The 288358-nt window shown below is 34.3% G+C and overlaps 9 protein-coding genes across 16 annotated transcripts; 3 read left to right on the top strand and 6 right to left on the bottom strand.

Annotated features, from left to right (window-relative positions):
- Nucleotides 1-4103: 4103 nt before the first annotated feature.
- Nucleotides 4104-79774, bottom strand: INPP5F (Phosphatidylinositide phosphatase SAC2). The gene is made up of 8 exons (XM_051213619.1): nucleotides 77758-79774; nucleotides 73327-73394; nucleotides 71187-71310; nucleotides 28035-28233; nucleotides 15662-15739; nucleotides 13766-13886; nucleotides 9055-9183; nucleotides 4104-5826 (listed from the first exon to the last, which is right to left on the bottom strand). The coding sequence occupies exons 2-8, from the start codon at nucleotides 73363-73365 to the stop codon at nucleotides 5752-5754; spliced, it is 765 nt and encodes a 254-aa protein (XP_051069611.1). The 5' UTR covers nucleotides 73366-73394; nucleotides 77758-79774; the 3' UTR covers nucleotides 4104-5751.
- MS3_00005539 (uncharacterized protein) lies at nucleotides 35972-49847 on the top strand (the record flags this gene model as incomplete). 2 transcript variants are annotated; one of them, XM_051213620.1, is made up of 2 exons in its annotated part: nucleotides 35972-38753; nucleotides 48902-49847. In XM_051213620.1, the coding sequence occupies exons 1-2, from the start codon at nucleotides 36245-36247 to the stop codon at nucleotides 48943-48945; spliced, it is 2553 nt and encodes an 850-aa protein (XP_051069612.1). In that variant the 5' UTR covers nucleotides 35972-36244. The 2 variants fall into 2 exon arrangements, with proteins under 2 accessions (XP_051069612.1, XP_012795996.1); XM_012940542.2 differs by lacking the exon at nucleotides 48902-49847 and having other exon boundaries at nucleotides 35972-39064.
- Nucleotides 79775-116148: 36374 nt separating the features above from the next.
- Nucleotides 116149-152451, bottom strand: TAF11_1 (transcription initiation factor TFIID subunit 11). Of its 3 annotated transcripts, XM_051213617.1 has the most exons (6): nucleotides 152112-152451; nucleotides 149969-150403; nucleotides 145478-145574; nucleotides 118328-118491; nucleotides 118220-118283; nucleotides 116149-118175 (listed from the first exon to the last, which is right to left on the bottom strand). In XM_051213617.1, exons 1-4 carry the CDS (start codon nucleotides 152304-152306, stop codon nucleotides 118415-118417), a joined length of 804 nt encoding a protein of 267 aa, XP_051069610.1. In that variant the 5' UTR covers nucleotides 152307-152451; the 3' UTR covers nucleotides 116149-118175; nucleotides 118220-118283; nucleotides 118328-118414. The 3 variants fall into 3 exon arrangements, with proteins under 3 accessions (XP_051069610.1, XP_051069609.1, XP_051069608.1); XM_051213618.1 differs by lacking the exons at nucleotides 116149-118175; nucleotides 118220-118283; nucleotides 118328-118491 and adding an exon at nucleotides 139030-139443; XM_051213616.1 differs by lacking the exons at nucleotides 116149-118175; nucleotides 118220-118283; nucleotides 118328-118491 and adding an exon at nucleotides 139897-140492.
- Nucleotides 120075-125268, top strand: MS3_00005537 (uncharacterized protein; the record flags this gene model as incomplete). The annotated part of the gene is made up of 2 exons (XM_035730358.2): nucleotides 120075-121236; nucleotides 121612-125268. The coding sequence occupies exons 1-2, from the start codon at nucleotides 120139-120141 to the stop codon at nucleotides 125266-125268; spliced, it is 4755 nt and encodes a 1584-aa protein (XP_035585653.1). The 5' UTR covers nucleotides 120075-120138.
- A 4025-nt stretch (nucleotides 152452-156476) lies between the features above and the next one.
- MS3_00005535 (uncharacterized protein) lies at nucleotides 156477-164319 on the bottom strand (the record flags this gene model as incomplete). Of its 2 annotated transcripts, XM_012940532.3 has the most annotated exons (3): nucleotides 156477-159357; nucleotides 160493-160904; nucleotides 163952-164255. In XM_012940532.3, 3 exons carry the CDS (start codon nucleotides 164253-164255, stop codon nucleotides 156789-156791), a joined length of 3285 nt encoding a protein of 1094 aa, XP_012795986.3. In that variant the 3' UTR covers nucleotides 156477-156788. The 2 variants fall into 2 exon arrangements, with proteins under 2 accessions (XP_012795986.3, XP_051069607.1); XM_051213615.1 differs by having other exon boundaries at nucleotides 160493-164319.
- A 13497-nt stretch (nucleotides 164320-177816) lies between these two features.
- Nucleotides 177817-184417, bottom strand: MS3_00005534 (uncharacterized protein; the record flags this gene model as incomplete). Its single annotated transcript, XM_012940544.2, has 3 exons — nucleotides 177817-178442; nucleotides 179486-179521; nucleotides 183107-184417. The coding sequence occupies 3 exons, from the start codon at nucleotides 184415-184417 to the stop codon at nucleotides 178230-178232; spliced, it is 1560 nt and encodes a 519-aa protein (XP_012795998.1). The 3' UTR covers nucleotides 177817-178229.
- A 6130-nt stretch (nucleotides 184418-190547) lies between these two features.
- On the bottom strand, nucleotides 190548-226370 carry WC2_1 (blue light receptor). 2 transcript variants are annotated; one of them, XM_051208010.1, is made up of 9 exons: nucleotides 224643-226370; nucleotides 205784-206110; nucleotides 203765-203901; nucleotides 199876-200010; nucleotides 198851-199025; nucleotides 197854-198372; nucleotides 196040-196110; nucleotides 192156-192424; nucleotides 190548-191125 (listed from the first exon to the last, which is right to left on the bottom strand). In XM_051208010.1, exons 1-8 carry the CDS (start codon nucleotides 226308-226310, stop codon nucleotides 192157-192159), a joined length of 3300 nt encoding a protein of 1099 aa, XP_051069606.1. In that variant the 5' UTR covers nucleotides 226311-226370; the 3' UTR covers nucleotides 190548-191125; nucleotide 192156. The 2 variants fall into 2 exon arrangements, with proteins under 2 accessions (XP_051069606.1, XP_051069605.1); XM_051208009.1 differs by lacking the exon at nucleotides 199876-200010.
- Nucleotides 226371-240546: 14176 nt separating this feature from the next.
- MS3_00005533 (uncharacterized protein) lies at nucleotides 240547-253056 on the top strand (the record flags this gene model as incomplete). Of its 2 annotated transcripts, XM_012945686.3 has the most annotated exons (9): nucleotides 240547-240581; nucleotides 240764-240841; nucleotides 240873-240992; nucleotides 241028-241123; nucleotides 241158-241283; nucleotides 244604-244810; nucleotides 246874-247168; nucleotides 250426-250844; nucleotides 252714-252929. In XM_012945686.3, the coding sequence occupies exons 1-9, from the start codon at nucleotides 240573-240575 to the stop codon at nucleotides 252927-252929; spliced, it is 1566 nt and encodes a 521-aa protein (XP_012801140.2). In that variant the 5' UTR covers nucleotides 240547-240572. The 2 variants fall into 2 exon arrangements, with proteins under 2 accessions (XP_012801140.2, XP_051069604.1); XM_051213614.1 differs by having other exon boundaries at nucleotides 240547-240636; nucleotides 240669-240841; nucleotides 241028-241283; nucleotides 252714-253056.
- A 4528-nt stretch (nucleotides 253057-257584) lies between these two features.
- MFSD12_6 (Major facilitator super domain-containing protein 12) lies at nucleotides 257585-270489 on the bottom strand. 2 transcript variants are annotated; one of them, XM_051213613.1, is made up of 5 exons: nucleotides 269871-270489; nucleotides 266113-266608; nucleotides 264094-264314; nucleotides 260667-260804; nucleotides 257585-258718 (listed from the first exon to the last, which is right to left on the bottom strand). In XM_051213613.1, the coding sequence occupies exons 1-5, from the start codon at nucleotides 270324-270326 to the stop codon at nucleotides 258197-258199; spliced, it is 1833 nt and encodes a 610-aa protein (XP_051069603.1). In that variant the 5' UTR covers nucleotides 270327-270489; the 3' UTR covers nucleotides 257585-258196. The 2 variants fall into 2 exon arrangements, with proteins under 2 accessions (XP_051069603.1, XP_051069602.1); XM_051213612.1 differs by having other exon boundaries at nucleotides 257585-264314.
- Nucleotides 270490-288358: the final 17869 nt, after the last annotated feature.

The raw sequence follows: 288358 nt of genomic DNA, 5'->3' as shown, positions 1-288358 counted from the left end.
AACAGTTCATAAGTTAAAATGAAACTTACGATAAGAGAGACATGCATATGAATAGTTTAGTTAATTAACAATTATACGACAAAAATATACGCACAATATTGGTCCATAAATAGATCCCAAGAAATTACCACTCGTTATTCTTAGCGGGACACAACACTCATTATTTGTTTCTTATTTTATTTACTCTCACTTATCTCAATCATTTCTTTCTATTATGCTCATCTCCCTTTTATCTGTTTACAACCTCAATTTCTTATTCCGTGGTGCATTTTTACTTTGGTACCCCTTATACCAATTAAATAATAAATGTAGGTATCATTACCAAGGTTTGATTTGATAATTTCGAATAAATTGAGCGTTGGGTTGATTGTTATTTGTACTATTTAAACTTGAATTAATTTTAATTTGGTTATTTATCCTCTGAAGAAGTGACTTACACTAAGTCACGAAACGCCAGAAAGTCTGATTTTCTACTCATTGGGATATTACAAATATATTATTTTTATTTATAAATAATAAATGAATAATACCTTAGATATTCAAAAAAAGTTTCAGGAACTAAAACGTTCGCAGTTGTTTGAATATCGTCAGTATATATATCAATAAATATATCAACCACTTAAATTAGGGGATATACATACACTGTTGTTAATATTAATTTCGTTAAGTATCTCTGAACATAGCCAGTATGAAGCCTTAGACCGATTTTGAGATGTAACTTCAAAAGATAATCAACGGAACGAGTTATTAATCATTAGAAAATGTATAATCACTCTTTAAGATTCGAGTTCACATTTTGGATCAAACTAAGAAACAATATGATTATGAGATATATTAATTGTAACTGTGCAGATCATCCAAATCTGTTGTTCAATCAAATGAACTATCTAGTAGAAGAAAAAAATAATTTAATTAACGTTGAGAAGTAAAACATAATGAATTGGTCTTTATTCAAAGTGAAAAATTTCATTCATCTGTTTTTTTAGTTCATCAATTAATTTTTGTCGAGGATTGAAGGAGGAACGATCATCTCTTCTTTAACCTTTTTTATTGTTTCCAATAAATTTATTTAATTAAGTTCAAGTTACTTTTTCCTTCAGTAAACTGATCTGAAGATAATTATAATTATTAATAATATCTACAGTCATACATGGATGTACACACACACACACATTTATACAGTGATCTAAGAGATAGTAATGGTTTTAAACGAGATTGTAGCCAATTTGAAAAATAAGGATACAAATTCAAGCAAAATAGACGAATAGTGGAACAAGAATGTTTATTTTATTGGTAAATGAAGATAGATGAAAAAAATAAACTAATTATCAGCCTATTTATTATACTAGATACTTATAAACTTGTAAATTACCAACAATTAAATCTGTCAGAATCACAATTTTTGGCGTAAAATATTGGGCATTGAAATTCAAAAAGTGAAAAAAAAGTTAGCAATGAAAGTAAGGAAAGATGGGAAAACGAAATGAAGAAATAAGGAGGAAATCAGAGTTTATTTCATGTTTAAGTATCATTAAGTGATTATGTCACTGGTAAACAGATTTTATAAACTATTTATTTACAGGAATTAAAGGAACATATATAATCTGACTAGTTTCTTAGTGTTGTTTTTGCAACAAACTATTAAATTTACATCATAAATAACCTTCATTAAAACAATTGAAGGAACAAGAATGATAGACAGTTGTTTAACAAGTTGTCTAAATCATTTGCCAAATACAAGTTTATGTGGTTGGTCTATGAAACGGAATTTCGATAAAAAAAGTAGTGTTATATTATCTGTCTGGCGAAAGTGAAGTAGATGTAGGGGAATTCGAACTCACGACCTATTGCTTGAATGCTCTAACTAAAACAGTTGGAAGAAAACTCTGGACCAAAGTTTAACGCCAGTTAGCCCTTATCATTTTAAGGAGTCTGATACTTTCTGTAGAAGTAAAACTTGCGCTGCCTAGCTTCATGGTTTCAGATGTCAAACAAAAACCAAATGAACTGATACATTTAAAGACTAGACAAACACGAAATCGACCACTACACAATGATTAATCAATGTGAACTTAACTCTCTAGAATCAAACACAAAATCTTTAGGTTTTGTAAATGATGAAATATATCTGTTAGGTATGCAGAGGAATATACCAATAATTATCGTGTTAAGTCTAATGGTGTCCTTGGACATTAAATGAACATTCCCTATTGGTCGATATTTGTTTCACTTGTTAAATATTGTGTAAATGTTGTTTTCTATTTTATGGTACGATGTGGTTTGTTTGTTTGGTATATAAATAGAGTATGTCTGAAATATAATGATTCATATCTCAGAGGTTGTGATTTGTGTTCTGGACTCAACTGGCTGGGCTAGACAGGGAAGCGGGACCAATGAGGACACTAGGTCGTTCGTACGTGTTTTACGTGTCACAGAACCGATCAATATAAACGCTGCTTATCAAAACCTGCAGTCACAACCCGTTACAACAATTGGCACGGGGTATAAATCGACCCAACTTGAAGTCACAACAATATCATTGACTTATTATAACAATATAAATTTTTGCTTGACATTAGTGAAGCAGATTGTCTAAAATACAAAATCCTAGATTTATTGAACTATCTTTTTTACATGAAAATTCTAATGAACACCCTTTGAATTATAGTTGCTAGTACAATATAAGTTCCTATTTTTATTGTTATGTCTTGTGGTCTTGCCGAAGCTACTACTTAGATTCAATCTACCAAAATAAGTCATCGTACACAACACGCGATTGATAGACCACGAAAATCCCCACATTTTAAAATCTCTAATCACAGCGCTACAAAGCTAGATGAACGGTCACATGTACCAGTATCTTTCTTTAGACTCATAACTGAAATGATTATAGAAATAAAAACAAACAAACAAACTACAAAGCATCATAATTTTCAAATCTCAATGGGTGTATAACGTAGAGTAACAGGTTTATAATTAATTTTAGTGTACGGAAAGTAAAAGACAAAGCAATAATTAGGGTAACAAAAAACTAGTTAACAATCAGGACTCTATGAGAATACCAATATCTTAATAAATAACCATTCGAAAGAAAGAATGTGAAAAAGAATTCAGTGGAACATTGTTACCAAAGTTTCATATTTTTTTTTACTGTCTTCGTCTCAACACTACTCTATTCAAAGTGATCGTTTTTCCAGAATTAGCTTATTTGAAGTAAGAATTTTTTGATAAGTAAATATAACTACTAAACTATTACACAGTGCACAGTGTTGGAGGTATGAGGGCGGTTGTCACTTCCAGTTGACCACACCGTGGAAGGGTTCTTCTAGATGTACATGGAAAGGAAATTGGGATAGAGGTGATCTTAATGACGTTAGAGGGTGACAGCAGTGAGCAAGGGACAATTGCTTGAGGCCGGTTACACTCGAACTTTTTGTGAGTAGTTTCCGTGTTAGCTCCATAAGTGTTGAGACCTTACCGACGGAGATGGAAATCCGTGGGACAAGGTGAGGTGTGCATTCTTAGTGTCGACCTTTTATAACCCCACCCTTCCTCTGTGAGAAGGGAACATTGCTGTCATGATGGTTGTCTGAGGGAAACACCTTACTTTCATCACGCCTCTATAGAGTCAGAAATACGACTTTGCCCTCGGACCTTGTGTTTGCTGCTTTTAATCCCATCGCTCTTCAGCCGACCTAACTGGCACGGTAGGACCCTGAGGAATGATTGTTCCAAGCAGTATAGCTCGATTGGTTCATCACGATAAGCAAGCCCAGCCACCGCGTCAAGGTAACAGCAACGGTCGGGAGTGTACAATGTAGATGATATTTAAAAGAGAAGCATAAATTTTGAATGTATGAGAGACAATTATGTCATTAGTTTTCAGCTTTGTTTTAACTACTAGTCAGCTTTTTTTCTAGATTTATCATCAAGTCAAGCAAACACTGTTTATAAGAAATAATTTAATTAAAGAAACTTTAGCTGAGAAGATGAAGATCAACAGTTTTTGTTCGTATTTGAAAAAAAATTATCAGTCTTCAAATTAAAAAAGTGTTTCAAATACATCATTTAGACGATTTCGAATTTCTATAAATGGTTGAGTATTCCTAATAAGACTTGTAAATAAGTTAATCAGATTGGTGAAAACTACTATAGATCGCTTAACTTGTTATTGTACTTCGGGCATTTATTGTTATAATTTGAACTATCTAATTAATCATAATACTGTAATAATATTAAGATAATGCCATAAATATAAATCTCTGATTGATTGAGAGTGAAAATGTTAACCACCATTAAAATGTGCGTAAAATATTTCTCCGTGAAAATTATGAATTGATTGGTTGGGCACTGATGATGAAATATACATAAAACAAGGATGGGATGTTTGATTATTACTAATTGGTTGTCGGTAGACCTACTTACTTGATACATATATATGATAAAAATGATCTTAACTGTACCGGGAGTCTTCAAAAGAATCATTTAATAGTTTTGAAAAACAAAGAAAAAAAACACGAACGAATGATTGTTTTTTTATCGTGAACTAACATCAGCTAGATCAATGTAGAAAAATTAGAGAGAGAGTAGTGAATAGTTGTTGCTTTTGTCCAAGTTTGAACTATCTCAGCGAAGCATACTCATGGATCTCCTCCCTAATCTTGAATCGATCCTGGAACGTTTAGATGTGATGATGAACATAATGATAACTTTAAGTTAATGAAGTATGAACTGATTGACTAACATTTCAAAATTCAAATAATTCGCTACATACAACAAAGCTATATTCAGTGTCGTTTGTAGGTGACTGGGTAAACTCTGAATTCAGTTAAACTTCATAAGTCACGACTTTACACTAGAATCTCCGGAGCTCTCATCCTGGGTTCCACTCACTTTAGTTGTGCCATAACTAAGCCAAAACATGGTATCAGTCTCTAGGTCGCTGAATATCAAACTAAACCAAATTGGTAGCTGTAACCCAATGATTGGATATGTTAAATGATATGGTTGAGAATCAAGTTCAAAAGCGCGGATACATTCAATCCTTGCCTTCCGTTAGATCCAGAGTTTTCAAATAATCGCATACTTCTTATTCCGTAGACTCATTCTTTCTTCTCAAATAATATTGTCTATGACAAGTGTTTTCTATTATTGTTGATACTGTTAGTACTTCTACTAATCTGGGATTTTATAATTTCGTCTTTATGTTTTAAAGTTGTGTGACGAACCGAACAGATGTACATATGTGCCAGGTTCTGCGTTGCTTATGACCGGTTGGCTGAGTTGTGCACTTGTGATGTGTGCTACTGATTTTGTCAGATATAAGTAGTATGTATCACTAATTGAAAGTGAAATGCCTGGCAGCAAAACGTTGAGAAAATCTAAGAGAACAGAACGAGAACACAGAGTGATTGTATGAAAACGAAGGAACAACAAAGTCTGAAACGATTGATTGATATTTTGCGAATGAAGTGTCTACTGTATGGTTCTCAGATTTTACTAAGAGATTCTGTAATTTTGTATTCAAATGCACTTGGTTGTCCCCCAGTGGTGTTCTCGTTCACTACACACTTATCGTCAAATTAAAACAACAAAGGTGTCTAAAGTTGCTTGGTTTCCAAATGTCCACCAGATAATATCGCTCCATGAGAAAATCTAACATAAAATTACATTAACCTCCATAAATCTAATCAGTTTTTCAAATACTCAGTTGACATCATGTTAAAAGGGGAGGAAATTAAAAAGTTATATTTACCGACTAACTGAATAAACACCATCACGCATTAGACCATTTACTGTTCGTGAACCAGTTCTTGTATAATCACCCTATACAGAAACAACACAAAAGAAAGATAAATATATTTATCAATGTGTTTCAGTTAGTGTTAGACAGTAATTGATTACTTAATGTCATTTAATCTTGACTTATTGAACAGTTATCGACTAAACAGTATATTCATTGAAACACATAACTGAACAGGAACACTACAACAAAGCTTCCCTCCTTCTTTAAAGAAATTTCCATGCATGATGAGATGAAGTTCATTCATTCCAGAAATCAGTGGTTATCTAACTTGGATTAGTTCGTAATTTTTATGAAATTCAACAATCTTCGCAACTCGATACTGATGATCATATATTTACTGGTCAAGGTATTCTATATGAAAACTAAAAATTGATATTTTGATTGAAATCATTAATTGATCGATGTTAACCTACCATTGAAAACCTGCAATTACTGGTTCTCAATGGTGGTCTAACATTGATCGGTTCATGATCTCAATTGGGACTCAGTAATCTCTACAACCTTATACTGATAAAAATTGATAGTTGGAAAAATAGGAGAGAGCTAGAGAAACAAGTGAAATATATGAAGTAACAACGTTTTATATTAGCACTGGGATTAAAAATGGATTAAGGATTGTCGTTTTTGGATTCATAAAGGAGGCTTAAATTTTCTGATAGTTAGAGTTCCTACAGACTTAAAAATGATAACTTTATAGTTTTTATATAATAATCTAAAAAAGTATTTCAGAGTTAATCGTATGAGCTTTCTCAGTTATATGATTAATTATAGAAAGGTACAGTCCCATTCTTTATCTATTTAACCTTTCATATTGGGACGTGAGCTGCTTATGCGGACAGATATAAACAGTATAAAGCAGGAATTAGAAATGAAATGCTTATCAGCCTTCTCACAATTGTTAAACACGCCAATAGCTGTCGGAACTTATGAGCCCACCGAAGTGAAAGGTACTTGGTTCAAGTATCAGTGTGAGCATCAACATTTGTGATGTAAGAACATCCCAGCCGACGAATCGCAGATAGCAAGAAACTCAAGTCCTGGATCCTACTACTAGTTACAATGTAACTGTGCTAAAACTTAAAATTGTCTCGATAAGTGAATATCCAATTCGGTTGTATAAAATGCATTAACACTAATACAGCACACTTCTTTTCAAATCAAATGATATTGTCTTCTTAATACACCTTTCACCCAAATTACAAAACAACTCATGACTTTTGAACCGGATTACCATGGTAAACAAGGTAAGGTTCTACAACTACTTGCAAATAGATGATCGTATACAAACTGTCGAATACCAAACAGTAAATACTGAGTAGTGAATACATGTCTTATCCGATCTTCTAGAATGAACTGATTCACTATATTTAAGTTTGACCCGACTATATATTCTATAGTCAGAAGCGAGTATCAAGATATGCGTATAACTATGTTACTCATGACTAATTTCATCATTAAACCACCAAATTGTATCAAAAATTAGTATTTTGAAGGATCATACTGACTACTTCAACTGACCAGCTGTTTGTAGACCTATGATTTAGACAGAATTCAATTCTTTGTACACTATCTAATAAAGTTCCAAGCTTGTCAAATTCACAATACTGTGACGAATATTGTGACGCCACAGTAACTTTATAAAGAATATCTCCTGAATGAAGTAGTTATTTAAAGATTATCATTTTCCAAATCTTCATACCATTTGGCAACTATTAATATTCACGGCTTAAAATGGCCAAAATAATTCTGAGTAGATATGATATGGCAAAGGGATGGGAAAAGAAAATTAGTAAACAGTATCATGTTGGAAATGTAGATGAATAATGAATAATTCTACGACATTGAGACTAATTTCGAACCATTTATAAAAAGTTTCAAGATGTCAATATCGATTATCCTTAGAATTTCGGATAGGAAGTCTGGACTTCTTGACATAACTCAAAAAACAAGTTAGCAACTTCATGGGCTGATATCGCCTCTTAGCTAATCCATCAATAAATTCCCCCAATATACTCCGATGTGCAGAGTACGCTAAATCATTTATTTTAGATTAGAACATTTAACACAACATTTAGGATAATCAGATTTTGGTTAGTACACATTGACTTTTAAATCTACTTGCTATGATACTGTGTCTGTATGATTAGAAACAGTGGAATATTAAAAATCTTAGGAATACGCCTTGTTATGAGCATTGTCTTTACCATTATCATATCCTACCAAATCAATACTAAATAGATAAAACTTTACTGAACAAGGCAAAACAAGTTATCTTGTAGGTATTTTTTGAACATTTGTATATAATGAGATGACAAAACTTAATTTAGCAGCCAAATATTTTTATCATAAACGATTTTCTCTAATGTTGATGGTAGCCAATAAAATCAATATTTCCGTCTTATCATTAACAAAAATCGAACTTATAATTAAGATTAAAATTGAGATAAGTTTCAGCATTAATAACATGGTATTGCTACTGAATATCAGCAGTCTTTCTGAGACAACAATGAAAGAACGCAAAGAATAGTTAAACATCCTCAATTCCGGCAGACCAGATTTCAAAAGCATATAGCAAAACAGCTCTCACTGACCCGTTACAGACCTGACCTTTTAAAGCTAGTCTAATATCATGAGAACGTCAGATATAACTGAGATTAACTTAAAGAGCTCTGATATTCACTAAACGTAGGCTGTTTTTATCCGTCATATCACTGCTACAACTCACACAATTGCCCGAATACACACTTTTAACGGCTCACTATCAGAATACAGGCACATACTCATGAAATTCTTGCAAAATTTTTATCTTTACGATATATAGTAAGTTTATCAGTGTATTTCAATTAATATCCAGATTAGATTGTATACTATATAATTTGAGTGGAGAACAATCAAAAAAGATATTTGCATAATTAGATAAATAAGAATAATTTATTTTTCAAGATGATGATCTTTAGGGAATTTCCTATTCAAAAGTAGTGTATTCAAGTCATATAATGACAAATATCTTAAGGGCATTTACAAATACATGATCGTGTAAAATTCCTAGGATTGTTATCATTAGTATTACTTCGATTATTAATATAGTTTGAGTACATTGTAATTAATTATAGTAGAGAGAAAGTTAAACAGAATGTGCTCATATGACACTAATCTGCTAAAGACATCTATTAAAGAAAATAACGAAAAAACGAACAGACAGGAGAAAACATGCACAAAAACACAAACATATACGAAACTTAACTTACTTTCATTGCACTCGTCCCTGCATAAATTCGACTGATAGCATCGCCATTTGTTGCCCACATATGTTGAACTGCGCGTAGAAATTCAGCGGGTAAACATTCCTCCGGGCCTAATAAACCAATTTTTTTCAACTATCATTTTAGTAGAATTATGGAATTGAAAAGTGATAATGAAAACAGAAAAGAAGGTAACAGTTGAATACAATGATTAGAATAAAGTGAGACAATGTAAACATCTGTTGCTAAGATACAGCTCTGCTATTTTAGTAGCATTATATTCACTGTTCAGACAATTTCTAATTGCAATTTGCGAAAAAAACCCATAAGTTATGATTAGACTTTCGAAAAAATTCTTAAGCATTAACATTACTTCATACATATTATTGGTTCATCGAATTTCAATGACTTCGAACTACATCCTCTGTTTATTGTCATTGATACTAACATAATTTCGACTTGTTTACTTTTCCTCTTTCACTATGTTGACGCGAATTGAGGTCACTTGGGTCGAAACATATTTGTGACAGGTTCTACGTTATTTATGATGGATTTTATGTAATGTAAGTAATAATATATTGCAAAAATGTAATTACTGTGAAACTAATTGAGAATGTAAACATGCCGTGTAGGAATTATTAATGGAAACTTGGGAAAGCAATAAAGTGTTTTGTAAATTAATCATTATTTTTAAAAAAAATGGGAGTTTCTGCAATGAATGGAGCATAATACTTTTTATTTCTAAGCTAACTTGAGTCAAAACTTAAATTTTACATCTTTCGAATTCAGGGGTAAAGAATATATATATATATATAATGGGTGGATTGGATCAGTATCACTACTTATCTTGTTCTATCATTCTTAATAATCGCTGAGATCAACATACTGCTTCCTTCAGTTTCATGTCAGTTGAAGACTCTACGGGCTGAGAACTCAATGTCAATCTCTCATTCATATAATTGTTGAATAATAGATAACTAGAGAACAACTGAGAGCCCGTCAGTCTGTTCTTCTAGAAGTGTCCCGTCGATCATTCTAGTAACTTTGTATCAACGGTGGATCAATGATTTACTTAATTCCAAGACAGTTTTACTATCCACTAACTTTTTAATCTTAGTTTTGAAATGCTAGATGCAGTTCGTGGTTTAGATCGAAGTACTTAATAGTATTGTGTTTTCTGAGCTGTACAGTTTAATTGAGGTGTTTCGGTAATTTTTCAAAATAACGCCACTAGTGCCCACTTCATGCAAGAAAACAAACGTTTATTTGAAGTACGAAAAACGATCAACAATTAAAACTTCCTACAACTAAATCATCCAACTTGAACAACAAAGCATCATTAAAATGAAGTCCGTTTTTTACTGACATTTAAAAAAAGTGTTTCTTGTGTCTCTCCTTCTATGAATTATTGTATTGATATTTTATTAAATGATGATTGAAGTTGCGTTTTAATTTTAATTGTGTGTGACCTAGGCTAGTTTAATGTTATGCGTTTTTCTGAATTCAGAAAAGTGTTTAATATTGACTGAAATTGGAACCTTTCAATAAAATTGAACAAAAAAGGTGTAGATAAAGCTGATGTATGGTGAAAAACAACTACCTATCAACAAATAGACAGACAGAGAAAGAAAACAAGAGGATATTAATGATTACAAATATGAAAGAAAAAAAAACAGTCTGAAAGTGAACCTATAAAAGTAATATTTCAAAAAGATCAAAAAAAGAAAAATAAGAATAAAAGAATTCGTTTTAATTTCAACAGTTGAGATCATGAGTCAATTGAAGCTAGAGCACCATGGAAAACCTGGAAGCACTGGACGGCCGTTTCGTCCTATTGTGAGACTCCTCAGCAGTGCGCATCCACGATCCCGCCTCGCGGGTTAAGCGCCTGGAGCGAGACTGATAGGTTCTGGGTTTGAATCCCGCGAGGCGGGGTCGTGGATGCGCGCTGCTGAGGAGTCTCACAATAGGACGAAACGGCCGTCCAGTGCTTCTAGGTTTTCAATGGTGGTCTAGCTTCAATTGACTTATGATCTCAACTGTTGAAATTACTACAATCTCCAGAAAACCCCTTCTGATACTAATTCGTTTTAAACTGATTTAGTTAAGAAATGAATATTTTCTAATGCAATAATAATATATTCACATGTACAATGATGAAACAATAAACTAGTTAAAGAAAAGTAAAAATTAATGAAGTTAATTTTGTTTAAAATTTAAATAAATTGTATGGATAGTAAATTTTGATTGAGTTAGAAACATGAAAATTAAATATTTCCATTATCATAGTAACTAGACAGATAATTTTTACTGAGATCCTAATAATAAACATGTTATCCTTTCATTATACTTTGAAGTTTGCACAAAAATCTAGAAGGTATTATCTTAAATCTAATAGGTTCATCAATATAGCTTAGTTTTATTGATAATTTGGATTGGAACATGTATTTCCGATAGTTTTTCACTACAATTAAAAGTTGTAGTTATGGAAGTATTCAAAATTATAAACAGAAGTAGACACAAACAGATATTGATGGATATAATTTAAGGATAAAGTCTAAAGAAATTCTACCAAACTTTTGTTTCATCTACATACAGTTAAAAAGCTATACTCAGATTAACAGAGGAAAAATTGACAGATTTGTAGTGAAAACGTCTTTATGATAATATTTTTTTAAAATTCTTCCATTTAGTGATGATATTTTATGCCCCATTTTATTTTATTTGATTATCAATTTGTTTTCCATAGTGAATACATTACTTGAATGTTCCCTGGTGTATCTAGTTTAATGTGCTGGAAAAACTTACACAAAATGTGATATTTAGATTATTAACATTATTTTGAAATGAAACAAGAAATCATAATTAAAACTGAGCCAAATAGTTCATGATCAAAATAAAAATGTAAATCTAGTTGAAAGTTGACTTTTTCATAAATTATCAGCTTGGTGAAAAAAAAATATTTTGCAATCGACTATTTGCATTTAAATGGTTAAGACCATGAGTCAGTTGAAGCTAGACCACCATGGGAAACCTGGAAGCACTGGACGGCCGTTCCGTCCTATCGTGGGACTCCTCAACAGTGCGCATCCACGATCCCGCCCCCTGCGAGATTCGAACCCAGGACCTAGTGGTTTCGCGCCCGAGCACTTAACCACTAGACCACTGAGCCGGAATCTAACGGTGTTAATGTCTAACTTCAACTAATCCACGAAATTGAGTGACACATTCACCATTGTCTTCAGTGAGTTACTATCTCACAACAGACCTGGTTGAACTCCACTGGTCACTACTTCTCACTAGAACTCCAGGATATACCTCGTGAAGCCAGTCACTAGTGAGCATATGCTGATTAATATCAGATGGGTTTTTGTAGAGTTCAACCAGGTCTGTTGTGAGATAGTAACTCACTGAAGACAATGGTGAATGTGTCACTCAATTTCGTGGATTAGTTGAAGTTAGACATTAACACCGTTAGATTCCGGCTCAGTGGTCTAGTGGTTAAGTGCTCGGGCGCGAAACCACTAGGTCCTGGGTTCGAATCTCGCAGGGGGCGGGATCGTGGATGCGCACTGTTGAGGAGTCCCACAATAGGACGAAACGGCCGTCCAGTGCTTCCAGGTTTTCCATGGTGCTCTAGCTTCAACTGACTCATGATCTTAACCATTGAAATTACTACAATCTCCACAAAAACCCATCTGATATTTGCATTTATTTTAACAATTTGAAAACCACGATTATTATGAATAGGTTTAAATGAAACTGTTAATTAACCAAACAATCAATAACTTTGTTCAGTATGGTGATGATCAAGCCTATTCTTGTAAACTGGTTATCAGTTGAAAAATCAATCCATTTTTTTTATTGTTTATTAAGCAGGTCACAGCTGATGTATGGTAAGACTAAAAACGACGTAAAAGTTGTACAACCGACTGTAACGATACTGCTTACTCATAACGAAACGAGGAATCCAGAAAAAGTTTACTATAAAAACAGCACACCTTACTTTGTTCACCAAAGAACCATTACTGACAATAAAGCCTTTAAATTATGGAGTTAACACATCAAGAGGTAGTCAAAAGTAGGACGTTTGTAACCGTGCTCAACAACTTGTCCGTTGGGTTATGTGGCTACATTACCACGTCGACAAGACCACTATTAACTCAGTTTACTTTTCAGGTAGAGATATCATTCTACAGTGTGGAAAGATATGAAATGACAACTTCTAATACATCTCCAACTAGTGTCAAGATCGAATTCGCTCTTCACTTATTAATATTTCTTCTGTCCCCACTATTAATAATTAACCTATGGTTATATTTTTATTTCCACCAAACACCGTTGCTAACTATTCAAGCTCATGAAATTTTATTTTTGGTCTCCTTAAACTGCGCTCCAAACTGCGTGTGTTGTGTTTATTACTACCGGGGATCGAACCCAAGACCCTTTGCCTCGTACAGAAACGGCTAACTTCGAGACAACTGGGCCGCTATCCAGTTGTCTACATGATTGACTTCAATCGAATCGTAATATTGCGTAACCATCTTCCAATGTACTTGGTGGGTAAAATTCGACAGAGTAAAAGTCTGCTGCTCACGGATTCTCACTATAGCTCCAAAATTATCTCTAAAAATTAGTCACTAGTGTGCACATGATATGTTGACCTTTTCAATCCATACAAAAACTCACACCAATGATAAATAATGATTTAATTTACCTGATTTGTAATCATGACAACAGCGAACATACATTGAACTAAATTTGTACGATCTAAGCAATCTAAACAGTTCACATGAAATAACCATCTTTGTTCACATATTACACCATTATGAGTAACCCTAGAAAAGAAAAATATAAATTTAATCAACACTGCTACTAATTAAAACAATAATATTTAAATAGGTATTTCGTAATGTTATGGTAAATCTGATGAATGTTCTCATGGCGTTATTTAACCTGTCAATCATAGAATGATTTAGAAAAATATGCTGTATTGTATAAAGACAAATTCCTGAGTACTAGAAGTACTAACGGTATCATTGGTAGTAGAAAACATTAAGTATTGAGAATATGATTCGAGAACAATGAGTAAATCCATGGACAAATAGTGAATACATCTGTGCTACTGTGACAAAATATTAAGAATGTCGCCCGACCTTTCTAATCATTGATCGGCGTGTCGCATAAACTGTAAACGGGAAGTAGGCACGTACCAACTAGAGTCAGTTCGACAGTCAATGCCTGTATCAACTGATACTACATCTTGGTTTCACGCCCAAGCTTTATCCCAGTCCACGTTTGCACTGGAAAACATTATGTACCAAGATAGATAGTGGTTGGGTATACATAATACACGTTCTAACCAACTTAGATTATGATGGTTCACTATCTAGTCAATAGATTAGCTATTTTTACCTTAAGACAGGGTACTAGGTATAGATGGTAGATCTTTAATGGTTATGATAGTAATTTCATCCTACCTTTGAGACTCACAGTAACGTTACATAATCTCAACTTAACATTCGGTTGGAAACAGAGGCATCGAGTTTTTCTATGGACGTGATAAATTGAGGTATTTATTTATTTAAAAACATGAATATTTTTATAAGGAGACACCAAATAGATATGCGCCACATAAACCATTCGATTTGTGTAAGGGCTGGGGTACTGCCCGGGTGAACAAACTGAAGCAGGCGGATTTCTTAGGGAGCCACACCCTGAACCTTTGATCTAAAGGTCTAATCCACAAGGCAGTGGAGCAACGTCAGGAGATGCATTCTCATGGCAGACGGTGACCAACGACTGAATCATACGACATTTGCTCCTTCAGGATACTGGAGCTCATGTGCACCATTGTTTTGTAATCAGAGTTTTCCAACTACTAGGTGAATCCTCCATATCCACCAACCCGGTTAAAGCGCCGTAATTTGCTTTCCGTCCTCTCAGTTTCGTAAACAACACCCCCTTCGCGGGAAGGCAGTGAGTAGGACTTCCATGGCAGTAGTTGTATGAACGTGGCCATGTGAGAGCATTTCGAGAGAGAGAGAGAGAGAGAGAGAGAGAGAGAGAGAGAGAGTTGACTCTCCCCACTCTCGGCCGTGGGTATTTAGGAGCTAAATTAGAATCCAGTGTTTCACATTTTAAGCTTTAGTGACTCTCAAAAATCATGACTCGATGTTATAGATGAAATAATAAAACACTCTCATTTTGATTGACATTACAATTGACGTTAGTTTTTGATGAAGAAATAGTCTCAAGATATTATTTCAAGTACAGGTGACAATAGTAATAGTAGTAATGATAATAATAATACAGTAGCAATATCTAAATAGAGATGAATAATTGGGATGAGTAGGGACTACTTATCATAACCAGGATAGCTTTTTTGGAGACGTTCATTTGAGTGCAACCAGCAGCAATCTGTGAACCTAATTTTTGTGCTAGTTGGGACCTTTTAGCTATCTAGATATCCGCAATACTAAGTGAGCTGATGCATCTCGTGCTATTCGAACTCGTCAATCGGTATTTCAATGCACATTTCACGATTCTCATTTTTAAAAAAAATTATTAAACAAAATAATCATAAGAATAATGACAATATTTAACAACTTACCAACAATATTTAAAATTACGAAATAAATCGTCAATACCGGATAAAAGAACTGAAGCATTTTGAAATTGAGAATTTCGACTGTGTTATAATATAGAAATTTATGTTGATGTATATGATAGAAAAGACAAAAAACATCTAAATAAATAAAATTAATGGTAAATAAAAGATTACCAATGAAAACTTGCTAAACACTAACATGGAAACAATATTAATTAAATAATGGGAACCATGTATTTCAGACTGAAAACCGACAGAAAAAAGGTGGGATATTTGACTTGATTTCAAATTATCAGGATAACTACTAAATTATTTATTAGGGGATAAAGTTTGCTCCATCTAAGTGATTACATGGAAACGCAATGACCTGATGAGATAATGACTAGTTAACAAATTTTCATGTATGAAGAATAAAAGTTGAACTAGACAAGTCGGAAGATAATGGGGAAAAACAGTGTGAATCACACAACTCTGGATATAAAAACAATATTACCAAGGTAGATTTAATGTAGGTAAAAATTGTTTCTGATTAAACAATAGAGTAGGGTGAAAGCTCTAAAGCTTCCATATACCTAGGTACTTGACCTAGACCGCTTTTGAACTATATTAAGTAATGGAAGAAAATCGATGTTTGTTCACTGCTTTCGTTACGTGTCATTTGCCTTTATTTATTTTGATAAATGCACAACCACCCTAACTAATCATGATCACTACTCTCTATGCATTCATGTTCGCATACATATATGAAGTGGTTAACGCAGTGGAATATAACACAACCACTTGTTCATTATATGTGAAAAATTATATTTGAAATAATCTCAGCGATTGAAATTTGAATAATTCCAACGTTTCATCTAGCTAACTTGTCTGGACTTCTTCGGGATAATAATCAAAATCAAAATCAAAAACCACTTTTTGTTTTAATTTCTAACGGCATTGATCTGATAACAATAAATCAAGTAGAAAAAAATGTACTCATTTGATGCCTAATATTTTCTTCATTCAATTTACAGTGTCAGAGTCTAAATTAACTGAAATTCATGATAATGTTCACTTGTAAAATTGTTATTTTTAACTAGAACTGAATATTTTCTGATTGAGATCATGAACCGATTGATGTTAGACCACCATTGAAAACCTAGAATCATTGGATGGCCGTTTCGTCCTATTGTGGGGCTCCTCAGCAGTGCGCATACACGATCCCGCTCGCGAGAGTCGAACTCAAGGCCTTCAGTCGTGTGGGCGAACGCTTAACTTCTAGACCACTCAGTCGGAATCCAACGGTGTTAATGTCTAACCTCAACCAATCTACGAAATTGCGCGACCATCTTCCATTGTACTGAAGTAGATACCTGTCTCTACCTGACACGGATTAGCTCCACTGGTCACGGCTTTTCACTAGAACTCCAAGAATTCCCTCACGAATCCCTGGGATCGAATTCCGCGAGCGGGATCGTGGATGAGCACTGCTGAGGAATCCAACAATAGGACGAAACGGTCGTCCAGTGCTTCCAGGTTTTCCATGGTGCTCTAACATCAATCAGTTCGTGATCTCAATCAAAAAAGTAATAATCTCCACAACCCTATACTGATGAATATTTTCTGTTGATCGTCAGTTAAATAAATTAGGTAGTGTTATGGTTTGAGGGCAAATAGATTTTTTATGAAAGTAATTGTATGGTACTATGGTAGGTGATTATTTGTGGGAAAAGGAAGAATTCTAAGAATAAATTTACATTTACACTTATGGAATGGTTTGTAGAAATAATTAGAACACATTAAAACTACATTGAAAAATTGTAAAAAACAAATTTACCATCTAATTATAGTATGCAAGATTTTATTAATGATACAATTCGATTTCATCTTCACTACCATCAGTATTTCTCAACAAAAAAATAAATGAAACGTAAGTATTTTATCAAATCAGAATATAATCTATGCAACTAAGATGTACGTATATATATATTGTTATGTAAAATTAAGAGCTATATTTAAACAAACTTTCATTTCTCAGTATTCAGACAGATTCAATTGAAAGGTTTTCATTTTAGTATTTTAACCGAAAAAATAGTAGAAAATGATAAATGAGTAATTCATTTATTAGTTTGGAAATTAATTACTGTATGAACTAGTCGATAGAAGAAGAGATATATGATGAGTGAATGTAGGAAGTACGATAAACAGTTTAGTAAAAGAGAAAAAGAAACATATGATCAAGTGAATCAACTATTAATTGGCATAGTTTGAACATTTGAATTGATTATAAACTTTTCTACCCTCACGGTGAAATTTAAAAGAATACAAAGTGTACATATATACATTGATGACAAAACAAATATTCAATACATTCCATCATGATTTTCAATGATTTCCCAGCTGATATGAGTATTAATTAGAAAGAAAACATTTTAAGAATGAAAGTCAATTGTGTTTTAATAGTATAGTCTAATTTGAACTGATTTTCATTTTCTTTTAAAAAGAAAAGGAGAATCAGTAGTTGAACAATGAGAACTTGACAATTTTCAAAAACGATCTTAATGATACAGAAATAGGTATAATTAGACTAATAACATTTTTGCTCTGTGGATTGATATGGAATTTATTAGATTTTAAATCCCAGTTCATATTGGAATATGATCTGAATCATTATACTAAATAGTTTATTCTGTGATTGTACAGATTAACAAAAAATCATTCGATTATTTTTTTCATTCTAATGTTAAGAAATTTAAAAAAAAAATGTACATAAGGTGTACATAAAAACGTACAAATAAAATATTTTAGATGATCATAAATTCTATAATCACCAGTCAAGTTTTAGCTTCTAGGTGAAGTTCAACTATATACCTTATTAACTCAAACTATTCGATATAGTTCGTTAGACATTATCGAATCAATTGATACGAACCATTAACTTAATTTTTAACATTTGAACAGTAAAAGAATAGCAACAACTTTACACATAATCCAAATAAATTACACGTAAACCACAGGACTGGAACTATTCGGATAATTCATATTCTAAACATCGATTAATTATCTTATGAAAAATGGCCTTGGATTTCGTAAACCAGGAAATCTAATATCATTCATTTAAGCAATTTACTATTAGTGGTATATTAGTTACATTCTTTCGAATTTAATCTATGACATGGGGATAGTAATTACTAATTTTAATTAACATTAATAATTGACTTGAATAAAATTCAAAACAAAAGTTAATTTACTCTTATTTCACCAAATCAATAATTCCATTTGATTTTTGAATTATAATACAAAAGGGATATTAACCAGGTTTCATAACGCCGTTTCAAGGTCATGGAGTAAGACTCACTAAAGCATGATGTAAGAATAAATAGGATGCTTTACAATTTCGACGATGTTACAGTACATAGCGTATAAGCAAAAGAAAGTATTAGTTCAGAAAATCATTTAATGTGATTGTAGTACAATAAGTCTAAAAGAGCTGATACTCACTTATTTTTTTCAAAAAAGACATTTCGATAACTAGTGTTTCTGGTGGTGAATTGGATCATATAAATTCCATTAACTAGTATGGTTCCCCTCTTTAATTTAAGTCTAGTTACGACGGAGCGACAGTTTTGATAGCCCCCAAATGCTTACGGCCGAGCGTGGGAAGAGTCAACTCTCTCTCTCTCTCTCGAAATGCTCTCACATGGCCACGTTCATACAACTACTGCCATGGAAGTCCTACTCACTGCCTTCCCGCGAAGGGGGTGTTGTTTACGAAACTGAGAGGACGGAAAGCAAATTACGGCGCTTTAACCGGGTTGGTGGATATGGAGGATTCACCTAGTAGTTGGAAAACTCTGATTACAAAACAATGGTGCACATGAGCTCCAGTATCCTGAGGGAGCAAATGTCGTATGATTCAGTCGTTGGTCACCGTCTGCCATGAGAATGCATCTCCTGACGTTGCTCCACTGCCTTGTGGATTAGACCTTTAGATCAAAGGTTCAGGGTGTGGCTCCCTAAGAAATCCGCCTGCTTCAGTTTGTTCACCCGGGCAGTACCCCAGCCCTTACACAAATCGAATGATTTATGTGGCGCATATGTATCTGGTGCCCCCTTGTACCAATATCTATGTGTTCAAATATATAAATAAATAAAAGAGAAACAAGTGCTCAAAAATCACAATAGTTGCATTACAATCTATGGGCAGGAGAAGTAGAATTCGACAAAATAGGCATTAAATCCAGATGCATAAATTTCTCTTCATTTCAAATCGCAAAATCCTTTAACCAACCCTGATAAATTTATAAATCATACAGAAACATTATCAGAAATCCGATTTTTTCTTTATTTTTATAATAACTTTCCTCAGTAAAAATTTATCGTAGTCATTGCCATCTTTTTCACTAACTTAAAGTTGACAAAAACTTCTCAAGTTCATTCTGAGAGTAACACCAATGACAACAATATTTTTGACTAATATCTTGATTTGGCTATCCTCAGATTTGACATCCGATCTATTTTTCTTTTTATGCTACTCAAGATATTAAAAAGTTTTAATTCTGTCAAACATTGAATAAGATAGTAAGACAAATAAATTAAATATATACATCACTTGATAACTAAATTCGTCTGGTAGTCACTTATATGGTCTAGTTTTTGTTCTCACATTGTATGATTGTTCACGAAATCTATCATAAGAAATAGTATGAAATAGTTCTTTAAAAGCCAATAAAGACTAACAGATAACTTGTCTATAAACAAGGTCAATTAATCCTCTTCTCTATTTTAATTAAGAAAGGTGATTTTCCAAGACATTTTTAAAAGAGAAAATTTTATTTTCATTGTAGAAAAAAAAGTTTATCAAAGTCGTGTTGTTTTTTTTTTCTGTTGCCTTTCTACCTATTCAAATTTTATGACTTCAGAAAGTAATGTGACAGGAGAAAAAAACTTTTACAGAACTAAATTTATACTGATTTTAATTAGTTATTTCATTGGCCAATAAGAGATTTATTGTATCTTTAAAAGCTAATTATTTGGTACAATCACAGTACGAGCAATAAGAAAACTTCAAAAGAATAATTAATAGAGATTATGATCTGATCCATGTTGGACCATCACTGAAAATCCGAAAGCGCTGGACGGCCGTTTCATCCTAGTATGAGACTCTTCAGCAGTGTGCATTCATGATCCAAAACACTGGACTCGAATCCATACAAAGATGAAACACGTTCAGTGCTTCCAGATTTTTAATGATGGTCTAACATTGGATCGGCTCATGGTCTCAAATAAAACTCAGAAATCAAATTATCTTCAATCAATTATTGTACAACTAATTTATGAAGTACACGATTATATACTGCGCTTTAAGGCACATTATTTATCTGAAAGTTAATGTTGCCACCAGGCTGCGACTCTACAACTTGTAACTTTAAATTCATGTTCTATACAACGAGCTAAACTACTAGGAAATAAATCATAGGAAAAACAATATATAACTTTTTAATGATTCCCAGTATTTAAAAATAAATAGTTTATAGTGTTTCTATGTGGGATTTACAATTTAAAAAAACATCTGTTTAGTTCCTAGCCATTTTATTTTATTGATTAATAACCTGTAGTAATTAATACAAATACATAACATATAACGTGAACAAAAAGTAAATCGTATCTTTTAAAGAATTCTAAAAGGACAAATAATTTAGATTTCATAACAATTCGGATATTTGTTTTCCAATTCTTATTAAACAGTTTGTGATAGAAAACCTTAAAATTATGTTAAACGACAAAAATCACAGTGCATAATATCAGAAAGCCGAGCGAAGGTAAGATACTAAGTATTATATAAATGCTATTTAGTCAATGAGGAATCATTCTAGAATGTGCATCGCTTTGCGTTTCTAGTATTATTACAAATAGATTATTCCTAATCATATGAGTTCTCAAAATAATGAAGGTTTTTCGTAGATACTGTTGAATTTTACAGTTAACATTATGAACTGATATGAGTTAAACAACTGTTGTTAATCGGGAAAGATCCGGTAGCTACTTCGTCCTGGGAGTGCGTATCCACTACCTTGTAGAGGAACAAAGCCAGGATCTTAGTACTAACAGTCACCCGTTCACTAGTGATTAGTTTCCAGAGGTAATTCCAAGAGTTCTAGGGAGAAGCCATGATCAATGAAGTTCAACCATGTCAAAGGCGAAGCAGTTACTCATCGAGCGAACATACGAATAGAAGTTGAACATTTGCATCACCAGATTCCAGCCAAATATTCTAGGGTTAGTAACTCAGCATGAAATCTTGAGATCTTGGGTTCGACACCTGGTAGGGCTATGAGTGTGCACGACTAGAACGATACATCTATCCAATGCTTCGTTATTTAACTAAGCTCAGTGGGGGATGTTTACAATCAAATATATGAATTCAAAGATTTATATAATATTTCATTTTATTTGAACACGGGATTACTTGTTGTTGACGTTTACACTGAATGTCATTTCAAACTCATGTTATTATACACATAATTTACACAATATCCTGTCCATCAAACTACAATAACAAACTTTTGACTGATTTTCCAATGTTCTGTAACTTTTTTAAAAACTGAGTGTTATTGTGTACAATTAAAAAATAGGCAGTCTAATATTAAACTGATTTCATTATGTTTATTTGCAAAAACATGACAACTGAACTAAGCATGTAAACAAGTGATGTGAAAAAACATAAAAGAAATCATTATTACTTTGATTATATGATAATTATCATCAATAGAATAATATTAGGCATAGATTTTCATAGGTTCAAGAAAATTCCAGTCATTTCAATAATTGTGATTCAACGAATTAAAGAACAAACTACACAATCACACGATTTCAAAATATCTTGAAATCATATTACCAAGGGGATGTAAATTAGAGTGAATTAATAAACAGTGAATTTAGGTAGATAACTAATAGTTTATAATTTATGGTTATCATTGTTTTTAACCGATGTAGGACATTTTTATTAATAGTCTGGAACAATTAAACATATCCACCCAGCTATCAAGTCACAAATGGGATGAAACGCGTGTCCTGGATATCACTCCTAGCCACCAATCATCTCTGCTTATAATGCTTGTGACTTATGGTAATATTGAGGCAATCTGAACAGGATGTATATATGCCAATATGAGACTTATCAATTGCAGTTCTAAACATCAATGAGAAGATTTAAACAACCAATGCAAAAATTAACTAAACATATCTGTTTCAAAAATCCCTTACCATAGAAGTGTAAAACAATATCGTTTTAAATCGAATCATTGCTCATTGATAGTTTCCTATGGTTCTCTAATTTATACCAATAGAAGGTATATGAATTATTGACAGAATGTAATTAGAAACACTTTTTACACTTATTTATTACTGACATTGTTTCAAAGTGATATTTAGTTGAACTGAATAACTTACTTTTATAGTATTGCATATAAAGAGGATAGTTTTGTTGAAGTATTTGTCATATTTCTTTATTTAAAAGTAAATAAATTAATCCTTTTTATATTAAAAAAAATTGTAATAGTACAAAGAGTTGTTGTGTAGTGAACGAAGACTTGGTGGGGATAACCGATATATTATTTCATGCAAAGCTATACAGTGTCTTTATAAAATATAATAAAAACTATACATTATTTGCACATTTTCCTTCAGTTGTCCTGTACATACTTCTTCATTCTTGCTCTTCGTGCTCTCTGTTTTCCTTTCTGTTCTCTTTAATTCAATCTTCTGATGTTAGATCTTCTACTATCGATTAATACTGCATACTACTTATATCTGTCAATATGATTAGCATACACTATAGCTGCATTGTGACTCAACAATTTTGAAATTAAACATTGGAATGGAATTCAATTGTATGTAAACAAACTATTGAAACTGAATTACTAACACCTTACTTAATGCAGAAAACGTTTTCTACGAGTTTTCACAATTATATGATGGTGAGTTCAGTGTTTCACTGAAACCATTTATCTCATGTAATGATATAAAGTTATAAACAAGACGGTAAATTTCAGGAATATTTTTATGAGACTTCCTGTAAAAAGTATTACGATGTAATTGGTCAGCTGTTCAGTACACAGCAGTTTTGTAAACCTGTTGTGTTTTAAGACTGGTTCATTTGGGCCTACTGTAATTTTTATTTACCAAGGAACGAGATTCTCATAATACAAAACAGGGAATTAGAGCGAACTGGATGACATAACAGTTGAAACACAACGATTCAACGATAATCTTGAAATGATGGAACCTAAGAAGGTAACAGAAGTGCAGAAAAGGCTTGACAATTAGCGAAGTCAAAAGTAAAGAAGAACAGATCTATGTGTATAGAGGCAGAACACGATCTTTGGACACGGGAAAATAAGAAAACTAAAAGCGATAACAGTCACTTGGTGAATAGTAAAGGTCATGAAGAAATATAAATTAGAAATTATGCTACTGCGACTGTAGTAACAGGGATGACACTAGGATTTACTAACCAGAACTAAACAACTAGAGGTCTTCTCTTTATTTTCTATAATTTTGATCATCTCCCTGAATATAATTAACTGCGACTGATGGGCTGGTGTTGTAACGGGTGACTGCAGGTTTTGATAAGCAGCGTTATATCGATCGATTACAGTAGACACGTAAACACGTAGTGGACGACCTAGTGCCCTGATTGGCCCTGCTTCGCTGTCTGCCCTAGCCAGTTGAGTCAAGAACACGTCACAGCCTCAGTGATATGAATCGTTATATTTCAAACACACTCTGTTTATATACCAACCAAACAAACCACATTGTACCATAAAATAGAAAACAAAATTTTGTACAATATTCAACAAGTGAACAGATATCGACCAATAGGAAATGTCCATTTAAAGTCCAAGGACACCATTGGACTTAACATGATAATTATTGGTCTATTCCTCCGCATCCACAACAGCTGGGATACTGGAGTGATTTTTGATTCCGATCTTTGAAATTCTTACAAATTTAATTTTCTTTTGAACACCTCACATACATTTGACGTCCAGCTATTGCGAAACTGTTCACATAATTTCAAACGAAAGTGTTAACCAAATATTTTGCAATACTTAGAAAATCTTGAATCTTACGTCGTATTAAAAATCTGGTCAACCAGATAATCGACATCCAACATCTGGAATGTAAATCTCTTACTGTTCTTTTACACAAGGTACTTAAGCGAGTATACCAACGATTTAACCTGAAAACGTTCTATAAACATACTTAAAAGATAATACATATTTATTGATGATTACAACCTGATGTGAATAAAATACTTTTTGTACTGGAAAAACTTGAGTATTATACCATCACATACAGTCACTAAGGTATGATCAATGTAAAATAAAATGCATCGACATAAAAATTACGAACGGGATCAAATGCAGCAACTGCATGGATACAATAAAAAAAATCTATGGAGGTGACTATTCTCCATTGAAATACAATAGTCCAAATGACATAATTCAATTTGTACTATTAAATGATCATCATCAATCGATTCAATCAATCAACTTAAAATCGATTCATCAATCTGTTAAATCAAGCTAACTGAGTAGTCAGTAATTTCTTTAGAAATACCAGTACAACTTAACCTTCATTATCAATCACGAAAAGCAAGCTCCGATAAATTAATAACGTCTATATATACCATTTCAATGTAAAATCAACAAATGAATAAGTGATAATAATTTTTTCTCTATTCTCATAGACTAGTTAAAAAGGTATATCTAGTTATATATCAAAATTAATTGGATGATTTAACTGAGATTTCTTTTAACGTCAATAATTAGGTTTCCTAAAATCCCAAAATTAGAACTTGATAATTTCAAATAAATTGAGTATCGGATAAAAAAAGTTAATAATAAATATACTATTTGTGATATCCTAATGAATAGAAAATTGTATTTCTGACGTTTCGTGACTTAATGTCAGTCACTTCTTCTGAGTAAATAAATAACCGAAATAAAATTAACACAAGTTTAAGTTGTATAAACTTTCTCATATATATAATCATTAAGTTTGTTTTGTATCTAGAGAAACGCTAAGTAAACTCATTATAGAACACCCATATGTAGAGAAGATACAAACATACAAACTCATGATGGATATTCACTGTATATATATCTTTAATTCGATTGAAAGTCGTTTTCATCAACAATTAATATCATATAAAATGTCATTGAATACAAAGGAATATTGACAAATGTGATGTGGAACTTTACAAAAACCTGATAATTGGATTAGAATATAATGGTCAACTGATGATATTGAGTAATCAGACATATTATCTAATAAAAGCAATATACGTTTTTAAGTCGAACTTGATCGATTTACTAAAAAATTATTAAATTAAAGCAGAAATACATGATAAAAAGTGATGAGTTCTAGTTTACCAAATGGTTTTTCCAGTTTTATATATTAAATAACAGTCAGTTAATTGTCGACAGTTAAGAATTATTTTAGTTTCCAAAATTAAGGAACCATGGGATAATTGACACCCTTTTCTGTTACAATTTTAACCTATCCATCTTATAATATTGAAAATCAAACTATTTGTCAAAAGTTATCATTATATGCAATCTGATAAATTATACTGTTAGAATATAAGTTGTTTTTTCTCTGGTTTCCTATAGGAAAATAGTTACATTATACTTAACATTTTACAAAATTTCCCATTTGCTAAACAAATTAATGTATGATGTATATATATATATATATATATATATATATATATATATATATATATATATATATATATTATGAAGAGAACAAATAAATTGTTCAAGGACTAAACACGAAAGAACAATACGTAAGTGATAATGGTTACAGTAATAAACAATGCTTGCTTTTCTCTATGCAATTCTATTTGATTTTCATAGTTTATATCACGAACCAACGAAAACTTGGAAACACTGGATGGCCGATTTATCGTAATAAGTGACTCCTCACAGGAACAGATACACAACCCTGCAGTCAAGAATCAAACTCGCGACGTTCGGCCTGGCACTCGAATGCTTAACCTCTAGATTAATACTGGACTAGGATCCGAGGGTGTTCATGTCTAACTGCAATCAATTAGAAACATTATTTAAACTTTATTTATTGCCTGAGGCAGACAACTGTCTCATACCCAACACGACTAAACTACACCGACTACAGTTATTCACTAGAATTTTATATGAACTACTTCTTACAGGCACATAACTGCATACAATGACAAATATTACAACACAGAGAAGAAAAGTCATGAAAAAAAGTAAAGAGTTGTAAAGTAAAACAAGTAATAAAGTATGTGAGCAAAGGAAATGCAAAAGAAAAAGAAGGGGAAAATAAAGAAAGCTCCGCAAGGCTAAACAAAACTCCTATACCATTAACCATATAAGTTAGTTAACAGTTTATTGAATAAATTAAAATGATTGTTAATTGAAAACTAAGAATCATTATTACTTATCTGGAGTACCAGCCTGCAATAAAAAATTACACATCTTATTCTATGCTTTTAGGTTCCCAAAGACAATTGGAAATTAACTGTCGGTGGAAAAAACCCTAATCATTAATAGTCTGAGATAACGTCATATACTATTGTCCTCATATTCTATCAGAATAAAATGGTGATAAAAATTTGCAAGTGCACAAAAACCCAGTATTTAAGAACGTTGCATCCTTCAAAGTATCGAGGATCTCTAAAAATCAATGTGACTTTTTATTGGATCCAAATTTTCATTTCTAATTATAGGTACATTGATGGCTAATATGAAAGAAATCTCAATTCACAATTGGTTGCAATGATTAAATGGGATATATTAGATCACATCAATCAGTTGGCCATACTTTTAAGCTTGATCAAAATTAACGAACATTTGTTGAAATTAGAGAATTGGTGTTGCTAAGTGTTTGTAATACAATCGGTTTTAAATCTCGACCTCAAGAATAGGAAGAAAAAACCTAGTAATACAATAATGACGATTGTTTTTCTAGATAGTATTGGTTAATCATAAGTTAGAGTATAATGTGACACCGAAGAAGAGATTTGTTACTCAATCTGGCGTATAAAAAACACTAGTGAGTACTCGAATGTCTTGCATCTATCACTAAAACTCAGCCTACATACTAAAATCACAGTTAACACATTAGAATGTCCCTCGAGAACTATTGATTTAAAAGATCATTCAATAAGCCCTAGAAAGCCACTGGTTGTTATTTAGCAGCAGGATATTGGAGTGTAGGCAGAGATAACTTAAAAACATAGTTTTTCGTGTTTCTTATAACTTAGATAGACACATATATCCACATATAAAAATAGATATATTGCACATTAAAACTATTTACGTACAAAAATAAAATAACTTACCAAAAATCATGAAAATCAAAGCCTATATAAGCTAATTGTTCATTTTTCGATAATAGAATATGACGTAAAAATGCATCGGTTAATATAGTTTCACGATGTTTACGTCCAGAACTTAATAAATTCACGATGAGTATACGTTCAAATTCCTGAAAATGTCTTGACCAATACTTATTGAATGCTTCTTGATTTTCAGTTTGTGCTGAGAAATTTTCAGAAAATAAATAAATAAATACCAATACAATAGTTTATCACAAAAAAAAACACTTAGAAACATAAATTTACTCTAGGAACTGAAATTATAGTAAAAAAAATACAAATAGATTCCCAAGTCGATGATGCTTATCGTAATCATAAGAAGAACAAGAAGATTAAATCAAATAGAGTTTATGATTTATAGTGACATTTCAGTAAATATGTGAATAACTACATTGAAAAGAAATGCTCTGAATGTTAACATGAACTAAGAAATTAATTACTTTATGATTAACAATTCAAAGAAAAATTAATAATCGTAGGCATTAAAATTGGGACAGTAATTTAAGTATATAACCTTCAACAATTTCTTGACAGATATTAAAATCATAATTAATTAGCCATGAGATTACGTATTAAAAGTGACCATTTGAAACTTTAACATAATAAATTCAATTGAAATCATGAGTTGATTAAAGCTAGACCATCATGGAGAACCTGGAAGCACTGGACGGCCGTTTCGTCCTAGTATGGTACTCCTCAGCAGTGCACATCAACGACCCCGCACCCCGCAAGACTCGGACCCAGGACATATCAGTCTCGCGTGCGAGCGCTTAACCAACTAAACCACTGAGTGGACCGGCATCTAACGGTCTTAATGTCTAACTTCAATTAATCCAGGAAATCGTGCCACCGTACACCATTGTCTTAAGTGAGTTGACATCTCACAACAGACCTGGTTGAACTTCACTAGTCACGGCTTCTCACTAGAACTTCAGCAAATGCTTCTTGAAGTCAGTCACTAATGAGCAGATGATTATTATCAGAAGGGGTTTTGTGGAGATTTTAGTAATTTCACTGGTTGAAATCATGAGTCAATTCAAGCTAGACCACCATGGATAACCTGGAAGCACTGAGCGGCCGTTTAGTCCTAGTATGGGACTCCTTAGCAGTGCGCATCCATGACACCCCCGACGAGAGATTCGAACCCAGTGCTTCTAGGTTCTCCATGATGGTCTAGCTCTAATTGACTCATGATTTCAATTATTAAAAAAATTGCTAAAATCTCCACAAAACCCCTTCTGAGAAAAATATTTATCAAACAATGCATTTCTATAATGATTATTTACTTTGCTATTATTTCTTCTTCAGGAGAAATGCGTTTTTTTTTGTTAGTCAATTATGATTAATGATATCAATTTAGTTAGATTTAAATGAATAATTATATTTATTGTTAAGTCTGTTTTCTTTTCTTTTTCTTGATTAATGAATTGTTATTTTGACTCTTCTTATTTTGAATGATAAAATTCATTATAACAACTATTGAATCTTTATTGATGTTTACTATTGGATGATGAATAATGAATAACTATATCAAGTCTAATAATTTATGTTACTATTCATGAGTATGAGGATGATGATAAAACTTTTACTGTTATATTTTGATTTTTTAAAAAAAAAACTTATGGAATAACTATCATCTACAGTTTGTGCTAAACTACTTATCAGTAACTTGTTTAATTGTTTTGAAAATCATAAATTTTTTCACTTCTCTAATAATGATTGATAGTAAATGGAGTCAACAAATTCAATAGTTACAATTTCTGCTCTATATTTAGACATACAAATATGAAGTTGATGAGCTGATGGCTCTGTTTACAAAATGGCATCTGAAAGCAGAGAACTGGAGAGAAGACATTTCACTTGTTAAATTAAAAATTTAAATTAACAATACATTATCCAATGCAGTAAACAAAACGACATTAGAAAGGTTGAAACTCAACACATTTAATGCTGTGAGTGTTGTACCGTATGCAATCAGACGTAGATTATTATTATTATTATTATTATTATTATTATTATTATTAAAAATAATCATCCCAATCAAATAATATATAAAGACAATTTTATCATGAAGGTGAGGTCGTTACATGAAAATTATTCACTTTTGAAGGAAATTTCATCAACCAATGATATTAGTTAGACAATAAATGAAAACTTTGGATAAACAGGATGTTATACTTTTAATCACTTAATCATTGTATCGCGCATTCTATTGTGTGAATTTCATGAGTTTGAGCTTCTCGTTTAACATCATACTTCCAAAAACAACTACAACAGTGCATGAATATACATTAGAGAATACAAATCAATAGCATGCTGTTCATTGTAAATCTAATATGGATTATCAGATCTTAGAAACGACAACAACAATTGTATGTGTATATGCAAAAGCTAACAGAATGAATGTAAATGTGAAAATGATTTTGTTCTATTTTGCCTGTTTGTATTTTCTCTTCAGGTTAACGATAAGAGAGAGAAATCACTCAATTATTAATCTGAAGCGCCACTTGAAATAAGTTGTATGCTCATAATAATTGCTATATTCTTTCTATTCCCTTAACATCTATTATTATTACTATAAATGCTACTAACCCTTAATTTGTATGCTTGACAAATGAAGTGTGTAAAATTCAGACGAATAATGTATTTTGTGGGAATACGAGAAAGAAACAATAACAATAACAATTATGATGGAAAATAACAAATTATGCGTGGCGGCTTTTTTCTTGATTTACTCAATTATGTAAGTTAATTTTAAAAGACTAATATTTGAACGAAGAATATTCTTTTCGATAAATTCTTTTCAGGTTTAACAGTCATATATCTAAATTAATAATCCGAAAAATACCCAGGGTAAGGGCAAAGTAAATCGTACAATGACCACCTCATTTTGTACTTATCAGTCCGACTGCTCCTGAGGAGCAAGCTATATTGGCCGAAGCTCTAGGAACACCTCCCAGCCTGTCTAAGCAAAGGTCTGGTGAAGAAATTGAACAGCTCCATACTGACCCATTGAGTGCAAACTGGTCATAGTGCCACTAAAAACCAATCCTTTGCAATTATTTATCGAGTCAGTAATTTTTTGCCAAAGCTTCTCAGACTTAAAGTCCATCAGATGGCTAAAGCAGTATGCATCCGGATTTAGAAACCGGAGCTATACGTGCAAAAGAAATACCTTCAACTGCTTCTACTCCCCTGGCCAACCTCAATGCCAACTTATCAATAGTAATCTTAGCTATTGAATGACTTAATTTGACTATTGTATTTATGACCTTTCATGGTCAAATGTAATTGTCTCTGTTATCTTTACAATTACTTGACAGTATTAGTAAAAGTCAAGCATATTGTTCAGTTGTTTTAACTGATCGTCATTATTTGCCTGAATATATTTTTGGATCTATGGTGTAACTGATGAATATTTAAAATGATTGGCTATCTCGTCGTAATACTTTAAAAGTTAGATCACACCAAGATTTGAAGGTCCTGCGTGTGATATATGATACGATAGTGGATGGATACTGTTGAACAGCTCTGTACTGAGATAGAATATTTGTTCGGTGCTTCTTGGTTTTCAACAGTTGTCTAACGTAAATAAAAGAATCCCCACTAAGCACTTACAAGAGTAGTCAGCATTCACCGGAGACCATATCGGCTACTCACTTTAGTCATGAAAAGTATATCATCAGGTATGATATATATTCCTATATATTCATACTCATAACTAATAATAATAATAATAATAACACCAAGCATAACATAACCTTTAAAAAAACAATATATATCTACTAACAGTAAAGCAGATGTAAGAGCAAGAAATATAATCGGATCCAATTTTAAATTATTTGTATTATCTCGTTGATATACTTGACTGAAACACCTGTTCTGAAACCCAGTGCTAACCACATTCCATCTGTTCTATATCAAGTAATGCAACTGCCCATCCACGACCCCGCGCGCGGGATTTGAACCCAGAACCTTCGGTTTCGAGCACGAACGTTTAACCTCTAGACCACTGAGCCGAAATCCAGCGGTGTTAATATCTAAATTCAACCAATCCACGATATTTCGTCACCATCTTCCATTGTATTCGGTGGGTAATTGTCTCACACTTGACACGGATGGACTTCATTGGTCACAGCTCTTCATTAGAAATCAGAGAATTACTTCTCGAAGCTAGTCACTAGTGAGTACATGATAATTATCAGTATGTGGCTGTGGAGATTGTTGAGTTTTGATTGAGATCATGAATCATTCAATGTTATTATTTAACTGGACTAATGTAGTAATGATGTTGCACATGACAATTGATATAGTTTAAGATAAAGATAGGACTAAAAAACTACGCTAGTTAAGTGTAAAGGGTGTATGCATGGTTGTCTATGTATGTCTATTTATCATAAAACACAATTTCGACATTTACATAAATCCATAGCCCAAAGTAGGAAATTTAACTTTATGCCACCACTATTCAATAAGTTTCATAGTCAACTGTTGTAGTAAAACAAACAAACAAACCAATTTTTAATCTGTCTTATTTTGAATTATGAAAGTGAACACAGATATAATTAGTCATTTGTTATTCATTGATCAATGATAGACATACACACTATTATAAACGACTAAATGAGTAGTTTATATTAATGACAAATTGTCTTATTTTGTGTAGATTAGTTAGTTTTTCGATTAAATATCAATTTAATATGCAAATTGAAAAATTTCACCGAATATTCAAAATAATAACAAAATGAAGAGGAAGAAGAAGAAGAAGAACGGAAAGAAAAACTATTTCGGTGTACAAATTTTGTTTTCAATAATTAAGTAGATTAAAAAAAACAACAGTTTGTTAATACATTTCATTGTCTAAATAAATATTAAAAAGAAAACAGTATTATGTATTCAATTGACTTGTTTACTTATTATTAAATTAGTAATACTGGAAGAAATTATTAAGTGAAGTAAAATAAATTTTCTAGGTGGATGCTATAAACAAGAAAAAGAAATTATCCATGAAAAGTTATTACTTGTAAACTGATATAACACTAGCTTATCTGTTGGTCAAGGCACAGAAAGCATACTGAACAATTTGACAGTTATAAAAAAAAGACGATAACTAATAAAAAGTTATCAGAAGGGGCTTGTGGAGATTTTAGAAATTTCACAGATTGAAATCATGAGTCGATCGAAGCTAGACCACCATGGATAACCTGCAAGCACTGGACGGCCGTTTCGTCCTAGTATGGGACTCCTTAGCAGTGCGCATCCACGACCTCACCAGCCGCGAGATTCGAACCCAGGACCTATCAGTCTCGCGCCAAGAGGCGTCCAGTGCTTCCAGGTTTTCCATGGTGGTCTAGCTTCAATTGACTCATGATTTCAATCTGTGTAATAAAAGGTTGTCAAAATAATAGGGAATATAATCTGAAAATTTTCTAATGTTGGTTTATGATAGTATAGTGATCACACTCGTGTTGATGTTAGTAGTAACCGTGTCGAACAATGCCTCTCTTTATGTTTAAAGTTCGTGGTTAACTAAGAATAAACAGTTGTTTAAGTATACTTGAAGAAGATAACCATTGATCAAGGTTTCAGAAAGGCCAGCATACATGTTCATTAACTTGGGATAAACTGTATATCTGAACATTAAACTAATTGGTCACGATTACGTCTTAGATAATAGCTTTCTGAATGTGATAAAGTTATCATTCACTTCATCCTAGCTAAAATTTAACTGAAGCTTAGAGAGAGACTATGAAGAAGAGGTAGAGTGTACTCCTATTTTTTCGAAACCCTGCTGACCCATTTAGTCGGATAGCAAACAAAGTAACTGCCTACCGGACTCTAATCCAGGAGACTTTTCTAATCAAGAACTTAACGCTTTATATACACCACGGATATCACGTGAAACAGCAATGAAGTTTCCATGTATGGGGGGAGAGTGAATCATCTAACTGATCAGTCATACTAACTAGATGAGGCCAAGTGCATGACCACACTTCAATCATACATAGAATTTTCTGAAAGATACAACTTGTTAATACCCACATATTCAGGAGTCCTCGCTAATAAATTCTGTTGCTTGATATAACATGAGGTTTGAAAATCCAGAGCTATAGCATATGATTCAAAGAGCGATTTCAAGTAACCAGGAAAAACATTTCGTGAACGTGAATCGTTACCATTGCTAGTATTTGAGGAAAAGAATGAAGCCAGAAAAGAAAGGTTGATGTGAGAATATAAGAAATATTACGGAAGTTAGAGATACCATTGTGAATGTTATGGATTTAATCGCTTTGTCATTTCAGGATCCTATTAGGAGTATACTTCTTAGGATATCAGAAAAAGATAGTGGATTAGTAACGATCTAGTCGAACTAGAACCTTGACAGAAGAGTGAAAGGAACAACTGAGTGAGGTTGATCATATACAACTTCATATGATTAGCTCTGGATTTCTTAGTTTCCTATTTCTGAGGGCTTATTCTCTGCACCAGACATCCGTGGAGTAAAATCATTTCAATATGGTTTTGTGTTATCATTGTGTCATTGATATATAAATGAAATTTAAAATTCGATTGTTTTAACAAATTTTCCGTAATACACTGATGATATTTAATAAACTGCTTCTATGTGAATTGAATGATTAGTCATAAGTCAGCAACACGAATTACTTTCTTCAAATTGCGAGACCTGATCATAACTTTTTACCACCTAAACACGTTGAATGAGTTTGCAAATTTTAAAATGTCGTATGGCCAAGTGGAAACTACTCGTAAAATTCAAATTTATTGAAGTAGCAATGAATGGATTACAAACGGTGTGAAAAATAATCAGCTAAACTGAATATATCTAGAAAAACAAAATTTAACAAATATATATCAAGTACTGACTAAAGAAATCAGCACTTAGAATTAGTCAAGCTGTCATCCCTCTCCAAACCAATTATGTCCGTACGTTAGCATATTGGCTATCAACACATTGTCTTAAGTGTGTCATCAGTTTTTGACGCTATAATCCGCCTACAAATAAGTTGACTAATCCAATGTTATGGAGTAAAATATGGATGAAAATAGTGGTAGTAGTAGTAGTGCAGTGAACAAAACACGGGTGGCGACAACCGAATGTATTTGACACAAAATTATAGAGCATTTAAATAAAATCTGAGAACTATATATTAAATCGTTAATTTGCAAAACGTCCACCAATTGTCTCAGAATGCCTCAAATTTCATTGTCCTTGCATTTTCCTACAAATTGCATTCTATTCCCACTCTTGCTTTCTTGATCTTCCCCCATCTTCTGCTGCCAGACATTGCATTCCTGACTCGCGCCATGTAATACTTATATCAATATAAGTAGCACGCACCACAGTAGTAGTATAAAGTAATACACCTCATTCTAGAACAGGTATCACTAAGATATTTCTTTCTTGAAAGTGATTTTGAATTCTAGTCTTAGAATATTCTACGTACAATAAATGTTTTTAGTGAAATAAAACAGTAAATCAGTAATCCCTCAATTATATCGATTCTTTCAAAATGAATATTAAACTAGGTCTAGTAAACGAAACTAATCCCAAGAGGAAAATTTGAACGTATGTTTCCCTACGTGTAAAGAAAACTTTCTCTCACTAAAAAAGCGAAAGTAACCACGGAAATAGAAAAATATAATAACTAAGAAGGTGAATTAAAGATCGAAATGTTTTAGACTTGAAAACTGAAACGCTTTTAGATAACAAAACATTTTCATTCCTAAACTAACCCTGTCGTTTTGTAGATGAAGGGTTAGACATTGCGTTAAGAAACAAGTAATTCATGAGATGATTGATCGAATATACCTTTTGTGGATTATTATCGACTACATTACCATTTTTACAGGCATAAGTTTTCATTTCAAAAATTAACGTAACCACATTCTCCACAATGGGAAACTTATACTAAGAGAGAAACAGCCAATCAGTAGATAGGAGATAGATGATTGGAGGAATTTTCGACCAATCACATTTCGATGGTCAGGTTCGTTAAAAAGTTTAAGTGGAAGCAGTTTATAAGAATTTTAGGGACAAGTTTTAAAAAATCTCGAGGGGAAATGACAGAAGTCAGCTACTAATTATTTTTTGTTACAACCTATGCATAATATGAGCAAATATACTGGAAGATCTATATCGTAAACAACATCAAATGGAAATAAGTGTGACATATTCAAATTGGGCATTTGTAATTATATCTATTATTTTCTTGTTTATAACTTTACTAACAGCAGTTGGAAATGCTTTGGTGTTTGCAGCATTATTTCGTTTTAGGAAACTTCGTACAACATCCAACCTTTTAATTGGGAATTTAGCATTAAGTGATCTTTTATTGGCAGTCACAGTATTACCAATTTCTGCGGCAACTGATGCAACAGGTGTATGGTTATTTGGACCAGTGATGTGTGATATTTGGTTAACTATTGATGTTTTCTATTGTACGGCATCAGTATGGAGTTTAGTTACAATAGCATTTGATCGTTTCACTGCTACGACTTTTCCAATATGGTATCGTGGTAATAAAAATAAACGACGTGTTATTTGTTATATACTATTTGTATGGATATTATCTGGATTAATTTGTGTACCTGGTCTTTTAGGTTGGGGCAGTAAAGCGTTTGATAAAGCTCAAAATAATACTTCAACTATTAGTATTCCGTATTCAACATCAACTATACGACAAAATCTCAATGAACATAAATCAAACAAATCAACACTTTCATCTACAAACACACATGTCTATAATCCAACATTAAATCATTATGAATGTGTTTTATTTACAGAAGCTTATTACATAGTCTATTCTGCAATGGGTTCTTTTATAATTCCATTTATAATAATGATTATATTATATGCAAAAATATTTTTGATACTTCAACAAAGAACACGATTAATAAGACAGTCACGAAGAATACATAATAAATCACCGCCTGAATGTATGATAGTTCATGATAAACAATTTAATGGACAATCCGTTGATAAAATCAATAATTATACTACTGAAAAAAATTTATTAACAAGTCCTAACACAAATACTTCAATAATCCATAGTATCACAACAACTAAACCAGTTCTAACAAACATAAAAATAGCTGTAGACAAACCGAGTTCAAATAGTATAATTCATGAAAAACGTGCTAATAATAATACTCATAAAACAAATGAAATTATACAACATTCATTTTATCCTTCAATGTACGGATCACCTTCTGGATCATCGACATATTCTTACAGTTACTGTTATTGTTCAACATGTACATGTTCTTGCACATGTTGTCATTGTGGACGTGAATGTCATTGTTTTCACTTGACGACAACAACGACAACGATAAGTAGTAACAAAAATACAAATACAGATTCTACAGCCGATTGGAATCCACGACATATGCGCAATTTAAATGATCTTATTGGGATGGAAAATAATACTGTGGTTAATAAATTAACTAATAAAATTAATCCTAGATCTGTTGTCAATGAAATGAGTTCGTTCGATCAAATAATTCAACAAAATACATCAAAATTCACATTAAAAGCGACAATGAATAATAATTGTTCAACAACATCTTCAATGAAATCTCAATCATCAAAAACATCATTATCATCTTCAATAGCTGGATCTTTCACATCATCATCATTGTCACGTCAATCATCGTTTCAAACAAACAGACAAAATATGAAATTGGAAAAACTTTCATTTCAAAATAAGTTGAGAAATAAGATGACGCCTATGTCTAAAAATAATATCGGTAAGAATTCGTTGTCGTCGTTATCGCCAATGCCGCCGGCATCGCTGCCACAAACTTTCTCACCTCATCATTGTCATAATTGTTTACTAGTTGATCGACAAAAGCTTTATCTAGCTAGTCATTTAGTTGGCCTAGACATAGCTAATGAACTAGATAGTCTAGTCAATCTTAAAGATAAAAATAATAATAATAATTGTAATTATGTAGATGAAAAAGTAAACAACTCTGGAAAACCAAAAAACTCTAATGGAACAATTCAACTAGATTCCGAAGTGAATCATGTGATTACCAAAGCTAATAATGATGATTATGATGATTTAAACGGTCATACGCATAGTGATGAAAGGACTGAGGATATGATTCACGCTTATAATTTGCATAATCCTATTCCATTCATTACTACTGAACCAATTAATATAATTACTTCGACATGTATTAACACTAATAGTATTGATTCAATAACAATGACAAATACAGGAATTATACACAAAGATAAATACAAACCTAATATTTTGAAAAAGTTCACTTTATTCAATTGCGCACAAAAACACCATGATCAGAATAACGAGGAAGGAATATCTATTTCTCATCAATCAAATGATCAACTATGTTCTCCTGATCGATTAAAGACAACTTCTTCAATTGATTTAGAATACCAACACCACTACCAACAACAACAACAACCTAAAATGCAACAACTGGAAATTACCTCATGTTATAAACAACATGACGATAGAAGAATAGTAGGAGTGACTAATGCATCCACTATTTCTGACATAACACCACCATCTATGGAACCATTACAACTTAATGAAAGACAGCAACAACATTATTACGTGAATCGATCAAAACAATCAAATCAATCAGATCAGGTTATGGAACGTGTAGAACAACGTGAAAGACGTGCAACTAAACGTATGGGTTTAATAATTATAATTTTTGCATTATCATGGATACCATTTACATTAATGTATTTAGTTAGAGGATTATGCGGTGAACAATTCTGTCCTGATATATCAGATTTACGTAAATTTGTGACATGGTTAGGCTACGTAAATAGTACAATTAATCCAATATTATATGCATTATTTAATGTACACTTTCGACAAGCATTTATATACTTTTTAAAATGTACACATATTAAAAGTCATGAGAGGCAACAACGACACCAGAACTCAACACTGACGAAGCCGCCTCCATCGCCACCACCACCAGACCAACGATAACATCGAAACCAACCAAGTCTAATATAGTGATGAATCTAAAAAATTGAAAGTTTCAGTACTGATACCAATAATAATAACAGTACTAATAATATAAGTGATAAGAATCTTGTCAAATATAAGCCAGATTCATAATCTTGAAATAGCCATAGTTTTTTTAATTTTATCGTTGATGTAATTATGAAATGAGGAAACTATCTTTCAAATATCATCATCTTCTTGATGAAGAGTTAATTAAACACTATTTGAAATTATTGTGATCAATATTTACTAAAGTACACTTACAATGTATATAAAAAATGATATACATTTTATTACAATTTAGAAAAGTGGATGGAAAGATGTACATAGTTTTTCTAAACAAATGGTGACAAAGAGGAATTAAACTGATCAATAAAAAGTATTTTATTTACTATGATTATTTTATCGGTTACTATTTACTTTTCTATTGTTATTATCAATAAAAGAAAGTTTCTTCATAAACTACTATCGGGTATTACTACTACTATTACAACATAACCGTTACTTGGAAGACTAAATAAGTGAAGATATTGGTATCTAATTAGATTGTATAGCATAGAGGTTTAGTCAGTGAAATTATTTCAATAGTAATGATTGAAGTCGGGACGAAGTCAGGGTCAAAGTAGTACTGAAACTATCAATAGCCTTTGACAGCACAGAGAACAGTACTACTTCCTGACATTTAAGGCGTAACTAGTAAACAGGATACAATTTTACAACACTATATGTCAAGTAGTGAGAAACAATTAGTAAGCCATGGATATATATATATATATATATATATATATATATATCAGTCAGTCAGTAACAACGTGGAACTTTGTACGTACGTACATCAGTTCGAGTTGCCACACCACATTAGCATAGAGATGCAGTGGTCGATTCAAATCCCGTAGTAGTAGAGGTAATAAGAGTTTAAGCAGTAATCGGGAAGATTAGTGTTTGGAGATGTTACTTAAAGAGTATAATACAGTGAAATAAATTTGAGAGGAGAAAAAAAAGAGACAAGGAGGAATAAGGAGATCAAAATTTGGGAGAACACAATGAGTGGATGCACCTGCGCCATTACAAACGATTTTGAGCCATGTCATTCAGGGTCTCTAACCATCGGTTGCTATCATCTCGTGGTCCCCAACCAGGTAGTCTACACCTACCGACATGACTCAGTCCACTTGTCAGTGACTTCATGGACTTGTGCCATGTTTTGGTCTGGCCGCCCCTAGCTTTCTTCCAACCTACTCCTATACCACTGAACATAGCACGTCGAGGCAGTCGGTCGTTGGGCATACGTAACACGTGTCCAAGCCATCTCAACTGATGAAGTTTCACTACGTTATCAATTGATTTGCCATCCTTACCTAGTACCCGTTTCCTAACAACTGAGTTACTTACTCGATGGTCCCAGGATATACGAGCAATGTTTCGAAGACACCTATGATCAAATACTAGTAACCTACGAATATCCTCTACTCTTACCGGCCATGTTTCACTGCCATAAAGTAAGACGGAACGAAATACTGCGCAGTAAACACGTCCTTTGGTCGGTGGACGGATATCTCGTCTACGCCATAAATGATGCAAGTTGAAAAAAGCTAGTCGAGCCTTCTGTATCCGTGCTGAGATTTCGTCACACACCAGACCACAAGGGCTGATGAGACTTCCAAGATAAGTGAAGCGATCTACACGCTCAATTATTTCACTCCCTATCATTAGCTCGGGTGTCAATGCAACCTAATCCTGAAGCAACATTTTGCATTTCGATGGGGAGAATTGCATCCCGAACATGCCTGCATTGTTGCTTAGAGTGGTCAGAAGACTCTGCATTTTGTCAGCGTCTTCACCAAATAGAACTATGTCATCGGCATATTCTAAGTCAACAAGTGAATCTCCTGGTAGAAGTTGAATCCCTGGAAATTTAGATGAGGAAAGTGTTATCTCTAAAAGCACATCAATGACAAAGTTAAACAAGAATAGAGAGAGTGGACAGTACTGACGAACACCACTTGAGGTAATCAATTCTGATGACAGTTCGCCATAAGCTCTCACTCGACCAGTTGTGTTCGAGTAGAGAGCCTTTATAAGGTTAATGTACTTCTTTGGTACTCCTTTCAGTGACAAACACTGCCATAAAACCTTATGATCGACAGAGTCGAATGCTGCTTTAAGGTCGAGAAATACTACGATTGTGGGGCGCCTGAACGTGTGTCTGTGTTCTAGAACCTGACGTAGTGTGAATATGTGGTCTATACAACCACGTCCAGGTCGAAAACCGGCCTGGTTTTCTCTAGTCTGCTCTTCACGAGCTTTGATTAGGCGTCGAAGTATTATTGAAGCTAATATTTTAGACACTATATTAGTCAAACTGATTCCTCTGTGATTGTCACAAGAGGACTTTTGTCCTTTCTTATAAACTGGCACAATCAGTGATTGAGACCAGTCAGATGGGATTACGTCCAGTTCCCAAATTCACTGCTAATACTGAGCCACCATCCTTAAAAATCTCAGAAGTAAACCTGTCAGGGCCTGCTGCTCTCCCTCGTTTCAGATTTCCCATGGCTTTTTCAACTTCGTAAAGAGACGGAGGACCTACGTTAACTTGCCATTCAGGTTGACTGGAGATCGTGGGAAACCGAAGTGTAGCTGAAGGCCAGTTGAACTGATCCCTGAAGTGTTCTGCCCATCGATCCAATCTCCTGGATTGAGAATGAATAATATGTTCATCTTTCTCTGAGATTGTTTCGCTAACAGTCGGTTTCCTAATACCGGTTTCCTTAACAAGTCTGAACAATTGTCTGCTATTACCTATTGCCGCTGCCTTTTCCATCCCTCTTGCTTTCGCTACCCACCACTGTTCACGATCATTGCGTAGACTTCTTGTCAGCTTGCGCTTAAGCTGACTCCGCTCTTCATTATGTTCAGAGCCAGGTGGAATGAGTTTCCGAGCATCTATCAGTGAGATAGATGCTGCTGAGATCCAGTGTTGCTCCCTAACCTTACGATTTACCTTACTAGCAGATATCACTGCTGTTTCCACAGCTTTTCGGATATCATTCCATGCTGCATCGGGGTGGGCATCACATACATGGCTGCCTAACTGTTTTCCTAGTTGTTCCTGGAATATACTTTTAGCTTGACTATCATTAGGTAGGGTCCTAAGAGGTTTACTTGCGGCGTCTTTCCTACGTCCAGTAAGACGCAAGCAAATACGCGCTCGCACTAGAGCATGATCTGAATCTAGGCATGTGCTCCAGAATGAGCGACAGTCTTCTATCGAATCCCTCCATCGGTGGCTGATAGCGATGTGATCTATTTGGGTCCAACGTTGGAACGAATTAGGGGGTCTCCATGTTAAAAGATGTTTTTCCTTATGCCTAAAGTTAGTATTTGCAAGAAAGAGGCGGTTATCTGAGCATAGCTGCAACAGACGGTCGCCATTATCTGTTCTTTGAGCCACGACACCATAAGATCCACCTAGGTGTCTTTCCCTATCGCTTAGTTTACCTACTTGAGCATTCAAGTCACCGGCCATTATTACTACACCTGAGCGCCTAGCTTTTCGGAGAAGGTCGGAGATCTTTCTGTAAAACTCATCTTTTACATCATCTGAGCTGCAGTCAGTGGGAGAATAGGCAGAGACGACGAAGAGGCAACGACGAGTGTCCCTATCTTTTCGGATCCTTACTGTTCCGTTCAGTCGGACAGCGCACAAACGACTGTCTACTGGGATCCACTCTAAGAGAGCTAATTCTGCCCTAGGACTCAATGCTATACTTACGCCGGCGAGGCCACGGAAAGCAGCAGCAGGGCTTCCAGATACACGAAGTGTGAATCGAGTTGGTTCTTTATTTCGGCATGGTGAGGTCAAATAGATGACGCTACTCGGATCCTGTATGCGCGTTTCGGAGACGCAGCACACATCGATGGCGCGGGATTCTAAAGTCTTGGCTAAGGAAGCCTGCTGTCCTATTTGGCACAGTGTTCGGACGTTAAAAGCTCCTACGTGTAGTTTAGAGCGTGGTTTCAGGAGACCAGGAATAGCGTTCCACGTACTCGAATCGTTTTCCCTAGCGGTGCGAGGTGATAAAGAGACGTGGGGAGGGTTAGTCATGGAGATAAGAGAGGTATTAGGAGGTGTAGGAAGGATTTGAATGTGACCACCTTGGTCTCGTGTGCTGTCACGGGTATGAGGGCTGATATCACTTCCCGGCTGCCCACACCGTGGAAGGGTATTTCTTGAGGAACCTGAAAACGAAATTGGATTAGTGTTGGTCTTGACGACCTGGGAGCGTGACCGCAGAGCCCAAGGGACAACTGCTTGAGGCCGGTCGCGCACGGCCTTTTTGTGGAAGGTTTTTAATGTGTTAGCTCCGTTCTTCAAAGGGCCTTACCGCCGGAGACGGAAATCCGTGAGGTAAAGTGAGGTGTGACATTTTTAGGGTCGACCTTTTCTAACCCCACCCCTCCTTGTGGGAAGGCAGTATCGCTGTCATGCTGGTTGTCCGAGGGAAACACCTTACTGCTGTCACACCCCTCTACAGTCAGCAGTACGACTTCGCCCTCAGACCTTGAGTTGCTACTTTTAGTCTTACCATTCTCCAATCGACCTGCCTGGCATGGTAGAACCTACAGGAACATATGTTCTAGCCAATATAGCTCGGTTGGGTCATCATGATAGGCAAGCCCGACCACCACGTCAAGGTTGCAGCTTCGGTCGGGGTATATATATATATATATATATATATATATATATATATATATATATATATATATATATTGCTGTAGTTGGCACTCATCAATCGAGTGCACATGTAGTTTTGGTAATAATAATAATAATAATAATAAACGATGAGATAACTAATCACGATAATTGGAAACTTAAGATTGACAGCAAAGAGGCGACAGGTATAATAGTACATATAAGAATAATGAAAATGGCATGATAATATGAACACGAACACTAACATAGAAAGTAGAGTAGTTAGGAAAAAAAGCTTGTTAAAATAATAATGACTGAGATTCTAAAAAATCATGAGTCAATTGAAGCTAGACCACTATGGAAAACCTGGAAGCACTGGATGGCCGTCATGTAAAATAAAAATAAAATCGTTAATTTCACGGTATTTGGGCGCTGAGTTGATGTGAGACATTAAAGAGGAAGAATGTATTTGTAAAATCTTAGCGAATGAATTCGAAATAAATCCAACATTTCGCCTGGCAATCTGGTCCAAGCTTTTTCAAGGAAAAAATTTTCTTCCTCGTTAATGTTTATGTGACAAATATGAAGTGTTAACTTGAATAAGCTCATACGTTAAATGGAATTGTGAGATAAATGATCAGAATCGATACGGTCAGCATGGGATGAGAGAGATAATAATGTAATTACGAATCAGAAATAATGTAATATGTATATTATAAATTGGGTACGAATTAGTAGATAAGGGTGGATGCTGTTTGTGGTGGATTCAAGTGTTATCATGATGATAATAGTGGTAATAATAGCAATAATAATATGTGATTAAAATAAGTTTTAGTTATAAAAATGAACATTAATCAAATTATGTCATAATATCGTAAAAAGGATTATTAACTAGTTAGGCCAGAAGTTTGTCAAGGTAAAAGAAGCGGTTGAACATATTTCATGTCGACACAGAGCTCCGGCTTTTGATCCAAATGTTTCATTCTTTTCACTGACCTTTGGTTAGTTTAATATTTTTAATATATAGATATAAATATAACTTTATATTAGGATAATATTCAATAAAACAAGCCAGTCAAATATAGTTTACTGTAGATTGTCGCTATAGGTACCGACGTGTCGAATATCAGTATCGTGTAGACTACCTATGTTGACAGATATAGTAGTATGTACTACCAATCGGAAGTGAAATGCCTGCCAGCAGAAGATTGACTTGAAGAGGACAGAAAGGGAAACAGAGAGCAATTGTAATAACAACCGAAGTCGAAGAATAGAGAAGTATGTACAGGACAAATGAAGGAAGATATGCAAATAATGTATTTAATGTATGACTTTCATATTTTACTAAGGCACTCTGTAATTTTGTATTAACATATGAATTGGTTTCCCCACCTGAGTTTTCGTTCACTACACGAGGTGGTAACCAGAGTTTTTAATTTGTGCTGTATTTCGCTGCTTACGTATTTTAAACTAGCATCGTAAATTGACGACACCAAAACGAATAATGACTTATAGGGTGTCATTAAATACAGTTACTATATTGTAGTGATTTTATTCCATTTATAGACGTTTAAGATTTTGAGAAAAAAATAAATTGTCGTTCAAGTTATAAGTTATCAGTAATTAGATATTTGCACATTGCTAATGAATGAAATCAATCCAGTTGGTTATATGTCAATCACAGATGCGTATTCAGTAAAAAAAAAAAAAAAAAACAGTAAGAAAATGAAATGTGATTATCCTACAAAGTGATTAAACATGGCTTTCTATACGATTTTTATATTAGTTGATTTGATTTTCCCATTGATATTTAAGACTGCGATTGATCAGTCTCTTGTTGCTATATGTGTATCCTGTGCGGATTGCCTCGATGTTGCATTGAATCCAAAGTATCATAAACAGAGATGGATGGTGGTTAGCAGTGTGCCCGAATCGTGGAGTGAACATCAACTCTGGGATGCAGGCAAATCTAACTAACGAGTCCTAATTAGGACGAAACGCGCGTCCTGGGTTCCACTGCTAGCCATCATTTATCTCTGCATTTGGGGTTCAATATTTTGTAGATGAAAGTGATTTAACGTTAACTTTCACATAAATCTCATCCTCGATATATAACTGAATAGGGAATGATTACTAGTGATCTTTAATAGTTTGAATTGATACATTTTCATTGGGATAATACAACATAATTTAAAAGAGTAAAATAACACGGAAATTCAATATTAAACTGTTTAACTTTGAAATAAATAAAAATTTTAATGATTTGAAAGGATGCTTTTACAGAAATATTTATATTGATGATATGTTAAGTGGATAAGTTCAGTTGAATGATGGGAATTCTGAGAGTTTTATAATTTTATGATGTTCCAACTAATGCAAAGGGAATAGATGTACAATGAATAAATAATTTAATCAGTTAGTCATAAGTAACGTAGTACGTGGCACATGTATACATCACTTCGACTTGTCATACTCTATTAACATAGAAAGAAGAATTTGTTAGGGCAGATTCTAGAGTGGTGAAAGTAGTAACAATATTAGCGGTAGTAGAAAAGATGAGGCACTAAAGATACAATTCCAGGAAATAGAATTTACCGAAATTAAATAATCATAAAGAATTAAGAAACTTTGGATCTAAGAATAGACAAAGAGTGAAACCAACTTGCCAATGTGACCCAAAGTATCTAAGCATTGGTTACGTTAATCATAAGAACCTGAACCACTTAGTCTGCACTTACCTACAGGTTTGGTCCAATAGTTAGTGTCTTCATGGACTGCTTTTATGTTTAATTGCTAAAAGTTTTTTTCCAATCTACTCCTATATTTACCACAATCGTTCGTCGAGACATTCGGTAAGTGGCCATACGTAATCCATCTTTCAATTTTCTAAGTCGATAAACACTCACTACCTCGTCAAACGATTTGTCCTCCTTATCTAGTCACTCGACGTCTAACCTCAAAATTGCTAACTCGATGGTCCCAAAGCATATAAAAGTGGTTTCGTTTTCTGTTTTTGTTTTACTTCAATGAATAATTTCTATGAACTAAATGACATGATGAAAATTATTTGAATGAACAGTTGAATAGGTCGGTGTGCAAACAATTAATTGGAAGTAAGATATCGATTGATGTATGCTAGAAAAGTAATAAGTTAATTAGAACTGAATATCTCTCCTCTATGTATTTCAATGACAAAAAACTGATAAAACTTTGATTATTTTTTGTGTTTAAATCAATCTTCGTTTTCTGTGATATATATATATATATATATAATTGTTGTATCTTTGACAACTAAAGAACATAAAAAATTACGGCGAATATTGCACAAATGTTTATCAGGTTATAATAGATTTATTAACAGTGAATGATCATGAATTAAACAGAAGTACATTATGCGGACGAACAAATAAAAGAATGATGAGTGTTGAATAGGAAACATAGTTTGGGTCATTTTCAATCATGTAACTAATGCTATTGAAGCACTGAATAATTTGCAGTTTAGTATATATATACTAACAACTTTTTCTAACATAATCACTTAATTCACTTAGGAGTGAAAGTCAAAGTGAGAGATGTTATTATGGCCCACTGTTTGACTCCAATTCAGTCATGTGGATACTGTTAATAAAATAAGTATCCCGCCTATCTGGTAACTATTTATCGACTTAATTCACGTTAGTGAAGAATAAAACAAAATAAATCAAATACGGAAAGGGCTTTGGGTTATGTATATTTCATACAATCCTACCGGAGACCGACGATAAGAAAATGAAACAGAGAAGGAAAGCTTGCCAAACTCTTTGATAAAGCATGATTCACTGTTTATAGATAGTAATATAAACGAGAGACGCGATGAATAGATTAAGTGATACACACATACACTCATCTAAAAACAGTCAAGATTGTGAGCGAAAAACTTATGTCAAAAAATTTATAAAAAAAATAACTAAATAATAAATTAATTGATCTGGTCAGTAGCCAGAATAATACATGTAGGCGCCACATAATACTAAACTCTACAATGGTTTTGTGTATATACCTTAGATATCAGTCAGTAATGATCGACCATATACCACTAAATAAATTAAACGTCTCAAAAATATCTACGATCATCCATCCACTGATAGAATTTATAACGTGTCTTACAGTCGTGTGTAGAGTGTACAGACGCAAACCGACAAATTTAATCTTTTATTCAACAAGAATTGAAAATTTACTTCACTTATCCTATTAGGTTCATATACAACATGAATAAGTGTAATATCAAACGTTACATCAACTATTTTATAATCTTAGGCTAAAGTTAAGCAATAACCTTTTCAAAAATTAAACTTTTAGCTACAAATTTAAGAACATTATTTGTAGTCGTAAAAGTCTAAGTTGGAATAAATGAAAATCACAATGAAAACACATTATATGACTATTATTCTAAGTGAACTGATATCGACCGCACTAATTTTCAGTTTTAGGAGGGTGATTAAAGGAAATCAACGAGAAACTCTAGAAATAGGTTACTTGATAGACAGATGACACTTGTCATTAAGACATATCTCAAGTATTAAACGAGTTAATGTTTCATATGCAATTAAAACCTGCGTCATAACTCAGTATCACGACTTGTCAAAATCTCCCAATCGTACATAAACACAATGAAGCTTATACAAACAAAGTGGAGGTAAACAAATATATATATTTTCTTCTCTAAACTTTATGACAAAGAACTTGATTAGTTAATTTCTTCATAAGATAAATTGGATAAATATATTTTCTTACTTTTTCAAGTTGAATAACTACAGTCAATAAACCTTCAACATAACCAATCATGTAATGATGAATTGTTTTGCATTATTTTTCGATATTCTTCCAACTATTTAATTAGTTTACTTGTTGATTAATTTTTGATAGAAAATATTAGCTAATTGATTGATGTCTCTCTCTCTTTTGCTCACTATTTCTGCCCTTAAGAAATTATTCCCGTGTAGAACATGTTATTGTGACTTCTATCGTCGATTCGTTTGCTTTACAGTGGAATAAAATAAAATTTGATGAGTATGTATATGCTGTATAGAAAAACCAACTATTAATCCGAAGATATCTAATTCATATTTACGTCTTTAATTTAGTTGAACTACTACAACCATCATCGAGAGGGTACAAGTATTTATAAATGGCTGTTTACGCAAGGTACTGAATATGCTTTGGCCGGATACCTTCAGCAACAGTCTTCTGTATGAGAGGACAAACCAGATTCCAGTTGAAGAAGAAATTAGGAAAAGACGTTGGAAGTGGATAGTATATACTTCACGAAATCACCAAATTGCATCACGATGCAAACCCTAACTTGGAATCCTGAAGGGAAGCGGAAAAAAGAAATACTGAAGAACACTCTACGTCGGGAATCGGAAACAGATATGAAAAAGATGGATAACAACTGGAAAGAACTAGAAAGGAATGCCCAGAACAGGGTTGGTTGGGAAGTACTGGTGGAGGGCCTATGCTTCTCCACGAGGGGTAACAGGTGCGATTAAGTAAGTAAATCTTTAATTTGATAAGTTTGGGTGAAATTAGAAAAAAATTACCTGAAAAGATTATGAATTAGTATAAACATTCGATAATTAATTCATTTTTGCATCGCTTGTTTGAATCTTCCCATTTATATTTAGGACCGTAACTGATCAGTCTCTTATTGGCATATGTGTATCCAGCGTAGAATGACATTAAATCATAAGCGTTTTTAAGCAGAGATGGATAGTAGCTATCAGTGTAATGGAGGATCCGCATTTCGTCTTGTTTGGGACTCGTCAGCCGGATTTACCTGCACCCCAGAGTTTATGTCTGCGACGGGGCACGAACCCAGCACCGTTCTCCTCAAACGCCATCGCGTTGCAGGTTCTTCCGGCTGACGAACCCCAAATAAGACAAAACACACGTACTGGATTCCACTGCTAATCATTGTCTATCTTGACATTCGATAATTATATATTTCTTTTTGTGTCCCCTCTTTCACATAAACATTTTATCTTAAAATATGCAATGATAAGAGATGAATTCATATCCTCATAAAGAAACCTATCCAAGACAGGATTTATATACAAATGTCAATTATATATATATATATATATATATATATATATATATATATATATATATATATATATATATATACTTTTTTGCATAAGAAGATAAGTTTATGATTTAAACTATAAAAAGACACGTACAAAGAAAGACTAAACGGAAGAAGTGAAATTACTTGTTACTAAGTAAATCGAATGATGATAATTTGCTTGAAATCGTCATAAATATATATATATATATATATATATATAGGGATAAAAGTGTTTAATTTTAATCACAGGTTTAGCCTTTTTTGTTGCTGTTGAAAAAATCAAATATCGATAAATGTAACCAAGCAATAAATAAATATGAATCCATATATATTGAGAATTTGAGTTTATTTAAAATGTTTACCGTTAGGTAACAGCGGAATCAAATAACTGATTGGTCATTGTGTATTAATCAATGTTGTGTACTTCTAGTTAGTCCTTAGTATTAGTCGAATTCTGTCATTCAGGTTGGGCTGCGGTCATTAGTTTAAGTTATTATAGGTAATTGCAGTAAACCATGAACTTAAGTTTCATGCTAGTTGAGACTTGTCAGTAAGGTTTATCAAAGGGTTAAACACTGCTCATGAGATTAGAACTTGTGTCATTCACTATCACAGTAAGTGACGTTACCACTAAGCTGATTAGCCTCAGTTAGGGCATCACTGGAAATTATGGTCAACTGTACAGTTACTTCCTTCGAATAACTTAAATCGAGATGAGTGGGGATTTGTGACTAACACAGTTCAAACACGTTGAGAGTGAAATAGTTGTTTTAAACGGCAATGATCGTTTGACGGTCTTTATCGCAAATTGGTTGAAATTGGAAATATGTATCATTGGACATCAACCTAATAGTCTAATGGTTAAGCGTCTAGCACTGAGATGTCTGAAAGTCCAGAGTTTGATCCTTAGCAGAGCCGTACATTCACACCGCTGGAGAACCAGTTGCACAGAGCTCTAACCCTACACCAACTGAGGTCAATTTATGATGAACACCATCTTAAATTAAGAGTTCTGACAAAATAAGTGATCATATTTTAAAAAGTCTTGGGTTTCTAATAAATATATTTAATATGGTCAAATAATATAATTGAAGGATAACGCAAGAGCGTATCATATTTATTTATTTATTTATTTAACGATGATCACTTGTGATTGTGTGCATCAATGTACATAAACAACTGCCTAATTACTCCATTTTACTTAAGAGGAATCAACTATACTCGTTGGTATATCCATATACACAAAACAGTCATATTTTATATATACTGAGAATTTATGAATAGTTTATATATATATATATATATATATATATATATATATATATATATGTTTTCCAATTATATTTGATACGATTAAACAAACTGAACATCTTATAAATTCTTATGTATATACAAAAACAGAATGATAATTGAAGAATAAACTACTCCTCAAAGCACAAATAAAACAATTCATTAGTCAAATATATAGAAATGGGAGAAAAAAACGGAGAAACGCTTCAAGATAAACCAGACAATAGTAGTGTAGTAGTGAGTGTCTTTGCACTTCTTGGACATAATTTTTTAAAAAATGGTGAAAGTATACTTTGTGAAAGCAGACGAAGAAGAAGAAGAAAGAGAAGGAAATACAAGTAAGAACTAGATATGAATAATCGAGTAAATAAGTATATGAACGGCGAAAATATGCGACTTTGTATGCCGAAATATTAATGTTTTGGCGAATGAGACCGGTTTAACATATGATTTACAAATAGGTAGATGATTTATTTCAGGAGATTAACAATCGTAGTTATTATTGTGGAATAGAAAAACATAAGACGGAGGATAAATCATGACGTTCTGTTGAAATAAGTAAGACAGTAGAGGATAAACGGCAATAAAAGAAACTGGATTGAAGTATATGATTAGTAGGAAAACAGTTACTCACAGCATTTTGAAAAGTACATATTTTCAAAAAACAAAAACAAAGAGAAGTTGCGCGATAAAGTAGAACTTGAATACTTTTTGTATTCAAAAATTGATCGTATTCTCATCAGTGAATTTTCAGCGAATAACTACTTCATAAGGTAAATAAATTTAATTTATGAATACGGTATGAATTTTCGTTTAGAAAACCATTTCTTGGGGATCAGATCAAACTAAAATTTGCATTACTGATAACGAAATTTAATTTTAAAAAAAAGAGTCCAAATTCCACGATTACATCGGTTTGCGGCAGGCATATATATATATATATATATATATATATATATATATATTCATCTTTTTGGAATCACGTGAATTTCACATTATAGTTACTCGAACAATCTTTTGCCTACTATATATTGCAAATGATTACATCGTTATAATTTTTTATTATCACTAAAGTAACCAGGCCTTATAGTTTTATTAACATGCATTTTATTCACATGAGTTATTTTATTTTTATTCTATGGGTTGTGATGACGAATATTTCTACGTCTTTCTTAAATGATCTTCCAAGCTTTAGGTATATTTAAGGTGTAACCGGTGCAAATTCCACTATTTTTTTCAATGGACAACATTGTTTTCAGTTAGCTTTTTATGAAGCTATGTTCTCTAGTATACAGTAATATTTTTTGTTAATATTCATAAGTGGATTCAATCAATTACTTTCGCAAATGGTTCTTTAAATGGATGTAATGACATTGCTTTTAGTTCGGGGTTTGTTATTTTTCTTAAAAAAGGGGCTAGTAACGGAGTTGGTGATGTGAGTTTTGTTCAATCTGGAAGCTGCCACCTAGTACTGGTTTTTACAATGTCACAAAACGTCAATTTCTTCAAACACAATTGTGGTAATTATTGATTTAAGCTCTTCATGTCAACAAGTACCCATTTGCCAACTATACTGAAACTCATAACATAACGCTATACCTAGAGATAATCAGAACAGGAAGCATATATAGCAACGGATACTGACCAATTATAGTCCCGAAAATCAACAACGGTATATAGTAATTTCTTACGCTCCAATGGTTTAACATGGTCACATATTTCATTCGTTCATTGTACTTCTTAAAATATGGAACAATGATATGTAGGGACTCCGAAAATAATAGGATTCAAATTAAAGTGCGAAATAATTTTTTTAAATTCCCAAATTGTGATTTGTAACAATATTGTTTTTAATTAGATCCTGATCCGGCTTTAATCTAATAAGTAGAAATATTTATTGAACTAGTCAAGGCAGTTTATGAGCTCGTGATAACAGTGGAATAGATTACATAAATAAAAATGAGTGAAATGTACAAATTGATAGTGTGATGGCAGGTGTTCTAGTTGTGATAAGAAAGCTTGAATCAATACATACATAATTAGTTCCATTATTACCAAACATTTAAATATCGGGTTCCTTTAGTTCCCCTAAACATTGTTTGACCATTCTATGTTTATTGTTAAAGACAAGCGATATATAAGACAAAACATATATAGCATATTTCTGACTGGTAAATGATGAAATCTTTTTGATATTGAGAAACAACGACAAGAATTAGGCAAATATAGAGCAAAAACAAGGGAGCCAGGTAGGCAAGTAACACAGAAAAGAATGCAAAGAAAAAAATCACTGATTATCAATGGTTTATTGATATAAAAAAAATACCTTGTTCAGTTTGTCAACTGTGAAATTGATTGCTACAAATTTTTAAAAGTATTGTATGGTTGGTTATTTTTAATAACTACACTAATAAGTACTTCGAAATGTCATTGAAATCACGAGCTGATCAAATTTAGATAAGCAGTGAAAACTTGAAAGCACTAGACATATGTGATTGTCCTAGTATGTGACTCTTCACGACTGTCCGTCGACAAACATACAAACCGGAGTCGAACCCGTGATATTCGGTTTCGTACGTGAACGCCTAACTTCCAGACCACTGATCCGAGCTCCAATAACGCACATGTCCTAAGTTTGATTCCCACATTCAGGGTCTTAGATATGCACTAATGAGGAGTCCTATACTAGGATAGAATGGCTATCTAGTGCTACCAAATTTTCAACGGTTGTCTAACTTATATCCGTTCGTGATCTCAGTGAGATTCAACAATCTCCACATACCCTATAATGATACTTCAACATATATTCTATTATAAAGATGTACTAAAACAGACCATCTACATATAATGTGTTAATAGTACATTAGGTTAACGAAAATTATTGTTATTGAGATTGCACGCTTGCTAGTTCAAATGAATGATGTTGATGTAAAAAGTGGCCAATTATTTTAGAATGGAAATTTTCACAAACTTTTTTTCTGTAATTATCTTTCTGTCACTTTCGCCATTCACTATATTGTGACATTTTAAAGTAATTCACTTTTGCTTCGTAATTATTTTTATGTTCATTCTACATCCCATTCAGATTAATTATAAGATGATAAAGTCTCTCGTGAAAAAAATCCCTAGATAGAAACGTTCGCTAATTGTGGGAAAGGGCAATATATTGGTTCTTTAAAAAAGCACAAGCACATAACTGTTACGTCCATTATCTGTCTACACAATAGTATACAGGACGGAACTTGTCTTGATATAGGTTAATGTCTTGACACGACAGGCTAACTGGTTTATTTTGAGGGGAGAGATAAGAACTAGCTTATCACTTGATGAGTTGACAGACGAGAGGGAGAGAAGACGTGTCAACTGGAACTACTCGATCCTTCTACACTTTTGTGCAATACCACAAAGGCCGAGTTAAGATCAATCTTATAACCTTTTTCAATTATGTGTTTGACAGTAAAGGATGATGACGAAAATTCAAATCTCCTCTGTGTATTCAAAAACAGTTTGTTCTGACCTTAAACTTACTCCGGTAATATTAGCTTATTATCCAGAGTGATGAGGTTTCAAATTATTTCTTCATTATCCTTGTATCCCTTTACCCTCCATTTCTAGTCCAATTGATCTTTTATTTTTGTATATAAATGTTATTAACATGTGTGTGATCAGGTTGTTCGAAATGTGTTGCGCTAATAAATCACACAGTTCTGATAATTTTCGTCTTCTTGTTACACTATCGAAATTTATCAAAGGAACTAATTGCTTTAAACTACTTGATCCATTCCCGATTCCCATTTTGATTCACATTAGTATAAAAAGATGCATGAATAAATAGATGACTAACATGACAATAACGCACAAACAATTAAAAATACACTTATGTCCAAACTGAGCATTAGAGTAGAAGAATAGAGCACCAAATGTTACGTTTAAATTACAGTAGCTTTGGAACAGAAAGGGGTATGGCAGTGAATGATATATCAAACAAAAGCTTATGGTTTGTAAAATAAACTAGGAGCAAAATTCAATGTTAGTTTTACAAGCTTTGAATTAAGTGAAAATAACGTCCCCAAAATTAGGTTCAGTACACATCAATAATGTAACTTATTTAGCAGGGGATAGGAATAACAACTGGGAAATATGTTACTTTTTTTCTAGAGTAATATCTATCAGTCCAGTTGTAATGCAATAAAACAAAAAAATTAATGTACTTAATCAATATGCAGTATCTAATATTCGTATCTAGGATGAAAACAACTGTTTCCAGTTACATGATAATTAATTGGATACTTAGTGTTCACCATTTTTTAATTGTGAACATATATAGTACAAAAACTTTAATATTGATATTAGTATTATCATTTATCATCATTAAATATAACTTCAAGAAAAAAGTACTTGTTGATACACAATCATATTGAATTCTTAGTTAACATAAAGTGATTAGAACTGTTTACTTAAGATCGCACACATACACGACATACATTCTAATTCAATATGTCGAAATAAATGATTACATGATGTACTCAATTTTTGTATATTCCATTAGTTAATGGAATGTTATCAACGTTAAAAGTAGAATTGAACAGATATTGTAATCAATACAACTGTAATTAACTATTTTATTGGTTGTATTTGGAAACAACGAGAAATCAAGCAAACCAGTTTCGTTTGAAATTTATATGTCCAGCAATTCAACGATCAATGTAATTCCTATACATTTATGTAATGATAGTTTGCAAATGTTAGTCGTTGCTAATTAGCAACATTCATGGTACCATAGAAAACCGAGGAGCATAAAATAATTGCTTTTTTTTCTACAATGGAGATCCTTGGAAGTGATGAATCACGGCTAACACTGAACATCATGTGATAGGATGAATTGATTAGGGCTGAAACTGTAATGCATTGAATACGAATCCGATGGTCTGAGGGCTCCCCGTGAGACATGAAAGTCTTCGGTTAGAACCCTAGCAAATATCCACCAGTAAGGGATTCAATACTAAAATGATACAGTTGTCCAGTCACCCCTATTTTCCAGTAATACTATAAATAAAACCCCTAAAAATTAAACCATTCTTCACAAAACATATCAAACCTAATAACCGATAATTCTAGTACATTAAATGAAAGGGTGTACACGTTTTAGTGATTATATATCTACAAACAAATGAATGAAAGTAAGATAAAGCTGTTATTGTCTTAAAGAAAAAAAATACATCTATTCACATCAGAAAATTCATGCTAACATAACCGAAAATTTGTTTTTTTTTTCAGGCAAAATGTTTCAGTAAATAATCTGAACTCTAAATGAAATGATAAGCTCAAACAATTAATGCATATTTATTCTTCATTTTATAAGACAATTTATTGGATAGAGGAAATTAAAGGAAATCTCGAATGTTATCCAAAAAGTATTAGCTTGAAGATATTTTCAAAGCTTCAAAACCATTATTGAAAATAAAACATAGATATATCATATGTATAAAAGAAAATTAATAAAATGTATGTTGTTATGAAGATCATGATCTTTGTTTATAGGGGACATCATTAAATGAAAGGTTCACTATGTTTCATAGTCAAATTAATTATCAAAAACTTGTGCAAACAATAAATGAATCTGATCTAAAATTGTGTAATCGATATGAATTAGTTCTGAGATTTAATAATTCAATATTTAGTTCACCGATTAGAGAATTTAATGAAATCATCACGACATAGTATTAATATATACGTCGTAAAGTAGCTAAAAGAGTGGATTGATGAAACATTTTCAAAGTGTTTAAAATTACATGTATATCAGTCGTATACTCAACCATAAACATTGACCGATGTTTTCACAATTCACACTTTTTAAAAAATGAAAAGTAAAGAAATAATCTATTTGCACTAAATAATGTCTGAAAATACGGAGTACGATCATTTTCTGAAGTACAACTAAGAAGTCTATACCCCATTACATGGTTTAGGATTTAAAGATTTCTTCAATTCAGTGCCATTTAATTCTTTTTGTTTATTACTCTCATTCGTTTCTTCTGAATTTGCTACTTATATATAGCCTTACACTGAGATAGATATTCTTATTTCACATTTTGTGAATGAGCCAACATTGTACAATGACGGAACTTCCAATTCTTCATTGTTGACTTTCTAGCATGAGGCTGAATTCATCAACCAATCACCATATAACTGATTGAACAAGATCATTACAAATAAAAATTTGTTTATCATTTACAAGAATTTCTACAATAATATTGATGATAATAACTCAATGATGATTATGTGAACAAGTTGTTTTTAGTTGAAAATCTGATTCGAAAACAAAAAAAACAGGACCTAATTTATTTTCGGTTAATTAATTATTCTATTTTTTGTATATGTGTTCTTGTTTTTTTATTATTCGTTTCAACGAAAAAGTGAATTGGTATGGCAGCAATTAAATGAATTCATTGTTTTTTCTGTTTACTTTCATTTATTCTTCGATAATTGACTGATTGCACAACTACCATTGAAAATTTAAATCAAATAATGATTAATTTGTTTTTGTCCGAATAGCGTGCATCAACATAAAGACTCAGACATATACACATATTTGAACGTGTAGATATATGTACTGATACAATAGTATCTATCACCGACATCTTGTACTATTAAAGAAATGAGTGTCAGCTGTAAATAAATATATTTGGAGCTGATAAATAAACTGAGGAATTGCTGAAGAATATTTATAGGTTTTTATGCATAATAATTTCGATTCAATATCAATCAATGCAGATAAATGAAGATAGAGTAATGAATAAGACATATACATTGAACAATCACTGGTTTGTAATTCGTATAATATTGATCCTATTATTCAGTGTTGACTGAGTTCTACCATTTAAATTGCAATATGACCCCTAGTCTATGTATTTCTATATGGCGTGGACTTTATCTTAATGTTAGTTGGGTAGAAGTAATCAGCGGGATGCCCTGAACGTAGTTTTGTGCTAATGAGCAGTCATCAGTAGGCGTATCTATAATCTTAATGTTTATTCTATCATTTTTTGTTTTAAGCCCTTGAACAATGAACATACAGAAGACGTCATCTATCTTGTATCGGTTAGTTTAGGAGAGTAATTTTGTTCAGGTTTATTGAAGAAAACAAGTTATCGAGTATATGCACGTCTAGAATGCTCTTGAAAGTGAAACAAACAAATTAACATACTGGAAAGTCTTTCTTAGATAGAAATTTAAATAGAAAATTAGAGACACAAAATTAAGTAACGGCATAATTATTGAATGACTAGATCTAAGGTTAAACCATCATCCCTTGCCTAATAAAAGAACAATTTATGGTGAATATATTCAATCTTTCAGATAAAACTTCAAATAGCCTCAATCAGCCGTCATCAATAATGTGTAAGTGAGAATGATCAGAATGGGGATTTGTGAAGATTGAAGTATGTTTAAAGTTGAATGAATGAGTTGATCTAAGCTAAACCACCATTGAGAACCTGGAAGCACTGGACGGCCGTTTCATCCTAGTACAGAACTCCTTGGTGGTGGGCACCCATGAGCCCACAAGTGGGACTCAAACCTAAGACCTTCAGTGTCGCGCACAAACGCTTAACCTCTAGAACACTGAGCCGGCATCCAACAGTGTTAATGTCTAACTTCAATCTATTCAGTGGCGATCTAGCTTAGATCATCTAATGAAAACGACTTCAAACATACATCAATCTTCACAAATTCCCATTCTGATAATAATTGTTTACTCACTAGTGACCACCTTCAAGATGGATCTCCTAAATTTCTAATGAGAAGACATAATTCAGAATTATCCATAACAGTGGGGAATTTTTTGACAAAACATATTAATTACAAAGTAATTGCAAAGAAGGCTTATTTTCATTTAAATTAGATACCAAATAATGTTGACCAGAATAGTAATGCAAGTTCAATGAGAACAACACCATATTAGATTCAATTTAATTACTATACACTACACAACTATAAATGTACATATACTTACTATAAATAATCTTGGTTTTTATTATGTAATTGACATTAGATTGGTTATGTTTTCTTGTTTTTTTTGTGATAATAGAAATAATAATGGCAAAAAAGTAGCACTTATAAAATTGCATGTGAATATTACTCAGCTGTTGGTTATTAAAATGTACACACACATTTTTTAAAATGTATTTTACATTACATTTTTTTTTGTGATGGATTAAATTAAGCTCATCTATCTTTCTATGCTTTTTCGTATTGAGTGATAAAGATTTCTAGGGGGGGGGATTATTTTTTTGGAAGGAAAGAAACACAGTGAGAAATGTATAGGAAAAATATACAAAGATAGGTGGAAGAAAAAAAGCAACGTAAGAAGATACAGTTTAAAAAGAAAAAAGCGAATAAGATATTTTCTTTTAATCTACATGCAAATAAATTGATGTATTACCACACAGAGAAAGTATTATTACACAAGCATATACATACAAAGTATCAATTCTTATCTATTGTGTTGTTAAGAGAAGTATCAGTAAAATGATATACATATTGTCTAATCATTTCAATCACGGATATATGTGTATAACAGAATATATAGGTAATAGACATTTATTTATAACATTTCTTTAGAGAAAGGAGTTTTTTTAAAGGAGATTAATATCAGTCTATGTTTATGAACATATTTTTAACAAAAAGCATATTTTGCATAATAATAAGACCGAACAAAAATGATATTTCAATCTCTTATTGGAACAACTTCCAAGTAAAAATGGTCCGCCTATAGGTTTGTTAAGATTGAGATTGATTCTGTTGATATCGACGGGAATTTTAGCTACAGACTGATGATTTCTAGTTAAAGAACTGGCTGGTGAAATACTGGAGAACAGTAGTTATTGCTCATGTTTTATTTTAAAAATAGTTTTACTAGTGTTCTCCTTGAGATCACAACTTAGACTTTAAACAACTAGGTTGGATTACAGGAACGATTCATATTTCTAAATCTAGTCAGTTCGTGATACAAGGTAATCTTTCTGTCATCGGCAGATAACTGTTTCATTTCTGGCGCAATTGAACTGACAACTTATTGGAACTTTCGAAATCAATCTTCAAGATATAAAATCATATGATAAATTATTCCATAATCCCTGTTTGTAAATTAATCTAGAAATTTATATCATGGTAGCCTTATGACTTTCGTATTTATATACAGGTCCTATCTTCATGTTGAACAGGATTGCAGAAATTTTGTATAATTTGATAGAGGCGACTGGCAGCGTAAAGTAACATCAACCTTTGAATCATAGACTGGTGTTGATGAATCTTAAGCTACAATATAACAACTGTCCATTGCTTCCTAGTTTTCATCAGCTTTTCAATGTAACATCAAATCGTGTTAAGCATAATATTGGGTTGGGGATGAGAATTTACAGCTCAGATAGATACTTTTCTCGGTGTGATATTTTCTCAACAAAAATATTTAATTGTAAGAATTTTGTTATTATATTGGATAAGATACTTAGAATATGATACATATTGAAATAGTTAAATGGTTAACAGATTTAGATCAGAAAACATAACACAAACAAAATAATCATACTAAAATTTCCTTAGATTCCAGATAGTCTAGAAAATTTTCATTAATTTTTTTTCAACAATATTATTTATTAAAGCTGTACAATTAGATATATATTAAGCATGGTAGAACACTAGTAAGATAGAAAATTGTTATTTTTTGTAAACCGTTGATCTGACTAGAATTTCGATAGACGTATAAATATTCTATGAACATAAATTTTCCTTTTCATTTCGTATATTACACCTAGACTAACCATGTGAAGACAGTAATAAGAAGTCAAATACAAGTTGTGTTGGATGAAGGTATTTCAAGCACTCGTTTATCCAGACAGACATTCAGAATAAAAAGCAGGAAAGTGAAGAGAAATGGGGAATCCGATTGAGCCAACTCGATTTGCTAGAGCGTGATTCGATATCTATAACCAGACAAAAATAAGCTACAGAAATGTGATGAATAGGGAAAGTAATACACATACACTTAAATAAAAAGTCAAGGTTAATTAGCGAATAATCGGTAGTCAAATTTGACTCAAGAAGAATGAACAAGCTAGTCTGTCCGAATGCTAGAATAACCCATGTGGGCTTGACATAATACTGGACACCAAAATGTCATTAAAAATATCAAAAAACTAATAACAGTATTTTCAAATGTCCAAATCTTGTTGATGACTCAACTGTGTACTGTTTTGTCAATAAACTTGTCAGATGGATATACCTGGCTCAAAAATTTTATTTACACTGAGGGATTCGAGCCCGTTACCTTTCACCGCAAACACCAACACGTTATTCACTTGGCTATAGGGTCTAGACAACCACTTACTTATGCAACCGTTACGACTTTTAATTTATTTTGTAATGATTTGGATCATCCAAATGATACTGAGTTTCAAACCAGAATTTAAAATCAGTCAGCGAGAAAGCGAACTAATATAAACTTAAGCAATTTTGGCGTTTGTTACACAAATGTGAGATGTTACATGATACAGAATTTAATTAGAGAAGATGTAATCACGATAACCAGATCATAATATGTTATCAAAACATGAAATTTAGTCTGAATAGTATAAGAAGGTAAGTAGTATATTTTAAATTTAAGAAACATTAATAATTAGTCACTAAACACTTCATGTTTTATAGGATAACCAACATAGATTCACTATTGTGATCCAATATCAATACACTTTCATTCAGTACATATTCATTCACTTTTTGTATCTAAGTGTAATCTCTTTATCATTTTGCTTTTTTTCTAATCTTTTTTCTTAATTGTTTACAAATAAAATAATATTGAATAAATCAATTATTTTGCATAAGATTCAATGGTTTCACAGTTAAAATCTTTCCTATCCACCCTCCTTTTTTTATTAACCCAAATGACATTGAAAATAACTTTCGTTCAAATACATTTAGCTCAATATAAAAATTGACAACAATCTATTATTCTTATTTATTTTAATCCAAAACTGTCAAAAAATATATATAAATGAATTTCAGCAATCATAGTAACAATAAAAACAAGCACTAAACTGTGTATGTATAGCAGTAAAGAAATCAATTAGAAATACGCGAGTGCATATAAACTGTTCCAAAGATTTTTATTACATGAGATGAAATGCACTGCAAGTTATTTTTTTTTTGTTTTACCTCTATTTAACAGTTGAAAAACAAAAAAAAATAAAAAAAATAAAATCTGAATAAAACAAACAGAATAAGACATTTTTAGTGGCTGAATAAATTGAGGATATTTCACTTGTGTTTCATGGAAATTAATAAATGACAAATAATAAAATGGAAGATGGTCGTGCAATTTCGTGGACTGGTTGAGGTTAGACATTAACATCATTGGATGCCGGTCAGCTCAGTAGTCTAGTGGTAAAGTGCTCGGGCGCGAGACTGATAAGTCTTGGGTTCGAATCTCGCGGGGTGCAGGATCGTGGATGCGCGCTGCTGAGGAGTCCCATACTAGGACGAAACGACCGTCCAGTGCTTCCAGGTTTTCCATGGTGCTCTAGCTTCAATTGACTCATGATTCCAATCAAAAAATAATAAGATCTTTACGCTGGTTTCCTTTTCTTTGTTTAGTAAAAGTTAACCATTTAGATTTTTTTATTATTTTCGCATTATATTACTTTTAACTTTAATTTAAGCATTCTGTTCACTTATCTTCATTATGAGACGTGGAAAAAAAAATCAATTTTTAGAAGAATATTTATACACCACGTTGTGAAGAAGAGAAATGTCTGGAAATAACCAACAGAAAGTAATAAAGTTTTGATTTCTTTCTAGTTAGCATTCATTAGTAATCCATATCTATACTCAAAAGAATTGGTGTTACTTCACCTTCCTTTCCCATTCAAAGATTTAAACTCACACTAGCCAGTGTTAGAATGATATCATTAATCGCCTACAAAGCTCCAGAATCTTATGGCATATAACCTAGTGGCCAAAATGACCGATTGAATTGGATTAGTGATAACAATTTGACAATATCACATTGATTACTATTCAATAATCTGTCATTGGAGAAATTCACATAAAACAGTGTGTGAATTCGTTCAATTTGGATCAGTTGAAAAAATAACACTATTTCAAAAAATCAGATTGCTTCAATTAAGTCACCAATCTGAATTCATTTATTAATGAGTTTTAATTTTCAATCAGTATTATATTTCACAGAAAATACAATATTTTATGCTTGTGTAAATTTTTTTCTATCTCAATAGAAAACAAAACATTGAAAAAAAAAGCGAAATAAAACACTTTGGAAACCTGTCATAGATCCTACACTAAAAGAATTTGAGACAATTTACAGGAAAAAAAATGTATTTATAATTAGACTAGGGATTTTGTCGATAATAATAATGTCAACGAGAAAAGCAGTGAAACTTAATCGTTTCAGGTAGAAAAAAAAACAAAAACACTCTTCCAACATACATAAATATTCAATGAGCTAATTATGTCAATAAATAGTCAGTCAATGGGAATGAAAATGTACTCAGCAAGGTTGTTTTCTCATAGAGTTTTGTACATTTCCTGCATACATACTTATCTAAAATGATCGACGAATACACTTTATATATATATATATATCGCCTATACTAAAAAAAACATGATTCTAATCAAAATTCTGAATGCAATAGAGAGTAGGAAAGAAAGATTTTAACATCGCAACATTGCATAGCTAATCAAACTAATTCACTTGGCACTTTTTTTTTCTCTAAAAACTTCATAACCAGAAAATAAGTCAAACCCAACATTAATAGTGTTCAATGAACAAGACTATTTATGTAGATTATAGTAAATTTCCAATATGTTATGTACATCTATGTCTATATACACTTAAAATTTCAACATAGCTGATAAACAATTCGTGAGAAGTACATTCTCTTCTCGAAAAAAATATATACAAGTAACTATCAGCTAGTTAGTTAGATAGACAAAAGTAAGGAGATGGAGAAAGGGAAAGAAGTAGTGAGTATTTTGAAAAAAGACAAAAATAGCGACAAACGATCACAACATAGATTATTTCGACTAAAAAAAATCGAATTAAACATCGCAAAACTGTAAAACAAGAAACAAAAAGAAAACATTATCATAACGGAATATACTAGATGATGTAATATGGACAATCGTTATTTCACTATTGAATACAATTGCATTTTATTTAATATAATCGAGGATTTTTCAATTCATTCCGTAAATCAATGTGACATATAAAAGCATGACTTTCCATGGAGGCATCATTTCGATTGTTCACAACTATCTACATATGTTTATACCAGTATTCGTCAAGATTAGAACGAACAGTTTGACAGAAATTGGGCACCGAGTATAGAGAAGACATTTTATGTGAAAATTATATTTGAAATAATCTAAGCAATTTAAATTTAAATAATTCCAACGTTTCGTTCAGCTAACTTGTCTGGACGTCTTCAGGGTAATAATCAAAATCAAAATCGTCAAAGAAATATATAGCATTGTAACAATGAAATTAAATCAAATCTATACTGTGTTAATTCAATCATATTTAGATGTTGATTTTAGTAAATAAGATCAAATATAAATGACTTTTTCAAATAAAGAGAACAGTTTTATCATCAGTCGTCAAAACAATGGCAGATTAGAAAGTTCGAAAAAATGTTGAAACATGTATCAAACAACAAAGTTCAACAGACTAAAGATAAATCAAACACAGTGGATATTAGCAAAATGATCGTCAATTGATCTGACAGAATTCTCAGTTCCCACGAAATTTCATTGTTTAAAAAGGGTCTCAATTTCAATATAAGTACAACACAATTATCGCCTTTGAATATTATATCAACAATAGAACCAGCTTTGAATGTACTTCCTAGTGAAACTGCGTATGAATCGGGGAATAAAATAATGGCTACTTTATTACATAATAATAATATTGTGGTCTATTTATATTGAAATTGAGACCCTTTTTAAACAATGAAATTTCGTGGGAACTGAGAATTCTGTCAGATCAATTGACGATCATTTTGCTAATATCCACTGTGTTTGATTTATCTTTAGTCTGTTGAACTTTGTTGTTTGATACATGTTTCAACATTTTTTCGAACTTTCTAATCTGCCATTGTTTTGACGACTGATGATAAAACTGTTCTCTTTATTTGAAAAAGTCATTTATATTTGATCTTATTTACTAAAATCAACATCTAAATATGATTGAATTAACACAGTATAGATTTGATTTAATTTCATTGTTACAATGCTACATATTTCTTTGACGATTTTGATTTTGATTATTACCCTGAAGACGTCCAGACAAGTTAGCTGAACGAAACGTTGGAATTATTTAAATTTAAATTGCTTAGATTATTTCAAATATAATTTTCACATAAAATATCTACATATGTCTTTTATGATTAGACCACTGTAAAGCATTTCAACTTGCTAGATCAAAAAAGATAAATAAAGTAATTATTAGAGTTTTAAATAAAATATTCAGCGGAAATTATGTTAATATGAAGCACTCATCCATTCAATTGATGAAATAACAAAATGCTCAAAATCGCTTGATATAGCACATATATTGAACACTGAGAAACCGAAACGCTACAAATTCACCGGCACTTATCTCCATAAGATGTCAACAAGTTTCTCAAATATAATATAAATAGACAGGTAGATAGATGCAAGTGAGATGTGCTTGATTAAGTTTAAAAATTAAGCATTCTATGTAAATATATGTCCTAGTTAGTAAATTTCTAACCGATACTGTGAAACAACTCTATCATATTAACAGATGAATAGATATAAATTAAGATGATTATTAACAGCGATTCTTAGTAATAGTTGTTTTACATTGAATTTACTTAATATATATTTATTTCTACTAAAAATAATGATAAAATACGGGTTGACTATATCAAAAGGAAACATTATTAACATTATTCTGAGTTCGTGATAAAATTTCATAGATTAATTATCTTTATGTCAAATACTTATCTTATCAGAAGGGGTTTGTGGAGAGTTTTAGAAATTTCACAGATAGAAATCATGAGTCAGTTGAAGCTAGACCACCATGGATAACCTGGAAGCACTGAACTGCCGTTTCGTCCTAGTATGGGACTCTTCAGCAGTTCAACCAGGTCTGTTGTGAGATATCAGCTCACTGAAGTCAATGATATATGGTGGCGCAACTTCGTGGATTGGTTGAAGTTAGACATTAACACCGTCGGATGCCGGTCAGCTTAGTAGTCTGATGGTTAAGTGCTCGCACGCGAAGCCAGTAGGTCGTGGGTTCGAATCCCACGTGGTGCGGGATCATGGATGCGCACTGCTGAGGAGTCCTATACTAGGACGAAACGGCCGTTCAATGCTTCCAGGTTTCCCATGGTTGTCTAGCTTCAACTGACTCATGATTTCTATCTGTGAAATACTTATCTGTCAATATTTGATAAACATCTAAACAGTAAACAGTTGAATCAGTATATAAACAACGAAGAAATATAGATGTATCATTGATTATGTAATGCACATTAGATTATAAAAAAAGTATCAATAATTAGGTAGAACTACTTTTCATAAAAAAATATAATAATAATAACACCAAACTGTGCCAATCCTCACAAATAAACTGTTTAATGTAGGTTCTTAAGTCGAAATCTGACATTTATCATTCTGAAGTACTTATGACATTGTGGTTGTCACATATTTTTTTCAGAAAGAGGACTAATATTTTTCATACAACAATTAGAGAAAAACAATTGTATGTTTACACGATGAATCATTATTACGTTTTACGACAATGCAATGAGAAGACGAAGTTTATCTGAATTATGTGATATAATTGTGCAAATCTAAGAACATTTATATATGAAAATTAAAAGGTCAACTAGACAGGTTAAAGGTAAGCCGTAACAAAGAAAAAATAATAATATTAAAGTACACAAAAACAAATGTGATTAACACTCTGGATAATAAATCAGTATTACCAGGGTAGGTTAAGTGTAAGGATAAACTGTTTTTGAACACATAAAGGTGGTTTCAATTTCCAAGGCTTCAATAAACCTTAGTATATGTCCTTGAAGGCCTTTGTATAACACTACAAATGCTGACTTGATGTCAACCTTATCATCAGTCTCAATCAAATATTTCACAATGGAGGACGATGTCTGTCTATCCTGTGATCTTGATTGACCATTGGAATTCATTTGTTTCTGCAACCATTTTGGTATGTGTTCACCCACCCTTAATTGCAAATCACGATTGTTCCTCGCTATGTACGTGTTTCCGCACATAAATGTAAATTCATAGACACAATGGGATGTGACACAGTCGCTTTCGTGCTCTTTTGGCTTTTGTTGAAACATAGACCTTGTCTTTTCGATAATCACAAGTTGGGCTGCATGAAATGTCCGGTTGATAGTTAATTTAAGTCCATGTTTCAACATGAGACTATTTGTGTCGCCTCTGAATTATTATTATTTTTTCTTTGTTATGGCTTACCTTTAACCTGTCTAGTTGACCTCTTAATCTTCATATACAAATGTTCTTTACAAGTATATGTGTGTATGTTCCTGAATCCGTAACATAGTAGAACATACTGAATCTCAATAATCAGACACAATGACTTTGCTTACAAGTTGACTGCCATATCATATAGATAAATTAAGCTACACAAAAAACTAACTGGTGCAGAGAGGCATCGACTATAAATCAGCACAGTGAAAAACGAGATATACAGTATCAAAGCAAAAAAGTCGGACCAACAATAATAATAGTAAAGTCACATCAAATTAAAATAACCCATTATGTCATTGAACAAAAATAGAATTAAGTGAGGCAAATTTTCTTTTCGATGAAATGATTTACTTAACCTATACATTCGTATTTATAGTTGTATGATAAGTATATAAAGATAGAAAAGATTGCATCATAAAGTGATTCAAGACTCTAATTATCAAATGAAGTTACGTAATAATTAGGGGATTAGATAAGAATAGAAGAATGTAAAGTTGAAATAAATGATTTCGTCGAATGGAAAATTTTCTTCGCTGAACTCTCTTCTTTTTTTTATTCAACTACATTAAATTACACAGATTGAAATCATGAGTCAGTTGAAGCTAGACCACCATGGAAAACCTGGAAGCACTGGACGCCGCTTGTCGCGAGACTAATAGGTCCTGGGTTCGAATCTCGCGGCTGGCGGGATCGTGGATGCGCACTGCTAGGGAGTCCCACACTAGGACGAAACGGCCATTCAGTGCTTCCAGGTTTTCCATGGTGGTCTAGCTTCAACTGACTCATGAATTCAATCTGTGAAATTTCTAAAATCTCCCACAAACCCCTTCTGATATATCAAATTAATTGGTAAATTAATTTTAAAGAAAACAATTTCGATAGCAGGTAATTAAAATAAAAAAAAACTTTCAAAACTATGTATCAAAAGTACTTGATGTTTGAAAAAAAAGTTAATTGATGAAAACATCCGTAAAAACTAATGATAATAATAATAGTAATAATAGTGATCATAATAATAATAGTAATATTAATTTTATAAATAGTCAGACATAATCTCTTCTGGTAAACAGATAGATAATTTCAATTAGTTTAAATAAGGTTTCTGCTTAATTTATGTTATTTATTCAATAATCAAACAATAAAAAACAAAATGTGGATTAGAAATGTTGAACAAGGGAAAGAGTTGGAATAAAATGAAATGAAGATTTAAAAAAATAATGAAAATTATAATAAATTGAATTGATTTATTTAGTATTGAGTATAATTGTTTTTATTTACTTAATGATTCATTTATAGTTTACAAATATAAATTGATTGACATTTAGAAGTGATTCAATATGGAAACAACAATAGACAAGTGAAATTAGTTATAAACACTAATATATATATATATAATATTAAATTGTATAAACTTTTGTAGAGACAAACATATTAGAATAGAACTATCTGGAAAGTTAGTCAATGATGTAGAAAATTTGTAGCTCAGACGGATGCTTTTGATGGTGTTGTGTTTTCGGGGATAAATGGATTATCAGTATGATGGTTGTAGGGATTGTTAAATTTGATTGAGATCACAAACTAAAGTAAGTTAATAGGTATCATTGCGAAGGTTTGATTTGATAATTTCGAATAAATTGAGCATTGGGTAGATTGTTATAAATAAAAATAATAAATTTGTAATATCTTAATGGGTAGAAAAATTAGATTTTCTGACGTTTCGTGACTCAGTGTAAGCCACTTCTTCAGAGAATAAATAACCAAATTAAAATTAACTCAAGTTTAAATAGTACAACGGAACAATCATTTAAACTTGGATTAATTTCAATTTGGTTATTTATTCTCTGAAGAAGTGGCTTACACTGAGTCACGAAACGTCAGAAAATCTCATTTTTCTACCCATTAAGATATTACAAATTTATTATTTATTTATAAACCAAGTTAAACAACCAATGAGAACCTAGAAGGACATGATAGCCGTCTTGATGTAATACACTCATTTCTAACCCCGATACTGCAATTCGAACCGGGGGCGTTAGACCTTGTGTAATACCCGATGGTATATAAATCTGATTGCTGAGGTTTAATTTCCGTTCTAAGTAACATCTCCAGTGTCTACCTCATGCAGATGTCCAGAATGACAATGAAAAAGTCACAACAACGTCATTTAGCTCAGAGAGTACAACATCATTGAAAGTTAATCAAGTTATTTGTTCAAATATAGTCAAAATCAAATGAGATGAGAATTTTAAAAAAATTTGCTATTAATTTATTTAATGGAAACGTAGTAGTAGTGAAATTAAAATAAGCCTAACAATACGTTCATGGTATCACCAGTGAATTTTCCCTAGAACATGAACTACTACATATGTAATGAAGCACAATGTGAGCACGGTAATCACTCGTGCATGAGAAAAGTGTATTGCAGGATCTATCAACCTCTTAATAGTGAATCAGCCAATCAGACATTATAGTTACAATTTTCATTCTTTATTACTTCGGATGTGTTAATTTTGTTATTATTTATTAATAATATTACTAGTATTATTACCAATCTTGGCTTAAACTCTCATAGTTAATAATAATCCAGCTTATATTTAATGCTAATTGTCTGATCTAGTCATAGACTGTGTTCGAAAAATTAGTAAGGGAACACAAAGTGACAACCCGTAACATGATATCCATTAAAAAGAGGGACAACCAAAACACCCTGCAATAATAAGGGTAATCACCAAAACGACACATACTAATAAGTGTGGGAATTCGCCCTTTGTTGTAGAAGAATGGCATAGGATGTCGAAAGGATATTACCATCAATCAACTGAATTCTAAAAATTGTGGACTGTTAAATTCCATTTAATAGCTGTAATTTTTTTTGCTGCAAAAGCTGAACCTTTCCGTATTAAGTCGCTGAAGATTCATGCTTTTGCATAACTGAGAAGCACCAGATAAAAATGAAACATCTATCTAAAATACGACACTGGTTTTTAATGATTTGTTAATTAATTATTGTCAGTTTGTGATGAAGATTATCATCCTATGGAACAGAAAGGAAATTAGCTGGTTTATAAAATTTGAGGTCCATCCTATTTTTTCTTTCAATTCATCTAAAAAAAAATAAATATCCTTTTGAGTGTGTATCATCGTTTTTATGTCAGCATCATTTGCATATATTTGAAAAGAAAGTTATTCATAAATGATGGCAGATTTTTCCATGATGAAAAAAATCAAATGTGTTATTTAAGTGAAAATAACATTCGGATTGAACAAATTTAGCTTAAACATTCATGCTACTTATCATTAGTATAATGACTTAGAGTAAAAATTCGTGGTTTTCATCAGAAATTAGGGAGGATTTGATCAAAAGTTAACTTAGAAATAATTCTACTAATCATAAACATAATAAAATATTAATTAGAATAAGAAGACAAGTTATTCTGAAAAGGGGAACTTACATTTTTCTAAAAGTATGGGTGGATTGTACACTAAGCTTGTTTGACTCCAGTAAAGTGGCACAGATCCACGACATTGGAGAAATACAACTGTATGTGGAAATTGACCAATGTCTGTATGCAAAATCTGTACGAAATTTTAAAAAATAATAATGACAATTACTACTATTATTAAGGTGTGAAATTAAACAAAAAATGGAAATTTTGTATGACTAATTAAATCCCAAGTTGACTGTTTGAATATTTATTTAGGCTACCTGTTCCCGCCATCTAGATATTTCAACAAATTATCCGTTTCTGTTTGTTTTAACACATCATTATGTCTATTATTCGCATGACTTATTCAAGCGCGTTTATGAAAAGTTCAAGACCTTTCGATGCACAAGTTATAAAAAAGTATAATTAGAGATATCATGGGGGCTGGCAATATGCATTGAAAAGAATGAACACTAGATGTTGATTCCTGAACAGCTAACTCCTAACTGGTGACCACTCAATATTCATTGTCAGGATCTATCAAGAAATACGGAACGGAAAATTGTTTAAATGCTCTGTGTTAAGAATTCTATATTGTAACAAAAATATAATATTGAACAAAGCCATTATTAATAATTCAGAAATGATATTACATTTAGAAAACGACAGCATGTAAAACAATAAAACTACATAGTTGAATGACAAATGTGGGTCTGAACTGTTAAACCAAAAGATATGAAACAAATAAACAGAAATTTAACACTTCAATTGTACAATAATCAAAAAAGTACAAATGTTTTTTTTTATTGTTTAGTGTAAACCGATGGATAGAATTGATCAAGCTAGTCTTATTATATAATCATTATTTGTATTATAACTAACATAACGGTTTGATCTTGTTTGCTTTACATGGTAAGATCTTTTGTACATGTAAATGAGCTTCAATCTAAATTACAATGTTTGTATATTATAATTTATGTCAGATTATTATCTTTACGATTGGCTGACACATTTCAATCATTTCTTCTAAATGTCAGTAACTAAAGTATTTTAAACACACATTCTTAGTCATATTGTAGTGAAGGAACACTCAGGTGAGCGAAACCAATTTATTGTTTAATACGAAACTATAGAATGCTCTTATAAGTTATGAAAACGATACATTCAATACATTATTTACACATCTTTATTCATTTGTACATGCTTCATGATTCTTTCAAATCTGTTGTTATTATCATTGCTAATTGTTTCTCTTTCTCTTCTCTTCAATTCAATTTTCTGCTAACAGGCATTCTCCTTCCGATTGGTGCTACATACTACTTATATCTGTCAACATAAGTAGCATACATCGTAATATTGTTCTTTGTAATTTTAAACAATTGATGCGAAGTTGTTGAACATTAAATGAATCAATTTTATAATGAAAGTCTTGTCATGTTTGTATTATTCAAAATTATAAAAGGAAATATTAATTAACTGAATGATTTATTTGGTTAGGTAGAATTTTTGTTTTGCAAACTTATTTCAAATGTAGATAGTTTCGAAAAGAAACAGAAAAAAAAGTAATAGACTTATTGATTTACTATTTCATCCAAGAGATTTATAGTTTAAATTTTATTCAAGAAAAACTAATTGAAACGATAGATGCAAAGGTAACTTTCATTACAGAAAATTATAATTTACAATTGATTTGTCACTGGATGGTGATCAATGTCATGTGTGATAGGTCCTTTTCAATGCAGATCGAATCCTATCAATCAAGTTGCAGCGTGTTGGTTGGAGGTAGTCGACAGGAAACCCTGGACCTAGGTTTCGTGCTGCTTGGCACTCGTCAGCAAGGTGTACCTGTAATCTTGAGAACTGATGCTTCCTGATTGGCTCGATCCCATGTTACCCAGCTTCATAGTCAGAGACGTTACCACTGAGGTGTCCGGGCCGCGACTGACCTCCTGTGGGACTAAGATTTATGTACGATTTGGTGACACGGGACCGAAACCATCAGGGAACATCAGTTCTCTCAAGATTACAGGTACACTTTGCTGACGAGTGCCAAGTAACACGAAACCTAGGTTCAGGATTTCCTGTTGACTATCTCCAACCACCATCTTATCTCAATGTAGAAAATTATAAGCAATACCATAGGAAGAATAAATACAGAAAAACCTACTTGTTCTGTTTCAACATAATTAGCCACATGACCATTCATATCAATTCCACGACGTCTATAACGAGTACCTAGAAAAACAAAAGAGAAAAGCAATAAGTAAGAGTAGAGCTTTTATTTTACACTATAAATGAAAATAAAATGTACCCAAATATCATACGAAGCTTAATTGATTTGATTCATGTATAATAAAGGATGGAAAGTGAATAGTCTATTAAGAATTAATCAAAAACAATGAATTAATTCACATTTAATTCTGAAAATTAATCAAACAAAATGTTTTATGAATTCCATTTCAATAATTCATTATATAAGACTATTAAAAAACTGTTGACTATTACATAAAAACGAAGTAATATCTGATGTCAATAGTTAAAATCATGAGTTGATTGAAGCTAGATCATCATGTGAAACCTGAAAGCACTGGACGGTCGTTTCGTCCTAGTATGGGACTCCCCAGCAGTGCACATCCACGATCACGCCAGCCGCTAGATCCGAACCCAGGACATATCAGTCTCGCGCGCGAGCACTTAACCACTAGACTACTGAGCTGACCGGCATCCAACGGTGTTAATGTCTAACTCTAACTAATCCACGAAATTGCACCATCGCACAACATTGTCTTCAGTGAGCTGATATCTCACAACAGACCTGGTTGAACTCCACTGGTAACGGTTTCTCACTAGAACTCCAGGAAATGTCTCTTGATGTCCCATAATAGGACAAAACGGCAGTTCAGTGCTTCCAGGTTATCCATGGTGGTCTAGCTTCAATTGGCTCATGATGATTTCAACTATTGAAATTACTAAAATCTCTACAAAACCCCTTCTAATAATATCTGATGTGTTTATTTATTGTTTGTGATATGGAATGGCGTTTAATTTTATTCAAACTAAGATAAATAATACAGACAATTAAATTTACATTATAAATTAGTGAATTAATGAGTAATGTGAATGGAATGTTGAATGAAACTGGTTTAAAAGATTTAATCAATTAAATAAGCAAACAAAAATGTATATTTTCACAGATTGAAATCATGAGTCAGTTGAAGCTAGACCACCACGGAAAACCTGGAAGCACTGGACGGCCGTTTCGTCCTAGTATGGGACTCCTCAGCAGTGCGCATCCATGATCCCGAACCACGTGGGATTCGAACCCACGACCTACTGGCTTCGCGTGCGAGCACTTAACCATCAGACTACTAAGCTGACCGGCATCCGACGGTGTTAATGTCTAACTTCAACCAATCCACGAAGTTGCGCCACCATATATCATTGACTTCAGTGAGCTGATATCTCACAACAGACCTGGTTGTACTCCACTGGTAACGGCTTCCCACTAGAACTCCAGGAGTATCTCTTGAAGTCAGTCACTAGTGAGCAGATGATTATTATCAGAAGGGGTTTGTGGAGATTTTTAGAAATTTTCACAGATTGAAATCATGAGTCAGTTGAAGCTAGACCACCATTGAAAACCTGGAAGCACTGAATTAATGAGTAATGTGAATGGAATGTTGAATGAAACTGGTTTAAAAGATTTAATCAATTTAATAAGCAAACAAAAATGTATATATCAGAAAAGACAGATATAAGATATTTTGTAGATTAGGTATTATGTGGTAAAAGACAAAGAAAAAAATGGGTCAGTTGTTCAATAAAGTAATTTTATTCAGTACATAAAAATATTTCATCCAATTAGTTCCATTTATGAAATTAAATAAAGCTAGAACAAATATGGATACAGAATAATATGAATTCATTATATTTCGTGGTTTCTCATCAGCTACTAATAACCAAATATGTAATAGAATTTTACATTAAAGATATAGTGTGAAACAATTGACATAGGTGAACGAAAAAAGCTGGAATGACAAGTTACTTACATCTGTTACCCCTCGGGGAGGAGCATAGGCCGTCAACCAGCACTCTCCATACAACCCTGTCCTGGGCAATCCTTTCCAGTTGTTATCCATCCTTTTCATATCTGCTTCCGATTCCCGACGTAGCGTGTTCTTCAGCATTTCGCTTTTCCGCTTCCTCTCAGGATTTTAGGTCAAGGATTGCCGCGTGATGCAGTTTGGTGATTTCCGTAATGTATGTCCTATCCATTTCCATCGTCTTTTCATAATTTCCTCCTCAGCTAGAAGGTGGCTTGTTCTCTCCCACAAAAGGCTGTTGCTGATGGTATCCGGCCAATCGATGTTGAGTATCTTGCTTAGACAGCTATTTATAAGTACTTGTAGCTTCTTAATGGTGGTTGTTGTAGTTCTCCAAGTTTCAGCTCCGTACAGTAGAACTGCCTTGACGTTCGTATTGGAGATTCTCACTTTGATATTGGTTGAAAGTTGTTTTGAGTTCCATATGTTCTTCAATTGAAGGAATGTGGCCTTTTGCTTTGCCAATCCTCGCCTTTACATCTGTGTATGAACTTTCTTATTCATCGATGATGCTTCCCAGGTATGTGAAGGATTCTACATTCTCCAGAGTTTCACCATCATAAGTGATTGGATTGCTGTTCTTCGTTTTGAATTTGAGGACCTTGGTTTTCCCCTTGTGTATGTTAAGGCCTACTGATACAGAGACTGCTGCTACACTGGCTGTGTTTGTCTGCATCTGTTCGTGTGTATGCGATAGGAGGGCTAGGTCATCTGCGAAGTCCAAATCGTCTAATTCATTTTGAGCTGTCCATTGTATTCCGTGTTTTCTCTCAGATGTCGAGGTCTTCATAATCCAGTCGATCACCAGAAGAAAGAGGAAGGAGGAAAGTATAAAGCCTTATCTGAATCCGTTCATCGTCTGAAATGCGTCTATCAGCTGTCCTCTATGCACGACATTGCACTGTAGTCCGTCGTGTGAGTTCTGTATAATCTAGACGATCATCTCAGGAACTCCGTAGTGTCGAAGAAGTTTCCATAATGTTCTTCTATCTACACTGTCAAACGCCTTTTCATAATCAATGAAGTTGATGCATAGCAACGAATTCCATTCAACTGATTATTTAACGATAATCCGTAGTGTCGCAATTAGGTTTACGCACGACCGATCCTTACGGAATACAGCCTGTTGATCTAGAAGTTGAGCGTGTAATGTGTCTTTCACCCGGTTCAATAGAACTCTGTTGAAAACTTTTCGTGGTACTGACAGTAGTGTGATGCCTCTGTAGTTCTTACATTTGCCCAGATCGCCTTTCTTTGGTATCAGCACCTGTTCCTCCTCCTAAATCGTCTTGGATATAAGGTTAAGCATACTTGGAGTTACTTCTATGCCTGACTTCTGTGCTTCGGCTGGTATATTGTGAAGTCCAGCTACTTTCCCACAGTTAATTTGTCTGATGACCGGCCATTCTGATTTTTTCGATCTTTGGTAGAGTCACATCCATAGGAAGGTCTGTGTGTGCTGCTTCGATGTCCGGTGAATTCAATCGAGCTGGTCTATTCCAGAGTTCTCCGAAGAATTCTACCCATCTGTTCTTGAATCTCAGTGATTGTCTTGCCTTCTTTGTCCTTGACCGGTTTATCTGATTTACTACATTTCCCTGCTACTTTCTTCGTTTTATCATATAACTGTCTCATATTTCCTCCTCTTGCAGCCTTTTCCACTCTCGTTGCTCGTTCTTCCACGTATTTCTGCTTGTAGGCTCTAATGCTCCTTTTCAATTGCTTGTTTGCTTCAGTGTAGTCAGCTTGTGCCTTGACCTCTGTTTTTGTTCGATTGTTGTTAGTTACCATTTTCTTGTTCCTCCTTTCTTGAATCTTGTCTAGGTTTCCCATAGAGATCCATTCTTACGATGATGCTTCTTGTGTAAATCCTTCATTATATATATATATATATATATATATATATATGGTTGTAAGTAGCTGATGAGAAACCACGAGATGTAATGAATTCATATTATCCTGCATCCATGTTTGTTCTGGTTTTATTCAAATTAATAAAAATAGTGGTTGATAATCATCAAAGTGGGACTGTTTATTTGAATTTTTTATTTGTTAGCAATTTTTCATAAAGTGACAGCAATGTAGATAACATTTGTAGTACTTTAAACATAAATAAGTCGGTATCAAATTAAACGAGCTATTAAAACTACTATTAATAACAATACCAATAGTAGTAATAAATCATTTTACCTACATTTCAATCATCAGTAGGTATATTTATCATCCAGAAACATCACGTATCGACTCAAGGCTTCTCGCTAATGGTGGGGATAGATAATAACTGAGTGTGATACCCGTGTTTACTATCGTATTATTTTGCATATAATTTCAATATTTTTATTAGGTCAGATTTATGTACTTGTTAAATGCAGTGCAGAATTCCGTTAACTAGTAATCAATGAATCTAGTCTTTTATATAACTGAGTGAAATGTTATTATAGATGAAGGTATTGGATTTGAGGTAAGACATAAAAAGCAAAACAAACAGCACTTACTCCCTATCTTGTATTAAGCCAACATCAAGTTTCCTTTCCAATTATATAACATTTCTGAGATCGGATCCTAGTTTCAATCATATCACAGTCTTCGTTCGCAGTCATACCAGGGGCCGTTCTCATGCCTTCAGTACGAATGTCATCCCAGAGAATTCCACGTCGTGCATTATATGCCGACACTGAGACCGGTTGGAAAAAGCGGAGAAATGGGGATATGACATGGTGTCGTGGTATTGTAGTGAACGAAACTAATTTATTGTTTAACGCAAAATTATGTATTAAATGCATCATGTGCACATCTACTTTGCGTTTTCCTTTGCCTAATCGATTATTCCTCTAATTCTGTTGTTATTTTTATTGATTTACGATTTCCTTTCTGCTTCCTTCAATTCAATCTCCCTCTCCAAGGCATTCTACTTTCGATTGCGGCTGCATGCTACTTATATATGTCAGCATAAGTAGCAAACACCACAATATGAAAGAAAGCTGTACAGGACTGGCTTCTGTCGGTCCTTCACGACTCGCTGGTTGTGGTCTTAGAGACAGTATAACATAGTGGCTTGAGACGTTATCAGATATGACACAGTATAGAAGGCAGTGGCGATCCTACAATAACTTTCTTTTACTGTCTTCATTAAGGTGAACGTAACCTCTTTGACTGAAAGAATTCCTTCTGGTTGTATATTTCCCAACTGAACTGCTTCTCGCATTATTATTATTATTATTATTATTATTATTTCGCTCTCATACAATAATTTCTGTTCGTTGTTGTTCTTCTTTTATTATAAGCACTTTACATTCTCTATGCTGTACCGTCTCTAAGATCCCAACCAGGGAGTAGTGAAAAACCAACAGAAGCCAGTCCTGTACAGCTTTTTTCCATACCACGACACTATGTCGTACACTGACCACCTCTCTGGCTTTTCAAACCGAACTCTGTCGGCAAATAATGCACGACGTGAAATTCTCTGAGACGACACATCCAAACCACTGAAGTCGATGTTTCAGGATAGTAGCACTAATTGAATTGTCGTTGCTATGTCCGGACACACGACGCCGAACATCCGCATTACTGACATGTTGCCACTGGGTGTCAGCGCCCAAAATGGCCCAGATTGGCATAAGCCGCTCTGGCTTACATTATAAGTGAATTGATTTCATCACTCACGCTACCACCAGCACCTGTGCAGCTACCCAGATACACGAACTTCTCGACAACTATCCGCTTACTACCCAGTGTGAGTGTAGGATCAGAGTCCTGCCAGTCTTGTAAAAGTACTTTACACTTGGAAGGTGGAAAGCAGTTACCATACCTGCGAACACCAATTGCCAACTGATTAAGTGCGGATTCTATGACTTTGGCATCGTCGCACAGTAAGGCAGTACCATCCGCGATGTGATCAATCTGATTCCAGGTTTGAGATGTAGAGGGAGGACGCCAGGTGGCACATCAGCGATGACTGTGCCGGTAGTTGCTGCTAGCCAGAAACAGGTTGTGGTCTGCGCGCAGTTGCAGGAGATGGTCACCGTTATCTGACCTGCGACCAACAAGTTTCCACCGGCCACCTAAACAACTCTCTTCTGTGCCTAGAGACTCGACTAGTACTAATACTACAATATCTGTCGAACGCACCTTCTGTAGAAGAACTGTTAACTGGTGGAAAAACACACATACTTGATAGCATCCGGGCTGCAATCTATCGGAGCATAGGCGGAGATGACGAAAAGACATCGTTTCTCACGCCGATTTCTTCTTACTTTGAAGGAAATTTCTAATCTAACAGCACATAACCGACAGCTAATAGGGATCCAATGGATTAGTGCTGCCTCAGCTCTAGTGCCTAGTGCAACACCAACGCTAACGAAACCAGATGTCATAGGGTTCCCGGATAAACGCAGGTGAAACATGCTTTTCGAAGCGATAGATCGAGCTCGAATCTGTAGCACTTCACTAGAGTTTTGAATACGGGTCTCCGATAGACAACAGACATCGATATCGAGATTTTCTGAAGTTGTGACCAACCCTATTTGTTTTCCGATCTGCATTAGTCCGTGAACGTTGAAGGAGGCCAGTCTGAATGGTATATGTGGTATCAGAAAGATTGGTTTAGTATTCGTATTCGGTGGTAGCATTCAACTTTCCATCAGTCAGTGACTTGAGATCGTTTAGATACGACAGGGATTCCACCATAGGCGAGCTTTCGTATAAGTTGAAAAATAAAATACGCAAAATGAAAATAAAGGGGAATACACAAGTGGGGTAGTATAAAAGAAATAAAAACGAATGCTATCATACGATTGTGAATAAGATTTGTCTGAGAAAGCGTTGAAGCAAGAGGAACTTTTCCAGTCGTAGTTCTAATTGGTTTGTGTGAGGGCTGTGATACTGCCCGGGTGCCCAAACCAAAGCAGGTGATTATAAATATAATTGTAGTATCCGCCCATATGATTAGATTTCCTTGAGACAGGAACTCTCTCGCAAAAACAAGTTCTCCTATCATTGCAAACATCTGCTTTCCCGTTGAAGTATACTTCTACATTAGTTATTTAATCTAACTTATCACGTTAAATTTGTTAACATTTCAGCAGTATTTACTCACTTGTTTGAAACACATCCACAGAATGTGATTGCATTGTTGTTTTCACTGAGATGTGAGCAAAACAGAACGCTGTCACATTCAAATGACTAGTCTTAAGTGAGATGAAATATTCTTCATGAACCGCAAAACATATTAAACAAATTTTAATTATACAAAGATTTATTTCCTATGCATTAAACAAGTACGAATAACAAAACCAAAAAAAGCGTAAAAATAACTTACCAGCTCGATAACAGCTACGACGTGAAAATATTATTACTGTAACATGTTCCATATCTCTAATGATCATTGGCTTTAGATGATTATGACTAGAATTCTTATTTATATTATTACTATCATATGGATTATTTTTCGACAATAAATTATTATTTGAACTTGCCATATTACGGGTATTAAGACAAACAGTTTCAACAGTATTTTCTGTTATGGAATTACCGCCATTTGTCAGTGTCGTTATATCGACTAATTTATTTATTTTGCCATTTGAAATATCTATCAAACTATTCGATTGTGACAATTTTATTATTGAAGGTGATTGTTTTCTTTCCGTGCCTGGTGTTGGTGTTGTTGATGATGATGAAAACGATGGTATAGATGAGAAGACTAATGAATCGAATTCTACGTCTTGTTTAACACTGATACCAACATTATCATTAATATAAGTGAATGGCTGTAAGTGGTGTGCTGTTCTGCCTCCTCGAGCATCGATTGTGGATTTATCGTTTAAACCAATTATATTTATTTGGTCTTCATTTGAGTTTGTATTTACGGAATTATTTAAAAATTCTACACCTATTAAAGGTAGATCACTGTTTGGCTTTTCAGTGAATTCTTTTGTTTTCTTTATGACATTCACTTGGAGATGACCTTGAAGTCGGTCTAAAATGAGCTCTTCAAAGTGTACATAACCTTGAACAATAGGCATTAACAGACCTTCTAAATCAGTTACTAAACTATTGAATTGAGTTAGAGATTCAGAAGATTTGAAATTAGAACCGTAGGCTGGAAAACCGCATGTTGTAAGCATACGATCTGCTTCAATAATTGGTTGGGATATTAAATAAAAATTCCAGAAGAATCTTTCATCAGCACGTCTCCAAACAGGTTGATGCCAAACAGGTTTAAATTGTTTTGAAGAGTAATATGATTGTTCTTCACTGGTAGTATTATCAGTTAAAAGATCATCAGTATTTACAGGTACACCATTCCAATAAGATGGGTGTGTTTTACGCTGGGTCCAATTGGTAAGATCACCTCCACCGGGGGAAAAATAGAAATAGGATTCATCTTCAGATTGAAGCATATTGATTAACTCCTTGAAATCAAACAAAAGATGATGGCAATTACATGATAATAAGTGAATGGTATATGATATACTTTAAATAATTACAAGAATTCATAACAATCCAACGATAATGGCAATTAGTTGTTACATAAGAATGGATTGTATGTAGTTCATATTTAGCACCATGCTCTAGCATAAAATCATGTTATCAAAGATTTTCGAAAGTGATAAGATAAATAAGGAACTATTGGATAGTTAAATGCAATAATTTTACACTAGCCATAATTTGACTAAATCAGTTAATAATCTGGAAATAACAGTACATACAGAATGATAGGCTATACTCAGTTAACACGGCTTACTTATACAATTCAATTTCTAGAGAAGATAGGTAAGTAATCTACACATTAGACTGTAAATGGGTCACGTTTACTTATCAACTGTACAATGCAAGTTATTGAGATTAACTAGATGAAAACTGATGTGTATCCAAAATACAACCAAATCATTCCTAATCAAGTTGTGTATATCAGCTGCATATTATACATTTTCCACTGTTAGTCCCTTTTTATGTTCATCTTTGCCTCATCTGTTCTTATGAAACACTCCATTTACATGATATTATTATAATCAAAATAACTCTGACATTACATTACTCCCATTTTTATTGTATTCACATAATTTCTACTATATTTATTTGTACCTCATCACCTTACAGTTCTTCTCAAACATATTTTACACAACCCATACCTTTACTAATCACATATTTTGTAAGTAGTTAATGAGCGATCGACTTTCATTCCAATGCTTACAATTTATCACACAAATTCTCTCTCTCTCTCTCTCTCTCTATATATATATATATATATATATATATATATATATATATATATATATATATATATATATATATATATATAGTGCACATGGTCAAAAGAATTTCTTTAAAACGAACGTGAGTAGCTGTTTACGTTTGTTGCTTTACTACAAGATACGAAAGATTTCTTGCAGAAGTACAAAGATGAAGAATTTTCATTTACTATTTTATCAGTAAAATAACAATAACCCATAAGAATTAATCAACTGTGCAGGCTAACAGTGAAGGCAATCCATTTTCACAAGCAACAAAAGATTGTCAATAACAATAAACTATCGATATGAGTAGAAAACGTTAACTCTTCAATTGTGTTTGGAGTTTGTCAATATGAGTTTTTCCAATCATCGAACAGTTACAATAAGATAAAAATGCCAATTTAGATATTACGAAACGAAAAAAATAACTTGAATGAAGAGATTTTTTTACTCGATAATTTCGTTATTATGAATCTACATTAAAAGTATATACGTTTTAAAAGTGATAATATAATCGATACTAATTTCTTGGTAATAAGTTAGTTTACAGTATTATAAATTCACAGTTATTTATGAACACAATAATGAATATTTATTGAGATATATTAGAGATTAAGATGAATATAACAGTTAAAGCGTTTTAAATTTGTTTTAATAAATGAGTTACAATAGGTTGTTATCACATTGTATAACAATTGATAAATGGCTTAGAAACTTGTTAAACGAACGTTACGCAGTGATAAACGGATGAATATTAGAAATGATTAATTACAGAGTCACTCCGAGCTATTAAAATAAAATATGAGGAGAATTCTATACGATACTGATGGTCAGGGTGGTAGGGAAAACGGCTGTATAAATTTCTTCTGAGATCGAAGATCTGGTCTTGTAAGATGAATGGACATCGGTTTTCATGTCAATTAGGGACTCGTTAGCAGTGCACACCTACAACTGCGTGGGGGGTTGAAAAGCGGATTTTCAGGTTTCGTAGCAAACCAATGACGTTTACAGTGGATACCTAAGTTTCAATTAGTGTTTACTTTAACACATAAACATTGTCACAAGGAGGCACCAAATATATAGGCGCAACACTTCATCATTCGAATTTTGAGAGGGCTAGGATACCTCTCGGACGTCCGAACCAAAGCAAGGGGTTTCATAAGGAGGCACATCCCGAGTCTTTGGTCTTGAAGTATAGTCCACAAGGCAATGGAGCAACGTTAGGAGATGCAGACTCATGGTAGCCGGTAACCAAAGGTAGGTTCATACAAAATCCGTTCCCTCAGGATCCTGGATCCCATGTGCACGATCGGTTTGGAATTAGGGTTTTCCAACTCTCCTAGGTGGATTCTCTGTATCCACCAACCGGGTAAAGTGCCGGACACTTTCTCGTCGTTCTCTCAGTTTCGTAGATAACACGCCTGCCGCAAGAAGGCAGTGAGTAGCACTTCCCTGGTAGCGGCACTTCCAAAGGGAGAGCGGGGTGCCTCCATCCTCGAACGTACCAGGCATTTGGGGAGTAGTTTCGATCTACAATAAAATGATTTTAACAAATAATGACTATGTGCTTCCCAATGATTAGCTTCGAGATGGATTTGATGAAGTTCTAATAGAGTAAGTGAATCTTAGAGTCAAATAATTTGAAAGTGTGAAGGTAACTCAACGATAACCTTTTATACAGATCGTATCATACCATATAGACTTGTGTTAACTGTAAAATTTGTAATTCAATTTCATATGAATTATAGAATTGTTCACAGTTTTTTTAATGTTTCAATTGTGAAAAGTAATCTAAATTTCATACTAGATGAAACTCCTTCAAACCTACTTAACTAATAGTTAATAAGAGAGACAGAAAGTCAATTATCGAAAATAAGAATTATACTTTGTTGATTACTTAGTAGATTCAATTTGTTAAAATTATCCTCAATGAGAAAATTTTATGTTAAAATAAGGAATTAGTATAAATTTTTAAATTATTAAAAGTATAAAAGATTTTCTTACAAAAAGAAATGAGAGAAGGAAAAGGAACGAGAGAAAAAAACAACATTGGAACAAAGTAAGATATAAAAGATTCAAGGAGAAACAGACTGTTATTAAAGAAATCAGACCAAGGTACACTTAAAATACACACACACACGAATGTATAAATACATTCAAAACTTTACTTTAAAAAGACTACTTAAAATTTAAAAGTCTAGGATAAAGCAATCTAACTATTCAACAGTATAATAAATTATCTTATTTATTTCTATTATCTTAGGAATATGAGGGTCCAGTCAGTCAGTCAGTTATACGAGACGTAGAACTTGTGGCATGTGTATACGTCAGTTCAAATTGTTATATCCCATTGGCATAGCAAAGAAGCTGTTCAAAAAAGTTCCAATGTAGTAGAGGTAGTAATAGTAATGGCAGTGCTATAAAAGATTCGTGAAATTAAAAAAATTATGGTGGATTTAGAAGCCTAAGAGTGAATGCATCTGCACCATTGCGAATGATTTTGAGTCATGTCACCTACAGTCTCTAACCATTGGCAACGATAATCATGCGGACATCAACCAGGCAGTCTACACCTATTTATACGAGTCAGTTTAATAGTCAGCGTCCTCATGGACTGATGCCATGTTTTGGATTGGTTGGTCCTAGCATTGTTCCGACCTACTCGTACATCAGACATCATCGCGCATTGACGTATTCAGTGGAAGGCCATACGTAGTACATATCCTGAGCGTCTTAGTAAATAAAGATTCACTAGCTCATCGATCGATTTATCACACTTGACTAGTAGTCTGTATCTAACCTCAGGATTGCTAAATAAATGGACCCAAGATATACGACAAATGCTTCGAAGATGCCTATGATCAAACCCTCCATCAATTGTATCGAACTTTATCGTTCCTTCATTGCCATAACAATTACTCTCTGTTCCCATTTGCTTCAAATTGATCTTTCCACCCCTTTTCTCCCAACCGTTCCACTTGTGATTGGCGTTGCATGCCACTTATATGTGATGACATAAGTAGCATACACTACAGCAATATTCAGCTGCACAAAACGGAGTGGTGGTTGGACCTAGGATTTACTGGTTGAAAATCGAACACCTTAATCGCTAAGTTACCTCTCTACTTAACATTTTAAAACTACGTTCATTCAGTAGACCCTATGCCTAACATTTTAACCGGCCAATATAATTAGGAAATATGTAAACTATTGTCAGTCATAAAAGCAACAATAATTCATGAACTCAATCATAATTTGATCGGTTTTTACAAGAAGTTTCTATGATTGATCTCTTTTATATTTATTGTTTTTTTTAAAAATAGATTTGTTGACTAATCTTGTGATGTGGGTTACTTATATCCACACAAGTAGTATATAACGGTGGTCAGTCAAAGAATGTATTTCAGTGGAAGATCGAGAGGGAAAGAACGGTAACGAAACGCAATTGTTATGAAAACGCATGAACAATGAAATTTGAGACAATGGATTGATGTTTGCAACAGGAACAGTGAAGTTTGAGATGATGCATTGATATTTTGCAAATTAACGATTTACTATATGGTTCTCAGATTTTAGTGAGATACTCTGTAACTTTGTGCTCAAATACATTCGATTGTCCCCACTCATGTTCTTGTTCACTACAATCCCACCAAAATATATGCAGAACGATTAAGAGTTTGGAATTCAATGTTGAAGTACAGACACCCAATAAACATTTGGTACGAAAATTGGTTAGCATAAATTACGCTAGTGATTAATTTAATTAAGCAATAATTTCCGAAAAATGCGTCAGAAAAAAAAATGAAAAAACCTATTCAACAAAAGGAAATATTTGACTCTTATTGCTGTGTTAATGTGATAATAGTTTTTCAAGTTAAGAAATAACAACTAATCAATAAACAACATGAAAGTAACATAATCTTACCTCTTCAATACGTTGCTCATATTTCTCTTTCCGTTTAAGTATCCTCTGTTATAAGAGATGTATGTATCATCCAAAATAGTAGTATAGACAAAAATAGAAAAGCAAGGTAAGAAATATTGGATGAAAGAAAGTACAAAACATGAAATTTTTTTGGAAGTATAATTGTATAACTTTATTCGCGTTATAATCAATTTGAAAGATAAAGTTCACCAAAGTCATACAACATATATCAAGGTGCTGTGTTCAAATATCAAATATTGTACTAATAGTATTCAGATTATTTAAAACACTATGTAGATAATCAGGTCTAGCAGTGCATGTTGGAATATGGCGATGATGATTCAATACATGTTACTACTTTGAAACGTCAGTTTCGATGACTCGGCTACCTTTTAAAATATGTTGTTCTAGTAGTTACTGTATAGCACACTTATTGTCCCACATGAAGACTGCGGGCGGAACGGAAGAGGTGACTTACTTATGGTATGATACAGAGAAATGAGGTATAGTTATATTAAATTAGCATTCGATGATTCGCCATAACTTTCTGTTGAAGTGCTAAGAACCAAGGCGGCCTGCTTGAGCACCTGGGCTACCTGTTCCTGTCATCTAGATATTTCAACAAGTTATCTGTTTTTGTTTGTTTTAATATATCATTATGTCTATTAATCGCATGATGTATTCTGCTGCGTTTCTGAAAAGTGTACAACCTTTCGTTGTCAAAGTTACAAAAAGCTCAATAAGAGAGAATGTGGTTGCTGGCAATATACAACGAAAAGAATGTACATTATTCAGATGTTCATTTACTGGACTGCTAACATCTAACTGGCGATCACTCAATATTTATCGCCAGGAACGACCAAGAAGGAAGAAACGGAAACTTGTTAAAATACTTTGTGCTGAGAATTCTATATTGTACCGGTAATATAATATTGAATAAAGCTAATGATGATAATAATAATAATAATAATAACTATTGTATATTTAAGTGCCTTTAAACAATAACCCACATACCTCAAAATACAATTTATCTGGGATCCTGCTAAGATGTAGCTCTCTAAACCGAATAACGAATTACTTGGCTTTGTTCTTACTTGAATTGCGTTTAGTAATACCTTTTAATCCTTTCAAAAAAGCTATTTCTCTTTTTTTATTTAACAATACCTTTATTTCGTTATGTGGACGTCATTTTTTAGAGTTCTATTATACCAAGCGCTTTGTGTTATAAATCAAATAATATACGCAATTGCAATCGTATCACACTACACATGGAAATCTACCGTAAGCATAATGGTAAATTTAATTTGATTTGAGCTGTCGCAATTCTATAAACTAATCATCTCTCCTTGTCTCTTGAATTGACTTCAAATCCATAACGGGATTCATAGTGTTGACTTTACAATCTCTTCACATATCTGTTTCGTGTCTTTCACAACTCCTTAAATACTTATAACTGACATCTTATATTTAGAACAATACAACAATATAGTCAGTCAGTCAGCTACAACGTAGGACCAGGCACATATATGCATCAGTCCAAGTTGCCATACCACATAAGCACAGCACAACGAACGCCGGATTCATAGAAGCAGTTAACTTAATGGTGGTAATATATAAAAGAAAGATTTTACGTAAGGATATAATACAGTAAGAAAGAATTAGTTCGTAGAAAGATAAGAAGTGATTTTAATCTCATAGTTTAAGGGAAGACAAAGATTGTATACACCGATGCCATTGTGATCGATTCTGAGCTATGTCACCCAGAGTCTCCATCCATTGGCTACGGTAGTCACGCGGACCCCAACCAAGTAGTCTGCATCTCCCAACATGGTTCAAATAAAAACTTAGTGACTTCAAGCACTTCCTTTGGCCGCCCCTGACTTTCTTCCAACCATCACCAACACTAGTCAGCATTAAGCGTCGTGGTAATCAGTATTCAGGCATACGTAACACGTGACCCAACCATCTTAGTCGATGAAGATTCACAGCCTCACCAACTGATTTACAATCGTCCCCTAATACCCCACGTCTAACCTCACTATTACGTACTCGGTGATCCCAGCAGATGCTGACAATTTTCCCTAAGACATCTATGATCAAATACTAGTAGCTTAAAAGTATCCTCTACCCGTAATGACCACGTCTTGCAGCCGTAAAGTAGAATAGAACGAACTGCCACGCAGTATACACGTCCCTTAAATGACAGACGATATCTCACCTTCGCCATAGGTGACGTAAGTTGGCAAAAGCCAAACGAGCTTTTCGAATCCGTGCTGAGGTTTCGTCAGGCACCAACCCATTAGGGCTGATCAGACTTCCGAGATAAGTGAAGTCGTCAACGCGTTCGACTACTTCACTCCCTATCCTTAGTTCAGGTGTTGACATAAACCAGTCCTGAAGCAACAACTTGTATTTAGAAAGGGAAAAAGCGCATGCCAAACATTCTGGCATTGTTGCTTAGTGCTACCAGAAGACCGCATTTTATCAGCGTCCTCACAAAACAGGACTATATCATCTGCGTATTCTAAGTCGATAAGTGGACCTCCTGTATGGAGATCAATACCCGAGAATTCAGTCGACGAGAATGTTATTTCCATCAGTATGTCTATGATGAAGTTAAACAAAAATGGAGAAAGTGGACAGTCTTGACGGACAACGCTTAAGGTTGGAAAATCCGATGACAGTTCGTCATAAGCTCTGACTAGACTAGTAGTGTTCGAGTAAAGAGCCTTCACAAGGTTTATGTACTTCTGAGGTACACCTTTCAATGAGAGACACTGCCACAGAACCTCTCGGTCTACGGAGCCAAGCCATCATTGTTAGACGCCGACGAATATGCGGCCGATGCAGCCACGGCCAGGTCTGAAGCTAGTCTGATTTTCTCGTGTTTGTAGTTCACGAGACTTTCTTAGGCGTCCGGTAATTATTGAAGCTAGTATTTTAGATGCTATGTTAGTCAAACTAGTCCATCTATGGTTATCACAGGATGATTTTGACCCCTTTTTATACATTGGGATGACCAGTGATTGAGACTAGTTAGATGGGATTACATTCAGTTCCCAGATTTTAGCTAAAATGTTTGTCAACCTAATCGCTAAAATTGAACCACCACCCTTAAAAACTTCTGCATCCAATCCGACTGGACCAGCTGCCCTTCCTAGTTTCAGATTAGCTATAGCCTTTTTAACTTCAGACAGAGTCGGGAGACCTACTTCAATGTTCCACTCACACTGTCTGGGAATGGTGGGTAATTGTAGAGTAGCTGAAGGCCAGCTGAACTGCTCCTTAAAGTGTTCCACCCATCGTTCTAAACGCATGGACTGGGAGCAGATATGAGTGTCGTCTTTTTCCGATATCGTCTCACTTACACTTATTAATTCCGGTTGCCTCTATTAGTCTGAAAAGCTGTTTCTATTAAATACAGCCACCGCCTTTTCCATCTCTTTTGCTTTCATTGCCCACCGCTGCTCACAGTCGTTTCTTAGACTTTTGGTTAACCTAGATTCGATTTGCTTTCGCTCTTCATTGTGTTCAGAGCCTGATGGTATGAGTTTACGATAACCCATCAGTACAATTATCCTTGAAGAAATCTATTGGTTTTTCATAACCCTTTGGTTTAAATCATTAATAGATGTCACTGCTGTTTCCACAGCTGCTTGTATATCTTTCCAAGCAACATCTACGACAGCCTTGTTTTCAGAACTATCTAAGTGTGACCTCAGTTGTTCCTAGAATCTACTCCTGGCTTTCTCGTTACTCAATTCAATTCTAATGGATCTTCTTAGTGTGGCTTTTCTGAGCCCATTGAGGCGCAAGCAGATGAGCGCCCGTATTAGAGCATGGTCGGAGTCCAAGCAGACACTCCAGAATGAATGACAATCTTCTATCGACTCTCTCCAACGATGACTGATGGCAATATGATCGATTTGAGTTCATCGTTGGTTTGGTGCAGGCGGTCGCCATGTTGGACGATGTCTCTCCTTATGCTTAAAACTAGTATTTACTAAAAATAAACGATTGTCTGAGCACAGTTGCAGCAGACGATCACTATTATCTGTTCACTGAGCCGGGATAATAAAATACCCACCTAAATGCCTTCCTGTTTGGTTTAAGCTACCTACTTGAACATTAAAGTCACCTTCTACGAGTACATTGCCTGAGTGTTTAGCTTTTTGAAAGAGTTCAGAAAGCTCTCTGTAAAATACGTTCTTCACTTCATCCTGGCTGAGGTCAATGGGAGAGTAGGAAGAAATGGCGAAAAAGCAACGACTTGTGTCCCCATCCTTCTGAGTCATTATAGAACCGTTTAGCTGAACAGAATATAGGTGACTGTTAACAGTGATTCATTCTAAAAGTGCTTGTTCTACCCACACACTTGGTGCTGTGCTTACACCTGCCAGTCCACGAGAACTAGCCATCGAGTTGCCAGATATACGAAGGGTGTATCTCGTCGGATCTACGTTTTGGAGAGGTGAGGTCAAGTGAATGACCACACTAGGATCCTGTATGCGTGTTTCAAAGACACAGCATACATCAATGATACGAGATTCTAGAGTCTTAGCCAAGGATGCCTGCTGGCCGATTTAAGACAGGATGCGTACGTTGAAGGCTCCAATATGTAGTCTGTGGAGAAGTTTCAGCAGACCTGGAACAATGTTTTGCGCGCTAGAATCGTCAGCTATGGTGACACTTGAGAGGAAAGCTAAAAGAAGAATTTTATTGTTGAACGTCGATGTAGGAGGAATAATAGGAATTGAAGAGGGAGGTTGATGATGAATACAGTGATCTTGAGTGCTGTTAGAGGTATGAGGGTGGTTATCACTTCCCAGTTGCCTACACGGTGGAAGGGTTCTTCTAGAGGTACCTGAAAAGGAAATTGGATTAGAGGTAGTCTTAGTGACCTGAGAGCGTGACCACAGTTCCCAAGAGACAACTGCTTGAGGTCAGTCACACACAGTAATTTTCGTGTTAGCTGAGTACTTGTTGAGACCCTACCGACGGAGACGGATATCCGTAGGATAAGGCGAGGTGTGTATTTTTAGGGTCGACCTTTTCTAATCCCACTCCTCCTTGTGGGAAGGCAGCATCGCTGTTATGCTGGTTGTCTGAAGGAAACACCTTACTTTCATCACACCTCTGTACAGTCAGCGGTACGACCTTGATGTATTATTCTAATAAAAATTGGATACGTAGAAATGTTTAAGAAAAAATAGGATAGAAGTAGTTAATATTGTATTATAAAGAGACCAACCAGTACAAACATTGTATTATTTTAAGCGTAAAATATAAAGAATATATAAATTTTGTTCACAATAACAAAAATCTCAAAGAATATACTGAAAATTTCAGTGAACAATGGAAAAAAAGGTAGAAAAAACATGAAAAGCAGATGAGTAAATAAAAAACGTGATTAAAATGTTATATGTTTAACAAAGTAATATGTTTGTACAGAATAAAACACACGTACATAGTGCACACTCGCTAAAATAGTCAAGTGCGTGATATCACAACGACAAAACATAAAGTACACTGAAAGTTAATAAACTAAATAGATACAGAAAAAAACTTCCGTGGTAATATTCTTTTGGTTGAAACTATTTCCTAATTCTCTAATAGTATTAGTAGTTTTAACTACTTTTTAAACATAATAAATTATGTATTTGTAAGGGTTGTTTCAATCTTCTCGTTGTTAATATTACAGACAGTAATTAATTACTCATTTGGTATATGTGCATCCTGTACAAATCGCCTCGATATTGCTATTAAGGTACAAGTATTTTAATCAGCGTTGAATAGTGGAATCCAGGATAAATTTTTTGTCCTGACTGAGATTTATCAGTTGGATGCGCTTGTAGCCTGATGTTGATATTCATGCCGGAACTCACATCCAGTATATTTTGCTCCAACTCCGCTTACAGCAAATCCACTAAGTGTGTAGAAGTGTACGATATTGGAATAGGAAATGTAATTAGTTTGTGTGACTGATAGATAATCATACTTCATCTAAGCTCAACAAGAAAAGAAGGATTCACAGTAATAATAGACAAAAATTAGGAAACGTGACTAACAATAATACAGATTCGATAATTAAGTCAAGAAACATTTGTATACACAGTGATTAACACTGGGTTCTTGGGTAACTTCTTTTACTCCTCGGTTGATAGAAAAACTGTGACATGTGGTCTCTTAAGAAGAAGATAAATGGACAAGGAAGGTTACTGAATAGACAGTCTACAGAATTAAGGTGAGCGAAAACCACTGGAATCTTTTGTAAATGAAGACAAAGATGCTTGTTTAAAGAATTAATGAAGTTTTAAGGTTTATCCATATTTAGAGTACTTAGGATTAGTTTCTGATCTAAGCGGCTATGAAAGACGAAAATAATGATGGAACAACGAGGTTGAACAACTGGATTAAATTGAATATTGTTTGACATAATAACATGATAAGTTGATTATTTTAGCTGGAAAGTCTCAAAACGATCAAAATGAAAGATAAAGAGTAAAAAATTAATAATGTTCTCAGACGTTTACTTTTCTAATATTAATATTTCCGGCTACTTGAATCACGCAGTCTAACAGTGGAAAAATAATAAGCAAATGTTATACTACTCAATTTTAGTTAAATAGTTTATCTTACCCATCTTGGATTTTTAGTATCAGGAGGTATGACATGTTTTTGCATTAGTTTCATAAAAGGACGTTGGGGAATGTTTTGTATTGTTGGTTTGGTGGTTTTCTTTGGGATTTCTGGATGAGAACGTGTACATGACTAAACAAATGTGAAGAAAGAAAGGGAAGATAATAAACTCAAGTATACATAGGGAATAGTTAAGCACAATAGATATCAAATATCAAACACAGTTGAGCAAATAAATAAACAGGGTTGACGACTAATGTCAGAAAGCCCTCGTCGCACCAACATTCTCATAAAAAATCTTTTCACCTTTACAAAGCTCTTTTGTTTGCAATTTAACAAGAGAGAGAGAGAACAGCATGAATTTAGTCATTATGGGTATTGACAAAAAGCGGAACTTAACAGTTTTCTTATATTCTATAGTTAGTTAGCTAGTAAGAAGGATGTTTTTTTTCAATAAAAGAAATAGGTTACATAAGTAGAGGAATTAATCAAGAAACAACAGTTATAAATACAATTTTCACCGAATTATATATAAGGGCACATCAACCAATCGATATGGTCAAGTGATAGCTTTTCATGAGGTGTATTTTAAAAATGTAACCTGAAAGGTGATAAAAGGGAAGCTTTCAGATGAGATTCATTTTGCAAAAAGGTCGCCTTCGAAAGCCGTACAATCAGACTTGAGAGGATTTAAAAATTTATACGCAATTCTGAAAAAGAAATATAAATAGATTATAGTGACGATAAATAGCTGACTGCTTAAACAGCTAAGCTACGATTTTGCTGATACATAAACCACATTAGATTATCTACATGTTCTATAGGCTTTTCTATTTAAATAATTTTCCTTCCAAATCGTAATATGGTAAAAATTAAGCAATAGACATGAGACCTAGATGTTATGGGTTCGATCACTGGCAGGATCATGGTTGCGCACTACTGAGGAGTCTCATACTGACACAAAGTAGATGTTCGTCGCTTCCTAGTTTTTAATGGTACCTCAACTGAAATCGATCTGTAACGAATATAACCTACAAATTTCATCAATGTTGTAGAGGGTTGAATACTTTTTTATAATTACAATAAAATTTGTTACACTTGTTACAGACTTCTCTTATCTATGAGTTTTTGTGAATAACTGTTACAAAATAGACTCATTTTTCCCCAGTTATCATTCATTCTTCCGAAAATTTCTTCGCGAACAGTTTAATTAGTAGCAGTTTTATCATTTAATTCAATTTTGTTAAAAAGTTTATTAAAAATCTTTCTTTTCCTATGGTTTCTTTCTGTGTTATATAATAACATCTTTCTCAGGTAGAATATAATAGGTAGGGATGGAAAACAAAAAACACCATAGCAACTAAATAAAAAACAACTGGATTCAATGAGCATTACAAATCTATTAAAAAACTCTCTACAATTAGTTTGAACTTTTTTTTTAGAAATATAGTTGACGATTTACACTTATAAACTGATTGAATGAATAAACTAATCTAAGTAAATAGAATTTAGCAAAAGATTATATCAGCAATACGATGGGTAATAAATAATCATTTGAAATTTTTTCAGAATGTTGAATTATAACTAACTGAGGATAAATTCCGTTTAATTTTCTACTACGTGATACTTGCTACTGAAAACTGTGAATAGGATGAAGCAATGAAGAAGTTGAAAAAAGAAGAAGAAAAAGGAAATAGGGATAAGGAATGATTTACCTCATTAGAAAAGTCAATATAATGTCTATGTAAAGTAATGTCTACATAATTTGCACTGATCAATAGTCAGATTTGTATATATTAAACTGGGTAGTACTTGCCATTATACTGATAAATAATTTATTGAATAAACACTAACCATCTATAATCAATCGATATACTAAAAATATTACTCCTTTATAGAAAATTGAAAAAAGAAATCAATATTATAAGTTACTGACAATTTAATCTTAGCTTACAATTTTTAGTGGTCAGTAGGGTTTCCTATGTTAACTACCTTCAACATCAAAAAATAATAAACATAATAATGAGTTTAGTAAACTAGTGATCACAATGCAACTTAATCGATAACAACAGTGAGTACTCAAGAAACATATACAGAAACAAACAATAGAAAGTTAATGTCTTATTTCAAACCCTGTAGTTTTAAACACTGCACCATCTGGTGTAAAGAAAGCTGGTCAATCAGGATTAAAAATTCACTAAAATTGCAAAGATGAACTATTCAGTTCTTACTTAGTACTTAAAACATGTTATATATATATATACAATTATATATATAAATTTCAGTGGGTCCTGGGTTCGAATCTCTCGGGGAACGGGATCGTGAATGCGCACTGCTGAGGAGTCCCATACTAGAACGAAACGGCCGTCCAGTGCTTCCAGGTTTTACATGGTGGTCTAGCTTCAATTGACTCATGATCTCAACTATATATATGTATTCTATTGATTAATGGTTATTGACTCGGTAACTAGTTTAGATGTAATTAATTTGCAAGCAAATTAAAAACCGCTTTCGATTCCCAATAATCTGAACATTGATCTTTTTTTAACTTTTGATCATTATATCATTTTGCGCGGAACATGTGCCTTCTAACCTATTTTGGACTATTATTGAGTAAGTGTACATTTAAACATTTACTTTAGTAAATGGTTACAAAAATGAAACAACACACACAAACGCAAAACAAAGTACAAAAGCAATACTGAGCCAGTAAACAAAGTAGAATAAGCTTCCTATTTTTTTTAAAAAAAGAAACAGATACAAACACTGAATTTTAAACATGATCATACTGAAACAAAACAAACTTAAACTATAAAATGTATATTTTAGTCAGTCTGTAATTGGTAACATACGCACAATAACCTTTATATACGGTACACAAGTTTAAGAGCTGTACATTTTCCAAATTGTTATTTACATGGAGTATCAGATGATTTAGACCTTCATCTGATCAATTTAATAAAGCACTAATAAAAACAATGATTTTAATTACAGCTGAACACTAATTATTACGACGAGAATTACTTGTTATCGCAGTAATTACTAAATGGGAATATATTTACAGATAAGCATACTAATATATAACCGTAGCTTTCGGCCTGTGACATGAGTAATTATCAAACTAAAAAGGTCACTCAGTAAACAGGTTCATACTTGTACACTTCAACTTGGAGACATAATTTTGTGTGAAGGCATATGATGATACGTAACAGATCATAGAACGAAAAGTGGAGTTAAATTACGATCGACAGCTCAGTGGTGCTTTAATCATAAACTATAGCGTCGTAAAGGTATATATAGCCATGGTTAAGTTAGACCTTACATATTTTTAAATTCAATTGAGTAGGAAAAAGTTCAAACTCGTAATCTCTCGACCAAAAGTTAGTTATAAGCTTTAATTACTAAGCCAGAATACTATGGCGCCTTCATACTCTTAAGACAGTTACTATAGATAACACTATATAATGTTATGTGACCACTGGGGTTCGAACAGAAAGCACAATCACAGTATTGGCATATTTTTGTGACAGCGCCAATCCTATCCAGGAAATCATTGGTATAAGATTCTGCATCTAGATCCCCAAATACCATATTACGACCGAGGGCGAGAAGATCCTCTCCCTCTCTCTCGAAATGCTCTCATATGGCCACGCGTATATAACCACTGCCAGGAAAGTCCTACTCACTCCCTTCTTGTTGCGGGGGTTGTTCACAAAGTTGGGAGGACGAAAAGTGAATGTCCAACACTTAAACCGAATAGTGGGTACGCACGATCCACATAGGAGAGTTGGAAAGCCCTGATTCTAAACCAATGGTGCACATGAGCTCCAGGATCCTGAGACAATCAGTTTATCGCATAGTATCAAAGGATATCTCAGTTGGATTAGGCTATGTTGGCTAATGTTACAAAGTTGTAGATATGATCTTAGAAACAATGCAACTGAGAGGCTTCAGACAACTTACACACAGTCAGTCAGTCAGTATCAACGTGGAACTTTGTACGTACGTACATCAGTTCCAGTTGCCACACCACATTAGCACAGAGATGCAGTTATAGATTCAAATCCCGTAGTGGTAGAGGTAGTAAGAGTATAAGCAGTAATCGGAAACATTAGGGTTTGAAGATGTTATTCAAGGACTATAATCCAGTGAAATAAATTTAGAAAGAGGAAAAAAGGGACATGAAAAATTCAGAAGACTAGAATTTGGGAGAACACAAAGAGTGTATGCACATGCGCCATTGCAAACGATTTTGAGCCATGTCATTCAGGGTCTCTAACCATCGGTTGCTATCATCTCGTGGTCCCCAACCCGGTAGTCTACCCCTACCGACATGGCTCAGTCCACTTGTCAGTGACTTCATGGATTTGTGCCATGTTTTGGTCTGGCCGCCCCTAGCTTTCTTCCAACCTACTCCTACACCATAAAACATCGCACGTCGAGTCAGTCGGTGGTTGGGCATACGTAACACGTGTACCAGCCATCTCAACTGATGAAGTTTCATTACTTCATCAATCGATTTGCCATCCTTACCTAGTACCCGTTTCCTAACAACTGCATTACTTACTCGATGGTCCCAGGATATACGAGCAATGTTTCGAAGACACCTATGATCAAATACTAGTAACCTACGAATATCCTCTACTCTTATCGGCCATGTTTCACTGCCATAAAGTAAGACGGAACGAAATACTGCGCAGTAAACACGTCCTTTGGTCGGTGGACGGATATCTCGTCTACGCCATAAATGATGCAAGTTGAAAAAAGCTAGTCGAGCCTTCTGTATCCGTGCTGAGATTTCGTCACACACCAGACCACAAGGGCTGATGAGACTTCCAAGATAAGTGAAGCGATCTACACGCTCAATTATTTCACTCCCTATCATTAGCTCGGGTGTCAATGCAACCTAATCCTGAAGCAACATTTTGCATTTCGATGGGGAGAATCGCATCCCGAACATGTCTGCATTGTTGCTTAGAGTGGTCAGAAGACTCTGCATTTTGTCAGCGTCTTCACCAAATAGAACTATGTCATCGGCATATTCTAAGTCAACAAGTGAATCTCCTGGTAGAAGTTGAATCCCTGGAAATTTAGATGAGGAAAGTGTTATCTCTAGAAGCAGGTCAATGACAAAGTTAAACAAGAATAGAGAGAGTGGACAGTACTGACGAACACCACTTGAGGTAATCAATTCTGATGACAGTTCGCCATAAGCTCTCACTCGACCAGTTGTGTTCGAGTAGAGAGCCTTTATAAGGTTAATGTAATTCTTTGGTACTCCTTTCAGTGACAAACACTGCCATAGAACCTTACGATCGACAGAGTTGGATGCTGCTTCAAGGTCGAGAAATACTACGATTGTGGGGCGCCTGAACGTGTGTCTGTGTTCTAGAACCTGACGTAGTGTGAATATCTGGTCTATACAACCAAGTCCAGGTCGAAAGCTAGCCTGATTTTCTGTAGTCTGTTCTTCACGAGCTTTCGTTAGGCGTCGAAGTATTATTGAAGCTAATATTTTAGACACTACATTAGTCAAACTGATTCCTCTGTGATTGTTACAAGAGGACTTTTATCCTTTCTTATGGACTGGCACAATCAGTGATTGAGACCAGTCAGATGGGATTACGTCCAGTTCCCAAATTCTACCTAAGACCTCAGTCAATCTCGCTGCTAATACTGGACCACTATCCTTAAAAATCTCAGGGGTAAAACTGTCAGGGCCTGCTGCTCTCTCACGCTTCAGATTTCCTATAGCTTTTCTTACACACAGAGCAGTCTTCCTGAAGATCTTCGAAGGTAATATTTATAAACGAAAGTTAGCACCAGGACATAGGTTCATCCATTTGACTAATTCTAAGTAGGACTAGGCACACGTCCTGCAGTCTACACCTATCTAAAATCCTAAATGTAGTACATTTGGAACGAATGAATTCTATTTTGATCATGTTTTTATTTGGAAATATAACACTTGTCGTTCTTATTCATCTTTATTATCATATGATTTTTCTATTTGTTTCTAGACAAATTTGTCATTAAGTTTTGTGTGCTATACTTCTAGATGTGTTGAACGTTTTATGAACAAGGATATTAAAAGAAGGGTAGAGCTTTATAAGTAATATGACAATACATGTGATAGCGACAAAAATGGCATCCTACCAATAAAAAGAGTTAATGAATTCATAAGACGATGTTAGTCTAAACAAATCAATCAGCCTACAAAACAATAATTTCTATAATGTCATACTTACTTACGCCTATTACCATTTGTGAATCATAGGCCGCTGACCAGGATACTCCAATCAACTCTCTCCTGGACTCTCTTATCTGGTTGTTACCAAGTCCTAGTCATCATTTCGACGTCTGTCTCCGATTCCCGACACAATGTGTTTTTTATTTGCCTCTTTTTCCCCTCGAAATCCCAAGCCAGGGCTTGTCTCGTGATGTAGGGTGATGATTTCCAAAATGTATTTCCTACCCAACTGCACCCTCTTTTTCTAATTTCTTCAGTAGGAAACTGGTCTGTTCTCTACCCTAGCAGGTCGTTACTGATGGTAGTCGGCCAACGGATCTCGATTATCTTACGTAGACAATTGTTCATAAATATATGTACTTTTCTCGAGATGTCTGTAGTAGTTCTCCAAGTTTTAGCTCCGTACAGTAAAACTGTCTTGACGTTCGTATTAAAAATTCTGACTTTGATGTTGGATGACAGTTGCTTTGAGTTTCATATGTTCTTCAACTGTAGGAATGCTACCCTTGCTTTGCAAATTTGTGCCTTCACATTTGCATCAGATCTTCCATGTTCATCGATGATGCTGTCCAGGTACGTGAAAGTTTCCACAGCTTCGCAATCAAGTGTGATTGGGTTGGTGCTCTCTGTGTTGTATTCGAGGGTCTTGCTTTTTCCTTTGTGTATGTTGAGGCCTACTGATGCAGAGGCTGCTGCTACATTGTTTGTCTTGACCTCCATTTCTTGCTGTGTATGGGATAGGAGAGCTAGGCTATCTGCGAATTCTAAATCGTCCAGTTGCATCCAAGCTGTCCATTGTATTGCACGCTTTCCCTCAGATGTCGAGGTCTTCATAATCCAGTCAACCACCAGAAGAAGGAGGAAAGGGAGAGATTAAGTAGCCTTGTCTGACACCGGTCCTCAATTGGAATGAATTTGTAGGCTAATCTTCATGAACGACTTTGCAGTCCATCGTATGAATTCCGGATGATGTTGACGATTTTCTCAGGTACACCGTAGTGTCGAAGAGATTTCCATAAGGTTCTTCTATCCACACTGTCAAACCCCTTCTCACAGTCAAGGAAGTTGATGTATAGTGACGAGTTCCATTCATTTGATTGTTCAACAATGATTCGTAATGACACGACTTGATTAATAGGTGACCGATCCTTACGTAATTCAGCCTGTTGATTTCGAAGTTCGGCTTCTACCGAATCTTTCATTAGGTTCAACAACACTCTTCTTCATTGCAAGAGTACAACAGAAAGTCTCTAGAAGCTAATCTTTTCTGCCCAGTTTGTATCCAATGGGTTTCACTTATTCCAAACACAGTTAGGTTTTATCTTCTTATTTCTGCAGCCATCTGAATGGTCCTTCTAGTTTCCCACGTTGTACGGACGTCCCATGTACCTATTTTAATCGTTGTTCTGGTTGTCAGAAGCGGCATCGGCCTCATGATTTCCGAAGAACCTTTACTTTCATCGTGAGGCTTCATAACTCTATTAATTGAAGATCCTTCAACACCCAGAGTAGAGTTTAAATGGTTAAAATTGTTTTTGATAGCTAGAGATTTTTCACCAGGGTTTTTTTCTATGGGATGGGGATTGCTACTCTCCTTTATCCGAACTTAGGACCGGCAGTAACCCTGGAAGGGTTTCTATAATGTCATACTTCCAATTAAATGACATTCTGCTCAAAATTCTATAGTACAGAACTGTGCTTATTTGCTCCCAAAACTAAATAGAATAGCCCAAAGAAATGTTGGAATTTAAACAAGTGGCTTATAAATCTTGTAATGAGAAATAGATTTATTGAATCTACATTAAATTTGATCAAATTATGCGTGAACTATTTAAAATAAAGCAGTGGTATGATGCTACGCTTACAACAACCTTTCCACTATGAAGTTATGAATACGTTTTTATTCATTTAATTGCTTTGATGGATTTGATGAATTTGAATTTATTCAAAGAAACATAATTTCTTGAAAACATATTTTAGTATAAATTGACAAAGTAGTTTTTAGAAATAGTCTGAATTAATCAAATGCATCTAACTGTATTGAAATTCTAAAAAAGATCATCCCTTAAATAAAAACTAACAAGATAAAACATCGATACTGATAAATTATTCACCAAAATGGTTCGGTATAATATTTGATGTTGCCATGGTAGCTGAATTAGCGCTCAAGTTTAATGATTTCTTGTTTTAACATTTTATTTTTTTATGGCTGTATATTTCCATGTATTGTGCATTAGTGACTATAAAGTATTAATTATGGTTATATTTTTTAAACTTTGCAAATTAAAGACGAATTATAGTTGAATGGTTTACCATGGAAAGTAATTCAAATTAAAGACAGTTTAAAAATCGTTAAAAATTATAGGACACTGGACAGTCTGAAACTCCTCAGTATTGAGTAATTGCGATTGCAAATGGGATAGAGAAAGATATCTTTAGACAACGAAGATGGGATTTTGAGGAAATAACTAAAGCAACGTAGAACAAACACATGTTTAATTAATTATAATTATATTTTGCCAATTTTACTTTTAGAAAGAAATTATATAACTTAACTTTTTAAGTTAAACAAATGGGTGACTATAATTTATGGACGACCTTTGAGCGACGCTAAAGAGACCTTGAGAATGTCCACCTACATACTACGGCTAAATAAGGGTTATAAACGAGCGTGAGGAATTAGGATTAATATTTACTGTTGATGGTTAGGATTAGGAATCAGATGTAGAGTTTTCATCATGAACTGACATCAGGTATAATTCCAAAACTCTGACCAAATGGATGGATTTCGCGCCAAAATTCAAGACCCGTTATCCTAAATCTGATTGGTTCGTCCATAAATTATAGTCTCTCCAAACAAATGTACACTAGCAATAGTAACAAACGTCAAACTGGGGTATAAATTATACTGTAATGTAATTTAATAAACGTTGAATATCGGCCAATCAAATCGAGTTACATGTTTTACAGACAAAGTTAAATACAGAGACGATCAAATCTTTTTGATTTAGCTCATTACAGGGACATAAAAATGCACTGTTAATCAGTTCTCTTAAAAAATTAAACAAAACATTCATCAGTCAATAATGTTAGAAAAATAGGATGTTGCACTTTGGAATAATAGAGAAAATGAAATTTTACATATGAGTGCTATGGAAACAAATAAATATATGACAACATAATGTTTAAGAATTGAACGAGGAGAGAAATTGTTGGGATATTCAGGAAAATATCCCAAAAATCATCCTGTTAAGCGTAATGCTATCCTTAGACATGAAATGGTATCATCTTATTGGTCAATATTTGATTAACGTGTCATTTTCCTACTGGCCATTATTGTACAATGTTATTTTCTATTTTATGGTACGTTGTGGTCTGCTTGACTGGTATATAAACAAAGTATGTTTGAAATATAATGATTCATATATCCGAGGCTGAAACTTGAGTTCTGGACTTAACCGGCTGGGCTAAACAGGGAAGCGGGGCCAATCAGAACCCTAGGTCGTTCAACGTGTTTGCGCGTCTTTGGTCCGATCAATAATTCGCTACCACCCCTTAATCCGCAGCATTTATTTTCACAGTTATAACAGAAAGTTAGTTCATTTGAGCCACTGTCATCGACTTCTAGCTATGCCGCTACTAAGTGTACGATTATTTTAGCAAGCAACCTTAGAACGTCCATCAAAATGACGAGAAAATCTCAGTATGTAAATACTCCTTGACTGTAGTTAAAGACAAGAACAAATGATTTTAGACTATGGTCTAAAGGTATCAGATTCAACAAGACACGTTTTAGTAATTTATTTGGCAGGGTTGCGAACTACTGAGGAATGCTAGACTAGGATGGAACAAATGCCCATAATTTTTTTTTATTTTCAATGGTTATGCAGTGGATGTCAGTTAATGATGAAACTGAGCTATCGAAACAAGCTCGAGAAAACGACAATCACATATATGTACACTAAACGTACAAAAAAGTAGAAAGATAAATCTGTGTACACAATTTACACAAGAAAATAACCCAAAGGTTGTTTACTTCCTAAAATTTGATTATTTAGTCTTAATAAAATTGACCAACAACATATATACTTTTATCGCATATTTTAGATAACAGTACATAGGATACACTCCAGGATTAATAAAATCACGGAGTAGATTAAAAATAAGAATTTAAAAAATTGTTTTTTTTTTCAAAAACACCATTATTAAATTATACGAAATGTCTGTAAACCTAAGCACCCTTCGGATGGAATAGGACTAGTTTTATTCTTTCTCATCTGGTCGATTAGAATCTATACTCATTTAGACTGTCTACTTTATATGCCGATTCTAATTCCAACTTTTATCGTCTCAGTTCTATTCCTTCTCAGCTTATTTTACGAAACACTAACATGACATATTAAATACTTCTTCTTCAGACGGAATTAACACTTTGTTATCATAGTCACTTGTCTGTTTGGAAACGTGAGATATGACTATCTGTCATAATTGTTGCCTAAACTACTCCCTACTAGGAAGTCAAACACACTTCCAGAGTTCCAGTGAGAAGATAAAACTTCAGATGTTAAAATACCCCTTTTAATGTTATTAAAACATAATCTATCCAAAAATAAGTGACACTGACTAATCTCAAAATCATCGGCCATCTGGATAAACCTAAGTGATTAAAAGAATAACATTCTCATCATCGAGTTTGAAAGTGTTAATTTTAATTCAATCTTCAAAGGAATAAAAGTTATATGCTCCTGAGAAACCCTAAGGTGTAATAGTCTTTGTTTCACATCTTGAAAACTATCATAATCTGTACCAAATAACAACAAAACAGACAAGGTAGGGGAAAAATGTATTACCATTCACTAACTGACACAGTAATATCAGGGATACTTACATTTAAATTAAGGTCACCAAGTGGAGTAGTGTTCAAGACTAATACTGTTACACGACTAATTCGACGTACTTCCAAGCCATCAGGTAATATACCAACAGATTTACTTGCGCTAATTAAGAATAATCTCCAATCGCTATCTGTAAAATATAAAGATTAGCAGATAATAACAGAATAGTGAGTTACATGTTTTTGGGTCATATGCTAGTGAAGGAGCTTAATAAAACCTTGTAAGTACTAGCAATATTTCGACGTATACCGTTAATATATTAGCAATGAATGATTAAATTCGGTCATAAACATCAACAATGGGAGACTATAAACTAATTTGAATAATGCTGGACCCCAAAAAAGCACATTTGGACAATTTATGTGTCAATGATCCCGATCTATGCATGGAAACCTACAAGTAAACACAACTTAATTCTCTTCAACCAAACGCTTTATTATGCTCTTAAGTAAATCTTAATCCAGCCTGCAAACAACTGAGAAGACTAAACAAGGTCAACTGTTAATTCCTCGCTCCAATCAACCACTATACATGAGGAAAACATAAATATTCCTACTTTTTCTGGGTATTGGTTGGAATCAGCCATTCACGATGTGAATTTTATGTCTCTTAATTCAACTATAAGCGTTCCGTCTAAACATTCAAAAAAGGATCATTAAAGTCCTTTTTGGGCGACTCGAGTAGAGTATTGGGAAATAACCTAGTTCATATCACATAAAAGTAAAGCTCTTCAAGCTAAACGAAACCGTTTGTTACATGTTTCTTGGTTTACGGAAGTCATTTTACCAATGAACGCTGTTTACGAGTTCGTAAATTTGCCGAAATCAGCAACTTTGTTGTAAATTTAGAAAAAAAACAGGAAGAAAATATCGTTTGGAAAGCTTACGAATACTTCCGTATATTTGTGTTTAAGGCGAGTCGAGGGTACAAAATGTCATCACAATAATACTAACAACAAGTCATACTGTATTAGGTTACTTAGCTTGTGAGAAACTACTCAAAGTCACAAAAATTCAAACTATTCACAGCATATTTATAATGAATGTTAGACCTTTTTAGTGGGGATCACATGTTTATACAATGTAAATACTATATATTTGATAAAGCACATGTTGTGTGTAGGCAAATTTTGATCGCATGTTATTTAATTACTGTTTTTAAAAGAGAAAAAGTAGATTTTACGTTGTAAAATATAATAACATCAATAAAATCTACTATAATAGCAAACCAATCAATCAATCAACCTAAGGTATGAATTAAACTTTTATTTTGATTAACAGCTAAAACTAGTTGCTATTTCGAGGTCCTAATTTAAATTCTATACAGATATTATATTCCATCCAGTATTAGTCCGTGTATCAGTTCAAGGTTGCTGACCCCCTTATGTTTGCACATCCGGACAACAAAAGCGAGTTAACACGATCAATAGCTAAAGAGTTTAAACATTAGTATTAGTAGTTGTGACTAAAAACTGAAAATATGACAGGAATGAATGAGAGTGAGGGATAAAAAAGAGATAAAAGTAGGGTTTAGATTTACAGACGAAAAATGGCCAAAATGATTATTAAGATGATATAAAGTAAAGCTCTGCGAAGCCGAATAACTGTTAGGACGAATATAGTATATCAAATAGGGTCAACGCACACTTTCACCGAGCTCTATATTGACGACGACTGAGCAATGCCGTGAATTGAATTTTTAATTCTGTATTTAATTAGCTTGGAATTCGTTCTCAGTACATTCTGCTACCAACTGGAGAACCACTGGACAGAAGTTTCGTCCTAATTTGGAACTACTTAGTACTCGGTAACTGTGATGAATAGGATAGAATTGAAATATTTGAACATTAGATTTCGAGTCACTGACTTGTTATTATAATGGTCGCTAAAAAATGCCAATGTTAGTGGTTTGATGCCGTGTAGGCTAGTGAGTGTGAAAGTCTAAGGATCTTTGAACTAGGCTGAACAGTTGCACAATACTTCTTAATTTTCAATGGGAACTATTTCCAGGATGAATACTTATTCAGCAACTACGATAATACTCGAGTTTAATGACTAAGATTTAGTTTTACTTTAAACAGAGTTACCTTTTACTAGTGTGTGTATAATTCTACTGCTGACTAGGAATGGAATACAGTAAGAATCAAGTGACATATCAATCGACTAAAAGCCATCGATTCTCGATCACTAAGGCTGTTTTGCAAGGTACATTGTGAACATTTTGTCTCTATATTATGAACAAAATATAACACAAGCGACTGGGTTAGACTTTAAAAAACTATCACAGATCATTATAGGATAAAATTTGATATTTTTAAACTTATAAATTTATTTAATTAACTACGTCACCACTCCCAAAAAGGATCGGTAAACCCCAACGACTGTTAATCTTCAGTTTTCTATCTGAACAACCATTATCGCCTTGTACAAAATATGGTTTAAAGCCAAATATGTAAACTTTTACTTTTGTATAATTGAATTCTTACTTGGTATTGTTTACAATGATTTTTACTCATAGAATTTACTTACCTGAATGATAACGGATTTTTCCGATGACGCCGTCAATTTTCCCCAAGCAAACAGGATTCCATTCGTTAAATACGTCAGATGCTGGAAAATAAGTTATATTTTTTTAAAATGAGAAATAAACATCCTGATAGCTTTCTTATTAAATTAAATTAATGAATATATAAACCAACAAAATTTCATTTATTACTGTGATTATTCATCATTTATATTTATTTATTTATTTGAACACATAAATATTGGTACAAGAGAGCGCCAATATATATGCGCCACACAAAACAATGAGAATTTAAAGACAAGGAAGAAAAAAAAGTAAGGAGCGTGAAAGAAAAGAGGAACAATAACGAACAGATTGGTGTAAAGTAGTGTAATAATAATAATAGCAATAATGGGGGAACGGAAAGGTATAATCGGAAGGAATCTTTCAGTTAAGGAAGAAACAACTACCTTTTATGAAGAAAGTAAAAGAAGGTTACAGCAGGAACGCCACTGGCTTCTATTCTGAGCCATATCTGATAAAGTCTCTAGCCACTGTGTAGCACCATCTCTCGGACCCCAACCAGGGAGTCGTGAAGGACCGACACAAGCCAGTCCTTTGCAGCTTTCTTTCATGCCCCGACACCATGTCATATACTGACCACCTCTCCGCTTCTTCCAATCAGTCCCAGAGTCGGAACCAGACTTCTTGCTGTCAGTGGCTCGGATGAGTTGGAAGAGCTTCCGGTAGTTACCAGATGCAGCTGCTGCTTCCAGCTCATTAGCACGCTTCGACCACCAGGCTTCTCGGTCCTTACGCAAGCTTTGCCCAATTTCATTACGTAACAACCTTCGTTTATGATCAAACTCGCGGTCACCCGGAGTAGACCGACGGGCTTCAATAAGTTGTAAGGAACCTGAAGAAACCCAGTGCTTATAAGCGGGACGTTTCGCGAATCCACAACTGACTGTACCCGCCATTTTCATGGCGTCATGCAATTGAAACCAATGCTCATCTATACTTTTCGGTGGTATGGTAGCTAGCCTAGAAACTAGCTCGGTTCGATACTTACTAGCAACAGAAGTTGCAACCAGCATGCTAATAGCAATCCGTTGATGGCGGTCACTTCATTGGCCACTGAAAAGTAAGGTAAGACTTGCAAAGACCAGGGCATGATCAGAGTACAGATAGGTACTCCAAAAGGAGTGGCAGTCTTGTACACAATCACGCCAGCGGTAGCTGATCGCGATGTGACCAATCTGAGTCCAGGCTTCAGATGCAGAGGGAGGACGCCAGGTGGCACATCGGCGATGACTGTGCCGAAAGTTAGTGTTGGCCAGAAACAGGTTGTGGTCTGTGCACAGTTGCAGTAGACGGTCTCTGTTATCTGACCTGCGACCAACAAGTCCCCATCGGTCACCTAAACAATCCTCTTCTGTGCCTAGACGCCCGACCTGAGCATTCAAGTCTACATTCAAGTACTACAATATCTGTCGAACGCACTTTCTGGAGAAGAACAGATAACTGGTGGTAAAACTCATCCTTGATTGCATCCGGGCTGCAATCTGTCGGGGCATAGGCGGAGATGACGAAAAGACATCGTTTCTCACGCCGATTTTTTCTCACTTTGATGGAACTTTCTAATCTAACAGCACATAACCGACTGTTAATGGGGATCCAATCGACTAGTGCTGCTTCAGCTCTAGCGCTTAGTGCGACACCAACGCCAGCGAGACCAGACGAAGATGCCACAGGGTCCCCGGATAAGCGCACGTAAAACAAGCTTTTTGAAGCGACAGATGGAGATCGAATTTGTAGTACTTCACCAGAGTCTTGAATACGGGTCTCGGATAGACAACAAACATCAATATTAAGACTTTCTAAAGAAATAGCCAGCCCTATCTGTTGTCCAACCTGCATAAGTGTGCGAACGTTGAAGGCAGCCAGTTTAAATGGTGCACGTGGTTTCAGAAAAACTGCTTCAGTACTCATATTTGGTGGTAACATACAATTTTCAACCGGACAGTGACTCGAGAACATTTAGATACAGTCGAATTTCCACCAAAGACGAGCCGCTGTATAAGTATAAAAGAGGGTGAATAATGTGGTAAATAATAATAATAATAATAATAATAATAATAATAATAATAATAACGATAGTAGTAGTAATAATAATAATAATAGTCATTTGATTGTTAGTTGAAGCAAGTAAAGTAGTTTCCATAATCAAAGGCAGTTCATCATATTTGTGTGTGGGCTGTGATACTGCCCAGGTGCCCAGACCGAAGCAGGTGGTTATCTTAGGAGGCCACACCCCGAGCCTTTGACCTAAGGTCTAACCCACAAGGCAGTGGAGCATCGTAAGAAGATGCAGTCCTATGGTAGCCGGTGACCAACGATTGGTTCATACGCCATTTGTTCCCGCAGGATACTGGTGCCCATGCGCACCATTGGTTTAGGATCCGGTTAAAGCGCCGGACATTCGCTTTTCGTCCTCTCATTTTCGTAAACAACACCCCCACCACGAGAAGGCAATGAGTAGGACTTCCCTGGCAGAGGCTGTATACGCGTGGCCGTGTGAGAGTATTTCGAGAGGGAGAGCGGACTCTCCCCACTCTCGGCCGTACCAGGGCATTCGGGGGCAAATAGGAACAAGCACACGATGAATAGAATTGTTGGATAAACATTTTCTAAACCTGCAAATAGAAGCTATTCATCCAAATAAAAAAAACATAACTATAGAGAGGGAATCTTTTATTTTGACAACGTAAATGGTGTTTCATTTTATGTAGTTCATTGTAGGTACTGCAAATTACCTATCTAAAAATAAAACACTAAGCTGGTACAGTTTATATAGGGTTTTTTCGGTTTCAAATTGATTCGCTTGTGTTTACAATAGATTAGGTGAACGAAGGTTAGAACGAATGATCATTTACACTTGTATAAAACTTATTGCTACCCATGTTTCAAGAACTATTTGATTCCAAGCTCAGTCATACGTCGAAGCATCTCACTAGCCCACTCAAACTAGTTAAAGTAATACACACTTCATTTCTACTTAAAGAACAAACCGTTCAATGTAACACTTCCAGTGTCAGATATATACAAAAGAAAGTGGCTTAGTGGTTAAAACACCCAAGTTTCAACTATTAAGTCACAAATTGGAACGCATTAACACTTATGGTCTGGTCAGCCAGGTGGTACTATAGTGAACAAGAACACGAGTGAGGACAATCGAATGTATTTGACACGAAATTACAGAGCATCTCACTAAAATCTGAGAACCATAGAGTAAGTAGTTAATTTGCAAAATATCAATGCATCATCTCAAACTTCACTGTTCCTTTTGCAAATATCAGTCCGTTGTCGCAGATTTCATTGTTCATGCATTTTCATACCAATTGTGTTTCGTTCCCATTATTTCCCTCTCGATCTTCCACTGAAATACATTCTATGACTGACCACCGTTATATACTACTTGTGTGGATATAAGTAACCCACACCACAGTACTACTAGTGCTCAATGTTGGTTAAAGCATTGTACGTAAGCCTATGCATGTGCGGTTATATTTGATGCCTGGTCCATGCACGTGATTTTTCAGCTCTCTTTAGTTCTTCGTTTTTCGAAGTAATCATGATTATAGAAAGTTTAACGAATTTAATTTATACGAAAATTTGAATAATCATTTACAAAGACAGAAACTACAGATTTTCATCAAACGTTCAACAATCACTATGTGAGGTGAAACAATGATTAACTGGGCACACTAATGTTAATTTTTAGGATTATGTGCCATACCTATCATGTAAGAGAATAAAAGTAGATAGTATAGAATGAGAAGTAATTACCAACTTTATAAATAGGGGAATATTTTTATGATGCATGATGTTTTGAGAAAAATGACTGAACAGCTATGAAAACGGAGTTTTGCAGCTCAGAAATGCATTTGTAGTGTGTTTTCTAAACAAGATAGATTAACTGTGAAGCATTCACTTTCGTTTTGTACATCAGCACCCGATTATTCCACTTCCCTTGTCCAGACACACAATAACTTACGAATCAAAGTTAACCAAGACTTAAAAACTACTGCACACTCCCGTGCGAAAGCTGCCAAAGGTTTTAGAACCTTATGGTCAATACGTAAAGCCTTTAGTCATGTTGACGCTAAAACTTTTTTGATTTTTATGTAGTATTTGTGCATCCTAAACTTGAGTACTGCATACAAGCAGCTAGCCCCTGTTTAAAATAACGGTGAGCTTTTGAAAAAGGTTCACAGAACAGCAACTAAGCTGATCCCCGGAATAGAGAACCTCCCGTATGATGCCCGACTACCTAAGCAAAACCTATTTCCGTTGTCATATCGAAGAACTAGAAGTGACTTGATTAGCTCTCAAATTAGTTAGTGATAAATGTGCACCAGATATACACCCATTTTTGTCTTTCAAAACAGAGAATTTACGAGGACATTTCAAAAATGTCCACAAGCCGAGAACAAATTGTCAGTTGACTATCAACTTTCCCATCGAATCATTAACAAGTGGGATTCATTACCACAACATGTGAATGAAACTCCATTTGTTAACATTTTCAAAAGAAAGCTAGGTTAACTGAGACACCATCATTGCCAGGACTAGCACAGGCCATCAAGCCTCCTGTCCTTTCCAAACTGAAGCTGATAAGTGAGTTGCATATCACGAATTGAATTTATATGGTCATTAGCAGTCATGAAGTGATCAATGTGGAGAAAATTCTCCCAACCCTAGAACGTTATAGAACTGGGAGGGACTTCTATACATTTCATTTGTACAGGAAATCCTGCTTTAAAGCAACCGTAAGCCTGATAACACACTAGTAGCAATAAAAAGCAAATTACTGTAATAAGGAGCATTAAGTGTTCAACCATAGCAATCTTCCACACGTATACGTGTGGAAATGAATACATTCATTTAATGATGCGTGACATTATTTAAGTGATATGCTATAACTTCACCTAACTGTACTTACCGTGTCTTATAGTAAGCTTTCCAACAAGGCGATCACAATATAATGCTTGACTTCCGTTGACGATTATAAAAAAGTTATTTGTCTCAATTAGATCCATAACAACCAAGACGCTTATACTGCATTTGACCTACAAGGTCAAGTCAAAGTATCAAGTTAGCCTCGCATAACTCTGTGCAATCTTTCATCATTTAAAACTTTAAGTTGTAGGAGCTCTTCATAGGACTCGAATTTGAGTCCTGAAATGATTTCGTGGTTCGAATTTGGATACATCTCAGTGTATCCCTGTCCGTTTGGGGTGAGGGAGGGAACACTATATTTCAATACTCTAAATGGGGTCGAATAAAACTGTTGAAGACTAAGCCGAACAGTCCCAAAATGCACTTTGACGTTACCAGTGCAAGGTTTGTTCAGAAGTCATTTCTGTCGCAAAAGACTTCATAGGGTACAAGCACTTCTAGATCTCTTTCAACTTGGGATATCCCTAGCGGTGAGTTTCCTGAGTTGTATTCGTAGTCTGTAACGTCTCAAATGGAGTACTTTACACTTTGAAGCGTTAAATTTAAGTACGTTGTTGTCTGTCCAACTTTGAAGTCGTGTCTGATCCTCCTGAAGTACCAGTTTGCACCTTTGATTGCAAACTTCTCTCCAGAGTTCCACATCATCAGCAAAAATGTAATAAATCTGACAATACCTGTTGTGGGAGATCGTTTCTATAAATTAAGGAAGGAAGAGGTCCTAGTACTGAACCCTGAAGGACCCCACTAGGTGTTGCAGCGTTGTCAAGACTGAAGCTACTTGCTTCAGTATGGCAGAATGGATCATATCCGGCTCAGGATAAGTGTTCTTGATTGGGTTCTGCAGTTTCCGATACGCTAAGTCAGCGCTCAGGTTCACTTATGAGAGTCCAGTTGAGTTGCAAGTGAAACCCTCATCAATGTAGTTAGTATGGGTCGGTCGAAATGTTCGAAAGCACTGTTCCACTAGAAGGTCAGCATCATCAACGTCGTCGTTGGTTGGGCCACTAGGACCAAGCAGTTTGGAAACTCCGGATTCGGTTTGTCTAAGAAAGGCTGCGTGACAGAATAAGTCCTCTGGATTCGAGACAAACTTACCGACAAGCCTTATGTGGTACCGAAGCCTGTTTTCTCTTATTGCCTTTGTGCTTTGGGTTTGCTTGTTTCAATTACCTGTAGGTGCTATTTTTACCAGTTCGTTTGTATCCCACCCGGTAGAGTACGATTCTTGATAACTGTGGGTTTTTTGTAGTTTTTGGGGACCGTTTGCCGTACAGAATCCTTCGTAGCACATAGGATTGTGTGTAGCAAGAAATATCAATGAGCGTCCACATCAAGTTGGGGGTGAACTCCCGAATACACCTGCTTTAGATTGACCGTCAGCTGACATATCCAACCATTTGAAATTCCAGCGCTTATTGTTGGTAGGATGTCTTACTTCATTTTTGCTGATGATATTAAGGGATATAACGGCATGATAAGTTTGACCCAGTGGGGCCAAGTGTAAGAGGTTGAAATCAGTAATTTTTCGTTTGTAAATACGCAGACTAAGAGCGGCTGCGTTTGATTACCTCTCCGACGAGTTGCTAACTTGACATTTTCAACTAATTCCAGATCTTCAGTAAGGTTGGATAATTGAGCCTCAGTAGAGTTGTCACCTTCAGTGTACAAATGTTCAGCGAAGTTGGCTCTAAAAAGATTGAAGTCTCCTAGAATCAGGATATGAGTGCATCCTAGACGAGTATAGCGGTATAATCCTTCAAGCGTACGATTAGCAAACTCGATGTCCTCAGTGGGCTTCCTATAGATGACTCCAGCTAGACGACTCGAGTTGTTAGACAACCTTGGTGAGCAACATACAGATTTATTCGGACTTATTAACTCCTGAGCGTACACTTGATGTTCTACCAAGTAAGATCGCATGTACATAGTTGCTCTATCCCCTATTCCTGCTTTTCTGTCACTGAAAAAAGACCTGTCTGGTGTTTCTAGCCCCTGGTCTAATTTTTGAAATATGCGTGTTTCAGACGTTCTTATCGGATGAGTGTTGCTGGCATTATTGAGTTCACACAACTCAATCATTTTATTCGGTAAACTCTCAGTGTTCATATATGGACAGTTTATGATTCCAATTTGAAACACATGAGCTTCCTCGTCCTGTTTATCTGCATGATTCTTCTGTGAATGGACAAGTAACCTACCTACAAAGAGATTTCCGAGTTGCTAGCACTATCTCTTCTATATTTTCTTTATGATCTTAAAAGTCCACAAGTGGAACAGTCAGCCCCAAATCGCTATCTCACTTGATCTTTGCATAATACAGCCTATCCGGCTGCATGTGGATTCCAGTTAGTGACCGGCGTCTGTTGACACGAAATGCTCCGGTTACCTTCACTAGCCAGTATGTAGAATCTTCTTCTTTCTTGGCTAGTCGCACCACTTGTTGAGATAATATGTTCTTGAGCTCCAAGAACTCCTTTATGAATTTTCATTCCAAACTATCAGAGTTTGTGTTGGACACTTTACACACATGATATTTCTTCAATGAAAGAACGTCTTACGAGATTTTTTAGAGACATTCCTGATGAGATTGCGCTCAGAATATGGTATATCAGGCAGTATTCTTACATTACCTTCTGAATTCATCAGCTGACTAACCATCAGAGTATCTTCTACGTCGGCAGTGTTGGTGAACGTTACACGAAACAATATTGGGTGGTTTCAGAGTCCTTGGAGCCTTTCCCTCGTGTGAGACGTGTAACTATTAATGACTCGATTTTGGGAAGTTTGAGCTTCCTCTTCAACTCTTCCCAAAGCATTCTGTTATTTTTGTTCCACAAACTGAAGGGAAGGTCAAAGCTGTCTTCAAGGTTCATGATTATGAGAGAATCATCGCGAACCATGATCGTTTTTCCAGGTTTTTGTGAACGTTGAGGTTGGGGTCCTTTTTGCTTTGCAGATGAATTGTGTTCAGATTCTCGTGCTCCTTGGACAATCGCAAGGGAAGACTGTACAGCCAAATCCCTAGCTGATTTCATTACAAGACCTGCATTTTTGTCGGTGACACTAGATCCTTTTTAACTCTGTTGGTGGAGTTCAGTCTTCTACAGAATTTTTGGCGGCCATAGTGGCATTTAGGGAACCTGCGCTGAGGGACACAAGTTCGCTGAGAGACTCTCATGCCGTCGATGGTAATTGGAAATACAAAGTGGTGTACGTGTCTTATCATAATGCTTTTAAATTTTAAAGTAAAAACTGTTATTTTAATACTTCTAAGAGTGGGCTCTGAAAACAAGAGTGCTCTTACTCGTATTGTTGATTTTTGAGTGGTAGAGGTACGTAAATTCCTAAAATAAATCGTTCACCAAACCTTCGACATTGATGCTAACCCCATTGGTTTAACTGGACACAGCCTAGTTGTTTATTTGTTATGGATCTGCGCCTCGCCTCGCGAACCAGAAAAGTGACTCCAACGTCTGTGTTTCTCTGTGAATGTCAGTATTTGTCCTACTTTCATACTATCCGCATTTTTGAACTTTCGAAAGAACCAAATTTGCCAGCACGGTTTATTGAGATTATAATATTTGAAAATCTCTAACCAATCTCTGTTAGCGAACCTTTGAAAATGTAAGCATTGGACAGTCATCTTTTTTTCAGTATGATATCCTTCAGTAGTCAAACAGGTTCGTAAGGAGGCCTTGATTCTTTCATGGATTATCTTGATCGCTAATTGATAGGCGCGAATTGATATGATCAAGAGGTTTTGAAAATGTCCTTTATATCATGAACATTATAGAATGACAGCATGGTGATTATATTGCGACCTAGTTAGACATCTAAATGACCCACATGGACATTAGCTTTATTTAAGGTACACACAAAAGATGCAACTCCATTTTCACTCAGTTTTCTTCGGAATCACATCTCGAAGTTGATAGTTGACTTGGTTTTTCTGTTGTGATTGCTGAGTGAATCAGCTTTGTTGATGACTATGGAAACCAAATGAGATCTCATCGCAAAAACACCATATACGAAGAAGAGAAGATAAGAGATGTTAGCAGTGAGACCACTGGTTTATGGGCCTGCACATGATGCGCCAACCACCTGAGCAAATCTCCCGTATCCCTTATGAAGCTTGATAAAATATCCAACACTTAGTAACCTCGCGCATACCACAGAAACGGTTTGATATGATGGATGATTTTTGTGAATTTAAAGCAGTCTTATGAATTACTTGTATAGACCATCAACGTTGATGATCTATGTCGAATGACTGGGGTCCTACTCGAGTTAGACGGGAATGGTATGACCAACAGCTAACGTCGAAGTCACACCTCACGGTCAGCACCTAACGTGAATTACCCCCCGCCGCATTAAGGTACTGTGGGCGCTTTGAAGACCGTACAACAAAAAGGACGTTATTACAGAGACATATTAGTTAAAGTAGGTACAAGTGAATTTGTGGCCATCGCCGCATGGGCTAATCCATGGCGTATGATTAACTGATGTGCGTTGGTTGTCCTTGACTTTGACAGGGATCGATGACTTGTTCGATGTCCAGTTACCCGACTGCTGAATGATTTGGCTAGGGCTCAGTGACATTTCACTGGACCTAATATACACCCCCCACCAGATTGAACGGCCAATTGAATCGGTACCAAACATGTTGGGAGTAGTCGTGAGCCGGAGGTTGCCAAACGATTAATATGAACCCTCCAGGTTTTGCCGAGCTGTAAGACAAATGAAAAGGAGGCGGCAGAAACTGATCGGAAAACAACGAGCAATAATATGTTACTAGGACGTTGGTTGAATGTAAAGCGGTTAACCATAGAAATAATAGAAAAAATATAACGTTTTAAAGTCCTATCAAGTCGCACTGAAATAGATGGCTTTCACAAGTGATTGAGTTCCTAAGATCGGAAACGTTAAGTTTGTCGCAAGAGTAATGATACTACAGTGATAGTACGATACATGTATTATCAATAGATGCTTATGTTAATACTCCTATTGCTTTAAAGTAGAAGTCAGACGGTATAGATGACAGATTCTGTTTGTAAGTGTTGAATTCTATTTATATCTGTATTGAACAGACTAACTGTTTTCTGGGTGCCTTGCCACCGGTACTCTTACGGCGAGTCTGCTTCGTCAGTGCCATGTCTAGAACTTCTATGGGGTACAAGCAAGAACTGAGATTTGGAGTGTGCAGAATTAATTTGAGTTGCGTGGTTACAACAGATTTAGATGTAAAACAAAACATTTAGTTGTACAGCAAACATTCGCTAAAGTTTGGCTAGGGCTCAGTAACACTTACACCTAAAACAAGCTCGAAATAAAGTGAACGAACGCGTCATCCAAGGTTACATCTAGTGTCATCCTTTATATTTACTTTATCACAACTATAAAATTAAACAGTTGTATGGCATAAATACTTAGCAGTGTCACGTTATAATATACGAATTCTGGGTTTGGACCTGCTGTGGGTTTCTGAAGGTCACAGAGTGTTCGCGATGCCGTTTTCGGGACAGATCATAAGAACTATAATCACCGTACATTACTAATACATAAACCCAATTAATAACTTTGTGGCACATCCGCATACATATAGTGCTACTGATTTTCATTGATCTTATCTATTTAAAAATCCTACTTGGGAAGCACTTTATTTGTGAACCGATGTTGCAAATTATTAATCACGCATGCAAAAATAGCGTGTACCTGTCTGTCAGAAATATACAATAATAATAACAATTATTGTTGTATTGTCCCTACATACATTTTGCTGTTTTACCGAATATTTGGAACATAATTATTGTTTCGACGATGAAGTTGTCTCAGGTTAAGTGATGCTTCTAAAGGTGGAGTGATTTGTCTGTTGAAGGTACAGAGTACTGTTGAATGTATTGCACCTAAAAAACAGCAAACCCAGAGAACAATGAATTTTTTACAAAGTACCAGCTTACTGCTGGCTAGCATGCTTGCATTTCACATACGAACTCATCTCTAATCCAAAACGTTCTTGTTGACCGTTATCTGATTTCAGTAGGATCGTATGAATAATTGCTGTCCAAATATGCATGTCGCCAATCCTCATATGATTGAATGTCATTGAAATATACATATCGTCAATCCTCGTATATTATTATCGACTTAGATCGCGTTAGTGAATAACGGAATTAAATAAGTCAAGTACGAGAACGGATTTTTGAATACGTATATTTTGTACACTCATTGATTTAGGCAGGCAGTTAGAGGGACGAAGCGAAGAGAAGAGTGTGGTGCGAAATGATGCTCAATAGAGAAGGAATGCAGGCCAACTCCATTTAGTCAAGCGTTGATCAATATTTATAGTCATACAAAATAAGCTTGCCTTCTTTTTTTGTTTATCTTCAGATGAATTCTCTGGAAGATAATTGGTTAATAGTATTCTTTAATTTAGTGGTATTCCGTATATCTACAAATTTATTACACACAATAGTGAATAACTGACGACTTAACTTTATAAGTACTGTGGCGGACCAAGAATATATAAATTCCAAAAATAATGATAAAGTTATTACGTCTAAAAATTAATGTATTAATATATTAAATATAATCTATACATACAAGAAAAATATACTGAACGTTACTTAAACAGTCAGGAATTGGCGTATTCGAGTTTCTCTTAGTCTAGTAATCCACAATGATAAGTAGTTAATAATTACGATCACAATTGCTATAGTTCGAGATGTATATCCAGATGAAGCATATTATGAGAATATCACTGTGGTCTGTAAACGTAAATAGTAAATACATTAGAGTTCTTTTATCATAACAACAGGTAATTGAAAACAGTGTATTTGTGAGCGGTAATCAATGTGTCATGCTATAGGGGGGATTCAAAATGAAAACGAAAGGTCATGAGTTTTTAAAATAACTATTTTACAATAATTCATAGTAAATGTACACATTATGAAAATTAATGAACGAAATGAAAATAGTAGCAAAAACTAGTTACAAAATAAGTCTGTCCTAACTATCTCCATAGTACCATATTGCTATAGAAAACATATATACTGATAGAATAAATACGGTAAAACTTTTAAAAAAAAGTCATTAAAATCATAACAACTCGAAGTCGTGAAAAACCATTCTATTTAGTTGTTTTTCCTAACTAAACTAATCAGAGTTCATATCATAGAATTATGATTAAAACAATTCACTTGATATTGTCTTTACTTGAATCTTCCGATTGATGTTTAGGACTTGAATTGATCAGTCTGTTATCGGCATATGTGCATACTGTGCGTATTGCCTTGATAGTGCCTTAATTTACTAGCACTATAATCAAAGGTGGATAGTGGATAGCAGCGGAATCCAGGACACACGTTTCGTCCTATTTGAGACTCATCAGCTGGATGCACCTGCATCTCAAAGTTGATGTTTACTCTGGGACTCGAACCCAGTACCGTTCGCATTAAACACCATCGCGTTGTCTACTTAGGTATTAAGTCCTGATAGCCACTTGCTTGTGAAATAGGATGAAGTTTAATTCACTTGGTATTGTCTTTACTTGAATCTTCCCATTGTTATTTAAGACTGTTATTGGTCAGTCTGTTATTGGCATATGTTTATACTGTGCATATTGCCTTGATATTGCCTTAATTTACAAGCACTATAATCAAAGATGGTTAGTGGCTAAGTAGATAACGCGATGGCGTTTCAAGTGAACAGTACTAGGTTCTGGTTCCAAAGTGTACATCAACTCTGAAATGCAGATACATCCAGTTGACGAGTCCCAAATAAGACGAAACGCATGTCCTGGATCCCACTGTTAGCCACTATCCATCTTTGATTATTATGATGAAAACAGTTACTTTCAAAAATAATCAATGTATTTTAATTTTGATTCGTTTATAAATTACAATTTATAAAATGACTTTATTAGTTCATATGATTCTTAATATAAACATTTGTCTACAAAATAATATTGTTACATATATATATATATATATATATATATATATAATTCAAATAATTATAAAAAGGTTAATAAAAGTCATTAATAATACACCAAAATCTCTCATTCACATTTCATAAACAAACTATATAACTAAAAATCATCACTCATTCCATTATTATTATTCCAAGTATATCCATTTCAATATAATCGAATATATATATATATATATATATATATATATATATATATATACGTGAATATTAGCAGTAACCTTGACAATTATTTAAAATTTAATAATGTCACTTTATTGGTCAGGTATTATGAACAATGATGTTATATGGATACTAGATTCTGTATTTGTTATATATGTATATATATGTATCAACCAAGGGATTGAATTAAATTATCAGTTTAATATTTAACAATGATAATAACAAATTATTCATTATAACAATTAAACAATATACCTTTGGATATGTTAATTGAATTTTTATTAATTTTATTGTTATTTAATAAATCAATTACTAACCCATTGAAAAATCAATTATTCTACGAATTAAAACAAAATGAACATGATCATAAATATGATATTCCAATAGATAATAAAGAAATAGAATTGTCTTGTTTATATGGTACTCAATGGTTTATTCCTTCAACTATACCATACAAATTTAAACCAACAATTATAGTTAATCAAAGAAAAAATCAAAGTAAACTATTAATTAAATTACCAGAGAATAATGTATTACGTACTAATTTTCGTGGATTATATCAATGTTGTCAATCTTTAAATTATGAAAATATGGGAATAATAAACTGGTTTCCAAATGAACCATCTTGTTGCCCATGTTGTCCATGGTATGAACAAGATCAATGTTTATTTAAACAAAGTAAATTAAGAAATAATTCAAGTGTTGTAATAAAATTAAGAAATAATACAATAAATTGTGGTAGTGTTTTTCTCTATACAAATTCAGTTAACATGAACACTGTTCATTTGGATGTTATACGTGATCAACCTATGCTTATACCATGTCCTGGATTAAATAGTACATTTAAAGAAGATTCTTCAGTATTTTGGATTGATTATCAATTAACACCTCATAAATCAAGTCGTCAAATATGGTATCCATTTAAACGATTAGAAAAAAATCAGTTTCATTCAATTCTTTATTATTATGATAATCGGTTTGGTGTATGTCTTTTAAAATCACAATTTCCACGTATAATGTTATTTATGTTATGTAATTATAATCAAATTAATCAACAACGTATTGTTCAGCCAATATGGCCTATGCCATCACCAGTTATTGCACCTACAATTCATTTGTATTTACAATCGATAAATAAAATGGAACACAATATATATAAATCGGTCAATATAAGAAATCATTCTGAATTTTTTCTAAACAATATTAATTGGTTTGTTAAATATTCTAATGAACTTTTAACATTTCGTGTAATGCAACAAACCATAGTATTACGTTTAACATGTATTGGTAGTTATACACAAAAATATATTGTTCATAAACCGATAGGCAAGTTATGTTTTAGGTGGAAAACCTTAAATCAAGTAAGTAAGTTTCTTAAATATAATAGTGTTTTAATAGTTCAATTCATGAATCATTTAAGGATAGACCATCATGCAAAACCTGAAAGCACCGAATGGTCGTTTAGTCCTAGCATGGGATTCAGAAGTGCGCATCCACGATCCCGCCTCGCGAGATTTGAACCCAGGAACTATCAGTCTCGTGATTATATGACAAAACTAAGTTGTAGATTTATAGTTTCTTTTTGCTCTAAATTGTACTAAAATCATTTAACTCTTCCCTAAATAATTAAAAACTGACCAATTTCCAAGTATGTTTCGTTTGATAAATTAGTCTTTAGCTTTCACAAAAGTTATAATGAAAACGTAATTACATTTTAAAATTTATTAAATTTTTAGGAAAATGTAAAACTTTCCAACATATCTGATTTTCAAGAACATTATCAGTTTGATGATCAAAGTACATGGGAAAGAACAGAATGTTTGACTACACATCAAATATTTAATAAGTTTTCAGTTCTTTATGCTTTTTCAAAATATGATCTAAATCTATTGAACACTTCAAATGAAACTAATCAATCAGTAAATAATACATTGATACTTTGTGAAGTAACTACACCAGATAGAATGGCACCAATAAGTCGAAGAATAATTCAAATAGTAAAGACCACCAATCAAATATCAAATAAATTACATATAAGTTTTCATTGTAATTGCCTCATCTTAGGTGGCAATCAGTCCTCGTTTAAAGAAAATTCTACTTTAGATCTTCTTATAAAAAACAATTCACTTAACTTGAATATATCATTTTGGACACAACATGAAACTGACGATCAACCGTTCTGTATTATGAAACATGGTATACATCAATCTGACCAAAAAACAAAGGAAACACAAACAAATTTAATCCGTACTAGAGATACTTGGAAATGTCTTGTGAAAATGAAAATTAATTTGCCAAGTCAAACAATTACCTTGTCAATTGGATATGGAGAGACGAAGAGAACACTTCAAATATTTATTATCAAATCTGTCCTAGAGTTGTCTAGAAATGTTGAAAATCTTCAAAGCCAAATTACACAACAATATTATCTTCATTGTGTCCCAAATGATATTGAAAGGAGCATAGCTCGAAAACTCGGGTATAATTATCCAAATAATGTGACTTGGTTTATTTCAATTGATAATCATACTCAAAACTACACAACATACGATAAAACACTTGAACATACGTTCAAATTAATACCACTTTACAATGCAACCGATTATCCTAAGATAGTACTTAATAAAACAGAAAAGTTATGGGAACGTATTAATGAAATATCTCATCTACGTAATTTGTATTTGAATTATTGGCCTGAGAATTTGTGTGTAAGGTGTAGCAGTGTTTATGAAATAGGAATGTACTTTAATGGTCAAGAAAGTTGTGCAGCGTTTAATGATTTCAATGTAATTGATACATTCAAAAACACTGAAAACAATCGTCATATTCAAAATATCAGGAAAAAATGGCAGTTGTATTTTGTTATTGAATTAAATAATTCTTCACAATTTCATGAAGTAAACTCACGACTTAACAATTCGGAAATTTTTCTAGTTCAAAGTACATCTATGAGTTTAGAGTGTATACGTAAAATGCACACAAAACCTGAACAACTCAAACTAAAAGAATGGCCTAAATTGACCATTATTAATACACAAAATAGTACTGAAGATCACTTGACTAATAGCACATTCTGGATATTATCTCCTTATTCTTTAAAGGTTAGAAAAATAATCCATTTGAACAAATCACTTGTTGTTCATTTAAAATGCTCATATAAAAGTGAACAATTCGTAATCAAAATTCATACGTTTAAACAAAATGTACCGAAGATTTTGAAACCAACTGAAAATGTACAACTAATTAGAACAAATTTACGACAACATACTGTATTAAATTACAGTATTAATACTGATAACATGACTAAAAATAGCATAGAATTAATATGTCAAGCTGTTGGTTCACCAAAACCAAGTATACAATGGATGAGAGCAGTTTATAACCAGAGTGAATCATTTATTAAATGGGAAAATGTACATACATGTTCAGTAGATGAAAATAAAATACAATTTAATATTAGTATAAATGGTGATCAAGAAATTCAAACGTGTATATATAACATATCAACATTATTGTTAACTTCAAAGGATACTTTAAATCAATCACATTATCAGTGTTTAGCCAAAAATATTGCAGGCAATGCATTTAAACAAATCAAACTGATTTATCTAGATACTACTTCGATTCATTCCAACGAAACCATAAAATTACAAATGATGAAGAAATTCGTTTCATGGATTTATTTAATTATATTGCCAATAATTTTAATTCTTATTACAATGAGTATAATTCTATGGTTATGTTATAAAATAAGTTATAAAAATCAATGTTCTTCCGATATATCACTTCCAAATGTTCTTTATAAAAATATTTATAATCGTCTTCATTCATACCATTATAAGTCATCATCATCGTCATTACTAACTTCATATAGTTTGAGTAAAGATTATAAGTCTATTGAACAAGTGTTAAGTCAACTTTTAGGTTTCACTGTTAATACTACTGTTCAAGATACTACTAATATCACAACAACAACAACAACCAGTACTGCAAAAAGTTCTATGAATCAAATCAATAAATGGATTATACCACGTAAATTTATCAAACGATCCAATTATCCACTTGGTTCGGGGCATTATGGTTCAGTATTTAAAGCATGGTTACACAGTTCATATATTAAAGATACATTGAATAATGAATTCAAGGATATACTATTAAGAGAGGATACTGAAAATTATATTGTTGCATTGAAAGTATCATCCATGGTTGAAAAAAGTACTGTTAACAGCAATAATACTAACGATAGCAGTAAATTAATATGTTTAAAAAATGAAATACGTATATTATCAAACTTAACTAACTGTGATAACATAATCAGAATGATTGGAATAATGTTTGAAAGTAACCTGAAGAGGAACAGGAGCCCATTGAATGGTGTGAATTTGATTCTTGAATGTTGTAAATACAAAAGTTTAGCTCATTTTATCCGATGTCATTCACATCAAATTATAGATAGTTTAATGAATTATGAGGAGGTTCAACTGACCAATTTCTATATGAAAGACAACAAGATGAATACTCATGATAGAACGACATTGGGAGAGTATAGATTGACTGTAAAAGAGATATATCGTTTCGCTTACGGAATTATATCAGGTATTGTTTATCTGGTGAAGAATTATGTAATACATAGAGATTTAGCCACTAGAAATATTCTAATTAACCATAATTATATACCGAAGATTAGTGATTTTGGTTTGGCTGTACAAATGACTCCAATGAATGGGTTAACAAATGATGATATCTATAATATTGATGGTGAATTTAATGAAGATCAGCTGATCGATGAATATTATCGTGTATTGACGCCAAGAAAAAAATTGCCCCTTCGAATTCTACCACCTGAAGCATTGTTACAACATAAATTTTATTTTAGTTCAGATATATGGCAATATGGTTTGCTGATATGGGAACTATTTCATTTGGAAAAACGTGAACCATTTCAAGAGATTAAAACATTTCAAGAATTAGTAGGTATGTTATCAGAGCACAATCTTAATAACAACAAGAATAATGGTACAGATTGCAATTCGAACGTTTCAGGATACACGTTGAAGAAAACGACGAACTGTCAGAGATTATTACCACCGTCCACATTAGATAGACCTATACTAGTGAACGATGAATTATGGGAGATGATGTGTCAAATGTGGTCCTATAATCCACACAAACGTCCTACTGCAGCACAGATTCACGATAAGATAAAATACTTACTTGACGACACTAAGGAAACATTCAGTTGCATAGACTTTCAGTACAACTGTCATGAACATCGCCATCATAAACACCATATCTGTACATACAAGAACTGTAAATTCTTGTCAGATACATCTTTCATTGAAGTTCATAATCACTTGATACACAGTTATGAAAACACAATCCAGTCTACGTGAATTCCCTGTCGGTAACACGCATCTTATCTACAGTGCTCATTACCCTATAATGTATAGAAACTATTAACATTGTTATTATTTTAAACGATTTGGTCTTTCTATTTTTACTCATCCCGAGTGAAATCAGTTGAATTAACGTGGCTTGTTATTCTTATTATAAGATATTAGTTGATGAGTTCTCGAAAACAAGAGAGACATGAGTGGATGCTTACTAGTATTTTGATGGTTGTAAGCACCAACCACTTGTACTCTAGGATATGTAAGTCTCAAAACTACAAGCTGTTGCGTTAATATTTTACTGTCCACATTTATTGTGTTATGTGGTCATCACTGGATATTGTCGGTAGTTATCTGTCTTCTCTCAATGTTATATATTCCATCTAAAACTCCAGAAACAGTTTTTAACAGTTTTCAATTTTTTAGAAATTTCTAAATCTAGGTTTATTGTCCTTCGAAGCTTATCAACATTAAGCATTATACAAGGAGATGGATATTGCTGCTCACCCAAAAACCTGAATTAAAATATTTTAGTACTTCTATCAAGCTCAGAGCATAGAACACCCTTCAAACCCTCATCCTGAAGAACCAATATTCTTCATTAATATTTCTATTTTTATTGTTTATCACTGGACATCAAAAGTCAGTCAGTCATGGTCAACATAGAGCCTTTCATCAAATGTAGCAACAATATAGTCTAGTTATTGTCTTATTTTATGGCCAACAAATTTCAATAATCACTGCAAATTTATAATTGATACTAGCTTTCATATTATGAATGACTGGTATACGCGATTTAGTTCCTAGAAGAGTCGTATTTTGAACAAAACTGTCAATATAATAGCTTTAAATCTTGGTGTAAACATGAAAGTTTTAAAGGATTCATATTCGAAATATTTCAATTCTCCAATGAAAACTTGGTTAACTTCCAGTGGTTGAGCAAGCAAAAAGTTATTTAAAAACATAGCTGACTGTAATATTCGTTAAGAAACTATTAAGAGATAAAATTAGACATTCTGCTAGTCATTTGGAAGTGTAGTTTGTTAAATACATTATGCTTTGAAAAATAATGGCGATTATGTAAGCTGATATCGAAGTTCAAAGTATGTTGACAGTGAATTAGTTATTAAAGTATTCGACGTTTATTCAATAATTCAAAATATTCAAACTCTGCCCACTTGATTTTATTTGGGCAACTGGTTAGTATCATAGTCCTTTACATAGAACGTACATATGTATGGCTCTGTGGTAGAGTCTTAGACTGTGAAGATCGGTCACACAATTCCGGATTCCGGGGGGAAGTACAAGTTAGGCTAGATATCGGAACTAAAAATCAAATAACTGAAAACGAAAAGGAACTTGAAGCTTTACACTCTGAATGATTATTAAAAGTAAGTGTCACCTGTAAAACTGACAAACTAATACTAAAATAACTCGAGCGTAAAACTAGTAACAGAGGTATTTAATTTACTGTTAAATCTTACTAGAATCAAAAGAAATGAAGGATTAACTATCTAGTTAACTTGAAAAATATATTCGCCGTGTGTAACATTTAATCTATTGAAGTTCACACAACAAACATGTATACAAATTAAATCACTTAATCAAACAAAAATTACATTTATTCATACCACATATATAAGTACGAATACATGAAAACATATTTCATGCAGAAGCTACTCTGAGCTGAATGACACGACAGCAGAATGATCAGAATTCCTTGTGAGTAATAACTACTGAATTGGCTTCGTTCCATGTAGTATTTAAACTTAAACTAACTTTTGAGAGTTATTTATTCCTTGGATAAGTAAACAACAGCATGTCGTAAAATGTTAGAATTACAACTTTTCTACTCATTTACATATTACAAATGTGTAGGTGGTATTCATCACTGATAGACCTCATTTGGAATACTATAGGAAACTAATGATCACTGGGCAATTATCTCGTCGTCACGGATGACGATAGATGATTATGACTAAATTATATTAAGGATGTGAAAATTTTCTATTATTAAGATCAATAAACTTAGTGTTTAATTTATTTGAAATCATTAGGTCAAACTTTGATAGTGACGTTTACAATTTAAGTAATAATCCTTATATTTTTCTGTTTCAAAGTCAGAAAAGCCATTTATTATTATTATTATTATCATTATTATTATTATTATTATTATTCAATACCACAAATCCATTGACAGCGTGATAGATTGGCTTGATATTAAATACTTATTGTCATTTATATGACTTACTGACCGAAATAACGAACTACATATTTTTCGTATATGGAATTTTCCTAAGCAACTTGAATAAATTGATTTTCAGACTTGCAAAATGAATAGTCTGTTGGGAAAAATATTCATATACCTGTATCTATTTTAGTGTTTACAAAGGACAGAAAGGTTGGCATTCACAGGTCTTATTGGGTATATACCATAGAACTTATGACTCTAGGGGAAAAATGGTCTTGGAAGTTCGATAGAGCAGGATCTGATTGAGACGCGACATAAAATAGATTAAATAAGTAAATACAAAGCAGTGAGTAAACAACCAAAGCCTACTCTATTAAAATTTGTGGAAGCTGTGGCAATTAGAAGCCTTAAAACTAATCTTCGTATTCAAAAAATATTTCGTGGCTAACCTACAACTGCTTTCGCAACTGAATCATTATCACACCTTTTCCAGTTTTACTCTTCATTTAATTACTACCACAGCCTAATGAGTTTAGCTTTCATACCTTTTCTCATAGCGCTTAGGTTTCTTTTAGTTTTATGTAATAATAAACATTATCTTAGCATGATATCTCGATGGCTGTTGCCAAGATTTCCAAATATTCTGACGTGAGTGTACTTTGTAGCTTCTTTTGGTCCTCTATGACGTGTTGGTGTTTGCGGATCCTGGAATGTGAATCCATTATCATTAGGTGCACCATTTTTCTTCCACTTTGCTCAGCTATTCTCCATCCGAATGGGTAGTTGATTGGAGGTCTGTATCTTACACTTGTTCGTAGAACATGCTGGCGAAGACACTCGTGGAGAAAATGAAGTTGTTCTCCAGTGGAAGCCTGCCTTTTGGCGAAATTCTCCCATTTTTAAACAACGAGAAGTGTATTACGCTCATATGATTTTGAGGGGTGTAGAAAATCTGTAGATCGGGTGAATGATTTTGATGGAGTTTTATTCTGTGAGCTGGATTATTTGATCTTGGAGCTTTCATCGTTCTTCTGAACGACATCATCAGCACAAACTTCAGCTAGAAGAACGACAAAAGCTACACGACCAAACCATTCAACTCAGAGAACAAAAATTCCATCAAAATAAACATTATCATAAATAATCTATAGCTGTCGTTTCACGTATTTATAATGTTTTGACAACTCGAAACTTATGTTCAAGGCTTCTTTCTGATTATTTTTAATCACTGACGAAATATCACAAGAAAAATTTGTCAAAAGGCATCATTAATATCTAACTATTCAGTTAATATTTAAAATATATCAGACAATCGTAAATGAGATTTTATTTACATTTACATATTGATGAACAGTTGTATTTAAATTATAAACGTTGTTTATATCGAGTAAATGACATCGTATAATGTTTTATTTTAGTTTGATGTAAACATTCATGTATAATCTATGCACTAAATATAAGTTAAATAAAATCATTAATAGTTGTACAATTTCGGTTCTCCGTTTCTTTATTCACATTGATTAACTGGATTAATAGACTAAGCTATATTTAAGTTAAATAGATTAAAAAGATAATTTAAGATCTGATTTATTGTATTATGATTATTGAAATAAGTAAAGAAATCCTAATAACGTGTTTAGTTCCACTTCATTATCAATGATTTCCAAGAAGTCATCATCTTAAAAACGTCAAGTTTCTTTCACATTTACTAGAAATATTCTACATAGGTGAAATATGAATCAGCTTTTCTATGCATTTAATCTAAGTAAAATAACTCTTAATCGATATTATGACATATTCACAACATAGTAAATACCTATTTCTATAAAACTGTGGACTACCAGTGTTGAAGTAATTACTTACTTCATGTTAGAACAGTTCACAATATATATCTAATAACTGGTTAATTTTCAGAATTCAGAATAGTATTACAGACACACCTATTATGGGGTAAAAATCACTACTAAGAAACCCATCGCTTTTAATAATAAACTTGTAAAACATGAACAATAGCGCATATGGACTGTTATTCTGTATGGTAAACCGACTAGATAATGAAATACACTGTTAATATACTCGAGCCAGACCTGGTACATGAAAAAGTCTGAGTGAATGGGAAGTTGTTAAAGTGATTGGTAATACACATTTATCTGTCCATCAGATATTTATGTCAAGACTGATACAATATATGAGCGGTTTCAATTAGTTTTATGTCTTTTTTTGACACTACACAGATAGTAAGAAAGACACGAAACGTCTAATGGTTTATAAAGATGGTGGAACCGAAAAATCAGCCGTCAAAATGCCATAAAGCTGGAAATTCACTCACTACTGGATAACCTAAGCCCCTCTCACCTGCCATCTGGTTTCGGAGTAGCATGTGTACATAGACACATGATATACCTGTATCAGCCCAGCCTATCATGTGTTCTTTATCTCTCCTTATATCTTGAGTTGTAAAATCATCTTGTACTTTTCCACAAATTAATTCTTTCTCCAATTGTATTATTTTTTCTACTAACATGGTACTATTCCATCATTTATCTTACGAATTTCACTTCACTTTGTTAATAAATGTCGCGAATTGAACCAGTGGATATTCGTGTCAGATCTTGAGTTGTGTGTGATTGACTGGCTTGAATAATGATATATATTGTTTCAAAAGACAAATGATAGGATCTTCTATGCGTTTCACCCTTTCACACAACCTTTATCAGAGGAAGTTTTAATTGAAAACAGTATACGAAAATGTGCTTATCATACCATCTTGACCAACAGGATTAAAGTTTATGAGTCATTCTTTGACCTTGAGTGAGATTTTGTCTTAGTGTACTTTCAATCTTGTGTGTGTTTGTGTCGGTTAACAATAAAACATAATTACTCACTAACGTGTGTATACAATCACAGGATTTACTTTCTGAACATTTCAAAATCTGTTATTTTTCGATAAAATAGAGCCCACTAAGTAATTTAGGAATTCACTATCTAACTACTGGATCGTGGATGTGAACTGCTGGGGAGTCCTATACTAGGACGGAACGGCTGTGCAGTGCTTCCAAGTTTTCCATGGTGGTCTAGCTTCAATTGACTCATGAATTCAACTGTTAGATTCCTGTTTATTTGATTAGAATTATTGAAAATATAAAGGGTTTATGATGTTAGTCTTTGTGTAAATTAAAACACCCATTTAGTATATCAAGATGCTTAAAATCCATAACATGTCTGTATTCAAAATACGGCATAACTGTGATTATGTCAAAATAATCCAACATATGATAATGTATATCATGATTACGTTGATTTATTTTTTCCTTATAATATGATCCTTCATTATAATGAGAACTTTTTCGATAGAACTAGTCTTTTAATAAACACTTATAGTATATCTATTGGAAAACAAGGCTTTTGTAGTGTGTCTATAGAATAATTAATTGTATTGTTTGTAATTGACGATTCAGAAATTCCTGGATCCGTTCCATACTACTAACTAGTTTGGAGATTATGAAATAGTTGGCAGTGTCTATACCTAAAAATAGCCGATTGAATCCTAGCTTCCTGATCTACAGATAATGTACTCAAGTCGAGAGGTGAATGCTTTGTGATCAAAGTCGTGCTTGCACACTGCTAAGAAGACTAAGACTATGCTGTGTCAATACATCTTACATGCCTACATACAGATGTTGAACCAAAGGTTAAGTGATAGCTGTTTATCGATGAGCACAATTAGCTGAAATTTGGTTCAATTACCCCAGCGACACATCTCTGTGTTTAGGAATGAACTCGTGAACATAATCTATTCGGTTGTTTAACAAAGCTTCCCGTTCACTTCTTATCTTCGCACCAAAGTGGTAGGTCGATTTCACATATAGGTAGCGTGTCAATATCAAAATCACACAACCGCCAAATAAAACAAAAACAACTGACAGTGATTTTTAAAGACTCCTGAAACGAGACCAGTTCATCAAGAAAACCAACTTTTATAATTTTATTTCACAGCTTGTTTTTAATGTTCTTAACCTCATTGCCTAAATAATCACTATTTATGATGGTATTCTTATTTTAACAAATCCAAATAATCGAACTGCATCATGAGGCAAGCACAGACTTGGAATCCTGAAGGTAAAAAGAAATGAGGAAGATCAAGGAACACATTGCTTCGAAAACTGGAGGCAGATACCAAAAGAATAAAAGGCAACTGGAAAGGATTGCCCAGGGTGGAGTTGGATGGAGAATTCTGGTGGGTGTCATATGCTCCTTCACGAAAGGTAACAGACGTACGTAAATATGTTAGTGGTTCTACACTAGGACTGATTACAGTACAGGATTTATATCAGTATATGGTCGTTCTATTTCTCTTTGAACTGTACAATACATTTCTAAATATTGAATACTGTAGATTTGATATTAAATTCCACTGTTTTCATAAAAATTCATGATAAACATAATCACTTATTTGTCAATAAAAGAATAACTTTCAGGATATTCTTTCTACAATGTAATGAAATATGAATGAATTAAATAGTACTTGCTCTGAAGTGTACTTATCTAGACGTTGGGAAAAAATTAACACTGAGATAATATTGGAAACTATAATAAAATCAGGATACGCTTCAACTAAATGGTTAATGTTTTAAGCATTCAATCCAGCACTTTCCAAATTCTTGACTGGATACTGTCTAACTACGAACAATTTATCGTTTTTTAACTAAGGTGAATCCTGCTATGTTTCATCTGGCATATAAAAAGCAAAGATATGGAAGTAAGCTGTATATGGAACATTATTTTCTCTTGAATTAAGTTTTACCATAAAAACAACTTAACTACTTTAAATAATGTTAAAAAGTTTTACTTAACTGAAACATATCACTGAAATTAAATTTTCACCAATCTTGAAATGAATGTAGTTGGGTTGCTCTACGGAACTACACCTGAACTATAATATACTGCCACAAATATTTGATAGAAAATGTTCAAATTGGCGACTGAATATACTCAAACCAATAATAGTACAAACCTCATTAATTTTACTATTTCTAATGATACTACTGATATTTTTATGAGTATAACAAGCTTGATAAACATCAGATTAATTTCAATGGTTGAGATCATCAATCAGTTGAAGCTAGACCACCATGGAAAACTTGGAAGCACTGGACGGCCGTTTCGTTCTATTGTGGGAATCCTCAGCAGTGCGCATCCACGATCCCGCCAACCTCGCTTCGTTCGAACACAGGACCTATCAGTCTCTCACGCAAGCGCTTAACCGGTGGACTACTGATATAAATCGAAAGATTAATTGTAAAGTAATGATAACCTCTTACAGTTCGAATAAGACAGAAACTTAATACAGGTCATCAAAGAAAACAGTAGTGTGATTGATGATACTTCGATATAAAGTTGCTAACGAAGTTCACATTTTCGTTAACAAACAGATAGATTTGAGGTACGTCCGTTCGTTAAACATTTCATATTTGAAAAAGGTTGATATTATTATTTTGTTGATATTCAGGATACCATGCCAGGATAGATGCATCGTTAAAGGATAGCGTGGTGATAAGTTCCGTATATGAGCTATAAATCAGTCCCTAGGCGATTTTAACTACATATACAAGGTAGTTAACTCAAAGAATTTATATAACATATTATGTATAAACCGTTTAACAACACACATCATTACAACTTACACCTGTTACTCCTTGTGAAGAAGCATAGACTTCCCACCAGCATTCTCCATCCAACTCCATCATTAACAATCTTTCCCAGTTTCTTTTCATTCTTCTGATATCTGCCTCCAATTCCGGATGCAGTGTGTTCCTTGATCTTCCTCATTCCCTTTTACCTTCAGGATTCCAAGCTAGCAATTACCACGTGATGTAGTTTGATGGTTTCCAAAATGTATGTCCCATCCACCTTCATTGCGCTTTCCAAATTTCCTCTTCATCTGGAAGCTGATTTGTTCTCACCTATAGTAGGTTGTTGATGATGGTATCTGGTCAACGGACATTGAGCATCTTGCGTCTCAATGATTGGCTAGCCCTTTTCCTCCTTGAATAATTGCTGTGGTTCTGTACATTTTCCAGCTACTTCCTTCGTTAATTGACATCGTTGTTTCATATTTCCTTCTCTTGCAGCTTTTTCCGCCGTCGTTGCTAGCTCTTACACGTATTTCTTTTTGTCGAACCTAATGCTCTTCTACACTTGCTGTTTTGCTTCTGTGTATTCAGCTTGCACCTTGACTTCCTCTGTTCTTGTTCGGCTGGATGTTGTTAATTGCTGACTTTTGGTTTTTCCTTTTCTGAATCTTGTCCAGGGATTCGATAGAGATCCATGCCTTATGATGATGCTTGTTGAGGTCCAGAACCCCCTGACACGTTGAAGTTAGTGTTTCTTTGATACCTTTCCAGTTGTCATCCATAGTAGTTAACACTTCTTTAAATAGATCTTGTAGGACTTGGAACCTGTTATTGAGAATTATCTTCAATTCGTTGAGCTTGTCCGTATATCGAAGAAAGGCTGTATTGAACCGTTGTAATGCTGTTTCCCCGTTTGTCCATTGCTTCTTTAGCTTTAGTTTCATGTATCATTACAATAATAACTGGTTCATTTTTAATACAACGTGGACCTCTATAAAATGTCTGTATAGCTTAATGAGTTTTAGAAGTATGAAGTGTTTGCTTGCTCTGCATAACTGATTATCACAATCTACTTCAATGAGGTACTTGAACATCTGTCAAATGCAGATAAAACCCTGGAAAAGTACGTTTCGTTCAGCGTTACAGTTAAAATGAGTTCACTTAAGATCGAAACTTATTCATTGATATTTACTACTACAGTTAATATTCGAAAACTTTTAAATTTTTATATTCGGTTCCAATCATCAAGGGTAATACAGTCAATAAAAAGGTAAGTCTGAGACAACTGAGATCTCATATACATAGGTTACTACTTACGTTTACCTATCTCAATATGTAATGCCATTTGATGTTAAACTTCGAAGCTGGAAATGTCCATATAAAGATATAATACCACTTATTTAAATTAATAACTGTTTATGTCAATTACGCGTAAAAGAAATGGTTATCGTAACACGGTGAATAAACGATATTTTTTCTAATATTCGGAAATAATCGATTTTCCGAGTCATATGTTTAAAATTCTTTCTAACGTACGTGAAAATATCTTTATTGTTTAGTTACATGTTTCATAAATCCGTTCAGTTTGGAAATAGCCTTTGTAATCCGCTAACACCGGCTAGAGAACTACTATAAATCTGAGAAAACTTAGCAAGTGTTTCATATGTGCAATCATAAGGCAGTTGATGCTCCCTGTAGGATTTGAGTCCAGTCTACCTGGATTAATCGATCAAGGTAAAATCTCAGTCTGCAGAGCTGTGTAACGGCTGTTTGAATCTCACTGGGAGGATCGATTTTCTCAAGATCCCAATTACGTCTTGCTGACGATTACCAATTAGCACGACTCTTAGATCCAGACCCTACTGTTGACTACCCAAAATACACACAGCAGACAATGTTCAGTCACCTAGATTCGTGGCCACGTTGCAACTTGAGCAATAGGATTTGATCGGCATTAAGGATTCAACAATGATAATGATCACTACTCAGATTTTATTTATTTAGTTGAACACATAAATATTGGTACAAGAATGCACCAAATATATATGCGCCACGCAAAACAATGAGAATTTACGGGGAAGGAAAAAAACGAGAATAATAACGAAGAGATTGATGTAAGGTGGTGTAATAATAATAATGGTAAAAGTGGAGGACCGGGAAGGTACAATCAGAAGAAATCTTTCAGTTAAGGAAGAAACAACCACTTTTTATGAAGAAAGTAAAAGAAGGTTACTGCAGGATCGCCACTGGCTTCTATTCTGAGCCATATCTGATAACGTCTCTAGCCACTGTGTAGAACCATCTCTCGGACCCCAACCAGAGAATCGCGAAGGTCCGACAGAAGCCAGTCCTTTGCAGATTTCTTTCATACCACGACACCATGTCATGCACTGACCACCTCTCCGCTTCTTCCAACCAGTCCCAGAGTCGGCAAATAATGCACGACGTGGAATTCTCTGGGACGACATTCGTAGAACATGTCCAAGCCACCAAAGTCGGTGTTTCAAGATGGTGACACCAATTGCATTATCGTCTCTGTGCCCGAACACACGATGCCGAACCTCTGCATTACTAACATGGTGTTGCCACTGGATATCAGCAATCCTTTGGAGACAACAATGATCGAACACAGAGAGTTGTTTAACATCCTCAACTCGGAGAGGCCAGGTTTCACAAGCATAGAGCAAAACTGCTCTCACCGACGTGTTGTAGATCCGACCTTTTACAGCCAGACTAACATCACGAAGGCGCCAAAGGTGACCCAGATTGGCATAAGCCGCTCTGGCTTTCACTATACGTGCATTGATCTCATCACTCACACCCCCACCAGCACTTATGCAGCTACCCAGATACACGAACTTCTCGACTAATTCTATCTGCTCACCATCCAGGGTGAGTACAGGATTGGAATCCTGCCAGTCTTGTAGAAGTACTTTGCACTTCGAAGGTGCAAAGCACATACCCATACTTACGGACACTGATTGCCAACCGATTAAGTGTGGATTGCATGCCTTGGGCATTATCGCACAGTAAGACACTATCATCCGCATACTCAAGGTCGAGAAGTCTTTCTCCAGGCAACAGATCCACACCGCCATTACTTACATCCATCAGAGCTGTTTCCAGAATGTCATCGATGGCAAAGTTGAAGAGGAATGGTGAGATTGGGCAACCCTGCCTAACCCCACTGCTCGAATAGAACAATGGAGAAAGGTGGTTGTATGCCCTCACTCTGTCTGAGGTGTTTGTATATAGGGCCTTTAGGATGTTAATAAACTTCTCAGGCACACCCTTCTTCAATAGACAATCCCAGAGAACAGTCCTATCCAACGAATCGAAGGCAGCCCTGATGTTGAGAAACACTACGATTGTTGGCCTTTGAAAAGCATGGCGGTGTTCTAACATTTGGCGGAGGGTGAAGATATGATCAATACATCCTCAACCAGAACGAAACCCAGCCTGCTCCTCGCGAGTCAATCTTTCTCGGGTTTTGAACAACCTACGAAGTATGACGGAAGCCAATAGCTTGGACGCAATCGGAAGTAGACTTATCCCCCGATAGTTGTTACAGGAACGACGTGAACCCTTTTTAAAGATAGGGACAACTATCGACTCATTCCATGACGTTGGTACACTTTCTAGCTCCCAAACCTTTGTAAACAACGTCGTCAATTCCTTAGTCAGAAAGTCACCACCATCTTTAAAAAGAGTCAGAGGTAAGTCATCTGGGCCAGGTGATTTGTAGAGCTCCAAGAGTTGGAGTTCCTTGAGGACTTCCGCCTCATTCGGTGGATCAGTCGTCACCGGCCATGGAGGGCACGACAGTCTGACCGATGCTGCCGGAGCAGCAGGCCAGTTGAACTGCCTTTCGAAAAATTCTGCTCATCGTCCAAGACGTCGATGGATGTTAGTGATTGGCATCCCATCATCCTCGTAGATTGTTTCGTTCACACCAGACTTCTCACTACCAGTAGCTCGGATGAGTTGGAAGAGCTTCCAGTAATTACCAGATGCAGCTGCTGCTTCCAGCTCATTAGCACGCTTCGACCACTAGGCTTCTCGATCCTTACGCAAGCTTTGCCCAATTTCATTACGTAACAACCTTCGTTTGTGGTCAAACTCACGGTCACCCGGAGTAGACCGACGGGCTTCAATGAGTTGTAAGGAACCTGAAGAAACCCAGTGTTTATAAACGGGACGTTTCGCGAACCCACAACTGACTGTACCCGCCATTTTCATGGCGTCATGCAATTGAAACCAATGCTCATCTATACTTTTCGGTGGTATGGTAGCTAGCCTAGAAACTAGCTCGGTTCGATACTTACTAGCAACAGAAGTTGCAACCAGCATGCTAATAGCAATCCGTTGATGGCGGTCACTTCATTGGCCACTGAAAAGTAAGGTAAGACTGGCAAAGACCAGGGCATGATCAGAGTACAGATAGGTACTCCAAAAGGAGTAGCAGTCTTGTACACAATCACGCCAGCGGTAGCTGATCGCGATGTGACCAATCTGAGTCCAGGCTTCAGATGCAGAGGGAGGACGCCAGGTGGCACATCGGCGATGACTGTGCCGAAAGTTAGTGTTGGCCAGAAACAGGTTGTGGTCTGTGCACAGTTGCAGTAGACGGTCCCTGTTATCTGACTTGCAACCAACGAGTCCCCATCGGTCACCTAAACGACTCTCTTCTGTGCCTAGACGCCCGACCTGAGCATTCAAGCCTCCGGCTAGTACCACAATATCTGTCGAACGCACTTTCTGGAGAAGAACAGATAACTGGTGGTAAAACTCATCCTTGATTGCATCCGGGCTGCAATCTGTCGGGGCATAGGCGGAGATGACGAAAAGACATCGTTTCTCACGCCGATTTTTTCTCACTTTGATGGAACTTTCTAATCTAACAGCATATAACCGACTGTTAATGGGGATTCAATCGACTAGTGCTGCCTCAGCTCTAGCGCTTAGTGCGACACCAACGCCTGCAAGACCGGACGAAGATGCCACAGGGTCCCCGGATAAGCGCACGTAAAACAAGCTTTTTGAAGTGACAGATGTAGAGCGAATTTGTAGTACTTCGCCAAAGTCTTGAATACGGGTCTCGGATAGACAACAAACATCAATATTAAGACTTTCTAAAGAAATAGCCAGCCCTATCTGTTGTCCAACCTGCATAAGTGTGCGAACGTTGAAGGCATCCAGTTTGAATGGTGCACATGGTTTCAGAAAAACTGCTTCAGTCCTCGTACTCGGTGGTAACATACAATTTTCAACCGGACAGTGACTCGAGAACGTTTAGATAGAGTCGAATTTCCACCAAAGACGAGCTGCTGTATAAGTCGAAAAAATAAGTATAGACAGAGTAGGAATAGTAGAGGGTGAATAGTGATGTAGTAAATAATAATAATAATAACAACAATAATAGTAATGATAATAATTTGAATCATTTGATTGTTATTCGAAGCAAGAGAAGTAGTTCCCATAGATGTAGAGAGTTCATCGATTGCGTGTGGACTGTGATACTACCCGGGTGCCCAGACCGAAGCAGGTGGTTTTCTTAGGGGGCCACTCCCCGAGCCTTTGACCTAAAGGTCTAACCCACAAGGCAGTGGAGCATCGTAAGGAGATGCATTCCCATGGTAGCCGGTGACCGAATATTGGTTCATACGCCATTTGTTCCTGCAGGATACTGGAGCCCATATGCACCATTGGTTTTGGATCCGGTTAAAGCGCCGGACATTCGTTTTTCGTCCTCTCATTTTCGTAAACAACACCCCGACCACGAGAAGGCAGTGAGTAGGACTTCCCTGGCAGAGGCTGTATACGCGTGGCCGTGTGAGAGTATTTCGTGAGGGAGGGCGGACCCACCCCGCTCTCGGCCATACCAGGGCATTTGGGGGCTCATTACTCAGATACCAACCAATATATTTTCGAAATAAACTACAACCAATGAGTCATCAAATTCAGTAAAATTCCATGAGATTAGGACTTGAGTCAGTGATCCATAGAAATCGGGATGTAAAAAATAATTTATTCGAAGGTGCAAAAGTTGATATTTCATTGAAAATATAACATTTAAACTAATTATCCCATAGAAATGGTTCCATATCGAACTGGACAATGTGTATGAATCGATGGTTGCCTGGCCAACAGCTGAAGCATTAACTATAAGAAGCTTCCACAGTAGATACAGGTTATTTTCTGATTAAAGTTCGGGGAAAGCATTGTATTATAGGGCGAAATTCTATGTGGAGATGGATCCTTTGTGCTTACAAATAGATATAACATTGAAATATGAAGGTTTTTATTATTTACATAATTATCACAACTAATGTTGGCACATTTATGTCATAAGTTCTAGATAGAGTTAGAAAAGAAAATATTAGTCAAAAACTATCTAAACAATCATAGATGATGAAATAGGGATTATAAAGATTTGTATGTTTCAAATAGTTCGTAATAACAACCCTGGTAGTTAAAAAAATAATGAAGTTTAATGGTGTAAATGTTAGGTCCCGATAAGCATAATGAAGGGTAACTTTTGGGACCCATTTATGGACCAATTCTATGCGTATATTTTCATCGTATAATTGTTAAATGACTAAACTATTCATAGTCATGTCCCTCTTATTATGAGACTTATTTTGACCTATGAAATATTATTATACCATTTACCATTCTTGAATTATGCCGTGTCTATTGATTACTACCTCCCACATTCGGCCAAATCTTGTATAAATGTTGTTTCCTATCTTATTGGTACGATGCGTTCCATCTGGTTGGTATATAAACCCAGTATGCTTGAAATAAATTATTCATATTGCAGAGGCTGAGATTGGTTTTCTGCACTTATCTGGCTGAGCTAGGCACGAAGCACGGCCAATAAGGACTCTAGACTGCTCTCACTAGTTTTATGCGCCGTTGGTCCGATCGATAATTCACTGCCCTCTAATTGGCGGTATCATTACGTTCTACATTAACAGGGCACACAGGTCACAATTTCTAACAGTAAAAAAATTTATATTCTTTTCGAGTGTAAATTTGAATTAAACAGTCACAAAATTCAAATATTATTTTCAGTCTCCAAAGTATAGGCATAAATTTTGATGTTATATAAACTCTAGTTCATATTAATGTAGTTTAGTCAGTGGTTAACCGTTTCCCAACATTAAGTAAACTAACGATTACAAGTGTTCATTTTTTTATTTAGGGAAGAAGTCAAAATACATTAACACATTGATAAAGATAAAAACACTTTAAAACACATATACACACATGTTATAAAAGAGGATTTTCTGATGTTTCTGGACAGCATCGTCGTTCATTTGACAAGATACGATAAGCCTCTCTAATATGCTTTGGTTTTAACGGTCCATTTTCACCTAATTTTTCTTTGTAATTTAATGCTATGAAAAAAATAATTAAAAGTCAATAATCTAACAAAAACCCTACAAAACACAATAGTTTGACTAATCAATATTCATGTAGTCAAATTTTCTAATAAATTTGAAAGGAGACTAAATCAAAAGTTGGACAAACATCTAAGGTTTATACTGGTTAACATTTCGGGAATAAGCATGAGGAGTTTTTTTTGTGTACAACTACTTTTGGTATACAAATAATGTAACTAAAGTCCATTTCACCTATAATAAATATTGTTAACATTACGGCAAACTATTTATGTCGACAGTTATGTACACAAAAGTCACCTGAGATAATGTGACATTTTTGGACCGAGTAAATCATAATAATGCCGTATAGCTTTTAGACCGCTAATACCTAGGTCATTTTGTAATTGATAAGCATCTTGAAGTATGCAATCTATCAGTTGATGGAAATCAGACCAACCAATCATATGGTCAGAGATAAACCTAATACAAAAGTAATTACAATATGATTATACAAGAAGATAACAAACAGTTTGAGGATAACCAATCGCTAGTCCTGTTATTAAAGTAGACTGATTTAGCACTTGCTTGTTAATTCTAAAAGAATGATTTCTTTTTGAAATAGGCGCTACCAATCTTGACAAGAATGATAACAGAAGCGTTATATTTGAACAACTAATTTAGGTGAATGAAACATATTCGGATGGATTCATATGAGCTATAAATTCTCGCTATCATTTGAATAGTGAAAATAGTTTCCAGGTCATCAGTTTTGTGATTAGTTCTTCAAGTTGGTTGTGAATATATACTTCTAAATAGATTAAAAATAGGGTGTTTAGTAGCCCTTATTTTCCAACTAATTTTTCGTTGGTAGAAGCGCTTGTAAACAATTAACTCTGATTAAAACAAAGAACTTTTTTGGGGTAATTGATTATGGGAGTCAGAACTTGTGATTCATTTTATTTAAGGTGCGTTTACCATATTATTCTATTTTCAAACTCATACAAATGCAGCACCTCCGACATTATCACTAGTTTGTTTGAGATATACAGAATGAAAGATTTAACCGAACATTTGTTGTTGTGCCAGTAAAACGAAGAAAAGGCTCAGATAATAAAAGGATAAGTCATGTTGTTATATGTTTTCTATGCATATTTGCTGATAACAGATACGTTTAAGATATGAACGCTTGACACTGAGTTTTTACTGCTTCCAAGTCTGATAGAAATCTCTTACACTTGAACGCCGAACAGAGGGCGAGAAGTATGGAAAGAAGCCTTACTTTTAAAGTAAGTTTGAATTAAGAAAAAAAGCTTATAAGTTAACTCATGACGATGATATTCTAGAAGCTTTTGGAAACATGCAGAAATTCGTAACAGAATTGACGATTATCTAATCAATATGTAATATATAATCAATCGTTTTCCTTAAACTCTCTGGGAAGTTTCTACTGAAGGCTAATTAGACGAAGTATTACCAGCCTCTTTTCAGTTTTTGAAAGCATTTCCGAATAATTCTTGTGGGCTTCCGAAAGTTTTAATGTTTAGTTCTCCTTATCGTCGATACAGTAATGATGTACGAGAGAAGTTAGTCTCGAAAACATCATTGAAGCATTCAAAATTCTGTTTCAAATGGATTTTCTAGATTGAATCAACTGATAGTACTTTTGTATTGAAAGAATTTTCATAAACTGTTTTAAAAATGAATAAAAACGACCATTTTAATATATATGAACAGGGGAACCTGTCGAAATAGTTCATTTATAATTAATCAGTTTCAATATTTCTCTAATTTTCGTGTTTTTATAGTTTGGAATAAAATGATGAGAATAGACATTTTAAATCATTCTGATGAACGAATCGGTAAAAATGATTAAGTACTGTAACAAGCTAGCACTTTTTACACAATGTGGGTTATAGACTGAATTATTATTCTGCAAGAAATACACATTCATTATGACCTAATCATATACGAAAAGCGACACTTTAACCATTCTTCACACATAAACTCAGGGAAAGATAACTACATATCTTGTAAGAGGAGTTTCTACTATTTATCGCACGACGCGTTCGCATTCTTAAGCTGCCACTGAACTTAGAAAGTAGAACATGATGAGACATTACGTGGTGGAATAATTAGACACAAAGAGAGTGAGGGTTATATTACAGAAAATGAATAACATAGTCAAGATTGAATTATAGAACTAAGGAGTAAAAGTTCCTATTGAAGTTCAATGGGAAATAAAGTATTCTCAAGCCATGCAAATCTAGGCGATTAAAGCCAATGAATATCATTTAAATACTATCTATTACATACATTATAATATAGACAAAATGAACCCTAAAGGTGATGTCTTTGAGAATTTTATAGCAATAAATAAATAACATTTGGTTAATGTTACATTCGAACTAAGAATAAATTAATGGTAACTGCTAAGAATTATTTATGGACTGTTATTACGTATATTCTTATTGGGTAATTATTAAGTAACTTGATTATATACATTCATATTCATTTCATTTGATATTGGCTATTGTGATACGATTTACCATTCTTAACTTATCCTGATTTATTAGTTACAGACTTTCACACTAACAGCCACTTTTTGGCTTGATCATGTATGGTTGTTACATTTTATTTTATGGTGTGATACGGTCCGGTTCGCTTGTATATAAACCACGTATGTCTGAAATGGTTCATATAGTGGAGGCTGAGATTGCTTTCTCGGCTCGATGGGTAGGGCCAAGCGAGAAAGATCAATAAGGATTCAGAGTTGATACAAAGCTGCTACTGTTGTCTTGATGTATCGTTGGTTTAACACAAGAACAAGGTCATACTAATTTAATAGTCGAATTCATGAATCAGTTCAAGCTAGACTACCATGGAAAACCTAGAAGCACTGGACACCCATTTCGTTCAAGTATGGGGCTTCTCAGCAGCGCGCATCCATGATCCCGCACGCTGAACGAAATAGCCGTCCAGTGCTTCCAGGTTTTCCAGAGTGGTCTAGCTTAAATCGAATCATGAACTCAACTAGTAAATCACTACAATTTCCACAAACCTTCATTCTAATACGGTCAGTGAATCAGTCAGTAACGTGGAAACTCGTACGAACTTACACCAGTTCCAGTTGCCACACCACATTAGCACAGAGATGCAGTTATAGATTCAAATCCCGTAGTGGTAGAGGTAGTAAGAGTATAAGCAGTAATCGGAAACATTAGGGTTTTAAGATGTTGTTCAAGGAGTATAATACAGTGAAATAAATTTAGAAAGAGGAAAAAGAAATGGACATGAAGAATTCAGAAGATCAGAATTTGGGAGAACATAAAGAGTGGATGCACATGCGCCATTGCAAACGATTTTGAGCCATATCATTCAGGGTCTCTAACCATCGGTTGCTACCGTCTCGCGGATCCCAACCAGGTAGTCTACACCTACCAACATGACTCAGTCCACTTGTCAGTGACTTCATGGATTTGTGCCATGTTTTGGCCTGGCCGCCCCTAGCTTTCTTCCAACCTACTCCTACACCATAAAACATCGCACGTCGAGGCAGTCAGTGGATGGGCATACGTAACACGTGTACCAGCCATCTCAACTGATGAAGTTTCATTACTTCATCAATCGATTTGCCATCCTTACCTAGTACCCGTTTCCTAACAACTGCATTACTTACTCGATGGTCCCAGGATATACGAGCAATGTTTCGAAGACACCAATGATCAAATACTAGTAACTTAAGAATATCCTCTACTCTTACCGGCCATGTTTCACTGCCATAAAGTAAGACGGAACGAACTGCTGCGCAGTAAACACGTCCTTTGGTTGATGGACGGATATCTCGCCTACGCCATAAGTGATGCAAGTTGGCGAAAGCTAGTCGAGTCTTCTGTATCCGTGCTGAGATTTCGTCACACACCAGACCACAAGGGCTGATGAGACTTCCAAGATAAGTGAAGCGGTCGATACACTCAACTACTTCACTCCCTATCATTAGTTCGGGTGTCGGTGCAACCCAATCCTAAAGCAACATTTTGCATTTCGAGGCAGAGAATTGCATCCCGAACATGCCTGCACTGCTGCTTAGAGTGGTCAGAAGACTCTGCATTTTGTCAGCGTCTTCACCAAATAGAACTATGTCATCGGCATATTCTAGGTCAACAAGTGAATCTCCTGGTAAATCCCTGGAAACTTAAATGAGGAAAGTGTTATCTCTAGAAGCACGTCAATAACAAAGTTAAACAAGAATAGAGAGAGTGGACAGTACTGACGAACACCACTTGAGGTAATCAATTCTGATGACAGTTCGCCATAAGCTCTCACTCCACCAGTTGTGTTCGAGTAGAGAGCCTTTATAAAGTTAATGTACTTCTTTGGTACTCCTTTCAGTGACAAACAATTCAACAGAACCTCACGATCAACAGAGTCAAATGCCGCTTTAAGGTCGAGAAATACTACGATTGTGGGGCGTCTGAATGTATGTCTATGTTCTAGGACCTGACGTAGTGTGAATATCTGGTCTGTACAACCACGTCCAGGTCGAAAACCAGCCTGATTTTCTCTAGTCTGTTCTTCACGAGCTTTGGTTAGGCGTCGAAGTACTATTGAAGTTAAAAATTTAGGCACTACATTAGTCAAACTGATTCCTCTGTGATTGTCACAAGAGGACTTTTGTCCTTTCTCATAGACTGGCTCAAACGATTGTCCCTTGGGCTCCGCGGTCACGCTCCCAGGTCGTTAAGGCCAACATTAATCCAACTTCCTTTTTAGGTTCCTTAAGAAACAGCCTTCCACGCTGTGGACAGCCGGGAATTGACATCAGCCATTATACCGGTAACAGCACACGAGACCAAGTTGGTAACAGTCAAATCTGATAGGGTCATATTAGTTCCTATTTTGATTGGCGATTTAATCACATTATAACTAATAGGGTAAAAATGATAACAATTAGATAAGTTATTTATGTATGTACATTTTAATGAAAAGGAAGTTCTCCTTACCTTCTTCAACTAATTCTCCAATAAAAACTTTTGTTAAGCCAGCCATAGCGATAACTACATTTTGTGAAACTGAACATGGAGCTACAGATTGTATTAGCTGTGGACAAAGGCAAACAAATTATATTGTTAAACTTTTCTTCTTACAAAAGTTCATAAATTGTGTTTGTTTACAGAATATTAAATCATGTGACATAAAAAATTACGACTAAATGGGAATAAGAAGATTTAAATAAATAGTTGCGTACTTTTGAGAAACCCTAATCTAGGACAAAACAAATATTCAATATCCCCTAATTTTTAGTGGTGCTCTAAATGGATTTCATCAGTAACAAACATCATTCTCAAATATAAATATGTTCATCAAAGAAAAAAACGGATATCTACGTTGAACAATACATTAAGATTAGCTTCAATGTAAACTAACACAACTAATACCAGGCTATTTGAATTTACATTACAGTTCTGAAGGCTAACGATTGGAAACCACTCTTTCTTAATTACACGTAGGTTTTTAAACTACAAATCTCTCGAATCAGGATGGCCAGTTAAACGAATGAAGTGATAACCACTTTAATTGAAGCAAAAACAATACCATGACAGTAATACTAAGTAAATGAAACGGAAAACACGGTCATGACTCAATTTTTTTGTCAAAATGAAATCTCATAGAGATGAGGACTATTTGATTAACCGTTAAGAAAAAAATTACTTTACACTGAGAAATAAATAATATGAAATTTAATTTTGTCTCAAAATAATATCAAGATGTACTGAATAGTTGTTCCATCCTATTTGGGACTTTTCAGTAATGTTCATTCATAACTCCAAACGAGTTTGAACACATAACTATCAAATCGTCCGGAGAGTATCACATCTTTAGATCAGAGAAATTAAGATTCGATGATTCCGTTATAACCTGGATTTTTACGTGAACATAAATATACTTGTTCGATCTAGTAATTAAGATAGAGATGTGAACGTCACAGACTATATTGACGGAAATTACAAACTGGAAATATAAATGTGCACAAATTGTATAAGTAGTCAGTTTTACACAACACGTAAGTCTATTCGCGTAATCATAGAATTCGAGACCAGCTAGGTGACAATAAGCTGATTTTGGTTGAATATTTTCAGAATAAATCATCTTTGATGCTTATTGATATGCTCAGTGGTTTGGTGTGATATGATCTATCCACAGTTGGGATTAAACATTTATTCATCATTGATGTGTGGTAGTGAAAGCAAAATGTAATTGGTCGTTGAGCGTGAACGAAGAGGCAATTAGCTTACTGACTATTAAATGCATGATCTTTTTTCCTCTCATTGATTTCTACTTCGGACTTATTGAAAGTGACCGCTTTTAACTGTGTTGAATAATGTACTAACTAGTGTTCTGGTTCTCTACTTAGCATATTAACGTAGTATCGTAGTATACCTGAGAGAGGGAAACATTTTAAACCATCCGTTATATAAACCATAGTAATCCATTAAGCGTTCCAGAAAGATTTGTACTTCAAAGTTGTTGATGTTTAGGAATAGATTTGACTAGTCTCTGTTATCATCACAACCTAACTAGGTTTCCGGTATGAATAATAATAAAATCCATGACACGTGCTCCGTTTTGATATATTCGAATTCCAGTCTCCGACTTCTCTACTTAGGTAAGAACCCATTCAGTGAATAATAAGTATCATATTTATTGAATAAGTTGATTGCTATTCTGATTAAGTAGCTGACTAGATAATCATCTTATTTGTGAAACGATGAGTTGGAATCACAATGTGAAACTCAACACTAAGATGTATGTACCTCCAGTTTAAATTGAAATAAAACGCGTATCACTGATCCGAATACCAGCCATTACCCGAATCTGTTATAAATTAACTTATTACTATCACAATTTAAAATAAATATGGATTTATACATTAGAATAACAACACTAAGACTACTCTACTATTACTACTACTACTACTAATACTAATATTAATACTAATACCACCAATACTACTACTACTACTACTAATAATAATAATAATAATAATAATAATAATAATCATGAATCTCTAGTTTGTCACTTTCTATTCAAGAAAAAAGTCGGTGAAATTCACACTAGATTTATTCATCACGACAAGTCAATTAAATATTTTTTCTAGTTTTATGATAAATCAAAACAAGGTAACATTTTCAAAGTGTATAAACATTAGAATAACACGGATTTATTGTCTAAAACATATGTTGTTTTGTAATTTTGTAAGTCAATTTGAGTAAAACAGCAATCAATAGAAGTTAGTACTAAAGACGAAAAACAAAAAAATTAAGAAACCTTAAAACATGCTTTTTCAGTTAGTGCTTATTTAGTTTAACTATAATAATTTTTTTTTATTATCCCTCTCATACAAATATGAATATCAATTGTGTAGAAAGGAAAGTAGAGTTATTTTTTAAATTATTATCTATACATATAGTATACCATTGAACAACAAGAGATGCAGTTAACTGTTCACAGTTATTCGATCAATAATTACAATAATTAAAGAAGTTGAAAGGAATCAGCCGAAAGATCTTGATAATGAGATCCATATTCACTAAAGTCCAATTGAAACTAATCTTAATATTATTGAATATTGTAATATTGTATATTTATAAACGCTAAAATCTTATTCAAACAGTTACATGGCGAGATTATAATTTATGGACGAACCAATCATGTATAAAACAAGAGGTCTTGGATTTTGGCGCGAAATTCATTCATCCATTTGGCTAAAATGTTTTGGCATTATAGCTGATGCCAGTTCGTGATGAAAACCCTAAATCTAATTCCTAACCTTAACTATCAACTGTAAATCATAATTATAATTCCTCACACAGATTTATAATTCACATTTGGTCCTAGTTATTAAGTGAACACTCTCAAGGTCAGTTTGGCGTCGCTCAAAGGTCGTCCGAAGATTATAGTCTCACCAGTTACATTTCTTAATTCAGTTGAAATGGAACTGACAATGAAACTGACAAAGCTAATGAGAATTTAAATGATCGAAAAAATTCTTATTTAGTGTGAAAAAAATTATTTTATAAATTAGTCGTAAACCGAACAGTTCAAGCCGTATTTCTTCATAATTCAAACTTAGTTGGATCCGATGACAAAAGGATCTTTCTAAATTCATCCAATCAAAAACCAATGGATACTATATTTCTGAATACTTAGTATACTACTGAATAGAAGTAGTTACACACTATGTGCACTAATTGAGAAACTGAACAAACCAATTAAGCACGAACTGAATAGGAAACAGGTGTTTTTAATGTTCTAATGATGAAATTTATTGAGCTATTAATAATTGTTGACAAATTGTGTGATTAATTAATAATATTTAAAGTATTCAATAATTCCTTAGTTTCACCGTTCTGTCTAAACTATTTAACTGTAAAGTGAGGAACACTAAATTCTCATTCAGTGGTTCAGCAGTAGATTGCTCATCGTGAGACCTGAAAACCCTGCTATTGGTGCTGTGTGGAATAATGGTTGAACATTAATGAGACGAAGTAGCTGTTAAATTCTGTCTTATTCTCAAATTTTTGTTTGATGATAACAGTTCATGATGAAAAACAACCTCAGGTTGTATAGAGTCAAGACAAAAGCACTTAAGTATTTAATTATGCATTCTCGGCTTCAAAAACTCAAATTTATCCATAAAAAAAAGAAACTCAACTCCAAATCGCTAATAGGTCACTTGGATTTAAATTAAACAAATAAACTTATCACTGTGGATACTTATGACAGTATAATGTCTACTTATGGTCCGTTATGTAGAGTATTTTGATTACTTTTTAAAATATGGATGATATTTATGATATTTACCAAGTTATTTATTAAGGAAGTCCTCCACTGATCACATTTATCAGTGAGCATTAGAAAAAAAACTTGCAATAACATTATTACTAAAAACATAATAACTCTATACGAATTTAGGTATTAGCCAACACGCTTTACTTAAGTTATCGAATTTATTCATTCTTTTCAAATCATATTCTCTGTTTCATTGTTTTCATTATCACTAAAAATTCTACTAATCCTACTACGGTACTAAAGTTCATTTTGATAATTTTATCTCCCTTTGTAAAATTGTGGTATGGCAATTTAAACCGATGCACGGGTTAAGTTACAAGTTGCTTACGACTGATCAACTTTCCCTTCCCAGGTTGTTTAGTGAATAAAGAGTGCAAGTAAATGTGCTGCTGAACACATTAATTGTCCTGTCACATATTATCATCATCGCAAATTTCTAAAACTGGTCAAAACATTTTCGAATTATCTAGTTGAAATAACTTTCGTCAATGACTTAAGTAGCTTAAATTGCGATCTAGTTCTCATATTTAATTTGATTATAGATAAAATCAAAAATTAATAAGTCATTAATTCAAATTAATGATTGGTGCTAGTTCACAAAGAATAAATAAAACAACGGGAAAATGAAACTATGAACTTACTCGTCTTACTACAGCTTTAGTAAATGTAGCTCTTCGAAATGTTTCGAATCGATTTAACTGTTCCTCATCAAAATGTGCCAATAAAGCCAGTAATTTACGATCTTCTATTTTTCTTGCTTCTTTTTCTTGTAGTAGTGCAGATGATAGAATTTCACTGACAACAGATTCAGTATCTGCATCACCAAGTACAGTAGCGCTGTCATCTTCATCGTCCTCTTCTTCCTCCTCATCATCATCTTCCACTTCTTCTTCATCGTCATCATCTTCAACTGTTTCTTCATCATCTAACAAATTAGTATTAGTTAAAATTTCAACTTCACATTGATTTGTTACAGTTTCTGATATATGAGTAGATGATGAAGGAACAGATGAATGATCAATGACTGAAATAGTATTAGATTCACCTCGTTTAGTTTGTGATGAATCTACATTGTGCTTAAAAAGAAATTGGGACGAAATAAGATTGAACAGAATTATCATTAATATTTTGTGTTAATTTAGTAAAATATCTGTGACATAAAAGCAAAGAACATTAAAATTTCAATAGTTGGAATCATGAGTCAATTGAAGCCAGACCACCATGGAAAACCTGGATGGTCGTTTCGTCCTAGTATGGGACTCCTCACCAGTGAGCGTCCACGATCCCGCCCCCCGCGAGATAAAAAAATAAGAAAAGCATTTCCTTATCAATCTATATTCTAATAGACAGTAATATCCATAGGGTATACAAAAATATTAAACAAATTCAGACAGTTTATAACGATAGATTACATAATTAAACATAATCAGTAAAAAGTACGAATTGATAGTGTGATGATAGGTGTACAAGTTGTGATAAGAATAAAAAAAGGTTTGGATCAATGTTTCATCATAAAAAGTAGGACACTGAAATAACATTCATTTAAAGTTGTTAAAATTACGTAATAAGAAGTATCCAAATAATTAGATAGTGAAGAATAAATTCAGAAAAGGGGTAAAGAAAAATGAACGAACAAGGAGTATGGATAATAATAATAAGTAAAACCGTTTGTTAAGCTTAGTTCCATCAAGAAAGAGATAAGGTTGTTACAAATTTCTTACGATTGCAAAGACTTGGGTAGTTAGCAGGAATCCCTATAGCTTCTGACTTATGGAAGAGACGGAATCAAACCTCATAAGCTAAAGTACTAGGTATATGATAAATTTATCTTAGTTGATTTGGTTCTATCTACTACATGACCGTTATCGACCAAGCGTGACAGAACGGAGGTGCGTATTATTTTGGTTATACTTTTAGCATTAATAAGAGCTATTGCATATCCAAAAAACGAGAAAATAATTCTGTGCAATGTTCATGATTGTTTGAATCCGAACTTTATTACTCCTATTTCTATTGTAACAGTAACATCATATGGTAAACCCTAGAAAAAAAATTTACAAGTCGATTATCACATCATTCTTTCATTATCCTAAGAATGTACTTAGTCTTTAAACACCATACTGATGGAGTACTGTTATGTTAATTGTTTACATGAAAAGTATTAAGATCTGGGTGAGAGGTAAATGCCACCAGAGCTAAAACTATTGAACTGCCATACTCATTAACAGTCTTTGAACTGAACAGTAATAATAATCATAAAAGACAATGGACAACTGACCACGCTTATTTGTTACATTTAATGAGATAAAACATTTATTATACAGAAGTGTTAAACAGAATGAACATTATTATAAATTGAAGAATATAGTCAGTCAGTTGGTTAATAATAATAATAATAATAATAATGTGAATTTTAGCTGACATCTATTGAAATAAGTTTTTTTGAATAATAGGCTGGATTGCCGTTTTGATTGATATGTGATTTATTCTACAGTATACGCAGTTGTCGGATAGTTTGACTGAATAATTATCTCAACAATTTCGAAACAAGGCTATTCATCACACCCACTGTATGGAAGCTATTAGTGGTAAGCAGATGAGACAAGCTTATTACTTAGAGAACGGTTCAAAAACAGTAACTAACTGGCTGATATTTGGGCGCTTACAACAATGAAAATGGAGTGATTCAGGACATCATCTCACTAAAGAGAAAATCACTGGAACATGTTGTAAATTATTTAGTCGAATATCAAAAACAAAATTTTTAAAACAAAATAAACCTACCACATTAATCAATTTTGGCTTTTTAAACGGTTGTTCAACAATGGGTTGGTTATCATCATCTGAAACAGACTGAATTGCAGTTGTAGATAAGGGGACTTGATTTTGATCTGTTAAATCTGGATCTTGACTCCAATTTTGTGTACTGCTGTTATTTTCATCATTGATTGGATAAAGACTTTTAGAAATAGGATCCATAATTCCCGAAGAGTTAGGAAATTATTTGGTTACAATAGTGAATCTGTAAAAACAGCACCTTTTTTTTTGAAAAAAAAAGTAGGGAGGTATACTTTGATAATGAATTTAACTAGATAGAAACCAGTTTAAAGCTTCTTGTTCATTGCTTTTATACACTTAAGATAAAAATACGATATTATAACCAGTCACTTATCTTACTGATCTCATCTGACCTAATTAACAACACAAAAGTCATTATTACTCAGTGAAAATCGCCACGATTTCGGACTGTTTAAAGAGAAATGAAATGCATATTGTCCCAAGATCGGTAAAATCCCTAACTATTTGAATTGAATTTTCCCAAATGAGAATACATGTATCAACAGTCTAAGTTATTACAAATTTGTGACCTTATCAGACTACTTAACATTTTTTTAATTTGAACTGAAAGTATGAATGTTAGAAATATTTATTAAGTGGCAAAATTGTGTTTTTACTTATCACTAGTCATTTTATTAGAGTTAATGTGCTCATCTCCTTAGATGGAGCAGCCGATAAATTGAACTGCCCCAACATCATTAATAATAAATTCATACAGATATTATGAATCGAAAACAAATATATTCATTTCACTGGTTGAAATCATGAGTCAATTGAAGCTAGACCACCACGGAAAACCTGGAAGCACTGGACGGCCGTTTCGTCCTAGTATAGGACTCCTCAGACATTAACACCGTTGGATGCCGGCTCAGTGGTCTAGTTGGTTAGGCGCCTGGCGCGAAACCGACAGGTCCTGGGTTCGAATCTCGCGAGGAGCGGGATCGTGGATGCGCACTGGCGAGAAGTCCCATACTAGAACGAAACGGCCGTCCAGTGCTTCCAGTTCTGGCTTCAATTGACTCATGATTTCAACCAGTGAAATTTCCAAAAAATCTCCACAAAACCCATTCTGAAAATATATTCATTAATAATAAATAATGAAAATCAAATATAAACAACTTTCATACATACCATAATTTGTTTAAATTATATCTAGTTCAGTCTCTTACAGTACCACTGTCTTAATATTGAAGCATGTTTGATTCTAAATAGTTTGGACAATTTCACAAGTTTGGACAAATAAATGATGGGAGAAAAGTGAAGTTCTAAGTTCCGATCAAACTTAAATTATTGATTTTTTGTAATTTAGTCATTTCATTAAAATGTAAAACATCACAATACCCAGAAACTTAAATTAATTACTTAATAAAAATTGATATCTGTTACGTAATTCCGTCTTGGATATATCGAAAATTAAACACTCCAATTAGTAAGATAAAGTGAATTCCTTTAACTGAGGAATATGATGCACAAAAAGTAATGGCAATTATATTGATATATAAAAATTGAGAACAGAGAGTAGAACAGTGATCATACAACTAATTCAACTGGTACAAGTGGGTTATTTCCGTTTAATAACCACGTGCTGAATAATCAGTCCTGAGACCAAGGCTCATAATCTTTTGGAGAATATGTGGTAAAAACCAAGTAAATAGGAACATATCAAAACTCATGTGTCTTCAATACAACCCACCTGATTTGAGTAACGATACGCAAAAGTGTTGTGTGCCTATCAACACTAGCTTCATTACAAAACAGGGTCGTTATAACCATTCAAAATTGATAAGTGGGCATAAATATCTCAACCAGACTGTGAAAGGACGATACAGTGATGTGGAAACACGAATCACTCAAGTATAAAGGTGTATTCCTACTTATCAGTTCTTTCTGGGAAGTATTACAAATCAAGCACTTAACTAACAAACCAATAGATCAAACGTACATGGGCTTTTAAGTTAGGTCCGTATAATTATTGGTTACATGATCAATCAATTCTACAAGTATACTGTAAATGAAATCACATGGACAAACTGAAGATATATTGTGACTTAAAATCTCAACAAATTTTTAATTCTAATTCAATGCATTTATGTAATGATTTCGCCGGCAAAAAAATAACAGCAATCATATCGCATTATCAGCGTGGAACAAACTACATAATGTCAGGTAGTTCATATTTAGAAAGTAGTGGCATGAGCATATTCACAGCTCTTATGATTACATCTTAATTTTATTAACAGAAAGTAATTTGAAACAAGCCATATTGTGTCAATATTGTTGAGAGTCTCTGAGTATAAAATTACATTTTGCGTGTTCGGAGGCAAAACTTTGAACCTGTGAAAATGACTAAACAAACGCATAAAGGTATTTTGAAAACATACACCGAGACGGTAAACATAGTTAGAATTTTTTCACAATAATGGGCGAATTTTAACTACTACATCCCAATATGATTGACTGGTAGAAACTATATTGAGAAAAAAGATTTCAATCTCAATAGATAGATCTACACTGATGATATTGTAATTACGGCATCAAGTGAATGTGAACACTTAATTAGAAATGGAGCTTTTGATCCCTAACGTCAAATAAATAACTTACAAATCGGAATAGCTCGTTATCGCTTCGTACTAAATCGGAAATTTGTATGTTATACCATTTAAGTAACTCAAATAATAGTAATTCTTATACGTCTGTTCCCCCCCCCCAAAATACAATCAGTGCTCATAACTGAAAATCCTTTACACCACATAGATTTTGAAGTAGACTAGACATGTCAGATTAAACTATATGATAATCCGATGGACATCTTAAAGTCTTTGTTAGAATGATCGATAGGATTGATTGTTTAACTTGTGGGTAGTATATTCTGCTACTGTATGCTCTCAAAGAGTATCATTATTTCAAAATAAGTAGAGGTGATATGCATTCAATGTATCGTATATTTGTTTCTCCTCTAAAATCGCTGGAGATTAAATCCTTGAATGAAATTTATTAGGAAGAAATTCGGTATGATGATGTACTAATTTAAAGGTAACATTCATTCACATGACTTTCGTATTAGTTCAGTGCAATATTAATTGTATTTAAAAAAACTCAATGTAATCTCTGTTCGCTTGACTTTTAAACTAATCTTTCGTGATTTTCGTCCAGTTCTTTCATTCAGCACATTGTTCACCCATCTTAATCTTGTGTGAAGTTCGTTAAATGTGACAAATGACTTTACTATTAGTCACCACAATTGAATATGTATATAAAATATATCAAAATGATTAGTAATCTCCTAGGGTCTCCACCAATAAATCTTAAAGAGAAACTTGTAAGTCCATTCCTAGTTGACGAGCAGGAGAGAAGACAAGATTCAATTTGATTCATTGTGAATGAATTCATAGTTAAAAATTATTAGCTTAGTGTACAGATGTATCGAGAAGTTAAATGTTATAAAGACTAAGTATCTATTGATCTGTGAAAGCATACAAATTGTAGGTTGGAAAAATAGTTCACCACACTAATAATTAGCTATGACATAAGATCCAGTATAAAATGAGTGCTAGTCCAATTTACCAAAAATTCACATTGGTATGAGGAAAACTTTACTATTGAAATGAGCAACGAATTTCCTTGTGTTATTTATTACAGATCATAAGGTGACGGTGTTTTGACTACTACATCTAAATGACGAAAACATGTAGGATGTAAGATGTATATTAATGGGCCACAGTTCAACCTTACGCCAAATGTTTAAAATGTATCACAAGATGAAAAAAATCGAGTGTTGTTAGTTTTTTAACGCCTGCTATCCACATCGTGGAAGGATTTTTTCTCAGGGACCAGAGAAGGAAACTGGGCAGGTAGTAGCCCTATCAAATTAGAAGTGTGACAAGATAGGTGTTACGTTATCACGTGAATACATTTGGATGCATTAGTATTTTGCAGACATTACGACCCATGGATGGTCAAGTGTGCTACTCCTAGAGCCGATCTTTCCTAACTCCTTTCTGTTGTGAGAAGGTAGAACAGCTGGAGAGACTGTTTATTTATAGGACACACCAAACTACCATCACACGTCAAAACAATTGAGCATGACTCATTTGCTGCTTCTAGTCATAACGCTTTACAACAAGTATATCTGGCATGATAAAACGTACTCCCACAGATATTTATAAACTAAGTGGAAAATCTAATCAGGTAGTAAGGCAAATATCACTCGGAAACCAATAAATTTATTTGGTACTTTGTATCCTACATAAACTTCTATGTCAATTTTGATAGCGAACGAAACTATCTGTTTGAATCGAAATACAGAGTAGGCTTAGAATTAACTCAAACTATGAAGAAACTTTTAGACTATCAACCAACGGCTAAAATATATCTCATCACAACATATATTTCTTGGAAGAAAACATTTACTGAAAGTCAACTTCGTGGCGCAAACATGCATATTTATTCTACGAGGAAAAAGAGTATTTTACGAAAAGCATATTTCGAATTTTATTAAAAAGAAGGAATTTGTACAAATAATAAACCGGAGTGTAAACGTTACGAAGATAAACAATTTCTGCTAAAAAAGTTAGTTGAGTGATTATCTACAACTATACTTTTAGAAGTGAATAATGTCGACTACTAATTTTTGTTATTAGAACTTTTTGCAAAATCGATAGTATTTTGAACGGCACTAATCAACTGTTCAATCATTTGACATTGCTGCCGTAAATGCGGTGCGTACGCTGGCCACCGACAGACAGGACATTCAAATGCACCAGTATCTAACCACTTTCTAATGCAATGTTCATGAAAACCATGTCCACATGGAAGTGCACTTAGGCGTACACCTAAACGGAATTTCTGCCAACATACAACACATTCTTTACACGGTACAACCCATGATGGCCAATCGTTCAAAGGATTCGCAAAATTTATATCATTGGACGACACATATGATGACGAGGACGAAGTGGACAACATAGAATTACTGGACAGTAAATTACTTCGTTTAGAAACTCTACGAGAATGAAGAAAACCGTTATTTAGGCATGCCTCATGATCAATAGTGTCCACATCTGAGGTAGAACTTGAACTTGGGGATACGGTTATCGGATTTGATAAGTGATTACTTCTTATATTTGGACGAAGATGAGTTCTATACCTTCTTCTTGTAAAAGATGAAGTTTTTGGATAAATACGATCATCACTAGTAGTATCTTCGCATTCATCTTCAGCTTCATAATTAGTATCCACATTACTTATGAGCTGCTTAGTGATACTAAATGATTTTCTTGTCTGAGAATGACACTGACTAGGATTTACACTGGTATGAGGTCTAGCATTACTATTACCAAGTGAACTTAAACAGTTCCAAGTGTACATATGTGCTGCAGTTTTATGGTTTAACGATTCATTATTTTCTCTACTCCCTTGATGATATACATCTGCTGATGAAAACGAAGCAATTGGATTCATTGAAGTTGATGTTAAATGATCAGTTTGTTGACTGAGAATATGATAAAGTCTGCGTAGTCTACGCAATAAACGATAGCCTTCCACGACTTCTGTATTTTCTTTATGATTACTTTGTGTTGTAATAAGACTTGACGATAAACGTTCATTTGCACATCTTGATTGATTATTGAAAGTTTGATAGTGAGGATAACGAGCATCAGATTCTAATGTACTTGAAGTTGCAGAATCTGCTGAACCAGATCTTAGCTCAATATCTGATTGAATGATTAAACGAGACAATTCATCCCATAACTGGTCAGGTGGTATTTGATTTAACCGTTCTCGGACTAAAACAGGATCCAGTCGATTAGGACGAGAATGTGAATTGTTAGTAAGTTGATCATTATGTCTTTCATATTTCGACATTACACAACTTGACAAAAATACAATAAACAACCAAAACGTCAGCATAAAGGAAAATAAATAATACCAGTTTAAATGACCTGATAGGATAGTAAGACGTAAATTGATTATAGGTGAGGATAAGACAAATGACCTTAATAAATAGAGAGTTAAATTAATAATAGGCAGAGAATAATATAAACTTAAAAGATTTAATAACGGTAAAATAGCTAACAGAAGAAGAATATAAGCTGAGAACAAGTCTAGAAAAAACATTTTTATCCATTCTAAAATATGAGATATTATAAACGATTGTATATTGATTGATGATGAACTGTTCAGTTGATCACCATAAATTAATCGACGTTCATCGGTTGAACGATAATGATTATCAGTTGGTCTATTATTGTTATTAATAACTTCATAATGTTGATTAATATTGAAATTAGGAATATGAGATGTCCATCCTTGACGTGCTAGTCTAATCACAGTTCTAGCTAAAGCTGACCGACGGGTACCAGTACTAGTATGATGCCTTCCCACAACACCATGATTTACGTAAAATGAATGTATGAGAATAGATAAAATTCTACCAGCTTCTATAGCACCATTAATTAAGACTAAAATTGTAGTTAAAAGTACAGCAATCCAAAGAAAATCATCCGCCGAAGGATATAAAGAATGTAACAATATTTCAAGATTTTCATAGCTTAAATATTCCCTTTCGTTTAAACCAAACGAGTAACATTTACCTTCAGGTGTTAATATGAGAAAATGAGAATTAATGGTACAATTTAAATTGATTAACAATCCATATACTGTGTTAACAGATGAAGCTGTAATTGGCCAATTATTAACTTTATTATTAATTAATGTGTGATTCTGCTTCACTGTTTCATTCGGTACAATCCAAAAGCGAACTCGACCAGTATATGTTACAGAAAGTGCACTTAAAACTAATGGTGGTTGTTGATGTGAGCGACTTAACTTCGACTTGACAGAGAACTCAGGAAACCAAAGAACATGGATTGGTTGAGGCCGTTTCAATAACCAAAATGACAATAAATGTTTTAAATAATCCATTTTTATCAATCGGTCAATCGATAATATTGAATTCACTGGATAAATGCTGTTTATGTTATTCAGTAGTTTTACACGTTCTGCTAACACTGATACAATCCACGTGTGAATACCTTCTAAGATGTAGTTACTTGATTCATAATCAATAATTGATGTAGATTCTGGATCTTTAGGCAAAGGTCGAAATTGTACTATATCTTTCATACGTTCACCACCTTTGGGTAAGGCAAGAATAAGGTCAGGATTAATGAAGCCACGATCAATACAAAGGCTGAAATAAAAAGTAAATTTATCATAAAATGATGTGGTACAATATGAGAAGCAATTCATCGCTTCAAAAATTAACAAAAATCTGTTTATGTACGTCCCTTCGTTTCTAACATTTTATTAATTTAATAGCAATTTGTTTAGCGGAGAACTTAGTAGTTACAACAAAAACCAGAAGTTCTACAATACGTTCAAAAGGTACTAACAACGAAAAATGCTTATAGGTTGAACAAGGTGACATTTTAAGTGAATGAGTTTTCAAAACTTTTGAAGTTGACGCCTTTGACATACATCGAGTTATTTGGATTATAAAGGAACTAGAAAATATTCTAATGTATTTAATATTATGTAGAATTCTAAGTATATCTTCGCGGGCAGTATTTTAAGTGATCCTATTTTGCTCAAATTTGAAGATGGACTTATTTTCAACTGCTACCACAAGTTTTGTCACGAAGTCACAAAATTACCCACATGTTTTGGGGTTGATTGAATAATCAGATTGTAGCTCAAGAGTTGACTTGGAAGATCACTAACGGTTAACCGATTTGTTTCGTAAAATATTTTGAACAGGAATGCAACCCTATGCAATTTTAGTGAATTAATTAAAGTCTGGAAAGCTATCACTTAGTACAGACAAAGCTTATGAGATTTATTAGCAATGTTTTACTCTTAGAAGCACGCTATATTTTTTTTGGTGGGAAACTGTTACATCACTACAAAATGATTATGGCTGAGACAGTTTCTCATGAACATTTTTCAAAAGCACGTCCCCTAGTTAAAAATAAATGTTTCAATCTTGTGAGCTAAACCCCCTTATAAAGAGAAAGATGATAACACGAATTCATCCATGAATAATGTTCAAACATATGCTAGTAAATGAGAGATAATTTCATTTTCCACCTTTCCCTAAGTGATAAGGCTGTTTTTAATATTGAGTTGTTTTCCACATCAAATGAACTGAAGTGGTCTACAAAATCCTATATGGATAAATGGATAATGCTTATACATTACACAAAAGTGCGAATACGAATCTTAAGCGTTGTATTTTTCACAAAACAGAATGAAAGGATATCCAACCATGAAATAATAAAAGGTATCTTATATTACTGAGATGATTGTTTCAAATAAAAAGTTCATACCTGTGTAGTTTTCCACAGTTCAGTAAACCCATCTTAAATCCAAAGGACTGATACCGATAACATAAAACAGACCAAATCTGCTCAGTAACAACTGATGAAGGTTTTATTCTGGATGGAGTTGTGCTCGTATGATCTCCCGCGATTGATGAAGAGAGAGACTGTGGAGCAGCTACGGCTAAAAGCCAAACACTATCCTTTTTATCTTCAACATGTTCGATAAATTCAGATTCACTGTCAAATACAATGCTATTTGGTTTGAAACTAGATGACGTGTAATCCAACTTCAAAGACTGATGAAATGGATTAACTAGTTTTCTGTACAGAAGTGCATCTGGGGAGTTTGAGAAATTCGTGCTTGAAAACTTCAACTGCTCAGCTTTGGCATTTGAAAGTTCACTCGAAGTAACGAGACCTAAAATAAAACGATCAGTCCAAAGATTATCATGCATGCAAACCTGTTACAAAGTATACAACCGAATAAACTAAATCCTCCAGATATTAAGTAGGCAAGTATTTAGCTACGACGTGGATTATGAAAAGCTGTTAAACGAGCGGTAATAATTAATTGTTTAGTGAACATCCCTAAAGCCCTTAGTAAGGAGGAACAAGAAGAAAAGAAGAAAATATTCTGATAAAACATAGTCAATCATTTTTAAACAACGTTGAACCTGGGACGCATGTGTATCGGTCCACATCACCACACCACATCAATACAGTGAGATAAATTTATCAAGACAAATACCATAGCAGAAGTAGTAAAAAAGTTAACGGTAGTAGATAATGCAATATGATCTGAGAATACGCTTGCGGAATAAAAGGCACGAAATACTTTAGAACTCAAAATTTATGGTGAGATAAAGAATAAATGTATCTGGGCCATCGCGCCGATTCTAATCCATGTCACTCAACCACTCCAACCACTGACCATAGCAATCGTGTGAACCTCAATCAGAGTTTTCACCTATCTACTATCGTGTGAAATGTTATTAACGAAAGCACACGAGTTTAATACCATGATGAATTACCATAATTTTCAAATTTTATTTTACTAAGCGATCAACGTTTATAATACATCTGATGAATATTTGTATATTTCTTGAATGACGCCAATATCCAGCACTTAAAATGCTGGATGTACTCTAGTTGGTTCAAAATAATAAACAAATTATTTTCGATCTAGTAAGAACACCGCCAGCGAAAGATAGCATATTTATCCATCACGTTAGAAGAATCTGACTGAATATGTACAAATTAAAATTTTTGTAAATGAAAATAAATTGCAACAAATCAGTTGGGACAAGAATTCTAATAGTGAAGGTATGGTGAAGGAGAAATAGCACCGCCATTAACACTAGGATGAAATGGTAACAAAACTAGGCTCATCATAAAAAAGAAATTGCTTTATATGGCACAAGATGATTTGGATTTTCGCACGACTACAGATGCAGTTTTCACCAACGTGACGACTTTAAGCTCGACAATACAATCCAATTTAAGGATGTTTATCAACATAAATGACTAACCTCATCAAGTTCACTTATCGAAGTTTTGAGTTCCGAATGTTCGTGGAGTAGTTAAATAATTGGTTCGACCATCCTCAAATCCACATCCAAAACTCCATCATCTTTCGTCATAAATAACTTATCCTAATGTGCTTTTTTAATTTAACTAAAACTGTTTACTTACAGTGACCAGTGTATAAAATGACGGGAAAATATCGCACAGTGATATTTCGTTTGCATCAAGTTACAGAAAATTATGAGATGGAATATCTATTCTGAATCTTAAGTGTACGGTAATGACCAACAACAACTACAACTAATCTCCAGAAAATGCAAAATCACTTGACTATATCGAAAGACTATCAAAGCCACAATGATAATATCCAAATAGTTAATATTTTATCACAGCTAAAATGGTAATTCATACTTATTGGTTGTTTTTTGTGTGTCGTGAAGTCAATATTGAGTACTAATTTCATCCTTAACCCATCACATCAAATGCAGCTGGTGGTAGTTGGAGTGACAATAATGACAAAGACTTAATTCCAAAGTGAAGATAAAAAGATAGACGACCTATACGAATATTTACCTGCCAAAGTTGTCAGACACTATATAAACAGAGACTAACAGTAATAGACAAAAACAACACTAACGACGGTAAAAAGCTTCATATACGAGGAAAGATACAAGAAAATTACGGGATGGAAAACATAAGATAACGACCTTATGTTTTAAATGACAAAGTAACGTCGACATAAGACTATTTATTTGGAATAGGGAACTCATCAAATGAAGTATTTACAGTGGAGTCATACATAGGTACACGCGTGTCCCAGAATATAAGACACCCAGCTTCCAGACAATGGTTTGAAGGTGGAAATCTGGGACCACTTAGTTCAGAGAGAGTAGTCAGCTTGTAACTCTTATTTCGGCGCAAAATATGTGATTCGAGATCAATTATTCGAACCAGTTTTCAGTGTAATTACAATAAGTTAAAGGGATCTATAGCGGGATGCCTCTTAATGTCAGACGCCAAATATCTTCCGACGAACAAAAAATTACGAAACAAGATTATGTAGACAGCTTGTCCTATAAATAAAGAAATTGAAAATTTATAGTCGTGAAAGACTACCGTCAAATACGTGAGGTATAAAAAGATAAAATAAGTTAATTTTGTAAGCAGAAAGTTTTATTCTGTCCCCTCACAACCTTGTTTTTATTGTGTGGAGCACATATACTCGGTGCACCCTTTTACTGGTGTTTATGTGTTCAAATAAATAAATGCAGGCGGTTCTGATAATTTTCCAAGGGAGCAGTAATAAATTAAGACAAGGGTTTGTAAATAAGGTTGAGGATACATCACGAAAAATATTAGTACAGGTACCAAACCTAGAGCATGTCTTCTATTTATTGAAAAACTCATTCCTGGATTCTGTACTATAATATACGCTGTTCATTGAATTAATTATATGCTGCTCTGAATATGACCACAACTACAATTACTGCCATTAAAATATGCACACACAAAAAACAACTTCAAAAATTAAACTACATACAGAGAATAAAAGCTAATGCTTTGTGCAAATGTCTTGTCACATCACCAAACTTATATTTTCTAAAGGCGTATCTTCGATGCCTAACCTTTTCTGTTAACACTAATACTGTTATTATCTTTATTATTCTGGAGTTTGTCGACATGATCTATCCGTGCTAATAAGGTATAGGAACTTGAGACAGTATATGCATGTGGAGGGTTCTGCATTGTGTTTAAATGACTGACTTGGTTTCTAAATGTGTATCCATGTGCATAATTATACCCTAAGCTACAAAACATACACCTTCACTGGACTTAGGAACCAAACCATACATGAATAGTTTCTCAGTAAATTTCAAATATGTTTCGGAGATCTTAAGGATTAAACAAAGAATTTAACTACCTAGGTATAAACCAAATTACCGGTCGAGTTAACTGCAAACTCAATATCATTAAGGTCAAGGGAAGAATAAAGCACTCCACGCTGATCCAAAACAGCTCTTAGTTGGGAAACAATTTTTGGACTTTGTTTTTCATTAATATCTTTTCTAAAGTCATCATTTTTAGGAAGTTCAGTTTCAAAATCCGCAATTGCCTCGTCCAGAAGTTTGTACATGTACGCGGCCGAACAGATCGAAAGTGTAAAACATGTTATTAGGCTAACATGTGAACGGAGACGCTTAAGTTCAGAGTGTTCGGGTGAAACTGTACTCAGTTGAGGACACATCTACGAAAAGAAGAAAAACTACGTCAAAGTTCGCGACGTCAAGCACATAAACGACCTCAAATTTTATGCATTGAAACAGTGAAGTGCAGATGGTTTTTGGAAAACAAATTGTAACAGTAAATTAATCATGTTCCCATGTATCTTGATGTCAAATATAGTTTTTTAGTTTCTAATTGTATTTAATGACTTGAGTCTTGTCTAATGTTCTCAATTGCGTAATTGGAATCGACAGTTTGCCGGAAGTCTGTGCAATTTGGCTGAATGTGTATGTTTCAAACCATTACAAAACTCGAGTCAAGCTACTTTCACTTCATGGCATATTCAGTTTGTGGGATGACTTTATTCGAAGACATGATATACACATCTATGATCTCCACATGGTATATGTGATTTTGGGTCGTTTATAGTAGTGCCAAGAAGAGACTTCGATCGATAGAACTCAACCATCCCATGATGATAAGACAGAAAAATACTGATAAATGCTCGTTCATCAACCTATTGTGAATATGCCAGTTCTATAAGCTGACTGTAAGTCTGAATAATCCAGCAAAAGCTATAATAGCGGATGACCGGATATTTTGTGGTCACAGAAACACTGTCCTTATAAGTGTCAAGCACTACGAGACCCAGGTCAACATCTCCCTCACAATCGCCCTACTTACTTCCTTACTCCTGTTACCCCTAGTGGAGGAGCGCAGGCCGTCAACCACCACTCGCTATCCAATCCTGTCCTGAGCAATCCTTTCCAGCTCCTTCCAGTTGTTATTCGTCCTTTTCATATCTGATTCTATTTCCCGATGTAATGTGTTCTTCGGCATTTCGCTTTTCCGCTTCCCTTCAGGATTTCAAGTCAAGGCTTGCCTCGTGATGCAGCTTAGTGATTTCCGCAATGTATATCCTATCCATTTCCATCGTCTTTTCATAATTTCCTCTTCAGCTGGAAGTTGGTTTATTCTCTCCCACAGAAGGCTGTTGCTGATGGTATCCGGCTAATCGATGTTGAGTATCTTGCGCAGAAAACTGTTTATAAATATTTGTACCTTCTTGATGGTGGTTGTTGTAGTTCTCTGAGTTTCAGCTCCGTACGTACTGTAGAACTACCTCGACGTTCGTATTGAAGATTCTCACTTTGATATTGGTTGACAGACAGTTGTTTTGAGTTCCATATGTTCTTCAATTGTATGAATGCGGCCCTTGCTTTGCTAATCCTCGCCTTTACGTCTGCATCTGAGCCTCCTTGTTCATCGATGATGCTTCCCAGTTATGTGAAGGATTCTACATCTTCCAGAGTTTCGCCATCAAGAGTGATTGGATTGGTGTTCTACGTGTTGTATTTGAGGACCTTGGTTTTCCCCTTGTGTATGTTGAGGCCTACTGATGCAGAGACTGCTGCTACACTGTCCGTCTTTATCTGTATTTGTTCGTGTGTATGCGATAGGATGGCTAGGTCTGTGAAGTCTGCGAAGTCCAAATCGTCTAATTGTTTCTGAGCTGTCCATTGTATGCTGTGTTTTCTCTCAGATGTCGAGATCTTCATAATCCAGTCGATCACCAGAAGAAAGGGAAAGGGAGAGAGTAAACATCCTCGTATGACTCCGGTCTTTACTTGGAATGCACCTGTCAGCTCTCCTCCATGCACGACATTACACTGTAGTCCGTCGTATGAGTTCCGGATAATGTTGACAATCTTCTCAGGAACTCCGTAGTGTCGAACAAGTTTCCATAATGTTCTTCTATCCACACTGTCAAACGCCTTTTCATAATCAATGAAGTTGATGCATAGCGACGAATTCCATTCAACTGCTTGTTTAACGATAATCCGTAGTGTCGCAATTCGGTTTATGCACGACCGATCCTTACGGAATACAGCCTGTTGATCTAGAAGTTGGGCGTGTACTGTGTCTTTCACCCGGTTCAATAGAACTCTGTTGAAAACTTTTCGTGGTACTGACAGTGGTGTGATGCCTCTGTAGTTCTCACATTTGCTCAGATCTCCTTTCTTTGAAATCTTGATGAGGTATCCTTCTTCTCAGTCCATCAGCACCTGTTCCTCCTCTTAAATCTTCTTGAATATAAGGTTAAGCATACTTGCAGTTACTTCGATGTCTGACTTCAGTGCTTCGGCTGGTATATTGTCAGGTCTCGCTGATTTCCCTTTCCTGACTGTCTGATAGCCATTCTGATTTCTTTGATCTTTGGTGGAGTGACACCCTCAAGGAGACCTGTGTGTGCTGCTTCGATGTTCGTTGAATTCAATCACGCTGAGCTACTAATCTGTTCCTCTGTTCTTAGATACCGCAGAAAAAAATCCCTCCTAAGAAATGCCAACAAGATTAAACAATTTAAGCCACAACAATCTCCTAGCGGGTCCAATTATATCTTTTAAGGTTTCAGGGGAACTGATGGGAGAAAGTAGTGAAATTTGAAGTAGTAAATAAAAGTGGAAAAACTGAGCAGTATGACAGGGCAAAATTATTTCTAACGAAACAGCCACCAGCTCTATTCTTTAAAAATGCATTTGTGTGTGCCTTTGGCTAATTAAAATATAAAATAGGGCTTGAATTCATCCAAGATACTGATAATGGTTATACGGTAGTGGCGGGATATGCGACATTTTTATCGTCTCTGTGAGCCATGACAGATGCTGCTTTTTCGGTATTCCTTTCAGATTACTTCACAGGTCCTTGATGTTATTAGTGACTTAAATGATCTAAATATAATTGTTTATGCAACGTTTATACATTTGATGCTGTTTTATGTGGGTTAAATTACTTTTTACAACGACCATTATCAGGCAGTTTTGGAATTGCACCAGTGATCTCGGTTCGGTGCATAATCTTAATTGTCTTACAAACAAAATTTTAGTGGTCGAAATGAGTGATTTCATTGAGGTATTCTAAATTGTACTGGTCTGAAAGCTGCCGATTTCCTGACAGAATCTGTGATGACGGACCACCGGTGAACTCGAGGAAGCTGTAAGAGACTCAGAAGGAGCCGAAGACGTCTCACCCAATCACCCTTCGGAAGGATATTCTAGAATTCCAACGTGTAGCTTCCCGATTGGATAATGCTAATAACCCCCTGTATGCGGATTGGAAGACTGTAAAGATGATTTCGTTCTCACTAAAAACTATAAATACCTGACAATTTTGTACTATGATTGACACTGTTTGGAATAATATTCCTTTCGTTAGTCTTCTGTCTTCTTACTGCGACTTGGAAGGGTTTGGTGTTCTAGTGCTCTGTTATACGCGGTAGTATCAAGAAAAATCAACTTTTCAAGATATAACATTCGGCGACGTGTTGTCGTACCAATATGTCATTTACCTTTGAACAATTTGAAGCCTTACTGAAACGCCAAGAACAGTTCCAGATGCGCATGATAGAGATGCTAACTGAGAAAATGAACCTTGATCAAAAAGAAGTCACAGATGATCCCTTCAAATCTCATGTTGACCAGATTGTTAATTCTATTCATAATTTAATTTTGATGGTTCAGCTGGCATTACTTTTGAAACTTGGTTCAAGAAATATGAGCATTTGTTCAAGGTCGACCTCAAAAAACTTGATGACGCCGCTAAGGTCAGAATACTCTTGTGAAAACTTGGAACGGTTGAACATGAACGTTACAGTAACTTTATCCTTCCAAAGAATCCAAGAGATTTTTCTTTTGATCCAACGATTGAAATTTTGTCGCAAATCTCTGCTGAACAGTCATCCTTGTTTAACATTCGTTATCAATGTCTCAAGATGACAAATGCAGGTGATGATGACTGGCTGAAGCATGCGGGTTTAGTAAACCGTGAATGTGAGCGCTTCAAACTATCAGCAATGACAGAAGACCAGTTTAAGTGTGTAGTGACTCACGTTTATCACGAGAACACGACTGGTTTAATTAAAACAATTATTATTATAACCAACTGTACCAGTGTTTGTTTTAACGTGCTTTTGTTTGACTGTGCTAATGACAGCTATTTTGTGCTTCCATTCTTATACTTACACTTTGATTGTAACTTCGCGCGAATTCGGTTACCTTCCGTAACCAAGGTTGTATCCTGGCACGATCTCGGTATCCTTTCGATGCCACGAGATCGCCAGCTAATAAACCTCGACTTGGTCCATTAACTGTCTTCTGATATTTGGCTTCTCGGGGATTTTATGGATCTATTTGGTTACGTCCAACCCTCGCCTTCCGATTTATTTGGCACGTGTTTCTTGGTAGCGGTGTTCATAGTTAATCTCAACTCGACGCCACGCTACAATTGGTGACCCGTATTTTGGAACACGCCTCAACTTCTGATCAAATCTTCCAAAGAAGCCAATTCGGTGAGTCTATGATTTATCTATCCACGTCTGTCGTATATTTTCATATTTTTTAATATATAATATACGCGACATGACGGATAACGATAAGAATAGTATTAATATAATAGACTCACACGTATGTGTACCGAATCCTTGTCACTTTTTATTCGCGTGATGATGAACTCCACGCTTTATTCGAGAAATGTTACCCTATTAACGATTCTCCTCGCTGACCCGGCTGTTTGGTACGGAATGCATACGCATAAGCATATCCGTCTACCACCCAGCACCAAATGGTTAAGTTGAACGGTTTCACTGCCAACTTAAAAGTGTTCTACGAGCACACGAAAACGGCAACTGGCACGAAACCATACCATTCGTTCCTTAGGGGTGAGAACAAGTTTAAAGGCAGATATCCAGTGTTCCGCCACTGAACTTGTATACGGCACGACATTGCGTCTGCCCGGAGAATTCTTCACACCACGGAGCAGACCTAATTTCGGTAAATCAGACTACGTCCATCGACTGTCTGCATTTATGCGAACGCTGTCTCCGGTGTCAACTCGAATACAACATCGACAGGTCGCTCTCCCTCGAGAGTTATCTACCTGTTCACATGTTTTTGTACGAGTAGATTCGGTACGCAAACCTTGGCAACAACCTTACGAAGGCCCTTTTCACGTGATCGCTCGTCACGAAAAGACCTTCAAGGTTGATCGATATGGACGCGTCGAGATCGTCAGCATTGATCGCCTCAAACCAGCACACGTCGATGACAGTGCCCTATCTGACACCCTGAGATTCAATGCTAGACCTATCAAACCTAGCGGGATCCTTAAATCTTCTTCAGGTCCCACGCTAGATGCATCTGAGACCTCATTCTCACGTCCCGGTCAACAGCACGCGTCATCTGCACCTTCTACGGACGAGACGACAGTCTCACGTCCAGATCAGCAGACCACGCCGCCTCTGACCTCGGATGAGATCGCAGGCTCACGAAATACGAACGAGACTGCCGTCTCACGTTCCGGTCGCCGAGTACGGTTACCCGTACGCTTCCGCGACTAGCCGCACAGTCAACAACCGATACGGTGTAGGATTATTCCTATACTACACGTATGCTACACTCTTCTTTTTTTGATTTTCTTTTTGTTTCCTGAGCCCACGCCTTCGACCATCTCCATTTGGTTCCGTCGACTTTAGTCAACTTTGGCGAAAGCTGGCCTGATCACCCACGCTCTTGTCAACGTACTCAGTCGATATATTGGTTTCGAATGCTTGGCATACGCTTGGTCTCGAACATGGTCGTTATGGTCGCTTCTGGTCTTTTGGCTCAACGTGGTTTCGTCCTACGTCTGCAGCGTTTCTGGTGCGCACCTCTACGAACGCCCTCTTCAGATTCTGGATACAAACCACTCTGGTGTAGCATGCCAACTCGGGCAATAAATACAACACATGGCTCCTGGTACTGTTCTCCGAAAACGACCTACGTTGGCAACTCGACGATCAACGATCGCTTTCCTGTTCGCCAATTCTTCCGTCCTACAATCGCTCGTCAGCCGATCAGTCCCACGATTCAAACCGCTATTTATCGAAAGTGTAAACCCTTTCTAGCGGGGGGCTCCTGTAGTGACTCACGTTTATCACGAGAACACGACTGGTTTAATTAAAACAATTATTATTATAACCAACTGTACCAGTGTTTGTTTTAACGTGCTTTTGTTTGACTGTGCTAATGACAGCTATTTTGTGCTTCCATTCTTATACTTACACTTTGACTGTAACTTCGCGCGAATTCGGTTACCTTCAGACCAAAACGCCCGGTACCCTATGCCGCGCTACCTATTGTTGAACAAGAGTTAGAGCGTCTGCAAAGAAGTGGAATAATAGAGCCAGTAAACTTTTCTGATTGGGCAGCTCCAATAGTGATTGTCAAAAAGCCAAATGGAAGTATCCGGCTATGTGCAGATTATTCGATGGGACTAAATGAAGCGCTTGAAGCCCACCAATACCCATTGCCGGCCTATCTCGATGATATATTGATCATGGGTACAGATTATGCTGATTTAGAGAATAAGGTGGATACGGTTCTCAGGCGCATAGCAGATTATGGATTCAGACTGCGTGCCGAAAAATGTGATTTTTACATGGAGCAAGTCTGGTATTTGCGATTCATAATCGATAAAAACGGGAGAAAACCTGATCCTGAAAATGTCGAGGCCATTAAGTCCATGCCTCCACCGACGGATGTATCAAATTTACGTTCTTTCTTGGGAATGGTTAGTCATTATGGAGATTTTCTTCTAGATCTGCATCGCCATCGTGCTCCTCTTAATTGCTTATTGAAAGAGGATACTAAATGGTTCTGGTCAACTGAATGCCAGGAAGCATTCCTAAAACTAAAGCAACTTCTATCATCAAACCTTCTCCTTACACACTATGATCCCGATCTTCCAATTATAGTCGCAGCAGATGCATCGAACTACGGAATCGGAGCTGTAATTTCACATGCCTACCCTGACGGGTTTGAGAAAGCAATCGCTCACGCTGCGAGATCGCTGACTATGACTGAAAGAAACTACAGTCAGATGGAGAAAGAAGCCCTCGCGATTATATTCGGTGTTAAAAAGTTCCACAAGATGTTGTTTGGCAGACAGTTCACCTTACTTACAGACCATAAACCATTACTGACAGTTTTTGGATATAAAAAAGGTATCCCTGTATACACAACAAACCGGCTACAGCGATGGGCTACTACACTGCTGTGCTATGATTTCAAGATAAAGTATCAAACAACAACGGATTTTGGACAGGCAGATGCCCTCTCAAGATTGACTGGTCTGCATGCAAAACAAGAAGAGGTGCTTGTAGCTGCCATAGCTGTCGAGGCCGAGGTTCACAAAGTATTGTCAGACGCAGTTTCCGAACTCCCGGTCACATTCGAAGCCATTAAAGAGGCCAGCAAGAAGGATAATGTATTGAAGATTGTTCGCTATTGCATACTCAACAAGTGGCCTTCATCTAGACTACACAGAGAACTCTTACAATATTTTCGTCAACGAGAGTCACTAACAGTTGTCGATTTATTTATAATATTTGGCCATCGTATCGTTATCCCCAGAAATCTTCGACACCAAGTCATTAAACAGTTCCACAGCGGGCATCCGGGGATGAGTAAAATGAAATCATTAGCTCGGAGCTATGCATACTGGCCGTCAATGGACCATGAGATAGAGCAAAAATGTCACAGTTGTTGGTCCTGTCTAGAGGCTGCGAAGAATCCAACGAAAGCTGAACCACAACCATGGCCGAAACCGGACGGACCTTGGCAAAGAATACATGCTAATTTCGCCGGACCAATACAAGGTAGAAATTACTTAGTTGTTGTCGATACTTCCACAAAATGGCCAGAAGTATATGAAATTCCGAAAATGACTTCGGATAGTACAATAAGAAGATTGTCAGGATTGTTTGCTAGTTTCGGGGTCCCAGAGATATTAGTGACCGACAACGGTACTCAGTTTATGTCATATGTTTTCAAATGCTTTTGCATTGAAAATGGTATATCGCACCTACAATATCCTCCGTACCATCCTCAGTCGAATGGCCAAGCAGAAAGATTCGTAGATACGTTAAAAAGAGCTCTGGTCAAAGGGGGAGGTGAGGGTATCCCAGGACGAGTGACCAGTAAGTTCCTAATGTCCCACAGAGTTACCTCTAATCCGGCAGTACCAGAAGGAAAGTCACCAGCCGAGTGTATGTTCGGAAGGAAAATCCGGACAGTCTTTAACAGCACGTTGCCGCCCAGAAAGACAAATAAACCCATGAATGAGTATCGTACGGTCACTCGTAGCTTCCAGGTGGGTGAAAGGGTACTTGTCAAGTCGTATCAAGGTAAGAGGAAGTGGGAACCAGCTGTTATAGAACTGCGAATCGGAAATGTACTGTACCTAGTCCGGAAAGTTGTCGGTAAATGCATAAGACATATAAATCAAATGCAAAGAAATGATAGTGGTCAGTCATTTACTCGTAGATTCATCTCAGAAGAACCATCATGAGCGCAAACATCGAAAAGAAAGACGACGCAGAGAGAAAGCTGTACAAACCTCGAGAGTAATGAACCGCAAGAGGAATGCGACACCCAAGCTTCAGGTGGATCCAAGAAAAAAATCTTACACAACGGACTTTAAAGGGGGGAGGTGTGATGACGGACCACCGGTGAACTCGAGGAAGCTGTAAGAGACTCAGAAGGAGCCGAAGACGTCTCACCCAATCACCCTTCGGAAGAATATTCTAGAATTCCAACGTGTAGCTTCCCGATTGGATAATGCTAATAACCCCCTGTATGCGGATTGGAAGACTGTAAAGATGATTTCGTTCTCACTAAAAACTATAAATACCTGACAATTTTGTACTATGATTGACACTGTTTGGAATAATATTCCTTTCGTTAGTCTTCTGTCTTCTTACTGCGACTTGGAAGGGTTTGGTGTTCTAGTGCTCTGTTATACGCGGTAGTATCAAGAAAAATCAACTTTTCAAGATATAACAGAATCCTAACAGCTTTTACTAGACAGCATGGTGTTCAGAGAGGCTATACTTATCTAGATATATCGGTCGAAAATTAAATGTAGGGTTCTCTAAAACATCAGTATTTAATAAACAACGGATACCTGCAAAAAGCCTGTTTATCGTTTTATTTAGACATCAGAATGCTCCCAAACTGTCTACTGATTATAACAGTGTATCTATTTGAACTGCTACTTCAGTGCCAGCTTGATTTTATCCTAGGCAGATTTGAGTATATTTTGAACTTTTTTGGCTAAGGTGGATATTAACGGTTTTCAATTTCGACTAAAGTACTTGAATCCTCTCCCAGGATTCTTCATCAAATGTTATCCTTACCATATCAAAGTTTGAAAGATTAGTATATGGCGGTAATCCACGTCAACATTAAGTTATCTCGGGAGTCTCTGAAGATTCAGCTGACACAGAAGCGATCAATCTACCTTCATTTCTCTATTGGTATCTCAGAGTGACAGGTAGTTTTAATTTTCAAGTTACTAAAGGATTTATGACTTCAGAGAGTGGGTAGTGCTTGTTCACATCAATATCATTCCATTCACCCAACTTCATTTTAAATATTTATATGAGGAAAAGGTTGAAATCAAGTTTTCCAAGTCGTACACAGCTCAATGCGAAACCAGTCACTTACCAGTCACTACATGTATCAACTTTTTCAGTACTGTTCTGAGATGCAGAGAAAAAAGTGAACCAAGTCAGAAATCTGCATTTAACCTAGACGCTCCAGCAAAACTAGAGACTTGTGCATGGATCAATGTTTGCAGAGAACAGTGAACACATTGGAATTTAGTTGTAACAAAATCAAATACCACGACCTACTTCTCCTCAAACTTTACTTAGCGTGATGGGTGATAAATTGCTAGTCCACTGAAGATGCCAGAGGTATTCGAAGTTTGACAACGCTTTAACCAGTAACACCTTCTAATATGAATCGTACCCACCAAGTGAAATCAAAAGATAGAAGCGAGAAGGTTCGAAGATATATTTGATAGGCTATTAATATATCGAGGATCGTCTGACCTAATCTGGCTAGCGATTGCAGGGGTTGTTGAGCACGGCGTTCTCACTCGTGATCTGGTGCGGATGCATGATCGAGCGTCTTCAGCTAGGTGAGTCCATTAAAACTAATGTAGTCAGCATCCACTGTCGAAAACTTACAGAGCTATTTATTTTGGGGATTTATTTACGGCTACACAATAAATGTGCCTCATATTCTTCCACCATATTATTCACAACTCTTGAAAATGCTGAAGTTATTGCAAACTATCTTTTCTCGAGTGATTAGTATGGTAGGAGAGTGTAATTCTTATTCAGGCCTCTCTCATTGTGTCGTCATAGATTTCTTTATGTACTGAAGTTGGTTATTTCTTGGTCGTATATATATCTTGCATCCAAATATCTGGTTTTGAAGTATCGTGAACGGAATAACAGAGGTCGGTAGAAGACATCAAAGAGATTATGAAACAAATTACAGCATAAAAGTGAGAAACTAAGTTCATGAACGACAGCCTCGTCTTTATAAATGTCTAAAGGTTGTGGCGCAAATTCATCGAATAAATATCCCAGTATTGCTCTTTTTCGAAAGAAAAGTAAGTCGCTAGTATCTACAAATCATAGGCTGGAGAAGAGGTTCATTTTCCATTTGACGGTGGAAGAGATTGGCGTGAAAGGAATTGATTTGTAAATTGAGAATCAATTTTAGTATGGTGTAAAAGCCACATTTAATACACGAAGCAAAGGATTAATAAGAAAAACGAATTTAATAAGGTCAGGATCACCTGATGATATTTAATAAGAGCATTACAGGTGTCAGATTAGCTTACATTATTCGATCAATAGTCATCATTAACTAAAGTATACAACCAAATTTCAATTTCTTGTCTGAACACAGATGATCCGAAAAATCCAAGTTTATTTGATTGAGTCAAACTAAGTTCCTTTGTAAAGTGTATGAAATCTTTTTGAGCAAACAGTACTAAATTATTTCGAAACACCAACCACTTTTTCAATCCAAGAAGTCTTAGTGTAAAAGAAAAACAAACTGGGTCAGCAAATAGCAGGTAAATTTCTGAAAAACGGTAAGAATATTCTCAATAAAATAGGACGCAAATGTGGTTGCATGGAGTCAAATAATCGTTTTCGTTAGTCACTCAAAAAATAACGATGATCTACTACCTCACACCTTAACCTTAAACTCGGCCAAACTGGACCTTAATGACAGATCCCGTAGACCAAGCAGCAACAAAACTAAATAGCAAGGGTAACTGGAGTTAACTACTCAAAGCTTAATCAAAGAAGATTACGAAATGTGAAACCATGTTCACACGAGTCCAGGATGAAAGTTAAAATACAAATTAGAAAGGGAGAACAAAGGAAAAAAATTTCTGTACAGAATTTCAGTGCCTTTTATCGTCGCTTAATTTGCATAGTCTTGAATTGAAACCAAATCATTTTAAGACTCATCTGCCTAATCCACCATAACATGATGACCAACTTATCGTTCTTCTTTAATGCACCTAGATAACAGATGGAATCTTATCATAAGTAGTTTATATTTAAATGTAAAAATAAATCGTTATTATGTCCAAATTTTATTCATTCTCTAAGGAAGTGGCTTACACTGGGTCACGAAATGTCAGATACATTAATTTTTCTACTCCTTGGGATATTACAAAAATATATTTATTTATTTATTTACAAAGATAATGTCAGTTACGATCAAATGAGTGGGTTGTTTGGAGAACTGCCCATGTTTCAGAAGACTGTCAAATGCCAGCTAGAAGTTGTTGGGACAGAACTTGACACTGTGTGATCATATATCGATCAACAACAGTTGACAGGTAGCTCAAAATAAATATTAGACAACCAGATATATGAATATTGTCATCAAAACAGCCAAACAAAATTCTGAAACATCAATTGTTTATGAATTTGATGTAATTTTGTTGTCTCTTTGAGTTAGTGCTTTCAGTAGTCTAACACACTGGCCAGCTATAACGAAATAATAGGTATTGATCAATCGGAATTTAATGAGGCCAACCAAATTTCAATTGTATCAATCAACTAACCTCGTTGCATTTAGCTTGATAGATAATTTCGTCACAGTTCATAGTTATTTCACTGATTTCAGAGTGTGTTTTACCGGTTTACCAATGGAAGATATACTTAATGATGAGATCCTAGTAGATTCAGTCAGACTGGGACAGTTGGCATCAGGTGTTGCAAGTATATCCATGTGAACCCTGCTGAACACTAGTTAAACAAAAAAATATACATCATTGTAATTTAATCCATTTAAGATCCTACTCTATCAATTTATCATCCCTGATTACCATATAGCTTTAATTCTAATCTTACTACCTGCTTTTGTTGATAAGCTTAAGTACATCGTATCTTAAATTGAGCTGTCAGCTCACTTCTATTATATTTCCTACAGATTCTTTTGTACACACTATCTTTACCACTCCTTTAATAAATAGTATACCTTCGTCATAGAAACATACACACGGAAGAGCTGGACGCACCAGATTATAGCAATATTCATGCAAAGTTCCCAGTAAGCTGTGCTTATGCATTCTTTGTTCCCAAGTCAATCGTTGGTTGATAACTAGGTACTAGCTATGTAGAATACTGAATTTATATTTGTCCTAAGATCTAATTAGATCATGGTGCGTTCAGTTAGATGAATAAAATCCAACATTAGTTTTTGGTGCATATGTATTATTTGTTAATAAAAAATCAAGTCAGCGACATATTGTGTGACTTCAGACATTAAAGTTTATTGAAACTAACGGAAAAAGCATAAAGTAATGTATGCCTATAAAACTGCTTGTTTCGAGGAGTGACGTGATCCTCCAGTTATATTTCACCATCTAAATGCATAGAAATTAATCAGCTCATCTTAAAATACTTGAGTATTCGGTTTAGAAAGTGGTTAAATGTCATTGTATTATGATTCTTCAACTGATAATTTCCATTGTCGATATAGTATTTAGTCCTTTTGTTTGACGGTTCTAGTTAGAGTATCTCCGCTCCAAACCTGTGAAACCCGAACCCTATGAGCTTAGAATACTCGGAGCCTAATTGGTCAATCACAGTTATCCACAAAGAAATATTTAGATTCCGTGCCAGCACCATGTGAATCATTTTCAGAGTTAGGCTTTGTTTTCAGAGATTGTGATGATCACTCTATTAAAATTATTGTCTTTTAGAATACCCACTTCAGTGATAGGAAAATGTCTTACGAATATCTTCTTCTCCAATTACTTATCATAACTAAGTGTGAATAAAGTAAATAGAGAGACATTCATTTTACTATGGAATGGAAGACAGTTGTATTTGACTGGGAATTGTTGGTTTATCAAGAACATCTGAGTGAAGTTGCAAAGATAATAATACTCAAAGAATGTAGACTTCGCCAGATGTGTTCCAAAAAGAAGACACCAGGCATTCTGATATGGTTTTCTACTGAATTCTACATTTAACTGTGAGAGAAATTTTAATGAAAGAGATGTATTCTGATTGTTCTCATAACTGAGCTATACCACATAGATACTATTCTTTTCAAATTGCTGGATGGCTATATAGTTGAGGATTTCGTATTGCTTAATTTATATTTTGAAAAATAAAGAAATAGTCCTCTCATGGACTCCACTCGTGAAGTTTAAATTATATTAACTATCGTCAAATGATAGTATGAACGTACAGACGTTTCCGAAGAAGTAAAAACCTGTTAAATAGAAGGAATATAATGACTGAAGTTCATACAGAATTTCAATCTAATCGTATTTAATTTTACTTAAAACGAATAAAATACCTTAAATTTTATATTTTACTGATTACTGTATCTTATTTACTGCACTGTTCTAAGCTTACCAGACAACTTAAAATATGCAATACCAGCCAGACGATTGATTAAAATACTGACATTAATTTTTGAGCTCTTATGTTTGACTTCAATAAAATAATGTTACTTTTCTTTTTAGAGAAAACTAGTAACCCAGTGTTTTCCTTTAAATAAAATAATCATCCAATGAAAAACTATATCAAAGTATACACAATGTAATGATATAAGTATTTATATAATTAAACTTCGAATCCATAGATTGTTCTCATTGTTTGTAAATCATCTCTACTAAGTGAATAAATATGTCGAAATAAACAGGGAAAAGATATTTGATTTCTAATACATTCTGATGAATTTGTATTAGATTGTAATGTTGATAGTTCCAGTTTGTATTTATGTCTTTGCCTTTCGATTGCTAACTGTTTCTCTGATTCCGGTTGAAAATGGAATACCTATAAATTAATTTTTTTTTTGAAAGAAAAATAATACTCAATTAATCAGTAAACAATTCATATGAAATATATGAGACAAATTTATGGCATAAGATGGTATTTTATGGTATGGTATATTTCCAAGATATATATCGCTGTAAAAGGAGGTGACAATAAATTGATAGCGTTGTGAACTTATAGAAAGTAAGTTGTCTGCATCGTATGTTTTGTAAAGTGATTCGCTATAATGGTTAAAAAAGTTCGGTAAATATCCACTATTGAAAAAAGGAGACCATGGTATCGATCAACGATATTGTTATACTTCCTATGTATGTTGTAAATCACTGGTTTAAGACAATAGATATCATGAATCAACACTAATGCAAATGTTTTCAGACTCAATTCTCGTATATTTATTTTATCATTCTACAGCAAAACCATCTCTGACATATATTGATTTTTGTTTTCAATCCTTCGATTTTGTATTGTTGTTTATCTGATTGTTTGTTTGTAGATAATAAAAGGCCAAATATAATAATTTATTACAATGCAAAAAATGTTTAACTGTTCTGTTTTCTGGCGTGTTATTTATGCTTTGACTCCGACTTAAACTAATGAGAAACTTAATAACTTAGTTGACGGAACTCATCTCCAGTCGAAATGTTATCTTTCAAATGTCTTTGTTTACATCTTCATGTATTACAAAGGTGCGTGTGTGTGTGTGTAGTTATTCGATCCAATAGCATAACTACCTCATTTATCTCCATCCACCTTCTTGTAGTGTTGCTCCATCTGTAATATTATAGCAATGGCATGAAACACCACATGAATGTATTTTGCTAAAATATGAACAAAGCTGATAAATGGGTCCAACGTATTTGTCATTTAAAACAAACTCTAAAGACACTCACGTTATTGCTTCTATATGATAATGCTTCTTATTAAAAAAAAAAACAATTCTAGGACGGTATTTAATTTGTACATGTAATTTTTATACCGTAAAACAAAACACACGTATAGCAACTCAGATGGGAAACTTTAGATCGCGTTAACTTTTAATTTACCGGTAGTAATCTGCCAAATTTTGAGGATACAGTTACCTAAATAATATAAAAATTTGACTTACATAAGAATACCTTTCAACGGCGTTTTCTTACTAACAAATGTACTTTGTTTAAGTATTAACAGACCATGCTGATACGAAAATCCATTTCCAAGAGGATGTTTTGGAGATTTACATAGAACGCTGAGTCTCAAAGTAAGGATAAGACGTTTATCAAGTGCTCTTTATGTAATACTACTTTAAAACAATTTGGAGTCTAAACACCTCAAAAATTCTCTCAGTCAACAAGGTTAAACACTGGGCAAATGCAAACAGATTCTAAGCTATCAAAATACCACACTGTAAGTGAGACATGTAAGCTCGTGTGGCAGTGCTACAGTGAGTAAACAAATGCTTCACATGACCATGGTCGGCACTCAAAGATCCCTGTTCAGATTCTTCCATTAACCTATACCTGCGGATGAGTAGTATACATCGGTATTTGGCTGTAGATAACAAATTTTTCTGTGAAATGGTAGTCTTCGTTCTTCATAGAGTAGGTTAATCAAGCGTGTGATCATTAACTGAACCAGTCAGCAGACGACAACAAAAACTGTGGTTTGATGACACTGAACTATTTGTTGAGATTGTCGATCTGGTCTCTAAATTCAATGATGAACATATAATTAATAAGTCTGATATTAAATGTTTTCTAATTATTTATTGTAACTAACAGTAAGTTTAAATATATATCAATAACATGTATTCACTTTTATGTAGTTGCTATTGGTTTATGATTTTAGATTATTTACGGAATCGGGAGGAAACCATGCTTGAATTGTGTGATTTCAATTACATTTTTTCTTAGAACATTTCAGCAAAAGCTCCTGAGATGATACAGTCAAACTGCTGATAGTTTCAGTCATAGTTACCTTACAAATCTATCATCCTTATCATAAATACGGTCCAGTTAAATCTAATCCATAAGTTATAATTAAAATGACTCAAGTATTAATTACTTAATCATCATTATATTAAACATTGGTGATAAATGTTGTGTCCCGATAAGAATAAGGAGTGGTAATTTTTTGAGATCTATTTATGGACCAGTACTGTACGTATATTTTTTTCGTATAATTGTTAATTAACTAAACTATTCATATTCGTTTCTCTCTTACCATAAGCTTTATTTTAACCTATGAACTGTTATTATACAATTTTCCATTCTTGAATTATTCCCTGCCTATTAATCACCACCTCCCACATTTGGCCAAATCCTGTACAAATGTCATTTTCTATTTTATGGTACGTTGTGGTCTGTTTGATTGGTATATAAATCAAGTACGTTTGAAATACATGATTCATATCGCAGAGGCTCGGATTGATGTTCTGGACTTAACTGGCTGGGCTAGGCGGGAAGCAGGACCAATCAGAACTCTAGGCTGCTCGCACCTGTTTTAAGCGTCATTGATCCGATCGATAATTCACTGCTTTCTAATCGGCGGTCACAAGTTATAACAATAAACCATTACCGTTAATTAAATTTGGATTTCCTTTATTAACAAAACAATAGTTAATTCAAACGGAATATTTTGAAGAAAAAAAATAAAAAAATAATGGTAACTAGGAGAACTTAGTTAAAAGATTATGAAGAATGAGAAATAGACGATTTTTCAACATTCAATTATCAATTTTTTAAAAAAAACATGATTATAGTTTAATTTTTGAAAAATCTAAGTTAGATTAGAATAGTTATTTTTCATTATACAATAATCTGGAGATTGAAATTAGTTATCATTAATAACCGATATCAATTGATGAACTATTGAAAAAACAAACATTAAAAACATTGTAAAATTGATTTGTTTAAATTCTAAACACAGAATACTTATGAACTTGCATAAAACCTGAATCATAACTTTCAGATTTCATTGTGTAAGCAGTAAATAAACCAGATGTAAATGTAGATTATTTAATCCAGAATAATTGATTATAAGTTAACATTCTTTGATTTAGAATGGGTTCATGTGATTATGCTGTCATTGTATTCAAAAAGCTAGAGGTAATGACAGATGTTGAATCTTCACATAATAAAGCTTAATATCAGAATGGGTTTTTGTGGATATTATAGTAATTTTAACATTTGAGATCATGTGTCAGTTGAAGCTAGACCACCATGAAAACATTGGACGCCCGTTTTGTCATAATATTGGACTCCTCAGCAGAGAGCATTCGCGATCCCGTTTCGCGAGATTCAAACCCAAGGACTATTGGTCTCGCGCGCGAACGCTTAACCTTTAGACCACTGAGCTGACATCAAACGATATTATTGTCTAACTTCGACTAATCCACATAATTGAGGAGTCCCATACTATGACGAAACAGCTGTCCAGTGTTTCCAAGTTTTTCATGGTGGGCCAGTTTCAAGTGACTCATGATCTCAAGCTTAACTTTGAATTAATCGGTCTACATAAATTCAAAAGACATAACCAATGTTATACATCAATTTACAGATAAAAACAAAAAAGATTTATTCGGCAATAAGTTCCCTTTTTGACCGATGGAGTCTAATCTGTGTCTGGCATAAACAGGTATGTACCTCAGACAACGGATGAATGGTTGCGCAAGATCACAGATCAATTGAAGTTAGACATTAACATTGTTGGATGCCGGTTCAGTTGTCTAAAGGTTGAGCATTCAGAAGCAAGAACGAAGGTCCTGGATTCAAGTTCCGTATGCAGGATCGTGAATGCGCACCACTGAGTAATCTCATACTAGAACGAAACATCCATTCAGTGCTTTCAGGTTTCCAATGGTAGTCTAACTCAGATCAACTCATGAGTTCAACTATTAAAATCCGTTAAAAAACAAAAAAAATCTAATCGATAATACAATCACAATTTGACTAATTATTAAATTTCAGTAGTTAAAATCATGAATCATTTGAAACTAGACCACCATGAAAAACCTGGAAGTACTGAAAGGCCCTTTCATCCTAGTATAGGACTCCTCAGCAGTCAGCATCCACGATCCCGCTCCCTGTTATATCCTAGTGAAGATTAAATTACAGGTAACTTCCGAGGACTATTGATGGGCTAACATTCTATAGATATTCTTGTTGTATAATTACTCAATAATTATATTATATATATTTATATTCCCCTTATTATGAGCTTTGTTTTGACCTATAATTTATTATTATACGATTTACTTTCCCTAAATTATGCTCAGTTTACTAACTATTGCCTACCACGTTCACAGCCACTTTTTGGCTTCATTGTGTACAAATATTATTTCCTATTTTATGGTGCGTTGCGGTCTGTTTGTTTGATACATAAACACAGTATGTTTGAAATATATGATTCGCATATTGGAAGCTGGTATTTGGTCTTCTGGACTCAAGTGAACGGGATAGGTGGACATAGGACCAAATAAGGATGCTAGACTGCCCATACCGAGCGAACGTCATTGATCTGACAGTGCTAAGATTGTATAAGTCGTATTTTGATTGGTGAATAGATCACATGATAAAAGCCGGACATAAAATCATAACACCCCCCCCTCGTCGAGATTCGAACCCTAGACCTATCAATCTCTCGCTCCATCGCTTAACCATCAATTTCAAATCATCATTTTTACTTACTATTGAATTACTAATTAATTTATCCAATTCTGAAAAGAATTCCATTGATTGTTGATGAATTTTTTCATTGATTCCTGATTCTATTGATTCTATTTTACATATACAATATTCAAAATTGTGTTTATTATTGATGAAAATATTATTATCACTGATAAATTGATTTTTATAAATATTATTATTAGTTTTAGACAATTTATTAAATAATCTTCGAAATATTGATTTTAATATTGAATGAGATTTGAATTGTTTCTGTTTCATTTGTACCGTATTATAAGTAGTATCTTTATTTAATTTCATAACAATACAATGTGTATGATAGAATTTATCATTAAGATTTTTATGAATTTGTTTAATATAACATTGAATAAGATCAGAATTTATTAAAGATGTATGAATGATATCGAAATGATCAAATTTATCCGGTATTACTATATAACCAATCCATAATTGTTTAAATGTAATTGGTTGACATAGAATTAATGTAATTGAGTCAAATGAATTAGGTAATTCATAATTTCTATTAGCTATAGCAATTAAATAACCCCATCCAATATGATGCCATAAATAACTTAGTTCAATTAAATTAATATTTGGTATTTGATGATTATTACCCATATAACGTACAGATAAATTGACTGGATATTCACAAACAATAACATACGTTGACTGTGATTGATACATTTGTTTTAAACTATGAATATTTGTTTGTAATGGAATTGTATTGAATGAAGAATAATTCAATTTAGATAATGAATATGTTTGATGTTCTAGATGAATTTGTTGATTTGAAGGTATTAAATTTTGTAAAGAATGATATTTTTTATAAACATTTCCTGTATATAAAGTTTTCAATGTATCATTCGATGAAATTTGTCCATCAACTTGATCATTGATAGGGATATGGTTTGATTGACCTTGTGAATAACCTTCATCAGACATTATATTAGTATATGAAAGATTGTTTACATTGTTTTTAACTAAGTTAGATATATTAGGAATAGAATGATGATATGGATTGTGAAATACTGTTATATTTCTATGATTTTCTTTCATTATAAATTGTGTTTTATCAATTGTACATTGTAATTGTGACTGTTTATGATTGACATTGTTGTTACTAATACATTTTGAACTGTTCATTAATTCGTTCTGATTAATTGAACTCATAAATTTGTTGTATGTTTTATGTTTTTGTTTTATTGAAAAATCAGGTGATAAGTTTTTTAATAATTGAATCGGGTGTTTCATTTCAATTTGATTATGTGAATTCATGTTTGATAAATGACATGATTTTAATTTACAGTCATACATTTATATGATACATCATTAATTGAATTTACAAACTTAGGATCTATACATTGAGTGTATTTATATGTGTTTAAGTGTGTACGTGTGTGTGTGTGTGTGCATGCATGAGTACGTATGTACGTGTGGACGAGGGTAGGCGAGAAGTTTTACTTTTTGTTCAGAAATGATCATAATCACGTACCACTTTTTTTTTATAAACTGATTTTTCTAGTCACTATGGTCTATTACTTTTATTGTACGACAGATACAATTAGATTATTTCATTGATTTTGATTGACATGTAATATATCATGTAAGTATATAAGGGTTCTTTTGCAAAAACAAATTAGATAAAGATAAAATACTGCAATCAAAGTTGTCTTAATTGTATTGACATCACAACTATTATCTAATAACTATTGATTTTTGTGAGAAAGAAATTACTCAATAAGTTAGTTATTATTTTTTATTATTTACGACCTATCACTTAGTTTTACATACCATTTATTAGCATAGTGATATGACAGTAAGATAACCGGATTATATCACATTTATAATATTAATACTTGATGTATAATAAATACTAAACTTAAGCCATAATACAAAAATATTAAAGATGTTCTATAGATACATAGGTGATAGTAAATTAGTTTTCATTAGAAATTCGCATTACAATTAGAGAATAGTTATTATTAACTATGAAGTACTAAACAGCTATTCTGTTCCAGTTAATTTAAGTGTCCTAAAAATTATTTACTTAGAAACGATCTGGGATGAAGACGGTTTTCTGAGATTTTGATAAGATGGACTTTTCGATTGTTCAAAGCAATAAAGAGAATGCTAATCATAGATGAACGCTATGATTTAATGTGGTTAAATGATGGCTACTCACCAGGCTATATTATTGACTTAAGCCTTTGAACGATTAGAAATCAAAGATAAGATCACTATCTGGATGAACTGTGTGTTTTTTTCACGTAACAAAATAACATGCTTATGTACAAAATCTTAACAGAAAATAACTATGATAAAATGTCATAAGCGATTGGACAAAATTAGCTTGTAAGTCATGCATTCTTCAATCGATTGAAGCCTGACTGTTAGGCCTAATCTCGGGACATCATATCACGATCAAAACTAGTAATACTGAAGTACTTAATGTTATCGCTCTTTAAAAGAGATCTCTTGATGTCTTTGTGAAATCTTTGATTTGTGAAGTCAATCAAGTTGGGAGCAAGATCGTAATTTGTTATTGGTATTTGTGGTGTGTGCTACTTATATTGACATAAGTAATATATGACATTAGTCGTGAACAGAAGGTCTGGCAGTAGAGAGACAAGAGGATCGAACAGTAAAGAATGGAAACAGGATGCAACTTGTATGAAAATGCAAGAGCAATCAAGTCTGAGTCATTTTGAGACAATTGATGGACATTTTGCAAATTAATCATTTACTTTATGATTGTTAGATTTTATTAACAAGTCCTGTAATTTCATGTTAAATACATTCCATTCTGGTGGTGTTTTGTTCTCTGAGCTGGATGGTTTGGTCGTGGAGCTTTCATCGTTCTTCTGAACGACATGACCAGCACAAACTTCAGATAGAAGTGAAGTGTTCGAATTTCTCCATATGTGTTTCACAGCTTGTTCTGTGCACCTCGACGTTGATTGGTTCTTGTTGACCTTAAATTTACCATTGTTTACTTCTTTGTTTTGGTTGTGCCTCCCATTGGTTTGATTTTTGTTCCTATATTTATGCATAATTTTCCTGATTGGTTGATAAATTGGATTGATTTCAATATGTTTGTTGATTGCTGATTGACCTGAGTGCCAAGCTTCTAAAAATTCTCTGGTGTTTTTGGAGTTTCCTCTGTCTAAGATTTCTACATTTTCCCAATCGAATGAATGTCCGTAGTTATCCACGTGTATTGATATAAGTGAAGAGATATCATGGCGTTTGACTGCTAATACATGTTCATGTAGGCGTAGGTGGAGGGGGCGTCCGCTTTGTCCGATGTAGTGTTTGTCGCAGTTGGTACAATTTATTTTGTAGATGATGTTTGATTTGTTTTCCTTTGTTATTTCATCTTTTGGTTTGCATAGGATTGATTGTAATGATTTTGTCGGTTTGTGTGCCACACCTATCCCGAAGGTTTTCAGCAGTCTCGTTGTGGTTTCTGATATTCCTTGTATGTACGGTAGGGTGATCCTTTTGTTGATTTTTGTGCTTGATTTGGGTTCTGATGCTGTGTGCCGTTGGTGCTTTTTGATGAAGTTGATTGGGTAGCCGTTCTTTTGAAATATGTCCTTCAGGTATTTCTCTTCATTTTTTCGTGCTGCCAGTGTGTCCTCGCCCTCTTGAACAATGTGTGTACGCAGTTGATTTTGTGAGCTCTTGGGTTGTTGCTGTTGTAATTGAGGATTTGATCTGTATGGGTCGGTTTCCTATATACTTGAGTTTCCAGTTTTCCTGTATCGGTTCTAGTGATCAATATATCCAAGAATGCTATTTGGTTGTTTGACTCCTGTTCCATTGTAAACTTGATGTCGTTGAAAACGTTGTTGATCAGTTTGTATGTGTTTTCCAGTTCATCCTTTTTGACGATGACAAAGGTGTCGTCTACGTAGCGAATCCAAATTTTTGGCTTGATCACTGGTAATATCGTGGCTTCTAGTCTTTGCATCACTGCTTCTGCGATCAGTCCTGATATTGGTGATCCCATTGGTGTCCCTTTTGTTTGTTCGTAGATTTTGTTGTTGAATTGAAAATATGTTGTTAGGCATAAATCGATGAGTTTCAGTATACTTTTAATTTGAAGCGTCGTGTATTTGGTGAGATTTGTGTCGTTGTTGAGTAGCAGGGATATAGTTTCTTTTGCTAGCTGTGGTTCAATTGAGGTGAACAGTGCTGTTATGTCGAAGGATATCATGAGTTCGTCGTTGTTGATTTGAATATCCTTAATTTGGTCCAGGAATTGTGTTGGGGATTTGATGGAGTGTTTGGCTGAATCTACTAGATGTCTCAGTATTCGTGAAATTTCTTTTGACAAATTGTATGTTGGCGTTCCGGGGAGTGCTACAATTGGACGTAGTGGGATGTTTGGTTTGTGTATTTTGGGTCTACCGTAGAATCGAGGGAGTACTGGTCCACTGGATTTCATTCTCCGTTGGTCTTGTTTTGTTATTTCTCCTGCTTTGACTAGCTTGTTTAAAGTCTTTGAGATTTGATTGTCTAATTTTTTGACGGGATTTGTGTCCATCAGTTTGTATGTGCTCTTATCTTCGAGTAGTTCTTCGGCTTTGTTGATGTATTCTTCTTTGTCCATGATTACTGTGGTGCGTCCCTTGTCCGCTGGTATTATGATAATATCTTTTCTATTTCTGAGTTCTTTCAATGCCTTTTGTTCTTGTGGAGTTAGTTGGTTGTTTTCTTTCACCTGTTGAGTTATCGGTACTATAGTTTGCCTTATTTCCTGTTGAGTTTCTTCACTGATTCCGGAAGTTTTGAGTGATGACTCTAATGCTGCGAAGAACTGTAGCTTTGAGGCGTCGCTTGTATTGTAGTTTAATCCTTTTTGGAGCAGGTGTTCTTCCGTATTTGTTAGTGGTTGTTTTGACAGATTGATCACGCAGTTGTTTGTGTTTTCTTCCATGGGTGGTTTTGAGATCTTGATTAGTTTTTTCTTTAAGGTGTTACATTCCATTCTCCCCACTCGTGTTCTGTTCACTACATTGCATAAACCAGTAGTTTCAAGGTATCTTGTAGTGTCAGTTACTATGGCAAGCCCATATATCTTATTCTAACTTCCGGACATCCTATTTTATTCATTTTACTTGAGCCATATTTTGACCTTGTCAATTATTCGCTTATTAGCCTTGACTGTTTTCACATGAGCGTATATGTGTGTACACTTCATGTCCCATGACTCATTGTATGTCTGTAGCTTATTTTGTCTGCCTATAAATACTGAGTAACGCTTAATTAAAATGGAGTTGGCTTCCCAGCCATCTTCCCTGCGTGTCATTTTGCTCTGTTCTATTACATTCACTTTACATACAAAATATATGTATTCAAAATCCCATTCTCGTTATTTGACTTATCTAAATTCCGTTATTGACTAACGTGATTTAAGTCGACGATGATATACGAGAATCAGCAATAGCAAACATTCGTACAATCTAAATGGAGTCAGATCAACGGGTCACATCATTGGTGTGCCCTTCTTATTCCATTAATCACGTCGGGCTCACCAATGATGTGACCCGTTGATCTGACTCCATTTAGATTGTACGAATGTTTGCTATTGCTGATTCTCGTATATCATCGTCGACTTAAATCACGTTAGTCAATAACGGAATTTAGATAAGTCAAATAACGAGAATGGGATTTTGAATACATATATTTTGTATGTAAAGTGAATGTAATAGAACAGAGCAAAATGACACGCAGGGAAGATGGCTGGGAAGCCAACTCCATTTTAATTAAGCGTTACTCAGTATTTATAGGCAGACAAAATAAGCTACAGACATACAATGAGTCATGGGACATGAAGTGTACACACATATACGCTCATGTGAAAACAGTCAAGGCTAATAAGCGAATAATTGACAAGGTCAAAATATGGCTCAAGTAAAATGAATAAAATAGGATGTCCGGAAGTTAGAATAAGATATATGGGCTTGCCATAGTAACTGACACTACAATCTTACTACCTACACAGTACGAACAAGGTAGTTTTTAAGGAAGATAAGTCAGTGGTAGATTTAGCAATAATATAGTTGGTCATTTACTTCCTACACTGAAGTCAACCATTTAAGGATATCATATGAAGCATCTACCTGGTCAAACTAAATTTTTCTGAATGACGAGTAATAGTCGTCAGAGAAAAAAATTCATATTCTTACACTAACCTTCCTAAATTTCTCCAAGTTTCCATTAAAATGAATACGATACCCTTTATCGGAGCCTTAAAAATTATATTGTTCATATAGTAAATTTAATGACATGGTTAATATTCATTGTGAACTTGTGAAGAATTGTTGAATATTTACGAAAAGTTATCCAGGTCCGTTTTATTATAAAACTAATTAAACTAAAGATGTAAAAGATATAACTGCCTTGATGGATTTACGCTGAAGTGCTTTTACTGCTGTAAATATTACCATTTTTCGTTTTTATTGATGATTATCTCGTTTTAATGTTGTAAGTGAAATTTTGACCAAGCAGCTAACATATCAGGTGTTTTTTTTGAAATCATAAGTGTTACTTTCCCACATTACCTACATAACCTTAGTAACTATTCAAATATACTCTTTAATCTCGACAAATAGTTTTGTATCTTATTATAGTGTTATTCAATAAAAGTCTCAAGTACAATCACTCAGACTAACAACTAGTCAACCATAGAACATCCCATAATTTTTACTATGACATTATAAGATGAAGCATGTTTTTATGTTGTTATTTCGAACAAAGTCATCTAGTTACCTCAATGTTTGTTTCATAGTCTGTATAGTATTCACAATATGAGTAAAGAGTTAACATTCGGTTTTTAAAAAAAACAAATATATTTATGATATAATTGGAAAATAAAACAGTTAAGTATCAAATAGTGATTAAATTTCATGAGCTGAAATATCACAGTATTAATTTAAATCTATTTCAATGATTAAGATCATGAGAAATTACTACAATCTCCACAAAAAACCCATCTGATATTAAATCTATTTGTTTATTTACTAAATGTTACACTTCTCAAAATAATAAACCTTTCATTTAGCGCTAACACATAGTAACTAAGGTACAACAAAAAAGAAAGAAAAATAAACAGTATACAATTAGATTGTCAAATTTTATATAAAATACTACAGATCTAATTTTAAATAAACAAAATGGATTCATTATATATTTTATAATGATCCAATTAAACTTTACATAGAAACATCTATATTAATTATCATTAATGAACCAATGTATCCATGCAAAAAATACAAAAAGTAACATATATATATATATATATATATATATATATATATATATATATATATGTAACAAAATTAAAACAAACAAAATAATGACAATTCAACATTCATGATTATAATCTTCAATATTCAAAACAAAAGTGTGAAACGTTCTAGGAAACAAAATATATATTAGAGAGAAGAAAAGAAAACATAATGAAAACCCCCTTATCCTATTGAGTTGTACTTTAAGGTTCTGGATGATAGTTATTAAAGGTATCATAATAAATAAATAAGATTGACATATTAATACTTTTTATGAGCGTCTTTTGTTGTTGTTGTTGTTGTTGTTGTTGTTGGGAAATTCACAACATTTTCAATCTTATCAACAATGGTATCTGTTTAACAAAGTGTTTAAGCCAACTGATTGGTTTAAACAAATTATAAAATATCCAAGTACATAAATAATGAATGACTATCAAAAACAAGACAATAAACAAATCGGTAGAGAGAAAGATTTTAGGCTAGAAAAAGTTTTGGTATAAAAAACAATACCATACGTATTTGTTTACTATTCTAGAACACGATAGAAGCAAAAGCAAACAAAAATAGTAAAGAGAATTCTTGATGAAACTGTTTTTAATCCCTGAGGTCATTAGAGATTGTTCCTGTCTGTTAGATTACCTTCTTTTCCGCATCAATCTTAATCATTTTTTATAATTGATCAGTCTATAATTTATAATTAGAAATGACCGAAATAAGATATTGACAGCTGTTGTAAGAAAAAAAAGATCAAAAGAGAATGAATTGTTTAATTTAAAGTTCACAATGTAAACATACATATCATACACATGTATTCCTGATAGCAACATTTTGAATTCTATGAGTTTCTGTCAGAATATAATAATTTTGAAAGGATAGAATATTACTGACTATATTTTGTGCTAGTGGCCAATTGTTGAATTTAGAACATGGATTTCGTAATCTAATCAAACTTTAAGTATAAATAATATCAAGACATCTATCAAGTAAGGGCCTGTATATAATCACAGAGTCTAAGCACATTAAGTCTACCACACCTAAGATAACTTTGAAATCATAAAAAAGGTTGTTTAATGAATTAGGTTTTGCTGCAGACATAACTATCTGATATGATAAGCCAATCTGAATTGGACCAACGAGAAGTTCAGTCGATGGCAATCAGAAGTGTCCTGAAGGACAAATGCATTTTATTGTCTATGAAGTGGATTAATTCCCTAAGGCATAGAGTTGTAAATGTATAAATTTGTGCATTTTATTTGGTAGTCCAACATACATTTTCAACCACTCTTGTCTTCGCGCTCAACTAATCAGTCGGGGGGGGGTTAGCGGATAACACGTCGTGCATCAGTATCAGATTTCGGACACCGCCCATCATAATATTATCATAGTTTCGTCAGAAAAATGTTTAATATATCACTGTAAACGTTACGATAAAATCAATCTCGGGTGTTGTTATATATAGGAAACGATGGAACAATTAAGTAATAGTTAGCTCGCTTGTGCACTATCACTTAAAAACGATCCAATCCAAAGTACAAGTGAGAAGAAATATATGAAAACATTTCACATTTGGAATGAATATAGTTCATTCATAAGTTTCCTAGTAAGAAATTTAATTTAAATTTTAAGTCAATAAAGGAGCTATGGATGTATAAAATCAAAACGGTAAAACTTTAGGAAACAAAAATAATAATATTTTGTTAATTTATTGATACAATACAATAAAACAAAATTTTGTTATATATGAAAGAAATACTTACCTTAACTAATATGCCAAGTTGATCTTAATGAGTTAGTATAAGGACGATTATACACATTAGGATGTTTTAAATGTGGTTCATGTAGATTATAATGATTCATTTTTGACGGAACTGTACCAGATGTTGTTGTCATTACTGGGATTGAGGACGATAATAATGAATTGGTCGTTGGTGTTACTGATATTGTTAGTGGTACAGTATAGTCTACTTGTCTTTGGAGGTTTATTGATGGCCGGAACGAATCAGATTTCAATTGATCTAATGTATCTCTGTAATACAAAAGACATTAGCAGAGTATTAAGATCTAATGGATTGTTGTGACAGAAGTCAATCATATGAGGTATACTTTCAAGAACTATATTGACTAGTATTTTTAGATGCGTGGGTATTATTTATCTCTACCTTTACAATAATTTTAAGTCATTATTTTGTACGTATACTTTCCAAAGACGTTCTTTTCATCAGAACAGTTTGTTGGAACAAAACATTACACTAATTTAACATTTTTTAATATGTAATACATCACCACACCACCAGTTTATCCATTTCATATGGAACATTTAGTCAGTTTATACTACTAAAGGATTTCAGTCGTTAATATCAGTTTGTGAGTTACTCATTAAATTATACCTACATATTGTCTCTCAACAAACATCTCAGATATGGCGATCTTTTTGGAGTACTGGAAATCAATATCATGTACTTTGAAAGAAATTGAATAAAAATGAGTTTTCTCTTCAATGAACTGATAGATCTCCACTTAAATCTAGACAAAAATAAGGATTTCTAGTTATATATATATATATATATATATATATATATATATATATATATATATATATATATATATATTTAAAATATATCCTGGAGTTCTAGTGAGAAGCAGTGACTAGTGGAGTTCAACTAGGTCTGTTGTGAGATGATAACTCGCTGAAGACATTGGTGGATGTGTCGCTCAATTTTGCAGATTAATTGAAGTTAGACATTAACACTGTCCGATGCCGGCTCAGTGGTCTAATGGTTAAACGCTCGCGCGCGAAACTGGTAGGTCCTGAATTCGAATCCCGCGAGGCGGGGTCGTGGATTCACACTGTTAAGGAGTCCCACAATGGGACGAAGTGGCCGTCCAGTGCTTCTAGGTTTACCATGATGGTCTAGCTTCAATTGACTCATGATCTCAACTATTGAAATTACTAAAATCTCCACAAAACCCCTTATGATAGTAATTCATATATTTTTATATTTCGAATAATCACATCTCTCTGAACGAACCTTATTCAAACATTAACATAAATATATGACTTAAATTATAATGCCAGTTTTGAAATATCAATTTCTGACTTATTATTGTTTTCAAAGTTCATTGAACTAGATACATGAGTCATTTGAATAAAAATGTATAACATTAATATAAACGTTATACAGGTAATGAATCTGATAAAGACAAAATTCATTTTGACCAATACAAAGTTGATTTATCAAATTATATTTTTATATTATTCTAACAATAAATAAGAAGCACATTTTTTTCATATGTGATAACCATGATAAACAGTTTTAAAGGTGTATCAACTTATGATAGATAGTAATGTAGATTATGCGTTTTGTATTGTCACATATAACTGTACTGTTATGTTATATAAACTGTATTACAAGGCTAATGCTGAATTGGAATTTCTAAGGGAAAAGGAAAAAAAAAAGAAAATCAAAGAACATTGCTCTGGGGATTGGAAGAAAACGTCGAAGGAATAAATAGCAACTGGAAACAATTGCCCAGAATAGAGTTCAATGGAGAATGATGGTGGGCAACCTATGCTTCTCCACGAAAGGTAACAAGAGTAATTAAGTATGTTATAATTTTTCAGGGAATTTATTTATACTACTTGTTCTTTTTTAGATTTATGATTACTAAATTTACTAAAATTATTAGTAGCTGAAATTCCTTTGATTTTTTACTATTTATTTGTTGATATAACGAAGATTCATGTAGTGCATAGTAATGAAAGTAATAGGAACAAAATCATTCACAATGAGTTATTCGAATTGAAAAGATATGTTCTCTTAAATCTAGAGTTAAGTGTCCTCTTATACATTACATTCTTTAACCCTATTTAGTTTCTTATGAATTATATTTACGTTTAGCCTTCCATCGATCATATTATATTAACTCGATTGTTAATTATCTTGTTTTGTCTTTGTTCTTTTGCTAGTCTAAGGTGTTTCAACTTTTACCAATGCTCAATCGCGTCAGGTCCCATATTTTCTCGGACTAAATGTGTAACTGGATAGGGAGACTAACAGATTTTTAATATAGCATATGATATGTGCTTTTAATTGGTAATGATATCTTTTAAACGAAGGTCAATTACTCACTAATGTGGGTAAATTTAAGTTTATTAAACTTTTAGGAATGTCTTTACGGTGATGAAAATTTCTGAACTCTAGTAAGTGGTAAATAAAATCATAACGATCTACTATATTAAATTCAGTTAGTTTTGTTTACTTGAATCTTCCCATTGATGTTTAGGACTGCGATTGATCAGTCTCTTGTTGGCATAAGTGAATCCTGTGTGGATTGCCTTGATACTGCCTTAAGTCACAAGCTTTATACTCAAAGATGGATGGTGACTAGCAGTGGAATCCAGGACGTGCGTTCCTTCCTATTTGGGGATTGTTAGCTGGAGGTACCTGCACCTCAGAGTTGATGTTTGGCGTTTAAAGTGGACGGTACTGGATTCGAGTCCCAGAGTGAACATCAACTCTGAGATGCACTTATATTCAGCTGACCAGTCCCAAATAGAACGAAACGTGCGTCCTAGATCCCATTGCTAGTCACCATCCATCTTTGTTTATACATTTACTATATTCTTTGTTTAATGTTCGGTCATATGCAATCTTTAATTTGCATCTCTATAAACGTCCATGGTGAACATAATAATGTCTCTTTATCAAGAGATTGCATAAAGAATGTATCTTTGAATAATATCGAAAATTTTCCCACAGAAAAAGAAACTAAGATCACATTTAAAAGATCCTGAAATATTGCTTTTTTTCACTGCATTTTTGAAGATCCGTTACGTTTTGCAATTTGGTAGGATTTAGCGTAGCGGACTACAAATATCTTCACGTTTTGAACACTGTTCGACTTCTGTAAATTTTTTTCCGACATTATTATTTTCTTATCCTTAACTGTTGACAAGTAATTTTTGAAACTGTGAATACAAATTTTATTTTTTTTCCACAACACAATTCATATTTCGATAGTATAATAAGAAGACGAAGATTATCAGAACTATGTGATATGTTAGTGCAATACATTACGAACAAGCTGATCACACATATACTTGTTGAGGACAAACCAGGTCTGTTTTGAGATATCAACTCATTGAAGACAATGGTGTACGGTGGCTCAACTTCGTGGATTGGTTGAAGTTAGGCATTAACACCGTTGGATGCCGGCTCAGTAGTCTAGTTGGTTAAGCGCTAGCGCGCGAGACTGATAAGTCCTGGGTTCAAATCTCGAGGGGGGCGGGATCAAGGATACGCACTGCTGAGGAGTCCCACACTAGGACGGAAAAGTCGTCCAGTGCTTCAAGGTTTTCGATGGTGGTCTAGCTTCAGTTGACTCATGATTTCAACTTGTGAAATTTATATATATAAAAGATCAACTAGACTGGAAACGGTGTAAGAGGAGACACGGATAATAATACGAGTAATAATAATCATAATGTGGACAAAATTTGAAACCTATTCACTCTGGATAATAAGCCAATAATACCAATGTTACATTATCAAAATTTATCAAAGGAATTAATTGCTCTACAATTCATATTCACCAGTTCAAATCAAAACATGAATAGATAAATTAGATTTATTCAACGTACCTTGCTTTTTGCAATCTAAGCATAACAGATTTATCATATAACTCATTTGAATAAGACTCTCTATTAAATGACTGTAGTAATAAAAAATAAAAACAAAAAAAAAATAAGATTTTTCGAAATGCATCAAGTTTTCATTAGAATAGTCATATTTTATCCAAATCATTGACAAGTATATGAGACAGCGGCTTTATTCAAAATACATGGTTGGAACTGTGATTGATAATATGCATTTCGTCCTATTTAGAATTTATCAATTGAATTTGCCTCCTGATTAAAATTCATTTAGGGAAAAATTATCAACAACTCAAATGATTCAAACTTAGACACAAATTATTCCAGCTAGATTGAGTGAGACTATAATTTATGAACTGTTGGGGTGATCCAGAAAATTGCTTGCAAAAGACAAGCAAGCATCAGGAATCACTAAGAAGCGTTTCGTTCAATCAGCGTTCACTTGAAGTTTTTGCCAAAAATATTAAGGATGCGAAACGTCACATGTAGAGGTTCTGATTGACTGGTTGCTACACTGCTGCTATGTTTAATAGCATTCCAGAATCTTCTAGCAACCCAAGGACATTTAAAATATTATAAAAACCCTGTATTTTCTGTATTAAAACGAACCTTGGAATAAGCTACTTCTCGCATACTTTGAGCCTTCTCTCTCGTGTTCAGGTCGCTGTATAGTTCTAGCTTGAGGGTTACAGAATAGCTTAGGAGACGAATATAGCGTTCAATCCACAAGACTTATCATGAACAACCTTTGCGTGACGTCAAAATAACCCTGAGAATGTTCACCTAATAACAAGGATTAAATGAGGTTTATAAACCAGTGTCAGGAAATAGAAATGTGATTGACAGTTGATGGTTAAGATTAGGAATTAGATCTAGGGTTTTCATCACGAAGTGACATCAACTATAATGCCGAAACTATTTAACCAAATGGATGAATGAATTTCGCGCCCAAATCTGAGACCTGTTATCTCACATATGATTGGTTTGTCCATAAATTATAGCTTCGCCATGGATTATTTTACTTAGCCGAAAAATACTGAAATGTATATAAAAAGTAACAAAAGAAGATAATCTAGTCAAATACACGGTTAGAGTGTTTTGTTCGCATATGTGGATCTAGGAGGATTTTCTCGATATTGCCTCAAGTCACAAGCATTCTAAGTTAAGATGGATGGTGGACGAAATGCGCGTCTTGGATACCACTGTTAGCCACCACCCGTCTAAAAGTAGAGTGGTTTTCAGTTTCTGGATGATGATTTTTTTTGTCCATGTCTAATTAGTCACATAATGGACTACTGATTTTTAAATACTAATGAACCAATGTAAGTCAAATAGCTATTTTACTTCAGTTTGTCAATTGTTGCTAGTCCACTTCAAAAGGACATCTAAATAATTTATTAATTATATCTACATGAATAAATAGCATTTTCATGAATTTCCTGAAATTCTAACAAGAAGCTATGACTAAAAGAGTCAAGCAGTTCTATATTGTGACATTAATCTGTTGACGGTAGTGAATAAAAATTGTGACAGTTCACAAATGCTTTAAAAGTGAGAACATAAGCACCTGGATTTCGTGACCTGAATTTGCCATATTCCATTCAATGTATGTTGGTCTGTAGGAACGCTGAGGAATATTGAACTAGGACGAAACGACTATTTAGTTCGCCTTATTTTCCTATGGCTCCTCAAATAACATCATTTCCTGATTAAAAAATCACTATTATACACCTTTATTTTACTCGAATTTTTCCTTAGCTCATTGGTTTATTACAACAACAATTAAAAAATACTCATTTTACCTCATGAGAATCACTATTCGGTAATTGATTCATTGAACTGAAATTAACCGGTTCCATAAGACCCATTTGAAATTGTCTTAATAATGACTGTACAGAAGAGGCAGCATCTCGTGCTTTTTCTTCAATACGACAAACACTGTTTGCTAAATCTGCATAATCTGAACGTAATTTTTCGAGTAATAAGTTTGTTGAATTATTTCTAGAATTAAATGGTTTTCGTTGATTTGAACAATGATTATATGGTGAATGCTGATTATAATTTCGGTCATAATGATCAGTGATATGATTGACATCATGATGACACTGCAAATGATGTTGATTATGGTAATGTCTATATTTAGTTGGTGTATAAGTAGGCAAATTGAATGAATCATCTTTAATCACTGGTTTGTATAAATTTGTTATATAACTTTTTCTATTATGATCGTCATCAATATCGTGATTATTTGTTAATAAAGTTGACGGTGTTTGTGCAAAGTTTCGTGTACTTTCACGAATTATTGAGGCTTGTTTTTGTTGCTATGTAAAATTGTATTCAGAGTAAAATAAACAATTCAAAATAAAATACATAAAGATCTTTTAGAAAGAGTTATTATAGCCTACTTAAATCAATTAGTATTGACGGGTTTGGGAAACTATAATCTGAACTAAATATGCTGGTATCCTGATTAGTTTACGTTTCTGTATACCGTAAGTTACCCTATGGTAGTTCATCATTAGTGTTATGATTCAGCATAGAGTTTACTTGAACTAGGAAACAAGTTATTATTGATAGACGAATTTGTATTCTACCATTACTATTCAATAATTTTAAATAGTCTTCTTCTTTTCTAGTCTAAGTGTTTCAGGAATTCGTTAAAGATAACTCATTGGTCGAATTATAATTGCTTTTATCTAGGATATAGTACTTTGGTTCTGGTTGGTAAAATTTTAAACTAATCGATATCGTTAACAATATATTTCTTAACATTATTTCTTTAACATTATTTTCACTTACCTTATTCAACAAACCATTAACCATTTCATGAGCTTTATTCAAAGCATGTTCTCTATTTTCTTGTAACTTTTGTATATCATGTAATCTTTGACGTAATATTCTATTGGCTGATGTTAGAGCATCAACTCTTGGATCACCTGATATTGGATTATTTAAACCTTGTTCATATTTATCTCTAAAAATTAAACAAAACATAAAGATTTAAAGTATGTAATTAGTGGAAATAGATTATTTTGTTATGATAGACTAAATATAATTTCATTAAGAAAATGTGACATGTATAGTCGAAAACAGTACAACACCCAAATAGCATCAAAATAGAACTCTCAAGGGTAGTAATCACTTGTTATCAATTAACAAACTTCTTACATATACTAATCAAAAGTACCTAGAAATAAGATAAAAAACAATAACATAAATAAGGTGAATAATTATTTTTACATAACGGACTGATCTTAGTTGGGAAATCATTGAAAACAAGGAGGCATTGGACAAGCATTATATCATAGTATGAGACACCTTAGTGATGAGGATTCACAATCCCGATAGCGATCCAGACCAGGACCTAAATCTATCCTTGTAAGTGCTTAACCTCAAGACTACACTTTTATTTTTAATTAAATCGTGATTTTGAGCAATTATCTTCCCATTCTTTTGAAGGATAACTATCTCACACTCGATCATATCACCGGAAGTTTTTCGAAGTTTATTTATCAGGATTTGTAGATCACGTTTTTGAATAAATGAAAATGTCACCACTTTTGCCTGTTAAACATTTTACTGAATTCGCCAATATGTCATATCAGTAACGTTAAAATGTATTCAATAATAAGTGATCTGATCCTGTTACCTCAATTATAATAATTAAACTTCATTTCTCCATATATAAAGAAAACTATTACATATATGTCACTGAAAGTACTTTGTCATAAGTCAACTAATCATATAATTAATTAATTTAAATATTGACTGCTAACTATCTATTTTAAAAACAACAACTATGGAATTTATTTTCATAAATATACCTTTCAATTGAACCTAGTTCTCTTTCAATTGAATGACATCGTCTCCTTAATCTATCCAATGATCCAGAATATAAGTCTGAATTTCGATAAAATGAAGAATTCGGATGAATAGTATGTAAATTATTTCGACGTGAACTAAATATAGATTTCAAGAGAAAAGTACATGAAATTTTATTCAACTTAGTCAAGTAATTGTATATCTTTGATAAAAATCAATAAGAAGGGAATATGTTTGTGAAATAAACAGTTACACAAAGAATTTGTTAAGAAACTAATGAATAGTAACATTAATTTCTTTTAAAAGTCATAATTTGTTTGCATCAACCAATTACACTACTTAAATTATAACATAATACTGTTGTGTGCTACTTATATTGACATAAGTAGTAGATGATGTTAGCCATGAACAGAAGGTCTGGCAGCAGAGAGACAAGAGGATCAAACAGTGAAGAATGGAAACAGGATGCAATTTGTATGAAAATGCAAGAACAATGAAGTCTGAGTCATTTTGAGACAATTGGTGGACATTTTGCAAATTAAGCATTTACTTTATGATTGTTAGATTTTATTAAGAAGTCCTGTAATTTTGGGTTAAATACATTCGATTGGCACACTGGTGTTCTTGTTCACTACAATGCTTAAGAGTATTAAAAATGGACTAATTTATGAGTTAACAACAGGTAGAATTTACTTTTATGTGATCAAAGATCAGATAATTAAAATAGTGGATTGAAATTAATGATCATGAATCAACAATGCCTAATTTCATGTTTAAATGTTTTGAATTACCTTGAATTATTTCGTAATATGACTAGAAACAAATTGAAGATAAACTAATGTTCGTCCTTCTTGTTATCTTCCACACTTTAAAAAAAAACAGGTTTTTGTCAAGAAATGGTCATGTGTTAACTCAGTACTTCTGGGAATTTACCAATTAAAAGATGTACATGAACATCAAGGTATTTAAAATAGTCCTCCTATTTACAGTACTATATGTTAATCCGTTTGAAAAAACTATCTTTGGAAATCAGCTTTTTACAGTCACCAGTGATACGTAATAATATTATGCCAGTGTTTTTTTTACATAATCTATTAAAGATAAGCATTACATTTTAGACTATTTTAATCGGCATCTGTAACTTACTTACTTACGCCTATTACTCCTCGTGGAGGAGCATAGGCCGCTCACCATCATTCTCCATCCAACCCTGTCCTGGGCAATGCTTTCCAGCTCATCCTAGATGTTATTCATCCTTTTCATATCTGATTCTATTTCCCAACGTAATGTGTTCTTTGACCTTCCTCTTTTACGCTTCCCTTCAGGATTCCAAGTTAGGGCTTGTCTCGTGATGCAGTTTGGTGATTTCTTCAATGTATATCCTATCCATTTCCATCGTCTTTTCATAATTTCCTCTTCAGCTGGAAGCTGGATTATTCTCTCCTACAGAGGGCTGTTGCTGATGGTATTCGGCCAATGGATGTTGAGTATCCTGCGTAGACAACTATATATAGATACTTGTACCTTCTTGATGGTGGTTGTGGTAGTTCTCTGAGTTTCAGCTCCGTGTGTACAGTAGAACTGCCTTCACGTTCGTACTGAAGGTTCTCACTTTGATATTGGTTGACAGACAGATGTTTTGAGTTCCATATGTTCTTCAATTGAAGGAATGCAGTCCTTGCTTTGCCAATCCTCGCCTTCACGTCTGCATCTGAACCTCCTTGTTCATCAATGATGCTTCCCAGCTATGTGAAGGATTCTACATCTTCCATAGTTTCACCATCAAGTGTGATTGGATTGTTGTTCTCTGTTTGGAATTTGAGGACCGTGGTTTTCCCCTTGTGTATGTTGAGGCCTACTGATGCAGAGACTGCTGCTACACTGGTTGTCTTCATCTGCATTTGTTCGTGTGTATGCGATAGGATGGCTAGGTCTGTGAAGTCTGCGAAGTCCAAATCGTCTAATTGTTTCTGAGCTGTCCATTGTATTCTGTGGTTTCCCTCAGATGTCGAGGTCTTCATAATCCAGTCGATCACCAGAAGAAATAGGAAGGGAGTATACAGCCTTGTCTGACTCCAGTCCTTAATTGGAATGCGTCCGTCAGCTGTCTTCCGTGCACTACTTTGCACTGTAGTCCGTCGAATGAGTTCCGGATAATGTTGACAATATTCTCAGGAACTCCGTAGTGTCGAACAAGTTTCCATAATGTTCTTCTATCTACACTGTCAAACGGCTTTTCATAATCAATGAAGTTGATGTATAGCGACGAATTCCATTCAACTGATTGTTTAACGATAATCCGTAGTGTCGCAATTCGGTCTGTGCACGAGCGATTCATAAGGAATCCAGCCTGTTGATGTCGAGGTTGGGGGTCTACTGCGTCATCCACCTGGTTCAGTAGAACTCTGTTGAAACCTTCTCCTGGTACTGAAAGTAGTGTGATGCCTCTGTAGTTCTTACATTTGCTCAGATCGCCTTTCTTTGGAATCTTGATGAGGTATCCTTCTCTCCAGTCCATCGGCACTTGTTCCTCCTCCCAAATCTTCTTGAACAGGTGAGGCATGTTTGTAGTTAGTTCGATGTCTGACTTCAGTGTTTCAGTTGGTATGTTGTCGGGTCATGCTGCTTTTCCGCTCTTGATTTGTCTGATCGCTATTTTGATTTCTTCCGTTGTTGGTGAATTGACATCTATTGGAAGATCTGTGTGTGCTGCTTCGATGTCCGGTGGATTCATTGGAGCCGGCCTATTCAAGAGTTCCTCAAAGGACTCTACCCATCTGTCCCACTGGTCTTGAATCCCAGCGATTGGCTTGCCTCCTTTGTGCTTGACTGGTCTCTCTGGTTTACTATATTACAGTGCTAGTTTCCTCGTTGTATTGTAAAGCTGTTTCATATTTCCTTCTCTTGCAGCTTTTTCCACCGTTGTTGCTAGTTCTTTCACGTATTTCTGCTTGTCGGCTTTAATGCTCTTCTTCCTTTGCTTGTTTACTTCTATGTACTCAGCTTGTGTTTGGACTTTCTCTGCTCGTGTTCGGCTGTTGTCATTTGCTGTCTTCTTAGTCTTTTTTTCTTGTCCAGTGTTTCTATAGAGATCCATTCCTTATGATGATGCTTCTTGAGGCCCAGAATCTCTTGACACGTTGAAGTTAATGCTTCTTTGATACCTGGCATCTGTAAGCCACAACATATTCTGAAACGGTTAATTCTGATTTACGTTTGCATATTAACATTAGAGATGATTTAAGCATGAATAAATGGCCACTTTTAGTCACCAAACAAAGAACAAAACGATCAGTTGGCAATGAGCGAATAACTATTAATAAAAGCATTCTTTAAAAATGCAAGACAGTTTCTCAGTACATAACAAAATTCGATTCGGGAATTTTCGGAGTGAAACAACAACTACTCATTTATAGTATAGGTCGATTATATAAATTTCACAGACTATTTTACGAAGTTTTAGATAGATAATGATTTGAATTCAAATTTAATTATTCTTCATAACTGGGCACATAACACAACAGAGACTTATTTACAATAATTTGCTTACATTTTATTTAAGTAGTACATCTGAAAGAGTACTAATAACTAAACACATGACTGTAAGATACAATCTTGAAAAACGTTTACTTGAAGGCAATAAGCTATTTTGTAGTTTACATTAGGGACTGACTTTAACTTGACAACCACTGTAAACCTAGAAGGAACTAGATAGCTATGACTCTGTTGTGAAACACAACATGAAGAGGAAACATCTGTGCAGCATTGTTTGCATTGTGGTTACAACCATACATGCTCAAAACTATTTGCAAACCTTCAATGTTAATGATTCATTTCATTGTTGAAAATTATAGACGAAAAAATTACAATGAACAATTGTTAAGTACTTACTGAATACTCTTGTTGTGTAGTCCATTTTCATTTGAATGGTTTTCAGTTTGCAGCTCTGTTGAGTGAAATGCTTTAGGTAGATTATCTGCATACTCAGAATTAATATATGTAGGTGAATCTGCATGTTGTTTATTTATCTGTAATTAATATATATTTAATTACAATCAAACTATTAAGAAAGTAGCAAAGAAAATTATTTACTTCTTGTTGCTATAGAAGAATAATGTAGGTACTTTGAGTTATATCTAGAACTTATATTCTTAATAAACAGTATATAACTCTAGAATCCACCAAGTCGCAAATGAGAAGACAAAAGACAAATGAAAGGAATGCTATTCCAAACAGTATCACTTATGATACAAAACTATCAAGCATTTATAGTTTTTAGTAAAAACGAAATCATCATTATAGTCCTCCGATCCACATACAGGGGGTTATTAGCATTCGTCCAATAAGGAAGCTACTTGTCGAGATTCTAGAGATGATTCGATGAAATATCTTCGGCTCTTTCTGAGCTTCTTAGAACTTCCTCGACTTGACCCGTGAGCCGTCCTCACATTTTGACCCCATGAACAATAACAGATTTTAAGTAAACAATTTTGTTTATAACTAATAGCAACAGTTTATGAAGTAACATTATCTAAAGACCAGTAAAAAAGAAGAAATGATCAAAAATAGATCATAAGTTTAGCAAATGATCGCTTAATGGAAGAATGAATTAACTATTTCAAGTTATTTCCACGAAGAAGACATTATCCCTGGATATGCTCAAAAACTATGCAGGGATTTCAATTCGTCATGTAATTGGTCGGAATAAAACTTTAAAACTGAAGTCGAAATTACTAATGTCCAAAATTCAAAGTCTTGAAGTAGTAAGTTAGCTGTAAGAACATATATATGTATATATAAAATTGAATATAGTTACAATGGTGTAGATCCCATAAAACCAACTTGTGGGTAAATATTTTGTTTACATAAATCACTTAATAATGCCGATGAATGAATAACGACGATTGAAAATGGTGGAAGTTGGTAAGCTCCTGGACGTGTTGTGCTTTTTTTTATAAATGAAGTGCACTGAACTGATGTCTGAGTTTTTCTCGGAATTCTGAAGTTTACACGGAGAATTCCATCTTGCAAAACTATTTACAGAGTTTCTTTGGTGAGGTAAACATTAATTGTGAAACGAAAATCGAGTTCTCAATAACATAGCAAGTTTCAACATAATGTACTATCATCCATACGGCTAGTTTTAAGTAGAATAAAAGGCACATCCTAGACGTAATTTTCAAGTAATATTAGAAAATGCTATTTCATTGAGTTTATTAATATATGTTAATATACGACTATCCCGGTTAGTATATGTAAATGAAGTAATCCCATACGATAATGACAATAATTCAACAAATGATGTCAAAAAAGGTAATTTATTCTGTATAATCAAGTTATGATATGATTAGATGATAAATCAACTTAAATTTTGTTTTCAGAGGAAAAGGATAACCAGATTGTCAAGACGGGCATTTATAATTTACAAATAGAAATAATGGGTACTGCTGGTTGTTACACATGTAAATAAAAATAACTTCAGCCAAATAACAACACTTGACATTGTGAGAGTTTGTGAAGGTTAACTTGGTGTCATACGGAGTAACAATTACAAATATTAGAATTGAGGTGTTCTGTTCCATATAGAACAGTCCGTTCATTTCGAAGAAAAGCATCACCGATGAAACCTATCCATCATGAAACTTCAGTCTTAGACTTTCTGATGACTAACTTCAACTATTTAATATTAATTAAACTAATAAGTACATTACAGCATGATCGATAGAGCCCAGTAAACATTAAGGAATGGCTAATATAACATTTTTCACTAAATGTAAGCTGTTCGACTAAAATTATAACCCATTAGTTTATTTACTCTACAATATTGTGACTGTACTACATTTTATGAATTAATTTTCGACTCAAAAAAGATGTCAACTTTCAATAACAACAAAAAATTGTATAACGTACGGGAAAATATTCTGAGTGAAGATTTGTACAATGTTGATTGTAATCTGGTTTATCATTGAAATCTAAAAAATAGCTAATTGGTGAATGAATTGATCTATTGTAATCGGAATCTTTAATAGTATTTATTCTATTTTCAATTGGAGATTGACTTCGCTGTGTTCTTTGATTATTTGAACTATGCAATCTTCTTTCATGATGATCAAAATGAATATGATGATTAATGCTATCATTCTGATTATATTCATTTTTATCTAAACCTTTATTGCGTACTTTCAATGAACTACGAACTCGACTGTTTGATTTTGAAGATACTCTTCTAGATTGTGACTAAACATAGAAAAGTTAACATAAATAAAACAGTAGGACAAATGATCACATTTGAATGTATTGAATAAGTAATATTGCGCGAAATTCTTCCAATGTTATTTAATAGTAACTGTCATATATCTGATAGAGTTGAAAACGCCAGAACTTAGGAAAAAAACGTCTAGAAATCAGTAAAGTGCTTGTTTGGCTAATTTTCCATAATCTATTATACAAAAAAGATGGAAGTTTTAAGATATGAATACTAATTCCGCCCCCCCCCAAAAACAACACTGAATCCAAATATCATCACTTTTAATTACTCAAGTCAATATAACTGACATATGCTAAATAAACAGGATATTTCATCTATTCGAATTTAATTGCATAAATAACACCATTTTTTCATAAATGAATAAAAACAAGTTTTGAAAATTGAAAATACTGCAAAACAAAACAAAAAAAACAAGGAACATCTTAGCTAAAAAAAAACATTCACTTTTTTCAGGAAGGGGTTTTGTGCACATAATAGTGAATTAATAGTTGAATTCGTGAATCATTTTAAGCTAGACCACCATGGGAAACCTGGAAGCACTGAACAACCATTTCATCTTACTGAAGGACTCATCAATAGTGCGCATCCACGATCCCGCTGCAAGAGATTCGAACCCAGGATCAATCAGTCTCGCACTCTAACGTTTAACCTGTAGTTCACTGAGTCGGCATCCGACGGTGTTAATGTTTAACTTCAACTAGTCCAAGAAATCGAACGACACATCCACTATTGTCTTCAGTGAGTTACTATCTCACAAAGGACCCGGTTGAACTACATTGGTTACGGATTCTCACAAGAACTACACGAAAAACCTCTTGGAGACCGTCACTAGTGAGCATATGTTGATTATAATCAGAAAGGGTTCTGTTTACAAAACCCCTTTCCGTTGTGAGATAGTAACTCAGTAAAAACAATGGTGGATGGTGGCGCAATTTCATGGATTGATCTAAGTTAGAAATTAATACTGTTGGATGCCAGCTCAGTAGTCTACTGGTTAAGCGTTCGCACGCGAGACTGATTGGTCCTGTTGTTGGAATCTCGAGGGGGGGCGGGATCGTGGATGCGTACTGCTGAGGACTCCCATACTAGGAGAAAATGGCCGTTCAGTGCTTCCAGGTTTTCCATGGTGTTCTAGCTTTAATTGACTCATGAATTCAACTATTAAATTTATTTCTTTACAAACCATTCTTAGATCACACTTCTAAATGATGAAATATCATATTGAACATCTTTTTAGTAATACAAAGTAGAGACACGTTTAATCAACATTTGTCGTGAATTCTCGATGATAATACTTCTAGTTATCCAATAATTAAGTAAATAAACTAAAGCAATAACAATGCGTTATTTTTTGTTATGAATAAAGAAATTTGGTGATAGGTGATTGTGAAAAATTAAAGTAAATTACTAAGATTTTAAGGTTGTTCACCAGACTAATTATTGATACACTTAATACTTTATATAATTCAGTAGTATTTTTGAAACTATTTAGATATTTGGGTGAATACATAATCAAATGTGAAATGAATTATTCAACGAATCAATAAAAAGTATTTAATTCCTTTTGGAAACTTATTTTAAAATATCTTTAGAGCTCTTAATTGCCAATTAATTTTTTTTTAAATTGTGCAACAGAACTGAAAGTATTGTCACTAAGGTCATTATAAAAGTTTAGTTGCTAGTTAACTATTCTAAAAATATATTTTATTCAATGTTATCATACTTAATTATGATGAATGAACGTAATGATTTATAATTAAAAAACAATCGGGTAAGAGTGAAAATGTTCAGTGCAGAAAGTGTAAAACATATACAAAAATAAGTCATTACATGAATCAATAACTAGTCCTTGCTTTTCTACTTCAATATAACCGGGGATTTCATAATGTTGAAACTAAATATTTGCTAATACTTATTGTACTACTTTTTTAGATCGTAATTTCAAAAGATAACAGTTACTCAATAGTGATTTAGTAAAAACTTCTAGAACTGTTGATAGTTAAAAACAATAAGCAAAAAATCTCCTCTTCTTATTCTCCAAATCAGCTTGCACCATTTAATCTCATAAAAAAGCGGAATACAAAAGCTTTAAGTCATCTGATGAACATGTTGTCATTTGATCATAGTATTAGAATACGGTTTTTCTAATTTCAGTCAATGAAATCATAGGTATAAATCGCTTTGGGTAACTTTTATGCAATATCATAAAACATAAGTAGCTTAAAAATTTAGTCAGTTAAATTGCCATCTGATATATTATATGAAAATGCTCTCTACTACATGTAGGGATATATATACATAAATATATATACTTCTGTGTGAAACTGAGTTTGCACACTATCTTAGAGTATTCTACGTCAAATGAATGATATGTGAATCTTAAACAGATTTATAAATATTCAACAATACAAACAGAATCATTAGATGACTTAGAAAATGTTAGATAAAATGTAATTGATCAAACGAAACATATGATCTTCATATACTTAAATGGTATTTTCTTATGAGATACATTACAACTTAAAATAAATACCATAAAAGAGTTTGATAAATTTTATAGGAGTTTTCTTCATAACTATTAAGGTTGAAACATTTTTCAGATTAGAATTTAAACAAGCACATTGATATTCATCATTCGAGTAAAAGATTAACATTCAATCAATATAATCATATATCTACCTTCAATTACCTTGTTTATATCAAATTTTCAGTAAAAAGAAAATGCAAGTTAGTTAGAAAAAAGTGGAAAAGGCGCATTGAATTAAATATTGACTAACGGACATTATTATTTAAGTATGCCGATACTTTCCAGAATCTTACTTTTATTGTAAGTTACAGATTATTATCCCAGGAAAAGTAGTAATACCACTGACGAAACTATTAAAAGTTAAAAACATGGCTATTAGTGGAATCCAGGACGCGCATTTCGTCCTACTCGGGACTCATCAGATGGATGCCAGGGTCCTGGATTTCATTGCTAGCCATCATCCATCGCTAATTATCATGCTTTTGATTTAAGGCAATATCAAGGCAATCCGCATAAGATGCACATATGCGAATAAGAGATTGATCAATTAAAGTCCTATATATCAATAGGAAATGTTTATACAACCAATACAAAATGTATTAACAGTTAATTTAGTCGAAGTTACAGTACAATCAGGAGACTAATGCATAAAATACTGGCTTAAATAACAGTTTAATATGATTTGACACTGTCGATAGTTAGCTAGTAACTTTTTGTGAAAAAAAAAGTGACAACAAAACAGTGCTGTCAAACGTTCAACCTGAAATCACTGTACATTATTTGAATCTTAACCACTAAATAAATAAAGATTAAATTATTAATGTAGTTTTTATTTAAAAGAAAATATGTTCTGTGTAAACAATTAAGTTGTCATTGAATCAACGTTTCAATGATGACATTGATATTAGATGAAGTTAATGATAAATTTCAGGTTAATAACATGTGAAAACCAAAAAAAAATTATTGGATCCCAGTTCAATGAAGTAAATATGTTCTATTTGTTTCCCGAGACTTGAAGTTATCATGTCAAATTATCTATGTGTCACTACTATTGTATTAGGGATTTCTGAACTAAAATAAAATGATAATCATAGACTACTTAGTTTTCAATAACTTTTCAATTGTTATCAGTTCATTCACTTTCTATTATTACGCAACATTTCAATAAGGACTAGAAAAAAAAATCTTTCTGGCAACAGACAAGTACACCATTAAACAAAAGTTAAAAAATGTGTAAATGACTTTTTCCTTTTGTAAATACTACTTTTTTTAATATCAAAAATCTAAGTCAATAATAATTAAATTCATTTGAATTATTATAATTATTCATCAATCATTAGTTACTGATAATTAATTCAGTCAGTCAGTAACAACGTAGAACTTAGTACGTGCGTACACCAGTTCGATTTGCCATACCACATTAGCACAGAGATACAATTATCAATCCAAATCCCATAGTGGTAGATGTAGTAAGAGTATAAGCAGTAATGGGAAACATTAGCGTTTGGAAATGCTAATCAATCCAAAAAATCAACTAGATGAGATCATTTCATACTGCTGGACATTTTTCTAGTTAATTCCTTAAATATGATGATCTATAATATGTTACTAAATAGTAAAGGTTTTTTCTTACCATATGAGTTTATCTTACTGGACAACACTGTTTATAGTAATTTATTAGGACTAAACATGAATAAAATCCAATTAGTATAAAACACTACTCCATATGTGGTGCGTGCTACTTACATTGACATTACTAGTATATAACGCGAGTCAGGAATGCAATGTCTGGCAGCAGAAGATTGGGAAGATCAAGAAAGGAAGAACGGGAATAGAAAGCAATTAGTATAGAAATGCAAAAACAATGAAGTCCGAGACAATTATTGAACATTTTGCAAATTAAATATTATAGTATAATTTTTCTATTTTAGCAAGTAACTCTGTAATGTTGTGCCAAATATGATTCGATTGTCCTCACCTGTGTTCTCCTTCACTACACATATACAGCGGAATTTTGATGAAAGTATGATGAATTTGCATAAAACAGTTTGTAATAATTTCTATTGATAAATAAGGTAAATAACTGAGTATACTAAAATTACCTTAAACAAAATACCTCATAACAATTATGTTTTTAGTTTGTTTAAAACTCAATCAGGTGATACTAGGTTATTAACCTGCGTATTACCTTTGACTTTGACGATAGTTTTGAAGAACTAGATAAGTAATTGAATCTTTGCCGGTAAGAATAATTTTCTGTAGTATTTTTATTTGTCCTTTCTTTTCTTTCACTGTACAACGTTTTTGTTGGTAATTTGTTTTGATTTCTTGAACATATTAAATCATGACTAAAACTTCTGTCTGAATACCGATTCATTTGTTTATGGTCTGTTAAGCAGCTGTTTATAACTTTACATCCAGTAACTGACTGACATCGACGAGAATTCGGTCTGAAATCTTTTTTTTTCTTTTGAGTTACAGACTTTTTTAATTTAAATGTATGTAAATTTTGATTATCATTTTCTGAAGTAACCAAACATTCTTCAGCTTGATCTTTATTCTTGTTATTTTCCCGATCTGAAATAAGCGTAGTACTGTCTAAACAATCAGTATCATGATCTTTAATTAATTGTTGTAATGAATCAAGGCTAGAATTTAACTTTTTACGTGTTAATGAATTGTTGCTAAGATTTGACATTGAACAATGTCTTAATAAAGCTTCGTTTTGTTTACCACTACCATGATTTTTAATAATACATTGATGACATTTAACATGGTTTTTATCGGTGTTTGAATATGTTATATCCGTTTTAAGGTCCGGTTGTAATCCTATGGGTTTATTCACCGACTTCATATCAATAAATTGGGTTTCTTTATCTTCTAGCTCCCCTGATGTATTATATCGTTTCATATAGTACGTGGTTGGTTTCTTTCCATTTAAAGACTTTTCTGGAAGTGGGTTTTGAATGTGTTTGGATGCCAGTCGACTATTTTCCTTTAAACTGTTTGTAGAACTTACTTTATCATCAATGAAAGGCATTACATGTTCAATAGTAGTTTGATGATTCTGGTAGGAATTCATACATTCTTTTGGTAATAAAACTGAATTAACTGGAATTTTCTGTCGTTGCTCTTGTTGTATATGTGGTTTTTCTTTGTCATATGGACTTAAAAATATTGGCCCTTGAATTGGTTTACCACTGGCATCAGATAAATAATAAGAATTAAAACATTTAATATTTGAATCATCTGAAAGTGTTTCAGATAAAGAAGAAAGTGGAATTTTCGGCGTTGGTGTTACAGTATCAAGACTGTTTGAAATATCAGTTTTACAAGTAATTGATTTTAATTCCAAGTCTGATGTATCATCAATTGTTTCACTTTCAGTTTCAAATTCTTTTTGACCAACTGAAGATTCCGATGAACTAACTGATTTAATAAGTACCGGTTTTAAATGATAAATTATTGGTGAAAATTGTGATTTTAACTTTTGTCGTCGTTTCATAATCGAATTAATTTGTAATAAATGAACTTAAATTTGTTAAAAGAAAACAAATACTGAACGAATTCTCTAATTTGAATTTTCTTTCATTGTTGCTTTTGTAGAAAATAAAGTTATATTCCTTATAGTGATATACCAGCATATATATATATATATATATATATATATATATATATATATATTATGAAAAAGTGATAAGTACGTTAAGTTAAAGAAAAAAGGGGTAATAGAATAAGTTAATTATAAATGATTGATTCTATTCTAATCCAATCATCAGATCATTTGATGTCGTTATTGTTACGATTGGATATCTTTTCATACTGTTCAATTTCATATTCGATATCATTTTAATAGTAAGATAGAAACGAATTCAATTAGATAGATAGAGGATAGTTAACGTTCTATTAATCTAATATAAATACAATACAATTTCGTTTAAAATTAGAAATTTTGTAGTTTACATGTATCTGAACATGTTAGTAATACACTACTTATTTTGAATTTAATAATTTAACTCATGAGTCAATTTAAGTTAGACCACCATGAAAAACCTGGAATTACTGGACGACCGCTTCATCCCAGTATGGGACTTCTTAGCAGTGCGCATTCACGATCCCACCTCGCGGGATCTGAGGACCGGTCAGTCTCGCGTGCGAACGCTTAACCTGTAGACCAATGAGACAGCATCCAACGATGTTAATGTCTAACTTCAATTCATATAATAAAAGATTAAAGCATGAATGTTCAAGGATATACTTAGTTGAAATAAAAGATATCTATATTGCATTAAAAGAAGAGTTTTAGGAAATCTTTAGAAACTTTATTAATAATTAAGAATAAGTTGTTAGATTCCCCATAGAGAAATTTAATTGATGTAAACAACTAAACGTATGATGTAATCAAATTAAATGTTAAATAGGTTCTATGTTGGTTGAAACATATCAGCATGATGTATCTAAAATTTTCAGGAAACTTATGCTCCATGTAGAACTAAAATCCATGTTCATTGTACGACAGAGATATCTACAATTGTTATTAACAATGTTCTTAAAATTTAAGTCTAATTTCTGAGAATATTCAGCGATATGCACACATACAACTTACGTACGTTGTTTTAAATTAATGATAAATAAGTTTGTTTGTCTTTATATCTATGAAATGGCCTATGGTTTACTAAAACTCAGAAAATATGGCTCACTAATGTTGTAATGTATGGACAAGCCAAGCCCATATGGAATATATGTATACGCACATATATTATTTATTTATTTGGAGTGAACACACATCGTATATGAAATATATACACTTAGTCTTCAGTCTTCCATCTGCAACTGTTGTGTTCCGCAACTCAAGCTGGTTGTGAACTGCTTTCTACAAATTCTCTTCTGGTCTCACAATATTCCAAACTCTCTGTGCGTTTGACTTCCTCAAACTCATGTCTTCGGTTGTCGACTGTAATAACTACCATGGAGTGCTCCGCAGCAGTATTATTAGTAGCTTCCATCACACTATGATTTCATCAGCACCATTGCAAACGATTTTAGGCCGTATTATTCAAAGTCTCTAACCATTGGTTACGATGATTACGTGGACCCCAACCAGGTATTCTGTACCCATGAAACTGGCTAATTCCAGTTGTCAGTGATGTCATGGACTGATGCTGTGTTTTGGTATGGCCACCCATAGCTTTCATCCAGACTGCTGCTGAATCAGAAAAGATCGTTCTTCAAACTATTCAGAAAGCAACTTTTATCATGAACTGAAGTTAGTTGGAAACCTTTGAAAACGAAAAAGAATCCACCGATCATCAATTCTTCGTTTTAAACCTTCTTGCAGCGCACAACGATTTGACACTCAACTGGAACCAGTGATATGGACTTATGTGTTAAGTGCAACATATTGAAGCCAAAGAATTGCCTAACGTCTTCAAATTCAGTCACTTTGCCACATAGTATCACCTGTATCCAACACTGATGGCACTGATAAAATACTGTTTAGATACCCTTATGATTGACTTTATACACCAAGGGGTTTTGTTAGAACGTATGAAAAATCTATTTTGAAGCCATTCTCGGTTGACGTCTATGTCTTGTGGTTTTTGCTGATTTACAAATTGACGCTGGTTCATGATGGAAATTGCCGGTAGGAAAATCAAGTATTATAAAAAGAATAATGAAGATGGATGGTTTCTTTTTGTTCACTTACAACAAACTACTCATTCAGCGTACAGAAAGTGCATGCAACATTGAAAATATGTCTACTTCTCTAGATTACAGATATCTAAGAAACTGAAGTTATTGTTAAATAAATTCATTAGTATGATACAGTTAGTTTTCTTCATTTGATATGAATATTTTAAACAAATAGAAAATTAAAAATATGTGGTGTTGGTTTCTATGTTAAGCCCACATAGCTTATTCTGGTTTCCTGACAAGCCAATTTATTCATTCTCTTTGAATCACGTCTTGATCTTTGCTAATTATTCGCTTATCAACCTTGACTGTTTTTATATGATCGTGTGTTCGTGCACTTGTTTCCTATTCATCATATGTATGTAACTTATTTTTGTTCATCTATAAATATTGATTCACGCTTGATTAAACCAACTTGGCCCAATCGCCTTCTCGATTGCGCGTCATTTTGTTTTGGTTCGCTTTCCGATCAACGATTGTACGAAATAAACGTATTCAAAGTTCATTCTCATTTTTAATTTATTTAATTCCGTTATTCACAAACGCGAGTTAAGTCGATAATAATATACGAAGATTTCGATAACAATCAAAAACGATCTACCTGGAGTCAGCTCTCGAGTCACTAAAAATCCTATGAAACAAAGAATAGACGTTTCTGGTAAATCCAAGTACATTATGGTCTCGAAAAATTGTATGCACTACTGCAATTACCGGATAAGAAGTGGAATAAAGATGAAATACACATCATGCAAACATTTTAACACAACAGTAAGATTTAAGGGTACTTCAAAATGCGTTTTCTTAGTCATTCCTGCAAACAAAAAACATAAAACGATTTTGATGTTCTAGAATTTAGGGTAATACCCGAATAGTTAAATGTGATCTCTAACAAACTAGTCTCCCATAGGCTAAATTTTATGACATATCCTACTAATCTGCATATTCTCCCTGATGCACTGTGTTATATCTGAACCAAGAATAAATGAATGGTGACTGCTAGGAATTATTTATGGACTATCATTGCATATATTCTGATTAGATTATTATTATTAACTAGATTATATGTAAATTCGTATTTCTTTTATCACAAGCTTTCATTTGACCTACTGGCTACTGTTATGTGATTTACTATTCTTAATTTATTTCCAGTCTATTAGTTACAGCCGCTCTTGGCTTGATCTTGTATAGTTATTATTTTTTATTTTATGGTGTGATGGGGTCTGGTCTGATTGTATATAAACTCAGTATGTCTGAACTATATTATTCATATAGCGGAGGCCGATATTTGCATTCTGGACTGGACGGATTGGGCTAGAAGTGAAGCTTCTATGTAAGGGACAAATATGGATTAAGAGTTGACTCGAAGCTGCTAATGCTGGTTGACTTGTCATTGGTTTAACACAGAGAGAAGGTTATAGAATTCGGTATTTTGATTAGCGGTTTTTTCACTTGGTAAATTGACGGGGGTATATGTCATAACACACTGGAAATCAAATCTTTATTAAATCTTCAATTACGTGTCAGTTAGTATCCAAAGGATTAGTTAAACCTAGATAGCATTATAAGATGTGGGTTAGAGATTTTTTACATTCTAGTGACAATAATGTAAATATGTTCGTTAAAACCCTAACCACTTATATAAATAATGCTCCTAAAAGGTACTTTTCCTTCAGTTTCATTATCTTTTGATTTGAGGTTTTATAAAGTTGAAAACATGTTTTGTGGAAAAGGATGTAAAAGGTGTTCAGTAAGAAGAATGATAATTGACTCCAACCTCCTACCATTTGAGAAAGTATGTGAGGTTGAAATTAACTAAGAATAGTAGGGATACTGTAAACTTGATTAACAGAATTCATGCAGAACTAAAGATCAGATAAGCATGATGTTACTAGTCGGTAATCAAGTATTGTATATATTTCATCCTCACAGTAAGCTATTAGTCTCTCGAAAAACTCAATGATAATGTCTTTAACTGTAAATCTGTGTGATATGAACTCCACCTGGAGTCCCTTCGGGGGCTCCTGCCGGTCCCAAGCCCGGATAAAGGAGGAGGGTTGGGCATGGGGTTAGCGACCTCATCCCGTAGAAAACTAACTCGCTACAAAAACGCTAACTATAAAAAATTATTCAAACTTTTTAAACTCTGCCCTGGGAGTCAGAAGGTCTTCATTTAGAAGAACTATGACGCATCATGATGAAAGCCGAATTCCTTCGGAAGTTACGAGGCCGATGCCCCTTCTGACAACCAGAGCAACCATTTATTTAGATACATGTAATGTTCGTACGATGTGGGACACCAGGAGAGCCTTCCAAATTGCTGCAGAAATGAGAAGATACAACCTAGAGGTACTTGGGATCAGTGAAATACATTGGACCCAAGTTGGACAACAACGATTAACTTCAGGAGACCTCCTGTTATACTCCGGCCATGAAGAAGAAAATGCTCCACATACACAAGGAGTTGCATTGATGCTGTCCAAACGAGCACAAAAGCCACTTATAGGATGGGAATCTCATGGACCAAAGATCATCAAAGCATCCTTCACAACAAAGAAAGAGTGCATTTCAATGAACATCATCCAATGCTATGCGCCTACCAACGACTACAATGAAGACGCTACAGACCAATTCTACAATAGGCTGCAGTCAATCGTCGAGAAGTGCCCAACAAAGGACCTGACCATTCTGATGGGAGATTTCAATGCCAAGGTTGGAACGGACAACACTGGATATGAAGACATCATGGGACGACACGGACTGGGAGAAAGGAACGGAAATGGTGAGAGATTTGAAAACCTATGTGCCTTCAATAAACTGGTCATAGGCGGCACCATATTCCCACATAAGCACATTCACAAAACCACATGGACTTCACCGGATCACTCTACACAAAACCAAATCGACCATATCTGCTTCAACAAAAAGTTCAGGAGGATGATGGAAGACGTGAGAACCAAGAGAGGAGCTGATACAGCATCAGACCATCAATTGCTGATCGCCAAGATGAAATTGAAACTCAAGAAGCATTGGACAATGAGGCGGACAATATCACAAAAGTTCGATACGGCCTTTCTTCAGGATACTAACAAACTCAACAAATTCCAGATACTCTTCAGCAATAAGTTCCAGGCCTTTCATGATCTACTCAATGGAGAAGGAACTACTATGGAGAGCAACTGGAAGGGGATCAAAGAAGTAATCACTTCAACATGTCATGAGGTCCTGGGCCACAAGAAGCACCATCACAAGGAATGGATCACTGTTGATACACTGGATAAGATTCAAGAAAGGAGGAACAAGAAGGCAGCAATCAATACTAGTCGAACAAGAGCGGAAAAAGCCAAGGCACAAGCTGAATACACAGAAGTAAACAAACAAGTGAAGAGGAGCATCAGAACCGACAAACGTAAATATGTGGAAGATTTAGCAACGACGGTGGAAAAAGCTTCAAGAGAAAGGATACTCCACATTCTCTTCAATAAGATTTGGGATGAGGAACAAGTACCAACAGACTGGAAAGAAGGACCTCTGATCAAAATACCGAAGAAAGGCGATCTCAGCAACTGTGATAACTACAGGGGCATCACTCTTCTCTCAATACCGGGAAAAGTCTTCAACAGGGTATTGTTAAACAGGATGAAGGACTGCGTAGACGCCCAACTTCGAGACCAACAGGCAGGATTCCGTAAGGATAGATCGTGTACAGACCAAATCGCAACTCTACGGATCATTGTGGGACAATCAATTGAATGGAATTCATCACTCTACATCAACTTCATCGACTACGAAAAGGCATTTGATAGCGTGGACAGAATAACACTATGGAAACTTCTTCGACACTAAGGCGTGCCTCAGAAGATAGTCAATATCATACAGAGCTCATATGATGGATTACACTGCAAACTCGTGCATGGAGGACAGTTGACAAAGTCGTTCGAAGTGAAGACCGGTGTTAGGCAAGGTTGCTTACTCTCACCCTTTCTCTTTCTCCTGGTGATCGACTGGATCATGAAGACGTCAACATCTGAAGGGAAGCATGGTATACAATGGACATCTAAGATGCAGTTGGACGATCTAGACTTCGCAGATGATCTGGCTCTCCTATCGCAATCGCAACAACAAATGCAGGAGAAAACGACCAGTGTTGCAACAGTCTCAGCAGCAGTAGGTCTCAATATACACAAAGGGAAAAGCAAGATTCTCCGATACAACACAGCATGCACCAATCCAGTCACAATTGACGGAGAAGATTTGGAAGATGTAAAAACCTTTACGTATCTGGGCAGCATCATTGATGAACATGGTGGATCTGATGCAGATGTGAAGGCGCCGATCGGTAAAGCAAGAGCAGCTTATTTACAACTGAGGAACATCTGGAACTCAAAGCAACTGTCAACCAACACCAAGGTCAGGATTTTCAATACAAATGTCAAGACAGTTCTACTATATGGGGCGGAAACCTGGAGAACTACAAAAGCCATCATCCAGAAAATACAGGTGTTTATTAACAGTTGTCTACGCAAAATACTTCAGATCCGTTGGCCGGACACTATCAGCAACAACCAACTGTGGGAGAGAACATACCAAATCCCAGCGGAGGAAGAAATCAGGAAGAAGCGCTGGAAGTGGATAGGACACACGTTGAGGAAAGCACCCAACTGCGTCACAAGACAAGCCCTCACATGGAATCCTCAAGGCCAATGGAAAAGCGGAAGACCAAAGAACACATTACGCCGGGAAATGGAAATTGAAAATAAGTTGTCTTGATAAATGTTACCTAAAACAAAATGTAGATTCAATGCTATTTGAGAATTAGCTTTCATCCATTAACTGATCATGCATAATTCAATAATAGTTGAGAGCAACGTTTTTATTGAAATCATTAATTTTAACTAAAACTACGTTTAACTAATACCGGTTTAACAGTATAATCATTATTGTAGCCATTTATCAACTAACAAATTTGTAATTTAATCATTGGTTTGTTTTTCTTTTCTTTTTTTTTCTTCTTTGATCAGGTAAATGACTATTATTACTGAAAAGATTTCAGGACATTAATAAACTGAACAAAAACGTATTATAAACGTGGTTGAATAAATAAAAATTCGTAAATATGTATGTTTGTATATACATATGCCTATTTATTTGTGTGTTCTTATATATGGAACTAGTTATATTTAAATGTCAAATTTAATTATGAGTTTTATTAATTAAATGTTCAATAGTCAATGAATACACCATAGGTATTTTAAATTTGGCCTTTGACCTTAAGAATGATAGTAGTAATAAATAATGAGAGAAAATGTAGAAACCAAGTTTTTGTTTATACTTCACAGCTGATATAGAAAGATCTTTATATAAATAATTAATTAAATAAATTCGTAGTAGTGTGAATCGTTTTAATTGTTATGGTATGTTGAAATAACATGAAGAAATTAATCATATTTTTAGTATAGAGTTGTGAAGATTGACGAATGTCATAATTCCAATGGATTTACGATATTGTGTAACATTAACACATTTGGATGTTGGCTCAGTTGTCTAGAGGTTAAGAGATTGCAAGTGAGACTGAAGGACTTGGGTACGACATTATATGTGCTTTCTGCCGAGAAATCTCATACTAGGATGAAATGGCCATTTAGTACTTCCAGGTTTTCAATAATGGTCTAACTTAGACCGTGTCATAGTTTTAATAATCGAATTCCAAAAAATAATCGCCAACTGGTATATATATATATATATATATATATAAGCTTAGTTGTTTAATATAACTTGATTCATATCAGTATTAATCAAGTATATCTTTGTATAACAATCTTTGAGCTGTATATTGTATGAATATTTTAGTGATACCATTCGAGTACACAAACCGAAGTAAGTAGAAAGCTAAATTTTGAACTCCCTATTCAGTAGTTGGGAGTTGAGTGCTATTCACCATGAAGTCAAAGTTGAACAAATACTACTATATCAAAATCTATGCATTTTAAGTTCATCAGTCAATTTTCTATAGAATTAATGATTATAAGAATGACAAAAACACATTATAATTTGAATAAGTGTTTAGTAATAAAATTTATGATCAATTTTTCATTCAGTGCAGCAAATAGTGTACTGATCCATAAAAGAAGAATTACTAGTTTAAAGTCTAAATCCAAATATTAACAACGGAATGTAGATACATTGAACTAACGAGTTTCAAATATAATGAAGTGTTTATCCTATGGTCTAATGCTTACTACTATAGAGACCATGTAAAATGAGTGTAGAAAATTTTGTTTTGTCTATACATTCATATAATTTACAAATTCAGAGAGATAAGTATCTTTCTAAAATATGTATCAACATTTTATTATTTTCTTTTAAAAAAAACGTCAATTTCTGTGTGTTTACCAGTAACATACAAAACTGGAGTAGAAATTTTACTTCACTGAGAGGTTTGTAAACCTAAATGCAGAATGTTTAAAAGATATACATACAAAATTAAGAAATCACCGTTGATTAACAAAAATTATGAACCTAGAGAACTACGAAAGTCATCATCCAGAAGATACAGTTGTTTATTAACAGTTGTCTACACAAAATACTTCAGATCCGTTGGCCGGACACTATCAGCAACAACCTACCGTGGGAAAGAACAAACCAGATCCCAGAGGAGGAAGAAATTAGGAAGAAGTGCTGGAAGTGGATAGGACACACGTTGAGGAAAGCACACAACTGCGTCACAAGACAAGCCCTCACATGGAATCCTGAAGGTCAAAGAAAAAGAGGAAGACCAAAGAACACATTACGCCGGGAAACGGAGATAGACATGAGAAAAATGAACAGGAATTGGATGGAATCAGAAAAGAAGGCCCAGGACAGAATGGGTTGGAGAATGCTGGTCGGAGGCCTATGCTCCATTAGGAGTAGCAGGCGTAAATAAGTAAGAAAGTACTGACAGAGCAATAAGCCTATGCAGTTGAGAAAAAATACTTCTAAATGTATATAACTTTATTGCATATTGTTTCTGGTATCATTCAAATGTAGTAGATTACAGAAAACTTAACTTTCGCAATTAGCAGAATGTTTCAACTTAATATATAATTTTTTCGGCAAATTCATACTACTTATTACTAATTTTTCAGTAGTTACGTTTTTTTTGCTAAATACTGTGTGTCTAATACAGTTTGATATCGTCAGAATAAAATTCCTCAACATAAATATATGTAAACAAAATAAAGAAGTGAATAAAATCGTATTAAATTCATTGAAATCTCTTTACAAGAAAATTACAATCTTCACAATAATGAATACATATGTACATGTTCAAGAAAATAATTGTTTGGTTTGATCATAATTTATAAAAAATTTCCTGTATTGTATATTTCTTAGATACAGTTGTGTATAGTACTTTGTGTATCTGAATAAGAATGCCACAGTCTCACTGTACAAGAAGATATACGTATATATGAGGAGAAAACGTGAATATAGTGAGTGTTTTATATTTAACGAGATAATGCTTGACATTTATTTATTTGATTTTAGACGTCTATCCATGAACTTATTCATCATAATCACGTGAAAAGATCCACCACATTTACCCTACTAACTACTGTCAATACGTTACAAAACACAGAGCAATCAAGTAGAGGAAAAATACTGATAGGAAACAATATAGGATAACAGATAATAAACAAAATAAAAACTCACTTCAAATAATTAACAAATTATGAGATGATTAGGTTGTGACATAAACTATCAACGATGAAGATCAAAATGACTTAATTATTTATGTTCCATAATTAAATATTGAACTAACTCCTATAAATCATTCATAAATATAGAATCCTCATTTCTATAACGTTTTCCAGCTACATTGGCTAATTAGTGCAGTAATTCATAAAATTAGTCAAATGATTTTCAGAATACTGTACAGTGTTATTAATATTCAAGGGATAAGTAAGAGAAAAGTTATTGTTTAATCTTCTGATGAAAGAAATACTAAAGCCTTCTTTGTTTAAAAATCTATGCAAATTTCAGTACGGCAATGTTAACAATTATTTCATTAGTGATTAAATACAATGTAGTTTCATGGCTTAAGGGCCTGAATGATAAACTGTCCATTACATTATTTAATCAGTTCATGGTCAATCTCCTCTCTGATTGACATGCATCTTCTCTCATTTCCTTACTGAATAAACTAACGTTTCCGGTCAAATCATATACTGATGTGACTTCATATCATAATAAAATTATCTGATTCCATTCATATACAGACCAAAATAAAAGACAAATGAAAGTAATGCTCAATAGAAAACAACATGAATAATTATTTGCAGGATTAGCCTGACTGGAATTAGTTGCGTATTGCTTAAAAACCACTTGGGAATATAAAATTTTGTTTTTAAAAAATTAAAGGTTATCAATAGAGTTTCGTTAATGGAAAAGTATTTCTGTCAATTGGAGTTACTGGAACACTAGTTTATTTAATTAAAAACTATTTCTACTGTACAATCATGAATGATAGTTGGTAACTTAGTGGCTACATAAGAAGCAGTGAGTTTATTAACAATTATACGGGTGTCACATAGAGCTTAAGTAAGTTATAAGTCTTATATAAAAACGATTAGACGTTGATTACCTAGTCGCTACCTACTCTGCAAACAGAGAAAAAAAGGAGAGAAGTGACATCACTTAGATAGGTAGATTATGTGGAAGACACTAACAAGAGTATAATGTTAGAACTTTAGAAGCTTCTAGAAAACATGCCAAAACTGGTAGTAAACTCGTTAACTTAAGATGTTTTCTAAATTTTCTTGAGAGTTCCTAAAGAGTACATATTGGTTTATATATCTCTAACATCATGCTTTCTGCAGGATTTTATTGGCAGTTATTGAGGAATTTTAACAAGAAGTTTATCGCAGTTTCCATTATTAACAGTTTTGTGCAGAAAAAACTGGCCTGATGTCTACTCAACTTAATGAACTTACCTTGGTGGTTCGATAAATTAGGGGATATTACCATTTCACCACAAAAAAGCGCAATGGTAAAGATTAAAGAGCTGTTAAATGGTGTTTCGATCTTTCGTAACTTTTGTTCAAAATATGCTTGTAACAGAAAGATTATGGGCAGTTGTAATACCTTGTCACCTTAAATAGAAAGTTTTTATTATCTTGTTCTAATCTACTTCGGATTAAATAGAAAGATTTTGAAAAAAACTTGAAACTAAGCAAAATTTCAAATTATTAAATAATATCACAAGTTTGTTAATTATCCACGCTTACAATCGGCTTTCGGAGAGGTTATAATTTACTGACGACCTCTAAACGATAATAAAATAACTTGGAGAAACTTCGGCCATTTATTAGATTTAAAGAAGGGTTGTAAATTGGTATGAGGAAACGAGATTAGATGTTAGAGTTTAGTGATAGGGTTAGGAATTAGAGATAGAGTTTCATCACGAACTAACACCAACTATAATGTCAGGATGGTATTTAGCCTTTTAAATTAATGAATCTTATTGGTTCGTCCAAAAATTATGGTCCTAATTAACTTTCACTGATTGGACACCGAAAGTAATATTTCTAATGCCAAAACCTTGTCTGAAAGCGATATAACGGAGACAAATATGAAAATATTTAGTGACACTTGATAACAGATACGTAGATAGTACACTCAGTCGATACGTCACTAAATCCATCATCATACTAGGTCACATGATATAGGCCAAACGATAGTTCATTAACACATGTACAAATAGTCAACACAGAGCAAATGAATAGTAGAAATCAACCATTTCAATATAAAAATAGTCCATAGATTTTTCGCTCAATAATAAATCATGACTCAGTTTCTCGTGACACATCAGGAAGCAAAGAAACTATCAAGCAGTGATATAATCAGTAGCATGACAATGAAAATAAGGAACTGCAATCTCTGCATTCAGTCCAGTTTAAAGTATATTTAGTAGTAGCTACCGTAGAGTTACACAATACAGTAGTTTATTTTGTGTGTTTACTTTTCTGAAATTCGAAAGTAATAATGTAGTGCAGATATTATGACTAAACTACTGAGCAATAAAAGTTAAAATCGACCGAAGTAATATGAATTTTCTGAAGCTCTAAGTTAGCTTGTTTATTAACTGTCAAGAGGTCTGAAACTTGTGTTCACAGAGGTCTATCAGTCGCTTTGAAAGATCAGCTTTATATTAAAGATCGTTAATGAACGATAGAAAAAATGAACTTTTTTTACAAAAGAAATCGTTAATTTCAATTAATTAAGTACAAAATGCAATAACTTACATTATGGATTGTACTACTTAATACCGATCGTTGTTTTTTTGACTTTTTCATAGTTGAACATAAATCATCTTCATCTGAATATTCAGAAGGTTTCTTCGGTTTGTTCTCCTTTTGTAATGAATGTGTAAAATGTTCAGGTCTACATAAATTTGGTCGATTAGTACTATTATTGTTGTTATTATTTATTTTGTTTAAATGTTTCGATTCAATGCCAAACTTTCTGGATTGATGTGAATTTAAAAATCTAGTTCGCTTATACTGATTTTGTAAAGATTTTCGTCTTAAAAATTCATAATGTGCAATTTTGTCATATTTTGCTTGAATTTCAGCTTCATTTATTGCTTTCATAAGAGAAGCTTCTTTCACTGGCTGTTGAGCACATAAATAATAATAATGTTTCAGTACTTCTGGATTAGGTTCAGGTAGGTTAAATTTATCATTATATGGTGAATTATTTATTCCTTCTACTTCCATAATATGAGCATCATAACGATTAAGTGGTTCCCACCAACACAATGATGAACTTGTAGATTTAGGTATTTTCAAACTGTTTGATTTACTTGTAATACTATTACGTAGTAACGAAGATTGACGAATTCTCATTTGATTAGTTTTAGGTGAATGTGTTAGTTTTGGACTTGAAGGTAATTGTAAACGGGGTATATTCGGTTTGTTAGCTTGCTTTTTATTTGTCATAAAACTGTTGTTTTTATACTCGATACTTATTTTTTCTAATTCTGAAGACGTACTGTCACTGTATGATAATTTAGCAACTTCAGAATCATTGTGTCTAAGTCTTCGCTGTTGTGAATTACAGTCACCTGTAAATCTATGAACTTCAGAATTTTTAAGGATACGTGTACACGCTGTTGAAGGAATGTAGATTGGTAGGGGTGAACTGAATGGTTTCAACTTCTGTTCCATATCGTCTGTATTTATAACTGTTGGGGAGTCTTGTCTGTATGTTAACATTTTAGATAATGCTATGAATTCGCCAATACAATTAGAATTGTTTGGTGGAGATGACGTAATTAAATCATCTTTAACTAAATCATACGAAAGACTTGGAGGTGAAAAAGACATTTCTCTTAAATAAACAGGTTTCTGAGGATAGTTGTATGAATGAGTGAAGGCAGTATTATTTGCTGGAGGTAAATCTATACTTGATTTCCACTGATAGTCTCTTTGATGTGGAGTATCTGGTGTAGCTGAGCCAACTCCAATACCTCTGAAATCATTCAAAATATTTGACTTGAAATCAGATTTTGTTTGATACTGATTAGAAACCTTTTCTTCAGATGGTGCCTGTTGGATAGTTAATTCTTCATGAAAATTTGAGGGTTGAATCTCTTCATTTATGACAGACTTATGATTTATTGATGTAATGCCAAACGCATCATCACATTCTCCCGTATTCTTATCATTTTCACTGACATATTTAGGTGGAGATAAAGTTGTTATCGATAATTGCGGTAGCGATGACGCAAAATTTTGTTTAGGCAACATAATCTGTTTTGTATCTAAGGATTCATGTGCGATTGCAGATCTAGCCCGATTTAAAATATCTGCGACTAAGTCGCGTGACGTCTTCTCAAGATTATTTTCAAATTCCAATACATCCTGATTATTCTCATCTTGTTCCAGAGAAAGATTTTTCACTTTTGTCATTTCTATCAATATATGTCACAGAAAAAGTTCGTTTGATGTATCTTATTAAAAGAAAAAACAATCATATAGTAAAATTATTATACGACGACCAAAAGCAAACTGTTTTTCTGTTCCATAACCATTTTAAACATTAAATGAAAACAAAAGGTTTATTTATGAAAGAATATTTTAGAAATGTTTGTTTTATCAAAATACAAATTGACTTGAAAATCATCAAATCAATTTAATTCAAAACTACTTTAATGTTATTTATCATTTAAATAACTAACCAATTGTAAATGCATGGTAATGGGTATACATACTTGAATAAATATAAGTGATTTTTCTTAGAAAACTACAATATCAAACAGTTTGTGAAACTTATATGTAATTTTATGATATGAAAATGATTTGATCTATCAAAATGTCACTTGTATAGAAGGTATAAATAGAAATGGTAAGTAATTTTCTGAAATTAATTATATTACTTAAAGCAACTTAGTAACATGTGTAATATTGTATTACACCGAAATATTGATTTATAGAAAGATTTTTGCCAATACTAGCAATTATAACTCTTTCGAACTTTTATTGTGTAACCTAAGTAGAATGTCGTTTCAAACCACAGTTCCTGCTGAGTAAATCTAGCCTATAGTAAAGATATAGGACTTGCAATATCAGTCCTTGGTAAAATTCTTGGTGTATTTTTTGGACTTGATAATAAATTCATTTTATGAACTTATCAAACAAGTTTTTAAATACAAAATGATATGAATAATGACAAGGTAATCGAAAAAGAATGATTGGAAATTAGTAGTAAAGAACACCACTTAATAATCTCAGTAATGAAAGCGTGCTTCATAGACAAGTAACTGGTTTAACCTGTTCAAAATGAACTTTTTCAATAATAATAAAGCCAAACAGTTTTAAACCGAGATTCAGGATTACTCAGGTTACAAAAATCAGACTAGTTTTTGTAAGTCTAATGTTATTAACCAAGTTTACCTTCGGATATAAATTAGTAATTCAGGTTTCTTGTAGAGTTTTTGTGAATAATACAGTCTACAATGAGGAAGAAAATTCGAAATTAAAACCGGTTATCAGCGAGAATATAATACAATCAACAACAATCAGCCGAATTATAAATTTTTTATTACGGATAATTTTTTCGAACTGGTGATAGGTCTATTCTATCGATTCTACTTTTCTTTACGATAAGTTAAGTGATAAAACGAGTTGATAATTAAGATTATTTTGTAGAATAAGTTGAAAAGTGATTTCAAACTAGCTAGGGAATACTAAGGACAAATTTAAGTCTTGTGCTATTTATCTCATGAATAGGTTAGTTGGATGTTTACGCGGTTTTTTGTCAATTATCCAGTCAAGTTTATAAATTTTGTAACGATGATTTTAATGTTTTAAAGTGATTATTGTTTTTTTCGGATAGTATCTTGTCGATAACAAAAATTGATATTGGGCGGCCACTCGTAACTAAAATTTAGATTAACAGACCTGATAATTTGGTGATGACACTGAACAAAGAGATTTGAAGACAGTTTACTAAGGAATGTTAACCACCTAGAGACATATTTAACAACTTGAGCCCGAATATTGAGTGGTAACACTCGACACTTCTGAATCTCTATGCTGTATACATTCAGATTTGATGTAATTATCGAGAAATTTTTTAAAAATTTGATACGGTCTCAACAAACTAGTTACCAGAATGAAGATTTGCCCAATAAAATCGATTAGCTGTTTAGTTTTGCTGTCGGTAATCGACTGTTTTCGATGGTATTAGTTCTTTACAATAAGTATCTAGTGTGTGATATAATATTTTTTTATTTGAATAAAAATTGAAAAATCGACCTAATTGAGGGATAATTATCAGATATATCAATAAGGCAATATCTCATGTTATAAATCAGATTGAACTACGTAGTTAATTCTGGTCAAACTTATGCACGTAGAAAAAATGTTACTTTGCTATGAGCGTCTATTTTCATCTTGACAGCAGCACCCTGTCCATAATGACTTCCAGAGCTCAGGTTCTCTTGGACGACATGAGATAAAAATGTTCTGTTTTCTACGTAAATGATTCAAGGGAATCCAGGGAAGTTACTGTAAGGCTCCAAATTTTTCTAAAGTCTATGTTTTGAATTGTGCATTTAAAGATGCAGTAATAATACATATACTTACTGATATGAAACTTGTAGGACATAGATGAAGGTATGAAAGCACAAAGGTTCGTTGGTTTTTTGGATTAAAAACATTACAGAGTTCTGTAAGTACTACTGTACCAATGTATCGCGATAAATCCGTACCACGAGTTGCGTATATTACTCAAAATAAGCCGTTTTAGTGACAATATGTTTCTCCACTAATCAATTAATGGATATAACTACAAAATACTCTATGAGCACAGAAAACCAGTCACTCAAATCTAATAATGCTTAGATAATCACTAAACTGACCTATACACTATAAGTTACGTAGGTCGTTAAAATACTAACTTGCAGCACCAGTCACTATTTAAACAATTTCTGACATGGCTTGCACAAATTCATAGGACAGAGCTTATTATATTATCTTTATATACCGACCTTACCACTCAAAAGTACTAAGTATATGTTATATTGGAATGTCTTAATTTTAGTTTGCCAGATCATACTATTATTTAGGTATTCATTAATTTTTCAATGTCGTCACTATAAATGGATATTATAATTGTTTGCTATTTAGACTGCGTTATTGTCTCCTAGATGGAAAAATTAGTTTTCAGATAAATGACAAAAATAAATAAAATTTAAACCACAAGTTTTAAAATAGATGTTCGGTTGTATTAGAACGGAAAACTTAGAAAGATGACTATCGGATCGGTAACTGGCAGGTGGTAGTTCCCTAAGTCATTTACGTGATTGGTGGTCACTTCTCTTATGATAAGATGACCTATACTAAATTTTCACCAACATTCGTATCTATGTGCTTATATTTTGATCATAAATTCGAATATTTGAATGTCATGTTTCACGTCAATGCATTATCTTACTCACTATCCTTGAATAAGAACTTTCTTCTAAATTTGATCGAACGTTTTCACAATACTTCGGCGTCGAGTTGATATGAGACATAAAAGAGGAAGAATGTATTTGTAACATCTCAGGAAATGGATTTGAAGTGAATCCAACGTTTCGCTTAACAATTTGGTTTAAGCTTTTTTAAGGAAATATAGTCAAACATCAAAATTATCGAATATAAATAGGTACATAGTTCTCCGGTACACTGTATACTGAATAGGTCATCCGATCAACGTTAACAATGTTTTAGGTAGGCATTTGTATTAGGGTGTAAGGGACATGTGGTGTGAAACAAAAAGTGTTAAGATAAAATATTGTGTGTACACGTAAGTGCGAGGAAATTTCACTCACTATATATTGTCTCTGGTCGGTAAATTTTAAGAAAACCTATAATTTTTCTAAATGATATGAATCAAAAATGTCACAGCATGCATAAAATGAAGATACATAAACAAGATCAAAGAATGAATTCAAAGAGGAATAATGTATTTGTAATTGAAAGTTTGTGTTATTTTAATGTTCCAGTTAATTAATTAACATATTCAGGTAAGACAACTGATTAAAACCATTTAATGTAAGTGCTGTTATTCAGGTAATACCAGATAGATAAAATGGAATAAGGATTTCAGGTTTACTTATTAATTATTAGTTGTCATCGAACGACCAATTGTATTCCATCTCTCACATTGATACTGTTTATATTTACCCATATGTGTAGGGCTTCGGCTGTCAGTCTCTCTTTGTAAGAATTAAAGCCTTTTTGAAGGATTCTTGTACCATTAAAATCAATTGCATGACCCGATTCTATCGGGTGTAATGCTATCGCTGATTTTTTTTCTCGAGTTTTCTTACATCATCTGAGGATTTAGGAATGTGCTTTAAAGATAGTTTGTGTTCCTTCACCCTCACATTCAGTTACCTTGATGTTTGACCTACATACACTGCATTACAATCACTACATTTGATTTCATAAACACAATTATGTTGTTCTTCATTGCGTATCGGACCTTAAGGTTCGAAACAAATACCAAGCTCCCAATTTTAGGGAAAATTTGACTCATCCTGAGGAAATTTTAGGGAAGCCACTATAGCAAACTTTGGGGAAATGGCACAAAAACCCCAAAATTTCTCCAAACGTTGGGAGCTTGATATGTTTCTCACTAGTTTTGATCTTAGAGTATTGTTTGTTCGAAAGAATGCCTTCCCTAACATCAGTTGGGTAAAAACTCGAAATCAAGCAACGGCTGGTTAACATTCTCGAAATCTGAATAAATCTTCACTGTACAGTGAAAAGTACTTTTCACGTTCTTAAGCGTCTTGAAGAGGAACCGCAAGCCAGTGGAAATCTTTTAGTTTAAATAACTTTTTTGAAATTTCCACAAAACTTGTTGACGAGACTTCCGAAAACCAGCCCAAAGATGACGAAATTTTTTCTAAAGTAAGGAGATTGGAATTATGAATACTTTTTTCTTTCAAGAACTAAACATTTTCCAAACTTCTAAACTACCTAAAGGCATTGAGACACTGAAAAACTTAAAATCAGCTATAATGAAATTAAACTACTATCTTGAAAACACTTTTTAACCCTGCAAATAGTGACAACAAACCTTGCGGTATTTAAAGTACGTTGCTAGAAATGCATTATATGAAGTAGTAAAACAAAACTAAATGAAGCTGACTTAACCAAAGTTAGAAATGACGAAAAATTCCTGTAATTAACTAATTCTCTCTATGTTGCAATAAAAAATTGAATTAAATAGGCCTAATTGCACTGATATCCTCAATTTTGTGAGTACCATGAAGATATATTGTGACACATGGTATCCAAGACGATCCGGCAGAGTACTAATAATAAAGAGGTCAGTATAATTTAATTAATGACAGTCACCACTTTCAACATATATTAGCTTTGCCTACCCTCCCAATCGTACAGCTCTTGACAACGTTGTTACTTGTGGTGCATTTTTATTCGAGGTTTTCAAAGCAGGTTGAACAATGTGTCAGAAATCGAGAGGTTAGGAAAATATTTGAGGAATAGTTGGTGTGTTGATAAGTTTATAATCTAAGCTAACTCGCTGTTGTGAGGAATGTTCAATGCGGCGTTCCTGAATGTGATTTGGTGTTGACGCTCAATCAAGCATCTCCAGTTAAGGGTTTGTTTAGCAAAAATAATGAAGTCAGCCTTAATGTCAAAGACTTGCAAAACTATTCCAGTTGGGGGTGTATTTGCATCTGTATTTACGTGAACAAGTTCAGATCATCTGTGAAACCATAATTTTCAAGACAAGCGAATATTCTACTACCTAAAATCACCAACTGCGGTTATAAAGACCTATTTCAGGTCAACAACATCAAGTAAATGATACGGAATTAACCTATGTAACAAATAGGCACTCAGGCACTGAGAAAAAAGTCTGTTCGAAACTGATATGCAATAAACTAGACGAAAACAAATCTTCATCGCGACTGAGTTGTCCGACTACCGCTGTCCTTTCATCTCTTTAGGCCCACATTCATTTCAATAATAATCTTGAAAGACCTGTAAATGAAATCTGAATAAGATTGATCTTAGTAAATGGTAGACACATGAGAAAATTCTTGTAAATATCTTGGAAATGAACTGTTAGTTTGGATGACAAAAGGGGCCTTGACCAACAGGAAAGTTGACCGTCAAATAGAAATTCACTGGAAATATGACTTTTGAGATGAATGGAAGTCTACATTTCACTAGTGAGAGTGAACCAATTAAGGAGAATTTAACCGTTTTGCGATAGTTAAACCTTTACTGCCGGTGTCAGATGATCCATCTTCTAACGCACAATTTCATAAATTACAATGCAAACCTCAATGATCAACGAACACGACTAGACGTCCATGGAGTGTGATAGCCTCTCTAAATGAACATGTTCAAGTAAATTCGTGTTAACCACAACAACTGAAGGACTACTGTGTGAAAAATATTTTTGCTCCATTTTTTCACTCGTTTTTCGGATGCTGTAGTATCTGCGTCAAAAAAACAAAAGCAATGTAGATTTTAACTTTTCTGTAGTAAACACCAAATAAAATAAGTCTTTATGCTTGGTTTATATTTTTCTTAATCTCAAGGTATATATATGTACGCGCACCTATTGTTTTAACATTTTGCTCCTCTCAGGTGCATAACCATAATGCTTTCCAGCATTTATATTTATTTTTCCCGATTGTCCTGTAAACCGACTGTAAATGATGATGAAATTGAGGGAGAAATCGGATTATTCAGTTGTCGTGCTACTCATCCCTTGCAACTACTGGCCGGCTTAGACCAAACGCTCCTCAGTATATCAGTAGCTTTCTGAATATGTCGTCGGACCCCTTTAGTTCTGACTTCTGATTTGACTGGGTTGTTATACGTCGATCATAAAGGTGTTAAGTGTAAAGGCGATGTCAAACTCCGAATACCAGGAGATGCAATTGGAATTCAACTCATATGGACAACTTACCGGCATAATCGTTATTTGATTTCATAATTTGAACCAAAACTAATACCAATATTAACATTTCTACAATATTCATCACTTTAATACTTCTAAACACAAAATACTACCTATACGTTAAGTTATTAACCAACGGCTATTAACACGCATCGTTTTATTATTATTATTATTGTTATGGTAATCCCATTTTTTATAGCTCAAATAATCTTCACCCAAATTTTCATTTCAAGCATGTTAAGCATGAAGGCAGATATTTTAAAATTATTACATGTATTTCCCGACCAGATGCTGTCGCCTTCTTTTTGATTTATCTTTCAGCTTACCAATACCCGAAGGATTCTTATTATCCTTGGTAACTTCCGGCGCGCGACGATCCCATCCAATTTGGTATCGAACCAACATCACGTTGGTTCTGGTGGGAGAGTAGTGTAGTGGCATTGGACAATAGCCACACAATCCACAAAGCTGTGAACACGAGACTACTCAGAAAATAGATATTCAATATTTAACGCGGAGAAATACCTAACAATGGAGAAGGCGCGAACAATGAATTGGATGGACTGGAGTGGATCGAGTGGCATGGCTTGGCCATGCAGGCGTGGTCTCTGCTGAATGTTACCTTATATCTTCTATTCATATTAAATATATTGTTCTTTCTCTAGCCTAACCTTGTTCTACATCATGTATTGGTAATTGATACGATACAGTGAGTTGGTGTAGTCGATGGTGTGACTTCCACGTAAGATCTTATAGATTAGGCAGTTATATCATGACGAATCTACAATTTTGTGATTAGGTCTATTATTAGAGCAGTACTAATATAATAGTAGACCATAATTCTACACATCCTCAGTCTCATATTATTGAACATCTATCCTATTTAACCTATTTAACTTCCCATATCTTCCGTCGGCAAATGACGTCAACAAAATGTAAAATATGAGTCACACTTAGGACAAGCATATTTCAAACACCCATATGAGCAAGAAAACTGGACGAGTGCGCGTGGAAATTTGAAAGATTCAGATTCAGAACGACCCGGACTCTGAATCATCCTTACCAGATCTTAAATTGACCCATTATAAGGATAACGTTACGAACCTCGATTACATGGCACCTCTCTGTAAAAGTGATCATGCTGTTATAGCTTTTGACTTCCATATAACTGTCAATCACGAGCACGCGTAAGCTTAATCCAGACCTAACCTCTCGAATGCAAATATACAAGATATTATGCACTCAGCATCGTCAGTTAATTGGATAATAGAGTCAGAGTCTCCAAATGAAACAGCTTGGGATACATTTCAAAATTTAAACTTGAAAGTTACTGCACCCCACACCCCTTGGACTACACCAAGGGATCTGAGAAACTCTCTACTATGGTTCAGTAGAGAGGTTCGCACCCTTCTCCGTAAGGGGAGAAAAATGTGATATTCTCAGGTTACTGGGTACTGATCAGATAAAATCTCAATATCGAAAGGCTAGGATCACTTGTGCCTGGACCCTCTATAAGTCTAGAATTCTGTGCGAAAAAAATGTTAAGGGATCCATAGAATACCCTAAACGCTTGTATCTTTATGTAAACCAAAGGACAAAAAGAGGGGGAAAGTTTCCAACACTATGGGGAGACAGTAATTCTTCATCATTAGTGGAGGACAACTTTGGTAAAGCTCAGGCATTCTCAAATTACTTTAGCAATATATATACTGTAGAAACACCCTTCTCGTCAGTCCATACAAATCCTTCCAAACAAACACTGGACAGCGTGACCATTAAAGAACTCGGTGCCTTTGGTCTGCTAAATAACTAGACATAGGCGAACCTACGTGACCCGATGAACTGCATCCTAGGTTACTAAAGGAATAAGCTAGCCTCGTCGCGAACCTTTTAAGTATATGCTTTGACCTATCCGTAACCGAGGGTCGCTTACCAAAAAACTGGAAGAACGCCATAAAAAGTCCTGCCTTCAAAACAGATACGAAACATAAACCTGAGAACCATAGATCTGTTAGCCTAACTGTTGTAACGTGTGTGAGACTGCAGGTTTTTGATACGCAGCGTATTTATATCGATCGATTACAGTGGACACGTAAACACGTAGTGGACGACCTAGTGCCCCGATTGGCCCTGCCTCGCTGTCTGTCCTAGCCAGTTGAGTCAAGAACACAAGTCACAGCCTCTGAGTTATGAATCGTTATATTTCAGACATACTCTATTTATATACCAAACAAACAAATCACATCGTACCATAAAATAGAAAACAACATTTACAAAATATTTAACAAGTGAAATAAACATCGACCAATAAGAAATGTACATTTAAGGTCCAAGGCCACCATAGACTTAACACGATAATTACTGGTATATTTTTCCGACTATCCTAACACCTCCCCTTTTTTTGAACGATCCGGAGTTAATATCTGGATGTTAAAATTTTCTGCATCCTTCCTCTCCCGCGAAATAACGTTGGGTCCTCATATACCCAAGTAACAGTTAGTCTGATTCTATTTAAAGCATATTTCGCGCATTGAATAGAGGGTTCACTAAAACTGACTAGATGATGAGAATTAGCGACACCAGACATGAGGTCATTAACGTTTGATTCTTGTGAAACATATTCATCAGACCTCTTCAAAATTCCATCACTGGATAATAGGTCACTAAAATAAACAGCTTCTTTGAAATTCGTATTAGATTTCTGACCATTATTTGATGCACGGGAAACATTTTCTGGCACGAGAAGTTCTTCTTGTAAGCTGGATACCTCACATGTTTCAGGCACAGTGGGATTTGAACCCACAACAGGGCATGCTTCTGAATTGGACAATTCTGGATCGCTGGACGGATCATGAATGACTGCCTCGTTTGCATTACTGATCATAAGGGATTCATAGAGGCTTTTGTTTTCATCTTCATATGTCCTGCAGTCATTCTCGAGTTCAGTATGCAAGTGAGAAATTAATTCGTCAATCTCTTTCACATCTCCGAAACATGGGAGATTTAGCAGTCGCGTGCGTAAATTGTCCAAAACATTCAACTGGCTCTCTCTGAAACGCTGCTGCTGGCGATCTAGTAGTAGCTTCAATTGATCGGGAAGGATAGTCATTTTCTGAGTCAGCAGGGTAATGAGAAATACTGTAATCAATAAACAACCAATGACTCCCAAGGACGCCGATGACAAATCTGGATATTGATTGGTCAAAATAGACAGGCTGAATCTCGTCCAATTACAGGGTTCAAAATTTTCTCTACCCCGTCGCCAATTGTTGTAACGTGTGTGAGACTGCAAGTTTTTGATACGCAGCGTATTTATATCGGGTATGTAAGTGAGAAATTAATTCATCAGTTCCTAACACTAACTAGTGTGGTTGGTAAAATTTTTAAAAAATATTATTCAGCAGGAGCTTTTTAAGTATCCCGATGACTACCAGATCCTATCGGAAAAGCAGCATGGTTTTAGAATAAGTTATTCCTGTCTCACTAGCTTACTAGTGGCTCGTGAAAGGTGGTACACTTTAAAGACCAGAATTTACCTGTAGACGTAGCTTACATTGACTCTAGCAAAGCTTTTGACAAAGTTCCGCACAACCGGCTGTTATATAAGCTAAGAAATGTCGGGGTTGGCGGCAAGCTATAGATGTGGATAAAAGTCTTCCTATTTGGGTGCCAACAAAGAGTACGAGTGAACTCCAAGTTGTCCAGCTGAGAAACCGTGCATAGTAGAGTGCCCCAGGGTACAGTTTTGGTGCCAGTGTTATTCCTCCTGTATGTAAATGACCTTCCTTGTCTATTATTATCATCGGTCTTGCTATATGCTGACGATGTCAAGATATGGAGAACGATATGATGTAAGGGTGATAGCTTAGAACTCCCAAATGACATGGAGAAATTGTCTGAATGGTCTCAAACCTGGCAGTTGTCGATTAATACTTCCAAGTGTATTGTGACGCACATCGGTTACCTAGGTACAGATGTATACACGATGAATAACACTGATCTACCTGTTGTCCAGACATATAATGACTTAGGAGTTATCGTTAGTCAAGACTAAAAGACTACTGCACACTGCCGTGCGATAATCGCCAAAGGTTTTGAAACTTTTTGGTCAATACGTAGGTCTTCCCGCCATGTCTATGCTAAGCCATTTTTGATTTTGTTCGTGTCCTAAACTTGAGTACTGCATGCAAGCGGCTAGCTCCTGCTTAAAAAACAGTGAACTTTTGACAAATATTCAGAGAACAGCAACTAAGCTAATTCCCAAAATAGCAAGGCTCCTGTGTGATGCTCTACTGGCCAAGCTGAAACTATCCCGGTTGTCACATCGCGGATCTAGGGTGGAGTTGACTACAGACTTCAAATTGCTTAGTGATAACCTTGCACCTGATATGCCCTAATTTCTCCTGTTTCGAAAACAGAGAATTTACGAGGATACTTCAAAATGTCCACAAACCCGGAACAAATTACTTGTCAGTTGACTATCGACTTTCCCATGGAATCAACGAGTGGAATTCATTACCTCAGAATGTACTTGAGGGTCCACCCGTCGACTCTTTCATAATACTTTTGGATAAACTGAGAGACCATCGTTGCCAGGACTAATACAGGCCATCAAGCTTCCTGTCACCGTTGAAGAAAGGAACCTGATTCTAGGTAACTCACGTAAACTGATTGGATCCGGAATATACGTCCATGAGGATCTCAGCCTAGCTGATCGTATCAAGAGACGAGCTGCAGAACTGGAAATAAATGAGCGTTGCCGAAACGGTGAAAGAAACCTCGTTCTTAAGGGTTTTCAAATTGTAAACGTTCGGAGCAAAACGATCGCCAAACCACTCTAGGTGGTAAGGGAAAGTTCTCCTCAGACTTAAGGGTATGCTACACAAATGCTCGCAGCCTACTAAATAAAATGGCGGAGCTTAGGTCAATGGTGGATTAAAAAAACAGGATGTTACTGCTCACTCGGAAACTTGGTTAACGTCAGAAGTATTAGATAGTGAAATCCAGTCGAGTGATTTTTTAACCAATAGGGCTGATAGATTAAACCGTAGGGGAGGCGGGGTTATCCTGTACACGGAAAGTACCCTAACCATAAGATTAGCTGAGACAGTAGCACATGTTTCAGGGACATATGAACTGGCGAGATGCAAGCTGAAATGTAGACGGCAAGATATTGAATTAGTTGAAGTATATCGAAGTCCAGAATGTGTAGCAGATGATTTTCTCCTAAGTAAACTTAAGTCCTGGTGTAACAAGGGTAAAAGCCTTGTAGTAGACGACTTTAATGCATCGTACATAAACTGCGTTAACTTAGAAGTAGGGTCATCGGTAACGTCGTTCGACTGCAAACTGTTAGAAATTTCGACTGGATTAGCATTATTCCAACACATTAGAGATCCCACAAGATACGACTTAAGAAACTCTTCTTCTCTATTAGATTTAGTCTTCACACGCTGTGATGACGTTGGTCAAATGAATTTTCTCCCAACACTAGGAAGAACTGACCATGCAGTCATCTTATTTAAATTCACGGCTGAGACTGCTTGTCAAACAGTTGCGCCGGCCCGTCCTAACATATGGAAGGCAGATATGGAGGCATTGGCTGGAAACTGGGAAATCGACTCAAGAGTGTCAGTACAAGAGGCATGGACTCTTTTCAGGCAGTTATACAATCGGGTAACTCAACCATACATACCCTGGACAGTTCCAAAGAAGAAGAAGAAGCACGGTCATCCCTGCATAGGCCGGGATATTCAACGCTTACTAAGACAAAAGAAGAAATGTTGGGATGTCGCCATCCGCCTTGGCACGATGGAACGCTACAGATCGGTAAGAAACAAGTGTATAACAAAAGTTTGGGAAGCTCAAAGAAAATATGAAAGGCAGCTAGCACAATCTGCACTCAAGCAACCCAAGAGAATATTCTCGTACATAAACTACAGAACAGCGATGCATCATTGGACTCCCAACCTAATTAAAGTAGGAAGTGAATCTGAAATGATAGAAGATCAGGAAAAAGCAGAGGCTATGGCTGACTATTTTGGGGCAGTTTTCACTCAGGAACCTCCTCTAGACAAAGAACCAAACCAAAACAAACAGTCAACAAACCACCTGCTCACCGTGGACTTCGATCAAGACGATGTGCTTAAGGCTCTTAGCACCTTAAACGTGGAAAAGTCAGCAGGACCAGATGAACTGCACCCCAAAATCTTGAGACATATTGGACAATATATCGCGGTCCCACTGACTGTGATATTCAGTATGTCACTTGAACAAGGTATGTTACCTATGGACTGGAAGGACGCAATCGTCACTCCCATGCATAAGACAGGACCAAGACAACTTCCATTGAACCACAGACCTGTCAGCCTCACCAGTGTTGTAGTTAAAATACTGAAAAGAATAGTCAAACGGACCATAATGGCATTAATAGAAACCGACGACTTGCTAAATATAGAACAACATGGTTTTAGGAAGGGTCTATCTTGTACAACGAACCTCCTTATAGCAAGGGAGTTCTGGATAAAGGCACTAGACAGCGGAAACTCAATGGATGTTGTTTACATAGATTTCAGTAAGGCTTTTGACAAGGTGCCAACAAATAGACTGCTATTGAAGTTGGAAAACATTGGTATTGCCGGACCTATATTAAAATGGATTAAGGATTTCCTAGTAGGTCGTAGACAGCAAGTAAGAACAAATTCCAAGTGCTCCATCTGGAGACCAGTACTTAGTGGGGTACCTCAAGGTTCCGTCCTAGGTCCTTTAATTTTTATAATGTATGTTAATGACCTTTCAAGTATAGTACAGTCTCCAATGTTATGCACGTTGGGGATGCAAAGGTTAACAGTTACAACATAAGGGAAGTGCCATTACCCGTAGTCCGGTCTCATAAAGATCTAGGGGTGACAGTGGGTCATGATCTTTACACCACAGCCCATTACCAGCAGGTCGCAGCTAAGGGGTTTAGAACCCTTCAGGCTTTAAGACGGACATCCACCAAGTTAAATACTACCATGTTCACTACAGTATACACAACCTTAGTGAGAACTAAGATTGAGAACTGTGTTCAGGCTGCAAGCTCCTGTTTAAGAGGTGACTCGGATATCCCTGAAAAAGTACAGAGGGCAGCTATTCGTACAATTCTGGGACTCCAGGGTTTACCATAAAAAGAGCGACTTTAGAAGCTAGATCTATTTACTATGTTCTATTGCAGATTAAGTGGTGATCTGAGTTTGATGAATAGAAAACTAAGAAATGATTTTGGACCTAACATATAGTCTGTTTTTCTTCCCACTAGATCGGGACATCTCATAGGATAGGGCAGGCGAATAGAAAAGCCGAGAACGAATGAAATACCCGTCGCATACAGGTTTTCACACCGAGTCATCAATAGTTGGAACCTGCTGCCTGAAGCAGTGGTGTCCGCACCTTCAATTGACTCTCTCAAGAGAAGATTGGACACTCACAGAAGCATACGGGAAAAGGAATAACATAGGCCGTGGGCCTTCTGTCCTTACTACACAGATCTGAATCTGAACTATTCAAACCGAAACGGAAACAAATATCTGTTGAAACCCACTCAGTAATTATTTAGTGACTTGGTTTTCTATCCCTGAGCAAGGGGCTATAAATCCTTTCATAGATACATATAATGGCAAATTTAATGTTTTGAGAAGTTTCCAATGCGACAGAGAAGAACAAACTTATAATTGAGTGCGAGGTCGATTTATTAGATGCGCTACGTATGCCATGCCTGAATTACCTACCGGTGATGTGAATATCCTAAAGGAGACAAAAGTGAGTTTAGCTTATTTTTGTAAGACAATCAGTAATGCGCACAAACGTTGGTTATCTTGGTAGTGCAGTTAAAATGTCTATTCTTCAGGTTCTCGTACCTAAAATCGAAGTTATATTTTAATGCTAGGTGCAAAAAATCACAGAGCAAATGGCCAAGTCATCCATCAAACAGTGCGAAGTGAAGTACAATTTAAAAGTTCCAAAGGTAATACTGAAAATTCCTCTGATTGAAATAGGGAACAAAAGATCGGGATCCCCTCCAAATGACAATTCTTGAAGGTGTTTTTAGTACAATAATACGGTGTTTCAAGCGTCATGATGCGGTCACGATAGACACCCCTGTTTTTGAGCTCAAGGTAACTTCAGACGTTTCGAGTTTTACAGGAATTAGGAAGTGCTAGCTGGAAAGTATGGCGAAGAATCTAAACTCATATACGATCTTCAGGATCAAGGCGGCGAGGCGCTTTCTCTTAGATATGATTTAACCGTATGTTAGAATTATTGTTTATGATGCAGTGAAGGTCCCATTCGCCCGTTATGTTGCCATGCATAAGATTAAATCTATCAAGCGATATCAAATTGGAAAGGTTTATCGGCGTGATCAACCGGCTATGTCGCGCGGTCGTTACCGGGAGTTTTACCAGTGTGTAAGTAAATTACTACAAGTTTTACTTTTCGAAGTCACTTAACTTCATTGTTGTGTCTGCCTAATGATTACATTTCGTTACCATTCCGCCTTTGTTGCGACAAGGTCGGGTGTTTAGTTGTCTGTTGGGTTTGGTTGGTTCCCAAATTCGGTTACCACATTTGCTCCTAATAACCTAGTTTACTCTCTGCATGTCTTCTGAGATTTCAGGGCTGTAAATCTATAATAATTAAAATTATTCGAACTAAACATTTGCGAGACCCGTGCTCAACTCTATAACCTGCTTTGCAACTCAATGAATTGTTTTCCGTGTTTTCACGAAAACTAGGGTTATCGTTAATTAAACGCCTACCTGCATGACCTTAAGTACGCATCAGATTAGGATACCAAGTAGTGTAGTAGAATTCTTGATGTCCTGGAAGTCAGTTTCGTGCACTGGCTCAACAATGTTAAAGAATCCTATTGAGAAAATTAGAACAACACATATAAGCGAACAATTGTTTTCAATTAGATCGTCATTACGCTTTACTCTAATATACATGAATATTTATACGAAAATGTTAAAACAATCAAGGCAATATGGGTCAATAATCACAATGAAATAGAATAGGTCACCACACGCAATAAGTAAAATTACAAGTTGGTAGCAGGAAGACAAGTGTACTGATAATAGTAAGAATAATAAAATACGATAACAAAAGTCTTATCAATAGTTAAACGTTGGAAATAGAAGGTCAAACATGGGTAAATAGACTTGGAATAGTCATCACAAAACATTAAAATCATTACGTGATAAGAAGTGTGTAAATAATTAGGTAGTGAAGAATACAAACGGCAAGAGGCGGAAAATTACAAATAAATACTAGATGTGGAAATAGGCTAGTGATAACGAAAATAGAATGGAATAAATAAATAATAATGATTTTTAAAAAAATCGTTAGTTAAGTTATAACTGGCCATGGAAGGGATATGGGGGTTACGAATTTCTTATGTACACATAAATTGGGGTTATATGTACGAATTCCTATAGCTTCAGCTATATGTAAGAGGCGGGAACGAACTCTGTTGGGAAATGATGGAGGTATACGATAGATCACTCGAAATGATTTTTATTTATCTACAGCATGACCGCTAACGATGAGATGTGCCAAGATAGAACTGCGAATTGTTTTTATCTGGCCTTTTATAAACCAAGCTGGCAGATGTTCACTCATTCGTTGGTTAAGTTGCCTGGTAGTACGCCCGATATAGCTATCAACAGGAGCAACCGAATTTGTAAATGCACATTAAGGAGGTCGACTCAGGTAACCTATCCTTCGTTTGCGTAGACATCGCTAGTCGACAAGGGAAAGTCAACGCAAGATTGGCTGCGTAGAATGACCTGGTGATTACTTTAGTTAACCTATATTTCAGAGTATCACTAGCCACATACCCGTTAAATTGTAGTTTCATGTCTGCTTGCCAATATACTCACTTCCGCAGTTTCACACCTATCCGTTACAAGAGAAATTTGGTTAGATATCTCACTAGCAGAGCTAAAAAGATCTGCACAGTAAACACTCTAAGTCAGGAGCTTTAATTCATCAACAACTCACTGACCGAGATCGGCCACTCCAGTGCTTTCATTAAGAAGTACATGTATGACATAATAAAGAAGTTGGAGATTTCGACTGTTCGTAAGAAACCTTTATACATGAAACTACAATTTAACGGGTATGTGGCTAGTGATACTCTGAAATATAGGTTAACTAAAGTAATCACCAGGTCATTCTACGCAGCCAATCTTGCGTTGACTTTCCCTTGTCGACTAGCGATGTCTACGCAAACGAAGGATAGGTTACCTGAGTCGACCTCCTTAATGTGCATTTACAAATTCGGTTGCTCCTGTTGATAGCTATATCGGGCGTACTACCAGGCAACTTAACCAACGAATGAGTGAACATCTGCCAGCTTGATTTATAAAAGGCCAGATAAAAACAATTCGCAGTTCTATCTTGGCACATCTCATCGTTAGCGGTCATGCTGTAGATAAATAAAAATCATTTCGAGTGATCTATCGTATACCTCCATCATTTCCCAACAGAGTTCGTTCCCGCCTCTTACATATAGCTGAAGCTATAGGAATTCGTACATATAACCCCAATTTATGTGTACATAAGAAATTCGTAACCCCCATATCCCTTCCATGGCCAGTTATAACTTAACTAACGATTTTTTTAAAAATCATTATTATTTATTTATTCCATTCTATTTTCGTTATCACTAGCCTATTTCCACATCTAGTATTTATTTGTAATTTTCCGCCTCTTGCCGTTTGTATTCTTCACTACCTAATTATTTACACACTTCTTATCACGTAATGATTTTAATGTTTTGTGATGACTATTCCAAGTCTATTTACCCATGTTTGACCTTCTATTTCCAACGTTTAACTATTGATAAGACTTTTGTTATCGTATTTTATTATTCTTACTATTATCAGTACACTTGTCTTCCTGCTACCAACTTGTAATTTTACTTATTGCGTGTGGTGACCTATTCTATTTCATTGTGATTATTGACCCATATTGCCTTGATTGTTTTAACATTTTCGTATAAATATTCATGTATATTAGAGTAAAGCGTAATGACGATCTAATTGAAAACAATTGTTCGCTTATATGTGTTGTTCATAATTAATGCATACAGTTCTGGCCCGTTCGTTGTTGCTACCTAGATGTGGTGGTCGGGCTTGCCTTTCATGATCAAGGGATCGAGCTATACTGGCTGGAACAATCGTTACACAAGGTCTCCCCATGCCAGACAGGTTGGTTGAAGAACGGGAAAACTAAAAGCAGCAAACGCAAGGTTATGTATTTCGTCCTAATTTTTTGTTTCATATTTAGTACTGCATCATACCTCTAAACTGTGGTGTAATACTTAAGGTGTTTGACTTTACCTAAAATACGGGTTAGCGTAGAGTAATACCTTGAATGTTAATCCACATTCACTTCTCTCATACACAGGAGAGATATATAAAAATATTTAATACTCGTTTTATAGCTCACTAACCTTAATATTTTTCCCTCGTTATCAGTTCGTCTTCATCTATTCAGGCTCTTCTCTTATTGTGATGCTTGAGACATGCTAAAATGACACGTATGTCTATATTAAGTCAATGTACCAAGTGCAACAAATACATAAACGATATACAAATTATAATCGTAAGTTAATACTGAGTAAGCCGATGTTGCACAGTAGGTAAGTTCGGGTTTCACCTTGTTAACCATCTGTTTAAAAGTCAGCATTCCATTCTTCCACAAATGTTTTCTCATTTTCCAGGATTTCGATATTGCTGGAGATCATGGGCTAATGTTGGCGGATGCAGAATGCCTTCGAATAATATACGAAGTGCTTTCAGAATTGGATTTAGGCGATTTTGTCATAAAGATCAACCACAGACGTTTGCTTGATGGATTGTTTTCGGCTTGTAATGTGCCATCGGATAAGTTTGTTTCAGCTTGTTCCTCAGTTGACAAACTAGACAAGGTAGGTATTAGATTTGTTCAGTTACCACTTTTTAGATTTCTTTATGTAACAAAGCGAAGAAAATATAATGGCCAGCCATGGGTTTATCTACTAAGTTATGGAATAAACCTGTAGTTAGACCTAACAATATTATTTTGCTCAAACCTTAATTAATAAAAGAATCCGAACCTGTAACTTGAGTTCCTAAATCTACATACCAGCTTCACGTGACATTTCTGTGCATTGTAAAGTCTACGTAAATATCCATATCAAGGTTATCATTGATTCAACCTATTTTTCATGGTGTTCAGCTAGGCATATTTTTAATCTGCGTCTAGAGAATCTGCGTCAAGCATATTCATTAGATCTTAAGTTTAGTATTTCAATACCTAGAAAACATTCGTGGAAGCACTCCGTCTCGTAATTTTCGGAATGTTCTGCAATATTTTCCATATTCCTTAATGTAGTGCTTTTGGCATTCTTAATTATTCAAACTTAATTCTGGTTTTAGTCTCATTAAGAATGCCGCTGCATATTTGTTGTTATATTACTACACTCAAGATATAATTATCTATAATAAATATTACAAATTATCATCAGAAACTAAGCATGATTACGATTCTATGCCCCCCAAAATGAAGTTACTGAGTAACTTTTTAATCAGCCCGATACCTTTCTGTTCCTCTGATTAACTTATATTGAATATTCACTGGCAAAGTTTTATGCACTTAATTAGTGAGTTTTATGAATGTAAAAGCAATCATACATCGATAGGGAAGCAGTTCACTTTCTTGCGATAAAAAATTAACGTCATATAAAATTGTATAGCCGAATAATACATGAAGTGAATGGCTTGATACTCCATTGTTCCAGTTACAAAAGAATTAATCACATTTTGTAGAATTAAATTGTCTCTGCGATGGAATCGCACATTTATGTTGAATGTGACGACGCGATTTATAACTAAATCATACGAAATAACTTGACATTGATCACATTACTACTTCTGGTAAAATAACTAGTTAACACTATTGGTTCATTTTACAAAGAATTCTTCATCCAGTCATTTTCTACGTTGAAACACTGATATAGGGTGCTGATGTCATGTAAATCACATTTGTTGACAGATAACTTGCTTATTGACATACAATATTTCTTTACTGCTTATTTGTTGTTACGATATACTTGGTACCCCGAAACTATTTACGTATATTTGTGATACCTTTGATAAGTCATTATTCTTGATGAAAATAAGGGTAAATGGGTCTCTTTACTTCTAGATTAATGGTATTACGCAGTAGCAATCCATGTACTCAAACTTGGACCACACAATCTTCACAAGAGCTAGTGACACTACTTGGATGAAGTTCATACTTACAATACTATAATTAAAAGTGGAGTACTCCAAATGGAATGTTTGCTTCACTTATTTCAATATAATAGGTTTTTAGTTCAGTAATAGGTTCCATTTAGATAAAATGATTCTTTTGAACTTCTAGAAAAATGTCTATAAAATCTAATAGATTTTGAACCAGAAGCGACTTCAACAACTGTTATGGGAGGTTGCGAATTAAGTGTTTGTATGATGAACCCAGTACAGTGATAGTGTAACAGTCAGTACTTAATAAATCAGTGTTAGTGTTTAGTAGCCGGGATTTTTACATGATATGAACGTGGACACTAGCATCGGAAATTCCACACGTGTCTAAAACAATCACGATTTTTGATTTTAAGATCATTGTATATATGTTTCTTCAACCTATTCATAATTATTTCTTCTGTTTCCAAGATCCGAGGATTGTGGTGCTGAAACTTAAATAAAGGAAACTTACAGCAATTATTGAAATAGTACTGCTCTGATATAGATGCATTAGTTAACAGTCTTGCGTAATTTACCCCGTTAGGGTTTCAGTTTTATATTCTGTTGGTTAAATCGATTTTTAGTTATATATATTTAAAGCTTTTCTGTGGATTTGTGCAACATTATAGATCAGAAGATTTTGTGCATTTGAATAAATATATTCATGCCAACCTTTGTGTTCATGAACCTTGTCTGTAAGTCGCATTCATCTTGCATTTTCTAGATTCCTTGGGAAGATGTCAGACGGGAATTATGTGAAGACAGAGGGTTGTCACCTGAAGCTGCAGATAAAATTGGTTCGTATGTTCAGCTAACTGGAGGTTTGGATCTAGTTGAACGTCTCGAATCAGACGAGCATCTTAATAATCAATCATCAGCTAAAGCCGCTCTTCAGGAAATGAGATTATTATTAGACTATTGTAAAGCACTTGGGATAGAAGAGCGAATTAGTTTCGATTTAAGTCTAGCGCGCGGGTTGGATTACTATACCGGTGTTATTTACGAAGCTGTTTTGAAAGGTTTGTCCAATGAGCTTATCAAATGTTTCCATGTTTCAGTAAAGATTTTAGTAAAACAAAAATGTATTGTAATTTTGCCAGAGTTGTGTTTTCTGTAATATATAGTTTGTTTGTACAGCTTTTATCATTCTTCAACAAAACAAGCACCTAAAAATGTGTGAGCTCTGATAATCTTATAAATAACTCATCAATGTGACTATGTTAATTGTGTTGCTGTCATTCGTACAACTTATGATTAACTATTTTCTTGACCTTTTTTCGTTAGATGCTCGTATAATGACAAACTTACTTACAGAAGCAAGTGCTAAGCTTCTAAGAGTTTGTTAAGAACTGTTTACATTTCTCACGTTTTTATCCTACTGAAATCCGCCTGCTTGCGTGATTGCTAGGTTAGGCATATAGAGACAAATAGCCGGTGTATAGTTCTTCGTTGTCTTGTTAAGGATTTTAAGTGTATTTATTTATTAGATAAAGTGGCTAGGGCTTTAAAATTGAGTCTATAATTACCAGCTGAATCGATGCTAATTAGCTGGCTATAACAGTTTTTTTCCGTACTAATATAATCAAGCAGCTAAATAATAAGGAAATAATTGAAATGACCTTCGTAAGTTTTGTTCTTTTTTGATGCTACAAACCACCGCTTTCCATGAATTACTGTCTCAACGAAACCACTAGTCGCATCCTCAGTTTTTAAAAAGGACTATAATCAATATTTATTCCTGTTTAAAGTTTACCAATTTCATCGATTCCATACTTTTAATTAAGCATTTGTTTGAATCTTGTTCTCGTACACGACTATCTTCATTGGTTACTTTGGTTCATCTAGTTATGTATTTTTTTACGTTGTTATGGCCCTAGATCTGTTTCCAGTTAAATCGTTTCTGATTGTTATTGAAATATACATCCTGGCTACTCTCGTATATAATGATCAACTTAAATCGCGTTAGTGAATAACGGAATTAAATAAGTCAAATACGAGAACGGAGTTTTAAATACGTTTATTTCGTAAAGTTGATCTGCACAGAAAATCGGGGAGACAGCGAAGGAAGCGAATGGGAGAGAGAAAAGCAGGACTAAATGACGCTCGGTGAAAAGGCGAGCGAGCCAACTCAATTTAACCAAGCGTGAATCAATATTTATAGTCAGACCAAAAATAAGTTACAGGCATGTGATGAGTAGGAAAACCAATGTACGCACATACACTCATAAAAAGTCAAGGTTGATAAGCTAATAGTTAACAAGGTCAAAATGTACCTTGAGAAGAATGGATGAATTGGTTAGTCCAGAAGCTAGAATAAGCTATATGGGCTTGATATAGGATCAGCCACTACAATGTCTCCTGTGATTGAGGTGTTCGACTTTCGGTCAATAAGCTCCTGGTTCGAACCCTGCCCCACCTAATTTGGTTTGGGAAACCGGGTAGCGTGATTAGTCCTTATCATTAGATTGTGGCTTATGCCCAAATACCTGATGAACAAATTAATGATAAATTGTTATTTTGTTAGTCTCCCATAGTTTTTATGCTTACTGATCTGTCTAATCAATTACATATTTAAATATCTGGTTCGTGAAGTATTTTCCAAGCAAGAATTGTCACCAGTAGATATTCTGTGTACATGGATATTAATGATAGACTCTGAGAAATTGCTACACATATAGAATCTGATTCTTTGTGACCGTGAAGGTTTTTGAAGTAATAAAGCCGATTAGTGTATTTCTCGGTAACATACATCATCGGTTCATACTAGTAGTGGTAAAGGCAAACTGATAATAAATCAGTCGAGAGTAAGATTATTGATTAATTCAGTATGATAGTCATTGAGGTTCATTGATTTGATAAACGGATCTTGGACTGTTTGAATGAAAGAAAAAATACTGATCAATAGACGATGGGCAATGATACGATATGGATGGACGAACTATTGACTTGAGCCTCCAAGTGATTCGATATTAAAGACAAGGCTACCATATAAAAAGAAAATTTTTTTACACGATAACGTGACGTGGTTAAGCATAAAATATTAATCTGAAAAAAAATTTCATATCGGGTTGAAGGGAATCAGTGTGTAGATCATTCACTCCCCAAGCAATTAAAACCTGACTTCCAGACCTAATTCTTAACTGCCATATCAATCTCGGTTATTAATCATTTCAGTACGTCACTCTACTGTATTCTGATAACCTTTGTGATGTGTTTACTCAGTTTTGCTATTTTTCTGTATGAAAATGTAATTAATAATTACTGAAAGGAAGATCTGCATATGAACGTGGTATTTTTCCGGAAAATATATCCTTTGTAGTCTAAGTCCAGGCTTATCTTTTTCACCTTTCCAATAGTCAGGGCGTGCATTAAGAGTGCTTTATTGAACAGTAATCGCGTGCGTTGCTATACTATTGTGTTTATATTTTTCCGATTGCGTAGCAAATAAAAGGTCATAATACAAACAAAAATATAGATAATTCGACACCCTTTCATCTGTTTATTTTAAACCTGATACGATGCTCAAAGTTTAGTTCTAACAGTCAGGCCTTAACTAATTGGATATTAATTGACATACAAGCTAATTTCCTCCAATCGCCTATGAAATTTTATCAGGTTTATTTTGTGTTCATGTTTTTTTATGTAAACATGCTATTTTATTACATAGAAAACTATTTATATGGCTAGTGGTATTGTTTTCGATTTATGATCTTTCGTGAACTTAAGTCAATAATAAGGTGTCATGAGCAGCCATTATTTAACCACCATAACGTTTATCTATCGGTTCGCATTCTATTCGTTGATCTCAACAATCGAGAATTTCTTTTAATTAAATTGCAGAAAGCCTCTTCGACAACAAAGCCTTTTGTTAGTAGTTATACGGAACGTAGAACCTGTTACATATATTCATCGGTGCAAGTTCCCACACTGCATCAACACGAACTGAACTGGTGTCAGGCTTTATGTTGTTTATGGTTGACTGACTGGCTAATTATTGCTGTCTTGTTGTTTGTAAGTACTTGCTACAGCCCAGTTTGTTTATTGACACCTTACCGTGCACAATTTATTGTATATGGGACAGATTCTTTTCTATCATTGCGTTTCTACGTGTTAGACGCTCACTGACTATGTTTATGGATCATATCATAGATAAAAACACTATTTCAAAGGTTATTATAAATTCAATAAAATGTATTCGTAGCCTACTTTGATCTCTCTTTTGCCAAAAATACAATCCAATATTTAAATGAAATCCACTGTTTGTTTCACATAACAGGTTTCACTTACAATCCAAGTAATTCAGGTGCAGAATTGACTGGTTCTAATGAAACTAACTTAAACTCCTTTATAAAAAATAAAAAATCAAGTAAAAAGGATAAGAAAGCCAAAGAACAGTTAGAGGAGGATTTTGTTACACCTGGCGAATCCATGACTGTTGGTAGTGTAGCTGGTGGTGGCCGTTACGATGGTTTAGTTGGAATGTTCGATTCTTCTGGAACACGAGTTCCGTGTGTCGGTTTTAGTTTTGGTGTTGAACGACTATTAGCAATTAAAGAAGCTTTGAGTAATTCTTCAGATAAGAATAAGTGTAACGTGCGACCAACTGAAACTGAAGTCATGGTTGCTGGAGCTCATAAGGGTCTTATTATGCAACGTTTACAATGCTGTCAACTCTTATGGAATGCAAAGATTAAGGTAAGCGTTTCGTTCTTAAGTTTCATTTGATTGATTCAAATGTCTTAATGTTAATATAAATAACAAAATATATTCTTAATCTATTTTGCAAAAGGAACAGTCTCATAACATTAAGAAAACGAATTACTTCTTGTCATATTGACAAACAGTTACAACCAGACAATCCAATACTTAAATAACATCAATCTTTCAAATTTTTTAACTAGAATTATGAAGAAGGAATCTCCCTTTGAATGTTATCTTGTACTTTCCGTTTGTTAATTTTATTCCTGCTTTTAAAATTATATTCTACTTGGTTTGTTTCTATTATTATTATTTCAAATCTCTTGCTTTCCTTTTTATGGTTGCATGGTTCGCCAAATTAGCCGAATTCGTGCCAGTCCCTGTGTTGTTAATGTTTTGCTGATGTACTGATTGAGATGTTTTTTGTGTTAACACAACTCAGGATCTCTATACAAGTTTGTATCCTAGATTGTAAAGTGCATATTATATAAATACTTACGCGCGCGAGACCGATAGGTCCTTGGTTCGAACCTCGTGTGGCGAGATCGTGGATGTGCACTGCTGAGGAGTCCCATACTAGGATGAAACGGCCGCCCAACGCTTACAGGTTTTCCATGGTGTTCTAGCTTCAATTGGCCCATGAATTCAACTATTAACTTAATATTTATGTCCATAACTAACCAATCATATCGCTGCTTAAACGCTCATCACGTCAACCTGGTCTGATGTGTATGTAGACTATCTCTGTTTCATGTGACCTGGCATTTGAAGGAAACTATTGTTCTATCACATTAGTGTGACTGCAAATCATTTTTTATTCATTTCGATAAGATACGTAATCCTAGTCGGTATGCTTGTGTGTTTCACTTAATGACTATAATTCCTTTAATTATTGTACTAGTTGAATTGTTTTTGACGTTTAGAGACAGACAAAGTTTAAAGCCAAGTTGTTCTTATTCTGACCATAACTTTCACATAAACTCTGGATCTTCAGTATCGCGTTTACAGTTCTGGTAGAATATCTGTAGGAAAAATCTTACATACTAATGATGCTTATTCGAGGACTTAAACAGAAGTAATGTTGATGTTAGTTACGGGTTACCAGGTAAATGTAGCGGCTTCGTTGATGAAACTATCAACCTTCATTGATTGCAGTGGTTATGATCTGTATTAGGCATGCCCACTCACTGATAACCGTGATGGGGAGTGTCTAGTTTAGGATTACGTTGGAATAAAGCTCGTGCTAGCCAAACCAGGACATTGTATCAGTCCATGAAGTCATTGATTGTTGATCTGGGCCACATTGTTAGGTGAAGATTATGTGATTGATGCCGGAGCGATAACCGGAACTTGTGACTAGAGGCGTTGTATGACATAACTAATAACCGTTCATGATATCGCATAGACATTCACTTTCTATTTTATTCTCAATATTGAATTTTAGTATTCCTTCATATGTACCTTTACTATCTTTTCTCGATGCATAGTCTTTTCATCATCATTATTACTACATTACTTCAGTCTCTTTTACTACAAGTCTTATTAATTTGGTCTCATAGTGGTGATATAATATAGCAACTTGAGCCAACGCACATCTGTCAGGCTCTGCGTTGATGACTAGTGGACTCAAACAGGATAGCGGTTGAACTTATTTTCACTAATTCAAAGTGAAGGTCTTAAGTAGTAGTTGTACAATTGTTCTTACAGTTCTCAAGATATTTTGTACATGAATGATTAAATTATATCATCAAAAATTAAATTTCCCATTGTCCTCTCATATTATTGATGCTGTTCTATTATTACTGTCATCAATAGATCATACCTAATACATAATTATACTTTTACTTCGAAACGCTTAATTCACAGGCTACGATGTCGCATAAAAATCACCCCAAACTTTTGGATCAACTACAGTATTGTGAATCAACTGGTATTCCTTTGGCCGTTGTTCTAGGAGGAAGTGAACTAGCTCGTAACACTGTCAAGTTGAGAGATATTCAAACCCGAGAAGAATATGAAGTTTTGTACACAGATCTTGTGAATAAGATCAAAGAAGTACTATCTACCAAATACCATAAATAAAACTTTGCTACATATTGTATTTGTCTGTATGTTGTTGCATCTCATAATCTTGTATCGTTTGACGTAATTTACCAATACAATTTTGTCTCGGAAGTAACTACAATAAACTTATTGGGATTCTAATTAATTACGTATCATTTCCTTCTGTTTAGAAGTATGGTTCCACTATCAAAAACCTGTATTTAGATATTTATCGTATAAGGAAGATACTGGGAATTAGTGGTTAGAGATAGATGGCTAAAAATCAATTTTGGTAGCACAAATGTTTCCATTCTTATCATTTCACTTAATATTACTCTTTTTTTCGTTGATTTCACCGTACGGTACTATGAAGTAAGACGACATTTTGGTATTGATATCTTGTGTGACTTATTTACGATTTTTTTTCACACTAGTGTTGTGGTGTGAGCTACTTATATTGATATAAGTAGTATATAACGTGCGTTAAAAGAACGTAATGTCCGGCAGCAGAAGATGGCGAAGATCAAGAAAGGAAGAGCAAGAGCACAATGGAATTGTAAGAAAACGCATGTACAATGGAATGGGCGACAATGGATTAGTGTTTGCAACGGGAACAGTACAGTTTGATATGATGGAATGATATTTTGCAAATTGACGATTGACTTTATGGTATTCACATTTTATTGAGATAGTCTGTTATTTCTGTGCTAAATACAATCGATTGTCCCCACCCGTGTTCTTGTTCACTACAGTGTTATTTCACACTTTACCGTTATCACTATATAGTCAATTCATGAGGGGACTTTCAAAATTACCATATAGCTTTAAAGTAAGAGAAACTTTTGAAAATTTATTTCAACTATTATTTCTATGTTTATACTGGTCCTTTCTAAAGTTATTATGTAGGTCTCTCTGATTTGCGCTAGAGTCTTAAATAATAACGATGACTATCACTGAGTGTTAAACTCAAAATTATGTTTCATACACATAGTTCCCTTTATTATCTTAAATAGAGCAAGAACAAAGATTGGTGCAGAATAATATGAATTCATTTTATTTCGTTAGGTTCTCATCAGCTGCTTACAACCTAAATTATTTGAAAATTCAAATTATTACAGATATTGACATCTTTATACATAAGAGTGTGATTAAGGATCAATACATGTGTATGATGATGTAGCAAGCAAAGATTCAGATAGAGTTAATGAGCTCATAAAATGTTTGATTCGAATAAATAAATAAAGTTAGAGAGGGGAAGTTCTGGAACATTGAAATAGTGATTAGAACAATAAATAAGAACTTTCGTCTAAATTTGAACGAATAGTTTCACAATATTTGGGCGCCGAGTTAATTTGAGACATTAAAAAGAAGAATATATTTGTAAAATCTCAGCGAATGATTAGAACTCATGAAAATAGATTAATGGTAATAAAGAAAATATGAATTGAAATCAATCAGTTATATATGATGTAATTTATATTTCAGAAAGAGTTGCAATAATGACGTAATAAATAAATAAATAGGAGCAAATTAATAGAAAGAGTGGGGGTTATTGTTACCAGGGTAAGGAAAGATCTGGTTTTAAACGTTTGATTGCTAACGCTTCAGCGAATTTCAAAAGGTTCGAGTTTGATTGTTTGTTAATCACCTTGAAGGACTTCAGTATATCAGCTTTATGTCCTGTATCAAGGAGATGTCTTGCGATAGCACTGTTGAATGAGTTCAATCCATTTAATCTTAAACTTTTAGGAATATGTTCTTTGAATCGGACGTAGGCTCTCCTTTCTGTTCTACCAATGTAACTGCTTTGGCAGGTACATGTAAATTTGTATACACAGTTGGTGGTAACATGAAAGGGATACCTGTCGACCTTTGATTGTGTCAAAGAACATGTTGTTTTGGACAGGACAATCAATTTCGCTGCAGGATAGGTTCTTGTCAGTGCAGTTTTTAGTCTCATATTGATTGATCCTGTGACATCGTCACCTTTGAATTGAAGTTTAATAAAAATAGGCTTTTTATTTGCTGTAATTTCTTTCGGTTTTTTATCTTCACATTTGCCGTATTTCTCAATAAATTTCAGTGGGTATCCGTTATTCTTTAAACATTTTTTAACATTCATAACTTCCTCTTCTAGTGTATCGGAAGTACATATTCTTTCTGTTCTGTAAAACAGTGTTTTGACCAGTGCCTTTTTGTAACTGATTGGACAAAAGCTATTGAAATTAAGATAACTACCATTCCATGTGTCTTTCTTATAAACTGAACGTTGAACTGTACCATCTTTTCTTCTTTTCATCGCAATATCGAGAAAATGGAACTTGTTTTCTTTTTCATGTTCCATAGTGAAATGGATATTCGGATGTGCTTCGTTGAAAAACTCTAGCAGATTTATTGCTTGTTGTTTATTATTACATACGATGAAGGTATCATCAACATACCTCGAATAATACGTCATTTCATCAATCGCTCGTTTGAGTTTGGTTCTTTCGAGGTTAGCCATGAAAATATCTGCTAGGACAGGACCTAACGGACTTCCCATCGCTACACCATCGGTTTGTTTGTATATGATATCGTTGAACTGGAACTGAACATCTTTTGTACAAATGAGTAATAGTCGTTTGAATTCTGGTACTGGTAGAGGTAGGATGTCAGAATGTTGACAAATTATGTCTATGGTCTCAAGAAGTGGTATTTTTGTAAACAAAGATGTTACCATTAATCTATTTTCATGAGTTCTAATCATTCGCTGAGATTTTACAAATATATTCTTCTTTTTAATGTCTCAAATTAACTCGGCGCCCAAATATTGTGAAACTATTCGTTCAAATTTAGACGAAAGTTCTTATTTATTGTTCTAATCACTATTTCAATGTTCCAGAACTTCCCCTCTCTAACTTTATTTATTTATTCGAATCAAACATTTTATGAGCTCATTAACTCTATCTGAATCTTTGCTTGCTACATCATCATACACATGTATTGATCCTTAATCACACTCTTATGTATAAAGATGTCAATATCTGTAATAATTTGAATTTCAAATAATTTAGGTTGTAAGCAGCTGATGAGAACCTAACGAAATAAAATGAATTCATATTATTCTGCACCAATCTTTGTTCTTGCTCTATTCAAAATTATGTACAAAACAAAATTGGATTTTTCAGTACCATCCATGACAAAAAATTCAACGCCTATCAGACAGCTATTTTACCCTAGCCTATAACTTCTCAGTAGTAACTGTTTATATTACGGTCACCAAGTCAAGTTCACAATTTCAGTCTGTTCGTTATTACATCCGATTATCATCTACTTTTATCGGTAGTCATCCTCTGTACCTTTAAGTCGATTGACTCTCTAGCTCAAGGCTTTGCAATGAAGTATGGAAATACCCGTTTCCGAGACATTCATGTTTAATCTGTTTTCTTACCAAAAACGAAGCTTCGATGAGATAACCTTTATAAATTGGTAAGATGATGAAATCCATATAGCAACGACAGGACGAGAGTGACAGTATATCATAACTAATTAACCACTTCATTGTATAAGTATAAATGTTTACCATCCTGCAACTGTATACCTTGATACTCATTTGAATCTAATCATTAGGAATGTAAGATTTAATCGTTGGGAAATACTGTTAATTGATCACCGTTTTATATCTCGAGTTCTACGTTGTTACTGACTGACTGACTGATCTCGAGTTGATAGAAATATTTTATCCTTAACTCCGACTGGAAACGTATGATTGGACACTAACGGTCAAGTGTGTGCTGTGACAACTGAAGTCCTGGGTTCAATCCCTAGTGGAACCATGGGTATGCACTGATGACGAGTCCCGTACTAGGATGAGGCTATCCAGTGCTCCCTGGTTTTCTATGGTTGTCTAGCCACAGTCAGTCCGTGAAGTAAGCTACGGGAGATTTATATCTAATGCTATTTGTAGGAGAAACAGATGTCACCTGAGCATGTTATGCTCTTTAGTTAAGGAACGACGTTCAACAGGCAATCAGTCTCTTAATATTAACATCACGAAATCATTGATCCGACACTTAACATTACTAATAATTTTAGTTTGATATAACCTAATGATTAAATGTCCATTTACTATCTGGATTAACTAATAAGCTATCTTATTATTACATCAGGATTATATACCGTTAACATTTTCTCAAAGAACTAAAGCCTTGAAACTTGCAGATCTAACCTCATAGGTTGTCATAGTATGCTTCTGATTCATAATGAATTATTGAATAGGACTACGAGGCATTCTTGTTGAGAATATGGGACGATGAGTCATAGAAACTATGTTTATATCCAAGAAGTTTATACAAAACATCTATCTAACTAATGGTCATACGCTTGTTATTGACTAGCTTCGTGATGTATTTCTCAAAGTCATGATGGGAAGCTGTGGATTGTAAAGTCAAACAAATCGGGTGTGAGCTAACTGCTGTCTCGCCATTTCACAAAATGTAGACAAATTGATTCTGATTCAGGGATTTGGAAGGGCTATACTCACTGTAAAATGTCTCTTTTACAGTCGTTGATGTACATTGCTATAAAGCCCCTAAATAGGATTAAACGGTTGTCCAGTACTCCTTTGATTCTCCCAACCTCCTCAAGTGCACACCAAACATTCACTCAAACTATTGTCAAATTATATAAAATATCTAATCAGAATTTACAGTAACCTCATACTTATCTCACCTTTTAATTTGTCACAATATAAATCACAAATTAATCACAGTTTATTGTGATGGGGAGTTCAGGATAATAAATAATCGTCAGTCCATAATTTCCACTTCTTCATCAGCTAGTGTAAACCAGTTTTTTGAAGTTAATGAATAGAGTTAGAATACTTGGTTGGGACAATTTATTTCTACTTGTTTTATTAAAAAAATGTTATCTACACTCTAACTTCTGTTTGTTTACAGAGAAGCCATCTGTCGAAGAATCAATTATGAATAACTATTGATAATTAATACAATATTCTGCCAAAATAACAAATATTATGAGTACTCCATATTGTTAATTTAATTCAAGTGTCTAAGTATTACAGCCTGATGTATACAAAAATAAAATATTCAGTGGAAAGGTTGAATTAAGTATTCGATAGTAGATTGCTTAAGAAAAGTATGGATTTCATGTTGAAATGTATCGTAATAGATCGGGTTTCTTTGAAGGGAACAGTAGGTGAATATACATCAATTAACTGATAAACTGAAAAGTGGTAGAGAGATAGAAAATGGAGACGTTTTGTTGTATGTGGAAAGACTTGTATTAATGATATATAAATATGTTGGTTAGCATTGACGGTTATCGCTGTTTTCCTTTTCGTTCCGAACATCACGATTAAAGGTTTGATCACTCTGAAATTTCGTTGGTGACGGAGGCGACGATGAAGTTGTTCTTTGACAAAAACATGAAAGACATGGTGCATCTGTACTTTCTAAAGTCTCTGAATAAATGAAATTACCAATTGTCGCTAGAATACCACCGAATATTGCCAAACTACCTACAATATACACCTGTATATGTCTATAAGTTAACTGAGGTACACAGAGTTGTATGCATTGAATGAAGACACCAGTCAAGATTTTATCAAAAAATGATGCGATCCCATGAACAAATGCTGCTGTGTGTACTTGTTTTACACCGATCAATGTTGCGATCACAACCAATGCTCGAACATTATTGATTGTGTTTCCAATACCTAGAATGGCTGCAGCAAAATATATTGCTACGAGGTTTTCATCGGCTGATTTTAAAAAGTAAGCGATTGTACAAAATACAAGGATAAATAGAACACCGACGACTGAGCCAATCTAAAATTAAAAAGGCATGTACGATTTTTAGCGGAACATTTACACACTCAAGAAGATATAAGTTGTATGTATCTATCATGTGATCATGTTATAAGATAGACAAACGTGCTGAGTTCTTCAAAATGCTCATCGAAATTCACGTATGAATAGTAAAGCCATCGCAAGAATATATTACATCAAGTCAAGTCAATCATTGGCAAGATGAGTAATTGATCATTAAGAGAAATATCAACTAGCGATAAACATTTAAAATTCTACTCTGAATACTATAATACCATAATGAGTTATGTATGAGTGGTCAATCTGAATACTATTGTCGCAGTGGTATTATTTGTAGCTTTGATTATGTTTGTCACAAATTCGAATCCTACAGAATGTATCGATTCCGTGAAGACATCACACACACTCTGTTCACAATTCCTAGTCAGAATGATATCTAATGATATCTAATCTATTGATTGTATTCAAATTAATTTAATAGATTAGATTTTGTGTTAATTATATGATATAATAGTTATATGATATCTATTACTACTGCTTTCTCTCAACTGTCTCCGAAATTTTAAAATGTCAAAGAATACAAGATGAGCACCAATGTGTTTGTGAGTTAGCTCTTGCCAAGTTGTGAATTAGAACTCGTTATCTGCATAGTAAATACTCTCTGACTTTGCATGATTCTATTGATAATATCAGTCAGCAACGAAATCCACCTTCACAGTGTCTACTTCGTTTCATTATTCATTAGTGAGTTTTTGTCTCTGTGTATTCACTTGTCATGACTAACTGACCAACATATGTGAAAAACTGCAGCTACTTAAAACCAATAAGATACAATCCATTGAATGTGGACAAATTATTTCAAGTGATTCGATTGTGTGTTAGTTATATGATGAACTAAATAAGACTCAAAACTGCTGACGATTGTGTAAGAAATACTGAATTGAACGTTGCGTTACATGAGTAAAGAGTAAATAGCTATGTATAATGAAAGAACTACTCTAATCTTAATTACCATTGTCTTATTGAAAACTGTGAATTCAATGGTGAGTTGATAAGCGTTGGAAATATATCAAGTTATAGAGAAAATGTCTAACTTAATCTGTTGTCCAATTCAACCTCATGTGCTGCATCATATGTCTGGATATTGGACGGTGCTTCCAGATACTTACAGATGTCCGAGTGTTTGAGTAAAGCTACCCACAAGTGTGTTACTTCGATACAGCCTTCTGCAATACAAACTGCCACATGAGACTTCCTCAGAGTAAGTCAAACACATCATCTATATCAGCCGATATAATTATCATGATTATTCTTCAGTATCTGAGTAACATTAGTAATTCTGTTGATTCACTCATGACTGAAGCTGTAATCTGTTCGATTGATCAAGTTGTTTTGTTTGGCTTTATCACATGAGACGTTTGGCCAGTTAAGTCCTTTTGGCTCAATGTCGGTCTACTACTCAGACTACTTGTTGACACCAACCAATCAAAATGTAGTCGTAAACCATCTGCATTATTTCTCAATGTGTTCTGTTTAACATCGTGTGAGGCCTCATTCCAGATCTCTTCAACACCATAAAATTCAAGAGTGATATTCTTATAGTTGTGGACTCGAATTGTTCTTTCCCGATCGAAGCCTCATCACGTCTTACAATTACAGTTCATTTTTGCAAACATCTATTAACACTTAGATTATTCTAAACGTCTTGAAACAGTTTAAATACTACGTTAAACGGTTCATAGTGGAGAGAACCTGTTAATATTTCATTGCCGATTGTAGACAGACAGATCAAGCTGTATTCCAATGACAAATAAATCATGAATGAGGTTTAAAATGTAGTCAACGAAACTGTTATGAATCAGGGCTTAACAAAATGTGAAATATTTTTCAGTAATAAAGTTTTAACTTGATTTCAATGTTATTGAAATCGTCAATTCCTTCTACTTACATAATTCCCGAGTAATTTATTTATCCTTTGTACACCAACTGATGTAATCAAACAAGAAATTGTGGTAACTAATGGGGCAGAAACCATTGAACTTTTATCCATTTTTAATGAATTCAACAAAAATGGACCCATATACATCTAGGAAAATAGCAATTAAAAAACAAATATTAGTGAATTTCTCATTTTATATATTAAGGGATTTAAAACGTATACAATTAAGGGTTTGCAAATTTATAATGCTGGTATTCAGAACAGGAATTAATCGCTTCCGTTCGGATCGCTGCATAATAATCTTTAGTCGTAGATTTTTTATATATTTATATGGTTAGCAGTGGAATTCAGGACCTACATTCATACTGTCCGGGGCTCGTCCGCTGGATGTAACTGGATACTAGTTTTTTTAAGAAAACGAAACACGAGTCTAGGATTCTTTTACTAGCTGCTATTTAACTTCAGTGGTCAATATAAATTTTCGTGATATGGCATATTTATTCAATTTGAACGTAAAGGTAAGGTGCTCAAGCTTAGATGAGAGCATTAACACTAAAATACTACTATATCCGAATCATGAAGTCCGTATACAACGAAACTCATATCCTGGATTTCATAGTCAGCCACATGCAAAATATACTAAAATTCAAAGCACATGTTTAAAGTTAATGTTCGTAAGTTAACACAGATTCCGAATTATACACATCTTCGCATGTGCTTTTGTGCAGAACTTATACATGATGGTTGGGTAAGGTCATGAGCTATTCCCTAGTGTACGTAACAAACCAGATATACATATGTCATACAATTTCAATGCAACTACCAGTATAGATGCAGGTAAGCACAGTTGACCATTCTTGAATAAAGAGAAATGAGCCTTATAGATTTGATTACCAACCAATTTGCTTTCCTTGTGGGATTCGTAAAGTTTACTGTCTAACCTATCTATTTATTTAGTTGTGAGTAGATTTATTGTGGTAGGATATGTTTTTCTCTGAATGGTAAATTGTTTTGTATTCACTAAGAATATAATAAATAATACACAAGTCAATATGAGCAATTATTTTCATGAACTAACGGTTAGTCAGTAGTCATAATGAAAGTATCCTTTCAATAAATAATTAATCACGAGTTATCAGTTATTCATAGCACAGTATTGACCAGCAGTTAATAGTGTTGCAACAGAGCTATTTCAAAATAATTTATTGACACATTTATTTGGGCTGATGAACTGAAGTATCATAGAATAATCGACTGAAATTAAAATCCTTTTATTTTGGAGTTTTCCTGAAGCTACAGATACCAAAAGACTCAAGCACGATTTCTACATAAAAAAAGAGATAATGGTAAATTACATACTAAGTTGACGCTATCGTTAATTTATCTGATCATTTATGGAACTCATTCTCTTATCTCAAATGCATCACTTCTTTAAAATTCATAATTGGTCTCAACTCATTTTATTCTTAATCACAATCAGTTTGTGTTCAGCCACCTCATTACATATTCAATTAATTGTCTTACGTCTGTGGTCTATACTCATCATAACTGATGATTCAGAACATTCTCTCACATATATTATATTTATCCGGTTGAATTAAGTCCGTCCCAATCGCCACATATCCAAATCTAATCTATTTCACTATTGTAAGTATGTTAACTTTAGTTCAACAGAGAGGCTGTGACCAGTCGAATTCAACAATGTCCAGTGTGAGACAATTATCCACCACAGGCAATCAATCAGGTTTGCTACATTTCGTGAATTCACTGAATTTGGACATTAACACCGTTAAACCCAGTGGTGATGAAGAGTTGATGCGATGATCTGAATACGTACTCTGGTCTTCAGATCGAATTTTGTATCCGTTTATTTATTAACCGATGACTGCTTTTAGAGGAAATATTGAAATACATTGTTAAACTGACCAACCACCATTTATATGGCATTGGCTTTAGTCTTAATTTTAGAACGTGTATATTAGTTTAGAGTTTCTGTGAAGAACTAATTAAAGTGATTCTTTATCCGACCTGTGCTCTTAGTGCTTTAATCCATGTACCTAACTTTATACGTGTTTCTGATAGTTTGAAATACTTATTTAATATTGAGAGCTTAACGTTGAATTTCATCATATAATAAGTTTACGGAAGTTGAAATAGATCACTCATTGAAAGTAGATCAAATTGACAGGCAGGTAAATCAAAGTAAACTGCTACATCATTTACATATATCACAAATTCAACACAAAACGGCAAAGTTATATGGCACAATAGAATAATGAATAGAATCTTGTAGAAGAACAGTGAAACGTTTACGCAATAAATGAATATAGAAAGTGAATGTACTAATTATCTTTGTCGAATTTGACTGAAGTCCATCACGAAGACTGAATGATGCTTGAAGTGAATCCATTAGGGAAACATTATGAGCATTCTTAACATAACGCTAGTTCACAAAGTTACTGACTGTCGACTTCGGCTGTGTGCTAATGATCACAGAGACACGTGGTCTCAAGCATCGAAGATAGGACTAGTATGACAGTACTACATGTTCATATTTGTTATCAAAACATCTCAAATAAACTATATCGGATTACTATGTAATTTTTAATATAATCAGAAGATTTCCCTACTGATATATTTTTCGACATTGTTACAGCTTGCAAAAGTATTTGTTGATTGGACGTCTGAGAGGTAATGACAAAATATCGCATACCTCAGCCTCAAGTTTTACGGAACAAGCTGAATGCCGAATAGTTAACCCTGATCACGAACCCACTTGAGGTAGCGTCCATTTCGCTTCTCATGATTTAGGCTCATCTCTCTGTCACATGCTATTCTACATATTATGCTACACTATCCATTACTGCGAAATAGCTTGGATAATTTGCAATCAGATTAATGATCCAATTGCTGCTAGGTGCGATATTTATCTACAAAACCAAAGTTTTCGATACATGAGCATCTTCCATCGATATTTTAGATCACTATTTCAACTTGCCATCTGAATTCCGAAACCTTATTTGTTCAGACCTCCTACAGTTGAAGTTGAAAATGGTATATCCGGTCTCAAATAAGAGCCTAATTTATTTCGTTGATTCCTGATATTCTTGCTCGGTAAAGTCGTGCCATATCATCTGATATACAGAATATATTGTAATCATTTTTCGACATCACTTATTGGAAGGATGCATTCCATTTTGATGGTGCTTTAACATATGGTCAATTAACAATTCTAAGTGTTTTCAGTTGTTCGATATTTCACTTATTTTCAGGTAAATCTCATCTTCCATCAACATTTCAACCATAACACCCTGATTGAGTTATAATTCTGAAACAGACTTCCTAAATATGATCCCATAGGAGGGGTTCTGTACAGAAAATTATCTTCACTTGTCGTCATTCTATTAGGTACTTCAATGATTCATCACTTACTCACCACAGAAACAGTTACACTAAGACGCATTATACTGAATGTAGAACAGCTCAGCCAAAATCTTGGTAGTGTAAACCAAGCATACCAGGGAAGTGTAGATGAAAGGCTGTAGGTCCGTTTTCGTTTGGATTTGAGCTGTGAAACCACAACAGAATTACCATTAATCACTCCGTTATTGTTGCTTGTTCCAATCACTTGCGAGAATTCATCTGTTGTATCCTGAACTATTGAAAGAAATAAGTGTCAAATTCTGGATAATTTCAGATTACAATAAATACTGTAAATGAATCTCATTCAATACCTACAATTTGTTCGTGTGGACTGATTATCATCATCTTCATAATCATCAAAATGATTCGACAACAAAATCATAGTGATTGTACAATCCATACATCTCAATTTGTGCACTCATTTCTTTCTTGTGCCGAACTGACACCGGTTTCATACACTTCAATAACCTCAATTAAATTACCTCAATTATAAGAAGTCAAAATTTCACAGATCAGACAATGTCATATTGATAACAGATTATAATAGTTTCGTTTACACTCATCTACTGTGTAGTTCGACTACTTCAAAACGACCAATTCAACGGACGAGTATACTGTTCTCTAGGATTTCAGTCAACTGTTTCACATGGATCGAAATTATTCCACTGATTCAATTTCATCACGATATTCACCTCTGCCATGATGGTGAAAGGTTTACTTCACTTCAAAACAATAAGAAAACAACTCTACACTTTTACATCTGCACATTCCACAGATTAGTTTGAGAGTAGTTCGAAAGTAGTTGTCATTTACTATGAAAATGTGGCTCACTTTAAGTCACAAAATTTCAGAAAAACAATTTGCTACTCATTCGAATATAACGAGAAATTTATTGATTATAAGATGTTGAGGACCATCAATTGACTGAGTTTCTCAAAAGTATGTAATTGGTCCAGTTCCTATTTACCCATCAACACTATATTTCATTTCAATCATATATAAATTTATAAATGTATACACATATAATCAAGCTGATAAAGATCGAAGTACACTATAGTCAGAAATTTTCAACTATCAATGGTTATTCATATTCAAATACTTCTTTTCAAACAACGAGTTCAAGCAAATTCGAATTCGAGAGTACTACCAAATTTGTTCAGTGATAAACATTTCAGTATGCAGTCTGTTTACCGGACTATCTTGACGACAGAATATTTCACCATCTTTCAATTCTAATTGTCACACTTCTGTTCAAAAGATTTGTGGAAATAGATTTGCTTGATTGTGTGCGATACATGAACCGGAATCGACTGGCATCAACTAGAGAACCACTAGAAACTAGGAAGGACTATATAGCTAGTTCGTCTTAGTCTAATGCTCCTGCTCACCCATACATTTCTCAGGAGTGAAATGTGAATTCAACCACCCAAGGAAAACTAATGGACCACAAATCAGTGGGTTTTGTGTAGTGTGAACTGAATGCCTCACAGTGGTAAGTAATAAATGACGAGAAATCTCAAATCTCAATGAAACAATTGTCTGATGGTGATAACTAACATTTTTGTAATTATCCAACTGAGTTCAGTCCACAACTCAACTCAATGTCAACCTGTATATTCGCCATAACACTAACCAATAAAACTTGAAAATGATGAGTGACAGAGAATTATGATCAATTTCAGTTCATTCATTCTACATCGACAAAAATAACAGTTAAGTGAAATGTCAGTTTCCCAGTGTTTTCATCATCACTGTCTCTTTCAAACTAATCATTCAGTGTACAGTAAAACCAATGAACACCTATCAAGCTAGTACCCTATTCGAGTCAAAACTAATCAGATGTTTACTTTTCATTGATCAAATTGGTTGCATCGAGTTTATCGTTTATCCAATCAGTACAGAGATCTCTCTAGAAATCATTTCAACCGGATCAGCTCGATTTGTTGAAACACGCAAACATATCAACAAACAAGGTTCATAAATAGTCTGGATTTCCGAAATTCCATCTACATCAACATGGTATTTGACTTACTTTTATGAGATTGCATTGTGAGTGATTGGTGTGCTTTCGGTTTACCTTCACGAACACCACAATGGAAGATTATTGTGAATAATACTCCAATGCCAACGACAATCAATGTAACATTTCGAAATATGGGTAAATCTTGAATTGTTATATTGTATTCTGAATGTACGACTAACTGTTTCCCAACATTCGTTGACTGGTTATTTATCGAATCATTGAACAATGTTGCTCGTTCACTTCCAACAATAATGTCAGTTGTTATTAATGATTTTGTGAACAGTTGACTGTTGTTCACATTGTTGTCAGTCTCATTTACTGATTTCAAAAGTAACGAACTGGATTTTTCTGATTCAAAAAATAAATACGTTACAAGCAATGTAGCCATATCGCCTATACCACTGAAGAAATATCTTAAAGATGCAAGTAATACTCGTTCATCATGTTGGTCTGTCAAATCATTGATAATTGATAAGTGGGGAATTTGTACAGCTGCCCAACCAACCTTCAAAAGATTGTTGTGTAGACAAAAAGAGAATCAATTAGTTTGGATGTTTTATTATAAAATATCATCAACACAAAATCAGCGTTTAGTCAATTCATCAGACTTCACAGGACTCAAGAACCAGGGAAATGTATCTTGAAGATGACCGCAATTGGATACCCGATTATTTGGAACCTAAGTAATTTCAAATTACAATGGATACTGGAAGGATGGTGATTAGAGCTGTGGAATTTTCAAACTGATAATTGACATTTTCTCAGGTTTCAAATGACTTATTAATGAATATTGATCATCTCATTGAAAAGAAGATAGTTAGTACTAGTGACTGGTTTATGAAAGTTTAACTTCATTTATAAATTATCCTTTATAGTATCGTAATTTACCGTAATTTACATATGAGTCCTGCCTGGCAGTATAGGGTTTAATATGTCATAATGTGGTTTTTGAAGAAAATGTCTACTTAGCTCTCTTCCAAAACAATCGCTTAAGAAAATTATTTGACCTAAGTTCGAATATGATTTAGCTTAAAGAATAATTTACTTTAATCTGATAAGGAATTTATTTCCTATTTTCTATTTATGATAATATTGATTTCATGTTTTAGCGTACCTAAACTTATTGGTCTACAGTTTGTACAATCCACTTATGTCAGATTATAATTATTTACTGAACCTTTTCTATGTTATACGATTTACGTATTTAGAATTTGATATCTCAGTTTTCTAGGGCTCTGTTAATTTTCCCATAAATTACACTGATTAACAACATACTAATCATGACTATTATTAAGCATTGTATTGATTATTACGTTAGATGATTGTAAAGATATTGTCATCAAACGTTACATCCAGGTTTCTACTTCGTCGACATTTATTACCGAAATACATCTACAATCCAGAAAAAATAAATATATTTCCAGAGATTTGAGCATTCATCACCGAGTACTGCAACTAGATACTTAATCAGTGAATGACGTATTACAGTTCAGCCTGATCTTAGGTTTTTTAATGATCAGTCACGAAGTGATAAAATCAATAGTATATTATCTAGTCCCTTGTTTTGAGGATTAAATTTTGTCAGTTAACGATTTTAAGATATTTATTTGAATCCATATATGGTGATGAGTTAATTATAAATAAATGTTTCTTAGAAGAGTTCTTTTTTCTTATAGATTGTTTAGATAAGATTATACAGTTTAAGGAAGTACCTGATTTTGATTTAACATCGAGCATTAAACCTGTATTAGTTATTAATCAGTCCGATACGTGTGTGAATATGAACAATAGACTAAATGTCTATAGACATAATCTAATCGTCGTTTTGTTGGTCCATTTTAACACTATCCGTTACATTTTCTTACCAAGTTATAAATAGTCTTTCCGTTTGTTTTGTTTATTTCTATTATATCAGAACACTTTTTAGTTAGTTGATAAAAGCTTAACCATAACAGTGGGAGTAAAATATATCATTCATATACATCAAAGTGTCTATCATTTATCGATAACTGTAGTATGTAAAAAATAAACGAAGTGATATTTCAAGCTGTCATATGACAAAGTTTAACAGTAACAACCGATTTTGTTTAAACGAAAGCGAACGGTATTGATTACACAAACAAAGTGGTTTTTATCAACTTTATTTTTTAAGAGACAAAGTGGATTGGTTGAAGTTAGACATTAACACAGTTGGTTTCCGGCTCTAGACGTTAAGCATTCGCACGCGGGACCGAAGGTCCTGGGCTCGGATGCCGCGAGAGGGACCGTGGTTCCGCACTGCTGAGGAGTCCCACGTTATGACGAAACGGCCGTCCAGTGCTTTCAGGTCCCATAGTGGTCTAGTTTTAATCGATTCATGAATTCAACTAATAAATGGAATGAATTAATAATAGTTTTAAAGAATTAAGTAATTACAATTATTCACTTATCTAAAGTAAGAGAGATATCTTTTTTAGAAAAACAAGAAACAATGAATATGTAAAAGAGAGAGAATTTCACTTAATTACGGATTTTCTATTTTTATTTCATCACTGAGAGAAATAATTCAACTCGTTTACGCCAAAAACATTTTAATCTTATTTAATGGCGGCAAAATAAAGTAAGTTGATTAATCGGAAGTTATGTACCGACAAATAGTTTTGTTCGTTATCTACCGAAGTACAGATTAAAGAACTAGATCTGTTCAAGCTGTTAGATTCCATAGTACTTAAATACAAAGAATTAACAATGATTAGTTAAAATAGCATATTAGAACTCAATGTAGGTTCAAAGTTTAAAAGAAGAAAATTATTTGATTGACCTTTGTAACTAAAATCGACTGTGTCACATCAGTTAGTAAGTTTAACTGATTATTATAAGAAAAGCAGTAATAAAAAAAGATCCATTTATAGCAATCAATAAAAAAATAACGTTGTTTGACTTTGTATTGTCGTCTGACAATTTGAAGACGTTCACAGACACGTCTATATTTTAAACAGTTGAGATATATGATTGATATTTCCACCTGGGGCCCCTCTGGGGCTACTGCCCGGATTAAGGAGGAGGTTTGGGCATGGGGTTAGCGACTCCACCCCGTAGAAAACTAACTCTCTAAAAAACGCTAACCAAAAGAGTATATGTTTGATACACATCCATCAATTGAATGTTGCTTATCAAACTTAAAAAACATAATCATGTGATTGTATTTAGTTTATCTAGCCTGTATGAAAGTTTACAATTTAGAAACGCTAAATATTCAAAAGCCTTAAATAAACGATATTTATTTTGATTTTCAACCTCACTACCAATATATCATAGCCGAATGTTAGAATTAACCTGACTTATTCAGTAATATAACAAACTATGAAGAAAGACAATAAATTATCCAGACTGATCAATAAAATAAAAGATTATCCATGAACTGATTTCATTCCAATGATTCAATAGTTGCTGATATTTTTTTAAATCATCAATTATATCGGGTAAATATGGAAAAAGATTACAGATTAAAAATCGCAGATCATTTAGTTTTGAGTAATGTAATAATAAAACTATTAAAAGCGTATAAACAGTCTATTTCCCTATTGACATCGCTGATAAACAATTAATGACCGAACATAGGATCGATCGAAGTTATTTGATGCCCTTAAATGTACTTTCTTAATTTTCATTCCAATGTTTACACATTTACATAAATTTAAACGAAACACGTTGTACTAAAATATTCACTCAATCGACCAACATTATCACCTAATATTTTTCCGAGTGATTTCAAGAATTCCACATACCTGAACACAAATTATAAGCATGCCATTGATTAATAACTTCACCACAATTGGAAGACCAACAAAATATTCCGGTTGTCCGAACATCAACGGAAAAGCAACAAGCATCAATAAACATCCACCTAAATGCCATGACTTTCTCTGTCCAAGTCTCAACTGTCGTTTCATTCGACTGAGAAACCTCTTATCCTTCTTTACACTTCCATCTTCACACGTTATCGACTGGTGACCAGTTGTCGGTTTTTCAGTTAGACCGAGTGGACGATCTGATAAATAACCAATCAATGGTGTGGCTAATCCATTGGCAATCTGACCACACAGTAATAATGCCCCAACTTGTGAACTACTCAAACTGATACAACCTTCATAGAATATGATGTAGAATATACTGATAACTCCTGCAACAAGATCTTTAAGCATTTGACCCGTTCCATAAGCAATTTTACTAATCCACTTCATTTTATTTGTCGTTGTAGCTTGGATAACTGATAACGATTGTGAGACTTTGATGTCATTCAAAATTCACTGATTTGACCAAGTATCACGTGTGAGTTAATTCAACTGCACACATTAACGTGTTGAATTCATTGATGCTATTTATGATGAATTGATATTAGTCCAGTTTATATACTGTTACATGTACAATCATTTTGCAGTAATCTAAATAATTTTCATTAATCAATAAAAATTGACTTGTCTCATTGACCAATCAGTGAATAACTATATAAATTCTTATTTATTCAACCTATAGAAATACTACTTTAATTCGATTATTTAAATAACAATCGAATTGATGATAAAAATAATAATAATAATTCATATATAATCTATGATGATTGAACACAATAAAGAAAATCTTTTGTTTCAATCATTTAATAATACAATGAACACTGTATATTTGATAGTGTATTAAGAAGATGAAGATTATCATAGAACAAATCTCATACTGTATTATTTCAAAGAAATATACATGTTGAAATCATGAGTCAGTTGAAGCTAGACAACCATTGAAAACCTGGAAGCACTGGACGGCCGTTTCGTCCTAGTATGGGACTCCTCAACAGTGAGCATTCACGATTCCGCCTCGCGGGATTCGGACCCAGAACCTCCCAGTCTCGCTTGCTAGCGCTTAACCACTAGACCACTGAGCCGGCAGCCAACGGTGTTAATGTCTAACTTCAACCTATCCACGAAATTGAGCGACACATTCACCATTGTCATCAGTGAGTTACTATCTCACAACAGACCTGGTTGAACTCCACTGACTCATGATCTTGAAATTACTACAATCTCCACAAAACCTATGTGATATTAATCAACATATGCTCACTAGTGACTGGCTTCACGAGGTATATCCTGGAGTTTTAGTGAGAAGTAGTGACCAGTGGAGTTCAACCGGGTCTGTTGTGAGATAGTAACTCACTGATGACAATGGTGTACGGTGGCGCAACTTCGTGAATTGGTTGAAGTTAGGCATTAACACCGTTGGATGACGGTCCAGTGATCTAGTGGTTAAGTGCCCGCGTGCGAAACCAGTAGGTCCTGGGTTCTAATCTCGCAGGGAGCGAGATCATGGATGCTCACTGCTTAGGAGTCCCACAATAGGACGAAACGGCCGTCCAGTGTTTCCAGGTTTTCCATGATGGTCTAGCTTCAACTGACTCATGATCTTAACCATTGAAATTACTACAATCTCCACAAAACCCATCTGAAATATACATGTAAACCTTTACAATATCAATTTTACGTAACTTCAATAATATGCAGTAGATTAACAGATTTCGAAAAATTCATTTTGATCTTATTGTTTAACTTGTGATATGACGTAATTCCAGCCATCATCTGATGGCTAATAATGTTAATAATGTGAATATAGTGTATGATAAAACTTATGAGTACTACATCCATTTAAGTTCAATCAATCGACAAAGAAAGAGTCGCATTCTTAAAATTAAAGAATATATGGAACTCAAAATAACTGTCTGTCAACCAATATCAAAGTCAGAATCTTTAATACGAACGTAAAGGTAGTTCCACTGTACGGAGCTGAAACGTGGAGAACTACAACAACCATCATCAAACATGTATTTATAAATAGTTGTCTACGCAAGATACTCAACATCCATTGGCCGGATACCATCAGCAACAGCCTTCTGTGGGAGAGAACAAACCAGCTTCCAGCTGAAGAAGAAATTAGAAAAAGACGATGTAAATTGATAGGAAATACATTACGCAAATCATCAAACTGCATCACGATGCAAGCCCTAACTTGGAATCCTGAAGGGAAGCGGAAAAGCGAAATGGGGAAGAACACATTACGTCGGGAAATAGAATCAGATATGAAAAGGATGAACAACAACTGGAAAGGATTGCATAGGACAGGGTTGGATGGAGAGTGCTGGTGGACGGCCTATGCTCCTCGATGAGGGGTAACAGGCATAATCAAGTAAAATAAGCATCCAGTGTTTACGATTGTTTGTAATGAAAGAGACAAATGATACATCCGATCACTATTCGTCCATTATAGGGCTTCTCTAATTTTTGATATGCAAAATATATGTATACTAATAATATAAAAGATTTATCCCATACAACTTATTCCTTGATGAAACAAAAGAAGATGAAGTAGTTCTTTTTCAAGGCTACTCGCTAGCTTCAAACAACCAGAAGTTATAAACACCAGTATTAATATAGATATATATTTCAATTATTTTACTTGATCAACCTAAATCTGATGATCAAGAGCCAGATAAAAAATCATGAGAACCAAAATAATATTCGGGCCCAATTGAGAAGAGACATTTGATCTATCTATCTATCTATCTATCTATCTATCTATCTATCTATCTATCTATCTATCTATCTATCTATCTATCTATCTATCTATCTATCTATCTATCTATCTATCTATCTATCTATCTATCTATCTATCTATCTATCTATCTATCTATCTATCTATCTATCTATCTATCTATCTATCTATCTATCTATCTATCTATCTATCTATCTATCTATCTATCTATCTATCTATCTATCTATCTATCTATCTATCTATCTATCTATCTATCTATCTATCTATCTATCTATCTATCTATCTATCTATCTATCTATCTATCTATCTATCTATCTATCTATCTATCTATCTATCTATCTATCTATCTATCTAACAGCGGTTGCGAAAAAAACATGTTAATAGTATTTAAAATTTGATGATGAGATTTAGTGAAATTATCGAAATATAACTAAAGGTCGGTATTAAATAGCCATTACAGTCTAGTTTTTCGGTTCATTATATACTTTTTTACTTTTGACAACTATGAATGAAGAAACAATAATCTGATTGAAATATTATTATGAACATAGTTATGTAGGACTCGTAATTGCATGAGTTATTCCTTGAATTTCTATTACTACTATCCAAAGAAAAATAATAAATCTACCCAAATATTTTATACATTCTTGCTTAATTATCCTTGAAAGGCAGATTGTTTTTAATAAACTCTTTCGAAGTCTTCTACCACTAATTATATATCATTTGTATTAAAGCTGCATTTGTGTGTTAGGAAGAAATTTATTTGACTTCTGTCACATACCCAGCCATCGATATTACTTTAATCTTCCTTCCCTCATTTCATTCACTATATGAATTTAAATCTGTAGCCAAAGTATTGAGCAGACAAATATTTTTTGTTTTGAAAAGACAAATGTTGTATAAAAAGTTTATGTTAATAACAAAAAGGGGCTAAGCATAAAAATAAATGTAAAGTGAACAATTAATTTACTACCGTAATTAATTGAAAGGTAGTGAAACGGTTTACAGATCTATACGAAAATTATTGAAAAATCACTTTGTATTATCAAAGTAGTCCTAAATGAACCCAGAACTTCTACATACAAATCAGATAACTTATTCGTCTTAGAGACAATGACGGGTACTGAAATCTAAATTTTGATTTGTAAGCTATTTGAACATCCTGTTATAATTATCTTTTTATATAATCCATTTTATATTTTTATGAAACCTTACATCATAATCGAATAGCTTTCTAAAGAAACATAAAAGGTCTTCTTGGGGATCTTGTAATACAGTATTCATTGAACGTATTTAAAAACAAGGTTAAAAATGTACTCAGGTGTTTGGAGAATAAATCGATTCTAGTAACTCAATAAAATATTATAAGCAACTATTCTCCACTATTACCGAACAAATAGTAGATAGAGTATCATGAGATTAATCTTAGTTTAGTGTTTGTAGATGTGTATAAATGAATACTAGGATGAATGCTTACACATTCATAAACTGATATCATAGAAAAATACAAAAAATCAGACCCTCTTAAGATGCAGTTTATATTTATAATAAAAATACCATTATGGTATTGATTTAAACTTAGTATCTAGAGTCGTATGATTTTTTTCCTCCTGTTTTGTTGCTTTAATTTCACAAAAATATGACAGTTTCGACAGAAATTATCTTATCTTTGCACGATTTCAAATTTTAGCTTTATGGTTGAAATATATACGTTGTTATGTCTTATTCCATTCTAATCTTGTGTATAATTTAAGAGAAGGGTAATAAATATTTATGTACATACCATCTACTGTTCTGTGCCCAGACAATCATTGTTAATTTGGATTTAATGATTTCATACATTGTCGTGATATGAAGAAACCATTTGTTATAACATGAATTCCTGTTATTCTGCCACATTCGTTCTTTTTATTTTATTAAATATATGAGTTCTATCATTCTTTTGAGTTGTTTATCTCTGATATCTTTAATTAAAATCCATCATACAAACATGTTAAGCACATAGAATTTTGGTAAGATGGGTTGTTAACAGAGAATAGTCAGTTCGGTATGGTTGATAGAATGACTAAGTTGAAAAATCGCTAGACGAATATTTTATACTAGTAATTTATCTTCAAAATTTGTCAATCTCTATTTACTTCGCATCTTAATTAGCGTGTATTTACTTGAGATTAAGTTTAAGATGACTTCCTAGTTTTAACACGATGTTGTAAACCATTAAGTTCAAGGTATCATAGAATGTAACAGATTAAAGATGTATTAAGTGCTATTTATATATTTGATAAGATCTAAATATTTCGATCTGATGAACATATTTTGTCCCCCCATCGTCGAACCTATTTTTTAAGTTTCGACAGACAGTAAATCTGAAAAGCCATGTTTTTCATTTTACTATAATCTGTCTTTCTATGTTTAATTACCGCATATTCAGCAATCTTCATAATACGCTAGAATTATTTTGAAGCGAGATACTTCCAAGATCTTTTCAAGTTTCAATTGATTTATTAGATTTTGACGACGATAGGGTCTTGTACTAGTTAAGTAATTTCTTTAAATCTTTAAAATATCTTCCTTTCTTTGGTCATTGACGCTTAAATTATTCCAATGAACATCATATGACTCGATGGATCTCAACAAATTTCCTAACAGTAAAGACTCTTTAATCAAACGTTTTTGTTATTATTGATTATTCTGAATTTATCAATATTTATGGTGTTATGTATTTTGATATTCCTTGGAAAATACTAGTTCTCAGATTTTATTCAAAATCTATGTCAACTTTTATCAGTATGGGGGATTTGTGACGATTGTAGTTTTTCACAAATGAAATCACAAGCCGATATAAGCTAGAACACCAACGTAAACGTGGAAAAACAGGAGATCTGTTTTACTCCAATATGCGACTCTTAAGCAGTTCGTATCCGCGATCCCGCCATGACCAGTGGAGTTCAATCCATGTCGAATGTGAGACATAAATCCACTGCAGTCAATGGATGACGGGTTGCACAAGATTACTCATCGATTGAGGTTACACATTAACACTGTTGGATACTCGCTTGATGATCTAGAGGTTAACCGTTCTCGTGCGAGACTGAGAGTTCTGAGTTCAGGTCTCATGTGTGGGGTCGTGAATGCGTACTGCTGAGGAGTTAATACTAGGTCTAGACGGATGTCCAATGCTTCCATATTTTCTATGGTGTTCTAGCTTAGATAAACACTTCTTATAAATGAGAACACCATTGGGGACAATCAAACTTATTTGCTACTGATGTAGACAGATATAAATAGTATGTATCATCAATCGAAAGTGAAATACCTGGAGGCAGAAGGTTAAGAAGATCGAAGAAAAGAGAACGAGAACAGAGAATGATTGGTGTGGAAACGAAGGGATAATAAAGTCTGAGACTATTGATTAACATTTTTCAAATGAAGTATTTATTATATAGTTCTCAGATTTTACCACATTGTTCTGTAATATTGTATTAAAATAAATTTGATTATTCCCACTTGTGTTCTCGTTTACTACAACATGAGTTCAAGTGTAAAAATATGTTGATTTATTATATTTGAGTTTTGAGGATGTTTAGTTGTTTATTCAAACTACTTTATTTTTAAAATCACTTTATTTTACACATTGTATCATATGCATGTTCATACCATCCAGACATGTTGACCTTTAATGATACTTTTTGAATAATGTGAGTTACATCAAAACATCATCTGTTGTTGTTTTTTCTAATGAAAATAATAATGAAATTTTGTTTATTTTTGTTTAATCAATTAAAATCAAAACAAAATACAGCATGTTTATTTTAAATACTAAAAATGAGTCTATAATTTCATTACACTCAATCATTCTGTCTCATTATTATTATTATTATTATTCAGTTTTAAGAAAATATCTATGGAAAAGCGAAAACTTTAACTAAACTAAACAAATAAACCAATATTAGTATTTCGTGACATATTTTACCACAAATTGGCAAAAGTTGATGAACCATTAAAATCCTGGGAAGTTACGGTCATTTAGTTTATCCTAGTACGGACATAAATTTAAATGGTAAGGATATAACAGTGAGTTGGTGTTCATCTTTTAGGAATCCCATACTGGGACGAAAATATTGCTCGTTATTTATTAGCTTCTAGGGTTCAGATATCATAATAAGTACATAACTGAAACTATCTTAAAACTGAATAATCCTCAACCACCATCTAACTACTGTTATATCCTAGTGAAGGTTAAATTATAGGTTACTTCTGAGATCTATTTATGGACAAATATTATTCATATATTCTGATTGTATAGCTATTAAGTAGATGGATTATGTATATACATATTCCTCTTATTATAAGTTTTATTTCAGCCTATAGACTATTATTATACGATTTACTATTCTTAAGTTATACCCACTTTATTAATTACCGTCTCCCACAATCACAGACACTTTTGTCTAGATCTTGTACAAATGTTATTTCCTATTTTATGGTGTGATGTGGTCAGTTTGGCTTGTACATAAACCAGGTATGTTTGAAATAAATGACTCGTACATGGGATGCTATTATTGATGTTCTGAACCCAACTGGTAGGGCTAGGGTGAAAAAGTACCAATAATGACACTAGGCTGCTCATACCGGTCGATACGTCATTGGTTTGGCACAGTGTTAAGATTGTATTAGTCGTGTTCTGATTGGTGAATAAATCATGTGATGATTAGCCAGGCTAAAAGTCACAACTAATAACCAGAAAATGCTTTTTCAAAATACTTATAAACCGGCAAATTGATTTTCATGGATTGGCTAGCTCAGTACTTTATGAAATAAATTAAGATTTACGTGTATCATCACCCAATGTGACTAATGTAGGGATCAGCAGAATGAATTCAAAACTTAGGAGTTAATTCATCTTGAAATGCCTTCTGATATATCTTCTAAACACCTCTCTCAATTCACATCATCATCAATCAATATATTAATCAAACATGAATAACACCTAACAATATTGAGCTTTGATATGCACTAGAAAGTTCACTTGATTGATTTTGATAGGATTTGAAAGATGATTTTTATGATGATCTGATGTTAGATATAGTATTACTCTGATTCTGATGGCATTAGATACTTGATTCACTCTGAATTAAAAAATCTGTAGCTGTAGATACTTGTAAGATTGATTATGTCAAAAAAGTAATTCATTCTTCGATGATATTGTGTTCAACTCTGGATGTGGTTACATTTAAAAACTTCTTAAATATCACGGTCTACTAGCTTCTCTAATGTTATTCAACTGATATAGGCTGATGATATAAATTATCTTATAAGTATTTGAATGGCTTCTAACAAAATGCTACCCAGCTTAACACTTTTCGAAAGTCTCCTGGCATCACAATTTATGAATCTCACTTATGTTAGTGATATGCGGACGAGAATGATAACGATTGGTTGTTTGCTTAGTTAGACTTGTAGATAGTCTGACAGGCGTTAGATGAGTTATATATTCTCCTATCCTTATTATCATTGGGTGTTGTTGGGTCGTGTCAGATTGTGGTGTGGAAATATATTTACGTTCTAGTACCTCTAGTCATATGTTCTTGATCCGAATTGTGTTGAAGTCCTGTGAAATAGACACTGGGAGGGAATCTTATGTAGATATTCGTCTAAGGCAAATTAACATCCCATTCGTGTAGACGAAGAAACACCGGCCGTTATAATAGTTAATTGTTCAGTCTGTTTTATATTTTGCATAATTTTACGTAACCTAACTTACTGGTTATTTTTTCTTATTCAGCCGAAAAATATTCATTGTATATTGGTTTAATTATTATCTGACCAAAAAACGATTTAGAAAGTAATTTTCTTCATTCGGTAAAATCACCATGGGAAGCATTGGATGGCCATTTCGTCACATTATGAACTTCTCAGCAGAGCGCATCCACGGTCTCGGATGCGGTACTCGAACCTAGAACCTTCCGTCCCACGAGTGAACGCTTAACCTCTAGACCACCGAGCCAGCATTCAAAGGTGTTAAATTTTAACTTCAATCAATTCATGATCTTGCGCAAGTGGACATCAGATGGTTTGTTTATTATAATAAAAATACATAATAAGTCATTGAGTAGAAAACTGAACTGAAGTTTCTTTGAACACCTATTAATTTGACTATATCATTCATTCTATGAACAAGCTTAATTACTTACTTAATTACGCCTGTTACTCCTAATGGAGCATAGGCCACCGACCAGCATTCTCCAATCCACTCTGTCCTCCGCCTTCTTTTCTAGTTCCTTCCAATTCTTGTTCATTTTTCTCATGTCTATCTCCATTTCTCGGCGTAATGTGTTCTTTGGTCTTCCCATTTTCCTTTGACCTTCAGGATTCCATGTGAGGGCTTGTCTTGTGACGCAGTTGTGTGCTTTCCTCAATGTGTGTCCTACCCACTTCCAGCGCTTCTTCCTGATTTCTTCCTCCTCTGGGATCTGGTTTGTTCTCTCCCACAGTTGGTTGTTGCTAATAGTGTCCGGCCAACGAATATGAAGTATTTTGCGTAGACAACTGTTAATAAACACCTGTATTTTCTGGATGATGGCTTTTGTAGTTCTCCAGGTTTCCGCCCCATATAGTAGAACTGTCTTGACATTTGTATTGAAAATCCTGACCTTGGTGTTGGTTGACAGTTGCTTTGAGTTCCAGACGTTCCTCAGTTGTAAATAAGCTGCTCTTGCTTTACCGATCGGCGCCTTCACATCTGCATCAGATCCACCATGTTCATCAATGATGCTGCCCAGATACGTAAAGGTTTTTACATCTTCCAAATCTTCTCCGTCAATTGTGATTGGATTGGTGCATTCTGTGTTGTATCGGCGAATCCTGCTTTTCCCTTTGTGTATATTGAGACCTATTGCTGCTGAGGCTGCTGCTACAATGTTCATCTTCTCCTGCATTTGTTGTTGCGTTTGGGATAGAAGGGCCAGATCATCTGCGAAGTCTAGATCGTCCAACTGCATCCTAGATGTCCATTGTATACCATGCTTCCCTTCAGATGTTGTCGTCTTCATGATCCAGTCGATCACCAAGAGAAAGAGAAAGGGTGAGAGTAAGCAACCTTGCCTAACACCGGTCTTTACTTCGAACAAGCTTGTCAACTGTCCTCCGTGCACGACTTTGCAGTTTAATCCATCATAGGAATTCCGTATGATATTGACTATCTTCCGAGGCTGGCCGTAGTGTCGAAGAAGTTTCCATAGTGTTGTTCTTTCCACACTATCAAATGCTTTTTCTTAGTCAATGAAGTTGATGTAGAGTGATGAATTCCATTCAATTGATTATCCCACAATGATCCGTAGAGTTGCGATTTGGTCTGTACACGATCTATCCTTACGGAATCCTGCCTGTTGGTCACGAAGTTGGGCGTCTACGCAGTCCTTCATCCTGTTTAACAATACCCTGTTGAAGACATTTCCCGATATTGAGAGAAGAGTGATGCCCCTGTAGTTATCACAGCTGCTGAGATCGCCTTTCTTCGGTATTTTGATCAGAGGTCCTTCTTTCCAGTCTGTTGGTACTTGTTCCTCATGCCAAATCTTATTGAAGAGAATGTGGAGTATCTTTGCAGTTGCCGCTACGTCTTCTTTCAGTGCCTCTGCTGGGATGTTGTCTGGTCCTGCTGCTTTGCCACTCTTGATTTGTCTGATGGCCATGCTTATCTCTTCAATTGTTGGTGGGCCAACATTGATTGGGAGGTCCATGGGTGCTGCTTCGATGTTGGGTGGATTCAGTGGAGCTGGTCGATTCAAGAGTTCTTTGAAGTGTTCTACCCACCTGTTTTGTTGCTCTTCAATGTTGATGATTACCTCGCCTTCCTTGCTTTTCACTGGTCGTTCTGGTTTGCGGCGATTTCCAGAGAGTTTCTTTGTCGTGTCATACAGTTGTCTCATGTTCCCTTCTCTTGAAGCCTTTTCCGCCGTTGTTGGTAAAATCGGTCCTGATTCTCCTTTTCACTTGTTTGTTTACTTCTGGGTATTCAGCTTGTGCCTTGGCTTTTTCTGCTCTTGTTCGGCTGGTATTGATTGCTGCCTTCTTGTTCCTCATTTCTTGAATCTTATCCAGTGTATCAACAGTGATCCATTCCTTGTGATGGTGCTTCTTGTGACCCAGAACCTTATGACATGTTGAAGTGATTACTTCTTTGATCCCCTTCCAGTTGCTCTCCATAGTAGTTCCTTCTCCATTGAGTAGATCATGAAAGGCCTGGAACTTATTGCTGAAGAGTATCTGGAATTTGTTGAGTTTGTTAGTATCCTGAAGAAAGGCCGTATCGAACTTTTGTGATATTGTCCGCCTCATTGTCCAATGCTTCTTGAGTTTCAATTTCATCTTGGCGACCAGCAAGTGATGGTCTGATGCTATATCAGCTCCTCTCTTGGTTCTCACGTCTTCCATCATCCTCCTGAACGTTTTGTTGAAGCAGATATGGTCGATTTGGTTTTGTGTAGTGTGATCCGGTGAAGTCCATGTGGTTTTGTGAATGTGCTTATGTGGGAATATGGTGCCGCCTATGACCAGTTTATTGAAGGCACATAGGTTTTCAAATCTCTCACCATTTCCGTTCCTTTCTCCCAGTCCGTGTCGTCCCATGATGTCTTCATATCCAGTGTTGTCCGTTCCAACCTTGGCATTGAAATCTCCCATCAGAATGGTCAGGTCCTTTGTTGGGCACTTCTCGATGATTGACTGCAGCCTATTGTAGAATTGATCTTTAGCGTTTTCATTGTAGTCGTTGGCAGGCGCATAGCATTGGATGATGTTCATTGAAATGCCCGCTTTCTTTGTTGTGAAGGAAGCTTTGATGATCCTTGGTCCATGAGATTCCCGTCCTATAAGTGCATTTTGTGCTTCTATGAACAAGCAATATACATTAAATTAAGAAATATCAAGAATTTAATTTTGTACCAATAAGCATCATATAAATACATATCATCATGTTAACAATGTAGGTTTATATTTTAATCGTGAGCCACAGAGATAAAATATCATGCACAAAAGAGATCATAATCAATAAAGTATCGATATTTTGTAGTTTTCCGAATAGGAGTTTTCGGAGGTTGTAGTAATTTAATAGTTGGTTTCATAAGTCGATTAAAGCTAGATCATCATGAAAGACCTGAAAGCACTGAACGGCCGTTTCGTCCTAATATGGACTCCTCAGCGGTGCGCCTTCACTAAACCGCGTGTGGGACTCGAAACCAAGACGTTTTTTAATTTCTTATTTCAGTGTCATCCATCGGTATTTGGGACTTAACATTGACTTTTCCTTGGTTTGTATTACATGAAGCGTATATAAAAATGGATGCATTATTCTATTTACTATTAATAGCAGTATACTTTTCCATTTATAACAGATTGCGAACTGCATAGTGATTAAGAGCCTTCACGGACAGCGTTTGCGGTAAACTTGACATAGTATTTTTGGAAGACATTTTTATAAAAAATAGATAGTACATCAATCAGTCTGGATATCAGCCAACACCCTGAATCATAGTCTACTCCTTGAATGTATATACAGAGCTCCAGATAGTTCGAATAATGGGAATGATCTTATTATCAATCCATTCATACATGCATCTGCTCTAAAATTTAATGCTAAGGTTATCACTGGGGATTTCAACTATCCTGGGATTAACTGCAGTACCGGTAGTTGTCACTCATGTAATGATGAGTTCTCGGCAATCACTAACATGCCCTGCTAGTCACAGTAGGTTCGTACCGCAACTAGAGGGGATAGTATACTCGATCTAATATTTAGTAGAGATGTTATCCCACTATCTGTAAAAGTATACGGTGAATTTGAAAGCAGTGACCATAAGATAGTAGTCTACACTCTCCCTATCTATCCCTCTTATAACGAACCCATTCGAAAAATATGTCAATATAGAGACTATAAGCATGCTGACTGGGACCTCCTGCATTCACTGATTAAAATTTCAGATTGGGATAACTTTTTTCATGTAATAGCCTCATGGATGCTATCGACGAATTCTATATGATCGTTAACTCTTGTTTAGATTCTTGTGTACCTCTTAAAACGTACAGGTTTAGCAAACCTTACGAATTATATATACCAGCTAAATATCGTAATAAGCTAAGACGCCTACAGAATCGTTATTTTAAGTCAAACGACTTCACGGCAGTTGCACAAATAATAATAATTTTTAATCAAATTAAAGAGAAACATAGGTTAAAAGCCATTAATGAGGAGATACTAGCACTTAATACAAACTCAAAGGTACAAAACATAACTCTCTTTTTTAATAAACGCGCTAAAGCAACTCAAAATGTTGATATACCGTGCATCCAGCATAATAGCACTTTTATATACGACTCTAAAACCATGGCCGACCTTTTCAGTGGCATTTTTGCAAATGGTGTAGGAATCATAAGTGGCTCTGCTTCAAGAGTTATGTGCGTGACTAGCAACTCAATAAAATCTATCTCCTTCAAATGCATGAAAATAATAAGGCTATAAATACCCTTAAGCTTTCGAGGGGTCATGGAGCAGACGGGATTTCATTCTTTCTGTACAAATATAGTGGTCCAGATATTCCACTTCTTCTTCTAAAGCTGTTTACTCTCTCTCTATGGAAACAGGTTCTTTCCCTTACTGTTGGAAAACCGCGTACATCATACCTCGTTACAAATCTGGAGATAGGACTGAAATGAACAATTACCGGCCAATAAATATTACTCCAGTTATTTCTAGGATTATGGAAAAAATTATAAGTGATGAACTTTCCAACTATTTACTTGCTGGAAAATTTATCAATGATACTCAACATGGATTTCTTAAAAATCGTTCTTGCATGACATGTCATTTTGACTTCTTTAATTTAGTCTATTCTCTACGTAGCCAAGGATATCTAGTCTTAGTGCTATATCTGGACATTTCTAAAGCCTTTGATATGGTTAGCCACCAACTTCTTATAGGTAAGCTCGCATCTTATGGGGTTCAAAATCCTTTGCTTGCTTGGCTTGATTCCTTTCTCAGCAATCGACATCAAATAGTTAAAATTAACTCTTCATTGTCTAACGCTGTCCCTGTTAGAAGTGGTGTAATACAAGGTAGTGTCTTAGGTTCTTTGCTCTTTTTAGTGTTTATCAATGATATTTGTGAAAGTTTTTGTGTCGGTAAGCCCCTTCTATATGCAGATGATCTTAAAGTAGTATATTCATTTTCTCCACATGACCTGAAAAATATGCAGAATTGCATCAGCATGGAGCTTAACAAGGTAGCACAGTGGTGCTTAAAATGGCAACTGGAGCTTAATACGGCTAAATGTGGATGGATATGCTTCGGCGATACATCACTCAACCTAGACATTACCATAAATGGAGAAGTGTTATCTAGGTTACATACAGTAGTAGACTTAGGATTTAGATATTCCCAAGACTTGTCGTTTACAGAACATATATTAAAACAGACCTCTAAGTCTCAACGTCTAATAGGTTACATAACTCGAAATCTTTACAACACTGAGTCACGTATTCTAATGTACAAAGTTTGTGTTCGACCACTTCTAGAATATTGCACGTTTATTCTTAGTAGTGCGCGCATAAAGGATAAATCAAGGCTGCAATCAGTACAGAGACGATTTACACTTCGTATTCTTGGAGCCGATTGTACCTTAACTTATAATTCTAGATGTAATCAACTTGGGCTAGACCCTTTATGGAAGAGGAGACTCAAACTAAATCTTATCTTTTTCTTCAAACTACTTAATAAACTACCGTGTACATCCAATCACGTGATTCAATATGCAGAAACTTCTCATTATGACATCTGTAATTCTTTGTCACTAGTGAAACAAACTTATTCTAAATCATCTCTTTATATGAATTACTTTACCTGTAAATTTTCTAGACTTTGCAATAACCTACCACAATCTATCCGTACGATAAAATCACTCCCATTATTTGTTCGCCCAATCAATGCGTACTGTTCCTCTGAAAATGCATTGAATGTTCTAGCACCTGTAAGTGTATCTCATTCCATAAATGATATTATAGGAACTTTAAATGTTTAGCTATCTTTACTAGTTCATTCCCTAAGTAAAACCACCTACTTGCTGTCACTTTATGTTAACATCGTCCCCATAAAGTTTAACTAATTTGAATAACATCAACAGTATATCACTGTGTCACATGACACACGCATTTTGGTAAACCTAATTGATATATTTTGTTAATTACTGCTTTGTTGTTCCGTGCTCTCTGTTTTCGTGTTAATTTCTCTAGTTGTAGATAATTATCATTAATTCGATCTGGCACACGAAATGACCTTAATTACTCCGTTCATAAATCAACAAACTCCGCCTGTAGCTCTTCTAGAGTTACTGCCGGTCCCAAGCCCGGGTAAAGGAGGAGGGTTCAACATGGGGTTAGCGTCCCCATCCCGTAGAAAACTAACTCGCTAAAAAAACGCTTACCAGAAAAAATAATTCAAACCATTTTAACTCTGCCCTGAGAGTTAGAAGGTCTTCATTTAGAAGAATTATGACGCTTCATGGTGAAAGCCGAATTCCTTCGGAAGCCACGAGGCCGATGCCCCTTCTAACAACCAGAGCAACAACTTTCATAGGTACATGGAACGTTAGAACAATGTGGCAAACCGGGAAGACCAGCCAAATAGCAACGGAAATGAGGAGATACAACTTGGCAGTACTGGGAATCAGCGAAACCCACTGGACCCAAGCTGGACAGAAAAGGCTAGCTACGGGAGAGATGCTACTATACTCCGGTCACGAAGAGGACAATGCTCCACACACACAGGGAGTTGCTCTAATGCTGTCCAAAGTAGCACGAAATGCACTTGTAGGATGGGAATCCCACGGATCCAGAATCATCAAAGCATCATTCAAAACAAAGAAGGAGGGGATCACAATGAATATTATCCAATGTTATGCACCCACCAATGATAGCAACGACGACATTAAAGATCAATTCTACGAGCGGCTGCAGTCAATCATAGAGAAATGCTCAAGAAAGGACCTCACCATTCTGATGGGAGATCTAAATGCCAAGGTCGGAATAGACAACACTGGATATGAAGATATTATGGGACGACATGGACTGGGAGAGAGGAACGAAAATGGAGAAAGATTTGCAAATTTGTGTGCATTCAACAAATTAGTCATAGGAGGCACAATATTTCCACACAAACGTATACACAAGGCTACATGGATCTCACCGGACCACACTACAGAGAACCAGATAGACCATATTTGCATCAATAAGAAATTCCGAAGGACAATGGAAGATGTGAGAACCAGGAGAGGAGCTGACGTAGCTTCAGATCACCACCTAGTTGTAGCCAATTTAAAACTGAAGCTAAAGAAAAACTGGACAAGTGGACAAACAGCAATACAAAGGTTCAATACAGCCTTCCCTCGAGATACTGACAAACTCAATGAATTCAAGATAGCTCTCAACAACAGATTCCAAGCCTTTCAAGATCTACTGAAGGAAGAAGAAACTACCATGGAGGACAACTGGAAAGGCATCAAAGAAACATTGACTTCAACGTGTCAAGAGGTTCTGGGCCTAAAGAAACACCATCATAAGGAATGGATCTCTATAGAAACACTGGACAAGATCAAAGAAAGGAAGAACAAGAAGACAGCAATTAACAACAGCCGAACACGAGCAGAGAAAGTCCAAGCATGAGCTGAATACATAGAAGCAAACAAGCAAGTGAAGAGGAGCATTAGAGCCGACAGGAAGAAATACGTGGAAGAATTAGCAACGACGGCAGAAAAAGCTGCTAGAGAAGGAAATATGAATTAGCTCTACGATACAACGAAGAAACTATCAGGGAAATACAGTAAACCAGAGAGACCGGTCAAAGACAAAGAAGGCAAGCCAATCACTGAAATTCAACAACAGCGAAACAGATGGGTAGAATACTTCGAGGAACTCCTGAATAGGCCGGCTCCAATGAATCCACCGAACATCGAAGCAGCACACACAGATCTTCCTATAGATGTCAACCCACCAACGACGGAAGAAATTAGAATGGCCGTCAGACAAATCAAGAACGGGAAAGCAGCAGGACCCGACAACATACCAGCTGAAGCACTGAAATCAGACGTCGAAGTAACCACAAGCATGCTTTACCCTCTATTCAAAAAGATTTGGGAGGAGGAACAAGTGCCAATGGACTGGAAAGAAGGACACCTCATCAAGATTCCAAAGAAAGGAGATCTGAGCAAATGTGAAAACTACAGAGGCATTACACTACTGTCAATACCAGGGAAAGTCTTCAACAGGGTGTTGCTGAACCGGATGAAGGATGCAGTAGATGCCCAACTTCGAGATCAACAAGCTGGATTCCGAAAGGATCGGTCGTGCACAGACCAAATTGCAACACTACGGATCATCGTCGAACAATCAGTTGAGTGGAACTCGTCACTATCCATCAACTTCATTGATTATGAAAAGGCATTTGACAGTGTAGATAGGAGGACATTATGGAAACTTCTTCGACACTACGGAGTTCCTGAGAAGATTGTCAATATTATCCGGAACTCATACGACGGACTACAGTGCAAAGTAGTGCATGGAGGACAGCTGACAGATGCATTCCAAGTAAGGACCGGAGTCAGACAAGGCTGTTTACTCTCTCCCTTCCTCTTTCTTCTGGTGGTCGACTGGATTATGAAGACCTCGACATCTGAAGGAAAACACGGAATACAATGGACAGCTCAGAACCAATTAGACGATCTGGACTTCGCAGATGACCTAGCCCTCCTATCACGTACACGTGAACAGATTCAGATAAAGACAGCCAATGTAGCAGCAGTCTCTGCATCAGTAGGCCTCAGCATACACAAAGGGAAAACCAAGGTCCTCAAATTCAAAGCGGAGAACAGCAATCCAATCACCCTTGATGGCGAAACTCTGGAAGATGTAGAATCCTTCACATATCTGGGAAGCATCGTCGATAGACATGGAGGTTCAGATGCAGACGTAAAGGCGAGGATTGGCAAAGCAAGGGCCGCATTCCTACAATTGAAGAACATATGGAACTCAAAACAACTTTCAACCAATATCAAAGTGAGAATCGTCAATACGAACGTCAAGGCAATTCTACTGTATGGAGCTGAAACTTGGAGAACTACAACAACCACAATCAAGAAAGTACAAGTATTTATAAATAGCTGTCTACGCAAGATACTCAACATCCATTGGCCGGATACCATCAGCAATAGCCTTCTGTGGGAGAGAACAAACCAACTTCCAGCTGAAGAGGAAATTAGGAAAAGACGATGGAAATGGATAGGACATACATTACGCAAATCGTCAAACTGCATCACGAGGCAAGCTCTAACTTGGAATCCTGAAGGGAAGCGGAAAAGAGGAAGGCCAAAGAACACATTACGTCGGATAATAGAAGCAGATATGAAAAGGATGAATTACAACTGGAAGGAGCTGGAAAGGATTGCCCAGGACAGGGTTGGATGGAGAATGCTGGTGAGCGACCTATGCTCCTTCACGAGGAGTAACAGGTGTAAGTAAGTAAGTAATAAATCAACAGGCTGTCCATTTAAGAAATATTAAAAATTCCTGGCTGATGCATTGGATCGCTGTAATACATGTACTACATAAACAATTACTGAACTAGTATACTTAA

This window comes from Schistosoma haematobium, chromosome 3 (assembly GCF_000699445.3).
Source record: "Schistosoma haematobium chromosome 3, whole genome shotgun sequence".
Lineage (NCBI taxonomy): Eukaryota > Metazoa > Platyhelminthes > Trematoda > Strigeidida > Schistosomatidae > Schistosoma > Schistosoma haematobium.
Note: the sequence above shows the minus strand (reverse complement) of the source record. Positions and strands in the feature narration are given on the sequence as shown.

What these genes read in the sequence shown, in the direction of transcription:
- MFSD12_6 (XM_051213613.1), bottom strand. Translation starts at nt 270,326, where the DNA reads ATGAAGTGGATTAGTAAAATTGCTTATGGAACGGGTCAAATGCTTAAA. An exon ending in CACAATGCAATCTCATAAAA is followed by an intron (nt 264,315 to 266,112) that starts GTAAGTCAAATA and finishes TTCTTTCAATAG; the next exon opens with TTCAGGATACAACAGATGAA. An exon ending in ATAAATTACTCGGGAATTAT is followed by an intron (nt 258,719 to 260,666) that starts GTAAGTAGAAGG and finishes TTTTAATTTTAG; the next exon opens with ATTGGCTCAGTCGTCGGTGT.
- TAF11_1 (XM_051213616.1), bottom strand. Translation starts at nt 152,306, where the DNA reads ATGGATCCTATTTCTAAAAGTCTTTATCCAATCAATGATGAAAATAAC. An exon ending in CTAAAGCTGTAGTAAGACGA is followed by an intron (nt 145,575 to 149,968) that starts GTAAGTTCATAG and finishes CTTTGTCCACAG; the next exon opens with CTAATACAATCTGTAGCTCC. An exon ending in TGGAGAATTAGTTGAAGAAG is followed by an intron (nt 140,493 to 145,477) that starts GTAAGGAGAACT and finishes TTTTTTTCATAG; the next exon opens with CATTAAATTACAAAGAAAAA.
- WC2_1 (XM_051208010.1), bottom strand. Translation starts at nt 226,310, where the DNA reads ATGACAAAAGTGAAAAATCTTTCTCTGGAACAAGATGAGAATAATCAG. An exon ending in TAAGTAGTACAATCCATAAT is followed by an intron (nt 206,111 to 224,642) that starts GTAAGTTATTGC and finishes TTCTATGTTTAG; the next exon opens with TCACAATCTAGAAGAGTATC. An exon ending in TTAATGGTTTGTTGAATAAG is followed by an intron (nt 198,373 to 198,850) that starts GTAAGTGAAAAT and finishes AATTTTACATAG; the next exon opens with CAACAAAAACAAGCCTCAAT.
- INPP5F (XM_051213619.1), bottom strand. Translation starts at nt 73,365, where the DNA reads ATGAATGGTCATGTGGCTAATTATGTTGAAACAGAACAA. An exon ending in ATTATGTTGAAACAGAACAA is followed by an intron (nt 71,311 to 73,326) that starts GTAGGTTTTTCT and finishes AATTTCGTACAG; the next exon opens with ATTTTGCATACAGACATTGG. An exon ending in CAGGGACGAGTGCAATGAAA is followed by an intron (nt 5,827 to 9,054) that starts GTAAGTTAAGTT and finishes GTTTCTGTATAG; the next exon opens with GGTGATTATACAAGAACTGG.